Here is a 288,358-nt window from a genome sequence, read left to right as displayed (position 1 = left end):
GGCCTTCAGATATTTCATTAACAACAGGAAGCAAGAACATGGTTGTCCTGTTCCTTGTTCATTTGCCAGTTGAAATGCCTTCATTAGTACAGAGAACATAATTGGATACCCCTGAACTATTCAGTCATGTCCATCACTACAACCCATAGACACAAACAAGAGAAAACCTTGATCCAGTGGGTTCCATGCTGCATTCTGATGGCCATAAAAGCAGGGTGGTCAATTTTTTAAAGCACATCTGATTTCTCTATAGGAATGACCTTTTTCATTCTTCCTTGAGAGCATGCACTTATTCAAAGATCAAGATCCTTGATTATTAGATCTTTTTGTGCAATGCCCAGCCCTGTGCCATATATGGCAAGCACTTGGCAGCAAAGCTATCACATGATATCTGAAAGTGTGGATTGTATTATAAGCACTTTATTTGTAAAACAATTTATGTGTCTGAACAACTCCAACTCCTTTCTTGTTAAAAATAACTGCATGTTTCATAGACATTTCTATAAATACATTTATTTTATGGTGTTTCCTGTATATAACCAATGTGGTTCTGCTCTATCAATCATGGAGATACATATGTGTCCTGGGCTATTGGCTTGGATTTGCCAAAAAGTATTTCTGATGAATGTGTGGAATGCTGTTTTTCCAGAGTCAGACATCTGGTTTTGGCACAAATTTTCAGGCCAGCCCCATGCTTAGCGCAAAAATGGAAAGTACTGGATTTACTTGGGTAGAATTTGCTCATGCAACCCACATTTCCAAATGCCAATGCTTTTGGAAAATTTATTTAAGTTGATTTTAGGTATGACATGGGATCATGAACAATACTCTTCCTTGCCTGATCTGGATATTTATTAGTGCCATTGTCTCATATTAATTGTTGTGTTACGAGTTTCAATGTTACCTAGAAGACCTAACTTATCAGCAGTATCAAATAAAGACCAGCAATTTCCACATTAAAATATCAAAAGAATGCCTACAGAATTTAAAAATTACTAGAACAGCTGAGTTTTAAAATTTGTACAATGTTTAGATGAAAAAAAATAGAAACGGCTGTTTTCTAACACATTCTTAGGTTTATGCTTTTGTCTATTATCTAATAGAGGACTAACTTAAATCCTAATCCTAACATTATTAAACTCCGGCTTATATTAAGTGACCAGTGCTGAACTGTGAGCCTCTGGAGGGCAGAGCTCCCGCCTTAATCACTAGCACCATCTTTTCTTTTTTCAACAAATATTGATTGAGGGCTAACCATGTCACTAATACAAGTGTTTAGAATATACCCATGAACAAAACCAAACCCTACAAGAATCTTGCAATGGTGAAGGAGACAATAAAAAATAAATGAATAAATATAAAAAAGATGAATAAATGAGTGATATGAATCAAAGTAGTGTAAGAAGATAGTGACAGATGGGGTTCATTTGAGTACAGAACTGAATAAAGTAAGGGAGTGAGTGAATATCTGAGGGAAGTGTGGTCTAGGAGGAGAGGGCTCAGAACAAACGCTCCGAAGCACAAGTTTTTCATTGTGTTCCACAAGCTGCGGGGAGAACAGAGTGAGCAAGGGCTAACGTGGTAGGAAATAAGATCAAAGAGGTTGCAGTGGTGAGATGCTTGTAGATCAAAGGAAGGACTTGGATTGCTCCCAAGTGTGATGGGAAGCTGCTGGAAGATGCATCCCCAGAGCCTAGCAGAGCCTAGCAGAGTCAGCTTCATAGGAAATATTGGTGAATGAAAAACAAACAAACAAAAAAAACCATGAAAACACAATTGCACATTGTAATCCATTCAACAATCAATGCAGACTTTAGCAGGACAAAATAAATAGGATAATACATAAAATCTTGTTGTCTGTGCTATATCCTCTGCATCCATTTTTTAATGTTTTTGATCCTGCCATACTTCTAATAACTTTCACTGTCTGAGTACTAACATTAAATTCTTCCATCAGCTGGAACACTTCCCTGGCTGACTTCTTATGGAAGGACTTCGATGCAGTTTCATCTGTGCCTTAAAACTGGCTTGTTCCTAAACCCACTCTTCCCTTGTACTTCTCTAAGACACAAGAGAAGCATTTCTAAATCAAAGAGAGAGCAAGTCATCTGCTATCCCCTTGCCCAACCAGAGTATATGTCTGCTTCATTCATGGAATCCAGTTTGTTTTTTTGTGTTTGTTTGTTTGTTTGTTTGGGGTTTTTTGGTGGTTGTTTGTTTGTTTTGTAAATTTAGTTTTACTCTGGGTCTCTAAAACAGAGCAGGCAGCCTAAAATATAGTCCAACATTCTTACCAGACCTACAGGGAAGGATATAGGCTTAGAATTTAGACATAAATTGTAATTCTGAATCCTGGCTTTAGTGCATATGAAGGCAGCAAGTATCGTGCCCACATTTACACATGGGCACTTGTACCCATTCTGCCACTCACTAGTTAAGTGAATTCTGGAAATTTACTTAGATATTCTGGACTTTAGCTTCTTCATCTGTAAAACATGGAAAATAATGTTGGTATTTTCCTCAGAGTTGATATAATAATTAATGAATAATTCTATACATAAAAAGTGCTTAGAAAATACCTGAAGTATAGTAAGCATAAAGTAAGTATTGGTTATTATTATTATTATTATTAAAATCATGAGTGCTCTTATCCTATACCAATTGCTTAGTGTCTTTGGCACTCATCTGAAAACCAGGGGATAATGATGCCTACCTTACAATGTTAATAAGAGAAACAAATGGGATATATGTAAAACAACTGGCCTTGTGACTGTTACATCACAATATTCATTATATTAAAATTATTCCTATTTGAGGTGATTTTAAGAGAATGATATTCAGGACATGGCTCTTGTGGCTCTCATATACAACATTAAGGCTCTTTTAATTTGTGTGTTTTGCTTTTACATATGAAAAAAAAGTCATATTCTACAACCCACACCATGCTTAATTGGCATACGTTGAAATGGTAGACCCTGAATCAGTTCAAGTGCATTTGCTTGCTTTTAAAAAGTATCTGTTCAGTAAATAAGAAGGAAATGCATGGCCTTGCTGAGTCAGCCAAGTCCACAGGGAACGTGGGTTTTAGAGTTGCTGGATTCACTAGCTCAAGATCATCAGGAGTGCAGGGTCCTTCCATTCCTCTACTGGGGCTTTTGGAAGATTTGCCCTAAGACCAGCTGTGTTAGTTTTCTAGGGCCGCCATATTCAATTACTGCAAGCTCAATGACTTAAAATGACAGAAGTTTATTCTCTCACAATTCTGGGGGCCATAAGCGTGTAGTCAAGGTGTTTGCAGGGCCGTGCACCCTCTAAAGTCTCTAAGAAAATACCTTCTTTGCCTCTTTCAGATTCTGGTGGGTCCAAGCATTCCTTGACTTGTGGCTCCATTACTCCAATCTCTGTTTCCCTCTTTGCATGGCCTTCTCTTTTCCTGTGTGCCTCTCTTCTATGTGTCTCTTAAAAGAATCCTTATCAATGGATTTAGGGTCCAGAATGATCTCATCTCAAGGCCTTTAACTTAATTATATCTTCAAAGGTTCTTTTTCCAAATGAGGTCATATTCATAGGTTCTAGAAAGTTAGGACATGGATACATGTTTTGGGAAGGGCACCATTCAACCCACTACACCAGCTATCCTCCTGGTTGGGAGAGATTTCAAATCTAGGCCCAGGATATCAAGAATCAACAAGGGCAGCTGGGAAATATTTCCCAGAAGCCCCCAACAGACCTCATCTTATTCCTTGGCCAGAAATAGGTCATATGCCTTCCTTTAAACTCATCACTAGCAAAGAGAAACAGTCCACCTTGCCTGCTTGCACCAACAGGATTGACCCCTGAAGCTGGGGTAGAGTTATCCTCCACTGAATCCGGTAGGAAAAGGATGGATACCAGAAAGAAATCAGGGTTCTGGCCTGAAGTGAGATAGGAGAATAGTATGTATGGTTGACAACAAGAAGTATCTGGCATAGACTATGAAACAAACCTTTCAAAAATACTTTATCCTCTAAAATGCATTCATTCTAAGCTCTTCTGTCTTACGAGTACTGAGCATTGACCATCAGCTTGGATAGTAGCTTTGCTCACGTTTCTCATACTAGACAATTACTTAAGAGGTGATTTCCAAGACTTGGATATTTTCAAAGCAACCCTGTCTTTTTACTCACCCAAAGACAACCAGAAGTTGAAAAGAACCTCTCATGGACATTTCAAGTGTTCTGAGTCGAAGATTTTCTTATGGTTAATTGAGTTGGATTTTGCCTTCAAACCGTTTCCACATTCCAGGATGCAAGCGGAATGTAGGACAGCCAGTGCAGAAGAGAAAATTTGTTCTCAAGCTTGCCCTTTTTGAGTTTGTAGTAATATTGTTAGTGCTTTAAGAGGGCAGGAAAATTCCAGTTTTCTTCTCATTTATTTCATACAGTCTGCCGTAAACTCATTTTGTTTTCCTTATAGCTTTATTTGATTTTCATCTGTATTGGTGCCTCAAATAAATGCTAGCGGGACCAGCTGGGGAAGCTCTGACACCAACAGGAAACACTTTCTAAAAAGCAGCTGAATGTGAGGAGTAATGAAAAAGTAAAAAACTAAACAGCAGGGAATCCTTCTTGCTGAGAGTACAGATTGTACCATCAGCTCTGACTGCACTGACCACAAAGACACAGTAACAAAAGTAAGAGAGAGACTAACTCAATTTGAAATTCCCATTACAGAATCTTTTACAAAGGGAATTCAATAAGATGCTGATGAAAACTCACCTTGAATAAACACTTACTTACCTAGACTTAGTTTGTAGAAATGGAGAAATCTATTATTCCTTACATCCTTACAGTCTTGCTTCTACTATCAATACTCTACTATCTTTGAATATCCATTATTCATTATCAAATTTTTTTCTCAAACTCTCTGAGGTTTTTTGACTTTATATCCCCTTCTTCTTGATCTTTTCTTTTCCTTTGGTGTTCGGATGAAATATATTCAGAACTAATATTAATATTAACACTAATAGTAAATGCATTTTAAATGAGACAATGAAGCCAGTGGTCATTGGAAGTTAGTAGAGGGTCATAGACATGTGGTAGTTGCTGTTTGACATATGAGCATCAGCAGTGTGAGTCTACCATCATGACCGTAATGACAGATCCTTTTATCTCAGAGGGAGTTATAGAAAAGTGCCAGGCTGTAGTTTTGTTTGGACTCATTTAAGAGAGAAACTGGATCAAGGTATGGTTCAAACCACAGGGTGAACTCACAGGAGGATTAAGAAAGCAGATTAACCAGAGGAAGTATAGGGTAAACAATAAATCCTACAGCTTTCCCCATGTAACACAAATCACAGCCAGAAAGAGACATGGGCATAGACCAATCCATGGTTGAAATAATTATTTTACAAGAGCCAGAGCCATTAAGTTGCTTGAGAAAAAATTTCTTCATTATGGTCCAAGAGTGTTCTTTCCCTTTGCAAATTGGCAGCTCAGGTGAGTAGGAAAGATCAGAAGAATCATGTTTCTGGGAAACAAAAGTGGTGGAGGAACATGGGCATAAGGAGTTTGCCACATAGTTCTTGTGACACTTACTCTACTATTTTTCTCTTCCTACCAACCTGGAGAGATTCCTTCTCTATCTTTTAATTTGTCTCATCTTCTCTCTTCAGTGACATAGCAGTAGGTCTTCCACCCACTTCCCTCCTTGGCAATTTTCTTTGCCCTTCTGGTTTTAAATCTGTGTAGCTTGTCCCAACCTCACACCTAAAATCCAGTTCTACATTTCAAAACTACTTGCAAAATGTCCCCAATGAGCTGTCTCTAGGTGTCACCCATATCTCAAGGTGAACTCACCTTCTCCAAAGCTAAGCTCTCTACTTTCCCTATTTTTTTTTTTTAAGATTTAGTTTATTTATTTCCACCCTGACCCTTCCACTCCTCCTGTCCTGCTGTTTTTGTTGTCTGTGTTGTCTTCTCTTCTCATTTTCTCTCCTCTAGGATTCACCACAATTAGATCCTGGAGACCTATGATTGTGAGAGAGGTTCCCTATCAATTATGCCACCTCAGTTCCTGGTTTCTGCAGTGCTTCACCTTGACTCTCCCCTTGTCTCTCTCTTGATGTGTTATCATCCTGCTGTGTGACTCACTTGCACAGGGCACTGGCTTACCACATGGGGATTTGCACGGGCTCTCATGTGGGCACTGGTTCACCATCCAGGCACTTGCATGGGAACTGGCTTGCCATGCAGGTATGCTTTATCTTCTTCTTTTTCACCAGGAGGCCCCAGGGATCAAACCCAGGTCGTCCTATATGGTAGGCAGAAGCTCTATCAGTTGAGCCACATCTGCTTCCCTACTTTCCCTATTTCTTGTCATAGTATTGTGTTTTAAGTCACCTGTCTTGAAACTTCACTAGTCTTGGAATACACCTTAATCTTTACTCTTTATTCAAGATGCTACTGAACCCTAACCATTCTAACTTTTCTACCTCTTTCATATCTATTTTCTCCATTCCATTCCCCAAGCTATTACCCTTGTTCAGTCCTTACTTTTCATATATTCCATTATAATTTTCTCCTAACTGGTCTCCGAGCATCCAGTTGCTTTCCTCTCCACTCTGTCCTATATATCATTTCCATATTAATGTGCCTAATGTATATTTCTGATCATTTCCCCTCTGTTCAAAAACATTACTATCATACTATCGCCACTATCAATAAATGCTTCACCCAAATTACTTGATAGATATTTTATAGAATATTTAACATCTCCAGTTAGACCCCAACTCCAATCAAGTTGGTATCCTGTGACCAGAGTGAATTTTTCTAAACCCAAATATGATTAAAACACTCCAGTGTTGCTTTATTCCTTAATATAAATGTAAAAGTTTTTCAAGATCGAGCCACTCTTTTAATCTCTGATTTCACCTCTTGCTGTTGCTTGCAGCCTCACTCCTGCAACCCTCTTGGAGTATAGAGCAAAGAAGTAACTAATAGCAGATGTTTGTTCTTATCAGACAGGGCAGCTTATGGGGGTACAAGTTTACTCTATAGCCATTGGCTATGGGCCATTGTATAAACAAAGCCTGATGCTCTGGATCCATGATGTCAGAAACCATGTTGGTTAAAAATGAAATATTCAGTCAATCATGTGGAGGCATCCCAAATATCCAGATGTTTGGCATCATGTTAACAAAACAGCCAGATGACTCACTGAAATTTTCACTTTCCCAGTTTGGCTATGTTTTAGCCTGTTTCAGTTATCAAAGGGGCAGACATGCCCAAGTCACTTTCTTGAGAAAATGAGTTCCATGTGGAATTAAAGACATGAAAAGGCAAAGAAGAGTGGAGACTGTGGTCAGTACAATAGTGGGATTCTAAGGACAATAAAATCCTATGAATTGCTTTTTGATAACAATAATCTACCTCATTATTAGTTGAAGCTTCCAGCATTAACTGTGATATCAAGAAAATTCCAGATAGCCTAAACCACAGTCAGAATTACATACATTAGGTATAAATTCACATATATTGCTCTGAAATGACTTGAGTGCCTTTTGTGTACAAACCAATTTCCCTGGTTATCTGGAAAAATCAGCATTACACTAAGGGATAACACCTGCTCCCACCCACCCCCACCCACCTTTCCTTCTTTCTTTTTTTTTTTTTTTTGGTTACTGAAGCCAAAATTTCTGCACTTTCATAATCAAGGCAATCTGAAGGGCTGAGGGAAGACTACTGTAATGGAAAACATTTCTTCTGAACACATCAAGTAATAAAGGTATATGTAAGTGTTCTCTGGTTTAGTGATATTTATCTTGCAGTACCTGAAGAAGAATAATAAACACAGATTTAAATTACCTATAAATTATTTGTGAAGCTATAGAAATGTTTCAACTATCTGAGTAAGTAGGGGAAGGGGCTTAAGAATTGTAGAAAGAGAGTTCAGTTAGCTTAAGAAACACTGAGAAGGTGAGAGTGAAGAAACCAATAAGAATCTTCAAAGACAGTTGGTAGAATTGGAGTCAGAATCTAATAGAAAATGAAATTCATTTAAAAATTATGTTGACAAAGTCTATTATTAAAGCCCTTACTCAATACTACAGACATTTTGCTAGTGAGTTACTATCTTTCAGTCATATGCTTTTAAGGTATACAGTGTTGAAGGACTCATCTGTGACCATTTGTGACTTGAAGAACCGGTGGTTCAAAGCGGCTGCAGTCTTAGATGTGTGCTGTTCAGACAATGTGTGTGCCATTACTCAGTGTTTAAATATGACAAAGTCTCCATTGCAAAAGTTTATCACAAGGGAAGCGAACTTGGCCCAGTGGATAGGGAGTCCGTCTACCACATGGGAGGTCCGTGGTTCAAACCCCCAGCCTCCTTGACCCGTGTGGAGCTGGCCCATGTGCAGTGCTGATGCGCGCAAGGAGTGCCGTGCCATGCAGGGGTGTCCCCTGCATAGTGGAGCCCCACGCGCAAGGAGTGCACCCCGTAAGGAGAGTTGCCCAGCATGAAAGAAACTGCAGCCTGCCCAGGAATGGCACCGCACACACGGAGAGCTGACACAACAAGATGACACAACAAAAAGAAACACAGATTCCCGTGCCACTGACAATAACAGAAGCGGACGAAAAAGAACATGCAGCAAAATGGACACAGAGAGCAGACAATGGGAGGATTGGGGGAAGAAGGGGAGAAATAAACAAAAAATAAATCTTTAAAAAAAAAGTTTATCACAAGTAGTTAAAGTTCATGGAGAGAGTATTTCCAATACACAACAACATGAGGGGAAAATCTTTGAGGCGGTAGATTAGTGCGGCACATAGTAGGGAAGACAGCAAGCACATATGAAGGAGCAGCCCTTATACCAGAACAGCACTGATAACAGCTACAATAACCCGGTCTCCCTTCCATCCACTTGCCCCATGGGATCAAAGCCCCCTCTCAATCAGAAGCAAAGTGGGCATCACCACGCCCAAATGTTCAAGATTGGGGAATGAGCATTGGACTGAAGTGGACTTACTATTATTTTACTATTATTCTATTATAGACCATTGTTATTCTAACAATGGAAGAGCTTGTATCATTGACATATAAAGGCAGTGACCACAAGAGGTTCTCAGAGGAGGGAGAGGGAAGAATAGGTATAACATGGGGGCATTCTCGGGACATTGAAATTGGCCTGCATGACGTTGCAATGATGGATACAGGCCATTACACATTTGTCAAAACCTATAAAATTGTGCAGGGCAAAGTGTAAACTATAACTAAACTATAGTCCTTGGTTAGTACAATGCTTCAATGTGTGTTCATCAATTCTAACAAATGTACCACATTAATGAAAGATGTTAATGTGAGAAAGTAGGGACAAGGGAGGAGATGGGGCATATGGGAATCCCCTGTAATTATGATGTAATATAAAGCTTCTTTAAAAATAGAAAAATCTTTTTTTAAAACCCTCTCTGAAATCAGGATGTAATCTAAGCAGAAAAGTGGTAGCTTTTATATTTTTTCTTACCATTTAAATGCTTTATCCTATTAGGTTGTGAAATCACATTAAGGTATTGTTTAAAAGAATGTAATACTTATTTCCCTCATAGGAAAACTATTGAGTAAAAATATCTTGTGTGCTCATTTTATCAATTGTATGTGAAACTATAACCATCATATGTATTTTATCAATTGTATGTATAACTATATTGGTCATATATATTTTGATATTCATCTGGCTAGAAACATGGGGACCAAATCAAAGGACCATTAAAAATTCCTTCAACTCTGTAATTGTCAGATTATAGTGGAGAACTGGCAAGTCTGCCCCGTCCATGCAAAGGAAGGAGCTATGGTTCATGGGGGAAGAACCTTTGTTTTTTACATCAATACAGCTTTAAGTCTTGAGGAATTTTGTGAATTCTAAGAAACAACATATAGCTCTGTTTCTATGGGGCAGGTGAAGGTATTTCAATGTTTTAGAGGGAAGGCAAAAGTCGACAGCTTCCTATGGATAAGAGTTATTCTTTGGGAATCAGGATGCAACTCAGAGCCCTGCTATTTTCCATAGATACGTACATCCTGTCCACTCATACACATGCATAGGAATAATTAAGGTTTTGAGTGGAAAATTCTTTACCACATGGGACAAAAGTATGATGTTGAAACCAACTATATGGAATACACACTCAAACATTTGGTTACAATTAGTCCCAACTAGTAGTATACAATAAAAATAAATTCAAAGAACTAGAGTGCGTGCTGAGTAGAATGCTGATAGACCTTTAAAGTTTGTTCTATTATTAAATTTCTTCTGCTTTCATATTAAACTTCAATTAAGTATTCTCATTTGTTCATTTGAGTAGCTTTCCATTCAAAATGAACATTTGTCAACAGATGCATTTATAAACAGCTGTGGTTTGGGGGGGAGACGGTATATACAGTGTCATTTTCCAGACCATCTGGACATTCTACTGATGGTATTTCTTATTTGAGCTCTCTCCATAACTTAATAATTTATCATCTTTAGTATGCTTGATTTCTTTAGAGAAAACTTTTCCTTCTTTCACACCTCTTGGAATGAAAAAAAGGAGAAAAAGAGCAAACTGACAATTAGAAAGGTTATAGGAGGTGAATGACCTTTCTAAAGGACACTGCATAGCCTGGTTACCGTTTTGTGTTTTTGTTTTTGTTTTTAAGATAAAACATAGCCTGATTAAAAAAAAAGAAAGGTCATTTTAAAAAACAGCAACATTACATTAATATTTTTCAAGAAATTGTTTCCAAATATAAATATTTTCTGGGGATTATTTGATTTATTTGTTTCTTTAATTTTAGAAACATTGGCCATGGCTCAAGTGAATAAGAAAGAACAGCTTTATTTTTTCCAGGACTTATCATGCAACCCATGCTTTTTTTACTAGCAGTTTAGTCAGCATGGTATAACAATAGAAGAAAAGAGAGGTAAGGGATGAAAGTGTTTGCCTTAAAAACTCCATTCATGAGCAGCATAGAAACCTAAAATTATGTGACATTTTCTTATTCATAAATAAGAAGCAAATAAGAGAAATGAGGAAGGTAAATGGAAATAACATTTTATATGAATGTGAGCCAAATACATAGTAAATATTTTGGTAGTCAAAGCAAAATGGAGAATAAAATGTATGTCATATTCTTACAATTCTCTTATAATGAAGATATACATCATTGAACTTTGAATATTAAAATCATGTATAAAACTTAAGACAAAATGATATTGGAAAACAAAATATTTGGTATGAAATAAGAACATATTGTTGTCAAAGTGAGGACTTAGCCTATTAATGACCCGGAAAAACCCAGCAGGGTAGCTTGATAAAAAAAAAAAAAAAAACAAGAGAGAGATGCAAGAAAATTTACTCTCTAAAATGTCATCTGAAAAGGGTTTTGAGTTATAAAAAAAGCACAAAAAGGTTTATTTAAGAATAAATTAGTTAAAAATTGGTAAAGAATAGTGGAAACAGAAAATACTTAAAAGTAAATAAGCTTTTTGAAATTGCATTCAAATAACCAAATGCTTTTTTTTGCCCCTTCATTTTTTTCATTCTTAAAATACTTGCTATTTTAGGAGGCAAAGATATGTCATAAGAGGTAAACAGGAGAATGTTGAGCTCATCAATAGCTATTTCAGAGCACGTTAAAACTAACTTAGGTGTTGGGAAATACAAGCACTTTCTTGGGGGAAATTACATTTTATAAATTTTGCATTCATGACAACGAACATCAATGACTGCTAACATCATAAAAAAAAAAGGAGCCACAACCTTACATATATACCTCCTAATGGAGAGCACTACTATGAAGTATTCTTGAGTGAAAGAAATTGAAACTGGCACTGATTAAACCTATACATCATCTAACAATTTACAGGAAACACAGAGGAATGAAACACATGTAAAATGACACCCAAGGGGATGTAATCAGCAAAATTCAGACTGTGGGAAACGCTATAGGAAAAAATACAATCTCTTCAACAAAAAGTTGAAAGGAAAAAAGAGCAATAAATTGCTACCTAGAAGCTTAAGAAATATTCTAATCAATTGCAATGTACGGACCTTATTTGGACAGAAGCAAAGAAGAAAACTATAATAAAATTATAAGATTATGTGATAGGATCATATTAGGGAATTTTAATTTTGTTAGATGCAATAATGGCATTGTGGTTACATATTTGTAAGAGCCCATATACTTTAGAGATGCACACTGAAATATTTAGAGATGGAATTAAATGGTATCTTATCTAGAATTTTCTTAAAAATAATTTGAGGTGGGAGTTAAGTGGGTAGAAATTAGATAAAACAGGATTGCCATAAATTGATGATTTTTAAAGGCAGAAAGTGGGATCAGTATATACTTTGTCTGAAATGTCCCATAATAAAAGATTTTATTTAAAAAAATGACTAGCTAGAGAACCAGCAAGATGGTGGCAAAGTAAGGAGCTCCTAGAGTCAACTCCTGCTACAGGGCAGTTAGTAAACACCCAGAGCTCTCTGGAGCTAGCTGAAGCACCTGTTTGGGGCCTCAGGTAAGAAGAGCAAGAAGAACATCCTGCAATCTCCTTGAAGGAATGGAAGAAAGAGACTGCCCATCTGCAGAGAAGACTCATAAGTAAAGCATTCCATGCTACGAAGGCCAGTGCCCATCCTCCACTGGAGGCATAAGCCACCTCGGGAGCTGTTCTGTGGCTGGAATTGAAAACTCCACTTTCCAAAAATAGGGGAAGAAAAGACAGTTGGGCACCAACTTCAGCTCTTGATGAGTAAATTCAAAGAGCTAAAGTATAATCCTAAGAACAACTAAAGTCTGAGTCTGTCCATATCAGAAAGAGGCCAGTATCGTCCATTTTAACTCTGCACCTGGCACAAGGGGAAGTGGGGCAAAGTTAAAATCCCAATGCTGGTGGGGACTGGCTTCTTTCCATCCAGATCAGATTGCAGGTCTAGCCTAAACCCCAGCCACACCTCCAGCAGGGCAGAAGCTGAGCGAAAGCGCCAGCCTCTCCAGGAAATTACCACTGAACCTGCAGAGGCCAATGATCATCCTACTTTGGCAGCACAAGCTGCCCAGGAGCTATTCAGTGGCTGGAATTTGAAGTTCCATTTCCCCAAAACAGGGGAGGAAGGTACGGTTGGTCACTGATGTCAGCTACTGATTGGTGGATTTGGCTGGCTAGAGTATAACCCTAAGAACGGCTAAAGTTTGAACTTGTCCAGGTCAGGAAGAGGCCAGCAGCCACCAGCATGAGGGGAAGCCTGGCTGACCAAAAATCACAGTCATGGCAGGAACCAGTTTCTTTCACCCAGATCAGCCTGCATCCCCAGCTTATGCATTAGCCCCACTTCTGGTAAGGAGGAGGCTGGCGGGCCCTGCACCAGCATATCTAGGTAACTACAGTTACCTTTGGCTGGCACAGACTGAATAATCGGAAGACTATTGGGGCAACCATAGTCATTTTAGACCTGCACTGCATAGATTGCTGCCCACACCTGCAGCTCCATCTCTGCCCTAGGCAAGGGAGAAAGGGATGTGAAGTTTCATCAGTCTTTCTGGGCAACTAGAGTTTAGGCCTGTACGACTTGAATTATTCCACACAGCTCTGACTATGTCCCTACTCCTGGCAAAGGACAAAGTTGGGAGAAGCTTCAGCGGTCCCTGGCATAATAAAGGCAGCTTGAGCCTCCACAGCTTACAGCACCAACTGCATCCTTAGTTCCTACCGCATAACCAGCAAGAAAGAAATGGGAGGAAGTCCTAAAGTAAAGAGAAAAACTGCACCCTGAATAAATACTCTAGTAAGCCAGGTACCAAGACACCAACAAGAAATTACAATCTTCACCAAGAAACAGGAAGATATAGCCCAGTTAAAGGAACAAGATAAGTCTCCAGATGACATAAAGGAGTTGAGACAACTAATCATAGATATTCAAACAAATCTCCTTGTATTAGTCAGCCAAAAGGGTGCCCTTGCAAAATACTGGAAATTGGTTGGCTTTTATAAATGTTATTTATTTGGGTAGGAGCTTACAGGCCATAAGCATAAGTTACTTCTCTCACCAAAGTCTGTTTTCACATGTTGGACAAGATGGCTGCTGACATCTGTGAGGGTTCAGACTTCCTGGGTTCCTCCCTTCCAGTGTCTTGCTCCTCTCTGGGTTCAAGGTTCCTTTCTTCCTAGGGCTTGCATCTCTTTCCTCTGTGTGCTTACTTCCTGGGGTACCAGCTTAAAACTTCAGCATCAAATCCAACATCAAAACTCCAACATTAAGAAACCCTAACTCTGTCCTTTTCCATGTCTTTTTTATCTGTGAGTCCCCACCCACAAAGGGGTGAGGACTCAACACCCTACAGGCACAAGAGGTTTACCTTAATACTTAATCAGGTAAAACTCTGAATCCAATATATTACAATATGCCCAGAGGAGATCAGTTTACAAACATAATTCAATATTTCTTTTTGGAATTCATCAATAATATCGAACTGCTACACTCCTTAATAAATTCAATGACATGGCTAAAGAGATTAGGGATATTAAGAAGGCATTGGATGAACACAAAGAAGAATTTGAAAGCATACATAGAAAAATAGTAGATCTTATGGGTATGAAAGGCTCAATAAATGAAAATTTAAAAACATTGGAATCATATAATAGCAGATTTGAGGAGGCAGAAGAAAGGATTGGTAAGCTTGAAGAAATGATCTCTGAAAGCGAACATACAATAGAACAATGAAGAAACGAATGGAAAAAAATCAAACAAGGTTTCAGGGAACAAAATGACAGCAAAAGACGTGCAAACATATGTGCCATGGGTGTCCCAGAAGGAGAAGAGAAGGGAAAGGGACAGAAGGAATATTTGAGGAAATAATGGTAGAAAATTTCATAACCTTATTGAAGGACATAAATATCCATGTCCAAGAAGCATGGTCTACTCCTATCCGAAAAAATCCAAATAGATCAACTCTGCGACACAGACTAATCAGAATGTCAAATGCCAAAGACAAAGAAAGAATTCTGAGAACAGCAAGAGAAAAGGAATGCATAACATATAAGGGATACCCAAATAGATTAATTTGCTGATTTCTTACCAGAAACCATGAATGCAAGAAGACAGTGGTGTGATATATTTAAGATACTACAAGAGAAAAACTTCCAGCCAAGAATCTTATATCCAGCAAGATTGTATTTAAAAAATGAGGGTGAGTTTAGAATACTCACAGATAAACAGAAACTGAGAGAATTTCTAAGCAAGAGACTAGATTTTCAGGAAATTCTAAAGAGTGTGTTAGAACTTGAAAAGAAAAGAAAGGAGAAAGAGGTCTAGAAGAGAGTTTAGAAATGAAGATTAAATCAATAAAAGTCACTAAAAGTGTCAAAAGAGTGGTGAAAATAAAATATGACAGAGAAAACTTCAATAGTCAGGAATAAAAAACTTAACCAATGATGTAAAGTACTTGTATTCAGAAAACTGCCACTCAATGTTAAAAGAAATTTAAAAAAAGACCTAGTTAACTGAAAGAACATTCCATGCTCATGGATTGAAAGGCTAAATATCATTAAGATGTAAATTCTATTCAAATATACAGATTCAATGCAATCCCAATAAAAAGCACACCAGCATTTTTTAAAATTAAAAACACAATTATCAAATTTATTTGGAAGGGTAAGCAGTCCTGAATAGCCAGAAACATCTTAAAAAGGAAAAGCATATTCTCTACTCTAGACTTTAAATTATATTACCTTGCTATAGTGGTAAAATCAGCATGGTACTGGCCTTAAAAACAGACACATAGACCAATGGAACCAAACTGATAGTTCAGAAACAGACCCTCACATGTATAATCAAATGATTTTTGACTAGCCTGTCAAACCCGCATAGCTCAGGCAGTCCATTCAACAAATGGTGCTGAAAGAACTAGATATCCATAGCCAAAAGAAGGAAAGAGGACCCCATCTCATGCCAGATCCAAAAATTAACTCAAAATAGATCAAAAACCTAAAAATAAAGGCAATAACCATAAAACTTCGAGAAGAAATTGTAAGAAAATATTTTCAAGACCTGGTGGTAAGTGGTGGATTCTTAGAGGAGATAAGTGGAACACTGAGATGGACTACTGATGTTTAATGTATGTAGCAATTTTAATTAGCTTTGCTGTAAAAATGTGGAAATATATAGAGAAGATGATAACACACAATAACAGCTAGTTTATAAATGGGGAAGTGGCTGAAAATGGTAGTCTAGGTATGTAAATGCCAGTTAACAGAAATAGAGAATATTCTAGGAACAGAATAGCACAGTAAACCAAGAGGTTCATGAGAATTGTGGCTTTTGGTACAGATGCAAGAGTGTCCTTTGTTAGCTAGAGCAAATGTACATCGCTATTGCAGGGTGGTAGGAATGTGGAGAAGCATGGGAAAGATACAACTGAAGTGACCTATGGACTGTGGTTAGCAGTAGTAATATAATATTCTTGCATCTATGCCAAAGATGTACTGTGTTGATAATAAGGCAATATGGAAAATGTGTGTCAAATGTACACTCTGAATGTGGTAACAATCAGATGATGTTATAGTATTTGTAACAAATGTTCTACCACAATGTGGTGTATTGAGAGAGGAGTGTTTTTTGGGAATTCTGCACATGTGCATGATTGTTTTATTTTTATTTTTTTTTTATTGGCATTTTAATTTTTTTAAGAGGCAGAGCTTTTTAAATTAATTCCTCCTCTATCTTCAGAGATGCATTAGTACATATACTTTTGGGGGCTGGGTTTCTTGCCCAAGAATTTTTGGGTTAGACTTTAGAACTCTGTATTTCTTTTATCAATTTTTAAATTTATTTATTTTTAATAATAAATTGTCTTTTTTTAAAAGATACATAAATCACAAGAAATGTTGCATTAAAAAATATAAGAGGTTCCCACATACCCCACTCCCCACCCACCCCCGTTCCTCCCACATCAACAACCTTGTTCATGATTGTGGTCCATTCATTACATTTGGTGAATACATTTTGAAGCACTGCTGCACTGCATGGATTATAGTTTACATTGTAGTTTATACTCTCTCCCAGTACATTTACTGGGTTATGGAAGGACATAAAATGTCCAGCATCTGTCCCTGCAATATCATTTAGGACAGCTCCAAGTACCAAAAATGCCCCCATATCTCATCTTTACTTCCCTCTCCCTGCCCTCAGCAACTACCTTGGCCACTTTCTCCACATCTATGCTACAGTTTCTTCCATTACTAGTCACAGTAGTTCTATAGTAGATGATTGTTTTATAAATTTACAACTTCTGTCATAAAAAATATATTTAAAAAATATAATAGGGTGGGTTGGGGGGAAAATACACCAAATATAAGCTAAGGATTATAATTAGTAGTAGAATTTTGACAATATGCTTTCATAATTTGTAATAAATATCTCATGACGATGCAAGGTGTTGGTGGAGGGTAGATGTATGGGATACTTTTGTGATGTTATACATGTTTGCTTTGTAAGTTCACAACTTTTACTATACACTTAATTATTTATGTATGTTCATATATAAATGATATAAATATAATAATAATTAAAAGGGGTGTTGGGGGAAAATACTTTGGTTAGTAGTAAGATTTTGACAGTGCTCTTTAATCATTAGTTAAAAAGGTTTTAACAACTAATGCAAGGTATTAGTGGTAGAGTGTGGTGTGAGAGTCCTGTATGGTGTTATATATGTTTGTTTTGTGAGTTTACAACTATTACTGTACATTTATTGTTTATGTATGTTTATGAATGAGTGATATATTTTAATAAATTTTTAAAAATTAAAAAACAAAAACAAAAAAATGACTAGCTATAAAAAGAAATACCATTGTACTGCACTGTCTCCAACACAGTGTATCATTTTTTTTATAATGTATTAATTTAGTATACAAGCAATTATTTAATTGCTTGCAAACTAGTACACGACTTCCTGGAAGCAAACTACATTGAAATACTGAAATCTAAAAATGTAAAAAAATAAGCCCCCCTAAAATCTTTAGTTATATTGTTATTAATGTAAAAGGATCAACAGAGAGTTAAGAACAAAAGATAAAGTGACCCCAAACCAACTGGAACCAATGGTCATTTAATTGCCTGTTAGTTATATGGTAAATTCTAAATGGAAGGAAATAACTTTTCCTTCACTAGGGATATAACCACAATTAAAGTAACTGAATCATTCCCTTCAGGTAAGGTTCTCTTTTGATGTAAGAGAAAGTCATCAGCTAAGGAAGTGACCTGGAAACTTTTCAACTATATCAGGATATTTTCTTCTGGACTCCTTACAGTTCCTTTCAGTAGCCCTATTCTATCAATGTCATCACAATTCTCTTAGTCCCACAAAACTGAAATTTTGCTGAAAGTTTGGATCCTTTCTTTCTCTCAACTGCATTGGGATCAGTAGACAAATCTTGATGAATCTTGTCCATCATTACGTTATGTACTGCCCTTTCTCTCTACCTTTACTTTCCAAACTCCATATCTGGATCATACCTACCAGCCAGTTAACTTTGCGGACAATTATTCTTCACTTTAGTACATCTTTTGAACTATTGAGATGTTAAGTCTTCCTAAAATGGTAACTTTATCACATCATCCTACACTCAAGAACCCCCAGTGGTCCCTATTGCTTAATATCCAGCTATACTTCTTTGCCTAGTAGTCCACATTCTCCAAAATAATTGCTCTCTTTGTATATTGCCCCCTTCTCACCATGCAGTTTTGCTGTGTATTCCGGATTCACTCTTTAACCTTCTCTACTCTGCTCTGTTACCTGGAAGACACCTTTTACATTTCTCCCTTGTCCCCTGCTTTCTGGTTGGGTTTGGCCAATAGGAAGCACTATCAAGAAATTTAAAATAAAGTCTAAGGAAGTTTAAAAGAAATTTGCTTTTAAAATAAAGAGGAAAAAAAGCCCAAGCACATTTTGTTTGCTCTTGACCAAACTGGAATCACAATAAATGATAGAATCTCAGGGCAAAAAGTGACCATAAAAGTTACAGACTCCAACCCCTTTCCAAAGAAAAAGTGTTCCTCACAGTAGTCTCCAGAATACGCCACCTCTTTGCTAAGAAATTCCTTCCATCCTTTGATAGCTTTGACTTTGAGAAAGTTTTTTCTTACATCAGACTCTCTATCTCCTCTGAGTTACATTTATTGGTCCTAAGTACTACTCTGGGTCTTTAAATATAAAAGCCAAATCTCCCTCCCTGTGATAGCACATCAAACATTTTATGAGAGCTATTACTTTGTCTGCTTTTCTCTAAGTTAAAATTTTCCAATTTTTTAAACCGTATCTGAGAGACAATGTTTTAAGACTTATTTTTTCCTTGACTCACAGAGCCTATTGACCGGGCCTTCCTTCCCACCTCATTCTACCCTGTGAGAACTCTCGTAGAGCAGGCACCTGCACTGCATCTACTATCTTAAATGCTGGCTTCCCTGACATGCATGAGTGCCTTAGAATCAGTGGTTGCTTCTTATTCATCTTTGTATTCTAAGCATCTAGTCTGTTATTAACACATTCACTTTATTGATTTTTTAAAACATGGATGAATCCCTCTTACTCCCTTTTAATGCTTTAAGTGTTTCTCTCCCTCTCAGAAATGAATTTTTAAAAGTGAACCTTCTTTGTTCAAGATAGAATATCATACTTTCTATAAAGCAACTTGAGATCACACCAGCATTTTAGCCATACTTACTTTTGACTCATATCAAATTCATTTTAAACTAAAGTCTCATGTTTTTATATATTACATCATGCATTCTTAGAATGTATTGGTATAGGAACATTTATTTCTCCTCTGCCATTACAAGAATCTATGTTTATCTATGTTAAATTTATTCTCCCTGTGTCTATTAAACCATCCTTTAAGACTGTCTTGGATTCTGATACTCTATTCCATTATCTTTACTCTCTTTTACATTTTTTCCTTGCTATTTGTGAGCAAATGTATTGATAAAATTATCTAATTATTCATTCACTTATTCAATGACTGTTGCATATCTAATAATGCGAGCACTGTTCTAGGTGCTTGGGATTCAGTGGTGAACAAAATTTGTTCTTTGGTCTTTGCCCAGTGAAATTTGTACCCTAAGTCAGTGGTTTTCCATCTTTAGCATAATCAGAATAACCAGAAAAGCTTGTAAAAATACAGATTATATGATTATTATAATAATCCCTTATTATAATTATTATTTTAATAACCCACAACCGCACTAATTTTATTTAGTAGTCTGGTGGGGGAGAGTTAAAATTTTGCATTTCCAGCAAGTTCTATATGATGCTGCTGCTGGTCCAGGGACCACATTTTGAGAACCACTGTTCTAGAGAGAGAAATGCATTCAAAAGTCAAGGATTTATTTATAGCTGTCATATGAGTTCGTGGAAGTGAGGAAGATCCTTGCCTACAGAATAGTCTAAGAAATATTGCATTCTATATGTCATGTCTAAAGGTACCAAAAACAATAAATTGACTTAATTTTGGTAAAAGTGATCATCCAATATAATGAAGTAGAGTGCAGAATTTACTAATGTAAAATAAATGTGCCATTGAATGAATTTATCAGCCAATTCAGTTGAAATAAAATATTTAATATAATACTCATGCAGGTAGAGTGCTTTTGTTAAAATAGTGATCATCACATTAGATAAAATAATATTCTTCCAGTGTTTTGTTCAGAAACCAGTAAATTTTCGCTAATAGATTATTAATTTAACTATTGATTTACGAGAATTTTGATTTACAGAAAAGTGATCCACAGATAAGTGGCAGAATCTGAACTTGAATTCAGACTTCCAAAAGGAGCAGAGTCAATAATAGTGTATTAGGAACAATGAAAGATTGTTTCTGTCATTAACTATTTCCCAGATAAATATATAAATTGCCTAAAATTTGAACACTTATTTTCATAAATGCAATTAGGCATAGACATCCTGCAAGAGATGGGCAGTGATGCATCTGAATCCCTTCTTGAAAATTGCCTAAGCTCAGAGCCTTAACTATTTCTTGGAAGAAAGACAAAGAATTGTACAATTTTACTGTCAACAGCTGTGATCTTGCAGACTGTCTCTTAGGAAAATTTGAGAGATGGCACACCCAGAAGTGACTTACTCGGTTTTGTTGAAATGTGCTCTCTCCATGCCAACTACCAACTATAAGAGGGCACTGAAAAGTTGGTTTGGTGATTTTAAAGGTTGCAACTCAGAGCCCTACCTAGAGCCTGTATACAGGTGTCTGTTCCAGAGTGATAATTATACCACACATGTACCAAAATGATTTTGAACTACCCATTGTGTTGTTCTGGGGATAAGCTTAATAAATTGTAAAGCATGTGTACTACTGGGCTACCACCTGCCTACACACTATCAAAACTTCTAACATTGTTAGTTCATTAGATGAATGGTTCAGTTCCCAAACACCCAAATGTGTTGGCTGTCTTTATATCAATGACTCTCACATATTTGAAGTGGAAATATCACAATTTTGTTTGTTTTAATCCTTGCCTATTTTGATCCTGCTCATAACTTTTACTCTACCATTTCATAGGAATTTAACCACATGTCTCTAACTTGCCTAAAAACAGAAGTTATACCTTATAAAGAATGAATGTTATACACCTTATATTGTTTAAGTTAAACTGAAATGAAATTGATTTTTTTTAGAAAATACAGGGGATTAAACCCAAGACCTGGTATGTAGGAAGCATGTGCTCATCCACTGAGCTGTATCTGCTCCCCTGAAATTAATTTTATGTTGAGAATCTCACACCACTAATTGAAACAATTGAAAGTCTGGATGGTTTATACATTCAGAGGGGGAAGTCATGGTTTCTATACACAATGACAAGGCAGATAATTTGTTTTAAATGAAACTTTTGGATGAGATAAACCCTCTCCACTAGTAACGCTCCTACTTTTTCTGCCAATGATAGACTCAATCCAACTTTTTAAAACTGACTTTATTATGAAGATATAGCCTGATTGTTAATTTTAATTGGATAGATGTAACCTTCTAGAAAATTACAAGATGACTCCAAATGACTTTTGAAGCATTGTACAGCTTCATCAACAGCAAGAAAATAGTGGAAAAACATGCATCCCTTTTCCTTTCTTCTGCAAGAAAATCTTTGCCATTCAGAACTTTGCCCAAAATCAGAATTAACTTGAGCATGCCATTCTTTGAATATCTAATTGAAATGCCACACATACTCCCCTGAACAGCTGTATCTTAATAGGACATGATAGCAAGCTAAGTTGTATAAAAGATTCTGAGGGCTTCAGAGGAAACTGTTGGCTGAAGAACCAAACAAAGTCATCATTTGAGTCAGTCAGATGTTCAGATTTCCGGTAAGGATCCCCAAAATAAATACCCCCCAGTGCTTTGACAGTCAAATGCCAAAACAACAGCTTCTCTGTTTTCCAAAGCAGTATTTGTGTACAATCCATAAACTGTCAAAGACATGTACATCTGGATGACACAGTTGCAAAGTTAATTTTGGTTGAGAGAAACTACACTCCTGGTTTTAATTTGGGTGGAATTTTGATCAGAGAAAGAATCATATGGAGGACATTTCTAATGTTTCTATGGACATGTACAACAATGCTATGAGCTGTCAAACAGAAAAGTTTGATATCTAAAACCAATACTTCACACGAAATCCAGAAGAGTCTGAAGACTTTACCTCATGAATTGTTTAGTTCCATATATCAACAGTCAGGGGCATTTACTATCACTTTCAAGGTCCATATTTCAGAAATATTTTTTTCCTTCTTATGCTATCTAGTCCATGAGAAACAGAGCATTTCTCATGCATTAGAGAGCCATGGTGAGTGTCTCACTATTAGAAAGGAGCATCCATCATGATCAAAATAGCCAAGGTCTTCTAGCATCTTCACTTACTCAGAGCATTTAAAGCATTAAATCTACCACTTAATTCTCCTTTTCTTCCTGATGTTACTGAGGTCCATTTAAATCCAGTGTTTCTAAACAATGGAAACAGAGAACCAAATATCTTTCCCCATCCCAGTCCTCTCTATAAGTGAAAAATAAGGATATTCATAATGGTAGGACTCGTTGAAGAGTATACTCACAGAAAAAGAAGAAACTGATGAACTTACATGATGTAGCATAACTAGACCTTTACAAAATTCCAATTCTTTCTATCACATTCTTAATCTTTCCTATTTCTCCCCTTAATAGGCAATGGTCAACAGTATAAAACAGCTGCTCTCTCTTCTGTAGCTTCAATGGACTCTTGATCATTTCCATCTGCAGTTAGGACTGCCTCTGAAGTTTACTCAGTTCAAAATACCACTAGTGAAAAAGTTGGAGGAGGCTTCAACTTTCATCTCTCAGATTCACATATGAACACCTATCCTAGCAGTTTCCAATAAGCATTCTGACCAAGGTGAATGCTTTAATAACCTGGGTTCAAGATGGGGTTTGTGTGTGTGTGTGTGCTTTTTAATTTGAATAAAGTTGGTGTACAAAATTCACATTTATAAATAGATAAAGCAGAGACACAATGATTCATTTTTACAAGAGTTGCAAGCCTGACCAAAAAGATCGCTAAAATTACCCTAAATGATGATAGCACCCAGTAAAAAAAATTTACTAACATATAGAATTTTTTATTGATTTTGTTGAACTTTTCAAAGAACCAACTTTTATTTCTATTGATTTTCTGTTTTTTTTTAATTCTCCATTTCACTTATTTCTGCTCTAATCTTTATTCTTTCCTTCTACTTGCTTTGTGATTGGTTTGCTGTTCTTTTTCTAATTCCTCCAAGTGTACAGTTATGTCTTTGATTTTTGCTTTCTTCTTTTTTTTAATACAAACATTGAGGGCTAAAATTTCCCTCTCAGCTTGCCTTTGCTCTATCCCATAAGTTTTGATATGTTCTTTTCTCATTTTCATTTATCTTGAAGTATTTACTGATTTCCCTCGCAATTTTTTCTGTAACCCACTGATTATTTAAGAATGTATTGTTCAATATCCATATATTTGTGAATTTTCCATTTTCCTGCCCGTTATTAATTTCCAACTTTATTCTATTATGAGTGGAGGAACTGTTTTATATAATTTCAATGTTTTAAATTTACTGAGACCTGACTTATATCCCAACATATGGTCTATATTGGAGAAAAGTTCTTTGAGAACTTGAGAAGAATATGTATTCCACTGTTTTGGGGTATAATATCTATAAGGTTTAGCTCATTTATCATATTATTACATCTCTCAGTTGCTTTGAGAAGATAAACAAAAAATAAACTCTTAGCTAGATTAACAAAGAAAGACAAGAGTTAAGATGCAAATAAATAAAATCAGAAATGAAAAGGGTGACATTACCACTGACCCAACAGAAGTAAAAGAAATCATAAAAGGACACTATGAACAACTATATGCCAATAGACTAAACAACATTGATGAAATGGACAAATTTCTGGAAATACATGAACAAACCACACTGACCCTAGAAGAAAAAGAAGACCTAAATAAACCAATCACAAGTAAAGAAATTGAAACAGTCATCAAAAACCTCCCCAAAATTAAAAGCCCTGGATCAGATGGCTTCATTAATTCTACCAATCATTTAAAAAATATCTAATATCAATCTTGTTCAAACTCTTAAAAAAATTTAAACAGAAAGGAAAGCTAACAAATTCATTCTATGAAGCTAACATCACCCTAATACCAAAGCCAAATAAAGATATAACAAAAAAAAAGAAAATAACAGATCAATTTCTTTAATTACTATAGATGCAAAATTCCTCAAGAAAATACTTGCTAACTGAATCCAAAAGCACATCCAAATATTATACATCATGATCAAGTGGGCTGATTCAATATAAGAAAATTAGTCAGTGTAATATGCTAAATACATTGAAGAAGAAAATCACTTGATTATTTCAATTGATGCAGAAAAAGCATTTGACAAAATACAGCACCATTTCTCAATAAAACACTCTGAAAGTTAGGATTAGTAGGAAACTTTCTTAATGTGGTAAAGTGCATATATAAAAAACCCACAGCTAACAATCTATTCAATTGAGAAAGACTGAAAGGTTTCTCACTGAGATCAGGAATAAGACAAGGATGCCCACTCTCCCCACTATTATTCAATATGGTGCTAGAAGTTCTACCTAGGCAAGAAAAAGAAATAAAAGGTACCCAAATAGAAAACGAAGAAGTAAAGCTTTCATTATTTCCTAATATGATCTTTTATTTTGAAAATACTGGAAAATCCATGACAAAAATATTAGAACTTATAGATGATTTCAGCAAAGTGGTGGAATATGAGAATTTTTTGATGGTTTAAATCATTTACTTTTTTTTTTTGATGGTTTAAACCATTTACATTTTTTAAAGATTTTTTTAAAAATTTTAAATTAAAGTTAATAGAATAGATCACAAGGAATGTTACATTAAAAAACATAAAAAAACAAAAAACATAAAATGTTCCCATATAACCCACTCCCCACTTCCCACCACATCATTTTTGTAAACTGTAATTTTTTGAAGATATATACATCACAAAAAAAATGTTACACTAAAAAATATAAGAGGTTCCTGTATACCCCACCACCACCCCATCCCTCTCCTCCCACACCAACAACCTCCCTCATCATTGCAGCACACTTATCGCACTTGGTGAACACATTTTGGGGCACTGCTGCATTACACGGATTATAGTTTACCCTGTAGTTCGCACTCTCCCCCAGTACAATCAGTGGGTTATGGCAGAATATGTAAAGTCCAGCCTCTGACCCTGCAATATCATTAAGGACAACTCAAATCCCAAAAATGTCCCCACATCACATCTCTTCTACCGCTCCCTGCCCTCAGCAACTACTGTGGCCACTTTCTCCACCTCAATGCTAAAATTTCTTCTATTTCTCATCACAATAGTTTTATAGTAGAATATCAGTAAGTCCACTCTAGCCCATATTTTATTCTTCCATTCTGTGGACCCTGGGATGGCAATGTCCCCTACACCTCAAAATCAAGAGGGGGCTTAGATTCCACATGGATGATGGATGCAATTCCTCTACATACAGTTGTAGGCACTCTTGATTCCCTGGTATAGTGGTTGACTATCTTCACCTCCCTGTTAGCTGACCTGGGTAACACCAATGAACCAGAGAGTAGGAGTCACCACTCTGCTGAGGCTCAGGGCCCAGCTGGCACATGGACAGTCCAGAGATTCAAGTCTCCTGAGTATGGACCATCCCTAGCACCAACTGCAGGTTCAGTAAAAGTGACAGAAGAGGCATGTGTAGAAAAGTCACATCTGAGTCCAGCTCCATCACACTCAGGAGCACAAATTCCAAAGTAAGGCCCTCTGACATGGCACAGAGCTCCAAATCCATCTGCCATGACTATGTACCCTGTGGATCTCCATAGCCTTCAGGAGAACCACCACCTAGGGTTGTATCTACTTTTCCTGGGGTGCTGCTGAGGTGTGCGAAAGCATGACCCCTCTGATGCCTCCTGATTTTTTTGGAAGACTCATAGCCATATCAACTCATTTATCTTTGCCATTTCCCCCTTTTATTCAAGCTCAAAGAGCAGTTTTTAACACTTGATCCAACATGTAGGCTGAGATATTCTGCTGGTCTGAGTTAACCCTTTTATTCGAGGTCTCTTTCTAGTTGCTTCTCCAGTTAGTGATTGGTAGTAATCCCTCGGTGCTAGGGAGGCTAATCCCCAGGAGTCATGTCCCACATTGGGGGGAAGGTCATGCATTTACATACTGAGTTTCAAAACACTGCTAATAAGCAGGGGAAAAAAAGCCATTTACAATAGCAACTAAATAATCAAATATTTAGGAATAAATTTATCCAAGGATGTAAGTGACCTGTATTCAGAAAACTAAAGCATTGCTAAAAGAAACCAATGATGATCAAAATAAATGGAAGGATATTCTGTGTTTATGCATTGGAAGACTAAATATCATTAAGATGTCAATTCTACCCAAACTGATCTACAGATTTAATGCAATCCCAATAAAAATTCAAATATCCTTCTTAGTAAATTGGAAAAGCCAATATCAAATTTATCCAAAAGGTCAGTGTCCCTGAATAACCAAAAATATCCTAAAAAAGAACAAAATTGGAGTCCTCTCATTCCAGCCTTAAAAGCATATTATCTACCAATAGTTGTCAAAGCAGCGTGATACTGGCATAATAATAGACTGACCAATGAAATCTCAATGATAGACAGATTGACCAATAAAATCAAATTGAGAGTTCAGAACTAGACCCTCACTTCTATGGTCAAGTTATTTTTGATAAGACTGTCAAACCCACTTAGCTGGATCAGGAGAGCATATTCAACAAATGGTGCTTGGAAAACTATCTAAAAGAAAGAAAGACTAACTAGATAAAAGTGCCTGAAAGAGAACTTTTTAGGAGTAATGTTTTCATAACTTGCTAAGCTGCCTTTTCCTGTTCTTTGTGTGTGAGACTTTGAAATAGTTGTTTTAAAAAAAGTAAAAAAAATAAAAAGTCAATCTCTAACATAAATATTTATTGGATCTGAACGACAATGTATAAAAATTAATATAATTAAACTGAGATGTGATGCACCCAGTTGGGAGATCTGCAAATGAAAATATATATATATATATATATATATATATATTTGAAATTAAAAATAAAAAAAGAAAGAAAGAGGACCTTTATCTCTGTCCTGTTCTAAGAACTTAATATGTGTTAATTACCTTGGTGGACAGACACATAGTAGGAGATAGGTAAGACTGAGAAATTGAGGCACAAAAAGGTTAAGAAATTAATCTTTGGTCATGCAGCTCATAAATAGCAGAGGTGGTATTGAAATCAAGGAAATTTAATTCCAGATCCCATGCTCTTAATCTTCATGTTTCTTGTCAGTAGTATAAAATTGATTTGCTGAATGAAAAATAAAACTGAAATCTATTCCTGTTACTGCAAGTGATTTAAAGAAGGTTCTAAGTTACTAATTGAATTCCGCTAACCCAAAGCATCCTCCTTATTTAGATAAATTTAGAGTGAGGACTTGCAATAAATAAGAGGACTTGGAGAGGGAGAAAGAACAGGCTGGATCACACATTTCTTGTCCAGATCCAGTAGAACTTAATAAATCTCAAACAATTGAAATCTGAGGACAGTCTCATCCAACTCTGAGAGTATTTCAAGAAGCCTTTCCATCTGGAATCTGTGCTAATTCTTTTCATCTTGTAGTTCCCTAAAGATGACTCACGGAAATTGAGGTTTCAGAATTAGGTTGTTTTTTAAGGCATTTTTTTACCTTCACTGACGAAGTTTTAAAGATAAGTGGTGTTGTAGTTGTGGTTTTTGCCATTATGTTAAGAGAAAGAAAGGCACCTTTTTACAATGTCTACAACGCTTATGCCTATGGGACAATAACGATGACAATGGTGACAATGATGATGATGATGGTAAAAAAAAATGGAGGGAAAAACCTTGGATAATAGATAAATTTGCAGTCCAGAAAACAGTTGGTGGATAACCATTATGTATATTGAGCTATTTTAGGTATTCTGAGGGCATTGCCACTGCTCTCGAGGAGAACAGTCAGTTGGAGGAGTCGGAGGTAAAACAAATGCTGCCAGTAGGAGGAGAAGGTGGTGGGCATGAAACAGACACAAAGTGCAAGTATCACAAATTCACTGTGAAATGATTCATTCCAGCTGGAAGATCAGTGGAGATTTTCTGGAGAGGGTGGCACTCGAAATAGGTCCTGTGAGATTGTATAGACTTTCTTTAAAGATATTGCCTTAGTTTTGCCTGAACTGCCATGACAAAACCACATGATGGGTAGACCTAAACAATGGATACAATGTCTTATGATCTGGGAGGTTGAAAGACTTGCTTCCTCGGGGGTCAGTAGCACTTTGGTGGGCTTCCTTGGCACTCCTTGGGGTTCCTTGGCTTTTCTATCACATGGTGATGGTCCTCTTCTTTCTTTTCTGGGTTCCTGATGACTTCCTGCTCTTTCCCTTGGCATTTGCTTTATAAGGCCACCAGTAATAGGATTAAGACCCATTTGGTGGTTGTGGTGCCTAGAGTGCCTACAACTGAAAGCAGGAGGATTGCATCCAGTAACCATGTGGAATCTGAGCCTCCTCTTGACATAGAAGTGCAACGGACACAACCAATCCAAGGACCTCAGAGAAAAGGTGGCATTGGAGTGGGAAAAGTGGACATGGTGGCTGATGGGTATGGGGAATGGCAGGAAGAGATGAGATGTGGAGGCGCCTTTGGGACTTGGAGTTGCCCTGGATGGTGCTTCAGGGGCAATCACCGGACATTGTTAATCCTCCCAGGGCCCACTGGATGGAATGGGGGAGAGTGTGGGCCATGATGTGGACCAATGACCATGAGGTGCAGAGATGCCCAGAGATGTACTTACCAAATGCAGCGGATGTGTCATGATGATGGGAGTGAGTGTTGCTGGGGGGGGAGGGGTGCAGTGGGGGAGGTGGAGTCGAATGGGACCTCATATTTTTTTAATGTAAAATTTTACAAAATCAATTAAAAAAAAAAAAGACCCATTTGGATTCAGCTGGCCACACCTTATCTAAAAATAACATCACCAAAAGCTCCTCTTATTTATAATGGGCTCATACCAACAGTAATGGGATTAAGATTAAGAAACATTTTTATTTTCCTCCTGGGGTATATAATTCACCCTACCACCAACACCATGAAAAGTAAAGAAAAATGTTGTAACGGAGAGGAAGGGGAAAGAGTAGCCACTCAGAGTTCTTTCTTTCTTCTTTCCTCCCTTCCTTCTTTCTTTACTCCTTCCTTCCCTCCTCTCCTTCCAATACATTAGATACAACTAAATGGGCAGTGGGTCACAGGAGAGGCTCAATGGTCTCCCCGCAGTGCCTAGGGCAATCCCTGGCACCTAGTGATAATAAATATTATTGGAAAAATGGGTAGAGTGTACCCAAATAAGAGTTCACGTAGATGAACAATTCTGATTGGTGGATTAAGGAAAAATTATTATAATATAGACCTTACCTCATAGATATCTATCAGAAAACTTGTATGAGTATCTATGTGAGCCACCCATGGTGTAATTGCAAGAGACCGATAAAAGAATGAACAAAAAATCACAGTAAGATTGGTATTCTGACTATCTTAACAGATTTTGAGACGTCTATAACAGGAACCATCTCTTTATGCATTCAATCAGCATTTTGTTTAGTCCCTGAGATGGATCAGGTGCTGTATTATATATTGTTGCACAAAAAATGAAAGCTCTGGTCTCTGCTGATGCAGATCTTACAGATGTTGGGTAAAAATGATGAGATAAGGTGTATGTTAGTGATGATTATTAGATGGTTAATTTACTGACAGGCACTATGCTAGGCAATTCAAACACATTCTTAATTTCGTGTACCCACTCTCTGAGGCAGGTATTTTCTCCTTTTTATGAGGATTTAAAGTTTAGACAGGTTAAGCAACTTGCCCAAGGTCACATAGCTTTTAAGTGGCAGAGATGAGATTGGAACTTTCAGATTCTGAATCCTGTGCTATCTATTCATACCTTTAGGGGTATATATAAAAAACTGGACACATCTCCAGGCTAATCAAAATGGAGTCTCTAGCTGTGCAGTTCCAGGCATCTGTATTTTAAAAGGTCCTCAATGATTCTAGTGCAACATTGGATGAAAAATACTTGGATGAAGCGATTCAGCTTTACACTTTAGGAACCATTGAAGTTGAAACACAGAAGCATGGTAATTGGATTAGAAGGGCTCAAACTGGAGGCAAGGAAATCAGTCAGGAGGAGACCGATGAATACAAATGATGGCCTTATATTAGTTAGAGCTAGCCAAAGAATCTGACCCATGTATTTAAATGCAAATATTAAATGATTTATTATGGAATTGGCTCATGTGACCATGGGGACTGGCAAGTCTGAATTCCAAAAGGTAGCCTGCAACTTGGGAACTCCAATTCTCCAGGAAAACCTGGCTGGCTGAAGTCGAGATAAAAATTCTTTCTTCTCACTGCTGAAATCAACCATTCCCACTTTAAGGCCTTCAATTGATTGGATGAGGATCCTGCTCTCATTGCTGAAGGCAATCTCCTTTGTTGACTGTAGACGCAATCAACCATAGATGCATCAACTGAGTATTTAAATCGTCCAAATTCCCTCACAGTGACAATCAGGCTAGAGCTTGCTTAACTAAACAACTGGACACCATACCCTTGCCAAGTTGACACATGAAATTAACCTTTATAGCCTGAATAAAGTTAGGGGTAAAAAGGATGGAGGTGAAGGAACCATAACTGAGACAATTAGGGAGGGAAATACATAGATTTTAGTATCCAGTAGGAAGGGTAGGGTAAATACCCCTCAGTTCCTAGCTGGGGCAGCTGTTGGCTGTTAATGCCAATTACTGAATTGGTGACTATAGGAGAAAGGGCACGCTTAGGGGGAAAAGCCTACAAATGAGACAGAAATGAAACAATCAAAAATTATATAAAAGTCAGAGGTCAGTGATACTGCAAAGTCAAGAGAAGAGGAAGGAAATGTCAGTAGTTCCAAATACCTCTGGAATAGGGAACAATATGATTTCAATGAATTAATTAAAAATACATTAGAATATCATACTGATACATTTTTCCCCCTTTGTCTAACTACCTCTATGCGGATTCCTGCTTTGGCTTTCTAAAGCTAATAGGCATAAAAGTAGAACTAGAAGAAGTCTATACCACTTATTAAGCCTCTCAGCTCCAAACTCATCCTCCTACTCTCTGATCTGTAGAGTCTGAGCTGGACTCTGCAAACCAAATTTCTGCTTTGCCAGCTGCTGCCTGTTAAGCCCTGTCAATGCAGGGCCCTAGAATGTGGGGCTCCTGCTTCCTGGGGCAGCAGCTATGAGCATCACTTCAGGATGACTTCACCCCACAGCAGCAGGGCATTCCCATAGCAGCAGCTGAGACAAGTTCGTAGTCTTTCCTACACTTGGAGTTACCAGCCTCATCCTCCCTCCCACCCAGAAATGCCAGCACCAGCTCCGTGAGCCCTGCCTTAGTTTTTAAGTTATAATAATTCCAATCACCTTCCTTTGTTCCCTCAGCTCTAGGGACGGCAGTTACATTCTATAGTTGCTGTGTCCATGATATCTTAGAACTCTTTTGTGTGCTTTCAACAACCTATTTAATGATATTATAACTAGTTATTGATTCTTCATATTAAATGTTTTTGGTTCGAGTACTGATGTACCTTTCTTCTAACTGGACACTCAATTATACAAAAATTTATTGAGAGAAGCTCCTATATCTTTGAAAATTTCTATGAGGACTCTTTTCTGAAGGCCAGGAAAGAAAATGACAGATGCTACCATTGGGATAGAACTGCTGATTGCAATGGGGAAGATGAGATCTTGGAATAAAAGAGAGCAAGTGACAATGCTTAACCACCAAAGACAAGATGACTGCATTTGCTATAAGGATAATAGAGGTAGAGTAGAAATAAGAAGACTTTAAAGTTCATGGATTGTGGCAGAGGTATATTGATCAAGATGTCCCCAGAAATGAAATATATGGATGGCCAAAAAAAGTTTTTTCACTTTTTATTTGAACACAGTTCCAAACTTACAGAACCATTGCAAAAATAATCCAAGTCCCACACAGAAAACTCTGACATACCCCAACTCTTCCAGATACCAGATCCACCAATTTTAACATTTTGCCAATTTTGCTGTATCATTCTCTCTATACATCACCTATCTAGCTATCTGCCAATTATCTATCCATCTATCTATTTTCTGAACATTTTTGAACAGGTTGCACACATCATACTCCTTTAGCAAATAATGCATTCATTACATTTCTTATGAACAAGGATATTGACTTATGTAAGAACTGAAAGTGCAGTTGTCAAGTTCAAGAAATTTAATGTTGATATAGAGCTTACATTCTATATTCTACATTTTTTCTTATGTCTTTTTAATGTCCTATTGAGCCTTTTCTCCTCCATTCTTAGATCCCATAGAGTATCATGTGTTGCATTTACTGTAATTTTCATTATCTCTTCAATTTCTTTTTATTTTTTAATTGTGAAAACATATATACAACATAAATTGTCCCAACTCCTCTCCAGAAAACTATTTAATGGGATTAATCACATTCACAATGTTACAGTACTTTCACCACCATCCATTACCAGAACTTTCCTTTCACCCCAAACAGAAACCCTATACCCATTTTGCATTAAGTCTCCATTGCCCTGCCTCCCACACCTTGTAATCTGTATTCTACAGTCTGTCTATATGAGTTTGCATATTCTATGATATTTTCTATGTGGCTACGTGGTCTTAAATTTAACAGTCTAAATTCATAGCAATCTTGTTTGCTTTGATACCAACTTAATTTTGACAGCATACACAAACTATGCCCCTGTATTGCTCTCCCCCTCCAACTTTATGTAGTTCTTATGTATAAATTATGTATTTATACATTATGAATCAAAAACCATTAATGTAGCATTACATTTTATGCATTTTGGTGTTGTAGGAAGTAAAATGTAGAGTTACAGATCAAGAATAAAGAAGTATTGGTATAAATATTTGCCCATGTCATTATCTTTATCAGAGATCTTTATCTCTTCATGCAGCTTCAGTCAGTTATCAAGTGCCCTTTCCTTTCAATCTGCAGAACTACTCCCTTCAGCATTTCTTACAGGACTGGGCTAGTGGTTACAAATTTCCTCCTTAATCTGGGGGAAATGTCTTAATTCCTTTCTCATTTTTAAAAGACAGTTTTGCCAGATATAGAATTCTTGGTTGGCACTTTTTCCTTTTGAGTACATTAAATATGTCCTCCCAATACCTTCTTGCCTCCATGGTTCCCAATGAAATGTCAGCACTTAAAGCATATTGAGGCTCCCTTGTATTTGACTCATTGCTTCTTTCTTGCAGATTTCAGAATTCTTTATGAATGGCATTCAACAGTTTGATTATAACATGGCATGGTATGGTTCTATTTGTGTCAATCCTGTTTGGAGTTCATTGAGCACCTTGAACATGCATAAATTTGTCTATTGCTAATTTTGGAAAGTTTTCCCATTATTTCTCTGAATATGCTTTCTGTCCCTTTCTCTCTTTCTTCTCCTTCTGGGAATCCAACAGTGTGTATATTGATATACTTGATGGTGTACCAGGTTCCTCAGGATCTGTTCAATTTTCTTCATTCTTTCCTTTTCTGATCCTCAAATTTGATGATTTCAATTGTCTTATCTTCAAATTCACTGATTCTTTCTTCTGCCAGCTCTAATATGTGGTCAAATCTCCATAGGGAATTTTTAATTTCTATTACTCTGGACTTCAGCTCTGTTTGGTTTCTTTTCATAATTTCCATTTTTCTATTAATATTATCTTTGTGGTTTTTTTCCTATCATTTTCCTGGTTTCCTTTAGTTCTTCGTCCACATTTTCCTTTAGCTGTTTAAGTATATTTATGGCCATTTTATTAAAGTCTTTGTCTGGTCCCAGGTCTGATACCCCTCATTGGAAGATTATAATGCTTTAAGCACTCTTTTCCTGGACCATCAAACCCTTGTTTTTTGTGTTTTTAATGTTCTGCTGAAACCTGAACATTTGGATATTTTAATGTATTATTACTGGAATTTAGACTCTGGGTTATCTGTTACTTAAGTTAGTGTTCTAACAGAGCCTTATGTGAATGCCAGGAGCTAACAAAAAAGGAAGGGAAACAAAACACCTTTCCCAGGCTTTTCAGATTGGTTTGTGAGAGTATTCTCCTTCAGGGCTTAGCCATACAAGGAGTTTAGAGAATAGCCCCAAGCCAAAGCATAGGGGCCCTCTTGGTCCTTTCTGTGCATGCGTCTTACCTTGAACATGCATGTTTAGCCCCAGGAATTCCCCCATTTACACAGATACAAATGTCCCCTTTTCTCTATGAAACAGTTCCCTCACAGTCTTGGGCACTGTCCTTTATGTTCTACAGTTAGAAATCTCTTGTCCCATGCAACGTGACTCGACTACTCTCTCACAGCATTCCATAGTAGAGTCTGTGAGACATACTCCCAGTCTGTGCAAAAAGATTGCTGTGCTTTCTCTGGAACTGGGACCAGGCACCACACTGGGAGCTTGGGCTAACTCCGTGCTGAGTAAGTGAAGCATGGGGGAGGGGCCAGCCAGGGAAGCATGAGATACTACCCCTTTTCAGTACTTTTTACTTGATCTGGTACTCAACTTACCACTATAGTCCTTTATTTTATTTTATTTTATTTTTTTTAAGATTTATTTTTATTTATTTAATTCCCCTCCCCTCCCCCGGTTGTCTGTTTTCTGTGTCTTTTTGCTGCGTCTTGTTTCTTTGTCCGCTTCTGTTGTCGTCAGTGGCATGGGAAGTGTGGGCGGTGCCATTCCTGGGCAGGCTGCACTTTCTTTCGCGCTGGGCGGCTCTCCTTACGGGTGCACTCCTTTGCGCGTGGGGCTCCCCTACGCGGGGGACACCCTTGTGTGGCAGGGCACTCCTTGCACGCATCAGCACTGCGCATGGGCCAGCTCCACACGGGTCAAGGAGGCCCGGGGTTTGAACCGCGGACCTCCCATGTGGTAGACGGACGCCCTAACCACTGGGCCAAAGTCCGTTTCCCTACCACTATAGTCCTTTAAATTCTTTCTGAAGCTTTGAGAAAGATGTTTCTTCCAATTCTATAAAATGTGTACTGGGGAAAGGAAAAAATTCCAGATCTATCAGGGATCACTAGACACTGAATTTAAATTGAGACTAATTCCTGTACACAAAATACTACTATGGCTCACAAATCAAATTGAGGAGTTATGGAAGTTAGCTGAGAGATGGCATCTCATCCTGAATTTAAAATACAATGGGACCAGTAGCTCCACAGTCCACTCTGATTATTTCCCCATTTCTTATACATAATGGGATTGGATGCACTTGGCCAATGATAACATCCTCTTGCTGGCCCTCTGATTCATGAGGCAACTGGAACTTGCTCTTCCTATCAGGACAATAAGCCAAAAACAAGACCACATCCCTGGAGGGATTAGTGCCATTATCAAGAAACTTGAAAGAGGAAGGATTGATGCAACCTATAACAACATATCCATTTAATTTGCATCCTTGGCCTGTGCATAATGTAGATGCATCTTGAAGAATGGCTGTGATTTGATCATCATAAAATGAATTTGATGATGGCTACAATTACAGTGACTATTGTAGAAGTAGTATCTTTACTGGAGCAAATAAAAACAGCCTTAGGCAACTTACAGCAGCTATTGAGCTGACAAATGTTTTTTTTTTCTCTCCATACTAATTTGTAAGGGTCACAAGAAGTAGTCTGCTTTTCTTCCTGGCAGGATCAACAGAACCTCTTCACATTCTTGCCTATAGGTTTTATGAGTTCTCTGGCTCAATATCATACTGGACTACAACATTGATGATATTTCGCTGACTGGATCTAATGAACAGAAAGAAACAATAATTTTAGATGATTCTTCATAGGCAAACCAGAATGTGGGAGATAAACTAAGTGAAAATTCATGGACAAGCCACCTCAGTGAAATTTCTGTAGTTCCAGTGGTATAGCACATATCAAACTACCACTCCAAAGTGAGAGACAAGCAGCTTCAACAACACCTACGACTAAAAAGAATAAGATAAAAAGGTACAGTGTTTGGTAGGTTGGTTGGTTGGTTTCTTTTTGTTGCAATATATGCCAAGTTTGAATGTGTTGCTTTCGAGTCCAAAAGGGCATCTGTTTTGAAAGGAGACTAGAGGAAGAGAAGGCTTTGCTGCTCTACCGTGCAAAGCAGCTCTTCTACTTTTACCTTATGGTCTAGCAGACACAATGACACTTGAAGCATCGGAGGCCAATAAGGATCCTATATGGAGCTTCTCATAAATAGGATTAAGAGACTCACAGTGCACACGTTTAGGATTTTGTAGAAAATCTATGCCCTCTTTTGCAGGGAACTATTTTCCTTCAGAGAAACAGACTCTGGCTTACTACAGAATCTGGGTAGAGATTGTAAACCTAACCATAGAACATTAAGCGGTCATGTAACCTGAGCCCTCCACAATGAATTAGGTCTTAAGACATAAGATTGGGTGGGCATGCACTGAAGCAATCTATCATAGAGTGAAAATGGTCTATAAAGATTATGCTTGAACCTGTCGGGCAGACACAAGTAAGTCGCACAAGCAGGTGGCTCAGCCTCCTTTATCATCAACTCCTGTTGCATTGCCTCCTCCCCTTTGAACCAAACCTAAGGTTTCATGACTCTCATTATCAGTTGACTGAGGAAGAAAAATCTCAGGCATAATTTGTAGATGATTCCACATGATATTCTGACACCATCCAAAGTGGAGAACTACTGCATTACAGCATCTCTAGAGAGGTTTTGAAAAACTGGTGAAAGATCAGCTTCCTGATGGGCAGAACTTAGGCAGAAAGCTATACATGTGGCTGTTCACTTTCTTTGAACTGAGAGATAATCAGAAGGATAGATCTACAGTGCTTTATCCACAGATGCTAATGACTGAGTGGATAGACAAGGCCTTGGGAAAAAACAGGACTGGAATATGGGTGACAAGAAGGTCTGGGAAAGAAGTCACTTAGAGGCACATCTCAGAATGTGCACGAAATGAAAAAATATCTGTGTTCTTTGTGAATTCTCACCAAAGGCCATCCACTGCAGAGGAATCTTTCAATGAATCTGGTAGACAAAATGATGTAATCTATGAATGTCAATTAGCATTTCATTCAAAGGACCACAAAGAACAATATGGGTCAATGTGCAAAGTGGAAATTATGGCAGGGATGGATGGAGGTAATGCATGGCTTAAAAACATGGACTTCAATTCACCAAGGCTAAATGCCTAAACTGCCAACAGCAGAGAGCAACACTCAGTACCAAGATTACACCATTCCCTAGAGGTACCATTCAGCCACCTGGTCACAGATTGGTTACATTGGACCCCTTCCAGCTTTAAGGAGCTAAAATTTTGTCTTTACTGAAACAGATGTGTACTGTGGACATGAATTTTCTTTGCTGCCTATAATATTTCTCCAAGCACCATCATTCATGGACTTTATAGAATGTAAGGTTTTCATTGATCATGGTATTACACACAGCATTACTTCAGAAAAAGAAACTTTTTACAAAACAAAAGGAGGCAGCAGTGGACTCAGACACATGAGAATAATTGGTATTACCACATTATTTCACCACCCAGATCCTTTTCAACTCCACCACTTGAAAGGGGTTGTATTCTATCTTATGGGATACAGTATATGATTTCTTAAGAGGCACTTTATGGTGCCATTTATCATGTAATCAGATACATGGGTATGGGAATCAAGGGTTGGAGGTCAGCAGAGTTCCTTTTCTTATACCTAATAGCCCATTTGTGGAACTTATTATTTTTATTCCTACATCTTTGAACATTGCGGATTTAGAGGTTTTGGTTCCTGAGCAAGGTACTCTTCTACCAGGGCATCAACAATTGCTTTGTTGATTTGGCAAGTGAGACTGCTACCTGTCCATTTTTGGCTCCTCATGTCACTGAGTCAATAGGCAAAAAAGAGGTTACTCTACTGCCTAGGGTGATTACTATGGCAAAAATTGGTTGTTGCTACACCAAGAAGGCAGCAAGGTCTATGTCTGGGGTTCAAGAATTCTTTGGAATTCCTTTTATTACTTCAAAGTCCAATCATGAAAGTTAATAAAACTGCAACAGCAACAACAACAAAAGACACTTTTAAAGGAATGAAGATTAATGTCTTCTAACCTGATAAACACCTCAACTAGCTGTGGTACTATCTGAAAACAAAGGAAAGTTTGGATGGGGAGAGGAAGAAAGAAGTCACACATATGCCTACAATGATCTGATGACAAATTACAAAAATAAAGCTAGAAGCACCTATATATTTTCTTCCTTGTTTGTGCGTGTGCTTGTATCTATATATCTATATCTGTGTCTTTATGAATTTGTATAGATTAACTCTTTCTTCTTCTCCTCCACCATTATTGTATACAAATTTTGTTGGTCTTTAAACTTTAGATAACAGAACATATAATGGACTCAATTTAATTTAAGGAGCAAAATAATACATGGCCCAGAAATAGATGTACAAGCTATTGAAACTTTGCATCTTATAGCCACAATTTTGAGAAAGGCTGATAATGTATTCATTTGTAAGTAGTTGCAGTCTTAGTTGGAAACAGAATATTTTGTAATATGAAAGTGCAAATGTGTATAATACAGTGAGAATGTATGTTGAGTAGCCAAAGGGGTGGACTACACAAGTTATTACATTACTACCTCTTAACTACAAATACATACTTCTAAAAACTTTAAGGATCCAAACACTTTTGGAGAGAATAAGTGTAAAATGAATTAGAGAGGAAAGAAGGGGATATTAGCTAGCTCATTTTCCAAACTCAGACCTCAGGACAAGCATAATTTGGAAAAAAAGGATTTATCTAGAAATCTGGGTGTATTAGTCAGGGTTCTCTAGAGAAACAGAATTAACAAGGGATATCTATCAATAATAAGATATTTGTCAGAGTCACTCATGCAGCCATGGGGATGCACAAGCCCAGATTCCACAAGCAGGCTGCAACCAGGAGCTCTGATGAAAATCCAGGGAAGATTCTTGATGAGTTCTGGGAGATGTTGGCTCTACAAAGATGAGCTGGGAAACTCCCTCTCAATGCTGGAATCACTTCCCCTTTTAAGGGATTCAAATGATTGGTTTAAGTATCACCACTCACTACTGATAGCAATCTCCCTGATTGATGTAATTATAACCAGCTATCTATGATTTACCACTGCAGTAAAGTCTATGGTGACTAAAGTCCATAAATGTCCTTGTATTACAGTTAGCCCAGTGCTTGCTTGACCAAACAACTGGGCACAATTATCTGGCCAAGTTGACACAATAGCCTAACCATCACAGTCCACCCCTTGTCAACTGGGCAACCATACACACTACCTTAAACCATGCTTAGTATATAAGTAAAAAAAATAACAGACATGTATATATATATATATATATATATATATATATATATATATATTTTTTTTTTTTTTTCCCCCTTACAATGTTCAACTTTTCTGCATACAACCAGAAACACATTAATTCCATACAGAATAGGGTGCAAGTTCTTTGGCAATATTCACTCTCAAACTTGACATCCTCAAATATTATGACATGAAATGGATTCAACTTGTTACATGATAAGGGGAAAATTTGTGGAAGACAAAGAAATTTGTTTTGTGTACATATACTATCATCATAATGAAACAAGGAAGAAAGATTCATGACCATTATAGTCCTCATTTCTGTAATTACTCATGTGGTTGAAGTTCATATTTATCACTCTCTTCTTCCACTACCCATTCCATGTTTCCATTACCCTCAGCAAGCTCTTCAGCTGGCTGTGGTTCTTTGCCTGGTGGGGTGACCCAAACTATCATTCCTGAAGATTCTGAGCCATTGTTAGTCCTGCTTGGATTGAATTGTTGCAATTTTCATTTGACTTTAATCATAGGAGATGGCAGTACTAGGAGATACCCCAGAGGATCTCCTGTATTCCAGGCAAACTCTTCTTTACCCCCATTTTGTACATGCAGTCCTGTTTCCCCTTGATAGTCAGGATCAATCACCCCAGCCTGTACAGTAATTCCCTTCTTTGACTGTTGATTCAGAGGTAAGAGGAGCCCAAAGTGGCCAGGTGGCTGTTTTAACTTCCAGTTCAGTGGAATCATTGTTGTGTTCCCTGGTGACAGCACTCCTCCTTTTGGGACTAAAATCTGTAGAGCAGCAGAATTTGAGGTTGCAGGGACAGGGAGCAAAAATTTTCCTAGTGGGTCACTAGGGGAAATAGTGAGTGATGCCACTCCCATTTCCACCCTTTGATTTCTGGACCCATGGATCCTGGTAATGGGAGAAACAGCACCATAGAGTGGATGCTGATTTAAAGCATACTGGAGAACATTGCCCCAGCCCAGCAAGATATTGCCACCTAGTTGGTACCATAATTGAGTCTTCAAAAGCCCATTCCACCACTCTATCAATCCAGCTGCATCAGGGTGATGGAGAACATGGTAAGACCAGTGAATTCCACGGGGATGTGCCCGTTCCTGCACATCTTTTGTTGTGAAATGGGTTCCTTGATTGGAAGCAATGATGTGTGGAATGCCATGGCAGTAGATAAAACATTCAGTAAGTTCATGGATGGTAGTTTTGGAAGAAACATTGCATGCAGGAAATGCAAACCCATATCCAGAGTATGTGTCTATTCTAGTTAAAACAAATTGCTGCCCCTTCCATGGTGGAAGTGGTCTAATGTAGTCAACCAACCATCAGGTAGGAGGCTGGTCACCTCGAGGAATGGTGCCATATCAGGGACTGAGTGTGGGTCTCTGCTGCTGGCAGATTGAGCACTCAGCACTGGCTGTAGCCAAGTCATCCTTGGTAAGGGGAAGTCTGATTTGCTGAGCCCATGCATAACCTCCATCCCTACCTCCATGGCCACTTTGTTCATGAGCCCACTGGGCAATGACAAGAGTGCCTGGGGAAAGAGACTGAGCTTTAGCCACAGAGTGGGTCATCTTATGGACTTTATTAAAATTTTCCTCTGCTGAATTTACCCTCTGGTGAGCATTCATGTGGGACACAAAAATTTTCATGTTTTTTTCCCACTCAAAAAGGTCAATCCACATACCTCTTTCCCAGACCTCTTTGTCACCAATTTTCCAATCATGTTCCTTCCAAGTCCCTGACCATCCAGCCAGACCATTGACAATAGCCCATGAATCAGTGTACAAATGCATCTCTGGCCATTTCTTCTTCCAAGCCATATGAACAACCAGGTGCACTGCTCAAAGCTCTGCCCACTGGGAGGATGTGCCTTCACTACTGTCCTTCAGGGATGTCCCAGAAAGGGGCCGCAATGCTGCTGCTGTCCACTTTTGGATGGTACTTGCATATCATGCAGAACCATCTGTAAACCAGGCCTGAGTTTTCTCTTCCTCAGTCAATTGACTGTAAGGGACTCCCCAAGAGGCCAAAGCTGTGGGTTGGGAAAGAGAAAGTAACATGACAGGGGTGGTGACCATGGGAATTTGGGCTACTTCCTCATGTAACTTACTCATGCCTTCAGGACCCTATCTCATATATACAACTTCCTCTTTATTATGGAGTGCTGCTGTGCATGACCAACTTTATAGTTTGGTGAGTCAGACAATACCCAGCTCATAACAGGCAACTCAGGTCTCATGGTAACTTGATGACCCATAGTTAAGCGTTCATTCTCTACTAAATCTCAGTAGCACCTCAAAAGCTCTTTCTCAAAAGGGGAGTCGTTATCTGCAGGGGATGGGAGGGCTTTGCTCCAAAATCCTAAGGGTCTGCATTGTGATTCTCCTATAGGGGCCTGCCAAAGGCCCCAGACGGCATCTCTATTTGCCACAGAAACTTCGAGCACCATTGGATCTACTGAATAATATGGCCCAAGTGGTAGTGCAGCTTACACAGCAGCCTGGACCTGACACAGAGCCTCCTCTTGTTCCAGTCCCTAGTGGAAAGTAACAGCTTTTCTAGGCTGTAGTAGCACACCCAAATGAGGAATGTGTTGTCTCCAAAATCCAAAGAGACCAACTAAGCATTGTGCCTCCTTTTTGGTCATAGGAGTAACCAGATGTAACAGCTTATCCTTCACTTTAGAATATCTCAACATGACCCACACCACTGGACTCCTAGGAATTACACTGAGGTGGAAAGACCTTGTATTTTAGTTGGATTTATCTCCCATCCTCTCTCACACAAATGCCTTACTAATAAGCCTAGAGTTTATACTATTTCTTGCTCAATATGTCCTATAAATATGATGTCATCAATATAATAGATGAGTGTGATGTCTTGTGGGAGGGAGAGACGATCAAGATCCCTGCAGACAATATTATGACATAGGGCTGGAGTGTTGATATACCCCTGGGCAAGACAGTAAAGATATACTGCTGGCCTTGCCAGCTGAAAGCAAACTGTATCTGGCGGACCTTATTAATAGCAATTGTGAAAAAAACATTTGCCAAATCAACAGCTGCATACCAGGTACCAGAGGATATATTTATATGCTCAAGCAATGATACCACATCTGGGACAGCAGCTGCAATTGGAGGCACCACCTGGTTAAGTTTGCAATAATCTACTGTCATCCTCCAAGATCCATCTCTTTCCTGTACAGGTCAGTTGGGAGAATTGAATGGAGATGTGGTGGGAATCACTACCCCTGCATCCTTCAAATCCTTGATGGTGGTACTAATTTCTGCAATCCCTCTAGGAATGTGGTATTGCTTTTGATTTACTATTTTGCTAGGTAGGGGCAGTTCTAGTAACTTCCATTTAACCTTTCCAACTGTAATAGCCCTCACTCCACAAATCAGGGATCCAGTGTGGTGATTCTGCCAGTTACTGGGTATATCTATTCCAAATATACATTCTGGAACTGGGGAAATAATCACAGAGTGGGTCCAGGGGCCCACTGGGCCAACTGTGAGACAGACCTGAGCTAAAACTCCTTTAATCACCTGACCCCCATAAGCCTCTACTCTGCCTGGTGGACCACAGTGATGTTTGGGGTCTCCTGGAATTAATGTCACTTTTGAGCCAGTGTCTAATAATACCCAAAATGTCTGATCATTTCCTTTACCCCAATGCACAGTTACTCTGGTACAAAGCCATAGATCTCCTTGGGGAAAGGTGGGAGGAGGATTAAAAGTATAAATTTTGGACAGTTTACAGGATCCTTCCCCAAGGAGACCTGGCCTCCTCCTCATTCAAGGGGCTCTGGGTCTGTAAACTCTCTCAAGTCTGAGAATTGGTTAAGGGGCCATGCTTCTTTGCATCTGTCATTTGAATGGGGTTTCATTCACTCAACCCAGAACTCTTCTGTTTATACAGATCTCAAAGAAATTTAGTAGACTGCCCATGTATTTCACTGCTAGGTACCCCATGATGTATTAGCCAATGCCGTAACTCTACACAACTCAGACTATTTTAAAGGCTTTTCCGAATCCATCTTTCATTGCAGGAGCCACATCAATCTTGCTTTGGTGATTTACTGCTGATAATTGACTTTTACCAGACCAACATCCAGTCAAACTCATAATGTTTAAGGATTCTAATTCCATCACAGCCCTCCCTACAGTAATATCTGGATTACAGAGTAGAGCAACCACAGAACTCTTCAAGGAAGATGGAGTTAGTCTTACAAATTTATTCCTCACAGTCCTGGTTATATATGTGACCTCTGGACATTCCTGGGGTGGGTGGGCTGCTCTCAAATAGTAAATCCATTCTAGCATTCCAATCTCCATAAGCCTTTGAATTCCCTCTTCTATTGTGTACCAGGGCAAATCCAGCATCTCAACATCAGATATGCTATGCCATCTTTTGGCTCATGTTTCAATAATTGGCCACCCAAACAAATGTTAGAGCCCTTTCTAACCCCTAAAGCTACAGCGTTGAATCCAAAATTTCAGCTTAGTGGGCCCATATCAATAAATTCAGCCTGATCCAGCTTTATATTCCTTTCACCATTATCCCATACCCTTAGTATCCCCACACATATTCCCCTGATTTCGGTCTATGTAAATTAGAAAACTCATGCAGTTTTTTCTGAGTATACTTTACTTCCTTATGGGTCACACTTTGTATTTCACCTTTGGGGGCTTGTTGTGATTTTAGTCTAGTAATAGGTCTCAAAGACAGGAGAGGCAGTGGGGGTGGGTAGGGAGAAGGATTAGAAATGCCTTGCAAGCTGCTGGCATTGCTCAGGGCATTCCCTTGCATTTTCTTCTGGTGAGACTGGATTATTCTCTTCAGGCAGGGGTTGGAAGGCAGTTTACTCAGGACAGACTGGAGTTTGGTTGGTACATGCCTCAGGGCTGGGAGGAGGTCCAGACATCCTGGGGCAGGCCAGAGGCAGGGTATCGCAGGCTTCATTTTGGCTGGTACCCACCTCAGGCCTGGAAGTTGTTTCAGACTCCCTGGGCCAGGCTGCAGGCTGGATGATAGAAGGCTGACAAGGTGTGGCCTGGTCAGGTCAGGCCATGGCAGGCTTTTGGCAGAGTCTCAGCAGAATTCAGGGTTCCAATGTCTCCAGCAATATCATCATCATCCCACATGTCTCCATCCCAATTCTCTGGATTCCACTCTTTTCCAATCAATGCCTTCACTTTATCTGCAGAAACCCTGCGGGGTTGAGATTTTAGTTTCCTTTGTAACTCTGCTACTCGCTACTGGAACAATGAGAGTCTGAGTTTCTTCTCAGATATTTCGAGCCTGTGGCTACAGGAGATAAGTTTTTCTTTCAGAGCACAATTAGAAACTTCCACGTCATTCATTTGGCATTTAAGTTTCAAAATCAAAGCCTTTAACACGTCTCTTTCTTTGTTAACAGTATCCAGAGTATCTAGGAGGATTCATCCAACATCATTATACCATTTGACTCCACAAAACTCTGTTAAAGTGTTGAAAACACTCTCACCCAGATCTTTGCTTCTTACAAGCATGGAGGTAGGGGAATCCAGGGATGCTATTTTGTGGATCTCGATTGCCAACTCGCACCATGGACTGTTAGCAGCCTCTTTGTTATTGGAAAGGGAGTCATCAGTACCCTTGAGTCCAATTAGAGTAGAAAGAAAATTGCAAAACTCCCAGAACAACCTCAGACATCCATGTTTAAGACTCTGTTCCTCAAGAACCACTCCTGGTACCAAGCTGTATTAGTCAGGGTTCTCTAGGGAAACAGAATCAACAAGGGATATCTGTTGATAATAAGAGATTTATCAGAATCTCTCATGCAGCCATGGGGATGCACAAGTCCAGATTCTGCAGGTAGACTGCAACCAGGAGCCCTGATGAAAGTCCAGTGAAGTTTCTTGAAGAGGTCTGGGAGTTATTGGCTGTACAAAGATGAGCTGCGAAATTCTCTCTCAATGCTGAAATCACTTCCACTTTTAAGGGATTGAACTGATTGGGTTAAGTGTCATTCACTGCTGATGGCAATCTCCCTGATTGATGTAATTATAACCAGCTGTCTATGATTTACCACTACAGTAAATTCAGTGGTGACTAAAGTCCATAAATGTCCTTGTATTACAGTTAGCCCAGTGCTTGCTTGACCAAACAACTGGGCACGATTACCTGGCTGACTCAACACAATAGCCTAACCATCATATTGGGTGTCTGAGGTAGCCATAAGACTGCTGGGGTTTTACAAAATACTGAAAGTGATAAATTGTGAATACTTTAAACAGTATAAGAATGCAATGTTAGTATAAGAGTTTAATAGATCATTTTTAGTTCCTATTTAATGTATAACTTTGAATGGTCTTAGATTAGATTATAACAATACATTCAGACATGTGTTATCTATGTAACTGATTTCCTTTCTCTCTGGGGTGATATATTATGAAAACTACAATGACAAAAATAACAAATTTCTAACATTTCTGCTGAATCCAAGTTGGTGTCCTCCTTCTAGGGAGACCCTCTTTTGATAAATTCCTTTCAATTTCTCAGGCACTACCCTTCTGCAGAAGGACTCAAAGATGATCACTATTAATTCTGCTCTCCTATGAAGAGTTTATAGTACTTTCTTCCTTAACTTAATGTCTTATTTGTAAGGAGCAAAAAGGGTCATGAGACTGGGCTTTCTCTATCTATATGCATTCCCCTACCCCCAAACACAACACCCGTGGTTTGTCCTTAGGACTTCACTTAAAGCTTCTACAGCAGTAGCCACTAAGATAGGTTACCAAGTACAAATGCAAGAAACAGAATAATGTTGATCAACCATTATAGTCCTAGAAGCTGAACTGCATTCCCCCAAAGAATTCCATGTGGTTGCCAATGGTGGCATATCGCAAGCTCAGACATGGAGCATTTTGAAGTACCTGAATATCTGTTTCTCATAGAGTCACACTTAAGTTGGTCCACAAAACATGTTTAGCCCCTGGATTTAGTCTAAGTATATAGAAATGCAAAAATAGATTGACTCCACAGAGATCCAAAGCATGAGCTTGTAATAGTAGATATCATTGTAATAAGGAGAAATTGAGAACTACTTGTTAAAAGATTAATTACAGAAAACTGGCCAATTGGCAACATAATAGAACCAGGGAACGACCATAAAAACTCATTGTGGCTTCTGGTTGACCAGGATACCAATGTAAGAATCTCCACAGATTCTCCCCTTGAAACTCCATAAAATAGTTAATGGGTGGCAGTGATTGAGCAAGTGCCCAGTAAGAAGTCATAACTTTAAAAATGGCATAAGTTCCTGCACCTTTGCTTACCCCACCCAGACTGCTCCCTATCATAGTGTGAAGCCACCCTGTGCTCACATTGCAAGTCCCTGGTCCTATTCTAGAGAGACCAGAGTAAACGCTATGCACATACTGGGGTTCTGGTCAGTCTATCTTGTGGCATACTGGAAAACCTAATGAGAAAACTCAAACTCCTCAGGCTCACCCTTTAAGAACATGCCCTGCAGCATGTGGACCACTAAAGCAGAGTAAGAAAATTAAGTCAAAGTGGCCAGGGGCAAAGGGTTACCTGCTTTAAGTAAAAAAACATAGCACTTAGGAGGAAGGAAAACTCTATTTCATAGAAAGTAGAGGGAGCATTTGAGTTTCCATTAATGGGGAAATTCCTAATGTCATGAGCAAGCATGAGCCCAAGACAAGACTCAAGTACAGAAAAGATGCAAAAGACCATGTATTTCATATTTGCTTCAGGTTGATCTTGGTAGGAGTATTAAAGTCTGAAAGAGAGAATCAGCCAACAAAAAGCCATTTCAAAAAGACTGTGCAAGGTGTTTTTGCATTCATTTGTTTAATTTCGTTAGTTCTGGCACTCAAGGAAATCTACCATAACATTAGCAGGACTAAATCCCAGAATTAACTCTCAAAAATATTAAAATGTACAGTCTTCAACAAAAGATTGCACATCAAACAAAGAAACAAGGAATGATGGACCACCAAAGGAACAAGACAAATACAGAAACAAAAAAGTGTACCAAATTTTGGGCATAACACATACACACTTTAAAAATAAATGATCTTCAGTATGCTCAAGGAGATAAAGGAAAACAAAGAGAAAGTACTAAATGATATCAGGAAAACAATGAAGGGACATATAATAAATTCAATAAGAAGACAGAAATTTTAAAAAGGAACCAAACAGGAATATTGGAGTTGAAGACCATAATAACTGAAATGAAAACTTCCCTAAAGGGTTTCAACATCAAACTGAGGCTGGCAGAAGAAAGAATCAATGAATGCAAAGACAAAATAATTGGAATGATTCAGGCTAAGGAGCAAAAAGAAAAGAGAATGAAAAATAAAAGATTATAGTGCTTAAGAGATCTGTAGGACTCCATCAAACATATCAATGTATGCATTATGCATTCTCCAAAAGGAGAAGTGAGAAAGGGACTGAAAGAATAGTCAAAGAAATAATGGCAGAAATCTTCCCAATTTTTTAAAAAAAGGATGAATTTGCACATTCCAAAAGCCCATTTGAAGAGAACCAACATCCAGACACATATTAGTCAAACTTTTAAATGCCAAGAACAAGGAGAGTAAAGCAATGTGTTATGCACAAAGGAGTCCAATGAGATTAATTGCTGACTTCTCATCAGAAATCATGCAAGCAAGAACACAGTGGGATGAAATATTTAAAGTGCTAAAGCAAACAACTTCCAGTCAAGAATTTTATATCCAATGAGCCTGTATTTCAAAAATGAGGGAGAGATTAAGAAATTCCCAGATAAACAGAAGTTGAAGAAGTTTGCCACCACTACAACTGCACTACACGCAATGCTAAAGGGAGTTCTTCAGATTGAGAAGAAAGGAGAATAGGCAGTGATTCAAAACAGCATAAAGAAATAAAGATTTCTGTAAAGGTAACCATATGGGTAATTATAAATACCAGTATTACTGTATTGTATTTTTTGGGTTTTTTTAAATTGTATTGCATTTTTTGCGTCTAACTCCACTTTTTACTTCTTACAGGTTTTAAAGTGCAAATGCATAAAAAGTAATGATGAATTCATGGTTTTCGAAATACAATAATAAAGATATAATTTCTAACAAGTACAACAAAAAGTTGGGGAACATAAGGGTAGAGGTGCAGTGTATGTCTCTGCTATTGAAATTAACTTGGTATCAAATCAAGCATGATTATAGATTTAGGATGGGAAAGTAAGCCCTATGGTTACCATAAGAAACTATATGAAAAAATATATACAGAAAGAAATTAGTATAATACTCATAATTGAGAGGCAAAATATATAGGACATACAAAGACCAAATAGCAAAATAGCAGAATAAAGTCCTGCATAATCAGTAGTTACTTTAAATGTAAATGGATTAAACACTTCAGTCAAAAGGCCGAGATTGGCAGAATAGTTTAAAAAGCATGACCCAATTATAGACTGCTTACAAGAGATTCATCTTAAATTCAAAGACACAAGTAGGTTGTAAATGAAAGGATGGAAAAAATATATATGCTATGCAAGTAGTAGCCAAAAGAGAACTGGGATAGCTAAACTAATATCAGATAAAATACACTTTAAGTCAAAATCTGTTATGAGGGGAAAGAAGGTCCCTACATAATAATATTGGGTCAATTCAACAAGAAGATGTAACAATTATAAGTATATATGCACATACATATGTATGAGAGCCCCAAAATATGTGAAGCAAATATTGACAGATTTGAAAGGAGAAATAGATGGTTCTACATTAATAGTAGGAAGCTCCAATCTACCTCTTTCAATAATGGATAGAACATCTACAAAGAGATCAATAGGAAATAGAAGACATGATGGATACTATAAACTAACTAGACCTAACAGAAGTATATAGAATATCTCAAAAGACAGTAGCAGAATACAAATTCTCCTCTGATGCACATGGATCATTCTCCAGGACAGACCATATGTTAGATCAAAAAACAAGTCTTAATAAATTCAAAATCAATGAAATCAAGCAATGTATCCTCTTTGACCACAGTAGAATGAAGGCAGAAATCAGGAACAGAGGGAGAAATGGAAAATACACAAATATGTAGAAATTAAACAATAGCCTTTTAAAAAAATATATAATAAACTTTATTTTTAAAGAGATTTTAGATTACAGAAACATTATATTGATTATATATATATTAAACATTATATATGATTCTCATATACCTCACCCCCTCCCTTTCCCACATCTTCCCCTATTAATAAAATCTTACAATTGTGTGGTACACGTGTTGAGACTGGTGGATAAATATTGAAGTATTATTACTAACCAAGGTCTATAATTTACATTATGGTTTACACTTAATTCCAATGCCTTAAAAATGTTCTATGTTCCACCTATTATTCCCTTCCCCTCCCCTCAGAACCTCTAGTAACCATTATTTTTATTTCAATGTCATATGTTCTTCCATTACTACAATATTAATAACTTTATTTTGTCCATGGTTGCATTACCCCTTTATGTTTTTTCATTCCTCAACCTTGAGGATTTGGGGATGGCGATGCCCACTCTGCCTAAGATTGAGAAGATTTAGATCTTAGGGGGTGGGTGGAAGAAACTGTTTTGCTTGCAGTTGTACATACCCTCTGTTTTGGGGGATGGAGATTGTCCGTCATCATCATTTTGCTAGTTGTCCTGGGTGAGTCCCATGAAATGGAGAGTAAGTGTTGGCTGCAACTCTTCTGAGATTCAAGGCTCAACTGGCATATTAACATACTGAAGATTTAAGTCTCTGAGACATATATTTAATGGATATAGTGCTAATTATAGGCTCAAATAAAAGGGTAGAAGAACCATGTGTAGGGAAATTAAAAATGAGTCTCTCTCTATTACATTGGGGAAATGAGTTGTCATATATTCCAAGGTAAGACCTACTGACAGGGTGCTGATATCAAGGGATTGTGTTCCTTGCCTATAGTGTTGGGATTTTTCTAAAGGCCTCAGGAGCATCTGTCTTTGAAGCTTTGTTCATAGTGGCAGTTAGTGAGATCTGCCTGAGACATGCATATGCATTATCTCTGAATGATCTCCTGGATAATTTTGAAATATCTTATCCATAAAAACTTTTTGTATTTGATGTGTTCCTTTTTTGTAAATATCCTTTTCCAAATGCATCACTGGTTGGTGCCACACAATGCATTCTTAAGCAATCATTGAGTCAAAGAAATCACAAGGGGGATTAGGAAATACCTTGAGACAAACAAAAATGAAAACACAACATAAAAAATCTTAAGGAAGTAGCAAAGGCAAAAACTGAGAGGAAAACATACAGCTTTAAATATCAAGGTCCTGAACATACTTCCTATATTTTCTTCTAGTAATTTGATAGTTCTAGCTCTTATATTTAGACCTTTGATCCATTTTGAGTTGATTTTGGTATATGGTGTAAAGTAGGGGCCCTTCTTCTGTCTTTGAAGAGACAATTCTTTCCCCATTGACGGGCCTTTGCCACCTTGTCAGAAATCAGTTGACCATAAATGTGAAGGCTGATTTCTGAGCTCTCTATTTTATTCCATTGGTCTGTATGTCTGTCCTTGTACCATTACCATGCTGTTTTGATTACTGTGGCTTTGTAGATGCTTTAAGATCAGGAAGTGTGGTCCTCTAAATTCATTCTTCTCTTAAAGATGGCTTCCACTATTTGGGACTGCTTATCCTTCCATATAAATTTTAATATTGCCTTTTCTACTTCTGCAAAGAATGTTGTTGGGATCTTTATTGGGATTGCACTGAATCTATAAATTGTTTTGTGCAGTATTGACATCATAACAATATTTAGTCTTCCAATCTTCCAGTCCATGAAGATGGAATAACCTTCCATTAATTTAGGTCTTCTTTAATTTCTTTGTTAAATGTTTTGTGGTTTTCTGTGTACAAGTCCTTTACATCCTTGGTTAGACTTATTTCTAGATATTTGACTTTTTAGTTGCTATTTTGAATGGAATTGTCCTGATGTCTTCTTCCAATTCTTAATCACTTCTACATAGATACACTACTGATTTTGGGGTGTTGACCTTGTACCCCACCACTTTGCTGCATTCATTTATTAGCTCTAGGTGTGTGTTGTCGTTTTTTCAGGGTTTTCTGTATACAGGATCATGTCATCTTCAAATATAGGGAAAGTTTTACTTCTTCCTTTCCGATTTGGGTGTCTTTTATTTATTTTTTCTTGCCTAATTTCTCTGGCTAGAACTTCCAGTACAGTAATGATATTGGGCATCTTTGACTTATTCCTGATCTTAGAGTTAAAATTTTCAGTCTTTGACTATTAAGTAGGATATTGTCTGTGGGCTTTACAAATATGCCTTTATCATGTTGAGGAGATTTCCTTCTATTGCTAGAGTTCTAATTGCTTTTATCAAGAAAGGGTGCTATATTTTGCCAAATGCATTTTCTGCATCAATTGAAATGATCACTTTTTTTCCCCCCTGCATTCTGTTAATGTGGTGTATTACAGTAATTGATTTTCTTATGTTGAACCAACCTTGCATACCAGGGGTAAATCCTACTTGATTATAGTGAAAAATTATTTTAATATGGTGTTGGATTGAGCTTGCTTGTATTTTGTTGAGAAATTCTGCATCTATATTCATAAAATATATAGGTCTATAGTTTTCTTTTCTTGTGGTATCTTTATCCAGATTTGGTTTGAGGGTAATGTTGGCCTCATTGAATGAGTTAAGGAGTGCTATCTCCTCTTCACTTTTTCAGAAGATTTTGAGCAGAATTGGAGTTAAGAGTTCTTGGAATGTTTGGTAGAATTCCCCTGTGAAGTTGTCTGATCCTAGGCTTTTCTTTGTTGGGAAGTTTTTTATTATTGATTCAATCTTTTGACTAGTAATTAGTTTATTGAGATCCTCTATTTCCTCCTGAGTCAATGTATGTACTTTGTGTTTCTAAGAATTTGTTCATTTCATCTAGTTATCTAATTTATTGGCATATTATTATTTATAGTATTCACTTATTCTCATTTTTATTTCAACAGGATTTGATAGTGTAATCAATATATGACAGGGTATACTTTCCTTCATGTTTTGTCATTCTCTGGGCTTCTTCAATGTGAATATTCACATCTTTTGATACATTTGGGAAGTTCTCTGTGATTACTTCTTTGACTATTCTTTCTCCTCCTTACTCTCTTTCTTCTCCTGGAACTCCCATAACAATACATATATTGGAGCAGTTGATCGTGTCCCATAGTGGTCAGGCTATTTTTGCTTTTAATATTTCTTTCTTCTTTCTGCTCTTCAGCCTAACTCATTTCAAGTGTCTTGTCTTTGAGTTCACTGATTCTTTCTTCAGCACTTGAAACCCTCCTAAGCATTTTCATTTCAGTTATTGCGGTCTTCAATTCCAGTAGTTCTGTCTTGTTCTTTGGTAAAATTTCTATTTATTCACTTAAACTCTCTTATTGTTCATTCATTGTTTTCCTGATCATTTAGTTCTTTTGCTGTGCTTTCCCTCATCTCCTTGAGTATTTTTTTAAAGGTTTTGTTCAATATATCCACAGTCTTGTCTTCTTCATTTGTGTTTTCTGTATTTTTATCCTCTTCCTTTGGATGGTTCATCTTTTCCTGTTTCTTTGTCATGTACTCTTTTGCTGCACACTGTACATTTTGATAAATCTGCTAGAGCAGATGTATGTCACTATTGCAGGTTGATGGGAATGTGGAGAAGCATGGGAAAAATACAACTGAAATGACCTATGGACTGTGGTTAACAGTGTTTATGTAATATTCATGCATCCATGCCAAAGATATACTGTGTTGAAATGGGAAGTATGGAAAAAGTGTGCCAAGTATGTGCTATGGACCATGGTTGGTGGTAATAGTCTGATGATATTATCTCATGATCCGTAACAAATCTTCCACCATTGTGTGGTGTGGTGATGAAGGGCTATTGCATGGGAATTCTACACATGTGCCTTATTGTTTTGTAAGTTCATAGGTTCTATAACAAACATATATTTTAAAAAATAGTAGGGTGGATTAGAGGGAAAATACACCAAATGTAAGATACGGACTATAGTTAGCATTAAATTTTGATGATATTCTTTCATGATTTGTAACACAACAATTCAAGGTGTTGGTTGTGGGTTGATGTAGGACCCTGTATGATGTTATGCATGTTTGGTTTGTAAGTTCACAACTTTCACTACACACGTACTGTTTATGCATGTTTATGTACAAATGATATACTTCAATAAATTCTTAAAATAAAAATGACATCAAATCTAGGATTTACCCCCTGGGATGTCTACTTCTTGATTTCTGTAATCAGCTGGTGATAAGACAGAGGTTTTCCTGAACTTCAGCCCTCCCACCAGGAAGGTCTGCCCAAGGTGAGTATGCCGCGTGCAGGGTTTTCCTTGTTTTTCTGGGCCTCTGGGATGTCCTGGGCTTTTTCTTGTTAGTCATTTTGGAGTTTCCCTCTTTACAAGAGTTTGTCCCCTGCTTCCCAGGGGACAAACCTTCCTCTCTCATATATTTGAAATTGTTACAGAATTTCTGCTTCTATAGTTTTTTCACTCCTTTGATTTTTCATGCTGCTTTTGCCTGAAGGGCAAATTCTGGGAGGCGGATCACCCTGGGGAGGACTTTCCAAATTCAGTCTTTTCTAGCCAAAACATTCCACGGACCCATGAAGAGAGTGCAGGCCATTTCCAAGTGCTCTGTAAAGGGTTCAAGAAGGGCACCAAAATATCTTGGTTTCCCCAAAGCCAAATTTTCCTGGCCTTTCTGGCAAATGCAACCCTTCCACTAACTTTTCCCTGCAGCCCTGAAGGAACCCTGCATCTTTATATCTTCACTGCCTTCACCCCTGTCCAGGGAGGTTTGAAACAATAGCTGCCCTCAGAGCTTGGACACCGGGATCTGAATTTGCTAATCGAAAGTTGTGATCGGTGATGGGCTGCGCATACCTCTGTTCTAGTGAAGAGCATTTTAAGTCCCTTTCTGTCAGCATTATCTAGCCCGAGACTGGACCCAGTAGTGACATGCTGTGAGAGTGGGTGATGGGTGCTAGTAGCTGCCATCTGGAGAAAGTAATTTTCAGTTCTTTTCTGAAGTTTATCAACTGCTTCTTCCCTCTCTTCTCTGGATCCTGTACAGTGTTCCTGTAGCCTCTGGAGTTTCAAGGCAGTTGTTTCAGACCCTTCCTGCCTGTTCAATAGTTGTTTTGTTGGAAGGACTGAATCCTAGAGCTCTCTACTCTGCCAGTTTACCCAGAAGTCCCCAATAAGGGATTAATATTCAGAATATGTAACTAAATCTTGCAACTCAACATCAAAAGACAACAATCTAAATAAGAAATGGGTAACAATCTTGAATAGTTATTTCTCCAAAGAAGATCTACAAATGACCAAAAAGCACATGTAAAGATGCTTAACATTATTAACCTTTAGGGAAACGCAAATCAAAACCAAAATGAGATACCATTTCACACCCATAACAAGTGTTGAAGAGAATGTGGAAAAATAGGGACACTCATTCATTGTTGGTGTTTGTGAGAATTTAGTATGGTGAAGTTGCTCTTGAAAACAGTTTGGTGGTTCCTTAAAACATTAAGTATACAGGATTACCATACATCTGATGATAAGTATGTTTGTTTTGTAAGCTTACAACTTTTACTGTATAGTTATTGTTTATGCATGTGCATATATGTGTGGTATACTTGAATAAAATCTAATTTTTTAAAAAGCTAAATATAGAATTACCATATGACCCAGCAATCCCATTTCTAGTATATGCCCAAGAATTGAAAGCAGGTTCACAAACAGATATTTGTATACTGATACTCATAGAGGCATTATTCACAATTGCCTAAAAGTGGAAGCAATCTTCCTCTCTGTTTTAGTTTGCCAAAGGGCTGCCAATGCAATATACCAGAAATTTTTGAATTAGCTTTTATAAAGGGAAATTTATTAGGGTAAAAGCTTGCAGTTCTAAGGTGGTGAAATGTCCAGATAAAGGCAACGTCAGAGATGCTTTCTCATCAAAGACAGTGACTGGTGATCCTGGCTTTCTGCCGTGTGGCAGGGTGACTTGGCAGCTCATCTCCACCAAGGTCCCCACATGCCCTTCCAGGCGCACCCTGCCCTGGAGCTCAGCTGTGGGCGATCAGGCATTTGGCTTGTCTCTTTCCGGTCTTCCTCTCTCAGCCTCCGCTACTCTGTTTTTTCCCAGAGCTCCGCTGTGGGTGCTCCGGCACCTCTCCTTGGGCCCTGGCTCCTTGAGCCTCTTGGGGCTTCTCTGTCTTTCTGCAGCTGTGGACAACCCTGGCATCCTCTCTCACATGGCAGGCAGGGTCAAGACAATGGCGGCTTTCTTCTCCTCCTCCCCCTCCTCCTCCCCCTCCTTCTTCCCCTCCTCCTCCACCTCCTTCTCCTCCTCCTTTCTCCTCTTTCCTTTCTTCTTTCTGAGTGTTTACAGTTTATATAAAGTCAGGCAAGAGGGCGGAGACCCAACCTGGGTCACACCTCACTGATGTAATCCAATCATAAGCCCTAAATGGAGATAATCAAGTGATATAAACAAGGTCCCTTAACTGAATTTAATCTCATCAAAGATTCTCACATCCACAGGGATGGGTTAGTTTTAACAACATGCTCTTTTCTGGATTCACACAAAACTTCAAACTGTCAGTGTCCATCAACAGAGGAATGGATAAACAAAATGTTATACACACACACAGTGTAAAATACAATTCATCCATAAAATGGAATTTAGTTCTGATACATGTGACAGCATGGATGAACCCTGAAGATAACATATTTAGTGAAATAACAAAAGAACATATATTCATATCAAGTTGTTATGAAATAATAAGACTAAACAAATTCTTAGAGTTAAAAACTAGAACACAGGTTACCTGGGGTCAGGGTAGATGTGGGGACTGGAGGGTTAAGGCTTAGTTGTCAAAGAGCTTCTGTTTTGGGCAATGGCATAGCTTTGGTAATGGATGGTGGTGACAGTAGTACAACACTGTGAATGCAATTAACACCACTGAATTATATATTTGAATGTGGTTAAAGGGGAAATTTTTGATTGTATATATGCTACTAGAATAAATTTTTAAAAGTTGTAGGACTGTATAACACAGAGAAACCTAATGCGAATTATGTTCTGTAGTTAAAAGTATAATTATAAGAATATTCTTTAATCAATTATAGCACAGGTACCACACTAATACAAACTGTTAACAATAGGAAAAACTGAGTGGTAGGGAGGGGTATATGGGAAGTTTATTTTCTACATGATTTCTATAAAACTACAATTTCTTTAATCATAAAAAATAATAACACGTTAACAATAAGTGTGCTCTAAATACCTGTGTGAAGAGTATGGTGAATTTCCATGTGTATTTGGTCACCTTTTTTAAAGAGAGGTAGAACTTATATTCCAATCTGTATTAGTCAGCCAAAGGGGTTCTATGCAAAATACCAGAAATTGGTTGGTTTTTATAAAGGCTATTGATTTCAAGTAGGAGCTTACAGATACCAGGCCATGAAGCATAAGTTACTTCCCTCACCAAAGTCTATTTACACATGTTGGAGCAAGATGGCTGCCAATGTCTGTGAGGGTTCAGGCTCCCTGGGTTCCTCCTTTCCAGGGTCTTTCCTCTCTGGGTTCAAGTTTCCTTTCTTCCTGGGGCTTGCTTCTCTTTCCTCTGTGTGCTTACTTCCTAGGGTGCCAGCTTAAGACTTCAGCATCAAACTCCAACATCAAAACTCCAACATTAAGAACCCTCAACTCTGTCTTTTGCCATGCCTTTTAGCACCCTAATTAAGTCAACCAATCAAAGCCACAATCATAACTCAATCATGCCCAAGTACAGACCAGATCACAAATATAATCCAATATCCATTTTTGGAATTCATAACCATATCAAACTGTACACCAGCTAATGTATTTAACTCCCCAACCCCCATGGCTCTCAGGCACTGGGAACAAATCCCAGGTCCTCCCATGTGGGAAGTGGGTGCTCAACTACTTCAGCCACATCCACTCCCAGTAATTAACATTTGAGACATGAAAGCAATATTTTGACATGCTCAAAGCAAAACATGTTACCAAAGGAAATAAAAACATTAAAAGCAAAAAAGAATGCATCTCATCAATGCCTTAACCTAAGCTTCTTTTTCCAGATGATAATAGTTAAAGAGTCTAAATTTCAAATAAATTTATAAAAAATATGCATAATGAGAAATAAAAACTGAGACAATTCTTAATAGCCTATGGCTAGTTAGTCTGCATGAAGTTGGTTTTTATCTCAGTGCTCAAACCTTATATTTTCCTTGGAACTCAGGCATGGATTTTATAGTCCAAGGAGACTTGGGATATCATATCCTTCATTTATTACATGTATTATCCTAGTAAATTATTTGGTGTGACTACAAGACATAATTTCCTTATATATTAAGTGAGAATAATAAAATCTGTCTTTTTAGATTCTTTGGATGACTAAATGTCAATATATATCATATAAAGCCCCTGAAGGTGCCCTATACAAAATAAGCCCTCAATAAAATTTACTGACTCCCTCTGGATATAGAGAAAAACAAACAAATCAAAAACAGCTTGATCTCCCCAGGTAGTTAATTCACAAATTTGTAAAATTGGCCAAAGACAAATTGCATATGTCTGCAACTTAAAATGAAAATTCTTTCTAGGTGATTCTGAATTATGTTTATAATTTTATATTTATATTACATACATCTTTTACTGCATTTATTCACTATTTTGGAAGATAGGAGACTGTATCATATAAATTCAAACACTGATAAAATGACAATCAAAATATACTTTCTACAAGGTCATTAACCTTGCAATTGCTGAAGCTGATCTCTGCTTGGAATGCAAGATTTCAAATTTCAAGCAAATTTGTATATGATAATTACTATAAGCAAAGCAAATGCCCCTTTAGAGATATTAAATAACATGTAGCTACAATAGGTACACTTTTGAAAAATTATATTTTAATCATTAAAAACAAGTAGCCATTGTGCCTGTATTCAGTGGATGTTAAGGTCTCATATCTGCTTTGTTCTTGCTCATATTTATTCCTTGACAGCCAATTGGATCCCTTGGGTCCACTAGGATCCGTAGTCTTTTCTGTTTGTAAGGTTGTAATCTGCTTTTGAGAAGATGCAGTTAGAATTGCCTTGGAGACAAATTAATAGCCACTGTCAGGGAAATTAGATGAATAAATACTCTGCTTGGCAACATGCCAGAATGCTTTTTAAAGAGCATCTACAGGAAAGTGACAACTAAGATGTGTCAAACATGTTTACAATCTCCACTGAATTAAATGCCACACAAAAATAAAACAAATGCCTTGGCACCTTTTGTTTCCTGGGCAATTCCTCATGTACTTGCATGGAAGGGTCTTGCTTACCTGAAATAAGGTTGGAAATGAAAGCAAATGAATAAGTTCTTCTTTGGTGTGAGGATAAACTGAGCACTCATTCTCTCAACCGGTGATACGCATCCCTTCTACTTTTCATCTCTGAAGAGTTTACCTGGTCAGTCTTTTGTCCTTTTCCATTCTTATTTCTACTTCTCATTATGGTAGAAGTATTTTCATGACTTGGGAGATTACAAAAGAAGGCACTTTCATCTTGAATTTATAATGGTATCAGAAATTTGGATCTTAACAGATTAGTCAAGTCTCAACTTTGCAAAATGGGGAAACTGTGCCTCAACATTGTCTTTTCACAGTCAAGTAGTGGTAAGAGTAGGACTAGAACCAAGGCTGGGACACTTTCCATTCCCCCATGAAAAGTTCTTCTCAAATTCAACCTAAGTACCCATTTTTCTGTACCAATATCCAATAAGACAAATTTCAGCAAAGATTATCACTAGGTAAATTATCTAGACTAAAAGAAATAATCTTCCAGGGGGGCCTTATTTCGATTTAGTTTAATAGTCATTGATTAAACACCAGTATTTCAGGTGTTAAACTTTCTGATTATGTCCACATAATGTAACAACTATCTCTGGTCAGTTGTAAGACCTGGGAGTTGTCAGGTAGGTCGAGAGAGCCTGACTTTGTTCTAACTTCCAGTCTGTCTCCTAAAATTGTAGCAACGTGCTAGTGCATCTGAATTTCTCAAGCAGCCAAAATATATCCTAGGTCAGAAGCCTCCTCCAGTCTTTTAGCGAGCAGAAATAGTAATCAGTCAAAAGATGTGAAATATATTAGCTTGCTGGGCCACCACAATGTGCCTCATCCATGCATGTAATTTTTAAAAATTGCACAAAAAGTAGCAGAGGAGAAAGTAGTATTTTAGCCTTCTAATTTCAGGGAAAAGCTCAGTCATTTTTATAGCAACCAAGGATCTACCTATTTTGACCTCCAATGCATTTGGAATCTAGGAAAGATTCTATCTGTTCCCCACAACTGTTGCTAGTGGGTGATTTTATTGTTGAGCTGAGATGGTGAGTCTGAAAAAGAAACAGTAAGTTTGCCTTAACCCTTTGCAAGCACATACCCTAGCTACTGCAATGTGTGGCTGCTCTGATAATAACTATGTAGACCACAGGGCCAAAAGGGAATGATGGATGGTCTTAGAGCTTAAGGTTGAGGTTGAAAATCGAGCTCCTTAACCTAGTAATGGCTACAAAGGAAGTGGCAGTGAAGCATCTCCATGATACCTTTCTTGAGCAGCCCTTACATAGTCTGGAAGGACAGGAGCTGCCCTTCAAATTCCAGACAATGGTTTGATAAAAGACCAGGAATCTTGGCTCAGGAGAGAGATGGAGGTTTTCTCGCAGATGGATCTCTTGAGGCATTTTTATAGGACAAGCTGTTGCTGGCTGTCACTTACCATGGGAACTCATGAATACAGTCAGCAGGGCTTTCTGGGACGTAGTTTAGTATAGCAAGAAAACCAGCAGCATGGAGTCTGACAGACCTGACTAAGATATGTGGTTCTCCTAGTATGTCGTAGGCTTAAATGATAACTATTACTATAATGGTAGCTATTATATTGATGAGAACATAATCCTGTGTGAAGAGAGTCAAAACTATTTACAGACTCCCAGACTCTGACTGATCAAGGAAGCTGATCTATGGAAACTGATGCTCATTTGTAAACTAGACTTTTTGAGAAAATATTCAATCCAGCCAACATTTTGGAATAATTTGCACTGTATAGACACTTCCAAAGCCTCTCAAGTTTAACAAAAATTATGAACTTGTGTCACAACTTTCCCATCCCTTATTGTTTAAAGAAAATTTTGTATCTGATAGATAAGCTCCTCCTCCTTTCCCCTACCTCCTCCACCCACCAGTGCCCCACATCCAAACCATACACATAAACATAAGCTCCATATGTGAAAGCTTAAATCATTGTGCATCATGAATGAAGTAAATCAAAATAACTCACCTGTCTTCAAGGAGCTATAATTCAATACATTGTGATAACAGGCATTATATAAATTATATAATTTGTATGATTTATATAAATTATATGAACTTCTAAGTAAATAAAAATATGTTTGTAATGAGTAGATTAGAAGATATTCCTATCTCAGACCACCGCTGAGCACATATCAATAGTCGAGTCTTGTCTAAGACCCATTTGGTTCACATTCCACTTGGTTCACTTCAAATATAAGCATCTCTTATTCCTGGTGATGCCTGCACAGGAAACTCAATCAATCTTGACTCTGCAGTTTTGCAAGGGTTAAGGTATGATATACACATTTTTTATGTCTCACTCCACAGTATACTAGTTGGTACATCTCCTTTCACTTTAATATAGGATCACTAACATTCAGTCATTGTACTTAATTTCAGCTGGCCAACTGTTTATTCAACAGCCTTGGACAGCCTGAGGTTTCACCCTAAAATTTCAGAAAGATTTAAGAAAACCTTGCAACCCTGGAATTCAATGAGCAAATAACAATTTTTCCGGTTAACCAGATGTACTATTACAGATTCACTTCTTACTCTCATTTGAATTTTTATTGCATGAGTGCCTTCATCCACACTTTGTAGTTGCTCTAATGCCATTTATTATATATAATTACATAATTGCCATATGCTGCACAATCATAATGAGCCCAGGTAATTAAAAGGAGACGATGGGAAGCGGACTTGGCCCAGTGGTTAGGGCGTCCGTCTACCACATGGGAGATCCACGGTTCAAACCCTGGGCCTCCTTGACCCATGTGGAGCTGGCCCATGCACAGTGCTGATGCACGCAAGGAGTGCTGTGTCACGCAGGGGTGTCCCCCACGTAGGGGAGCCCCACGCGCAAGGAGTGTGCCCCATGAGGAGAGCCGCCCAGCGCGAAAGAAAGTGCAGCCTGCCCAGGAATGGCGCCACACACACGGAGAGCTGACACAACAAGATGACGCAACAAAAAGAGACACAGGTTCCCGTGCCACTGACAACAACAGAAGCGGACAAAGAAGAACATACAGCAGATAGACACAGAGAAGAGACAACTGGGGTGGGGGGTGGGGGGAGAAGGGGAGAGAAATAAAAGTAAATAAATAAATCTTTAAAAAAAAAAAAGGAGAGGAGTCAAAGCATTGAGAAACTCTGAGAATTTTAAATAAGTTCAGAGTAAGTACAAATATCAAGGTAATTTTAAAGTTTGGCTTTAACTTCGGTTTGAAGCCCCTGGCCATTTCATTATGACACTCCAGAAAGAAACAAATATTGACATCATGGGTCAGCCTGAAGCAAAATCATAAAGGGACTAATGTACCCTTAGCAATTCCATGATCAAATCAGCTTGCCTCTTGTTTTCCCTGCAAAAGTCAAGATTCCTGCTATTCCAAGGCCACAACCCCTCTTGTTGTGCCACCTCAGTCAGTCCCCATTCTCTGGAACTGAGACACTTTCAGACTGCTATTCTAATTTCTGTCTGCTCTTCCATTTCCTTGGGATCTTACTGGACTCTTTAATGAGCTTATAAAATGTTAATAGGTTACTATAAATATACTTTGCTCTGCTCCACACCTTAATTTTGGGAAGGGATACAATTTTAATATTTTCTTGTTTTTCATATATGATTATTACTGTCATCTCTGGGTATATAAGATGCAATTGCTAAGTAATGATTCTTTAAAACTACCATACAAAAATATAACACTCCTAATCCTTAACCTTAATACACTGCTTTATACTTATTAGCAATATAAAAATAATCATTGTACTTTTTATATTTAAAATTAGAATCTATATATTTCTATGTATTTCCCATGTATTTGTATTGCTTTAATATTTACAATTTTTAATATTCTTTGCATTTTTCTGTTATAATTTACTTAGAACTCAGTTTGTGTCTAATTTTTAGATACTAGAAATGTAACAGATACTCAACTTTGAGCCTCATCTGACGTTAAGATAGGTTTAGGCATGTTTTATAAATTGAAACCTGTTGAATGGTGGGCTGGTAGAGAGGCCCAGAAGCGATGGTATTAGCACAGAAACAAAATGCCAGGATCAGAAGGCTTACTGATGTTTAAAACAGCGTCGCAGCTGTCATTCAGTTCATATCCAGTCTAGCCACATGCTCATCATTGTATTTGGGAGGCAAAAAGGTTGTAAGTAAAAACTAAAGTCATTTTTTATTACTCAATTTTTCAATAAAGTACCGAGGTAATAAAGCAATATTGCTTTGGGCGTTTTCCATCATTTTGCTACAGACAGTGACACAGCATTAGCACAGGAGGATTCAGGGACATCACTGGTGGTGCGTTCCCTAAGAGAAGTAGGGGTTACTACTACTAAGTGGGAGATGGATGACTAGGCAGAAGAGTCATTTTGGGACACAAGAGAAACACCCTCTGGGGACTCTTAGAAAAACCTGGGGGAAGATCATTTGTAAGAGGGTGGGGGAAAGGCCCCAAGAATTTTGATTTCTTACCAAGGATGTAACTTTATTTGTCACCATCTGATGAGGACTTGGGAAACATTGCCTGCATAAATACTTCTAAAACATCTTCACGTTTCTATATTTTTTATCCTCAAAATTATATCCTTAGGATAATATTCCAGAAGTGAGAAAACGTTGTAAGCACTGGGGAAATATTTATGTCTCTTTTGAAAATGCATTTTCACTTCTAATAGGGTTTTCAAGAGACAGCTCTTTTGAGAGTCCTGTGGAAAAAATATTTGGGGTAAGTGAGACTCCAAAAATGACTAATCTTCCAGCTTTATCAATCTTCGTATTCTTCATTCTCAGAGGGCAGGCACTAAAGTCTTCCTTTACTAACTTTAATGGATCAAAGAAAGAAATATGGTTTCTGAATAGATGTAATTGGGTACGCTTTAATTAAATCAACTTATTTGAGATGCTTACATTTAATCTACTTTTAAAGTCATTAGACATATAGAGTCATTTAAGAGGTAAGGGAAGTTTCCTTGGTATATTTGGTTTATATTCAGCATTGCTCCAGTCGTTGTTGGTCTTGATAGATATGCTTTTTATTCTTATCTAATAATCTAGTCCCTTTGAATTTGAAAGTTAAACAATTTCTTTCTCTCAACTAGGCAACATTATCCAGTAGAATATATTTAACTGAAGAAATGATCCTTGGCAGCAGAAATAAAAATTTCACATAGAAATTTTCACCCAGATGGACCTTAAAATAACTGTAAGTAATGAAAACATGTATCTTTTCTTTCATATTTTGTGTTTTTTAAAAAGAATAGAAGGCATCATTTCTAATTAGATTTTTTCATGGTAAAGTGCAGTGAAGATTTCCTGCCTGGGGTGCAATGATTCTTTTTCACTGAAAATGTAACTAATCTTCCATAACAATTTGCAAATAGGATGAAAGTCAAAGAGCTTCAGCCTCAGAGTAGCCATGCTGTAGCCACAACTTACCTTTAAAATTCTGTGTCTGACTTTTTCACTTCAGTGGTGCTCATTATTACCCTTGTAGCAATTATACTTTTGGTCACAGATGGCAAGGTAAGTCTATAAGAGATCAAGCCTTAGTTCAGGTTAAAAGAATGGGAGAGTTCTGGATGTCTCTAAGGATGAGGAGCAGAAATGGCTACCTTAACTACAGTCATTTCAACCAGTTACTGAAGGTCTGAGCAAGTCAAAATGTTTTAAATACTAGAAAGCCATGCAGGCCACTGGAAGCTGTTGAAATGCAGCAAACTCTATTCTTGTATACAATGTGGGGGTGGGGTGAAGTGGAGAAGAGAGACTATCAGTGCTAAGATATGATGCACTAAGTACTGGTAATAGCCAGTAAAACCAGGTAACAAAGAACCATCTGATATCTTTGTTATTTATTCTCTTGTCAGCTCCCTACTAGTCCAGCAGGGTATGTGGGATAAACTGGGACAGCCATGGAATACCCCATTCAGGTCTCCCTTCAAGAAAACCTGCTGTGGGACTTCCAGGAAGATGGCATTTAAGTAGGTAGGCAGAGCTCAACTCTCTCACAAAAAACAATGGAGAAAGGGCAGAAACCTGCCTGAGGGAGCTGCTTAGGGGATCTGCAGACCAGGAAAGTGCTGCACATCATCCAGGAGGGAGTGGGACAGAGGGATAAAGAGGCCAAAGGAAAACTGAGTCATGTGCCCTGTGCCTGGGAACAGCACTCACACTCCACCCTCAAGCAAATAATCTCGGTGAAACCCTTGGCTCACTGCAGCCAACTGATAGGGAAGAACTCTCCCTGGGGGAAGAGGGCTCTGGTGGAGGGTGAGAGTGGTTTCTTTTCAGTGAGTTTGGCCAACGAAGCCTCTTTTGAATCTCAAAAAACATTCCAACCAGCACCGAAGAAGCAGCCCCAGAGAGAGGGGAGGGGGGATCTGATCAGGCAGGCTGTCGCACTCAGCCGCCTGGGAAAGAGGAACCAGGTCAGGGAGGGGGCAGAGACAGGCGCCTACCCAGCCCGGCTCCACAGCAAACTGTTAGAAGCCCAACTTGCCTGAGGGAACCCAGGTGGAAAGAGCCAGGTAAGCTTTCAGGAGCCTACTGAACCTGGGGACGGGGTGTAGCACAGTGGGAGAATTTCTGCCTTGCATGTAAGAGGTCCTTGGTTTTAAATTCCTAGTACCTCCTAAGAGAAGGGATCCCAAGAGTGATCAACTAGGTTACCAGGCGCCCAGTTGGCACATTATGACAGGGAACATATAGACCAGGGGTTCTTAACCAGAGGTCTGTCAGCTTGAACTGAAATGAAAAAACAAATACATTATTCCTGTGGAGACATGTTGGTGCAGGTGTGATATATTTATTAAATAATACACAGTATAGTATGGACTTTGTAAGGGGTATGTGGTTTTTACCTGACTGACAAAAAAGTCCATGGAACAAAAAGGTTAGGAATCCATGGTATAGACTGAGTTTTCTTTATTGTTGTTGGTTTTTAGTTTTTTTTAATCTCTACTTTTTTATTGGTTCTTTTTTTCCCTTTCTTTTATTTGCTAAAACCAGGTACCTCAGCTGTGGAGGGCAGGATTCATGGTGACTGATTGTGAGCACCAGCAGCCTGAAAAAGCTCCCTAGGGGCCTAAGAAGGAAGGCTCTTCTTCCTGGGTTGTTTTTGTTGTTGTTTTGTTTTGTTTCTTGTTTGCTGTCTTCTCCCTTTCTTTGTTTCCTTTTTTTTTTTTTTACTTATTTTTTCTATCTACTATATTTAGTTTCTTTCTTTCATTTTTCCATCTTCTGTCTTCTGTTGTGTTTCTATTATTCCACCTCTTCTTGTTTGATCTTCTTTTTTTCTTTTTCTTTTTTTTCCCTTTTTCTTCTCTTCTCATCTTTCTAGCCTTTTATTCATTCTATTTTTTCTGTATTTTGCTTCTTGTTTCATTTTTCCTATTATACTTTTTTATTCTTATTCCTTTATATTTTTATGATTTTAAATTGCATTGCATATAAATTTTCTTAGCTCTTGTACAGTTCTGCTGTCCCTTTTTAATTATTGTTACTATTAATTTTTTTCTCTTCTTATCTCTGTCCTTTTCTCTAGTCCTAATATTTTTTCTCCAAGGGAATAAAGACAACCGCCAGAATATCAAATAAGAGGAACCAAATTTATCATTAAAAAAACACTACAAAATAAAACCCTAGAGCAGAAAGAAAAGCTAACCAACTGAATAAGCCCATCAAGATAAATAGATGCCTAGACATCAACAAAAAATTATAAGCCATAAGAAGAAACAGGAAGACATGGCCCAGTTTAATGAACAAAATAAAAAACAGGAGGAGAAGCAGAATGTGAAACAACTAATCAAGATTGTCCAAAAAAAATCATGAATCAACTTAATAAAGTAAAAAAAAGAAATACGTGATATTAAGACAGAGAGAGAACTTACTGAAGAAATTACAAACATACATAAAAAGATAACAGATCTGATGGTGCAATGGCACAATACAAGAAATTAAAAATATGCTGGAAGCACGTAACAGCAGATTTGAAAAGGCAGGGGGAAATCAGTGATGTAGAAGACAGTACAGCTGAAATCAGACAGTAGAAGAGATAGATAAAAAGATAGAAAAAATCTAGCAGGGACCCAAGGATTTGAATAACAACACAAAACACACAAACATATGCTTTACAGGCATCCCAGAGGGAAAAGAGAAGGGAAAGGGGGCAGAAGGAGTGTTGGGGGAAATAATGGCTGAAAATTTCCCAACTCTTTTGAGGGACATGGATGTACATGTCCAGGAAGCTTGGCACATCCCAAACAGTTTAAATCCTAACAGGCCTACCGTAAGACATATATTTATCAATTTGTCCAATTCTTAAGACAAAGAGAGAATACTGAAAGCAGCAGGAGACAAAGGATCCATCACATACAAGGGAAACTTGATAAGATTAAGTGCTGATTTCTCATCTGAAACCATGGAGGCAAAAGGGCAGTAGTATGGCATAGTAAACATGCTAAATGAAAAAAAAAATGTTAGTCAAGAATTCTGCATGCAGCAAAGCTGGTATTCAAAATGAGAGAGAGTTCAAAATACTAACAGATAAACAGAAATTAAGAGAGTTTGTCAACAAGAAACCTGTTCTTCAAGAAATACTAAAGGTAGTTCTGCAGGTTGAAAGGAAAAAACAGGAGAGAGTGGGTTGAAATAGAGTGTAGAAAAGAAGATAATTGGCAAAAGTAACTAAAAAGATAAAACAAGAAATAAAAACAACATATGATATATATAAGCCTAAAGAAAATATGGCTAATGTAAGTTATGCCTTGACAGTAATAGCATTGAATGCTAATGGATTAAATGCTCCAATCAAGAGGTACAGATTGGCATAATGGATGAAGAAATATGACCTATCTATATGCTGTCTTCAAGAAACTCACCTTAGACCCAGGGACACATGGAGGTTGCAAGTGAATGGTTGGAAAAAATTTTTACATGCAAACAATAACCAAAAAAGGGCAGGAGTAGCTATACTAACATCAGATGAATAGACTTTAAATGCAAAAGTATTGTAAGAGACAAAGAAGAATACTATATAAATAGACTTTAAATGCAAAAGTATTGTAAGAGACAAAGAAGAATACTATATATTAATGAAAGGGGCAAATCTTCCAAGAAGAAAGAACAATCATAAACATTTACATACCTGACTAGGGTGCTTCAAAATATATGAGATAAAGTTGGAAAAACTAAGTGGAGAAATAGATACCTCTACAAATTTGTGAGAGACTTTAATACACCATTATTACCATTAGACAGAACATCTCAACAGATGATTAATAAAGAGAGAGACACTGAATAATACATTAGAGGATCTGGATCTAATAGATAGAGAGAGAACATTACACCCAAATACAGTGGGATATACATTCTTCTCGAGCATACATGGATCATTCTCCAGGATGGACTACATGCTAGGTCACAAAACAATTATCAATGAATTAAAAAAAGATTAAAATTATATGAAATAATTTCTCTGACCACAATGGACTGAAGCTGGAAATACAGAAGGGCCAGAGAACAAAATTAGGCACAAATATATGGATGTTAAACAACATGCTTATAGACAATCAGTGGGTCAAGGAGGAAATAGCAAAAGAAATCTGAAACTCCCTCGAAAAGAATGAAAATGACAACACAACATATCAAAACCTATGGAATGCAGCAAAAGCAATACTGAGAGGGAAATTTATAGCCATAAATACCTGTATTAAAAAAAGAAATGAGAGCTAAAATCAAAGGCCTAACTGCAAACCTGGAGGCATTAGAAAAAGAACAACAAACTAATCCCAAAGCAAGTAGAAAGAAGGAAATAACAAAGATTAGAGCAGAGCTAAATGAAATTGAAAATAAGGAAACACTAGGAAAAATTAACAAAACCAAAATCTGGTTCTTTGAGAAGATTAATAAAATTGACAAACCCTTAACAAGACTAACAAAGAAAAAAAGAGAGAAGATGCAAATACACAAAATAAGAAATGAGGAAGGAGATATCACCACTGACTCCACAGAAATAAAGAGTATCATAAAAGTGTATGGCAACAAGATGGATAATTTAGAGGAAATGGACAAATTTTTAGAAACACACAAGCAGCCTCCATTGTCAAAAAAAGAAATTGATGAACTCAACACACCAATCACAAGTAATAATATTGAATTAGTCATCAAAAACCTCCCAACTAAGAAGAGCACAGGGCCAAATGGCTTCACAGGTGAATTCTACCAATCATTCCAGAAAGAACTAATACCAATTCTGCTTAAACTCTTTCATAAAATAGAAGTTGAATGAAAATTGTCTAACTCATTCTATGATGCCACCATCACCCTAATACCATAGCCACATAAAGATGACACAAGAAAGGGAAATGACAGCCCAATCTCCCTAACGAACCTGGTTGCTAAAATCCTCAATAAAATTCTTGCTAATCATATTCAACAACACATCAAACGACTTATACACCATGAACAAGTTGGTTTCATCCCTGGTATGCAAAGATGGTCCAACATAAGAAAATCTATCAATGTAATACACCACATTAACAACAACAAAAAAATGACATGATCATCTCTATTGATGAAGAAAAAGCATTTGACAAAATACAGCACCGTTTCTTTATAAAAACACTGAAAAAAGTAAATTTAAAAAATTTTAAAAAGCACTGCAAAAGATAGGAATAGAAGGAAACTTCCTCAACATGATAAAGGCTATATATGAAAAACCCACAGTTAACATCATATCAATGGTGAAATGCTAAAAAGCTTTCCCTCTAAGATCTAGAATAAGACAAGGATGCCTACTGTCACCTCTCTTATTTAACACTATGTTAGAAGTACTTGCTCAAGTACTTAGGCAAGAAAAAGATATAAAAGGCATCCAAATTGGAAAGGAAGAAGTAAACATTTCATTATTTGCAGATGACAAGATTTTATGCCTAGAAAGCTCTTAGAAATATACAAAAAGCTTCTGGAGCTCATAAATGAGTTCAGTAACATGGCAGAAAAAAGATCAACATACAAAAATCAGTAGCATTTCTGTACACCAATAATGAGCAATCTGATGAGAAAATCAATAAAAATACTCCATTTACAATAGCCACTAAAAGAATCAAATACCTAGGAATAAACTTAACTAAAGATGTAAAGGACTTGTCCACACTTGTTAAAGGAAATCAAAGAAACCTAAATAAATGGAAGATTATTCCTTGTTCATGGATTAGAAGACCAAGCATCATTAAGATGTCTGTCCTAACCAAATTAATTTACAGATCTAATGCAACCCCAATATAAATCATGGCAGCATTTTTACTGAATTGGAAAGCTAACATGACCTCAATGATATGAAATAAACAAGCTGCCTCAGAGAGCTAGAGACTGAACGATAGGCTTACAGGAAATCGGGGGGTGGAGGAAGGGTGTGAGCTGACGTCTGCAGGGGTGGAATTTATGATGAGCTGGCAGTAAGTATGAACACAAAAAAGAGATAAAATGGGGGCAAGGAGTTGCCTTTGGGTGGGGCTTTGCGGGTTTGAGGGGGGCTGGGGATGGGCGGATGGGTAATATTGCCCAAAAAGTGTGTGGGGGGAGGGGTAGCATACGAACACAGGAGAGTGTCAGGTGTTGGTTCAGAGTAAAATGCTGAGAAAATCGTATCAAAATATAATTAAGAGGGTTACCTGTTTAGGATGCTCGGAGGGGATGGTCTGATGCGGGACGGGCTCTTGGGGAATGTCTGAATGCTCATTTTGCCAGAGTGGGTGATACCATTGGGTAGAGACCCAAGTAGTGAGAGTGGGGGTGGACCCACATCCTGGGGAGGACTAATGCCATCAAATAGAGGGAACTGTATCTCTCGAGAGAAAGGGTGACTCCCAGGGCATTGGGGCAGCCGAGCAAGTTAGGACCTCAACACTGTTGCAAGTATCTCTGGACGTGGCTCCTTGGGAAACGGAGGTTGGCTGTCAATGTGGGCACCAAGGGGATGGGAAAATGGATGTTAAATATATGGAACCAAGGTAAATGTGGGGTAAGAGAGGAGTTTCGTGAGAGTACACAAGGATGGATATAAAACATGTAATATTACATCATAAACATATAGGGGATGACAGAATGATAATGTAAACCATAATGTAAAACATAGGATAACTAAAAATGTTAGAAAACTGCATGTCCTAAAGTATGCACCACAATGTAAGCACAGATATCACCTGGTTTGAAAGCTATTGTCTCAGACTCTGTACATCACTTTACGTAAATATGTTGTGAATAGTTTGTAAGAGTATCGCTGTGGAAGGGAAAAGGTTTTGTGGTGGATGTGTGGGAGTGCTGTATATTGTATACATGAATTGCTGTGGTCTAGGGCTCTTGTAAAGAGAAGTTCAATAATTAGGGAAAAAAAAAAAGGAAAAGAAAAAGATAGGATGTAGAATTTTTCCAAGTCAACATGTATTCTATATCTAACCTTTAAACCCATCGCTATATCCCATTTTGCTAGGAAGAGATCCTGACATTATATTGGGGCTTCAATTTTCAGGAAGCTCTGGATCACAGAGTGGTCCAACAATGGCAGCGGAGGAATACTGGTATAGGATACTATTGACAGGTGATATATGGCTGACAGGGAGCTATACAGGGCATATGTCCAGGGTGTATGGTAATGTTTGGATATACTCATAGTGGCAACAATTAAAAACTACAGCTGGGGGGTACTGGGTCCCTGGCTTGGGGTGCTGTGCTGTGGTCCCTAGGGGAGCAGCAGCAGTCCCCCAGGTGCAGTGGCAAGGACTGAGAAGGAATGAGGGTCCAACAGTGAGCCCCTGATACTAATGACTATGCTTGTGAGCCTATATGCCTGAAATAAGAACAAGGCCTAGAGCAGCACTGTGCCTGGGAATTTCCTCCTGACAGCCTTCATGTTACTCAAATGTTAGGCCAGTCTCGAAGCCTAACTCAGCATCTAAATGCAATGCCTTCCCCCCAGCGTGGGACATGACACCCGGGGATGAGCCTCCCTGGCACCGAGGGATCACTATCAACTAACAACTGATAATGCAACTGGAAAATGACCTTGAATTGAAGGTTCGATGCGGATCAGTAGAATATCCCTGTCTACATAGAATAATATGACTTTAAAATGCTGTTTGACCTAATGTAAGGGGGAAATAGAAAGGAGAAATGAGTTTATATGGCTATGAGTCTCTAAAAAAAAATAGAGTCTGGAGGCTGTCAGAAGGATTGCCCTTATGCACAACTGAGCAGAGTCTAAGAGACAGATAAAGTAGATACAATCCCCAGGTATTGGTTCCTTTGAGGGCTAAAGGGACCCACGGGTTCTATGGTCATGGCAGATAGGGTTCACTGCCATGTCAGATGGCCCTTCTTTGGAGCTGGTGTTTCTGCATGATGAAACTGGACCCAGAGAGGATCTCTTTTCATAAGACTATCATGCTACTTTACTGGAATTGTAGTTGGTATTGGGGTTTAAGATATATTTAGGGGATTGAATCTTTTTACTGACAATATGATAGCCAGGCCCTGAGCCTCAGCAGACTCCAGCTCCTACAATCTGATTTATTGGACTCACCTCACTCAGCTAAGATGGAGTTGAAGAAGGACAACCACCACACCACGGAGCCTAGAGTGCCTACAACTGAAAGCAGGAGGATTGCATCCAGTAACCATGTGGAATCTGAGCCTCCTCTTGACATAGAGGTGCAATGGACACAACCAATCCAAGGTCCACAGAGAAAAGGTGGCATTGGAGCAGGAAAAGTGGACATGGTGGCTGATGGGTATGGGGAATGGCAGGAAGAGATGAGATGTGGAGGCGCCTTTGGGACTTGGAGTTGCCCTGGATGGTGCTTCAGGGGCAATCACCAGACATTGTAAATCCTCCCAGGGCCCACTGGATGGAATGGGGGAGAGTGTGGGCCATGATGTGGACCAATGACCATGAGGTGCAGAGATGCCCAGAGATGTACTTACCAAATGCAATGGATGTGTCATGATGATGGGAGTGAGTGTTGCTGGGGGGGGAGGGGTGCAGTGGGGGTGGTGGGGTTGAATGGGACCTCATATTTTTTTTAATGTAATATTTTTACAAAATCAATCAATCAATCAATCAATAAAAAATATTAGCCATATTGGACATGTATAGATGTTTCCAAAAAAAAAAAAAAAAAAAGCTAATTATGAAATTTATTTGGAAGGGCAAGTGACCCTGAATAGCCAAAGACATATTGAAAAAGAAAAAACAAAATTGTAGAATCACACTACCCAACTTTAAAATATACTACAAAGCTACAGTGGTGAAAACTGCTAGTGTTGACACATAGTGACCAAAGGAACAGAACTGAGAGTTCTGATAAAGATCCTTGCATATACAGTCAACTGATATTCAGCAAGACCACCAAATCCACTCAACTGCGAGAGAATGGCTTCTTCAAAAAATGGTGCTTGGAGAACTGGATATTCATATCCAAAAAAAATGAGGGAGGATCTCCATCCCATGCCCTGTACAAAAATTAACTCAAGATGGATAAAAGATCTAAATACAAGAACCATTACCATAAAGCTCCTAGAAGGTAATGTAGGGAAGTATCTATGTGATCTTGTAGTAGGAAATGGTTTCATAAACTTTACACTCAAAGCATGAACAATGGGACTTTCTCAAAATTAAAAATTTTGTGCTTCAGAGTTTGTCAAGAAAGTCAAAAGTCACCCTACTCAGTTGGAGAAAGTATTTGGTAACCATCTGTGATGGTTAGGCTATTGTGTCAACTCAACCAGATAATTGTGCCCATTTGTTTGGTCAAGGAAGCCCTGGGCTAACTGTAATACAAGGACATTTATGGACTTTAGTCACCATAGACTTTACTGCAGTGGTAAATCAAATAATTACACCAATCAGGGAAATTACCATCAGCAGTGAGTGATGCTTAACCCAATCAATTGAATACCTTAAAAGGGGAAGTGATTCCAGCATTGAGAGAGAATTTCCCAGCTCGTCTTTGGACAGCCAGCATCTCTCAGAACTTGTCAAGAATCTTCATTGGACTTTCATCGGAGCTTCTGGTTGCAGCTTGCCTGGAGAACCTGGACTTTTGCATCCCCATGACTGCATGAGAGACTCTGATAAATCTCTTACTATCGACAGATATGCCTTGTTGATTCTGTTTCCCTAGAGAACCCTAATACATCACCTAGCCAATAGAAGCTTAATATCCAGCATATATAAAATATCCTACATTTCAAAAAGAAAAAGACAACCCATTTAAAAATGGGCAAGAGATTTAAATAGACACTCCTTCAAAGGAGAAATACAAATGGTTGAAAAGCACATGAGAAGATGCTCCAATATCATTACCTATTAGGAAAATGCAAATCAAAACTATAATGAGATAGCTTACACCAATTAGGCTGGTGGCTATTAAAAAAACAGAGGGCTACAAGTTTTGGAGAGGATGTGAAGGGAAGGGAACACTTATCCACTGCTGATGGAAATGTAGAATGTTGTAGCCAGTTTGGTCAGTTCCTCAGGAAACTAGCTTTAGAATTGCCAAACGATGGGCTTCACTTTTGAAGAAGTTTTGGATCACAGAGAGGTTCAGCAATGGCAGGGGAGGAATACTGGTGTGAGGTGTTATTGACAGGGGACATATGGTTGGCAGGGAGTTCTCCAGGGCATATATCCAGGGTACATAAAAATGTTTGGGTATTTTCATAGTGGTTACAGTTAAAAATGACAACAAAGGGAGTGCTGAGTTCCTAGCCAGGGGAGCTCTATCACAGTCCCTAAAGGAACAGCAACAATTCCCCAAGTGCAATGGCAAAGATCAAAAAAGAAGGAAGGACCAACAATGAGCCCTTGATACTAATGACTATGCTTGTGAGCCTGTACACCTGAAATAAGAACAAGGCCTAGAGGTGCAGAGTACCTAAGAGTTACCTCCTGAGAACCTCCATGTTGCTCAAATGTGGCCAGTCTCAAAACCAAACGCAACATGTAAATGTGTTGCCTTCCCCCCAACATGGGACATGACTCCCAGGGATGAGCCTCCCTGGCACCAAGGGATTACTACCAAGTACCAGCTAATGATGTAACTCGAAAATGACCTTGAATAAAAGGGTCAACTCGGACCAGCAGAATATCTCAGTCTACATATAATACCAGGAGTTAAAAATGCTTTTTGACCTGAATAAAAGGGGGAAATGGAAAGGACAAATGAGTTTATATGGCTATGAGTCTCCAAAAAGAGCTGGGAGGTTATCAGAGGGGTTGCCCTTATGCACACCTCAGCAGAGTCCCAGAGATAGATAAAGTAGATACAACCCCAGGTATTGGTTCTTCTGAGGGCTACAGATACCCACAGCTTCTATGGTCACAGCAGATGGAGTTCAGTGCCATGTCAGTTGGTCCTACTTTGGAGTTTATGTTTCTGTGTGATGGAGCTGGACTCAGATGTGATCTTTGTCTACAAGTCTCTCCTGTTACTTTTACCGGAACTGTAGTTGGTGGTGGGGTTTAATGTATACCCAGGGAACTGAATCTCTGGACTGACCATGTGATAGCCAGGCCCTGAGCCTCAACAGACTTGCAGCCCCTACACTCTGGTTTATTGGAATTACCCCACTCAGCTAACATGGAGGTGAAGAAGGTCAACCACCACACCAGGGAGCCAAGAGTGCCTATAACTGAAAGCAGAATTGAATCCAGCATCCATGTGGACTCTAAGCCCCCTCTTGATATAGATGTGGAGGGGACACAACCATTCTAAGGTCCACAGGATGGAGAAATAGAGTATGGATTAAAGTGGACTTACTGATATTCTATTCATGAACTATTGTGATTAGTAATCGAAGAAAATGTGGCATTGGTGTGGAGAAAGTGGCCATGATGGGCTGCTGAGGGTAGGGAGTGGGAGGAAGAGATGAGATGTGGGGGCATTTTCGGGGGTTGGAAATGTCCTGGGTGGTGCTGCAGGGATAGTTACCGGACATCGTATGTCCTTCATGGCCCACTGGGTGAACTGTGGGAGAGTGTGGGCTATGATGTGGACCATTGACCATGAGGTGCAGTGGTGCTCAGAGATGTATTCACCAAAGGCAATGAATGTCTCATAATGATGGAGGAGGTTGTTGTTATGGGGGGAGGAGTGGGTTGAGGGGTTAGGGAGTATACGGGGACCTCATATTTTTTTTCATGTAACATTAAAAAAATAAAGACAAAAAAATAGAATTGCCAAATGATCCAGCAATTCCACTGGCTGGGTATATACCCAGAAAACTTGAAAGCAGAGACATGAACAGATATATGCACACCAATGTTCATAATGGCATTTCCACTATTTCCAAAAGTTGGAAGCAATCCAAAGGTCCATTCACAGATGAATGGATAAGTGAGCTCTACATACAATGGAAAATTACTCAGCTGTAAGAAGGAATGCAGTACTAACACACGGGATAACATGGATGAATCTTGAAGATCTTATGTTGAGTGAAGGAGGCAAGGCAAAATCTATGATACAGTAGAAGGGCGTGCTTAGGTAGTGGATAGGTATGAGAGTGGTTCAGTGATATAATTGGTTTCAACGGTGCTGGTCTGTGAGGGTTAGTAGGGTGCGGGGGATTAGGTTGGACTATCTTTGAAACTGGGGGAAAGTTTGGGGAAGGAGCTTGTGCTAGGGATTCGCAGTTCTTTGGCTAAAACTACAATGTTGGACATGTTCTTTTGGCAAATATGGCAAGGGAGGGTTACTGGTGTAGGGTATCAGGTGTGGGGGCATATACAGGATAGGACACACCTGGGGCATGCTTCTTTGGAATATGTAAATGTACATCTTGTCATATTGTATAATATCAGTGAATGGAGCCCCACACAATAAACAAGAAAATGTTAAACTCCCATCCTGGGGAGCCCTACTATGTTCTCAGTTAGAGGGACAAGAATCCCTTGAGAATATAGGCAGTGCCTAATAAAAGAATGCAGACAATATATCAAGCCTTCAATATTATTGCAAGTAACTATGAATGTTATTCTTCAAAAATTGAAACTTAGTGGTCACTATAGGTTCTGAGGGGGCGGGGGAAGAATAGAATAAATGGAGCATAGGGCATTTTTAGGGCATTAGAATTGTTCTGCATTATCTTGCAATAACAGATATAGGCCTTTTAAAATTTTGTCAAAACCTATAAAAGTATATGATCCAAAATATAAACCATTGACCATGGAGTAGCAATGCTTCAATATTTGTACATCGATTGTAACAAATGTAAATTGTTAATAATTTAAGAGTGGAAGAGTGGAAAAGGGAAGGGCATTGGGTATATGGCAATCCCTGTATTTTCTATGCAACTTGTCTGTAACCTAAAGTGTCTTTGAAGATAAATTTTTTAAAAAAGACACTGGGGGAATATATGGAAAAAAATGTCACTGTACATATAAGACAACATATCTTACAGTGATGAAAGACACAATGTCTAAAAATTTTTACATTATTTCAAATTTTTTATATTACTTGTATTTTATTTGTTATTTTTAAAACTATTATTTCATTTTCTTTTTTTTTTTAAAGATTTATTTATTTATTTAATTTCCCCCCCTTCCCTGGTTGTCTGTTCTCGGTGTCTATTTGCTGCGTCTTGTTTCTTTGTCCGCTTCTGTTGTCGTCAGCGGCACGGGAAGTGTGGGCGGCGCCATTCCTGGGCAGGCTGCACTTTCTTTTCACGCTGGGCGGCTTTCCTCACGGGCGCACTCCTTGCGCGTGGGGCTCCCCCACGCGGGGGACACCCTTGCGTGGCACGGCACTCCTTGTGCGCATCAGCACTACGCACGGCCAGCTCCACACGGGTCAAGGAGGCCCGGGGCTTGAACCGCGGACCTCCCATATGGTAGACGGATGCCCTAACCACTGGGCCAAAGTCATTTTCTTATTAATATTGTTATTTTGTTGGCTTTGTTTTTAAAGAACTTTTGGATCACATAAGGGCCATAACTGTGGCAGAGGAGGATCACTGATGCAGGGTTTCAGTGATGGGAGAATGTATGGGGAGGGATGCACCTGAGGTATGCCTCTAAGGCATACAAATATGTTCAAGTGATCATGGGGCTTTGTCTTGGTAGGTGGAGACCCACACAATAACTGAAAGAATGTTGAATTCCCATCCTGGGGAGTTCTGCTACATTCTCTAATAGGATGGCAAGAATCCCTCAAGTACAAGTGTGGTGCCTAGTTTAGGGTCCAGGGCACTATGCCAGTCTCTTCATATTAATGATTGTACTTATGAACCTTTCCTTGAGAAATTGAAACTTAACCTAGTATTATATATTGCTGAATAATTACCTCCTGAAAGCCTACTTGTTGCTCAAATGTGTCCTCTCTCTAAGCCAAACTCAGCATGTAAATGCACTACCTTCCCTGCAGTGTGGGACATGGGACATGACTCCCTGGCACAAAGGGATTACTACCAAGTGCCAGCTAGCATTGCATCCAGAAAAAGATGATGACCAAAAGGGGGAAATACTAAATACAAATGAATTTCCATGGCTAAGAGATTTCAAAGTGAGTTGGGGGCCATTCCAGGGATTACGCTTGTACATGTCTTAGCAGGATCGCATTGCCAGCCACAGTAAACAGTGTCTTAAACAGCAGGACCCCTGAGGAGTCTAGAGACATCCAGACACTATAAGCAGGGCAGACAAGCTCAGGACTTCAGCACCCTATCAGTAGGCCGTAGGTTGGAATTTATGCTTCCTAGTGTAACAGAGATAGACTCATTTATAGTTTCCCTACATATGACTCTTCTGCCCCTTTTACTTGAACCCTGAACTAGCATTATACTTGATAAATATATGTCCCAGAGGATTAAATCTTCGGTCCATTCATGTTCCAGTTTAGTATTGAATCTCAGCAGAATTCCAACACCTACTCTCCAGTTCATTGGACTCACCCAGGACAACTAACAAGGAGATGATGATGGACAATGCCCATCCCAAGGAACAGAGAGTATATACAACCTCAAGCAAGATGGTTCCATCCATCTGCCCCATGGGATCTAATTCTGCTCTCAATTAGAAGCAGAATGGGCATCACCATCTCCAAATCCTCAAGACTGGGGAGTGAAAAATGGACTAAAGTAGACATTATTATTCTAGCAATGGAAGAACTTTTACCATTGATATAAAAGCCACCAGAAGTTCTGAGAGGAGGAAGGAAGAATAGGTATAACATCGGGACATTCGTGAGACAGGTACAGGCCATTATATGTTTTTCATTACCTACAAAATTGTATGTAAAATATAATGTAAACAATAGTTCATGGTTAGTAGCAATACTTCATGTGTTCATCAATTGTAACAAATGTACTACATTAATGAAGGATGTTGTTAATGTGGGAAGGTGTGGGAGGGGTAGGGTGTGCAGCACATGGGAATCCCCTATGTTTCTTATGTAGCATTTATGTAATCTAAAGCGTCTTTAAAATTTTAAAAAAAATTAAAAAAAGAAAACTGCTATGTGGTGCATAACTGATTGACAACTTCAAGTTTATGAAAATTTGTATCCACTACATTGTTCCGAGCTGGCTATGTTTCTGCAGGACTGTTCTCAGCCAACAACTGAATTTAGTGGAGAGGTGGGGATCATAGGACTAAAACTTCCTGTCCAGTGCAGATTTCTACAACAGCACTATTCCTTAAGAGGACCAAGTTGGTGACAAATTGACTACATTGAATCCCTTCAAATCCACAAAAGACAAAGGTTGTCAGGATAGGTAAAAAAGCATAGGTGGAAAATGAAAGGATATAAAATATATATATCATTAATGTAGTAACCAAAAGAGAGCTGGGATAGCTTTACTAATATCACATAAAATAGACATTAAGTCAAAAACAGTTATGAGGCACAAAGACAATCATTCTTTACTGATAAAGGGGAAAATTCTATAAGAAGATAAAACAATATGCACCTAACAGCAGAGCCCCAAAATATATGCTGCAAATACTGACAGATTAGAATGGAGAAATTGACAGTTTTGCATTAATAGCAGGAGACTTTAATACAGCACTTTCAATAATGCATAGAACATCTAGTTAGAAGATCAATGTAGCAGTTTCATACGGTTTATGAATTCCAAAAACAGATACTGGATTATGTTTGTAAACTGGTCTGTCTGAGGTTTCACTTTTACTCAATTAAATAGTGAGGAGAGGTGCACACAAAAGGGCCCCCAGGGCAGGGGCTGGGGGAGAGGCTGCAGCAGAACTGTTGGAAAGAGGTGCATACACTCAGTCCAGACTCTTTTGACTGGACCACCTAAACACTAAATGGACCTTTCTGAATTGATCCACCTTTCCAGACTGAAGCCATCTGGGTCTCAGGAGTAGGATACCCTAATGGGGAAGAAACCAGAGGCAGAAAAGCCTCACAGAAATAAAAAGTAAGGGGGAATTGAGATATTGAGTTGCCATAAAACAGAACTGAAGTGTATAAGGAAAAGGGGACACTGAGTGAGGGAGAGAATTCAAAAAATCATGGGAGTTGGGAAAAAAATTCTGCATGAAAACAAACACAGCAGATCAAGATTTCTGGAGAAGGAGCAGAGGAAAGGAAGTTTTTGCCTACAGGTGAAACAGTTGCACAAAAAGTGCAATCTTAAAAATTATACAATATGTCCTTGGTAAGAAACAGATGAAGAAGAGCTGAGAAAATATGAACAAATAAAATGGTCAAGAATAAGTTGGAACCTAACGTCAAAGAAATGGCTCAACAAAGCCAATCAATAATAAACCTACACAAGAGGGAGAAACTGACAGAGTTAGCACATGAAAATATTCAGATGCTTAGATATCAGCAAAAAGTTACAAGCAATACTAAGAAAAAAGACAATATGACTCAGACCAGGAACAAATTAAAACTTCAGAGGAGATAGAATTTTGAACAACTAATCAAAGAAGTTCAAACACATCTCCTAAATCTATTTAAGGGATAAAGGAAAAATGGATATAGAGCTAAACGGTATTAAGACGACAAAAGTGTAAAGTCTAAAATATAAACCATAATGTAAACCAAAATGGAACCATGATTGGTAGCTATGATTCAATATCGGTACATCAGCTGCAGCAAATATAAGATGAACATGTAAAAAGATCATTGCTGGAGAAGGGGGAAAAGGGTTTAAGTTGGATATATGGGAGTTCCCTATATTGTATATTGGACATTATTGTGATATAAAACTTTTTTGAAGACAAAATTAAAAATTAGAAGGAAAAAAAAGGATGTAGACACTGAGGAAGAAATGAAAGAAATTGCCTTCCACTGTATATATAGTGCAACACCTATTATAGTGATGAAAGGCAAAACATCAAAAACAAAGCTTTATATTATTTTTTATTTTTAATTCCCCAATTTATTTTTACTTTATTTTAGGTTTTCTAAATTAGCATGTATTCTATTTCTGATCTTTAAACAAATCACTATATTTTATTTTCTTATTAATTGAATTTGGTAATACATTAGGTTTCATTTTTTAAGATGTTTTGGACCACAGAGACATTCAGCTATGGCAAGGGAGGAACACCAGTGTGGGGTGTTATTGATGGGAAGCACGTGGTTGGGAGGGAGTTCTCCAGGGCATGTATATAAAGTACATAAAAATGTTTGGATATATGTTGGGTATTTTCATAGTAGTTACAGTTACAAATGACAACTGAGGGAGAGCTGAGTTCCTACCCAGGGAGCTCTGTCACATTCCCCAATGGTACAGCAACAATCCCCCAAGTGCAATTGTGAAGACCAATGAAGAAGAATTGTCTAAAGATGAGCCCTTGATACGGACGACTATGCTTATAAGCCTGTGTGCCTGAAATATGAACTAGGCCTAGAGCTGCAGGGTGCCTAAAAGTTGCCTCCTGAGAGCCTCCATGTTGCTCAAATGTGGCCACTCTCTAAGCCAAACTCAGCAAGTAAATGCATTACTTTCTGCCCAGCATGGGACATGACTCCTGGGGATAAGCATCCCTGGCACTGAGGGATTACTACCAATACTAACTGGTGATGCAACTAGAAAGAGCCCTTGAATAAAAGGGTCAACTCAGGCCTGCAGAAAATCTCAGCCTACATGTAGGTTCATGTGTTAAAAACTACTTTTTGACCTTGAATAATAGGGGAAATGGCAAAGACAAATGAGTTTATATGGCAAAGAGTCAGGAGGTCATCAGAGGGGTCGAGCTTATGCACACCTCAGCAGCCCCCTGAGACAGCCAAAGTAGATACAACCCCAGGTACTGGTTCTCCTGAAGGCTACAGAGACCCACAGGTCATGGCAGATAGCTCTGGATATCAATGCCATGTTAGTGGGACCTACTTTGGAATTTGAGTTCCTGAGTGTGATGGAGCTGGACTCAGATGTGACCTTTCTACACATGGTTCTTCTGTCTCTTTTACTGAACCTCATGTATACTCAGAAGACTTGAATCTCTGAGTATTGCAACTCCTACTCTCTAGTTCATTGGACTTACCCAGGTCTGTTAACAGGGAGGTGAAGATGATCAACCACCACACCAGGAACCAGGAGTGCCTACAATTTCAAGCAGGAAAATTGCATCCTCCATCCATGTGAAATCTAAGCCTCCTCTTGATATAGAGTTGGAGTGGACATCACCTCCCAGCATCCACAGGATGGAGGAATAAAATATGGATTAGAGTGGACTTATGATATTCTCTATAGAACTATTGAGACTAGTAATGGGAGAAATTGTATCATTGATGTGGAGACAGTGGCCACAGTCGTTGCTGAGGGCAGGGAGAGAAGAGATGTGATGTGGGGGCATTTTCAGGATGCTGGATATTATATATCCTTTCATAACCCACTGAATGTACTGGGGGAGAGTGTAAACTACAATGTAAACCATTATCCATGTGGTGCAGCAGTGCTCCAAAATGTATTCACCAAATAAATGAATGTGCCACAATGATGAAAGAAGTTGTTGATGTCGGAGGAGTGGGGTGTGTGGGGTGGTGAGTGTATGGGAATGTCTTAAATTTTTTAATGTAAACTTTTTTGTGATCTATTTATATTTAAAAAATGGAATTAAAAAATGATGGTGTGGGGGGGTTGGGAGTGGGGTATATGGGAACGTCTTATGTTTTTTAATGTAACATTTTGTGTCATCTATTAACTTTAAAAAAGGTAATTAAAATCAAATAAAATAAATAAAGTAACATTGGACTATAAAAATGACAATTAAAAATATAATAAAATAAACAAAAAGAAGAAGACAAAATGCAAACATAGAAAAGAATTTAAAAGTTTAAAAAGAAATGTAATAGAAATTATTGGGATGACAGGCACAATGATGGAGATTAAAAATAAACTAGAGGTATACAACAACAGATTTGAACACGCAGAAGAAATGATCAGTGAATTAGAAGAAAGGGCAATTGAAATCATAAAGTCAGAGAATAGGTAGAGGAAAGAGTACAAAAAAGTAAGCAGTGTCCCTAGGATTTGAGTGACAACGTGAAGCCCCAACATACATCATTGGTGTCCCAGAGGAGAAGAAAAGGGAAAAGGGGCAGAAAGAATATTTAAGAAAATGATGGCTGAAAACTTCCCAACTCTTACGAAAGACATAAATATACATATCCAAGAAGCTTAATGTACTCCAAAGAGAATAAACCCCTATAGACCTTCTCCAAGGCACATACTAATTAGAATGTCAAATGTCAAAGATAAAGAGTGAATTCTGAAAGCCGCAAGAGAAAAGTGATTCATTGCACACAAGGGATCCTCAGTAAGACTAAGGGTTGACTTCTCATCAGAAACCATGGAGGCATGAAGACAGATCCTTGGCTCCCACTAAAAATAAACAAACAGGAAAAAAACAACTCTTTTTGGGGAGTGGATGTAGCTCAGTGCTTGAGTGCCTGCTTCCCATGTACAAGGTTCTGGATTCATTCCCTGGTATCTCCTTAATAAAAAAAAGAGGGGGAGTTTAAAATATTAATAAATAAGCAGAAATTAAAGGAGTTCATCAACAAATTACTTGATTACAGGAATTACTGAAAGGAGTTCTACAGTCTGAAAGGAAAAGACAGGATAGAGTGGCTTTGAGCATTGTGAATAATATGAAGTTTTTCCATAAAGGTAACTAAAAGGGTAAATGTAAACCCCAATATTACTGTTTCCTCAATTTACAACTTTACTCTATAATTCCTGTAAAAGCCAGAATATAGCTGAACAAGGAAACAGCATGATTCTTGGCAATGGATATGCAAAACATAAAGAAATAATGTGGGATGAAAACAACATAAAGAGGGAAACAGGGACACAGGAGCAGAGAATGTGTATGCTATTGAAGCTAAGTTGGTATCTTTTCAAATTAGTAACTTATATGTATCTTGCATAATACAAACCCAAGGGTTAACCACAAAGATAGCATGTTTAAAATATACAGAAACAAAAATGAGAAAAAAATCAATCAGAAGCATCACAAAAGAACCACTACACAGAAAAAAGAGGTTATAATAAAGGAAAAGAACGATAAAAAGATATGACATATAAAAAGCAAAGGACAAAATGGCTGAAGGAAATGCTGCCTTTACCATAATAACACTGAATGTTAATGGAATAAGACAAGGATGCCCACTGTCACCAATGTTATTTGACATTTTGGTGCAAGTTCTAGCCAGATCAGATAGACAATAAAAAGAAGCAAAGGCATCCATATTGGAAAGGAAATGTAAAATATTCATTATTTGCAGATGACATGATCCGATATATAGAAAACCCTGAAAAAATCTAAAAAAATGCTAATAGAGCTAATAAATGAATTCAGAAAAGTGATGGGGTCCAAACTCAATGTGAAAAAATCAGCAATGTTTCTTTATCTTGGTAATGAGCAATCTGAGAAAGAAATAGAGAAAAACATTTCTGTTCACAATAGCAATGAAAAGAATCAAATATCTAGGAATAAATTTAACCAGGGTTGTAAAAGACTTATATGAGGAAAACTACAAAACATTGCTGCAAGAAATCATTTTCAATAGAAATGAAAGGAAAGTCCATGTTCCTGGATTGAAAGACTTAATATTATTAAGTTGTCAATAAGACCCAAAACAATTTATAGGTTCAATACAATCCAAATTTTTAAAAAATCCCAACAACTTTCTTTGCAGAAATGGAAAAGTCAATCATCAAATTTATTTCAAAGGGTCAGAGGACCTAAATAGCTAATGCCATTTGATAAAGAAAAATGAAGTTGGGGGACTCACACTTCCCAATCTTAAAACTTATTACAAAGCCACAGTAATGAAAACAGCATGGTGGTGGCTCAGGGAAAGACATATAGATCAATGGAATAGAAATGAGAATTCAGAAATAGACCTTAACATTTATGGCCAATTGATTTTTGACATGGCTGCAAGTCTACTCAATTGGGAAATAATAATCTCTTCAACAAATTGTGCAGGTAAAATTGGAAATACATATACAAAAGATTGAAGAAGCACCCCTGTCTTAACTCATTCACAAAAATCAACTCAAAATGGATTAAAGACATAAATATGAGAACCAGAATTATCACACTCCAGGAAAAAAATATAGGGAAGTATTGTCAAGACCTTGTTAGTCAGTGGTTTCTTAACCTTTACACCAAAAACACAAACAAAAGAAAAAATAGATTCTTTTGATAAGGACCTCATCAAAATTAAACACTTTTGTACCTCAAAGGACTTTATACTTTGAGGTAAAGTAAAACTACAACCTACAAAATGGGAGAAAATATTTGGAAACCACATATCCAATAAGGATTTATACAGCCTGACTATATAAAGCAATCCTACAGCATAGCAATAAAAAAACAAGTAACCAAATTTAAGAATGGGCTCAAGACTTGAACAGAAATTTCTCCAAAGAGGATATAAAAATGACTAAAAAGCACATGAAAAGATGCTCAGCATCATTAGCCATCTGGAAAATACAAATCAAAACCACAATGAGATACCATTTCACACACACTAGAATGACTACTATTAAGAAACAAAATTACAAGTTTTGGAGAAGATGTGGAGAAATAGGAACACTCATTCATTGCAGGTGGGTATGGAAAAGAGTGCAGCCACTGTGTGATACTGTTTGGCAAGCTCCTCAGAAAGCTATGTTAAAAGTACCATATGACCCAGCAAGCCCTCTATTAGGTATACACTCAAAAGAATTGAAAGCCAGGACTTGAACAGATTCATGCAACCTATGTTCACAGAGCCATTATTCACATTTGTCAAAAGTTGGAAGCAACTCAAGTGTCCATCAACCAATGAACACACAAGCAAAAAGTGATACACGCATTCAGTGGAATATTATTCAGTATTAAAAAGTAAAGAAGTTCTGGTTTATGCAATAACAAGACTAAACCTTGAAGACATTATATTGAGTGAACTAAGCCTTACACAAGTGGACAAATGTATTATCTCACTGATATGAAATAGTTAGAATATGCAAACTCCTAGAGGTAGAACCTGGAATATTGGTTGCCAGGGTTTGAGTTGGTGGTAGGGAATGGGAAGCTAATACTTAATTTGTATGGAATTTCTATTGGGTTCACATAAAGTTTTGGAAATGGATGGTGGTGATGGTAGCACAACATTTGTGAGTGTAATTACAGCACTAAATATATACATGAATGTGGTTAAAAGGGGAAATTTTAGGTTATGTATGTTACTATATTAAAAAATAAAAGCTAAAACAGGATTGTCCAACACTGTGAATCCTTTTGTAAACAATGGACTATACGTAATAGAGCAATTCTAATATTTTTCATCAGTTGTAACAAAGGTATTACATTAATGCAAAGTGTTAATACTACTGGGGTGGATTAAAGAGGGATGCTGAATTTTTTTATTTTTCTTTACACCCACAACTTTTCTAATTAAAAAAAACTTAAAAAAAAAAGACCAATAAGGATCTCACAGAAGAATTCTACCTGACCTTCCAAGAAGACTTGGCTCCAATTCTGCTCAAATGCTTACAAAAAAAATCAAAGAGGAGGGAATATACCCTAATTCTAAGAGGCCAACATCACCCTAATACCAAAGCCAGATAAAGATACCACAAGAAAAGAAAACTACAGACCTGTATCTCTTATGTATATAGATGCAAAACTCCTCAACAAAACACTATCAGATTGAATCCAACAGCATATTAAAAGAATTATATACCATGATCAAGTAGGATTTATCTATTTTGTTAAGCAACATTGGTTTAACTTAAGAAAATCAATGAATGTAATGCACCACATTAATACAATGAAGGACAAACTACATGATCATCACAATTGATACAGAAAAGGCATTTGACAATCTCCAGCATATCTTTATGAAAAAAAACATTTATAACACTAGGAATAGAAGGAAAGTTCTTACAATGATAAAAGGCATAAAGGAAAGCCCACAGCTAACATCAGCTTAATGGTGAAAGACTGAAAGCTTTTCCTTTAAAATCAGAAACAACAAGGATGTTCACTCTCACCATTGTTTTTCATATAATTCTGGACATTCTAGCCAGGGTAATTAGGCAAGAAAAATAAATAAAAGGCATCCATATTTGAAGGGAAAATGTATAACTTTCCCTATTTGAAGATGATATCATCTTATATACTGAAAATTCTGGAAAATCTACAACAAAGCTCCTATAGCTAATAAATTTATTCATCAAAATGGCAGGGTACAAGATCAACACATAAAAATCAGTAGCGTTCATACACACAAGCAAGGAAAAATCATAAAAAGAAATTTTAAAAAATTCCACTCACAGTAGCAAATGAAAGAATCAGATATCTAGGAATAAATCTAAATAAAGATGTAAAGGATTCACACATAGAAAACTACAAAACATTGCTAAAATAAATTTAAAAAGACCTAAATAAATGGAAGGATGTTCCATGTTTATGAATTGGAGGACTAAAGATTGTTAAGATGTGAAACCTACCCAAAGCAATTTAAAGATCCAACATAATTCCAATTAAAAATCCAATAACCTTCTTTTAGAAATGGAAAAGCCAATCATCAAATTATTTGGGAGTGTAAGAGGCTCTGAATAGTTAAAGCCATCCTAATAGAGAAAAAAGGCTGTCAGGGCATGGGATGGGGATAGGAAATGGGAAGTTAAGGCTTAAAGTGTACAGGGTTCCTATTTGAAATGAGGGAAATGTTTTGGTAATGGGTGATGGTGACGGTAGCACAAGATTGTGAACATCATTAGCACTTTTCATGTGTTTTTTAGCCATTTTTATACCCTCTTTGGAGAAATTTCTGTTCTAGTCTTGGCTCATTCTTAAATTTTGTTATCTTTCTATTGCTATGTTGTAGGATTGCTTTATATATTCTGGATTTAAACACTATTGGAAATGTGTTTTCAAAACATTTTCTCCCATTTTGTAGGTTGTAGTTTTTACTTTACTTCAAAGTATAAAGTCCTTTGAGGCACAAAAGTGTTTAATTTTGATTGCCTAGCACAAGGTCCTAAAAATGTTACCCTACATTTTCAGTTATTAGGGTCTTCAATGCCAGTATTTCTCTTTGGTTCCTTTCTTAAAATTATATCTCTTTATCGAGAGCCTCATATTATTCATTCATCATTTTGCTGATATCCTATTGTTCTTTCTCCATGCTTTCTTTTACCTCCTTTAGCTTATTAAGGATCTTGTTTTTAACTGTTTTATGGTATGTCCAGAGTCTGATCTTCATTGATGGTTTCTGGGTTTTTATTGTGTTCCTTTGGATGGGCCAGCATTTCCTGTTTCTTTGTCTTGTAATCGTTTGTTGCACACTGAACATATTAATATTTTAGTGTTAACACTGGGATTTTGTCCCTGAGCTGTCTGTTTGCTAAGTTTTTATCCAGCTAATGATATGACAGATTTCCTTGCATGCCAGGCACCAAGAAAAGCAAACAACAGAGCACAAAAAACACTTTTCTCAGTTTTTTCAAAAATAGCTCTCTGTTGGCTGGTGCTTTCCTTCAGAGTTGAGTCTTCCTATCTAGAAGATTAGCCAGAGATGGAAGTGAAGCACATGGTCTTCTCCATCTTTTCTGAACTTATGTCTTGTCCTGGACCTGTGCATGCTTATGGGCAAAGGAAATCCTGTTTAGTGTATTGCAAATGCTTTCTCTACTCCCCCTGAAATAGGCTCACACTGCCTCCCCACCCCAGGGTGCTCTATGGTATTTCTTAAAGCTAATAGTCCTTTGTGCCCAGCCACTTTGACTTAATTATTTCTTACATTGCTTTAGGTATCTGTTAGCTGCTGTTGTTCACTAGTTTCTTTTTCCTGCAGGACATGTTCTGGAAGGGAGCCTGAGATGAGTTTCTTGGTTTAATTTTACAGGTTTCCACCCTATAGATTGATACCAACATACAGGCACCCCAGTGTGCACATAAGGGTTACTCTGCTCCCTCATGAACAGAGCTAGAGACCTAAAAGTTGAGCCCAGGATGACTCTACACCATGCTGGAGAGGGGCCACCATGGACAAAATGAGCTTCTCCTGCCATTTCTAAAGCTGCGTAGTCTTGATTTGACACTCATCTAGTTATTACAACTCTTCAAATGTTTTCTGGAGTTTTGAGGAAGATAGCTATGCCAGTTTTTGCTAGGAGTTCAAAGATTCTGTGAGGGAACAATACCATTGAACATCTTACACTGCCATCTTGCTCAACAGAAAGTCTCAATCTTACCATTCCTCGATGGCTTTTCTTGATTTGATATTCATCCTATTGTTGCAGTCTTTTTACTGTTTCCTGTAACTTTGAGAATGTTTCTACCAGTTCTTGTTGGTTATTCTCAGCTTTTCTGCAAGGCCAAAGCCCTGGAATGTCTCACTTTACCATTTTGATGGGGGTCAGTGAATATTTTTGGTAAATGCTGACTTAGAGCTTTGATACTTTCACCGTTACTTACAAGACTTCAGATTGATCTGGGTAGGTAACAATTTTGGAGCCAACAATTTAGCGAAATTTGGAAATCCCAGACACATGTGGATAAATACGGTACATAAGTCAGATGCATTTCAAATCTTTGATCTTCAGTGCATTTCCTGCAGTGTGCAGAAGGCATTGCTATACCTGTCAGAAGAAATTTATCAGGATCTAATTAAGTAGATATTTTTCTGCTTAGAGCCACTGCCAAAATAGTTCATGAAAATTAGGATCCCTCATTGTGATGTTGGCTGTACTTCCATGACTGCTTGTAAGAAATTACCTATTTGCAAATGTTCAGCCTCTGTAATTCAGCCTTGCCACGAGGAAAGCATTCACACATTTACAGGAAATGTGATTCTTTCCTCTTTGTTTTGCTGAAGAAAATTACCACGTGTATTCAAATGGTGTAAGGGCTTTTCAAGGGAGACTTCATCACTGCAGCAGGCTTCTTGTTCAGAGACAAGGTGGATGAGGAGTTCAAGCAGGACTCATAGCCCTTTCAGGAGTTTCAGGTCATAGGTAAAAGGAGGCTTGAGAAAGGCTTGAAAAAGGGTTATTCCTAGGCCACTACATCCCAAATGCAGAGCTGGCTGGGGCAGGCCTGAAGCAAGCATAGTGGATGGTGTTGCTTGCTATCTCACCACTTTCCTTGTTATATGTGCCCATGGAGAGGGAAATGTAGGAATTTCAGGCTATAATGTAAAAAATGGCTTTAATTTCACTTAATCTAAACCTAATCAAGAAAACTCTGTTTTAGCACTTGAGTTGAGTCAGTCAGTTCAGAAGGTACTGTTAGCTCTTCTCATTCACCCAGTTTCTTTCCCTTGGCTGAACAAATGTTGACTATGAACCAGTTCTTCATCTGTAAAAGAATTCCCGAGTTTGTGAGTTTCTCTCAACTGCATATGCTTAATTAGGTGTTCCCATATTTCTTTTCCAGAAGTGTACAGTTTCCCTTTGTAGATGTTACTGCACTCCTTACTTCAACACATATAACTGCTTAGTTCAGTGGTTCTCAACTTGGGGTGACTTTGCAATGTCTGGAGATATTTGGCAATGTCTGGAGACACATTTTTGTTGGGAAGTGCTATTGGCATCCAATGAGTAGAGGCCACTGATGTTGCCAAACATTTCACAATGCACAGGACAGCCCCACATAACAAAGAATGGTTGAGTCCAAATACCAATAGCGCAGCGCTTGAGAAACTCTCATCTAGTTAGAAGTCATACTGTCATATTTTTCCAAGTTTTGTGTTGCAGTTAGCTGTTAATCACTCTATGCTATTCACAGTTGTATGTGATTGGACTTCACTAATTTAGTGGTTTTGATACTGATTTCCTCAGCTTGCCAAAATATGTAACCTGTTTAAGTGTATAAGCTTAAATACAAACTTTAAATCTCTCCAGTCTACACCAGAAGCTATATCATTTTAATGTATCAAATATTTCTCTGTGTTTTCTGATGCCATTCCAAATCTCAGCCTTTTACAATATCTAATTTTAAAAAGTTCCAAAATAGGGGCAAATGATCAAACATAGAAAGTGGAACTGACTCAAGGGAGAAGTTTACTTTTAATTTTAAGCTTTTGATAAGAAAGATTCTATAAATTCCAACCTTAATTATAAATACACTGATTTCTTATTCCTAGCCACACCTCTACAGAAGGTCCTTTAATGGCCCACCATGTTGGCTATTTCCAGTCTGGAGTTTTAACTTGACTGACCTGGGGTGTTCCCAAAGAGATGGCATTCCAATCATCTGCATATTCAATCCACAAAGTTTATCAATCCATACTCTATTTGCTATGACACGTACTTATAATTTGGTCAAATATTAGAGAATGACAGTAAGAAATTTCTGCTATCCGATGCTTATCAAAAACCCTGTTGATATAAATGAACATCTGGGGAACTATTTCTACCTAGACCCGTCCAGTAGTTTACCAAAGTATGGTTTTCCAACTAGTAGCAGATGGGGTATGTATGAACATGTTGTTTCCCAGGATTCACTCTAAATTGACTTTACTAACTTTACTAGTGCTAAGATTCAGACACTTGCATTTTAAATCAGCTTTCTGGTTATTCTCATAAACACTGACATTTTTAAAAGCCTAACAGTAGAAGTTCAAAATTTTATAAAGTCAGATACCAGAAAGTTGTGTATTTGAGTCATATTATTTTGGCATGTAGAAGAAATAGCTTCCTGAACTCTAACTGATGTTATACCATTATTTTATATCTAGAACCAATGTAAGGAACAGTCTTATGAAACCACTATAATATTTGCTGTGGAGAGTTTGTGGACATTTCCCCCTCCCTAACTCTCTGTTAGCTACGTGAAGCTCCATGTAAAATTTTTTATTTTTAGAACTCAGTCCCGGCAAGGCTTTATTTCCATGAGATGTGGTTATCTTTTTTTTTTTTTTAATCATGAAATGATAATGAAGTCACTGATAAATGTTTTACTTCTCACATTGACTGCCCTGAAGCTAAGCTATATACGAGGCTGAGCAATATCAGCTATATAAATTATTTTTTGTCTTCTTTCTTTCCACCCTGAACTTGATCATCTTTGCTAATATAGAGCTTCTACAGTTTTCTTCAGAGCAGAGCCTGAACAGGGATTCTGATGCATGTGATATTGGGGAAAGTACATTCAGGAGAAAGGGAAGGAGAGGACCAGAATGTGGCAGAGGAAGTTGCTAAGCCAGGGAGTGGCCTGGCTGATCCCCAGCCTGATCCCACCGGGAGCTGTGCAGGTGCACAAGAGTGAGTGCCACCTTGACGCAAAGACGTCTGCCTTTTGTTACCCCCATGTCAGCCATTGGCTGAGGGGTGCCAGTATCGGGGTGGGGGTAGATAACCCCAGCAAGGCGACTTCTGTTTGGAAGAGGGCAGTTCTTCAGAGAAGGGGTCAGTGTGACCTGTTAGCATCCATACTCACAGCAACTGGGGACAGGGCCACCAGCCCCCATAAAGATCCAGCTCAGGTCCCAACAGGGTACACTAGACTTGCCATGTATGTTTTCATTTATATTTTTCTATTTTAACACATGAATTTCAAGAAGAGAAGATATTCTGGGAATATAGGATATTCCAACCTATACATATCATTCAAAATTGGTTTACTATTTAGAATAAAATACACCTAAACAACCTATATCATCCAATATTGTATTAACATTTAGGAGTTTTTATTCAACAATATTGACTAAGGCAACTTCGAGTTTTCATTACAAATGTGAAATACTCCTAATGCCAGAGATTGCCACATTTTTCCTCTATCTGGGGTGGCTCACTTAAGCTCATTTGAGTATTCTGATCATTGAGGGTTTCCATTTTGGTGACTTCACAGGCACCTTAAATTCTAAAACATCAGTTTCAACCTAGATCCTACCTTCTCCACCTTCCCCTCACCTCCATGTCCCTAATCCTAACTAAAGGTACCAGCATCCACCCAGTGTCTGTCACATGGCTCAGTCACAAATCCTTCTCTGCAGAATTCCTCACTTCCTTCCATATAGCTCATTTCTCCTCAGCACCTGGCATCTGTTCCACTCTACTACCAGAGTGACAGTTCTAAAAGTACAGATATCACTCCCTATTTAAAGTTTGAAATGACTTTCCACTGCCAAATCCAAATTCTCATAAAACCAAAACAATTCCTACTGCAGATTGTGGCCAAAATCATAAATGTGATGTTAGGCAACGGCAAGCCTCATAGGCTAATTGCCCTCTCTTCACCAGACTTGGTACACAGCCAGTGCATTATAGAATTTTCTGGAAGAAGTTTCCATTCAGGACTCAACCCCCACCATGCCCCCATGACCCCCACCCTCCTCCAGCAGCCATGCTTATAAGAATGTTTGCATTCCTGGACCAGGCACCTCCATTCAGAGGTCTGTCTACTGAAGGCCTCAGTTTAGCACTTCTCAGGCATCTCTGTTGAGACCTACTTGGGGGGAGGGGGTGGTGCTGAGGCATGTTTCTCCACTCACTCATCACTTTCTCACTCCTCGCCCTTCCCCTCTCTCTTCCCCCAGGTCCTTAGAAAGGCAGAATCCTTAGGTTTAAGGTTCTTCAGCATCTATGCTATATGCCAACTATCGTCCAGGCCATTCCATGGGGCATGCATTCACTTAAACCTCAGGACAATCATAAGAATTGGAACTCTCCCTTTCCCCATTTTACATATGAAGAAAACGAGGCACAGAGATGTTGAAACACAAAAAGTTTACCCAAGATCACACAGTTAGGATGGGCAGGGCAGAGGTGTGAATTCAGGTCAGCTGACTCCACACTGTGTTCTTGACCATTTTGCAATAAAACTGAGTACTCCCTGCCCAATCCACACAAAACAACTTAAAAGTACCTAAGGATGGCATGTTTTCACTCATCGTTGTCTCTTAAATTCAATGAAATTCTACAGTTCCTCCAAGATCCAATTCAGGCATAAGTTCTTCTATAAAGTCTTTTGCAACCCAAGTTGATAGTCTTTCCTTCCTCAGGGTACTCATTGTACTTGTAGTACTCTGCATACATCTTTGTACTATTTATCATATTTTAGTTTAGTTCTTTGCTTTCATTTTTGTCTTTTCCTTGGCTTCCATCTTCTAGAGAACATGTATTTATTTATCGTAGTACCTCCGGTGATTGTCACATAAACGTCTCTTACTGTTGATTGGGTAAACCATGAGCAGGATGATATTTTGTTTGCATATACAATGTAATCATTGAAGAAATTCATACACTTGGATTCTGCTTGGTAATACATGTATAAACTCTGAATTGCTGCACTAACTGAATGAGAAATGAGCTAGGTTAGTTTGATGTCTTGACAGAAACTTGATGCTGGATATTCCAAATCTTGAAGAACTTGAGCAATGAAAAAATTTGAATCTGAGTCAGACATTGCCACTTAGTGATGCACATTAAAAAAAAAAAAAAGTCCAGAAATATACAGTCTAATATCAAAAATATTTAAAAGTCTAAAGTGTTTTTAAACAAAGTAGGATATGAAAGTCATCTACAAACTACTGTTTATTAATTGCAAGGTACAAAAATGGGCACCCTCTACAAAAAAGTCAGGTGTCAACTGAAGGAAAACTATTGTTTATTCTATGAGTTAATTTCAAAATTATACCACGTAAGTGACTAAAATTCTCTACCAGATGTAGTTCAAAATGTGCCACATGATGAATTTATACCGAGAATACTTATAAAAAAGCTGAATTTTATTTGGCAGTGATACTAAAGGTATATATAGCTTTCTGTTGATGAAAGGCATTCATTTATCAGTGTTAGCAAAAATGGTTTAATTTCTAAACAAATTATCCAGATTAAATTATGATTGAAAAGCTTGATAGTATTTATTGTGAATCAAATCTGGAAATGAAAATAGAAAACCTTTGCTTATAAGGATAAGAGTGCACAATGATACATAAACTCATGTCCCTCTAGTTGAAAAACTGGTTTTGATTTATATACACAGTAAGTAATTAGTACTGTCTTGATAGTTAATTAACAGGAGAAATAACTGCTCTTTGTATCTCATTTACTACTACACAGTAGATGAGTACTAGCAAATGTTTGCGGAGCTGAGAAAAATCTGGGATACTTATTCACAAAAATACTTCAGATGGTTACAACAATTAAATCCCCATTTTAATCTTTGTTAATTCATCCTATATTTATTGAGCACCTACTATATGTACTTTGCTAGGCTCTAGGAATAAAATAATGAGCTAAAAACAAAATAAATTACTTTCTAGTGGAAAAGACATATTAATCAAATAAGAATCGTGATGAACAGAATATCTAATCATAAACTGAAAGGAAGGAACAAGGTCTTTTAGGGCATATTGTAAAGGCACCTGATCTGTTGTCAGGGAAGGCTTACCAGCGAAAGCATTACCCAGAGAAGGCTGGTTTCTGAAGGATGAGTAGGAGTCTGTTATGTGAAAAAAAAAAAATTGAGAAGCAAGACGAGAGTAAGCATTCCAGACAAAGGGAGGAGTATCAGCAAAGTCTTGTGATATAAAGGAGAAAGCCAGTGGGCTGAAATACAAAGAGGTAGAGGGTGATACAGGATGAGTCTGGAGAGGATGGAATAAGGTAGACCAAAAAAAGCCTTGTAAGCTATTTGAAGGATCCTGGTCTTATTCCTAAAGAGAAAGAGAGAGAGACAATTAATAGATTTAAACTGGAGAATGACAAGATCAGATGTGCATATTGAAAAGACCAATCTACTATCAGTGAGAAGAGCAAATAGTAGTAAATAGAAGGGTTGATGGTGATGGTGGTGGCTTGGATTAAGGTAACGGCTGAGCACAAATTCAAAATATATTTAGGATTCAAGTCAACAGGTCTTGATGATGGAGTGGATTTCGAGTTGAGGGAGAGAAGATAACTTCATGGATGATTTGTCTAACCAGATAGATGATGATACCATTCACTAAAATAGGAGACAGCAGGAGAAGTTTGAGGGAAGATTATAAAAGAGTGTTTTTGGATATGATGAGGTGCCTTGGATAATTAGAGATGTCCAATGGCAGTTAGCTAGATGGATCTGTATCTAGGAGAAAAATCCGAGTCTAAGAGTGCAAAAACAAAAACACCAGAATAAAGGTTAGGAGGAGAGTTTTTGGTAAATGTACAGAAATACTTGGGAAGGGAACACAAGAAAAAAAATTTTGTAAACTGAGACAAGCACAACATAGTGAAAGTATTTATAAGGCTAGTACTAGAAAAATAATGATTTATAAATATTAGAACTAGTAAAGCTGAGGTTTAATGAGTCAATACCAAATTATATACATATATATATGTTATGAAATGATATCTACTGGTTCTTGGAACTTATCCCAGTCTTTTAGAAAGGGGTGGTTGATATATAGGTGGGGATGTTATTGCATGTGAAAAAAACCTGTACAAACCTTTGAATTGGGTAGGATTGAAGGAATCACCTGGAGGATATAAAGCTTCCCCCTTATTAAGTTACCCCTAAAAGTTTCCATCAAAAGTAACACTTTACTCCATGCCCCCTTGGAAATGAACACAGGAGGATGTGCGAGGCCAGAAGTTCCTCATGACATTTGAGTAAACTCATGCTGTAGCAAAAGTCATGTAATAATGAGCCATAATTTTAATGGGGTTGCGAGAATTCAAATGGAGATATTTCACTTTATACAAAAGCAATTTTATTCTCATACTTTAATAAGGAACTTGAACCACAAATAAATCATGATTTTACTAGAACAGCAAGCATTTAAAAAAAAAAACAAAATAAAAGATGATCTAAATCTCCAGTTCTTTAAACAGCTACCTGAAATCTTCAGAATGTCTAATTCTTTTCCTTTTTTTAAAATTTGTATTCTACCTAAAACTTCTCTTAGACTCGTTGAACTTCTAGCTTCAAGAATCAAAGCAGTCTACTGATTTTTGACATAGAGATAGGTGGCATTTGTTCTTTCTTCTATATCACATGTTCCCTAGAATTTGAGAAAGAAACAGCCCAACACGCTGTTTCCTCATTGTTTGAAAGCCAAGTTGCAAATTATTCAACTCTTCTCGGCTTCAAAAGTTTCACTTTTTTCCTGCACTGCAAGAATGAAATATTACAGCAAAAAAAGGTGCATGACATGAACTCTGTGGCAAATACATAGATCTTTGTAAATAATTGAAAGAACTCCAGAAGAATCACTCTTACACTTAGCAATTGTAAGGTGATAGAGAACATCTGCTAGAATCCATGTCTAAGAATCCACATCAGGGAGTTCCTGATCCTTGCTGGTTTTATTACTTAATTTTTTTCTCAATATCTTTTGGGACAAAACCACTCTTAAACTGGTCCAATGGAAAAATAAACTCACTAGAAATTTCTAGACTATATAAAAAATCTTTATCAAAGTTCTCTCCACAAGAAATAAACCATATAAAATTTGAGAGAACAAAGGGTTGCCATGTGACATAACACACTTTTTCTTAGCTTTCCCCAACCCTAAGGATGCTCTTGAGATATTCCCAAGTTTTAGGATACTTCCAGAGCACTGAGGTGCTTAGGAATAGATAAATTATGTAAGATACAAATAAGGCATGGAGTCCAAATATTTGAAGCATGGTGTCTATAAATTTGGTTTCCAACTCCCTTCTTTAGGTTTCAATACAATTGGGATGCTTGATTTGGTTTTTCTTACAAAACCATTTAGGTGTCCAAGCTCAGCATCCAGTCTACTTCAATGTCAAGACAAGGTCTAACAATGATAAATAATCAGACGTCAATATATCATAATTGAGTAGAAAGTCTTGTACTTCTGTGCTATTTTTAAAATCATACTTCAAAATAAAACTTCAGGATATCTACTTTTGATTAGTTGCTACCAGTAAGAACACTCTGCATATATTTAAAGGGCGGTGAGAGTGTATTAAAAGTATACTTATAATACATTAAAAGTATTTTAATGAAGGAGCCACCAAAAAACTCAAGATGAAAAGTGACATCTGTGAATTCTATCTAGCCAGAGTCAGACATAGATTCTCAGCAGCAAGCAGGAGACTTCAGAAAATGCTGACTTTAATTACAAACTTTATTTGTCAATACAATTCACAGTTTATACATGGTGCATTCCACCATATGAACTTTCAGAACAGTTATTGAGGAAATGGGTGTAACTTTCTTTCTAAAAGAGCCTGACTTTCTGAAAATTTGGTTAGACTTCTTTAAGTTTATAAAAGTACCTTCCACAAGTTAACTGAATATTTACATTTCTAGTTTAAATTTAAATTTTGGAAAATAAGCATCTATTAGTTGTGTGTTCTTTTTTAAGATTCTGGGTTGATTTTTTAAGACGCTAATCTGAATACCACTTATTCAGATACAAAAAAAAAAAAAGAAATCAGTTTTGCAATTATATTTAGGGAAATCATTTTCTTTCTGTATTTTAAAAATGATATATACAAGGTGCAACAGCTCTAAGTAGGAAAATAAGGAAAAGGTAGCAATCCATTGGGTGCCTTTACTGAATTTCTTCTGAATCTTGGAAACATCCAAAGAATTACAGGATACAAAATGAAACTAAGGAGGAGTCTCAGCCTTTCCTAGCTAAAATAATAATAATAATAATAATAATAATAATAATAATAAACACTCTCAAGATTTAAATTGTGCTATAACAACTTTTTCTCTAATGCTAGAGATGGATTAAGCCTCCAACCCACATTTTTTTCATGTGCAAAGTCACAGTGACCCGAGTTTCAACTTCTGCTCTGACACTCAGTCACAACCCCAGAGGGACGACCACGGGAGGCTGTGACTGTGCCCTGCACTGAGGGCTGCCCGCTTCCCCTTATGTGGCAATGTCCCCCAGGGGAGAAAATTCGCATGAAGCCTCCCATACATCAAAAAGCAACTCCGTGCTGGCAGTAAAACGGTTATTAGCAAATGCTCATAAGGCAGTTTTGCTCTCTTTTCTTTTCATCAGAATGGTAAGTCACACCAACTGCTTTAACTGCCTGCAGTGGTATCCATTTTTAGCAGTATTCTGTCACTGGATTTCCTCATATATAGGGACTTTTTTCTTCCACTTTTACCAAAATGTACAGTGAATTAATGGTAAATTTCAAATACTGCCAGGAAAAAAAGGGACTGTTTGGGAGCAGCCAATTTCTCCAGCCTGGTAATCATGACACTGTATATATGGACCCTTGGTACCCGAGTCAAGGACATACTCAGGAGGGCCATCATTGCACCTCCATTCTCTGCAGTGCCTTTAAATGCTAGAATTTCTGAGGGTTGCTTCAATGACCATCTAATTTGGCATCTATTCCTTCTTTGGGCATCCTCACTTCAGTCATTTTACACATTGTTTCCAGCAAGGTATAGTACTCAAGCGGAGGTACTGGGAGAAAGGACGGCAGAGGTGAGCCGAGGGATGGGGCAGGGATGGAGAAAGAACATTGTTAGCTAGAGAGGTTCTGTTTCTTCATGAGATAAGGCACTGACAGAAATTTCTTAGGTAAAAGGCTGCATAAGAATTTCTTGCCATTTACAAAAAGAAATGTTGTCATCCATAATTGGTCCATATCTAGGCTCAGTTAGGTAGACCTGAAAAGTTAAGGACTGATCCCTCAAAGCTACAGTATTACCAGAAAACAATTAGAATTCATTCGGAGGCCTTATGGCATATTAGGAAAAGAGGGAGGAAAACAGTCTGGGCACAAAAAGGCATCAGACATTGCTTGTTCTCCACTTGTCCAAGACAGTGGGCCATTTCAACAAGCATCATCAAAAAGACAGTGCTGGCTCAGAATTCCAAATTATCTGGATGGCAGATGACCATGACGGATGGACCTATTTTTTTTTTTCCCCTTTTGAGCTCATGCACAATTTAAAAAATGCTACCAGCAACAGTCATAAAGAGCATAGAGAAGTCCTCACCTATGGCTATGCCTAAAGCTCTTCAAAGGGAGAGCTATTTAATGTTCTCAATCACAGCAATCTCTTTGCCAGCACAGTGTGGTGTCAACCCATTCAGATAAATACTTTCAGTCTTCAGTAAGGGAGGCAAGACATCCCTCTCGCTGGTCAGGTGGTTGACAGACAGGGTCCTCCTACAAGGAGTCAGCTCCTGGTTGTGGTTGCCCGCCAGTTCTGCCGACAGCTTCCGCTTTATGGAGGTGGCACGCTGGAATTTGTCATAAATCTCCACACTCAGCCGCCTCCTGGTTTCTTTGAACTCAGCTGTAACGTTGGCTGTCCACTCAGCAGCGTGAGCTCTGAACTCTCCTACCTGGAGCACACATGCCAAGAAAAGATAAAAAGACACAGACATGAAATAAACAATGCGTGTGTGTTCTGTTCATTTTATTTTGGGGCTTAAGAGGAAGATGGCAGCCTTTTGTGGTTTGAGAGGCAAGTTATGCAGAGCAAGTTTCCATTTGATATAGAGATGGCTCTAAAATTAATGTGTGAACTCCGAACTCTATAAGTCTGGGGCGTGGATGTGGCTCAGGTCATTGGGTCCCATGAGCCAGGTGGGATGTCCTGGGCTCGGTTCCCTGGTACCTCCTGGAGAGGGCGAGCAAACAATGAGTAGACAGAGGAGAGAACCATTGGGGCAATGATTAAAAAATGTAAATAAACAAATCTTTAAAAAACAAACAGAAACTCTGCAATCAAATTATATTTCTGGGCATTGGTTGCATTCGCTGTTTGTACAGGAATCCTGTCACTGAACTTTCGATGCTGTAAAAAATCAATCTCTAACTTAACTTTTAAAAAATCTTTTAGTTTTCTTTTGCCATCTGTATGTAACTTCAATTAGTATTTGGAGGTAGGAAAAGGCAACAACACATAGAAGCTGTAAGGCAGAGTAAAAGAGCCTGATATGTGGATGCAGGTGACCTCAGCTGCCTGTGTTTGTAGCAAAGTTTTCTCGGGATGTGAACATACGTTTTAGAGACCAGAAATAGTAAGTGCAGGAACTTTCTATCCAACCCCATGTCTGTCACTTAGGAATTCTCTGCTTCCTAAATAAGCAACAAAATATTTTGTTTCTGTTTTCAGGGAAAGCAAAGAAGTAACTGGAAAGTCCATTCTGAAGCCAGACGGGGAATGATTAATTCCAGGGCATCATTCTTCAGTGAATGTCCGCAGGAATGAATGAAGCTTGGAGCTGCCCTGTCCTCAGCTGTAAAACAGGCACCATCGCAGGACCCACCTAACTGGATGGCTGGGCTAACGTACTTCAGAAATTGCAAGATGTCATGTATTTATTCTGTAATTAATTCCCTTTTGGGGGTTAAGGAAAAATATTTGCTGAGTCCCAAGCAGATGCATAACAAAGCATCTGTTGCATGACCCTGAACCCATCAGACCTTTTCTCCAGCCTCTTTGAAAACTGTATCTGCTCTTTTTGACCTAAACAGAACAATGATCCATCCCACAGGAAATTTTACTATCCAACCAGAACTTAATATCTAGAATCCCTCATAATGTGGAACAAACTCCCCAGTCTCCCTCTATTGCCAATACTTTTGCTTTCAGCTCAAGGAGACCCACTCTTATTTTATTATCCTAATGAGAAATAATTGCTTATATGAGGGTCTGGCTCTGAAAAATGCAAAAATTGGAAAAATAGGAACTTTGTGGTACATATAATTGGCAAGATCAAAAATTCATTAACAACTAAGGCACCCTGGAGGGAATTTGTAGGTAAAGGGGTGCTACATTTATAGCAATTTAGCCTGGAAATAGTAACTGCTCCTGTAAGGGACACTGTTTAACTAAGACATTTAAGAGATTATTAAATAGTTAATTCTGGCTTTTCGGGGAATCTCAGGTTAGAAAAGCACTGGCAGATCAGCAGTAACATATACTGAATCACTAAGATTTGACTACCTACAAATTCCATGAACACTTTAATTAGAGAAACCTTCCCACAGTTTATATTATTATTTTTTTACCTTTCTGTGTATCTGTTTAGACTAAGGATTCCTGAGAGCAGTCCATACTTTTTTTATTATTATTATAATTGCTACCATTTTTTTCTTTATTAGAGAAGTTGTGGGTTTACAGAGTCCATACTTTATTCATCGGTACATCTAAAACATCTACTGGAGTCTGGCACAGGGACAGCACTCAGTAGAAACTTGTTCAATTTAATTAAAAAGTGAACAGTGTCTGTAATGTTTTTTTTTTTTATTGACTTTGTAATAATATTACATTAAAAATATATATGTGAGGTCCCATTCAACCCCACCCCCCCACCCCACCTCTCCCCCCCCCCCAGCAACACTCATTCCCATCATCATGACACATCCATTGGATTTGGTAAGTACATCTTTGGGCACCTCTGCACCTCATAGTCAATGGTCCACTGTAATGTTTTTTAATAAGAGTTTTTATATAAAAAAAATTGAGATTCACAAGTTTCTTCACCAGTGTCAGTTTAATATTAAAGATGTAATTGCAGCATGTTTAAAAATTATGCTCAAATACAAAAAAAAAGAAAACCTGATTAATATTTATGACCTTCAACAAAATATTTTCCAGCATGTCACTAAATTTTACTAGTTTACATTACAAGCAGATCATCCTGAACAGGGTGGAATTTTCAGACTGTAAAAATAATAATCATTAATAAAAACTAAAAATTCCATGTGACCTTCATTCCCACCCTAATAATTTCATGAAGAAGGAATTCTATTTGACAGTTCATAATTTTCTAAAATTAAAAAGAAGAGCCTTTAATATACTTTTTTTAAAGCTCATTTTGAGTTTTTCCTAATAAGAATAGTAGGGTGAATATAATGAAGGAAACATAAAGAACCTACATTTTTGTGTAAGTAAGTGTCTTTGAAGAAAAATTTAGATAGTATGTTCCATTTCTTCTGGCATACAAGTGGCTATACAAAAATAATCACTTGCCTGGAAGATGCCCATTGGCTCAAACTCCTAAATCATGCCTTACTTAATTCTTGGGGCACTGTCAGAACTCATGGATCTAAAATTAGATCTATTCCATTAGTTTTATTGTGGTTTTCAGTCTCTTGTCTCATAACCAATCCTCCCTGAAACAGAAAGGTCACAAGACCTGCCCACCCTTTCCCGTGCTAATTTCCCTTATTATTTTAGTCTTTAAAAAAGTCTCCTTATTGGGAAGCAGATGTAGCTTGAGTGGTTGAGTACCTGCTTTGCATGTACGACATCCTGGGTTCAATCTCCTTATCCAAAGTTCAAATGTTAATCTATTTACTTGCTACTTCTCTATCTTCTCCAAATAGAATGTAAGCTCTTTGAGTATCCTCAGCACCTAGCATAGTTACTGGTATGTAGCAGACTTGAAATATATACCTGTTAGATGAATAAACCTATCATTGAAAATACATGATTTCTGTACTCTCATGCCTCAATGATGACACTTGGCTATTTTATGGCACATATACCTCCAATTGTTTTACTTCTCTTTATGAAGTTTATGAATACTAACCTTCCTTCCTTCCTGCTCCATTATAATCATTGATAATTTTACAAACGTGATGTTCAATTAGACTTTTGCAAAATGCCTTTTTCACTCAATCAATTTTAGCCATGTTTCTATGTTAGTACCCATTATTCTACCTCATGGTTTATATTAGCTGATTAGCATTTCACCAGATGGATGGATAAAGCAAAATGTAATCATTTCCCTATTGATGGACAATTGGGAAGGTTCACTTTTTTCCTACTAGGAAGTAATATTTTGGTGAATAATCTTGTACCTACATCTTTGCTAGTTTATAGTAGCATTACTAGAAGTGAAAACACTGGGTCAAAAGACATGAACAGGGAAGTGGATGTGGCTCAACTGATAGTGTCCGCCTACCATATAGGAGGTCCAGGGTTCAAATCCAGAGCCTCCTGGCCCTTGTGGTGAACTGGCCCACATGCAGTGCTGCCGCATGCAAGGAGTGCCATGCCACACAGTGTGCCCCCCCATGTAGGGGAGCCCTACATGCAAGGAGTGCAGCCCACAAGGAGAGCCACCCCATATGAAAAAGCACAACCCACCTAGGAGTGGCGCTGCACACATGCAGAGCTGACGCAGCAAGATGACACAACAAAAAGAGACACAGATTCCCAGGGCCACTGAGAATGCAAGCAGACACAGAAGAACGCACAGCAAATGCACACAAGAGAGTAGACTATGGGAGGGAGGGGGACAGAAATAAATAAAACATAAATCTTTAAAAAAAAAAGATGAATATTTCCAGCTTTTGTAGACATTGAACTTTCTCTTTAATCCTTTTCTTTTCAGACTCAGGGTCCAGGAGCCCCACTGCTCCTTCTTTGTACAGACTCCATCTTTTCATGGCAAAGAAGCATCTGATTATTGGAACATCAGGAGAAAGTTTATTTTGTTTTGTTTTTTAAATCATCCTGCTACTGCAATTTGAAACTTAAGTGGTCGTGATAAATGGTTAGACCAGGACTCAAAACCTCCCTTGAACTCAATCTGAATTTTTTCAAGAAGCACAATCCAGAAAGTCACCATGATCCCTCAGGTTGACTAATAACACACACAAAATGCTTTCTGTAGAGCCAAGAGCTTCTACACATGAGTGGTTCCTACTATTCAGGAAGAGGCCAAATGCGAGAATTCTGTCCAGAATATCGTCCTAGAGCTTCTCTGGAATATATCCTACTCCTACTAAATTGGACATGCCTTACACATTTGGATCACTGCTATTTGCTCCTATAGCACCCAGTACATCCCCAGAATTACTCTCTTCACAATTTATTTTACTAGTTAAATTTCTATCCTGGCTTCATGATAGTAGAGGAATTATACCTGCCATATCCTATTCATTAATCCCAGCACAAAGAAGAGTGTACGCAGTGGGTATTCAATAAAAATTTGTTGAACAAATGGTGAATGAATGAATGCCAGACCAAACAATCAGGTTTTAGACACATGCTCCAGTAAAAAGATCTGTTTCTTGACTGACTTTTTGGGGGGATAATCCTCATCCTCTCAGCAGGATGGTGCAGTGAGTGTAAAACATTGACTCACAGCCAGGTCAATTCATAGTGGAGGTCCAAAAAATATTTCCTTAAACGCTGTAGTCCTTATAGAGCCTTCTTCCTTTTCCAGGATGTCCATGACAGTGCTATATCTCATCTTCAAAGTAAAGAACCTCATGCCTGTTGTAAATCTGATTTAAATATGGTTTCCATTTCTTTCCCTTTTCCTTCCCATATTCTCCCACTTACCAGTCCCCCAACCCTGATGATTAAAAGCCCTTTCATCCTCGCATTTTGCAGGACTAGGCTCACCCAGACTTTGGGCTTTCCCATCCTTTATGGTATTCAATCTTTAAAGTCAGAGAAACCTTAACACCTTCACTATAGAAGAATCACAACATCTTCACTAGCAACTGAGAACACTTACTAAGCATCTGATAGTTTTTCAGGGTAGTAAAGCCCCCTGGCCAATATTTGTCTCCCCAGTAATGGTTCCAAACTCTACAGTCATTGGTTCCTCTAAAGTATCTAGAATAATATCAAGAAGCCCTTAAAATGAGAGCATCATAACTTAAAAACAAATGCTTGCTGTATTCCAACTTTTCAGGGCAATTGTGCTAAATCACATGAGATTTGAAGGATGGTCAGGAAGGATGAAAGTTCAGTTGTTTAGAATCTTGCAGTTAATGAATTTACGGTCAGCTCATTTCCAACCATAAGGAGCATATATCACTTCACTGACTCCAGTTAACTAACTACATGGCAGATTCCTTGAGGGTAAGGATTACCGCCCTATTTCTTAAGATGCTCATCCTTCCTTCCCACCCACTCTACACTGCAGCATCTCAGACAGTGCTGTGAATATAGTAATTTAATGAAATAAATTTAGTCTCCCCAACTAGATGGTAAGCTTAATGAGAGAAGCTATGCATTCTATTTATTTCTTCTTCTCCTGAAAGTATCCAGCATGGTAATTTGAATAAACTAGACCCCTGCATACTTTCTGAGTGACTAGTGAGAAATCTGTGACTGATGATCAACATAGCCTTCTTCCTGTACAAACACACTCAGGAGTTCTCACATGAAACTGCTACTTCATACGTTCTGTACCAGTATGTGTTGGTACAGCCTAAAGAGAAAGCAACACATAAAAGCAATTTTAATAATCACTGAAATATTTGCATCTTTTGATAAAAATCAATAAATTATAGAAATTTATTATTGGCAATAACTTCCACCAAAGGGAAAAAGTAAGCATGCAGAAAATATTCTTTGAGCCCAATTTTAATGGAATAATATTGAGATCACTCAATGTCATATAAGAAGTGAAGGTTTAGGTAAATTAGCTATAGAGACTATTTTCTATTATGATTATTCTGTTATGAAAAGTTAAAAATTTTTTAAAGTCATAGCTATATTTGTATTGCAACTATATGAATAACAGATACATATAGACAAGTGTATTGGAATTATGTAACAACAGAAACTGGATTTCATCACCTATTGAGTATCTACCATGTAGCAGACTGAGCATATATACCTCAATGTTTAGAAGGTAGTTAAATAGTAAAAGCTGCTAGCTGCATAGAAATTCATAAAAATAATGTGAAGCCTATTTTGCATTCCAACTTCAGAGGTTACTTTGACTATAATTTCTAACAATCATGAATTCATTTTCTAAAGTATTGACATTTCATTGTTATCACTGAATTGTACTGTTTAAAAGAAGAATTCAAATTATTCTCTTCGCCAGCCATGTTTAACCAAAAAAAAAAAAAAAAGAAAAAAGGGATTACTTAAATGGCACATTATCTTGGCAAACTAGTACATCATGTTTTTCTCTGGTTTTCAGGAAAGTATATGAAATATTCATAAGGTCTCCTTAATCTAAACTGCTTTTTTTAGTTAGCTATTTCGCCTCTTCTTAATACCACACACATTAAAATTATTGTGTGAAAATTAATTACAGTAGTTTTAATAAAAACAAGGTTGAGAAAAATTATAACACCAATATGAATGCGCTCATTTTAAATAATATCTTTCTTCTAAAAATTTCAATATATTTTATATAATGTTAGCTGCCTCAATAATGAGGTTAAGTATGGCTCCACAACCAAGCATTCACTTGTGGAGTAAGCTCAACTTCTTATTTTTGTCATGTAGGAGGAGTGATTGAATAATCTTGAAATTCTCCCAACTGGTGTAGTATTGGGGTTACTTTAACAATCCATTTTATGGAGTTCCTCCCACTCTACAACATTTTTTGGAGAGGAAAATCTTACAAAATATCATTTCCCTATTGTAAAGATGGGGACATTGAAATACATGCAACAATATAAAATAATTTATATACCTTTAATAAAATTCCACACATTGTTATAGAATTGAGTTGTATATTTGTAGAATTGTCAGTACCATATGGAAACTCTATAAATGCCCCTCTTTTATGATGAGGTAGGTAGCAAGAGGATGATCATCTGTTTCTGTTTATATACTTAAAGGTGTATAGGTCTGCAAAAAAAATACTAAATCAAAAATAGTAAGTAAATGAGCAGGTCGACTGGAATATTAAAGGCTTTTTCCACAAAATACATTCATTATATACTTGAATAAAATTAAAACATCAAATCAAGCAGAGGTTCCGGGAAGGTGGCATCAGAGAAGGCAAGCAGGTCTCAACTCTCTCACAAAAACAACAGAGAAAGGGCCAAAAGCTGTCCAAGGGACCTGCTCTGGGGATCAGCAGACCAGGACAGTGCTACACAACTCCCATGAGGGTGAGGGACAGAGAAACAAAGACCCCAAAACAACGAACATGAGTTACCAAACCTCCACAGCAGCCAGGAAGGGCTCCCCTCCCCCCACCCCCAAGATACTGAACTGGGGTAAAACCCCTGGCTCACTGCAGCCTAGAAAGAGGGAACAAATGACTTCCTCCCTGTCAACTGATACAAGAGAAAAGGGAGAAGGGGCTAGGTGACTTCTTTTCAGTGAATTTGGCCGGCAGACCCTGCTTTGAATCCTCAGTTCTGGCCAGACCAAAACATAGGGAAGAGGAGAGTAAAAGAAAGACCTCCCTGAAAAGGTGCATTGATGTGTGCCATCTGCTGTCCAGTTTGGAAACTACACAGGGAAAAACTGCTTTCAGAGGTCTTTCTTCACCCCAACTCCTGAGAGAAAATCTGCGCCCCCATTAGGTCCCTGGCATAATTTTAATAACTTAAGCTGGGCGATTTTAAATATGTGGAATAAGTTGAATCAAGTATCAAAGATGAGCCATGAAAAATAAACAACAGGCAAGAGAATTTTCAGAGTAAATTCATCAACATATTCATTCAGTTGCCTAAACATCAGCAAAAAATTACAAGTCAAATAAGGAAACAAGAAAAGATGACCCAGCCAAGGAACAAACCAAATATCCTGACGAGATACAGTATTTAAGACAATCAATGATGATCACACAATTCTCCTAAATCAATTCAAAGAATTGAAAGAAAACATGACTAAAGAGATAAAGGATATTAAGAAGATACTGAATGAGCAAAAAACAATTTGAAAGCCTGCAAAGAAAAATAACAGACCTTATGGAAATGAAAGACATGATGGATGAGGTTAAAAATACATTAGAGGGTAGTGGAGGTGGCTCAAGCGATTAGGTGCTTCCCTCCCACATGGGAGGTCCTGGGTTGAGTTCCCAGTGCCTCCTAAAAAGAAGATGAGGACACTACAAACAGACACAGAGCAGACAGTGAGCACAAACAATGGGTGGGGCAGGGGGCAGAGAAATAAATAAAATAAATCTTTTTAAAAAATACATTAGAGGCACATAAGAGTAGATTTGAATTACGTGAAGATAGAATTAGGGATTTCAAAGACAGAACATCTGAACTGGAAAAGACAGGATAACAGAAAGAAAAGAAAATGGAAAAATGGAACAGGGTCTGGGGAACTGAATGACAACACAAAATGCACAAACATAATGCATTATTGGTGTCCCAGAAGAAGAAGGGAATGGAAAAGGGGCAGAAAGAATATTTGAGGAAATAATGACAGAAAACTTCCCAACCCTTATCAAACACATAAATACCAATATCTAAGAAGGACACCTGAAACAGAATAAATCTGAATAGACCTACTCCAAGATAGCTACTATTCAGAATGAAAAATATCATAAATAAAGAGAGGATAATGAAAGCAGCAGGAGGAAAGCAAAGCATCGCAAACAAGGGAAACTCAAAAAGATTAAGCACCGACCTTTCATCAGAAAGCATGGAGGGGAGAAGAAAGTGGTACGATGTATTTAAGGTCCTGAAAGAGAAAAGCTAACAGCCAAGAAATCTGTATCCAGCAAAGCTGTCCTACAAAAATGAGGGTGAGTTCAAAATCTTCACAGAGAAACAAAAACTGATAGAATATGTTACCAAAAGTCCAGAATTACAAGAGATACTAAAGGGAGGGCTGTGGCCTGAAAGAACAAGACAAGGCCATGAGACTTGAAGAAGAGTATAGAAATTAACATTATTAAGAAGGGTATAAATTAAAGCATAAAAAAGACAGACAATAGTAAATGACAACAGAAAGCCAAAGTACAAAATGGATGAAGCAAGTAATGACTTTACAGTAATAACATTGAATGCTAATGGACTGAAGTCCCCAATCAAAAGACATACACTGAGAGAATGGATAAAAAAACATGAGCCCAAGAGACTCACCTCAGATGTAAGGACTCTACTAGGTTAAAAGAGAAAGGTTGGGGGAAGCAGATGTGGCTCAATTGATTGGGCTCCTGTCTACCATACGGGAGGCCATGGGTTCACTTCCCAGGGCCTCCTTGTGAAGGCAATCTGTCCTGTGCCCACGGAGAGCTGATGGCCCACGCCCATGGAGAGCTGGTGGCCCAGAGAGCTGGTGCAGCAAGATGACACCACAAAGGGAGACAAGCAGACACAGAACATGCAGTGAATGGACACAGAGAGCAGACAGTGAGCAAATGGCAAGGGGGGGGGAATAAATAAATAAAATAAATCTTTAAAAAAAAGTGAAAGGGTGGAAAAAGTTATTACATGCAAATAGTGACCAAAAAAAGGGCTGGAGTAGCGATATTAATATTGGACAAAATAGATTTTAAATGCAAAATTGTTAGGCAGGATGAAGAACGTTGTTATATATTAATAAAAGAGGCAATTCACCAAGAAGAAATAATCATAAATACTTATGCACCTAACCTGAGTGCCCCAAGATACATGAGGCACACACTGGAAAAACTGAAGGAAGAAATAGATGTCTCTGCAATAATAGTTGGAAACTTCAATACACCACTATCAATATTGGATAGAACATCTGAACAAAGAATAGAGAAAGACAGAGTCTGAGTAATATGATAAATCAACTAGACCTAACAGACACATATAGAGCATTGCACCCCAAAACAGCAAGATATACATTCTTTTCAAGCATTCATGGATCCTTCTCCAGGATAAACCATATATTGGGTCACAAGACAAAACTCAATAAATTTAAAATGACTGAAATTATAGAAAACACCTTCTCTAATCATAATGTATTGAAGCTGGCAATCAATAATGGGTGGAAAAAGAGAAAATTTATAAATATATGGAGATTAAACAAAACTGTCAAATAATCAGGGGGTCAAAGAAGGAATTGCAAGAGAATTCAGCAACTATCTTGAGACAAATGAAAATGAGATAAAAACATATCACAACCTATGGGACACCACAAAGGCAGTGATAAAAGGGAAAATTATAGCTCTCAATATTTACAATAAAAAAGAAGAGTTAAAATTGAAGATCTAACTGCACAACTGGAGCAAATAGAAAAACAGCAGCAAACTAATCCTAAACCAAACCAAAGGAAAGAAATAGTCAAGATCAGAGCAAAAATAAATGAAATCATGAAGGAAAAAAAAAGTACAGAGAATCAACAAAACCAAAAGTTGGTTCTTTGAGAAGATCAACAAAATAAAAAAAAAAACAAAAACCCTTAGCTAGACTAACAAAGAAAAAGAGAGAGAAAACTCAAATAAATAAATCAGAAATGAGACAGGGACATTACCACTGACCCTGCAGATATAAGAGAGATCATAAAAGGATACTAGGAACAGCTGTATGCTGAAAAACTAGACAGAGTATATGAGATGGATAAATTCCTAGAACACATGAACCCCCTACACTGACCCTAGAAGAAACAGAAGACCTCAACAAAACCAGTCTAAAGTAAAGAGATTGAAACAGTCATCAAAAACTTCCCAAAGATGAAAGCCCAGAATCAGCTGGTTTCACAAGTGAAATCTACCAATTATTCAAAGACAATCTAACACCAATCTTGCTCAAGCTCTTCCAAAAAAACTGAGCAGGAAGGAATGATTTCATACTCATTCTATGAAGTAAACAGCACCCTAATACCAAAACCAGGTAAAGATACTATGGAGAAAGAAAATTACAGACCAATTTCTGTAATAAATATAGATGCAGAAATCCTCAACAAAATATTTGCAAGCCAGATCCAAAAACACATTAAAAGAATTATACACCACAATTAATTGGGTTTTATCCTAGGTATGCAAGGGTTTTCCAACACAAGAAAATCAATTAGTGTCATAAATAACATTAATAAATTGAAGAAGAAAAATCACACGATCCTCTCAATTGATGCAGAAAAGGCATTTGACAAAATACAGCACCCTTTCTTGATAAAAAACACTCTAAGATAGGAATAGAAGGAAGCTTTCTCAATATGATAAAGCGCATGTATGAAAAACATACAGCTAACATTGTACTCAATGGAGAAAGAGTGAAAGCTCTCCCTCTGAGATCAGGAACAAGATAAGGATGCTCACTGTCACCACTGTTATACAATGTTGTGCTAGAAGTTCTAGCTAGAGTAATTTCGCTAGATAAAGAAAGAAAAGGCACCCAGATTGGGAAGGAAGAAGTAAAACTTGCACTATTCGCTGATGGTATGATCTTATATCTAGAAAATCCTGAAAAAATCCACAAGAAAGCTACTAGAATCAATAGACAGGTTTAGCAAAGTGCTGGGATATAAGATTTTATGCAAAAATCAATAGCATTTCTATAAAATACTGATGTGCAATCTGAGAAGGAAATCAGAAAAAATTTCCACTTATAATAGCAACTAAAGAATCAAATATTTAGGAATAAACTTAACCAAGGACAAATAGGACCTGTAATTCAGAAAACATTACTAAAAGAAACCAAAGAAGACTTAAATAAATGGAAGGGCATTGTGTTCAAAGATTGGAAGACTAAATATCATGAGATGTCAGTTCTACCCAAACTGATTTACAGATTCAACACAATCCCCCCAAAAATCTCAACAGCTTATTTTGCAGAAATTGAAAAGCCCCGGATAGCCAAAAATGTCTTTAAAAAAGGCAAAGTTGGAGAACTCTCACTTCCTGACTTTAAAGCATATTAGTTAGTTAGTGATTAAAAAAAAACCCAGCATGGTACTAACATAAAGACAGACAGATTGACCAAAGGAACCAAACTGAGAACTCAGAAATAGATCCTTACATCTACAGTCAAGTGATTTTTGACAAGGCTGTTATGCCCTCCCAGCTGGGTCAGAGCAGTCAGTACTGGGAGAACTGGATAGCCATACCCAAAAGAAAGAGGACCCCTATCTCACTCCTTATAAAAAATTAATTCAGTATGGATCAAGGACCTAAATATGAAAGTAACACCCATAAAACTCCTATAAGAAAATGTAGGAAAACATCATCAAGATCTTGCAGTAGGCAGTAGCTCTTAAATCTACACCCAAAGCACAAGCAACAAAAGAAAAAATACACACACGGGACCTCCTCAGAATTAAACATTTTTGCACCTCAAATGACTCTGTCTAAAGGTGAAAAGGCAGCCAACTCAATGGGAGAATATATTTGACAATCACATATCCAATAAGAGTTTAATCCATGATATATAAAGAGATCATACAACTCAACAATAAAAAGATAAACTACCCAATTAAGAAATGGGTAAAAGAAAAGATAATTGCCCAAAGAAGAAATACAAATGGGAAGAAACACATGAAAAAAATGTTCAACATTACTAGCAATCAGGGAAATGCAAATCAAAACTACAGTGAGATATCATTTCACACCTATTAGACTGGCCACTATTAAAAAGTCAGAAAACTATAAATGTTGGAGAAGATGTGGAAAGATAGGAACGCTTATTCAGTGTCAGTGGGAATGTAGAATGGTAAAGCCAATGTGGAGGACTGTTTGGCAGTTCCTAAGGAAGCTGAATATAGACTTGTCATGTGAACTGGCAATACCACTACTAAGTATATGCCCAGAAGAACTGAAAGCAGTGACACATATAGACATCTGTAACCAATAGTCATAGCAGCATTATTCATGATTATCAAAAGTTGGAAACAACCCAGCTGTCCATCTACTGATAAATGCATAAACAAATTGTGGTGTGCACACAATGGAATATTATACAGCAGTAAGAAGACATGAAGTCATGAAGTATATGACAACATGGATGAACCTGGAAGACATTATGTTGAGTGAAGCAAGTCAGACACAAAAGGACTGTATGATTGTGCTATCATGAACCAAATATTTTATGAAACTATATGGAGGTAAAAATTAGGGTACAGATCACCAGAAAATAGAATGAGGGTAGGGAATGGAAAGCTGAGGGTTAATATGTACAGAATTGGTAAAATGGTTGTTTGTAAATCTGTGGAAATGAATGGAAATGGTGGAACCATTTCACAGTATGTTTATCTGCAGAGATATTATATGGATATGACAGTGGTTGAAACAGTAAGATTAAGGTCATGTGTATTACTAGAAGGAAAGTCAAAAAATGTAACATGGGATTGTATAAGACTGTAAAACCCCGTGTAAACACGAATATGGGTGATAGTGAATGCATAAAATGTTTTTATAAAATATAAATACAAATATTAAGAGAGAATGAAAAAGAATGGCAGCTATGTATGGCAGGGAAGCATAGAGGGATTGAGAAGTGATGAGTTTTGCTTTTTATTATTATTATTGGAATAATGAAACTGCTCTTAGAATGATCGAAGTGATGAATACACAAATATGTGATTACACCAAATATCACTGATTGTAGAATTTTGATGGATTTATGCTTTATTAATATGTACCAATAAAATTGATTTGTTAAAAAAATAAATTATTTTAAAAATAATGGGAACAAATCAAAATTGTGTGCTTTTGAGAGGAGCTTCTTCATGTGTTATTTAGATTTACAGTGGTTATCAATTCACTGTGGCATTTATATTTCACTAACACATTTGAGGAGATATATTTTAGTTGCATTTAAATGTGAATATTAATGGTATCATTTTCAACCATTTGAGCTAAAATGAAGCCTTTTTAAATTTTTACATAAAAATATGCATGGGTAGACAGATTTTCAAAATACTCTTAGGGAGTACACAAGCAGAAAGTGTGACAACGACTCTTCTAGACCAGTGTTCCACAATTAGAGTAATAGGGAGCAAAGGATGAAACGGATTACTCTCAAATTACTCCCTCCTCCTCCAGAGGCAGAAACTGTAGCTCACTTCTTATTCTCCTTTTCACTTTTTCTTGTTCCTCTATCCCAGAGTTTTGCACTGGGAATGTGGATGTTTTGGTAGCCTCTAACATGGACTGATTTAGGCAGTGCTACCCAACCATGTGCTTCAGAGGCTATGGGAACTCTTACAGCTGTATGTATGCTATTATGATCTGCAGACTTCTTAATGGGAAAGGAGATCATCCCTTTTATCAAATTCTCAAAGAGCATGAGCTCGAGCTGGAGCAAATGCCACATAAATTATATAAGTGGAGTCTTCCGCTTTAAAAGTCCTTTGCAAGTTTCACTTTGTATCCTATTAATACTTTTTCTTTACTGCCTAGCAAAGAACTGGCATATTGTAAGCATTTTATAAGTATTTGTTGAATGAATGTGCCAGTGGCCGAACGGGTTTGGGGGTTCACAGGAGGTTGACGGGAGGATGGGACAGTGAATTACAGAGGTATGACAAACAGGGCAGGTCATGTTGCCGAGACCCAGGAAAATGGGCTGGAGGTGGGCTACTGCCCTCGCGGTGTTTACTGAGGGAGACAAACAATTGCACAAATAAATACATAATCACCAATCATGATCAGGTGCAGTTAAGACAAAGCAAAGAATGTAAAACAGAAGAAGGGATCATTTAGACTGGAGGGGCCACATGAGATACAAGGATAGATGTGACGTTTGATCTGAGATCTGAAGGACTTGCGTAGCCAGTGAGGCAAAGGATGTGGAGGGTGAGCCGTGAGAAGGGAGGCGAGCGATGTGAAAAAGAGCTTGGTGTGTTCAGAGACCTCAGAGAAAGGCCCACGGGCACGACTCCAACGAATCTTAGACCAGGCCTGTGAGGTAAGCAGGCCCCAATCACACATAACTGCAGATCACTTTAATTTAAAGATTTTGAACTTCATTCTCAAAGCAACACAATGTAACTGGAGAGTTTGAAGCTGAGAATAACATGATCAGATTTGGGTTTTGGTTTCTGTGTGTGCACCACATGGGCTGAAAGAAAAATTCCCTGGAGTGCGAAAAGAGAATTAGGACTTCTGTTCTCATTTACCTTTTGTCAAGCTGCTACTAATGTTTAATATGTGGAATGACTCTGGTGCCCTTTCTTGGTCCCAGTGTCAGATATACTGTGGGGCCTGTGGTGCGGGGAGGAAAGTGGGGGGGAAGAGCAGGGTTTCCATGGTGAGCTGGTTGGCAGTGCTCCATCACTTCAGTGCTGACAGCATATTCTGGTGTATTAGTATTTATGGGCTGTAGGATAGCAGCGGTGTGGTTAATTATATAAAACCAAGATCTTCAAATGACAAAATTTTTGCAACACGAAGTAATGAGATATAAGATGCAGGCATGAAAATTTTATGTACCAACATACTGGTTATCTCATGGCGTAACATTTAAAGATCACCTATGCATCTTTTTTTTATTAAATATGATGACCTGCTCTGTGATGACAAGTGCTTTTTGCGGTGTGATACCGGACAGATATTTTGAAAGCAACAACCACATTGAATCTAAGGGCTAAAAAATATTTGTGATGTTAACTGCTGCTCAAAAGTAAGTTAAAAATATTACATTGGAGAGGAAATTTTTAAAATGGGTGTTTAGAAATATTGCCATTGTTATATGTGCTCAAAAAACAGGTGCCAACTTATCAGATATTTCTTCATACTTAGCAAAATTAGAAGGAGTTTATGAACTGTTTAAAAATGTCCCAAACATGGGTGTTGAACATGAATGAGCTTAAGAACAGTTTGACGTCAGTGAAGATGGGTGCTTCCTAGTCCAACAAAACCATATGCACAATTACTGAATGATAGGGAAAAATTAACATATGTTTAATAGGCTAAATCAAAGATGCATTTTTTTTCATTAAAATTGATGCATCTTCACGAGTTACCTTTTATAGACACAATAGCTGTCAAATAAATAATTAAAATAAATTCCACTAAGAAGCTGAATTAAGAATGGCTATAACTGTTAAACCCAGATTTTAAAAAATAATGGAGCACACAAATTGCTTCGCTCTCTTTATTAATAATAATTTTAGGAAGAACAAAGAAGACATTTTGCATTATTGATAAGTATGATTAAAATGACTTCATCTTCATCTATAAAATTTTCTTTTTTGCATGGGTTTTAAATATATAGCTAATATACTACACACAGTAGTAAATGTATGTAATTTATAAATAAATATGCATCCAGTAGAGGCACACATTTTTTTTTCACTAATAACTCTTCACAGTCAACATTTTGGAGACCAATGGAGAAAAGAAATGAAGGTAAGAAAGAAAAAAAATTCAAAAAAGACTGAAAGATTTTTGCCTTGAGTAACTGGTTGGATTTTAGGTGATAATTACTGAGAAGTGAAACATCAGAGGAGAATGATATTGAGTGGGTTGGGGGTATCAGGGTCCCATTTGAGCCAAGTCAAATTTGAGATGGCAAATAGGTGGTTGATCTATAAAGCTCCTTGGCAGTAGAGCCTGCCGTCATCTCATGGGAATTCCTACTTCCATGTGAATGACTCATTGGGCACAAGTCTTACCAACCTCTCCCTCTTGCATTACTACCACTTTAACTCCTGCAATAGGTCAGCACCAACTTGCATGTCCATATCCTGAACCTAAGTTCTGCCCAGAGTTCCAACCACTCCCACTCTTTTACTCTCTGACCATTATCATCCAATGCTGTGACCATATAGACATCTGTGGACGCTCGGTCCATTTAGTCCATTAGTGCCTTAATCTATTGGTCCCCACCTGACTTCTTCCTTCACTATCCTAGCCATTTCCCATGAGTCCCCAGTACCATACTCTATAAATTCACCTGGACCCTACACATTCCATCTTTCCCCATGTCATTATTTTTGTACATAGCTCTATTGTTATATTGTATTATAGCTTTTGGTTTATAGCTATCATGTTCTCTATTGGACTTTAGTCACCTGGGGGGCCGGGAAAGTGTCTTATTTGTTTTTCTACCTCTAGCATCAGTGTAGGTGCCCAAAACATGGTGGCTGCCCAATAGAGCTTTGAAAAACTAAATGTGTAGATTAAATTAGCTGTTCGTTTTTTTAAGATAAAAACCTATTGACTCTAAATCAAGGCTCACAAGCCCATTTCAAAAGGAAAACTGAAGATAATACTTTTAAAATTTAAATATTAAATCTAGTTTGTATTGATGAAGTGCAAGTATTTTGAACACTGGATTCCAGGCAGTGCCTAATATGTTCTTTTTTCTATGAAAGCCAAAGGAAAAATAATCTAGGTTTCCAGGGTTAAACCAGTCTCTGATAAGATTTGTTATCAAAATCAGTTTAAGTTTCAGAGGAGCAACTGGAGAGTTTCAGTGTGTGAAAAGGAAAACCGGAAGTGAGTAATAACAAAGAAGTGAGAAGAGCAAGTCCTCACATGTTATTCTTTGTTGCTGTGATTCTCAGAGATTGATACGTTTATCTCTGAATCTCTGAATACATGCAATTTTGGTTTTAAAATGTCTATCATATTTAAGCTTTGCATAATAAAGTATGGGAGAAAAGAGTCAATAGGGTCTAAGCAGATCCAGGAAAATTATTTTTCCAACAATCTCCTTTTCCAACTCTCCCATGTACAATGGTATGGGTGTAAGTGATGAACATTTACAGAAATCCCTTAAAATAATTCATGATCCACGGATAGTTGTTTTGACATGGATGAAATGAAAAGGTAGCAATAGAAATATGAAGCTCAAAGATCTTCCCCAAGAACTGCTTCCGACTGGAGAAAAGTAAAAACATGAATTTACCCATTGGATTTCACTGACTTCGCAGTGTGATTTTCACTCCTCTCTGTTCTAACTCCTTGAAATGATAGCAATTAAGAACACTAAAATTTCTAGGTGCACAAACACAATTCACGTCATTAGTATGCAAGAAGCAGCTTTGTTTTAAAGGTTGCTTCCAAAGGTTCGCATCTGAGTGCTAACATAGCTGTGCTCTCTACTTCAGTAGCCACTAAACATCGTGTCTACTGAGCCCCTGAGACCTGGCTAGCCTGATTTGAGATGTGCTAGAAGTGTAAAGCACACACCAGATTTTTTAAAGCTTAGTACAAACAAAATAAAAAATATCTTACTCATTACAACTTTTACATTGTTTTACACTTATGTGTCAAAATGATAGTAGTTTAGATATACTAGGTTAAATAAAATATAGCATTAAAATTAATTCTACCTGTTTCTTTTTATCTTTTTAATGAGGCTATTGTACAATTTAAAGCTACATATGTGCTTTGCATTATATTTCTATTAGACAGTAAACCCAGCTGGTCCATCGATTATCCTTTCACCACCATATTTAAATTGAACTAAGAAGTAGCATGCTTTTATTCCTTTTTGAATGTGTAAGCACATTCAGGAATCATCCAGCAAACAAAAATAAAAATGATCACATATTTTTGGGAAATAATACAAAACCAGAAATGTTCCTCCACCCTATTTCAAAAAGAAAAAGTAGCAGAGAGGGTCTGATAGTGCAATGTGTTCACTGCACATTAAGCAAGTGTTCACAGCTGCCTTTCCCAGACCAAATATAGCACTGCCAAATTAGTTCTCCAGAAACGCTGCTCGCTGTGTGGGCACACGCTCTGTCTTACAAGCATTCCACTGTATTTCAATTAACTTGGCTAACGTGTGGTGAGGCTGCCAAAGAAACGGGAGGAAGAGGTAGAAAATAAAGTATGAGGCAATGGAAATAGCGAGCATGTGAGAGTAAGCCGCGGCTGGCCTCCTACCCAAGGGGAGTGCAGAGGCTTAGCCTCAGTAAGCAGATCAGAAGGGCCCCGAGCCTATCCCCTGCTGGGTCCTCTGATGGCTTGTGAATTTGGAATTGAGGGACAGGTAAGGATAATATATGGGAAGCCCCTTTTGTGACAAGAAAGTCAAAGAGCTCACTTGAATACAGCTTCAACAAATAATTCTAAACTACCTGGAAAGCTTCGGAACCTATCCCTTTGCTGGTGGCTACCAGAGCTGTCCGGTGCCTCCACTTACTTATATAAAAAGAAAGAGAGTCAACTGAGGAAGAAAAGGAAATGGAACCCCTATGCTCCCTGTGCTAATCTCAGGGAGGCTGACTTTCATCTATGGGACTTATTAGATCACTTTAGACTTTGGAGAATATTATTTGACCTATTATTGTTTGCATCCATGTAACAGAGAGCTGTGCTCTAAGGGGTTTCTGTTTCACCTGGGCCTGGTTATTTTACAAAGCCTGTCTTATGCCAAGTACCAAAGGGGTAAGGGAGAGTCAGGAAGGTGAGAAAATGCAGGGGAGAAGCAAGAGTACATCCAAATGCCCCTCCAGGTAGCTTGGCAGTGTTACTTATTGTTATTGACTGGTAATCCACTAAAGCTAGCCCAGTTCATCATCTCTTGTGTTCAATGAATGTGTACAGCGGGCAAAGGGAGATGGAACTTTTCACTGGGTCTGGTGTTCGCATCTTCTGTGTTCCTAATAAAAGTTCTCTAATAAAAGATCTTAACTCTTTCATTGTCCCCTCTCACTAGCCTCCTTGTCTTCTTCTTCTTCAGATGCAAAAGTTTTTTGCATTTTTGCACACTGCAAAAAATGAAAAGTGAAAACTTCCAGGGAAAGAGAAAATTTTAAGAGGCAATTAACCAATTCATTTTTCTTCAGTTAATTAAACTCTTCAAACTGCCAGGTTGGGCATTAAGAAACAATCCATATAGATGATTGCTGTGTGAGACAAAATACCCAGCTAACTGGGAGCTTTAGCAAACACAAGAATATGATGTAATTTATGGATTTCATATGTGGACAATGGAATGTATTTGTAATAAAAAGGGTTAAAGAGGCAAGGATGTAGAAATATAAATCGAAAGTTGCTTCTGGCTCAATTAGCAGTGTCAAATTAGATGCATGTAGAGACCCACAAACAGACAACAAGGGGAATGGGTTAAAAATAGAATATTTTCCAATATCAAATTCTAGAACTTTGACATTTCCCAACAACTATTCACTTTTGCTCTTTCAACTTATAAACCCTGTGCTTTTTTTGTTTTATTTTTGTTCTTAAACCCTATACTTTTGATTATAGGAAGAGCCTGGGACATACTTACAAGGTGAGAAACAGGAAGCAGCCTAACATTTTCTCGTTATTTTAAGGAAGAACTGCTTCAGGAGATCCAGCTTCAGCTTATTACTATTTAAAAATAACCACTATTTCTAATAATTCTATAACATATGACATGTGTAAAATTTTGTGTAAAATTTTGGCAAATTTATAAAGGTTTACTCTGTTCATTTAAAATAAGAAGAAAGGTTGGTGATTTTTCATTAGGTCTCCTTCAAGAAACAATTAATGATGGCAACACCTTCCCCCCTGCATGAAAAGAACTGCAAGAAGCATGTGAGTTTTCCAGCTGGTGAAATGCAGGATAACAAAACCTTTGGCTGTCTAGAATGTGAAACTATGTAAAACATTACCATTTTCAAACTGCATGATATCTCAGAGCTTAAGGACCTCCAAACATATCCTTCCCCAACTATATTTTATTTTACAAGTTAACATTAAAGTGGCACTAAGACAAAACACCTGGATTAGAATGTATATGCCAGTGTTCCTAGGGTCTCTTAGTTGGTAACATTGTTGGGGGGAAAGAGAAGGAATTATTTCTCCTTTACCAGCACTCTTCATTCAGAATCTCTTAGTGGATCAAACAGTAACTCAGATATACTATCACCACGAAAGAACATCCCTGCTAAGTTCCAACGGGAGGAGAAAACCTGTGATATTTAAAAGTGACAAATGTTTTGAAGCCAGCCCTTTGGAGCAAATATTTTCTAGCTAAAAAGCTAAACAGTAGATGATTTAGCATTATTTAGATTATTTACAATTATGAATTAGAGTCAACTATATTTTCTAATTAGAGGTCTTGGAAAACTGACTTAGTCTTCTTTTAGAACTCCATATTGAATTATTTTTATGTTAAGAAAGCAATTTCTCTCACCAACCTTTTCACTTTAATCCAAAACTATTATTATTAATGTGTGTATAGCTCTTAGAACTGTATCAATGATATATAAGTTGTCCTTCTGGCTGCATTTCCTTCATTCTTGCATGTACAAATTTTATTTTGCTAATCAAATAAATGCCCTGCAAAACATCTAACTTTCCATTTTACACAGCTTAGAAAGTTTTAAAATACTAAAGCCTTTTGGAAATTGCTCCTAATGCTTAAAACAGAATCAACTGCTATAAGCAGCGTTTCAGATATACCAGCAGCAGGGAATAATGAGGGCCAGTTACTTAAGAATAAGACAAAACAAACAACAAAAAAGTAATGAATGAGCCAAGAAGCTGCCTGTCATAAAGCTGTCATATCAAGAATAAAAAAAGAAATTTTACTGCATTTTGTTGTAGTTAGAGACTTTTTAAGCTTCTCACTTCATTCAGCTTGATGTGCTAAATCTTACAGTAACTACTCAAGATTATTTTCTTGAACAATGAATAGTTTTAGCTTTTTGAAAATCCTGAGTAGCTAAAATGTAAAGCTATTTAATTATGAAATTAGTCATCCAATAAATAATAATTATAATCTATTTTGTATCTATAAGCAATCATAGAATGAATAAAACCATCAAATTAAATCTAACACTTTACTAGGAGCATTAAAAAATGAGCAAATTTAAAATCTTATATCCAATTTCACAGAGAGGAAAAACTAGCCCTTTCCATATTTATCACTGAAAAGATACAATATATGCTGATATCGAAAACAAGTATGATGAATAAATTCTGTGGTATTTCAGGTCTATCCAAATTTTTCTGAATTATGAATTCTACTCATTCCTCTGAATTTAGAATCATTTTATTTCTATATATTCTCATTCATTCAATTCAACAAGCATTCACTGACTGCCTATTATATGCCAAGCACTATTTATTTGATTTTGATAAGCAAAACAGCAGAAATGCCTTCCCTCATGAGCAATACCTTGTAGAAGGGAGATACAGACAATAAAATTTAACATAATAAATGAGTTAGACATATAACATGTTAGAAGTCAGTAAATATGATTTAAAAAAAATAAAAAGAACTGGGCAAGGAGACTCGAGTGCCAGTGGTGAAGTTTCAAGTTTAAATAGGATGTTCAAGATAGATCTCATTGGCAAAATGGTATCTGACAAAAAAGACTTGAAGATATTAGCAAGTAAGCCAGGCAGGTGTCTGCAGAAAGCACTCCCAACAGAGGAAACAGTCAGTGCAAAGGCATGGGGACAGCAATGTGCTGGTGAGTTTGGAGCAGAGTAAGCAAGGGGGCAAGAAGAGGAAGAGACAAAGGTTCAGAGTAACAGGGGCTGGCTTGCATGGAGCTGTTTACCCTGAGAGAACCCTGGAAGCAGAGAAATGATATGATCTAACATTTTCAAAGGATTATTCTGGCTACTTTGATGAGAAAAGACTTCACAAAGAGCAAAGGTGAGGAAAGCAGGGGGACCAATTAAGATCTCAGAATAATTCAGGTGTGACTAACAGTGGCACAGAACAGGGTAATATCAAAGGAAGTGGTTGGATTTGCACACATTTTCAGATCAAGCCATTAGGACTGCTTGATAGATTGAATGTAGGATGGGAGAGAGACAGAGCTGGGATGTCACTTTCCCCATGAAACCTTCCCAGTTGATGCATCTAGACTAAGTCATTCCCATACCTGTGCACCACTGCACAAAAAGCATCCTCTTCATATCTCTATTATAGTACCTACCCTGTAGTAATTATTAGTGTATGCTTATATAACACCTCTTACCTGAGAATTTCTCCATGAGAATAAAAACTATGACTTTTTCATACCTGCATTCTCAATACCTAGGAAACACACCATAGGCAAACAGTACATGTTTTATGAACAAACAAATCAATGAGGACTTCTGTAATAGAGCCATTTTTGCTATGCATTGGACAGTAGCTTTTGCAGATGACAGAAGAGAATCCAATCTGCACCTCAAAAATACTTTCCAGCTAAATCCTTGTTATTCCAATACTCAATCTTAGACTATACTGTTGTGCAGTGAATTCATGCTTGTGCCAAAGTTTGCAAGTTGGAGTCCATGTAGTTTCAAAATAGGAATGCAATTCTTATCCTGCCCTGCAAATGTATATATATATTCATACATATTCATATTCATATTGCGCTGCTTATTCATTCAGAAACATGCAGTGAACACAAAATAGTAGTCATTAAACTGAACTTATATTTAGACTAAGTCTGTCCAACAGGCTCTCAAACTGTGGTGACAATGACACAAATAGGAGTAAAGATATGGTGTGTGTGCATGTGTATTTATGCCTAGATGGCATAAAAATATCCTCATTAAAATATTCTAGCTTCTCAGAGACATGCATCAGGAAATTGAAGGAGCTATCAACACATTACAAGCCTTGGCATTTGTGAGAAATTCCATGAAAAATTTCGTATTTATATCTACGAACTCCCATTTTGGAGATGGATTCTTTTGCATAGTACAATGCCCAATATGATTAATTTTTCTACCAAGCTTTAGGGCAATATTTCCTATAAAACATTCTGCTCAGAAGATACTTAGATACCTATTGATACAGAGAGATTATGCAAATAGCAAAACCAGAGTGGTTGAGAACTATGTTGTCAGGGATGAATACCTACAAGATATAAAAATTAGTTTTGTTTTTTAATTTTAATGGTGGAAAAACAGACATTTCCAAGATTATATGCAGTCGGATATTCTGGATGGGAGCTAAGGTTTATTCTTGTAGTATGACCTCCTTCATTATGAAAGTGACTACTTTAATGTGCATTTTGTGTATTTGTTTAATCGCAGATGTGCAAGTCAAGTAGCTCTCTATCCATGTTCCTAGTGACTCCCTTATCTAAGCAACCAATCCAAATGCAGTTGGCTTCAGACTCCAATATCCAGAATCATGTTTAATGATTTAAAAAGCTGTCTCCACTTGCTGGACAGCATATAATGACAGACACTATTATTGAGTCAATTGGTCTTCTGCTGCTTTGGTCTCTGTACTCAAGAAAGATAGAACGAACTCATCTGGGGTGGAGTATATGGGAACCTTTTATATTTTTTAATGTAACATTTTTTGTGATCAATGTGTCTTTTTTAAAAAGGCAATTAAATTTAAAATTTTTTTTTAAAATTAAAAAAATAAAAGTAACTGAAAATGAAAAAAAAAAAAAAAAAAAAGACATTTGCAATATGACACTAAGCCACCAGAAGTTAAGGACAGAGGGATAGAGATGGCCAGGAGGGGGAAGCTCTTTGAGAAGGAACCTGGTCAATCAGCTCTAGCAGCAGCATTTTCTGATTATCTAGCATAAAGTTCTCCTTTTCTACTTTATAATTCCTTTAAATTATCCTTAGGCCTTCCAGAAGTTATACATTGCCTCAGTCTCATGTTAGCTGTGTAATAGGGAATAAAAGTGAGGAACTATGCCCATGATTGGAGTGAAATAGCCTTTGAGAGAGCTTTAGCATCAGGGGAAGCAATTACAACTTGGCCAGGTATGAAAAGAAAGGGGAAGTCTGAAGCAACAGTCTGGAGCAAAAGGTGACGAGTATAGCAGGAATGTATCTGTGGAACGTGCAAGAACAACAAACTGGTCTGCCTTCATGTTGAGATGAGATAACCAATCTATAGTCTATATATAATGAAAATAGAATTTTGAAGTTTTAGTCAAATCATGAATAAAGAAATTATACCATAGGTCTATAGCCAAATATGATTTTGCCTAATATATAGGTTATAATCTAATATATAAATTAAAATCTACAAATATATTATTTGCAGAATTTTTTTCATTAGGATATTAGGATGCACCATATGAAGGTGGTTCAAAACTTCAGTTTGTTTCAGTCAAAACAGTTGAATGACACAGAAATGGACAGAGAGAGCAGACAACGGGGGGAGAAATAAATAAATCTTTAAAAAAACAAAACAGTTGAAGGTCCACAGTTTCATATAGTTTAACCTAATAAATTTCAAAATAATATATAAGGAGAGCCTGCTCTTTTATAACTGTGATTACTTTGGTACTGTGCATTGGTTGCATGACATCTAAATTCAGCTCAAGATTCCTTACTTATAAACAGACCCAATATCATGAGTATATAGAATTGAAGACATTTATAGTGAGGCTGAGAGCGGAAACTGCCCATTTAGGGGAACAAAAATACTTGGTCTCTATACAATTTAAAACCCATCTACAGCTTTTTAAAGGAGCAGGTCATTCAACTTTGTTTCAACTCTTTATGCTTCTGTTTTAATAACCACACTAAGAAATCTTAACTAAGGTAAATATACACAATAGACCTCAACCAATATCAAACTCACCAAATATAGGCCTGGAAATAAAGTTTAAATCTCCCAGGCTGTTATTATTTAAACTCTTCTTGAATTAGAGAAACAATGTTTATGGTGCCTGTGATGAAGTTCTTGTGTCAACTTGTCTAGGTGATGGCGTCCAGTGGTTTGGTCAAGCAAACATTAGCCTGTTTTTACTGTGAGGGTATCATGAGGATTTAGATCATTAGTCAGTTGATTGCATCAATGGCTGGTTGCATCCACAAACAACAAGGAGACTGCTTTCAGCAACGAGAGAAGTCTCATCCAGTCAGCTGAAGGCCTTCATAGAAGAACTGATGATTTCAGCAGTGAGAAAAGATTTTCTATCTCTACTTCAGCCCATCAGCTTCTCTTAGGAAACCTTCAGAGTTCCCAACTTTTAACCTGCCCTACAGAATTCAGACTTGCCAATCCCCATGGTTGCATAAGGCAATTCCTATAATAAATCTTATACTATTTACATACATATCCTGTCAGTTGTTTCTCTGGAGAACCCTGACTAACCAAGGGCCATGCTGAATAAGTGAGGAGAGAGGAGTTTATAATAAAGAGCCAATAGCCTCTTAATCTTACTGGCTTAAAGCAACAAAGGAAAATTTCTACAAGGACCTCTGCTTATTGTGGTTGCTCAGAGCCCAAGACTGATGCAGCAGCCATGATCTCCCATGGCCCTCATGCCAGAGAAAAGCAACTCTGGAGGAGCTCACAGGTGCAATTCAATCTTTCTTCCACTCTGCTCATAGCAATTCTGCCTGCAACTCATTGGCTACCACTATTCTTATGGTTCATCAATCACAAGGGGAGAATTACAATCCTAACATGGCTGGAAGGAGAGAAAAAGGGAAATGGCCTGAAAGAAGAGGACTTCCACCTTGTTCTGAAGTGAGAAGAGATTATACACACACACAAATACACATATGTATTTATATAGACACACACACCATTAATTGGAAGCTGTTCTTTTGGTTCTAATAGAGTTTGGCGCAGGAAGAGCTAAATTCATTGACTATAATTAGGATGCCATTCTCTGAACACTAAATTAATCACCATATTTTGCTGCAAAAATGATTGTACTGGTTTGAGTCTTTTGTGGACCCCAGAAAATTACGTTCTTAAACTAACCCATTCCTGTGCATGTAAAACTATTTTAGGTGGGACCTTTTGGATAGACTCAATTAAGGGACCTTTTGATTAGATCGCTTTAGGGCCTTTGATTGGACTACTTTAGTGAGACATAACTCAGGGTGGGTCTCAGCTCCCTTGCTAGAGTCTCACATAAATGGAAGAGACATGTAGAAAAAAATATCCACAAAGGGAGCTGCCATTTTTACCCTGCCATATGAGACAGGACTCCAAAATTGCCTACAGCTGTAGAAACCCCAAGAGGCTGGAATGAGCAGAGCAGCCCGAAGCTGAAGCAATGAGGCCTGGGGGACTAGCCCTATGCCTGATCACCCACAGCTGAGCTGAGGGAGAAACTGAGCTTGGAGAAGAAGACACAGACTGGCCACCATTTTGCCTTGCCATGTGGCAGGAGTTCAGGAGCAGCGGAGCAGCCAAGCTTTGGTGTGACAGCATCTCTGATGATGCTTTGATTTGGACATTTTCACAGCCTCAGAACTGTAAGATTTTACTCTAATACACTCCCATTATAAAAGTAACCCTATTTCTGGTATTTTTGCATTGATAGCCTTTAGCAAACTAAAACAATGATAAAATAATAATCCTTAATTAAATTTCAATGCCCCCCTTACTCTCATTTTCAACCAACCACAATGAACTAATAATCATTTGGAATGATCCATCTCTGAAGAAGAACTAAAAAAACAAATTCACTTTGTTGATCCATCTTTGAAAACATACTTGCTTTTTTCCTCAGCAAACATAGGTTTGATTTTTTGTGAAATGTGAATGGTTTTAGCTCTGAATACAGGAAAGCACAATACTTTGGTTAGATGAAGAAAGTCCAATAACAATTTTGAAAGCAAAGTTCATGGTGGCGACTTTTCCTAACACAAATTTTCAGAACAGATGACAGGCTCAAAACCCTCAAAAGAGATAGGCACCATTATATCTTGATGCACTAAATCCCCATAATGTGCTCTGTAGCTAAAGAAAATGAAATTACTTGAAAAGTGCTTTGAGGCAAAAACTATTAACTTAAGTTATTTTCCTATTATGTCCAAATGAATAGAAAAAAAATTACTCTGAATTTCCATTACCAGACAACATTCTGTGAAATACTTGAAGCAAAAAAAAGTTACAACTTATAAATAGTGAGGGTTCAACTTAAAACCTATGAAGATAAAAACCCCAAGGAATCTTCCTGTGTGATTTTTTTCAGTGACAATTTAGCTTTTTCATCTCCATTTAAGGGGGAAGACTAATGGATTCTACGTCAGTTGAAGTAGGAAGACACCAGAAAATCTGTTGTTCTAATTCAAGAAAAGATTGAGATGATAGTAATGTGGTAAATTAAAGGAACATTTAATGCAGAAACTAGTTTTTAAGTCTATAGACCATCGAAATATTTGAAGCGCCCCCTTCATTATTCTGCTCTCTCTTGTTTTGTTTTAATTTTTATTTTCAGTAACATATATACAACCTAAAATTTCACCCTTTATGGCTGTCTTAGCTTGCCAAAGTCTGCCAATGAAAAGTACCAGAAATGGATTGGCTTTTATATATAATGGGAATTTTATTTGGGATAAAAGCTTACAGTTTTCTCAGGCCATCAAATATCCAAATCAAGGTACCATCACAGAAGCTTTTTCACCAAAGTCAGCTACTGGTAGGTAATCCTGGCATCCTTCCATGTGGCAATCAGGCATATGGCAGGGCTTGTCTCCTCGGCCTCTTGGGGGCTTCAGGCTTAAGTTATCCTCGAGGCCTCTCTCACATGGTGTCTCTCTCTGTGTCTCCATTTATATCAGACTCATCAAGAAGGCAGAGGCTCAACCTGAGTCACGCCTCAATGACGCAGTCTATTCAAAAGGGTCTCACGTCCACAGGAAGGAATTAGTTCAAAAACATAATCTTTCACTTTTTTGGGATTCATAAAAGAATTTCAAATGGTCACAAAGGCCATTCAGATATATAATTCAGTGGTGTTAACTATTTAGAGTTGTGTTCCCATCACCATCACTCCCAACAGAAATTGTACTTTGTTTAATGATTACATTCTAGCAACATACATGTTCTCAACATTTTTTGTTTACCTTTGTTTTTGTGTTTGCTTGTTATTTCATCCATATAAACATATAAGCACTCACAGCATGTTATGTTAATAAAGAACATATATAATAGTATATAGATGATAGTCTTGAATTTTACAGGATTGATTTGGAACAACAGTTTGATACTAATTCCTTTAGGAGAGGCATTTCATAAGCACTTTGGCACATCACATACTCAACACCATGAATCCTCACGAGAAAGGTAAGTTTATCCTCATTTTATAAGAAATGGAGACTGGCGAGATTAGGTATTATGATGAAGTTTGCAGGGCTGGTAAGTCACTGAGATAGAATTAATTTTCAGTTTGATGGGATCTCAAATCCTAAGCAATGTTTAGAAGTCATAAAAATTATTCCCATTCATTTAAAAGGATATTAGAACCTTAGGTTTCAAGATTTCACTGATCAATACCACAATACAATAAGTGACAACACTAAATTTGCAGTTTTCCTCTATAGCTACATAGTAACAGACTGGGCAGATTTGAGGACTTCTTTCTAATATGTCAATATTACCCACATATAGAAGGGGGAGAGGTGGAAAGAAAGGAGGGAAAAGAGGAGGAGGAGGAGGAGGAGAGTAACAACATATAACCAACTTTTTTTGCATATTCAGGAGGCTGGAGAGCAAACATATTGACAGGTTGGGATTGGAGCAAGGCACCCAAGTTTCAGTGCTAAGTCTACCACTCTCCAGCTGTATAACCTTAATCAAGTTACCTTACCACTCTGCTTTTTATTTTGCTTAGTAGTCATTTTTTTAACAGTCACTGTTGTGAGCACTTTACATTGTTATTTAATAGCAATAGAAAAATAACTAAAAGTGTATTCAAGTATATTTCTATTTTTACCACCCTTAAATTCTACTTTTTTTCACATAGGTTTTTACTTGTAAAGAACTAACATTAGACCTACTAAGGTTCACAGTATACAGCGTAATACTGAGACTATATAGAGACATACTTTGGCATCTTGGTTCATCTTGGTTCTTCATAAATTACCGTTCATAAAATTAGTTTAGGAATTATTCAGATACTTTCTTGTGATAGCTACTGTTGGCATAAAGCATAATTTAAGTCTTATTATAATTATTCTTTTTATTTTTATTCTTTCTAATTGCTTGTTTACTAAATAGATAATGCTAGGCCCTTGACATTGATGATTATATTTATGAACATTTTCTTGTGAAATTGAAACTTAGCCCAGTATTATTTACTGCCTAAGAGTTACCTCCTGAAAGCCTCACTGTTGCTCAAATGTGGCCTCTAAGCCAAACCCACTGTGGGACATAACTCCTGGGGACAAGCCTCTCTGGTACCGAGGGATTATTAAATGCCAACTAGCAAAGCATCCGGAAAAAGACCTGGACTATAATGGGTATTGGTAAATACAAATGAGTTTTTATGGCTAAGAGATTTCAGAGTGAGTTGGGAGGTCATTCCACTTATGCATGCTTGTCTCAGCAGGATCTCATTGACTACCACAGTAAACAGTGCCTCAAATAGCAAGGCTCCTGAGGGCTCTAGAAATATCCAGAAACTATAAGCAGAGCAGACAGTTCAGGAATTCAACATCCTGTCAGTGGGCCTTACTTTGGAATTTATGCTTCTCAGTGTAACAGAGTTAGATTCATTTATGGGTTCTCTATGCATGGCTTTTCTGTACCTTCTATTTGGACCCATAATTAGCACTATACTTGATAAATATATGTTCTAGAGACTTAAATCTTTGGTCCATTGATGTGTCAGTTTAGCCCTGCATCTCAGGAGAGTTGCAACCTACTCTCCATTTCATTGTACTCACCCAGGACAACTAACAGGGAGATGATGATGGACAATACCCAATCCAAGGAACAGAGAGTATCTGCAACCACAATCAAGATAGCTCCATCCATCTGCAGCATGGGATCTAAGTTCTCACTCAATTAGAAGCAGAGTGGGCATCACCATGCCCAAATCCTCAAGATTGGGGAATGAACAATGGACTAAACTAGACTTATTATTTTTCTACTATAGACGTATTATTATTATATGGAAAAACTCTTATCGTCCATATACAGGCAGTGGTCACCAGAGGTTCTGAGGGATGGGAGAGGGAAAAATAGGTGTAATATGAGGGAATTTTTGGGACACTGGATTTGTTCTGCATGACACTGTAGTGATGGATAAAGGCCATTGTATATTTTGTCATAACTTACAAAATTGGGCACAACAGAGGGTAAACTATAATGTAAACTGAGTCCATGGTTAGTAGCAATGCTTCAATGTGGGTTCATCAATTGTAACAAATGTACCATGCTAATGCAGGATGTTGTTAATGTGAGAAAGTGTGGAAGGAGGAGAAAGGGGGAAATATGGGAATCCCTTATATTTTTTTAATGTAAAATTTATGTAATCTAAAGCTTCTTTAACAATAAAAAAATAATAAAAATATAAATAATGTCCTGAGCCGAGGCAGGGGCTGGACAGAGAAGGATCTTTCTCCTTGGGCACCACTACGCAGAGCCAACTATAGACCATCAGATGAATGCCAAAATCTGATTTCTCTGATCTTTTCCCCAAAGCATGGTGAGGGACACCTCCATGGGACAGAAAAGAAGGGCCCTTTATATATTCCCTATTTTAAATAGTCCATCATCCTACTGACTGCCTCTATTTTAATTATTTCTTATCCAAAGAGGAGATATATGCATTAAAATGAAAACCTGAGAAGTCTTATGATCACAATAAGCCCATAGCTCAACTTCAAATAGTCATTTATTACTACTTTAGTAACTCAACAAGAGAACAAGAAAGTAAATACCAATTAAAACCCATACTCAACAGTCATGCCCTACAAGTTGGTTAGAAATTAAAGCAAAAACTGCTAAATCTAAAATAGTCTGAAGATTGAAAATGAAAGAGAGTATGAAGGGAAAAGTTTAAGCAGCCTATTTAAAGAACTGATCTATAATCAAAGACCAAGTGCTTTCTTCCAAAACTCCTTTTTCCGTCCTTAGAAGAAAAGTAAAATAAACAGTATAATGGTCAGTAAGCAAACCCATCACCTATGGAATTCTCTCAACGAAGGATGAGACTCAAACTACCACAGATGAAGACTTAATCCCAGCAACTCTTTATATAGTAAGACCTCAATAAATATTTGTTGAAGGAATGAATAAATGGATGGATGAATGATTTAGGAATGAATTAAACATCTACACAATCTTCTAACCAGTCTCTATGCCTCCAGTCTTTCCCCTTTTCTGCCTCTTCACCATTGTCATTTCTGTCATCCGAATTCTGCAATCTGATGCTTAATGCTCTCCACAGTATCACCAACCTATATTTCCAGGCTTACTTTTCTAGTATGATCTTTGCAAAACTCCTCTTTTCCAATATGTGGATTAAACACTGTCTCCCAAGTACTCTTTGCCTTCCTATTTCTCTGCTTTTGCTCTAGCCATTCTATTGACACAGAATGTTATCCCTCTCTCCCAACCCCTGCCTTTTCAAGTTGTACTCATTTCTTCCGCAGAGCATTTTCTGATCCCCTAACTTACGAATAATTCAAACGTCCTCTGAGCACCCCTGGCAATTAATGCTTAAACAAGTTATACAGTAACATATTTGTAACAACTGTTCCTCTTCTTTGGAAAGTAAATTTTTCATTCAATTCTCCCTCTCTCCCCCCTCCCACTTATCTCCTCCTTCATTTCTCTCCCATTCTTCTCTCCTTCTCTTTCTCTCTCTTTCCTTATACATACACACACAAACATACTCACATACATATATACCTATATTTATCATTTTATCATGTATATTTGCCCACCAAAGCTGTGCTCCAGTGTCTCCCATTCCATAAAATACAATGTTAATTTTGCCTTTGGGAATTGTGCCTGACATACTCAAAGAACTATCTCAGAATATACCCACAGCATTGCACAATTCTAGGGGGCAATATTACATTATTTCTACAGTAGTGGCATCCCTGGAGCACAGCCTCACAGGGAATTCTAGATACTTAATTTGCCTATTTTATGTTATCCTTTGACCAAAAAGGAATTATATGCATTAAAACATAAATCTGCAAAGTCTTAAGATCTCCTTTTTCTTGGATTCTTTTTGTCACCATTGCCTTTAGCCAATCTGATCCATCGCTTTAACCGTCCTTCTTCTGAAACTTCAACTCCTTTGCCCTTCCAGTAGACTCAACCATTAACTACATGCTGACTTGCTGAACAGGCCTTTATAGTCTCCACATCCTGCCCATTAAATGAAGGTGTTTTCTCAGGGACCCATTTTTGCTCAATTATTTACTTACTACAGAAATTTCTCGTAAGAATTTCTACTCACAACTTGTATTACCATTCATTTAGTGATAACCACCACTACCACCTCCCACTGTTTTCTCTAGCTCCCATCCTTCTTAAGTTCCAGGCTTGTATTCCAGTTATTTAAATTTTAATTAACAACCTTGGATGTGCAACTGACCCAACAGTCACATGTTCAAAATGAAACTATCTTATTATTCCTGACTGCCCAGGATCTCTCATTTTCTTGCATTTCTTGATCCCAACTGGAACTAGAATCATGGATACTATTCTTCCTTTCTTGTCACTGTCCACAGCAAATAGGTAATCAAATTCTATTCATTTCATCTTCAAAATATTTCTGGAGTCCATATTTTTACCTCAATCCTACATCACCAGAGAAACTCCATTCCATATTGTCTTAGTTTGCCAAAGGCTGCCAATTTTAAAATACCAGAAGTACATTGGCTTTTAGAAAGGGAATTTATTTGGGGCAAAAGTTTACAGTTCCAAGGCTGCAAAAATGTCCAAATCAAGACATCATCCAATATACTTTCTCACTAAAGGTTGGCAGATCCTAGAGTCCTACCAAGTAACAAGGCAAGATGGCAGGTCTGCTGTTTCGACATTTGCTATTTTGTCGTTAAGCTCAGTGGATGATCAGACATCTCTCCCTGAAACTCTTGGGACTTCTTTGTCTTTCTGCAGTTATAGACAAACCTGGAGTCTTTTCCCTCACATGGTGGGATCAAAATGGCAGAGCTTCCTTTCCTTGGGTCTCTTGTTTTTGTGTGTTCTTACTTTATATAAGACCCAGAAAGAGGGGGGAGACCCAACCTGGGTCACATCGCATTGAAATAGTCCATTCAAAAGCCCTAAATCAATCTAAACAAGTGATCTAATCAAACAACCCTTAACTAAATCTAATCAAAAGATCTCATCTACACTGCATTTGTAAGCACTGGAATGGGTTAGCTTAAGAACACAATTTTCTGGGATCCACAAAAGAGAAACCTGGATACAAATTATCTGGATACCTACAATAATCTCTCAACTAGGTCTCCTGAATCTAGCTTTGCTTGCATCTAATTCATCTTCCCCAATGTTGCCAAGGTCATGTCACTCCACTTACCTAAAATCCTTCAATGGCTCCAAAAAGTTTTCAAAATAAACTTTTCAAATGGCATATGAAACCATCCATATTAAAAGCATTTTTCTCATAAGAAATAATGATAACTGCTCTACTGCAACTTTTCCAGGGCCCAGGCTGCAACTGCTCCTTAATTACCCAACTATATCAAGTTTTAGCTCCTTAACCTAGAAGAGTGAGGTAGAAGGCAGGTCTTGCCACCCTGAGTGAAATTCAGAGTAGACCAAATGCCACCACCAGGTAACCAGAAGAAGAAAACTATATTCCTCTGTATTCTAGCTCGTTTCATAATGCTGGGACCAAATATAAGGTCCAGGAAGAGTCTTTCAAGGCTTCATGGCAGCAGAGCTTCCCAATCAAAGGGTGTTGACTTGATAAGATATAAGGTCAGCTTACTAAAGTAAACATCACTGTTTGCATGACCATCTCCAGAGACAAAAGGAATGATACTGGTAAAGAAATGTTGCTTGACCTTCCCCTCACTGTGAAGGGCTATGGTGCCACACAGCCCAGCGTACTGGCGTGCTGTGGTAGGGGATCTGGTGGAGTTTGTCTCACATTGTGGATGGGAACATTCTAAATACTGTGGCATGCATATACTAATAAAAGAACTATATTGAAGTCACAGGCTCTTTCAAACCCAAGAAATGTAAACAGCAGGAACATGAGCAGTGCTTGTATATAACCGGGGACATATGCTATCTATGCAAGCATGGGTCACTTCTTATTTTTCCTGTATCTGCCTCAGAGATCAGTATTGTTGTGTTATCCAGAATACTTGCATAGCCTTTATCTTCTAAACAGAACCATCATTTCCTCAGAGGAGGGTGCACAGTTTCATGGAAAAAAATAATTAGTCACACTAATCCTTACGGTAGATTTGTGTCTCCTATTAGAGCTTACCAAAATAATGAAAAAAACACTTTCACAGAAACTTACATCTCCATGGAAAAACTATTTAGTTCATTATTGTTTTCCTTGAGGAATGGAGATCAGCCAAAATGATATGTGGAACTTCTGAAAAAATATAGTGTTATTCCAACCAACCACTTTCTTTTCAAATACTTCAGATGGATTAGCTATACCAATATGTTTTATTTCAGCATATTCATGAAAACAATCTATTTTTCCATACTTCCAAACAATATTTTCATTAACATTAGTCTTCATTGGAAACAGAATATACTTTAACACAACAGAAATGCACAACACAACAATATGGTTAGATCTATATGTTCATAACTTAACAATATGGTTTAAGGAGATGTGTTTTTGAAAATATGGTGCAAGACTGGGATTTTGACAGCCAAAATCTTTTCATTGAGAAAGCATGTGTCTTAATACTACCATTCAAAATTTGATGCTACATTTTATTTTGTATTTTTATGTTCTGTACTAGTTACCATTTTACTGGATAGGATTTCCAGTTATAAAAAATATTTAGCATTTTATTCATTAAAAATTAAAACTAGAAATAGCCTTGTTGCTTATGACTGTCTCTGGAAGTTTTTAAAAGTTGCAGTCATTGCAATGGTTTAGGTACAAATGTAAGAAATACGTATTAAACAGTCACCCAGCATCTATTTAAAGATGACAACTAGAATGTATTCAGTGGGTTTTTAACTTAATTATTCTCTTCGGTGAGTTATTTCAAAAATAAATTTACCAAATAGTCTTTTTCACACTGCTATAAAAATTTTAGTAATATTTTATTTATAAAATCTTCAGTCCTTATAATCTAAAGGTAAATTATAAATTGCCTTCCCCATTCTATCGTCACATTCTCTGTTCAATTTGTGACCCAATTTTGCAATTTCTCTAAATTGCATTATAAATCAGAAAACATGCATAATATCCATTTCAACCCGCTCAATTGCCTGGTGAAGTTGTGGCTTCAGTGATTCACACAAACCTTTGGTCACAGATTTTACTCGCATGAGCATTCTACAGACACAATCAAAAGGAAGTGTGTGCTACTCAGCATGTTAGGTAGAAGCCAGAGGACTTCTGGGGGGAAAAAGTTTACCACTTTTCAGTATTTAATCAGCAAGAAAATACAATAATACATCTCATACTTTCGGTGGACAGTCATGAAGTGACTCATACGTAGACACATGATCTACATTGCACATTAAATGAATCAGTGAATGGCAAAATTTAAACTTACTTGAAAGGATGGGTATCCCTGGAAAAATGTGCCACTGGTTTGTACCTATGGGTCCTATCATAAAATCTCCAGGTCCTTAATAATACAGGCATTTATACTTTAATCAAATACCCTATACCAATTTCATAAAGAGACAAAACTTCCCCTTCCATCTGGGCCTTAACAGATAGCTTTCAAACATTTTTTACTGTGCTCTACAATATCGGTATACCTGTGTATGTGTAAATATATTACACATGTAAGATACACATATACATACTTACATATAACACGTATGTATATATGTGTATATTGATACACACACACACATATAAAGTTTCGTAAAACAAGACTTTTCCTAACTACGTGAGCTATGCTCTGTTCAACTCTTATTTTATTTAAGAAATAAATGCTCATTTGTATTTTTTCCCCCCAATCCATTTGCAAGCCACTTTATGGCTGGATGTCTGATTATTCGCTACATTACCCAAAGCATTTCCTGTCTTCAATATCCTTTTTCTCCTTGGCATCAAAAGTGGGTTAAATGGTGACCTCCCCACCCCTCACACAAAAGCTATGTCCATATGTCTACGTCCTGGTCACCAGAATCTGTGAATGTGCCCTTCAGCGGGAAAGGGGTCTTTGTGGATACGAGTGAGTCGAGAATCTCAAAATGAGATCATCCTGGATTATTCAGCGTGGCCTAAGTCCAGTGACAAGATTGAGGAGACTCAATTAGGTACTGTTCAAAGCAGAACTTTCACACCAAGATTTAAACTAGAATGTCAAGCATATCGTTTTACTAATTTGTTTGTAATAAAAGGATTTGGGTTTTAAGGTACAACTAAGACACAGATTGCTGCATGCAGACTGAATATGTCAACTCCCACTTGAGAAAGAAGGCATCCATCGAGGGACATGTTGGATTACTTATACTCGCCACAGGCACCTTGGGCATGGATAAGAAATTTTATGAGCTAATCAGTTTCCAAGAAAAAGAAGAAAAGATTTGTTTGTAGAAAGAAATTTGTATCATTTCCTGTCTTATTCTATTTTGGGAGAGTAGATGATTAAAGAATCTGAGCTTGTATCAATCAAAGGTTTTGGCAGTAGTGTGTCTGGACCTATCAACACCAGGTAATGAAATGGTAGGGATGTTTGGAGGACAACAGGCACTATGGGTACAGCTTTTTCACAAATTTGTTTGTTCTCCAAAACAATTAGTAAAGTTGGCTAAGACCTAGAGACAAAAAATTCAGCACTACTCTGTCACACTCAAACTAAATTTAATAGTATTTCTGAGCCTATAATTACAAAATAAAAATTTCATTTTCAAACAATCAAATTTCATGAGATTTAAATTTCAAATTTTCTAAAATTTCATGGATTAAAATTCTAATGTTCATTTCTATGTATATATTAATAGTTAAGCAAATTAGGTAGAATGACTTTTTTTGAATAAATTCAGATATGTGTGTATGTATATGTGCCCTTGCATATCTTTTTATAGACATTAGAAAACGGAAATACTTGAGTATAGTCAAAAAAATCAATATAATATAGAAAACATTCATTATTTCACGCTATTGGTATCTGATACAAATATTTTCTGTTATGTTGTTTTCTTATGGACTAAAATTCACTTTGTATCCTTGAGGAAAAAAAGAAAACAAAAGGAAAATGAAAAAGAAATGGTGAAGAAAATATTTCTATTTAGCTCTTTTTTCATGACAAATTAGTCTCAGTACCTAGACTAACATCTGGCATGTAAAATGTTTTTAGTACATATCTGTTAAGTGAATAAATTATAACTCATATGATATTTTTTCCCATAGCCTCAACATAGAGCAAATTCACATCCAAAGATAAATATGTTGATTAAAAACTGAAAATTTTATATAGTTACTGAATTTATTGAAGAGAAGTGTTTTGGGATACTTCTTCATTCTCACCTCTTCCTTTGTCTTTTTTGATATCACTCGGAGCCAGTCTCCAATCATGCTCAGAACAGCAGCAAAGTAAGCTAGCCCCACAAGGATCCAAAACCACACCACGGGCTTATAGAAGTCTAGGTATTCAATATCTGATCCACCTGTGAGAGAAAAACAAAGTAGAGCAATATAACTGCGTGTTCACACAGAGTAAACAATACGGACATTGGCAAGAATTATCAACTAAATTTTGACTTGCAAAAGAGAAATCTAATATTCTTCTCAATTGATCCATGCTATTTCTTCATGTGGAATTCCTCGTTTATACTCATCTAATTCTTACCTCTTCTGTAAGAACCAGTTAAGCAATTCTTCCTTAATGAAATCTGTCATCATTATATCTCCAGGTCATAATGATTTTTTTCCTTACTCTGTGTTTCTTTTTCATTTTTTATAACCTACTTTGACAAGTCTAGCACTTCTGTGTCTTTCTAATTCTATTGGAACAAGTAGAAAGTAGAGATTACTCCTTTTTGGTTTGAATTTAATAACTTAATGTATTTATTTTATTGTCAGCAAACTCATGCTAATCGATTCAATGTCAGACTGAACAGAAAGTGGGCAACTCTAGAGATGGTTCTTATTTTAAAGTCATTAATACAATGGATTAATAGCAAATGTCAGATACAATGACTTGAGCAAATAGTAATTAGCAGGTGATACCTGCCTTTATTCTCTGACTTTTCAGAGAGATTTCCATATTAGAGTTTATATCTCTTGCTTTCAAGGAAAAAAAAAATGGCAAAGGATCTCTTTTTCTTTACTCCCATCCGTAAATTACTTCTACATGCACCTGATATAATAACTGCACCCATGAGAATCTGAATATATTTCAGCATATCCTTTCAGCAGCCCATGATAAAGGGGTACTTACAAGGCCCAAGCACTGAAAGTTTGTGGTTTCCACAAGAGAAGGAAACAAGTCGCTTGCCTGAGGAATTCATAATTTAGCCTGAGACCATCAAGTACATAACTAATCATAATGGGATATAATGAGCAAGCCACTCCGTGAGAGAATAAAATAATGCTGAGAGAGGAAATGGAAGAAATGATTTTTACATCTGGAAAGGGGATGATGGAAGATTTCTAAGAGGAGGCGAATCTTAAGAAATGAAGATCAAAATGTGAAATAGGTCAGGGTATGAAAACATATGGTATATTTAAAGGACTTTTAGGTGAGGCTAATCTACATATGGATGGGGGCCAGGGCACAGAAGGGCAGAAAAGCTGAATTTAGAAAAAACAGGTTTTACCAAATTGTAAACACTTTATCTTAAAGCAAAAGGGAGTAGGTAAAGGTTTATAGGCACACAAATTCTATTATTTGTGTTTTACTATGTAGGCAGAAATATCTAATGGTAGTGAAGGATTGATAGGGAAACCACATAAGAAACTATTATTATGAACTAGCTAAGAAATAACTGGGTCTTGGTTAGGGCAGGAATGGAAAGAAGATTTCCAAGGCAGAATCATCCCTTAATTGATGTAATAAAGGCTCTATGATGACCAGAAACCCTCATTGGGAAATGATGCTAATAACTGAATGGGAAATACAGGGGAAGGAATAGTGACTTGAAAAAATGGGATTCAAGCTGGGGCATGATAGGAAGTATGTGAGATATAAACAGGTAACGATTTCCAGCAAGACCCATAAATACAGATCTAATACTTAACAGGGCAAAGCAGGAGATACGAATTTTATTGTCAACATACAGAATAGGGGTAAATAGAGATGACAGATTTACCTGATTTGTAAAAATTCAATCCATATATTGGGAATAGCAGCTAATAAATAGGAAGTATACTTTAAAAATCAAATATAAATATTGAGCATCAATTTACTCTATATAAATTAGACTTTATTGGGTTGTATGCAAAGACAATTTCAAATATTAAAGGTTCGGTGTAAAAACAGAACATTTTTCTGTCAGGTAAATATGTGTATAGATACAAATTCAGCTTTCTTTTTAGACAAGTAATTTTAAGAATAGAGTATGCAAAGTTAATATTACCTTAAATATTGTAAAAAAAACTTTTAACCTTGTGCAGCATTTTCAAAAGCCATTTCTGGGAAGTTATGGAAGCAAAATGCATCTCATGATGGTTAAGACTTGGCTCAAGGAGATGCAGCTCTACAAATTTACAGAATTGACTCAAGAAATGTGTGGAAACCTGTTATATGATAGGCTCACTGGTAAATTCCATTTTTCAAATATTTCCATTTCAATGAAACCAAAATGAGATTTTTTCCAAATACTTTCTCTTTCAAAACCAGAAAACCTTCATCCAAATAGCTGTGACTCAACACATAAATTCAAGAAGATGTTGATTTTAGAAGAGTTAGTTCATGCTCAAGATAATTTTTTTTGTCTTTTTTTTCTTATAAACAGGATGTCACAGTTTGAAAGAGTAAATTAGTTTAATCACTAGAAGGTCTATATTTGGGTAAAATGTTCAACCCACAAATTTTAGTGGTTTCTATTCCCAGGAGAAAAAAAAGGTTCTCCCATTCTTAATTGTCCTTAAGATGAAATTTCAGTAGTCAAATGATTTATCACATACCTATCCACTTTCTGAAATCTAAGTTTATGAATTAATTTCCACATTAGCCAATTCGCTTGATCCAAGAGTCTTCTCCAAATAAAATGCCTGGAATGTCAGAATAACTTGCTAAAAAGAGTTGTTAGTTTTATTTTTAAACCAGGAAATAGCGTTTTAAAACTGTGGCTGGGAGAAGCATCCATTTTAGTATAGGTACATTCAGGTAATACTGCTTATGAAGAATCTAGGGTAATTTCGCTGTCTTGGATGGACTCGCTCTCGGCCCTCTGTTCACATCCACGCCTCCACCCATCTTTCCTTCTCTTTCCACAGACTCTAGAGATGTAGCCTGCAGGATGCTACAACCCACTCTCCCCTCCTGGGTTTCTCATCAACTGCTTGTTCTCTTTGTTGCCACTGAAAATATGCACACAAGTCCTTGCCATTTTAAGAGCTTGCTGGCTAATCATTAGAGGAAAGCAGGCAGATGGTAATAAAAATAGCAAAGAGGGGTGGAGGCGCGGTCACAGGAATCTTATAAAGTCTTCCAAGTAGTTAACATAACTCTAATCTTCCTGACTCCTTTTCTAATATGAAATGTGATAGCCTCTTTCAGATGATGCCATCTTTCTTTGGGCCTCTTCCTGAGGCTTGAATAGGGAAATCAGCCAGTCTGATCCAATCTAGCAAATTAACCCCCCAGAAATGCAGCTCAGGAAATGTTCGGGCTGGCGTTCTAGGAACCCATTCACTTCTCCGATGGGTTTTCTACATGTTTGCTGGGACCAATCCGTTCTCTCTCTGGTCCCAATGTCTCCCATGGGGTGGCAGAGCACTCCACGGCCTGGCAGCACCCTCCTTCATGCCTCTTGGAAGTCTCTCTGATTCTGGAGCCTCTTTGTCGTACATGAGCTGGTCTCTGTGCTTATTTCAGCTAACTTATAGAAAATTCAAAACAGGATTGAGAGAGAGGAATGAAAACTAAGACTTACTATCTACATAAAGCCCTATGGGGTAGGCGTGGTGGGGAGGTGTATTCCCACGCATCACATTTCTAGAGATTTCGAGCAGGGGGTACTGGTGAGACCTTGTGACCACAGAATTAAGCCATACTCTCCAGCTGCCTTTAGCAATAATAAAGCTGATAATTTTTCATCACCCTCACAGTTCATTCAGAACTCAAGAGTAGCAGATTTTTATTGGCACCCTGAAATCCCAATGGGCAGTATCTTCACTTTAAAAAAGAAAAATCACAGTCTGAGTAGGTAAAACAATGTGTGTAAGGCCACACAAAAAAGTGGGCAGCAGAGGTGGAATGCAAACCCCAGCCTGCCTGGCTCCAAAACGCAGGGTGTTTTCACTGAACCAGGGTGCCCGAGTCCCTGTGATCAAGCTCCTGTCCTTTTCAGCATTTTCCACTCAGCTATTTTCCCTCATAACCATAAGGGAGACTAAGTGCAACAAAGCAAGCCTCTTAACCTCAAGGGTACTTGGAACCCAAGTGGGTCTGAAAACAAGCTCTATTCTACCTTACTTCTGTCTTCATTCCAATAGTTTCCAGCAGTCGGCCCTCTTCCTGCCCTAAAGAGCTTGAGTATATGCATCTAATTTTCTCTCTCTGTGGTGTTTCTGAATCACAAAATATTTATAAAGGAAAAAATATATATATATACACTCAGTTATTATCTAGCTCTTCTGGACTTGGCTTTCAACTCCAGGCACCTCCTCTGGTTTTCTGTAATGGCTTGTGTAGTACAGACTATATACGCAGACATAGAACTTTGTTCTAGCAAAACTGGCGGTCATTTCTTTCCGCTGGCCTATAAGCATGTTACTTTAGATCTCAAGTATTGATTTCAAATTTTTTGGTTTGTTTGACTTTATATTTACTAACTAGGGACATCTTGCCTTAAAAAGGAGCAACTATTTTCTCTTTTGGCGTATTTTTATCTTGAAATTATAAAGTAACATAACTGAATGAATTATTTTTTCAGTGCTTCAAGAATTAAGAGGCTCTCTCACTGATGCTGGAAATTCTTTTCTTTCTGCAAATAGACGTATGCCTTCAGTATTAAATGCTAACGCACCTACTACTCAAACTTTTCCTCTACCACTGAGGGCAAAAAAAAGGTAACTGAAGTTCTCTACCATTTGAACCTCTGTAATGGGATTTTCAGTTTGACCATTCAAGGGTCTAAGATTAGGGAAAATGCCTTTAGAAGAATGGCAGTTTCATGACAATTGTCTCATTTACTCATTCTTTAACAGTGGAAATCTATATTAAATAAGATGTGCACAATTGTTATTTCTAGAAATTACCTTTACATCTAAAGACAGAGCAATTTAGAGCCCTTTTCACTAAGTTTAGTACAATTCAGTGCCTGTCTCACTAAGCCATAACATTCACTCAGTAGTTTTCCTCATTTCTTTTCTCCACATGTTTCTACAATATTTCTGTATATCAGCCTTGAATCTGGGAAGTTATTTAACTTCTTGGTTTGCCCACAGTCCCTAGGACTTCTGAACAGTCTAGTTCAAAATCCATTTAATTAATCATACTGATAGCTATCAATTCTCAGGTGGGTTCTCTGAGGGAGGGTCACTGGCTGAATCAATGGGTACCCCACCACCCCCCCGCCCAGAATTGCCCTGTATTATAAAACAAGAGAACAACTATCAGGAAGTCAGGAAGAGAAAAAGGTTCCCTATTTCATTGTTACTCCTGGATTCCATATAGTCTGTCCCACAAGAAAAGGAACTAGAGCAATTATTATCATTAAGTAAAAGCACACAGTATCTAACAAGCAATATGTGCTCAGTAAACATTGGAATGAACAAATGAATGAATAATAAATACAATCCACCTCACGAACAGTCAGATGAACCCTCCCTTTCCAATCAAAACAATCTTTCTGAGCCATTGCTATTTTTCCAGGAGGCTTCCCTCTTCATCAGATGATTTTCTTGTCATCTGGCAAATTTTTACTCAGTGATCCACTCAATAATAGCAATTTTAATAAATGGCCTTTGGCATAATTACAAAACTCTTAGGCAATATTAGGAACTGTTTTCTAGAGGGTCTACTCTAGACCCTCTTCAAGAATAAACTGTTTTCTGCCATGGTGTTTAAATAAGTTTTTATGTATTCATGACAGAATTCCCTTCAATCAGGCAAACGCTAAATAAATGCCCTACTGAATGAGCCATGCTGTTGGTTACAAGGGAAAGTCATAATTAGGTTACTAAATGCATTTCCAATAATGACTTTTAAAACAAAATTCCAAGAAAAATTGATTCTTGATATGAAGCATGAAACATATAAATGTTTTTCTGAGTAAAAAATATGATGACATAGAACCAGGAAAAATTATAAAAGATATGATGGTGCATGTACCAAATGAAGAGGAATTTTACCCGGGAAAGCCACAAATTACATTTTCTATACAAAGGAAGCATAAGGCACTAAGCATAAAGCCAGATAAAACCCCTAAGCATTCAATAGCTACATGTGAATGAAGAAATAAAGGAAATTTCTTTCTTCATCCAAATATACTAAATTTCATAAGTCAGAATGCCAAGAAAATACATTCGGATGCCTGAGTAAATTTATACTTATATGAAAAATGTGTTTTCCTAATAACCATAAGGATTTCTTAGAACATCTGAATTTTGGGATAAAGTTTTTGGTATTTATTAGAAAACTAGGTAACTTGAGGACATTGCTTTGTGAAACTATAAATTTGCATTTGGCTTTCACTAATTCACATTACCTCTGATGAACTAATCTGCTTTATGAAAAGGAGTTTTTAAAGGACTTTTTTTAGGCAGTTTCAAAACAACCTGTAGGAGTGATCCATTTTAATTATTACAGAATATATTAAAGGAGTCACTTCGCAAAGTATTTTTTAATTATGTCAAGTTAGATAATTATTTGACTTTTCTCCAATTTTAAGAATTACCAATTGATGCTTGGTTGGGGTTTTTTCTTAAAGCCACAGATATAGAAGACAAGTTGTAAAAACAAGCTTGAGTAAATATAAGACAATCTTTCACACATTTACATATAATTAATAATTACTCTTTATATTTTAATGAAGAAGGGCTGATTTAGCTCTCAGGCTATAAGGCAATCATGACTTCACAACGTCTCATCCTGGACATTTCATCAGGTGGGAAATAAAAGGACAGTTAAGAAAGAGAACATAGGAACTCATCCCTTAAGTCTCAAATATAATACTGCCATTAACTTTAACTTACCTCCACAAATTTGAAGACAACTCATTATAGGAGCTGCTAAAATTACATAAATGACAATTTGCGAAATAATTTCCTTCTGAGGAAGGTATTATTCCGCAGGCACTACTCTCAGCAACAGAGGTTGATTGATTCATATGAAAATTAAAGTGTTAAACCAGTCTCTGTATCCTCCCAGGTCCTTTTTAGCTCTAGACCATTGGGAGCTAAGGAAAGGACAAAAAGGGTCCTCAGGAAGAAGCAGCTGATATCTCTAAGCAACCAAACAGCCACTAAAACATGTCCCTTGTATAAATATAAATATAAAACTAAAATTTGTCAGGAGAAGAATTCCTAGTGAAAACCTACAAAATGTTGAATTCAGAATTGTAAACAAGAAAACCTGGACAAATGGACGGTGCTGATTTGTCTGGACCCACGGTCACTAAATGTTTTTGATTCAACATCACCAACAGTAAAAAAGTTTTACACATGCAAATCTAAATCTATGTTTAGTTATGAATTAGAAATACATTATGTATCTAATGTATTATATCGTGAACATTACAAAACATAAAAAATAAAAAGTAAGAAATAATATTTAAAAATACATAGAAATAGGAGTACTCATGTTTTCTACCCACACCTGACTGGACTTTCCTGCTCATTCCTGGGGATAAGCACTCTAATTCAGGGTCCTGGCCTAAACCACCACATTATTATTTGTTCCGTTTGAGACTCTCCTAATAATCACACCAACTTTAAGAAATAGCTATATTACAACCTGTTTCCCAAACATTATAAATCATTTTCCAGATTTTTTCCTTCAAAAACTCCATGGTTTAAAGAATACATGTTTTCATGGATCTTGAAGGAAGTGGAATGCGATTATTTTATTGGGTTGAAGCCTGAGCCCACCCAAAGCAGGTTTTACAAGATTGAGAATGGCATCAGATTGTGAGTGTGGAGAGTTGGATGTACAGCTTTGTTTTCTTTTGAGATTTATAGGAATGAGAAGAAAATTCAAGTTAGAGCAATGCCTCTTGTTCTTCCTTGGCAAAAATAAATAAATTAAAAATAAATTTTAAAAAAGCCCAATAAAGTGAGAATACTGTCTACAGTTACATCTAATAGCAAGAGGGAAGGTTCTAAAAAACTAAACTGATATTTCCCAGATGAGGTGTTTGCCTTAGCTCAACAGTAAATTTTATTTATAGTCACAAGACACCCAGAAGCAAAGACTAATTTTGTGTTCTTTACTGCACTTTATGAGGCAATTCTTTTCCAAGACCCTTTAAAAAATAAAAAATTTAAAAAAACAAACTCCTAACTCCTGTTTTCCCAAAGAATCTTACGATTAGCACATATTTCTTACCCAGTCTCTGCCATATCTGCCACCTCGTCCACATCCCCATTCCAAAAACACAACCTGGGCATGAGGATCTGGCATTTAAAGACCGGATCTACAATGTTGGGAATTTTCACAAAGACCAAAACAGCCATAAAATACATAAATAAGGGAGACAGAGATGAGAAAATAAACATAGTACCAGTCTGCCACTTTTCTAATTTAGGGTTTCTCAGCATTTTTCACATTAATCACATGAACTTACTTTAATAATTATTATCAAGGCATATTTCTAACATTTTTCATTATATCACCTATAAAGTAAAAAGTAAAATTAAAAATAAAGTAACAGATTTAAAGAGGGGTCCCATATAACAAGATTCTAGTAACAAAAATGTTTATTAGATTATACTTAATGCCACACAAGGACCATTCTGTAACCCTGTTCCCCTACCCCGTGGCACCATGGCTCTCAACTCAGAGACTTTTTTGAACTTCTCTCCTTGAGCAGCACAGTATGGCTACTTGTAGATACACATAGTCCAGCCAGTTTCAGAGTGCTGATCTCTTTAGGAGAGTTAAAAAAAAATTTTTTTCATCATCTACAAAACCATAAAGTAAAAATATGTGTTCTTTTATTCTAAGTCAGTTTATACTGTGGTCACAAATATGATATTATTTTAGGATTCCACCCACAATTTTTTATTTATAATTTTTGTTTTTTCAGAGAGAATTTTTCAAAGAATTTTGTTTTTCCATGAGGGGCCACATATTGGGCTGACAGTCTGTCAATTCTCGAAAACAGCACATTCACTGTGAAGCTGCTGGCCTGAAACTATAAGACTTGTCCAAAAAGTCCTACATAGCCCACAAAGTTGCTATAAGTCCTTGATAATTACATTTATAAATCAGTAAAATAGCCAAAGATTAGTGCACCCAACTATGCGTATTGGTCTGATCACTATCTTTCCTTTCTCCTTCGTTAAAACTCTTTCCACTTCTATTTAAACCAATTAGACATCTTCGGTGGGAGGTAGATAAAAGAAAAGCTTATAGCAGAAGTGTGTTTACTTTTACAGTAGCTACAATTGTCTCCACATTTTGCTGATAATAAAATTAAAAGATCTCCAACAAAGTGATGTATCCTACTTTTCCAGGTCCTCCTGTCTGGTTTACAGTAATTTTGCCCAAAAGCAAACCTTGCTCATGGACACAGCCCCATCTTCAAGGATATCATATATTACCCACAATGAGGGCTTGCCAGAATTTGCAAATTAATAGAAACAGGTGAACTGCCAGCCTTCTCTGAGGTTTTTGGTAGAACTGTATGTCATATTTTCCTCTCTGAAAATATTTAAGTCAGAATTTTGTGTCAAGGAAGAATAATAAAGAGCCAGAAAGTATAAAACACTCTTAAAACTAAATTAGGCTGGTGAGTTTATTCTGGAGACTTTAATAACACATTCCTTCTATGAGGATGTTTTTCTAATACTTCAAACTGGATTTTTTTAAAAAAATGATTTAGGTTTTCCGGGGCTAGTCAAAATGAAACATCATGGAGCATTACGACAGTTATCTGTACCACAGGTATTATAAGTTATTTAAAACTGGAACGATGACAATAATAATAGCTGGGTAGTATTACTGGAGAACAGAAAATGGACATGATGTTGACCTAAGATTAAAAACAAACAAACAATGAAGTAGATCGCAGTTGAAATGGCATTTGCACAAAAGGAAAAGTCAGAAAATAGGAACAGAAAAATGTAGACACCATAGGTAAAGTCAAAATTACTGTCCTGAGGTTCAAAAATTCAATAAGCTAAATATGATAGAGAAAAGGTTGTAAGTAGTCAAGCAGATTTTCTAAAGTCTGCAGACGTCTGTCAAATGAAGGCATCAAAGGGCCTAAGCAGAAAGAGCAAGGCCAAGTTTAAACTGATTTCTTATAGCAGTAAAGAAATACAAGAGGCAGAGAGCTGGTTTCTGAAATTAGGGTGGGAATGTAAAATTCTGAACAGCCAGAATTTAAATTTCATTCATGGGAAGAAATATACATGTTCGACTCCTCCCTCCCACGTACCTCCACTGCCACAGAATGGCTGTTTTTGTCTCTGCCACCGTGCTGTGTTGCAAACCCCAGTGAAAAGTCTAACCAAAGCTTCCGGCTTGGGACAGCAGGGCCAGCGTCAGGAAAACCTTACCTGCAACGTAGTCACCAAATCCAATGGTTGTTAAAGTGATAACCACAAAATAAATGGCATCCAGGGCGCTCCAGCCTTCTATGTGCTTGAATATGACCGCAGGCAGAGCAACAAAGAGCACACAGCCAAACAGTATAAATATGATCGTTGAGATGATGCGAATCTTTGTCTGACTAACATTCCACTTCTAGGTGTGAGAGGAGAGAGAGGGGGGAGATTGATTGATTACTGGGGTCCAGGCAAAGCTAACCCAGACACTGTTAGCAGCAAATTAGCAAGGGAACATATTCTTTTCTTTATTCCCTTTGACATTTACTTGTCAAGTGTCTTTACTTATGAAAAATAGGTAAAATACATTAAACTCAAAGCAGCCAATGCTAATAATGATGGTACTTTATTTCACTTTACGATATGTGAAATATTTTCACAAGTAAATTACCTTTGCTCTGAGAATACAAAAATTTCAGATTTATGTCACTATTTGTTTACCAGTATTTTTGAAGTATTTCTATCCTATAGGTATACAGCTGATTGCAGGATGAATACAGCCTAGACATATTTGAAAACAGAGAAAACTGAACCAAGATCTGAAACCATTAATAACTGATGAAATTACAAATTTTATAAAGACTTTTTCCTCACACCATCACTTTTCCTATCATCAATTGATTAGCATATACCACTAATAGACTTGAAGTCTATATTATATAAAGTATACTGCTAATAGACTTAAATCATGACCACTGGGATATAATCACCACAGATTTGTCTGTTTTATACACTGATATATATGCATTATGGAAAACATTACCAAGCATTCAGTAGGCACTCAAAAATTTGTTGAATGAATGAAAGAACAATTTAGCATTCCCAAGCTCATGCCACTAATCTGAACTGCCAATTAATATAAGTATAGAACACTTCTAATATCAATGTAAAAAAAGTATAGTACCAAAAAAAAAGGACAAAACTCCTATTTTGTAATTACCTTGCCTATTCCACTCTAATAGTAAAAATATTTGATCTTAAAATATGAAACATAACCAAATGCTAAAAACTGGAGCTGTAATTTAAATTGAAAGAAAAAAAGAATCCAATAGTCTGATTTCATGAATGGAACTAAATGTTAAATCTTTTGCTGCATTTTTGTGAAAAGATAAAACTTTATGGAATAATAAATAAAATGTATTCATAATGGTAGTGATAGTAGAAAAATCATGGATGGTCCTACCCTCCAGTACAACCATTTTTCCCCATAATTTTCTTCAAGAATACAAGCTTGTAATTGTGGTGGTATTATTATCTTTTTAACCTAAAATTCTAATGAAAATTGTCATTTTAATTCTTCTGTTGACTATAATACAACCGTAAACACATTTGGGTATATTACTTTTGTTTCTACCAATTTATACTCCTTAGATAATTTTTTCTATTAATGTTATTGGAATCACTGAATTAAGTTATATGATCACTTTTTTTGTGCCTGCTACATATTATTATTTCCTTTCCAAAAGGGCTATATAAATTTACAATGTTGCCAGCAATGTTACCAAAGCAATTTTTTATAAAATAAAATATTATTAGTTCCTTACAAGCTATGTTAATCTTTAACTTATTACCCTCAAAATAACACCTCAGAGTCAGTACCAAAATTCACATTATATAAATTTAAAAAGAGAGACTTGAGGGAAAAATGACTAGCTTAAGAGAAAATACCTAATAGACAATACAACCGGGATTTGAGCCTAGGACTGTTGAATTTCTACTTTTATTTTACATTATTTTTGGGTTTTACCCAAGCACTAATTTATTCAATCAAGTAAGTATAAGAATAATTACAATACACACATACCTCTATTAGCATTAACTCTATATTCACATGTAAATACAATTTATACATACTAAATTGTTACATGCTAATACAGTTACTTGCTAATAGTGGTATGTATAAATTGTTATGGAAACCCCAATAACGGAATGTCTAACTGTACCTGCGGTGATAGAAAAGTTATATTTTTAAAATTCAAACAACAAGTAAATGTAGTTAAATGTTAATCGTACTCACAATAAACGTATCTTCTACTTTGGCAATTCCTTTTCCAAATATGGTCCCTAGTTGATCTCCAACTCCAGCCAAAAGAAAACCAAAGAGGGGAATTCCTAGTAAGGCATAGATGATACAGAATATTTTTCCCCCTTCTGTGCGTGGTGAGATGTTTCCAAATCCTAAAGACAAAAAAAAATTTAATTTAATTTAAAAATTCAGTTGTTTATAGCACAAATGAGTAATGGTTTAAAACATATGACTCAGGTTTGATTCAGAAATTCCAAAATATTACATATCAAGATTTCAAGTAGCTAAGCATCCCTTTGTATTGTATAACATTTTAAGATATTTTAATATAAAATACTTTAATATATAATACTTTAATATATAAGTAAACATTTCAATAATACAAAAAGTACAGCTAATACCCCAATTAAACTTTGATAGGATGAAAAAGAAGAGGTAACGGCAATAAAGTCAATATTTTCATTAAATTTACTTCTTTCTCTCTGTAGGGATAATCTTGTTGACTCTAAAGCTTCTGTTGTCATTTTTTAGTAGAGTGTATTGCCTCATTTTAAGAGTGCCCAAATATACATAAAATAAGGATTACAATTTAGAAGTTTTTAAATTTTGTCTTTATTCAAGTATTTATGAAAAATCAGTAACTAAAACCTAAAACTGAAGTGAATTATTTTTAAAGTTCTTAAGATTTTGAGGGTTTTCCAGTTTTGTATAAAGATATCTAATTGCTATGATTCAATCAGTTCAACTTCATTGACTTTATACTTTTTAATAACAGAAGCAATGTCTATGCACATGTTTAGGATTGAGAATGCATGCTTTATAGAAGACATCAAGTCCCCTTTATGATCTAATCCTTTAATTGCCTTTCACATTAAAATAGTCTATAATTTTAGTCCCAATTTCCTCTTTTACTCAAGAGTGTAAATAGACATTTTTGCATTAGTTTTTGTTGTTGTTTTCTAGTTTTATGACTATTATAGTCAACAATTACAGCCTAGTTTTATGACTATTATAGTCAACAATTATGGTCATAAAACTAGAAAAGTATGATTTTCACTTGTTGGAATCTATGGAGATTTTTCTTTGTGGCTTTATAATTGCCAGTTGATTTTTTATTTGTTTTATGGTTGTTTGAAAAGACCATAGATACTCTATTTGTTGGATACTCTTAATTTGCCAGGGCTACTATGACAAATACCACAAGTTTGTTGGCTCAAACAACAGGAATTTATTGTCTCCCGGTTTGGGAGGCTAGAAGTCCAAAATCAGGATATGGCTAGGCCATGCTTCCTTCTGGAATCTGTAGCATTCTGCTTCTGGCTTGATCTTTCTCTCAGTCACGTGGAAATCTGTGTTTCGTTCTCTGCCTTCCACTTCTGGCTTCTACTGCTGCACCCAATTTCCTTTGCTCCTGAGGCCTTCCGCCATGTTGGATTCAGGCCCATCCTCATTCAGGGAGGACACTTTAACCAACAGCACCTTCAGAGGTCCTATTTACAAACGGGTCCACACCCACAGGACCAGGAGTCAGGACTTAAACTTGTATTTTGTGGGGGGCATGATTCAATCTCTAACCGATACAAACAGGAATGTGTATGTGTGTCTTCTAAGATAATATCTGGTGATTTTAGCCTACATATTTTTTTTTACTTCATGTATGGGCAAAAATCACCAAATCATCTTTCTCCTTCTCACACAGAGAAGCATTCCTAGATGTCCTTTTCCCAAATTTACTAATTGGCAACCTTTACCCCCTTTGTTTATTGCTCTATGTATATACAATTTTTTCTCAACCATTTAAGGGTGATCTGTAGACCTCATGCACTTCTACCCCTAAACTCTTTGGTGTGTGTTTCCTGAAGAAAAAAGGACAGTCTCTTAAATAATGGTGGTACAGTTACTAAATTCAGGTTAGTTAGCCTCGATCCAGTACTATCATCTAATCTACAGCCTATGTTCAAATTTTGCCAATTGTCCCATTAATATTCCTTAGAACATTTTTTGTCCTTTCCTGTGATCCAGTTCAAGATTTTGCATTACATTTAATTGATATATCTCTTAAGTTTCCTTTAATCTGGAATAGTTCCTAAGGCCTTCTTTACTTTTCTGGATTTGGATATTGTTGAAGAAAACAAGCCAGATATTTTGTAAAATCTTACTCAACTAAAATTTCACTATGATTTGATTCGAGGTATACAATTTTAACAGGAATACTTTTTTCTTTTTTTTTTTTTTTTTGGTCTGGCCCTTTGTTAGGGGAAATTTATTAATATCCGATATGCAGCGGCCCTTCCTTTCCACCCCAATCAAAGCCTTTGCAAACACCTGAGCCTCGCATTTGAAAGGCCCTGGGGCTCTTTTATATGACAGGGCCCTGCCTGGAGGGGGTGGGTGGCACCTGGAAATTCTTTGACCTGGGAAACTCGAGGCTCCTCCCATCCCGTCTTCCAGCTCCAGGCTTCACCTGCAGGAGGAGCTGGGGAAGAGCCGGAGGGAAAGCCGCGGGCCAGGCAGGGGATGGGGAAACGCTGGCTTGCCCGGGGTTTGCCCCGGCTCTGCCCCCCCTAGGCTATGCCTCTTCCCCTTGCTGGGCCTCGGCGTAAATAATATTGGGACCTTCTCTGTGCATTGCACCAGTAGGTACATGATGTTGCTTTTCCCATTAGTGGGGATTCTGGCTTTGAGAACCGGGTGATGGTGTGTCTACTGCGCTTCTCCATGGAAAGTGACGATTTTTACATTTAGAATTATTAAGTCATTTATGGGGAGACATGTTGAGAGTATATTCTGTTCCTCAAAATTTCACTATTTTTCATTATTTATGGTATCCAGAAAATAACAAAAATACAACTAATGCTAAAAAGGAAACATGCAGCCCGTGGAAATGGTAGAAAAGTAATGGAGATAATGACAATTCAAAACACTCCAAAGGTGTATTACATTTATAATGAGGATACTCTTTTAAAAATTTTGAATGTGCTTTTCTATTTTATATAAAAGGAAAAAAAAAAAGCCTAGAACCACCCCCTCTGTACCCAGTAGCTTCAAGTGGGAGGAAGAAGGAATCACTGAAGGAGTGAGAAAGGTTCTTGCACACAGTGGGATGTGGGTTCAGAAAACTCTATAGGCTGTAAAGGACCCAGAAGTTGTTATAGATGAGGCCCAGAGGATGAGGAGGGGCTAAGAGCCCTGGGGTATGGAAAGAAACTTTTTATCAAGATGAAGAGCCTTCTTGACTGGGCCTGGGCTCTGAGGTGTATTTAGCCCATTTACCTCCAATCAACTCTTACCTACTAACTCGTGGAATATTCTAAGTCAGGATAATATATATGAAGGTCTCACCCAGGCAAACATGATAAAGGCCCAGAAGGCTTCTGTCAAGGTAACTAGAAAGGGAAAAGCCATCCCAAAGCTTAAAATGAGAGACCTAAATTGACCAGTTCAGTGCACCATTCTGTACCCTGTTCAGGAATGGAACTCAAGCCCATCCTCTGGTCCACCAGCAATAAGCAGACGACTAAGAGCCTGACCGCCTTGCCAAGTCAGCAGGCTGGCTATTCTGACGTGGTGTTCTGATCACCCCAAGGAGTCCTGCTAAGATCCAACATCATCCTCAATTTCCTTCTCCAGATGAATATCTATGTTACCCGAGATAGCAAAGGCATCAGAATTATCAAATTCCATCCCATTCTCTGTTTTGCAAAATGTCCTATCCATAAGAAGTAACCAACCTCCCAGGAAGGATCAGGGAACAAAAATAAAAGAGACAACTTTCACTTTTCTAAAAAATTCTGACTGTGGCAATTCTAGAAATAGACTTTACTGTTTTTAAAAAATAGTCATGAGGCCTCAATTTTATCTACCTCATGCAAGTTAAAAGAGCATAAGAAATGAGAGCTCAACGTTTTCATCCATCCGTAGCTCAGATTCTGCCTGGAGGCCATTCTGGAACATCTTCAGGAGTGCTGACAGAGGATTTTCTCGGGAAGCCTGCTTCCATCACCAAAGAAATGGCCCCAAATCCAAAGACAATTCTAAATGTAAGGAAAGTCAATCCCCCTTTCTCTGATCACAAAATGGAAACCAGTCCCTTGAGGCACTCTGTACTGCATTTACATTATCTCCTCTCCGTGATGAGGTAAACAGAAGGGAGACCTAACCAAGTAGGAATGAGAGAGTCTGATATAATTCTTTCCCATATGTCCTCTGCTCCACCGTCTCTATATTTCTTTAGCTTAGCTCTGTATTTGGATCTGTGCCTCAAAGGGGCTCCGCTCACAGAGTGTCCAAGCGCCAGTGAGCACACACGGAAAAGTGGACTGGCAGTTTTTTTCTGACATGTAGTCCATGCCGAGAGCTCCCCTGATATTTTCCAGGGTGTGAGACGCAAGTGGGTGTTTAGGGGCTATTTCCACATGTTTTATTTCTTCTCTTCCCTATGTAAGATAAGAGTAGGCTTCTCTCTACATATTTACCATATATTCTAACCCATGAATATAGACCTTGGTTAAACGACTTGGTACCAATAATGGATTTTTGACTCTCAGATGAAAGGCATCCATTGACTATAAGTAGTTTGGTATTCCAAGATTTAATTTTTGCAAATATCTGGACTTCCTGACCCTTTGTTGCCTCCAGGTGAAATAGGATTGTTATCACAATCTAAAAAAAAAAAAACAAAAAAAACACAAAGAAAGGGTATAAATTTTTTTTATCCCAAATTAAGGTGCTCATATGTATAATGCTTCCCATTAGGAATGAAAAACTTTCCATTTTTATGGCATAATATGTGCATAGTAAGAAAGTGAAAGGAGAGGCCAAAAATCCAGCTTCCAAAGAACTGAGGAAGTACAGACAATTGATGGGCATGATCCTGGAGAACGTGGGGTGGGGCAGGGACCAGAGGATCAGAAGGGGGAAAGGGGCAGGCAGAGGGTCCAGTGGTACTGGAGCTGCCTTCAACACCCATTGTGAAGCTTGCAGGCACCTTTCAAGTTGGCTGGCTTCACAGCAGTAGCTTAAATCAGCTGGGGTGGGAATGCTTACACCACCGACAGCTGCAAATGCTAAAATGCAGGGTCCATTGTTTTTATTTCTGGCAGGCTAACAAATAAACACCAGTACATCACCAAATAGAGTCAGATTTGAGGGACTGTATGTGCCAGAGAGCTGGATATACGCCAAGCCAAGCCCATATAGGCCAACACTTGTCATGTGTATGAGTACATCACTTGGAAGACTTATTGTGACAGTTTAGGCTTTTTGTGAATCCGAGAAAAAAATCACGCTCTTGGAGCTAATCCATTCCTGTGGGAGTGGGACACTTTGACTGGATTCAGTGTGTGTGTGGGGGGGTTGATTGTATTATTTCAGTGAGGCGTGGCCCAGGGTCATTCTTGGCCCTCTTGCTGGAGTCCTTTATAAACACGAGAAACATACAGACACACAGAGAAAAAGTCACAGAGATGGAGAGAAGGAGCCCAGACAGAGCAGCCAGAAGCTGAAGCAAGGAGACCCGCAGAGAGCAGATGTCTCCGGTGCCTCACCACACGGAAGGAGGCCAGGATCACAGCCTCAGTACTGAAAGCTTTTAACCTAATAAATCCCCATCATAAAAGCCCATCCATTTCCGGTATATTGCTCCTAGCAGCTTTTAGCAACCCGGAACAGCTCGCATCCCTTCGTTGCGTAACTCAGGCAAGGACCGGCCAGGGACGGCTACTGTAGGTCCACCTGTGGATCACCTAGCAGAAGGCCCACAGGTGCCAAACCCGTGTGCGCAGCTCCAAGTGGACCGACTCTTTTTGTGATCCGAATTCATATACTGCAAAAAATAATTTCTGGATCACTGTGTATACTTTTAAATATTTATTTGCAACAATTCAATTTGATGTCTCTCTTCCCCCCTTGGCTGTGTGCTCTGATAGCGTAAAGACTGATATTATTATTATTACTTTATTGTTTTACTAATATAACATCAGAATCTTTCATGAGTTTTCGCTTAATCTTGACTTACTGACACGTAAACCCCAAAACCCCACAATTCCTTAGAGTAGAGGTAAAGAGAAAAACATGTAGAGAAATACAATGTTTTTATCTATGAGGGAAGTCTTATATCTATATAATAGGTTAAATATCTCCCCAACTAATTAATAAATTTACTATCTTTGCGATCCAAATCCATAGTATTATTTTATAACCTAATAAAATGATCCCAAATTCCCCCAAGAGAATAAAATGAATTAGAATAGTCAATAAATATTTATTTAAAAAGTCTAATGTGAGAACAAGTTTACTTCCAAATTAAAAAGATGTATCATAGGTTTAATAATTAAAACTACATAACAATCATGTAAACAATATAAAGCCTAAAAGAGGACTTTGGCATGTTAAAAAAACCTTAAGATTTGCTAATTATGACATTTTAAGTCAGTGTAAAAGAAGATTATTCAGTAAATAATAGTGGGATAAGCAGCAAGCTACTTGGAAATAAATCATGTCCTTGCCTCATATTAGACACAAAATAATATCAAAGATGGATTAAACCACTATATAAAACACTATGAAGAAAAGACAGGAGAATTTTCTATTCATAATTCCTAGGGCAGAATTATAAAGAAAGTGAATGATAACTATGGCTACACAAGAATATAACAATACTGTATGTCAAAAGAACAGTGTAAACATTACGCAACAAAGGCCAAATGTTTTTTAGCTAGACAGTGAAGGAAGTCCCAGATCCCTCTGTGACTGGCCCCACTGTGCCTCCTCTTAAGCAGACAGCAAAGCTTCCACTTCATTCCCAGAACTGAAGATTGCCTGAATCCATCATCTATTTGCACCTGCGATTTGAGACGTTCTCCTACTTTAGCCTTCAACAAGTTGTTTGGGTTTTTTTTAAGTTTTTTTGTCTTTATTTATTTTTTTAATGTTACATTAAAAAAATATGAGGTCCCCATATACCCCCCACCCCCCTCACCCCACTCCTCCCCCCATAACAACAACCTCCTCCATCATCATGAGACATTCATTGCATTTGGTGAATACATCTCTGAGCACCGCTGCACCTCATGGTCAATGGTCCACATCACAGCCCTTGAATTTGTTACTTAAGAACATATCTCCTTACTGGGAAATTCATAATATCTACAATGATAAACTGATAAACCCAAATTATTATTAATGTCCACTTGGGATATTTACTGCAAGTCTGTCATATGGCCAACTTTTGCAAACAAATTCACTTCCTTTGAAAAATATCAGACTCAACTTGCAAGAAGTCACACTTTGGATAACGGTAGCCCTTCTAACCTCTAAATCAGATTTCCTGAAGTTAAGTAGCATTGTTAAGCTGGTTTAAACCTGTGGGCTTCAGCTTACATACTCCAGAAGTAAGTTAATTTGAATAATAGGCACTTCATGAAGAATCTGAAACTCTTAGCCAGCTTCCAAGATGGATGTAGCAGTTTATGATTACTTTTATTGAAAATAGCAATGAGAAAGGTAGCAATTAATATAAACTGTGTTTATACAGACTTTCTAGAGTTAATCCCATTAAAAACAAAATAAAAAACAAAGAAACAAGCAACAACAACAAAAAATAAAAAAAAATAAAACACCTGGCTAATTCTGCTCCCTTTCTTAGAGAGAAAATAGATTAAAAAAGCCCACTACAACTATTATTTCGCTCTGATTAATTTTATAGCATGATCTACAAAGCTAGAATACATTTTTAAAAAATCAAAGATTACCACAACAAAGAAGCATTATGACTCAATAATTCAATTCTGTTCAATTAATAATTACTAAGTGAATATTACATGTCAATCACAGTGCTAGATACTGAGAACATAGGATGAAAAAGCATTGCTCTAAAAAATTCCAAATTATAAATACAATCCAATTACATATACCACCTACAAACTTTTCTTTAAAACATTAATGAAGACACACAAATTGGCAAAGATTTTCTACACTGAGGCAAAGGATGGCATATGCAGATGAGGAACATACCTATTAAACCATGGCATTTAATGACCTGAGTTAGCATAATTTTAGCCATGTTTACTTTGATCTCTGAAATATAGGAGCATAATTGACTAGAAGGTAGATAGGATAATGCTTTAACATTTCTTCCCTTTAAATCCTGGTACCCAACTGCTGCATTTTGCAGCTGTGTCATGTGTTTCTCTTCTTCATCACCATCATTTACCCCTAAATTATGGCTACTCAAACACCAGATCTACTTAAAGACCACATCTGCTGTCAATATTTACTATTAATGCAGCAGCAGTAAAACAGACCCATGAAAAGCCTTGAAATAACTCCATACTGTGGACAAAAAAGTTAATGCGCTGTATCAGGAAATTCTGCAAGGACCCAGGAAAGAATGAGGAATAAGGAGTAAAAAGGAGTGAAAATGAGAGAGAGATACAAAACGCTTCCAACTCAACATGGGCCTCTAAAGATCCATGGATAAATCAGATGCTAAGAAAGATAGCTAAGCATCATTGACATTTCTAAATGAAGAGAGATTTTTAAAAAGATAAAAAATGTATTAAATTTATGCAACAACAGAGGCAGAAATAAAAGAAAAGGTAGACAAGAAAAAGAATGAATACAAAATCTTGGAAATGAAACCAATATCAACTAATTTTTAAGAAATTAAACAGATGAAATAGACTGATACGAGCGAAAGAAAATTGACAAATAATCCATAAAGAACTCAACACATAAAGGAAAAGGGATTTAAAATAAGAAGAAGAAGGAATTTTAAGAGACATAGAAGATTGAGATACCTCAACAATCATATGAGTTCCAGAAGAACAAAATGGAAGGAACAGCAGGTAAACAAAATAAAGACTCACTATCATGATTTCTCTACAAAAATTTATTGGGGTCATTGCTATAGGATTAGAACAAAAAAAGCATAAAATGAAAAAAGTGAAAGTTGAAGCCATTGCAATTTTTTGGATGACATGCTTGTCTGTAAAATAGATTAAGAAATAATTTTCTATTTCTAAAATAGAGTTAGAAAAAGTTTTCTGGATTCAAGTCAAAACAGCAACAACAATAAATACTCATATGTATTTACTATATGCTAGACACTCTTATAACCAATTAAATGTACTATATCACTTAATTCCCATAATAACCATAAAAGGCAGGTACTATTATTCTCTTTTTCAGATGAGGAAGCTTAAGCACACAGAGCTCGGATAATTTTCCAAGGTTACACAGCTAGTAAAGTAGAAGACCTGGGATTCAAGCCCAGATATTTTTGTCCAATGCACAGGCTCTTATCCACCACACGATATTATTTCTATATTCCCAGAAATAACCAAGTAGAAAATATAATACAAAAGCAAGAAATCATAATAGTAATAACAATAAATATATCTAAGAATAGATATAAAAAAATAATATATATAATTATTTTATGGGTAAAATTTTAAAATATCACTGAGTGGCATAAAATTTAAAATCTGAAGAACTGGTAAGATGTAAAGGCACCTATTTTTACCAAAAATGTAAAAATATGGTGCAAATCCATTAAATATTTCCAAAGGATTTGCAGTGGAATTTGACCGATTTAAAATAATAGCTAAGAAATTTCTGAAAAGAAAAAAAAACAGAAACAAGAAGGTGAGAAGATTTGTCCTACATGACATAAAGACCATAACAATTATAATGCTATATTATTACAACACTACAGTATTGGACAGGGAGTGCCAGAACAATCAAAATAGAATAGAGAGCTCAGAAACAGACCTACACATATCTGAAACCTGAGTATCTGCCATTCAACAAGTAAGTCGATGGTGGTGGATAGTCGCCTATACACATAGATTGGGGAAGTTGACACAGGGCTTTCAACTTCCTTTATTGAAGCCTGAGTCAATGCTAAGATTTGATGAAGGTGAGTGAGTAGAATGTTTGTGTGCACTATTTTCCTCTCTGGAGGATTTGCTTGAAATATTGCACAGTGGTAAAAAAAGAAAAAGACTAAAATATCCATGAACATTAAATTTATAGAACAAGAAGATATTAGACAACGTTATATACCATTTGTGATCGATTTTTAAGAATTAGACAATTACATTCTTATTACGACAAAGAAGGTCTACCTCAAAATATTTAATATCATACTTATTATTAAATCACAATTGGAGGAATTCCCTTATAACCAGATAAAAAAGGATATCCATTTTACAACTACTGTTTAATATTATTCTGAAAATTCCAGCAAATACAATGGCAAAAAACAAAACAAAACCAGGAAGTGTAATTACTATATAGAGGAAGACAAATATATTACTTGTGGATATAAATTCAGGACTCAATTAACAAACCAAGAAAATGGCAAGTCCTTCCAAAACCATAGAGAAAAGACACATATTAAAAAATAAATAAAAGCTTCCAATAGTATATCTAAGAGCCAACCAAACACTGAAAAAGAAATATGGTTCTGGAAAAATATGATTCTAATAAAGAAAGAATAATTTTGATTAAAAAGATGCATTCATTTCAGAACTTTCACACTCCAAGTTGTAAATTATTCCTACTTTCATTGATTTAAAATTCAGGGCACACAGCAGAATCACATATAATACTTCACAAATTACAGATTTTGGGTTCATCCCCAGAACAACTAAATAATTTCTTGTCACTGAGGGCAACTAGGGGAGGAGAGCTGAAGTTCAATTACCATACATTATCCCCATTCTCTGAATGTGGAAACTGAGGTTTACTGTAGTGAAGTAATGTGCCCAAAGTTAAACAGTTACCAAATGGTAAGGCTGAGAAACTACAAACTCAATTGGTCAGAGCAAGCATTTGGGATTAAGGCCATAGCTACTGTTTCTCAAACAGTTTTTATTTGTTATTACTATTATATAACCAGAGTACAGATCTAACTTCTGGGTATGGCCATTCTGCCAACAGTTGCTGTTTAACCTAGTCAGACTGTGAAAGAATGTATCAGTGCATCAAAGCTAATGTATCAGTTAAAGTCACTAAACCAAAGGTTACTCTGACGGTTTTAACTTTAACATCACCAAACTCCCTCCTGGCCCAGAACCCACAGGCCTGCAGTTCAAACACTATTTCACAAGATGGCTCCCTCGCTATTTTTAGTTGCAATTTACATAAAATTCTACGTAACAGTTTGAAGTTTGCCAGTCTATAGGAAGTTACATAGTGACTTTGTGAATGAACAGTCTACTGAATATTTTTTAACTAATAAGGTACATTTATATTAGCTACCAGAGCAGCTAAAGGTTGACAGAAATCCCCTTGCGGAGGAATTTTGCCAATCGACACTAATCCAGGTGTATGTTGCTTCTTTACTTCCCTAACTGTTCCTTAATACACTGGAACGTCATCATTCCTCTTTTCAATTCACACCTAAACGTGCTTGGTAAAGACATGCAGACAGGGAGGGAGGGAGCGAGCCTGCGTGGCTAGCAAGAGTAAGAGCGCATGTTTAAACCGCGCTAGTGCAGACCCATCAGTCTACCGTTCCTGCAAGACTGGCCTGAAGTGAGAGCATCTCTCTGTTCTGGATTTGCTTTTAAGTGTTTAAAGATATGTGGTGCTTTGTTTTGTTTTGTTTTGCTTTACAATATGGTCACTAAATTCCAGCTAACTTTTTGACTGAAGCTAAAACTAATAATCTGTTAAAAGTGTAGTGATAATTTTATAAGTGGCTGTAAATTCATGTGCTATTTACCTCTCTGATGATCTGATTCTCTCTCCTCTTATCCCAAGTTTCTAAAAAAATGACAACAGAATGAAGGAAATGGGGAACTATTTCTTAGCAAGAAACGTGAATAATTCAAGGCTCCTTATGTATCGAGACAAATATAAATCAGAGATCTGAACTTTTCATCATAACACATTTCTCCGAAGTCACATTTTAAAGGTTACACTTTTCCTATAAGAATTTTCATATAACTGAATGTTATGTTTCTGATCAAGACTTGACATGAAACAATATACTATAAGAGTAGTAAAAAAAAAACTACATTATCTATAAACAGTGAAATAAGACTACAATTTCTCTCATCAAACTGAGCTAGAACTAAGGTTCTAGACATAATAAATACAAACGTTTTCAAATAATATCTTTTTATAAAGAAAGTTGAGTCTTGGTGATCATTAATAATTTGAATTGACAAGGAAACTTTTATCGTTGGTTTGCAATAATTCCCCTCAATTAAAAGAGAACCAATCAAATTTATTTTCACATATACAAAAGGCACAAAGCGATGAAGGCTGAGTGGATTTGGATTCTAGGTTTGCCACTCTGTCACTGAAAAAATTACTAAAAAGAAACAAAAACTCTGTTCCTCAGTTTCCTCACCTGTAAAACGGTAGTGTTGATTACATGAGATAAAACACATAAAGGACTCAGCTCAGTGTCTGGCACAAGGTAAGTATTCAATAAGTATCAGCCAGCTAAAGTCACCGGAGTATGGGCTATGATGTGAACCAATGTATATGAGGTGCAGAGGTGCCCAAAGATGTACTTACCAAATCCAATGGATGTGTCATGATGATGGGAATGAGCGTTGTTGGGGGGGGGAGAGGGGGGGTGGGGGGATAGGGTTGAATGGGACCTCACATATATATTTTTAATGTAATATTATTACAAAGTCAATAAAAAATTAAAAAATTAAAAAAAAAAAGTCTAACAAAGGTACAGTCACGGATGCTCAATAAGTGTTCACTGTTGATAAAGATAATAGCGGTAATTACAGTGATGGTGATGACGATGGTACTTTTCCCCCAAAATATGCTTTAAAGTAAAGAAGGATTGAGCCAACATGCTCTTTTAACACTCTTCACTTTGCAGATTATGTAACAAAAATAGCTCCTTGGTATCTGATTAAATAATCCCTGAAATGAAGCGCTCTAAATTACTGTGGTTCATCTTTCGTGGTCACAGCCACGGAGGCACGAGCAGCTATCAGATTATTTCATCCCTCATTACTAAGTGGTAAACATAATAACCTTATTATGGCAAAGTCAGTTATTTTGCAGGAATGACTTTGATATCTCTCTTAAGACTGATAAACAGGATCCTGTTTGTGATGGCCTATTATTTTTCTATATTCACAACAGAAAGTACCATTGAGTAGAGGCTATAAGGCACCTGAATGTATTTTAAGCAAAGTCCTAAAATATAAGGGTTGGAATGGTCTAAAGAATTCTAAACCAAACACTACACAAATATAGAAAATGAAGGTCAACAAAATTGAGGCATTGCTGGTAATTAGGTAGCATAGATTGAAGAGATGTTTGTATACAGAGTTTTCTAGTATTGACTGTCCATATATATATATGTACATATATATGTGTTTTTTATTTTTTATTACAGAAGTTGTGATTTACAGAACAATCATGCATAAAATACAGATTCCCATACAGCACCCCACCACCAACACCTTGCATTGTTGTGGAACATTTGTTACAATTGTGATAGCACTTTTTAATAGATATCCTATTAACTAAAGTCCTAGGTTTGTTTAACTTAGGGTTCACGGATTATGTACTGTAGTTCCATGGATTTTTAAAAATTATTCTGTTATCATATATATATAGTCTAACATTTTCCCTTTTAATCATATTCAGATATATAGTTCAGTGCTGTAAATTGCATTCACAATGTTATACAACCATCACCACCGTCCATTACCAAAACATTTCCATCTGTCTATATTTAATACAATTATATTTGAATTAGGGTGGAAGAACTACACTTACCTTGGCTATTACCTTGGGGAAGTAATTTAAAAATCATCCACTACTGTCAGTCTCTTGCTGGAGAAGAGAGGGGATTTTAACAATCAACCTGCTTGAAAGATGCTTAACTATCCAGATGCTGAATTTGAGTGATGACAGCTAGGAAATCGGCTCATTTCGATAAAAAGACAGCATCACCAAAACCATTCAGGGGCATTGATTAAATTCAGTTTAAACTCAGTTTAAATCTAGCATTCCCAGCATATTTAAATATTCATCTCACTATGAGATTAGATTTCCATGAGTTCTTTGATTTTTCCAAATTAACTATGGCCTAACTAATTTTTTGTGTAACTTCTTTTTTAGAATATATATCATAAGAAAAAACAAAGGGTGTGCATTTACATGTGTAAAAACTATATACTCAACAGCCTAAATAGCATACAAGGTTTTTTTCATATATGGTAAAGGCAGATATAGTTGTTCAAGTCAATACTTAGAAGTAAAAAGAATGTTGGAAAGCACTTCAGAGATATGGTACAGTGCTTCTCTTCCTTCCTAACTATATGCAAATTATGTATAAATTAGGAGATTATACTATTCTGTATTTATGGTAAAATATATATACCACACTTCTTTAGACACAGGATGCAATACAGACCCATCTCACCTGGCCTCGAGAGGGAGAACGGTCAGGTTACGCGCTCTGACCCTGCAGCCAGGCTCATTGGGTTTAAGGCCCCACCGTGTCCCACACACACTTCGTGACTCACTCAGTTTGCTTATGCAAAAATGGGAGTAACAGCAACTGCATCACTGGGTAGTTTTAAAGATGAATTTTTTAAGCATATATGAAACACTTAAAGCAGTACCTGACACATACTAAGTGCTATATTTGTTTGCTCTTATTATGCTCTTTGTGGCACTTTGGCATGGTTAATGAATTCCAGAAATAAATACTGGATTATGTTTGTAAACTTATCTGTACCTGGGTGTGATTAAATGATGGTTAGGGCTTTGATTGGGCCACATCAGTCGGATGTTTCACAGAGAAAACTACATGGCAGAGAAGAGAGGTGGAGTTTTGAGCTGGACCCTGGGAAGTAAACACACAGGAGAAGACCTCAGCGGTTTAGAGACAGCTCCACAGACACAGCAGAGGCCCTGGCAGGAGAGATGAACCATTTGCCTGATAGTCTACAGCAGACCTTGTAAAGAGAAACAAGCCTGAGTCGAGAGAGAATGAGCCGCAGGGAGAGAAACAAAGCCTAGAGAGCCTGATGGCCTACAGCTGATATTGGAAGAAGCTGGATCCATGGAGCCTTAAGAGAAAGAGGAAGGCTGAAAGTCAGCAGCCACCTTGCTCCAACACATGGCAACAGACTTTGGTGAAGAAAGTAACTTACGCTTTATGGCCTTGTGACTCTAAGTTTCTAACCCAAATAAATACCCTTTATAAAAGCCAACAGATTTCTGGTATTTTACATCAGCACCCCTTTGGCTGACTAATACACTATTACACAAGAGACCACACAAAAGACAAATCATTCAATGGGACACCTTAATTTCCTGAACTCTCAATGACTCTTGAATTTAATAGTTCCTACCAATCTACACATTTCTGCCAACAAAAAAAACCTGAAAGTGATTTAAAATGGGCAATTTTGAGTTACATATATGCTACTACAAAAACAGTTTTTTGAAAAGCAGCAGTAATCCATCCAATAACTGTTGGTGATGTATTTATCATACACTACTAAGCTTTTCATTAGTTCTGTCCTACCTAGTGGTCATTGTTGCTTTGTAAGAAGAATTTTCTTTGCTTTCCAAAGTCAATGTGCAATAATTCCCTAAAAAATAGTAGGATCTGTGTTATAAGCATTGGGGTGGAAGAGGATGGAGCGGAAGATCCATGCATCAATTTCTAACGAGGAACATATGAACTGGAAGGACATGCAGAAGAAACTGAGCACTGACTGAGAATCCACTATGCTCAAGGGACTCTGATATGCTCAGCGCTTCTGATATTTTTAAAATTAATTCCCAGAACAACACTGTGGAAAAGGTATTTTAAAACTTTTTTTATAGAAAAATGTTAAGTAAAACACAGAGGGCAAACTGAAAGTGGTAGAGCCATGGTTTAAACACAGACCTGACCTATTTTGAAGCCAGTCGGCCTTCCCTTCAACACAGCCCATCACCACCATTCCTGCCCCACGACACACACACACGAACACACACATGTACAGATACATGCACTTACCTGTTTTATATATGTGAGCAATTCCTAAGCTTTAATTTAAAGACAGGATTTTAGGACAGAGGGGTGGGAAAGTATGAAAATCACTGTTCTACTCCCGCTGTATCCTTACCACTTAGTTTCTTACACAAAATCTCATTTAACATTGAAATGAAATTCAAGCACAAGAAGAGAAATTCTGTCAGACTCTTGACACATTTTTCCCCTTTCTGTAATTTCTTCACAGCCATCAAGACTACCTCAGATTAAGTACTTTACCCAGATTTTAGTGTGTTAAAAAAACCATAATCAGGGAAGTGGACTTTGCCCAGTGGATAGGGCATCCGCCTACCACATGGGAGGTCTGCAGTTCAAACGAAGGGCCTCCTTGACCTGTGTGCAGCTGGCCCATGTGCAGTGCTGATATGCGCAAGGAGTGCCGCGCCATGCAGGGGTGTCCCCCACATAGGGGAGCCCCATGCGCAATGAGTGAGCCCCATAAGGAGAGCCACCAGCGTGAAAGAAATTTCAGCCTGCCCAGGAATGGTGCCGCACACACGGAGAGCCCTGATGCAGCAAGATGATGCAACAAAAAGAAACATAGATTCCCGTGCCATGGACAAAAAGAACACACAGCAAATGGACACAGAGAACAGACAACTGGGGCAGGGAGGGGGGGCGTGGGGCAGAAGGGAAGAGAAATAAATAAAATAAATCTTTAAAAATAAATAAATAAATAATAAAAAATTTTTAAAAACCATAATCCTGAAACTCAGGATTTTGGCAAGAAATCAACAAGACTACTTCTTAAAGACAGTTCAGAACAATTGCTATTAAAATGCTATCTCATTGTTTCCAGAACAATTCAGAGCCTATAGAGAAAGAATATGTCAGGGTTTTTTGCTCCCCAGAAGAAAACAGATTTAAATGCACTAATCAGTGGGCCACCTATGTTATTCCACTACTGAGCGTGCCCACCAAAACTGAGTAGAAACACCTTTGGAAGCCCCCATCTCACTCTAGGTTTGCAGGTTAGAAACACAAATCCAAAGTTGAAATAGTAGTAACATAGAAAACTGGATAATAAATACCATCTTTTAAACTCTTTTAAAATTGTCCTTATAATTCCAGCCTTTTTTCCTATTTTCCTGGTCTATCTACTTCCCAAAGTTATACAACTAACACCTAACATGCTATCTAACTTTCGTCCTTATTATTTTAAAGCTTGCACCAGATTTTTGTCTGTTTTGTTTGGTGTATTCTCATCACCTAGAAACTGCTCAATAGGAACTCAATAAATATTTGCTAAGTAAATGAGTGAATGATTAGGAAGAGCATGTCTCTGAAAATGGTACACTGCAGGATGCAGAATATGTATGGCAACCACAATAAAAGAGAATAAAATGTCTTATCTATAAATTTGGAACCTAAAACTAACAGATAATGAACTGTCTAGAATCAAATGACAGACTACACTAAGACGTGAACTGACATTTGCACCCTGATGTTCATAGCAGCATTATTCACAATTACTAAAATATGGAACCAGCCCAAGTGTTCATCAACCAATGAATGGGTAAACAGAATGTGGTATATACATGTGATTGAATAATAGTCAGCTGTAAGAAGAAATGAAATCGGGATGCATATGACAACATGGAAAGCCTAGAGGACATTATGTTGAGTGAATTAAGCCAGACACAAAAGTACAAATATTGTATGCTGTCACTAATATGAAGTAAATACAATGAGTAAACTCACAGAGGTAAACTATAGAATATAGACTAGTAGGAGAAAGAATGTGGGTTGAGAATGGGATCTGATGCTTAATGTATATAAAATCCTTAATAAGATTTATTGTAAAAGACTGGAAATGAATAGAGTTGATGGTAACATTATACTAAGTATAAACTAACACTGCTGATTTACAAATGTGATTGTGGCTGAATCTGTGGACATGTCAATTGAAAGGAAGCTACAGAATAATCTAGGGACTGTAAAACAGTGATTTTGGTGGTGGATTAAGATTGCAGTTATCAGTATAAATATAAGAATGCTTTTCTTTTTTACAAAGTATTAATACGGTGATATACAGGAAAATTACAACTAATACAATTTATGGACAATAGTTAACAATAACACTAATATTTTTGCAGAAATTGCAAAGAGGATATTATATCAATTCAAAGGGAAAACAATGGGGGTATATAGGAGCATGGGATTTTTCCTTGCTGAGTAATGAAAGCATTCTAAAATTGACTGAGGTTATGACAGCACAACACTGTGATGAAAATGAGAGCCACTGATTGTACACATTACACAAAGCATTGTGCTGCATCTCACAGAGAATCCAGTGGTGACGATAGCTGTGGTTAACAGAACAAATATCAGAACCTTCTCTCATGAGCTATAACAAACGTATAATACTAACACAGGATGTTAATAATGATGTGAGTTGGGGAATATACACCAAATGAAAGATATGGGCTACAGTTAGTAGAAATATTTTAATGATGCTCTTTCATAGTTTGTAACAAATGTTTCACAACAATGCAAGTTTTTGTTGGTGGGGTGAAGTATGCAATGCGAGCTGTGTATAATGATATGCATATTTGTTTTGTATGTTCACAACTTTTACTATACACTTATTGCTCATATATGTTCTTGGATGAATGATATACTTCAATAAAATTTTTTTTAAAAAAAGAACAAGCTAAGAAAAAATTAGATGGGCAAGATAATAAAGATTTAGAGTTAACTAAATGTGCAATTAAAAAATTAAAATCTACCTTCAAGACAATGAAGGAGCAGGATTGAAAAGAATAAATTCTAATCAATGATGCAGCTTACAAAATACAAAGGATTTCTCAGAATGACTGAAAAAAATTATGATGCAAATCAATATATATAGAGAGAACAGAGAATGGGGAAACAACACAAAATTTGTCAGTGTCCCTGAAGTAAGAAAAAGACAATCATTAGTAAAGAAAAATCAAAGAAAGATTTTTCAAAAAACATCTAAGTATGCAGAACAAAAGAACTCACCCAAGTTCCAAACAAAATAAATGAAATAAATGCAAGAATAAAAGAGAATTTTTTTCAAAAGGCAATTAATGAGGGAAGCAGCTGTGGCTCAAGTGATAAGGCCTTCACCTACTATATGGGAGGACTCAGGTTCGATCCCTGGGGCCTCCTGGTGAAAAAGAAGAAGAGAAAGCATGCCTGCGCAGCGAGCCAGTGTTCACATGGCAAGCTGAGTGCCTGTATGGTGAGCTGAGTGCCCACGCAGTGAGCCAAGTGCCTGCATGGGTGCTGCATGGTGAGCCGAGTGCCCACAGGGTGAGCTGAGTACTCACGCGAGTGTCTGCGTGCCAAGCTAAGTGCCCAAGTGGCGAGCTAAGTGCCCACATGGCAAGCCTAGTGCCACACAAGTGCTTGCATGGCAAGCTTAGTGCACATGCAAGTGCCCATGTGGTGAGCTGAGTGCCCATGCAGTGAACCTAGAGCCCGTGAGTGCCCACATGAGGAGCTGAGTACCCACACAACAAGCCAAGTGCCCATATGGTGAGACAGTACCCACAGAAGTGAGTCACGCAGCAAGAAGATGATGCAACAAAAGAGAGATCAAGGGGAGAGTCAAGGTGAAGTGCAGCACAGACCAGGAACTGAGGTGGTGCAATTGACAGGGAACATCTCTGCACATCAGAGATCCCCAGGATTGAATCCCAATGAATCCTAGAGGAGAAAGACAAGAAGAGAAGACAAAAAAGAGAAACAGATATAGAAGATCACACAGCAAATGGACACAAACAGCAAAAACAGCAGAGCAGGGAGAGGAAAGGGAAGAAAATAAATAAATAAATAAATAAATCTGCAAAAAGAAAAAAAAAGCCAATTAAGGAAAACAGATTACCTATAAAGGAAGTAAAATATGACTAGTAAACTCTTCCTGGTTAACAGCAAATGTGAAAAAACAAGGGATTTTTCTACAAAGATGTGAAGGGAGAAAGTTAGTTGTGATTTCAGAATTTTATACCCTACCAAATTATCTTTCCTGTGTGAAAGCAAGAGAAAGGCATTGGCAAATATGAAGATATTTATTCCACCCACACATCTACTTTCATTGAAATATTTTTCTGAGAATTATGTACACTAATTAAGAGAAAAATCCTTAGAATAACAGGATATTTATATGGTATACCACATTCTTTATCCCGTGTTTTAAGTAACTCATTTTGGATCTTATGTTTGTATGATACAACAATTTAAATGCCTGGATCACCTTGCCTAACAAATACGTAAACATACTTATTTTTTTTTCCTTTACAAAAATAAAGCAGCACAGTGTACTGCCATCCTTTATAAATGACAAATAAATTAAGAAATATTTTCTGTATCTTGAATATTGAGTTATTTCATTATTTTTATTTATCAATTTGAAAGACTAATAGGTCTTTCAGTGGCAGATATCATATGCCCTCAAGTTCAAATTCATAACATCTATGCATAAAGTCCATGGATACTAGCTTGCTAAATGTCCTTTAAAATCAGTAACTATGATATAACTATGTCAAGCAAGCACAGGAAAAGCACTACAAGGAAACATGGTTTTATCTACTTATTTTACTTTTTATACACTCCTGCATTTTTCTATTTTTATATTAACCACATATAACATAGATGAGAAAATATTCATCTCTATATACAATTTGACAAATAAAAAAGAATCACATAGTTTTAAAAATAATACAGAAAAATACTGTTATAAAGTAGAAATAAAGGAAAACATGAAATCTTAAATCAAATATATATATATTTAAGTAATGAATCAACACTGTTTGGGAAAAAACTAATGATTATCAATAGAAGATTAAAGATATTCTGATATATCCTTAAAATTGGGATACTGTGGAGCTACTAAAGCCATAAACAAATCTTTAGGAAATAATAGGAAAAATTTCTAAGAACTATTACTATGGGAAGATAGCAAGGTGCAGGGAAGCTCTCATTTGTACAATCAAGGAATGCATATTTGTCAATTATACATACATACTTACACCCATACATATACATATATAGGAATATATATGAATATTGATATATACTATTTCTAAAATAATAATAAGAAAATGGTAATAGTGGTTCATTCTAAATAGGGGAAGAGTCTGGGGGGTCAAGGGTAATAGAAAACGTTATCCATTGCTGTATATTCTTTATATTGCTTGTCTGTCTTTAGTTTTTAAAATCATATGCATATACTCCTTATAAAATTGTTCTATATAAATATACAGCATTTGATTATAAGTAACATACGATTAATTCCTCAACATTTGCATGTCAAATGTAGATAAGCAAAAGCAAACAATTTCCTTTCTATATTGACATAAACAAAACACCTATTGAATTGCCTTGATTATTATTTCTAGAGTTTCCATGAATTTTGAAATGCATTTAGTATTACACATCTTCAGACTTTCAGCAAATGTTTATAAAAGACAATCAGGGAAGAACAGAAGACAAAATATTTATGAAACATGATTTATAATCAGGTTTGCACTATTTTTTTTCCTTCTCTCATTATTCATTAGTTAAGAGTGTCATAATGGTAACAGTCCCTTTTCCATTATCATAAGTCCACAATTTCTATTTGGTAATTTATTCTGAAAATAACACATTGACTTATTTCTCTGAGGAAAACTTCATTTTCCTGACTTTTTTCCAAAGTCTGAATTTTTAAACTCAGAATATCAAAGATTGAGATTGATAGCATTACAGTTTTCTAAAATATAACTTATCCTATCATGCTTACAGAAAACAACTCAGAGTCTATAGGAGTTTGGAAGAACTGGGGATATTTGATACCATAATATTACACAAAGCTAAACAATAGAGTAAGGCATCCTCATTTTTAGAAATATTTTCTCACATAGTTTGCTTCACCATGCTATATTCAGTTTTCTAAGCAGGTATTCAGACGTCTAGCTTCTACAACAGCATATTTTTATACATTTCTAATAGGATATTTACTCTCAGTTTTTGAAGTTGACAAAAATTAGACTTTAGTAAGTCTGAAAATTAAAACAGAAATTATTGATGCCAATGGTTCTTTAAATTCTTTCATGGATTGAGGACTCCTTTGAGGATCTGCTGAACACTGTAGACCTTCTCTTCAGAAATCATGATTACAAACCTTTGAAACTTACCCAAATACCTTCCAGAAGTTCATATAAAACTTTATTTAAACCTTTATTGAAAAATGATAGAGAGACTTCTGGGAACAATGTAAGAGTAGGTAGCTCCAGGACTCAGTCCTGCCACCAAAACAACTATTAAACAGGTAGGAACTTAGCCTGAACCAGCTGTTTGACACTCTGAAGGCAAGAAGAGAACTGTACATCCAGGGAAGAGTGGGAGGAAGAGGCTGATAAATTATGGTAAAGAAATGTAAATTGCTCGCTCACTGTATAGTGGCTATTTGCACCCATGCCCCACTCTCATGGGAGGCTATTACGGGCACCAGTCACTGGCTAACTGCCAGTGACAGAAAGGAACATAAAAAAGTTCTTCTCTAAGAACAGGGGAGGGTGTGGCTGATCACTGATTATGGCATTTGACTAGCGAATTTAGATCATTGGGTCCTGGCTCTGAGGGAAAGTATTGTTTCAACCTGTTCCAGACGACGGTGGTGGCAGCCATTGCCCCAACTCCACCCTGGACAAAGGCAGTGGCAGCCACTGTTTCAACCCTTCACAGAAAGGGTGAAGGCTATGGAGATTTAAAGATGAAGTGTTTCCTCGTGGCTTCAGGGGACAGTTAGCCAAAGGGTTGCCTTTGCTGGGCAGGCCAGGGAAGTTCAGCTTTGGAGAGCTGTTGGAGAAAACTTTGGCACCCTTCTGAACCCCTTTATAGATCACTTTGGAGCTGAGAGAGAGAGAGAGAGAGAGAAATTTGGCTCCTGGGAAACAGAGAGGACAACCAAACTCCTGCAAACAGGAGAACTCCAAAACAACTATCAAACAAAAGCCCAGGGCAAGACACAGGCCCAGAAAGATGGACAGCCCTGCACACTGCATTTGCCTTGGGCAGACCTTCCTGATAAAAGGGCTGACGCTTAAGAGAACCTCTATTATCACCAACTAGCTACAAAACCAAGAAACAGAATCCCAAGGAGTAAATCCCAGAGTTAACATTTTAAAAACTTAAAGTATACAGTGTACAACAATAATAATAGACAAACAAAGAAGCAGGATAAAAAAATGCAGGAAACACCAACAAAGGAGATGAGATTGTGGAAATACCAACTGAAACCTTTTAAAACTGATACTAAAAATGCTTAAGGAGATGGAGAAAAGTACAGAGAAAGAACTAAAGGATATCAGGAAAACAACAAATGAACAATATGAAAGTCTAAGTAAAGAGATCAAAATTTTAAAAAGGAATCAAATAAAACCACTGGAGTTGAAGACCAAATAACTGAAGTGAGAAATGCCCAAGATGGCTTCATAAGACCCAGAAGAAAAAAGAGAGAAAGGGGCAAAAGGAGTAGTAAAAGAAATAATGACAAAGAATTTCTCTAACATAGCAAAAGAAATGACTATGCATCCGAAATGAATATGCACATCAGAGACCCCAAACAGGATAAAATAAAGAAAAATACACCCTGCATATAAGGATTATACTATCAAATGCAAAGGACAAGAAGAGATTTCTGAAAGCTGTAAGAGAAAAGCAATACATTACATAAAGGGAGTCTCAATTTAAGGGTTGATTTCTCCTCGGAAATCATGGAGACAAGAAGGCAATGGGTTGACGTACTTAAAGAACTGAAAGAAAACAAGTGCCAGCCAAGAATATTATATCTGCTGAGACTCTTTCAAAATGAAGGAGAGATTAGACATTCTCAGATAAACGAAAGCTAAGGGAGTTCATCACCACTAAAGCTAAAGGGAGTTCTTCAGACTGAAATAAATGAACACTAAATAGTGGTGCAAAGCACCCTAAAGAAATAAAGACCTACTGTAAAGTTAACCATTTGGGTAACTATACATGCCAGTATTATTATATTACATCATTTGATATGTAACTCCACTTCTTAGTTCCTTCAGATGCTAAAATCCAAATGCATAAGGAGTAATGCAAAATCTAGGCTTTTGGACATAGTACAAAAATATAAGTGGTAATAAGTAGAAAAAAAGGTGTGGGACAGAGGAGTATAGGAAAGTATATGTGCATGGTATTGAAGCTAAGCTGTATCAAGTCAAATATAATTGTTATATATTAAGGATGTTACATTTAATTCCATGGTAACCACAAGGAAATCAGATGGAAAATATATCCAGATAGAAATGAGAAGATAGTCAATATAGTACAAGACATGAAAGCAAATAAACATATAAGTACACTATATTGGAAGTGAGTGACAAAAAAGGTATAATATTTACAAAGGCTCAAAAGCAAAATGGCAGAAGGAAGTCTGGTATTCTAAGTAGTGACTTTAAATGTAAATGGATTACACTCTACAGTAATAAGGCAGAATGATAGAATGGATAAAGCATGACCCAACTATATGGTGTCTGCAAAAGACTCACATTAAAGTAAAAAATACAAGTAGGTAGAGAGTGTAAAGATGGGAAAATATACCATGCAAGTAGTAACCAAAGGAAAGCTGGAGTAAGCTATTGGATAAAACAGTCCAATATATGACCAATACAGGACTATTGGATAAAACTGACTATCGGATAAAAAATGTCAAAAACAGTTATAAGGAACAAAGATGGTCATTACACACTGATAAAGAGGACAATTCAATAGGAAGATTTAACAATTTTAAGTATATTGCACCTAACAGAAGCCCCAAAATATATGAGGCAAATACTGGCAGATTTGAAGGGAGAAATGAAATAGAAGGAGACTTTAGCATACCACTCTAAATAATGAATAGAACATCTAGTCAGATCAGTAAGGAAGTATAGGACTTAAGGGATACACTAAACAACTATACCTAACAGATATACGTAGAACACTGCACCCAATGAAAACAGAATACACATTCTTCTCAAGTGTACACGGATCATTCTCAAGGATAGACCAAATGTCTCAATAAATTCAAAAGTATAGAAATTATACAATGTATACTCTCTGACCACAACAGAATGAAGTTAGAAACCAATAACAGAGGTAGAAATGGAAAATTTACAAATATGTGGAAATCAAACAACATAACTCATAAACAAACAATGGGTAGAAGAGGAAATCAGAAGTAAAATTAGTAAATATCTTGAGGTGAATGAAAATAAAAATAGAACATATCAAAACTTATGGAGGCATAAGATGTAAGGGCTATGCTAAGAGGGAAATTTATAGTTCTAAATACTTACATTAAAAAAGAAGAAAGATTTCAAGTCAGACACATAACCTCAAAACTGGAAGAACTAAAAAAGGAAGAGCAAACCCAAAACAAGCAGAAGGAAGGAAATAACAAAGATTAGAATGGAGATAAATGAAACAGAAAACTAAACAGAAAGAATCAACAAAACCAAAAGTTGGTTCTTTGAAAAGATCAACAAAATCAACAAAGCTTTAGCTAGACTAACAAAGAAAAACAGGGGATACAAATAACAAAAAGCAGAAATGAAAAAAGGGGCATTACTACCTATCCTGCTGAAATAAAAAGGACTATAAGTGAATTCTTATATGCCAATAAATTAGATAAACTAGATGAAATAGACAAAATCTTAGAAACACACAATCTACCTACATTGACTCAAAAAGAAATAGAAGATATCAACAAACCAATTACTAGTAAAGAGATTGAATAGGTAATCAAAACCTTCCAATAAAGAAAAATTCAGGAATAGAAGGTTTCATATGGAAATTCTACCAAACATTCCAAGAAGACAACTCCAATTCTGCTGAATTTTCCAAAAAATTGAAAAGGAGGGAACATTCCCTAACTCATTCTACAAGGTCATATTACCCTCACACCAAAACTAGATACAGATACCACAAGAAAAGAAAACTATAGACCAACGTTGCTCATTAATATAGATGAAAATAATCTCGTCAAAATATTAGCAAACTGAATCCAATAGCATATTATAAGAATTACACACCATGATCAAGTAGGATTTACCCCTAAATGCAGGGTAGGTTTAACATAAGAATATCAGTTAATGTCATATACCACATTAACAGAATGAAGGGAAAACAAAACACATGACATCTCAATCCACACAGAAAATGCATTTGACAAAATACAGCACCCTTTCTTGATAAAAACATTTAGATCACTAGATATAGAAGAAAATTTTCTCATCATGATAAAGGACATATATGAAAACTCCAAAGCAAATAACCTATTTAATGGTGAAAGACTGAAAGCTTCCCCTCTCTAAGATGAGAAACAAGACAAGAACACCCATTGTTACCAGTGTTATTCAACATTGTACTGTAAGTTCTTGCTAGAACAACTAGGCAAGAAAAAGAAATAAAAAACATCCAGATTGGAAAGGAAGAAGTGAAATGCTCCAGTTTGCAGATGGCATGTTCCTATAATATATACAGAAAATCCTGACACCTCCACAACAAAGCTCCTAGAGCTAATAAATGTATTCAGCAAAATGGTGGGGTACAAGAGCAACACCAAAAATAAGTCGTGTTTCTGTACAAAGGCAATGAACAATCAAAACAGAAATCAAAAAAAGAAGTAGCATTCACAATAGCAACTAAAGAATCAAATATCTATGAATAAATCTAACCAAGGATGAAATGTACACAGAAAATTTAAAACTTTGCTAAAAGAAATTAAAGAAGACCTAAATAAATAAATAAATTCCATCTTCATGGACTAGAAGACAAAGTATCATTAAGATGTCAACACCAACCAAAGTAATTTATATTTTCAACGCAATCACAATAAAAATTCCAACAACCTTCTTGGCAGAAATAGAAAAGCCAGTCATCAGAATTATATGGGAAAACAGACTAACAGGGATGAAAGGCACAGTGCAAGAAATTTTGGGGGCCTTTTTTCTTGGGGAGTTTTGGATTACAGAAAAGTTGTAACTATGGAAGGGCAGGATCAGTGGTGCAAGGTGGGGGAATGTGTAGGGTAGGATGAACCTGTGGCACACCTTTTTGTAATATGAATGTGTTCATGGGTTATAGGGTATTATTTGTGTGGGTGGAGACCCACACAATAACCAACAAAATATTAAACCCCCTTCCTGGGAGTCCTACTACATTATCTAATAAAGTAGCAAGAATCCCTAGAGTACACAGGCATTGCTTAGTGAAGAGGATAGACCAATACATCAGCTCTTGATATTAATGCCTATACTTAAAACATTATTCTTGTTAAATTGAAACTTAGCTTAATAATATATATTGAATAAGAATTACCTCCGGAAAACCCCCTTGTTACACAAATGTGGCCTAATTCAATATATAAGCTCATTGTCTTCCTCCTGGCATGGAACATGACTCCCAGAGATGGGCCTCCCTAGCACCAAAGGATTATTACCCAGAGCCAACTAGCAATGCATCTGGAAAAAGACCTTGATCAAAAGGGGAAAATATTAAATTCAAATGAGTTTTTATGGCTAAGGGATTTCAGAGTTGGGAGGTCATTCAGAGGTTACACTTATGCAGCAAATGCAGTGCTGAGAGGGAAATTTATAGCCCTCAATACTTACATTACAAAAGAGGAAAGAACTAAAATCAATGACCCAATTACACAGGTATAAGAATGATATAAAGAACAGCAAACTATTCCCAAGCAAGTAGAAAGAATAAAATTTTTAAAAATCTCAGAGCAAAAATAAATGAAATTGAGCACACACATACACACAAAAATAGAATTAACAAAACCAAAAGTTGGTACTTTGGGAAGGTTCACAAAACCAACAAACCCTTAGGTAGACTGACAAAGAAAAAAAAAGAGAAAATGCAAATAAGTAAAATAAAAAATGAAAATGGGACATTGCTGCTGATCCCACAGAAATGAGACCATAAGAAGATACTATAAACAACTGTGTACAAACAAACTAGACAATGTAGATGAAATGGAAAAATTCCTAGGAATGTACAAACAACCTACAATGACCCTAGAAGAAATAGAAGACCTCAATAAACCAATCTCAAGTAAAGAGATTGAAACAGTCATCAAATAACTCCCCAAAATAAAAAGCCCAGGACCAGATGGTTTCACAGATGAGTTCTACCAAGCATTCAAAAATTTAATACCAATCTTACTCAAACTATCCCAAAAAATTGAAGAGGAGGGAATGCTACCAAACTCATTCAATGAAGTCAATATAACACTAATACCTAAGCCAGATAAAGGTAATACAAAAAAGAAAATTACAAATCCATTTCTCTAATGAATATGGATGCAAATTTCCTCAATAAAATACTTGCTAATTAAATCCAACAACACATTAAGAGAATTATTCATCATGATCAAATGAGTTTTATCCCAGGTATGCAAGGCTTGTTCAACACAAGAAAATCAATTAGCATAATATACCACACTAATAAATCAAAGAAGAGAAATCACATGATCCTATCGATTTACACAGAAAAAGCATTTGACAAAATACAGCATCCTTTCTTGATAAGAATATTACAAAAGGCAGGAATTGAAGGAAACTTTCTCAACATGATAAAGACCATATATGAAAAACCCACAGCTAACACTGTACTCAAATGGTGAAAGACTGAAAACTTCCCATTAAGATAAGGCACAAGGCAAGGATGCCCACTGTCATCATTGTTGTTCAAAATAGTGCTAGAGGTTTTAGCTACAGCAATCAGGCAAGAAAAATAAAAGGTATCCAAATAGGAAAGGAAGAAGTGAAACTTTTGCTATTCACAGATGATATGACCCTACACCCAAAAAGTCCCCAAAACTCTACAACAAACCTGCTAGAACTAATAAATAATTTCAGTAGAGTGACAGTAGCATTTCTATACACTAGTAATGCTTGAATGGAGGAGGAAGTCAGGGAAAAATTCCATTTACAAGAGCAACTAAAACAACCAAATATTTAGGAATAACTTAACCAAGGAAGCAATGCACTTTTATTCATAAAACAATGCATTGCTAAAAAAAATCAAAAAGGGCCTGAATGACTGGAAGAACATTCTGTGCTTATGGGTTGGAAGACTAAATATCATTAAGATGTCAATTCTACCCAAATTGATATAGAGATTTAATGCAATCCCAAAAAAATTCCACCGTAATTTTTTAAAGAAATGGAAAACACAATTATGAAAAGGGATAAGAATAGCCAGAAACATCTCAAAAAGGAAGAACAAAGTTGGAGGACTCTCACCTCCTGATTTTAAAGCATATTACATAGCTACAGTGTTAAAAACAGCATGGTACCAACATAAAGATAGACATATAGACCAATGGAGCCAAACTGATGGTTCAGAAACTGACCCTCATATCTATGGTCAAGTGATTTTTGACAAGGCTGTCAAACCCACCCAACCAAGGCAGAACAGTCTCTTCAACAAAAGAAGCTGGGAGAATTGTACATCCATATCTAAAAGAAAGAAAGAGGACCCCTATCTTACACCTTATAGAAAAAAATTAACTCAAAATGGATCAAAGACCTAAATATAAAAGCTAGAACCATAAAGCTCCTAGACGAAAATGTTAGGGAAACATCTTCAAAACCTGGTGGTAGGTTGTGGATGCTTAAACCTTACACCAAATGTATGAGCAACAAAAGAAAACATAGATAAATGGAACCTCCTCAAACTTAAACACTTCTGTGACTCAAAGGACTTCATCAAAAAGGTGAAAAGGCAGCCCACTCCATAAGAGATAATATTTGGAAACGACATATCCAATAAGAGCTTGATGTCCATTCTATATAAAGAGATAATACAACTCAACACTAAAAGAGCAAGCAATATAATTTAAAATTGTACAAAAGACTTAAATAGACATTCTCCAAAGATGAAATACAAATGGCCAAAAAGTATATGAAAAAATGTTCAATATTACTAGCAGTTAGGGAAATGCAAATCAAAAAAAACAATGGGAATCACCTCATAACACATAAGAGTGGCCATTAGTTACAAAAAAAAAACAAAAAACCAAAAAACAAAACAAAAAAACAACCAGAAAACAATAAGTGCTAGGAAAGATGTGGAGAAATAGGATACTCCTTCACTGTTGGTGGGAATGAATAATGGTACAGCCTCTGTTGAAGACAGTTTGGCAGTTCCCAGGAAACTAAATATATAACTGCCATATGGTCCAGCAATTCCTCTAGTAGGAAAATATCCAGGAAAACTGAAAACTGTGAAGCAAACAGACATTAACATACCGATGTTCATAGCGGCATTATTCGCAATTGCTGAAAGATGACAAAAGTGTCCATCAACAAATGAAGGGATAAACAAAATGTGGTATACACGTATGATAGAATACTATGATGCTGTAAGAAGAAAGAGTGGTGGGAATGTGGAAAAGCATGGGAAAAATACAATTAATGTGACCTATGGACTATAGTTAGCAGAAATATTATAATATTCTTGCATCAATGCCAAAGATAAACTTTGTTAATAATAGGGGTATAGAAAAAAGATGCCAAATGTATGCTAGGGACCATAATTAGTGGTAATAGTCTGATGATATTATCTCATAATCTGTAACAAATGTTCCACAATCATTTGGTGTTTTGGTGGAGGGGTGTCATATAGGAATTCCACACATGTGAATGATTGTTTTGTAAGTTCACAACTTCTCTAATAAAAATATATTAAAAAATAGACAACCTACACATGTGAGAAAATATTTGGAAACCATAAATCCAATAACAGATTAATATCCAGTACAAATAAAGAAATGCTTCAACTTTTAAACCAAAAGACAAAGAAACCAATATTAAAATGGACAAAAGAGTTAAACAGACATCTTTTCAATGAAGACATACAATAGTCAGAAAGTGTATGAAAAGATGCTCAACATCAGTAGCCATCAGGGAAATGTAAATCCAAACCACAATGAGATATCATTTCACACCCATTAGAAAGGCTGCTAAAAAGAAAAAAGAAAAAAAAAAGCAACATTACAAGTGTTGGAGAGGATGTGGAGAAATAGGAACACTCATTCATTGCTCGTGACAATGAAAAATGGTGCAACCATTGTGGAAGAGAGGCTGTTCCTCAGAAAGATACATATAGAACTACCATATTACCTTTCAATCCAACTACTGGGTATATAACCAAAAGAACTGAAAGCAGGGACTCAGACAGGTATTTTCACATTGATATTCATACAGTCATTATTCACTATAGCCAAAAGATGGAAGCAACCAAAGTGTCCATCAACTGATGAATACAATGGAATATTATTAAGCCATATAAAGGAATGAAGTCCTGATACAAGCAACAACACAGATGAACCTGGAAGACATCATGAGTGAAATAAGCCAGACACAAAAGGACAAATATTATATGATCTCTCTGACTTGAAATAATAAGGATAAACAAATTCAGAGTCAGAATCTAGAACACAGGTTATCCGCGATTAAGGCGAGGATAGGGAGCAGGAAGTTGAGGCTTAAAATGTTCAGTATTCCTACTTGGACTGATAAAAATGTTTTGGTAATGGATGGTGGTGATGCTAGCACAACACTGTGAATGCAATTAACAGCATGGAAATATGTACCTAAATATGATTAAAAGGGGAAATATTCAATTGTATATACGGTAACAGAACAAAAATTTTTTAAAATTCCATGAACTATACTACACAATGAACACTAAGTTAACCATGGGCTTTAATTAATAGTATAATTGTAAAAAAATGTGCAATAATCAATTGTAACAAATATTCCACACCATTGCAAGGTGTTAGTGGTGGATGGTATATGGGACTCTTGTATTTTATGCATGATTGTTCTGTAAATCCACAATGTCTCTCATAAAGAAAAAAAATGATGAAAACTGGGTAAATACAGGACAGGATAGTCTTCCAAAATGATACATTTTATTTGCACAGCAATTAGTTTTTTAAGCATTGTTAAATATATCATATCTTGAGTTTTCATAAGGGCATGAGATAGCAAGCACAATTATTATTATTGACCAATTATGAAAGTATTTAGATTACTCAAATAAGGAATAAAAATAATTCAGAAAATGTAAGTGGTCTGGTCAAAGTCACACAGTAACCGATGTTAGAATTAAAACTCAAATCCGAGTCTTTATCTTATAAGTCGTATTCTTTTTCCTTGCCTTACACTTTTCCATTAGCCCACTGGTATGCGAACTTTTTCTGTAAAGTGTCAGAGAGTAAATATTTTCAGCGTCAAAGGTCATATGGTATGTATTATAACTATTCAACTTTGCCATTATTGCTCAAAGGCAGCCAAAGAATACAGAAACAAATTGGTGTGGCTATACACTAATAACAACCAAAAAGAAGATTTTGCCGATAAGCCACAGTTTGCTGACCCCTGCATGATTTGCTCCTACAACATACATGAACACTTTACATATATTTTCCTAAATGGGCTGGACGTTTTCACTACCATGATTTTAACCTTATTAAGTATAATTGCAATGATATTCTAAATGCTAATGGGTCGTCTAAACAATATTGCCAATAGCAGTGAAATTTCATCCAGAAAGTTTTGATTAGGTTCTTACGTATTTTATTTGGGGACAGTTTCACTGAAAAAACCATTGTAGAGGGAGGTCTTTTTAGAACACAAACCCCTTCAGTGGCACCTTAGATGTAATATTCAATGGGAAAAATACAAAATCTTAAATGTAGTGATTGAGTTGAACAGTAACAGTATGGAAAGACAAATTAAAATAGAACTGTACTTTTTTATCATAATGTTTAATTAGTGTGAATTTTGAATGGAATTAAAGGAGAGTATTCAATTAGGATAATTATTTAAACAGAGACTATGGTAGTATTAGGACTGTCACCAAATATTCTGTTTCATCTGAGCACATAGTAAGATTGTGTTTCCCCACATGTGCTCTAGAAGTTGGTTTGGCCAATGTCACATGAGCTAAAAAAAAATGTGTGCTTATTAGAATCTTTATAGCCAGTGTGCAAATGGCCTGCTTTCCTCCCTAAACAAATGATGGTGAAAAGTTATGAACAGAGAGAGCCACCATGAACAGTGACCTGGGTCCTCCTGTCCATCCACTTTGGCCACATAATGTGAACAAGAGATAAACTTTAAATTTTAAAGCCACCGTGATTTGGGGGGTTGTTTGTTACAGATCATAGCTTAGCACATCCTGACTGATACAGAGGCATCGATTTAGATAGCAAATAATCTACACAAATATTAAGCTTTATTACAGTTGGTATATAATAAACTTCAAAATGGCATTAAATATTACTGTTATCACTTTTGGGGTTATTTCTATGTCACTCAAATAACAAATGAATTCATTTCATTAACTCCAAATACAAATTAGGTAAAGAAATTAGTCAAGTCTAACACATGGCATGGTGGGAATAAGTGGCTTGAGACTGAATTTCATCATTCAAATTCCTCTATGCAAATATTAATAGGTTACATGCATTATAATAATTAAAATGCCTGGAATAAAGCTTTAAGAAGCAATGGGTCTCCCTTCTTTGTAAACATTAGTGATATAAATAAATGGGTACAAAGTACTTACTCTAAATAATAAAATATTAATAATAGTCTCTCTAAAATAAAGATAGTTTACTCTAAATTAGAACATTATTGTTCACTGCACAAACTATTTTCACATAAATAGTCTTATTTGAACTTCATGACAATTCTGTAGGAATTACTAGCCCCATTTGACAAATGAGAAAATTAAGGATTATAGAAGAGCTGTGATTGCCCTGAAAATATAACCCTTGCTAGTAGAAAAGACAAGTACTGAATTCAGGTTTTCCAAAGTGATATCTGATGTTCCTGCTACTGTATCATTCCTTTAAAAAGGCGGGGCAGAGGGGTGTGTGGGTTTTTTCATTCTAAGCTGTGTAACTAAAACTAGGCCAAAGTGTCTATATGAATATGCAAAACACATTATTTAGTTGTAGTATACTATTAATTAGGAGGGCCTGTCTTCAATCTGTTACTAATTAAAAAATGGATTGTTATGTCAAATTAAGTTAAAACATAGAAATTTTCACTCCATTATTTACAGGTACCACTGAAATTACCCATTAAGACATTCATTCTTTGAATGGGAGTTATTTAAAGCAAAATATAACTTTCCTCTTTTTCTTCTCTTGATGCTTGCCTTCTAGATTTTCACTCTTTGATATCATTTTCAAGAAGGAAAACACAATCTTAGAGGGGAGAGGCATAACACATCAACTAAACTTGGTCACATTTTGTTGTTTTTGTTTTAAAAATAAAGTTGAAAAGTAAGAAGATTAAGATTAGTAATGAATGTGCATTTTTGATGACCTGTGACTTTCAATTATTCACATTATCACTATCCCCCAAAGTTCCACGCTAGAACAAAGGGTTGGCTGCATGGAATTCTTTTTCATTTAATTTAGTCATATCTGCATTTCACTTTTGTGCACACAACCACAATATTTAATCATTTGGCACAGGTACTTCTTTTTGTAAACATCACACCATAGAGTACCACATAAATAACTTAATGCCAATTTTCCAACTAAGATTACACTAGTCTAAATAACGATTTTTCAAAAGGGATTGGGAAGGAAATCACGTAACATAATTACTAACTGAAAGGACACAGGCTTGCACAAATGTTATTACATTCCTTCCTTATCAAACAAAATACTTGAGACACTTGAAAAGGTATTTTTCTGATAATCACCTCACCTAGCTTTAATCACATTCAGAGCAGTATTTGCATTTCTGGTGGTCAGTAGGATGCTCTATAAAATCTATAATCTAGGACAAAAAGCACAGGATTTCAGAAGTTGGTGGGGCCGGGGTGGGGGGGGGGGGGGAGGGAAGGGAGACAAGATAAAATAGATTCTGTTTTTCTTCAGGGCATGAACTTCATGTCAACTCTTTGCTTCTAATTTTTGGGTGATCTCGAGATCACAACATTTCACAATGACTGCTTTTCAGCAGGCTAAAAATATGTTTCTGCAGACTTTTCAGAACCAGGCAGAAATATCTGAAAGTGAGTTTTCTTTTGGAATACAAGCAGTTTTTGACTTGAACACACCAAGGTATAGATGATGAGTAAGCTGATACTCAGGTCTATCACCCAACAGCCAGCACTCCTCCAGTTCCCGTTAGGTCTTTGCTCTCTGGTTCTGTGTCCTCCTATTACTACTACTAAAATGGAAGGGAGAGAGGGGGAGTGGAAGGGAGGAAGGAAGGAAGCAAATCTGCCTCACTCCTGGGAAGATTACACCCCTACAGCTCCTAAATCCCCTTCCAAGCAGGACTAAGTGCTAGGTACTCTGAATTGAGCCTTTTCTTGCCTATGTGACATACAGACATAACGAGAGGAATACTAATATATTTCATTATTGCCTGGCATGTACAATACTATTTATGCAATAATTCTAATGGTTATCAAATATAAATTTATACTCTGCCAACTTAACTACCACTCCTAAGATATTTTCTCTGAGAAAATGCATTTTAACTTAGAAAATAGTAGAAAATAAGTAAAACCTATGAGAAGACTTTGAATGACAGGGACATAAGTTATATCCAAAGGTAGGCTTTATTTTCATTAATTTAAGTGGATGGGAAGAATAACAGACATTCTAAAATCCAAAACAATTTCTTAATTTCAACTTCCAATACTGCACAGTATTAGAATTACACATTTTGGAAAACTAATCATCCACTTTAACAAATTGACATAGAAATGAAATGAGATTGTGACTAATAGTTAGATATTACCTTGTGAGATTGTTTGATTTTTAAGATCCCTGAAATAACCTTAACTTTCTTTGAAAATGGGCTTCTGAAATCCATTAGCAGTTCTCTGAGAACAGCTAAGAGACTAGTGAAATACCACGGAATTATGAGCACATAAATTAATAAGATAACACTCAATACTCAAAGCTGGAATGGTACCAGGTCTAGAGAAAAACGCTTACTGTCAAATTCTACACCACTCCTCCAAGTCTACCATTTCCAAGATCAGAGAGCGGCTTCATGAAATCACAAGGTTGAACAATCCTCTGATAATTTTTCCTCACCCTTTAAGTGACAGTTTCTCCCACACCCAATAAGAAGATACTAGGCTCCCTGCTCAAACACAAAACAGTTTTCAATACACCCCCTGCAACTGCAAAGGCTACCTCTCTTTTTAATCTGGAAATGCTGGCTAAAATTACTACAAACCTTTCACTATTTTCCTGGTGCTTTTTGGTTTGTTTTTCCAATTAAGCATTATGACAAACTGGTGAAACATACTTTTGCAGTATATCTGTGGTCATTGTATATATAACAGCTTTGGCAATTCAACCCAGGTAAAAACTCAAAAGTTGGCTGGTTAAACAGAGAGAAAAACCCACTATGCAAACCATATAGCTTAATGCAATCTCTATATTCACGTGGCAGAGAACAATAGTCTTTTGTAAATAAGAGAAATGTAACTCCAAGGAAATGTATTCCACAAGAGTTAACAGGATATTTGGAACTATAAGTCCCCTTCAACCATAGTGGTGTCCTTGTTACGTAGAGGCTGACATTCAGCCGTCATGACGATTGAATAATTAACTCAGGCAAATCCCAACCCTGGCATTCCAACTTACTTTCTTACTTTCCATTGGAGAAAATATTATATTTTAATGCCTTCAGGTAATAAAACCATCTTACATTTTATTCTAATCTTTAAATTGACTTCAAAATAGAACACAGTTGTTCATTTGATCAATTTTGCCAACGCCTTTCTAAAGTTTACGTGATGTATGAGCTTTAAAATAAACTTAAACACGAACTCTCCCTACAGCAGTATTCTAGGAGAAAACATAATTCCATCTGTCAACTAGTTTTTAAAACATCCCAGTTCTGTCCACCCCTCACTCTTCTCACTGTCACCTCCCTAGCTCACGCCAAGAGCCAAGAGCGGGAAGCAGACTTGGCCTAGCGGTTAGGGCGTCCGTCTACCACGCGGGAGGTCCGCGGTTCAAACCCCGGGCCTCCTTGACCCATGTGGAGCTGGCCATGCGCAGTGCTGATGCGGGCAGGGAGTGCCCTGCCACGCAGGGGTGTCCCCCGCGTAGGGGAGCCCCATGCGCAAGGAGTGCGCCCCGTAAGGAGAGCTGCCCAGCATGAAAGAAAGTGCAGCCTGCCCAGGAATGGCGCCGCCCACACGGAGAGCTGACACAACAAGATGATGCAACAAAAAGAAAAAGATTGCCGTGCTGCTGATAAGGATAGAAGCGGTCACAGAAGAACACACAGCAAATGGACATAGAGAGCAGACAACTGCGGGGGGGGGGGGGAGAGAAATAAATAAAAAATAAATCCTCAAGCCAATAGCTTCTCTCCTGAGGATTAGTGCAGTGCAATACCCTCCTCAGGAGTCTTCCTGCTTCCACTTCCGCCCTCTGTGTAGAAACCACGTCTCTCCCCCGCTTCCCCCACTCAGTGGCTTCCCCTAGTGGCCTTTGGAGTCTTGTCTGCTGTGGCTCCTGCTCATCCTGCTAACCTCCCTTCTTCCTTCTGCTCCCTTCCTCCAGACCTCCAGGCTCTGGTGCCACAGCCTCCGGGGTATTCCGGGAACATGCCACCGTCTGTCCCACTCAGGATCTGCCATCGCTCATCCTTCCACCCTTCTTTATGTGGTCAACTGCTTTTTGTCCTTCAGGTTTCAGCTTAAATGTCCCCTCCTCAGAGAGTTTTTCTCGAACCCGCCTTCTATAGGAACACCTCCCACCCTCTTCTCTGGCTCTGTCATCTTACTCTTCATCACCGCACTTAAGGAATTGCTTTTGTAGCATTTATAACGATCTTGATTGGTCTTGTTTATTAATATGCTGACTAGAGGTTGGTCTCTTCAACCCCACATGAGCTCCAAGAGCTTGTATCCATCTTGTATGCCTCATCTGACTGAATGAAAGAATAAAGAAATTGAGGGGGAAGATAAAACAACTAAAATGACGCTTCCTAAAAGAACATAATGTATAAAACCTTGGTCATTTTTTTTACTCCCTTCTCTTAATAGGATCCACTAGCACTGCCTACAAAGTACAAAACAGCTACCTAAATATCTTCTTTATTTTCAAAATTTTGACTCCACCCTCTTCTTTCTATTAATCACCAGGCCTGCTGATTCTTGCTTTTAAATATTTTCATTGTTTTTCTTGCTTTGATCTTTTGCCACTAAATCCAAGGATCCCGTCGCACCCTCCCCTTCCCTGGGTCACTGCACCTAATTGCCCTCGCAGCGTCCACTTATCCTATGACTGAGCAGCTCCTAACATCACTCTGAGCCAGTCACTTCACTTCCCAAAATCCAGGCTCTGTATTACCATTGTGGTTCCAAAATCCTCAAAAACTAAGTTCTATTCAACTGTATTCTTCCCATCTACATGATTCAACAACATTCCCCACCACTTTCTTATATAGTCCCTCTGGTCTAATCAAAGACATCAAAGACTTACCTTTCTAATACCAAAATACATCAAGTTCATTCCTCTCTTGTGTATTTTTGTTTAATCATGCCACAGACTGCGAGACTTTTGCCCCTCCATCAATCTAAACCAATACATTTTCTTCAAATTGTAGTTCAAATCCAACTTCTGCAATTAAGTCTTTCATTCCAGTACAAACCACCACATTGCTCTTCCCCTTTTCTCTCTTCTTGTATCACTTAAACCTTCATTGCTCCATATAACATTTGAGTTATACAAGACGTTTTTCTGATTCTTCAATTATTTCATAGATACAGATTTTTTTTCTTGCAAATTAGACAGCAAACAGGGTCTGCCTCTTTGTTTCCTTTGTACTCCCAGAGGTAGGCAGAAGGAACACATATCCAACAGAGGTCACTTATGATTGACATGATCCTGAAAAAAAGAATCTTTTCACCCTTCAACAACCATCCTAGGCAACCTACCATTCCCCTCCAGGCCATGGGGTCGCTCACCCTAAGTATTCCCACATGTGCCCCTGGAGCCTGGCACGCTCCTTCTCCACCTTATGAGAATAAGAAAAATTCCTAATTCTCTTCTCGGTCTCAACTGAGACAACATCTGCTAAGAAAAAGGCATCCTTACTTTTCCTCATCCACCACCGTACTGCCAATATTCTTCGTAAATAGCCAGGCTACCCTTTCCCATTAAGTACTCTCTCCAAGCACCTGGCACTCAATTTCAGACATTTCTGGTTGCCCATTGGTCTCAGTTTGCCCGCTGGAATAGTCTGCAAGCAACTTAGGACCAAGGAATCTATTTTTTATCTTTACAGAGCAATCGTGTTTTATAATTTGTTCAACAAATAAAGAAACAAACTTGTAAAAGCTAGTGATGTAATCTGTTGAAAGAGCTAAGAATTTAGTATCGCAGGTATCAGTTTAGTGCTATGTAATTTCCAGTAAGCCATCATTTATACCAGAATGTCTATTTGTTTTTAATTCAAAAAAAATCTTTATTAAGCACCTACATGTTCCAGGCATTGGGGATATAGCAAGGACCCAAATAGGTCCCTATCTCTTCTGACTTGCATCTTACTATAAGAGACAGGCAATGAGAGGGTGGCTTTTGCTCTGACTGGAACCACAGAAGAACCACAGAAGAATTCTAAGCTGGAATAATCTGACATGAAATGATGCTGACTGGGACCGGTGGCATTGTGAATGCAGAACATTACTTGAAGTCTGGATCCATTTTTAAAGCAAAGCCAACAAAACTGGCTGAAGGATTAGAAGTGGGGTGGGGAAAAAGACAACAGGCAAGGATGGGGTTTCAATCTGGGCAACTGTGGGATGGAGTTTGTGAAGTATTTGAAAGGGCATGATTTGAGGAAGAGTCTGCAGGTGCATGAAGAGACTCTGAAATTAGGTCTTAAATTTTAAGATTCTAACTATTTCATATATCCAAGTTCCTTGGGCATATTTTCAACAAATAGTAAGGGTCACTTTGGCTTAGACAAACTGATTAAACTGAATGAAAACCCTGGACAAATGCATCCAATCTAGCTCCATGAACTACTACTGTCTGTACGGGGCACCCCTTTAAAAGCCACTGCAGGTTATTTTCCAAAACTCTCTCAAGGTCTATTTTTAAATGACTATTGCAATGTAGCCAGTGCTGGGCTTCACAATTTCAAAACCACTTCAAAGATCACAAAGTGATTATCATCGTTAATATTAATAATGATACTTGAGTTTTATGAAAAAATGATTTGGATGTCAAATGGGCACTTATTAAAGAGGTCAAACATTTTAACCTGCCCTAGGCCAATGATCTAGTCCAAAGTCAGAGGAAATGGTCTTGACTTACAAGGGAAAGGCCAGGGAGTAAAAGGTCCCCAAGTGACCCAGAATGACTTAATCCACCCAATGCTAAAGGCTGAGATGGAATAATAGGAGATTTGAGCTGTTGGGTAGTTACCTAAACAAGTTAAATAATCAACTACTATGTTTAATGGCTACAATTTGTGGTAAGGCTAGTAATAATGGTTTATTTTTATTTCAAGCATTAAAGTATATGTCTGTAAAACCTACTGATTTGGGGGATTCAAAAACTGAGACTGTTTATATAAACATGCAGTGCAACAGTAAATCTGTATAATGACTGAGTCTCTTGCAAAATAATTTAGTGGTGGGCATGGTGAGTTATAACCTGGACTTTTGCATTTTCATTGAGCAGAAACAACCATTCTCAGTCCGTGAGCTTTCTTTTCCAAGCAGTTTATACAATAAATAGTTATTTCCATAGTAGAAATGGCTGAGATGTCTAAGCCCGAAAGTCAACCTGTTATTATGGTTAGAAATCAAGGTTTCCATCCTTCCATATTTTCACAGCTACACAACTTTTGACCTAGCTGATGGAAAATGCAAGAGTACACATAGTTTCTTGACCTCCTAAGCAGGGCAAAATCAACAAGCTAAGGTATTTCACTGGCAAGTGATCCAGCACAAAGAGGCACCACAGTGAATTCATACAATGACAGGACACTACAAAATCCTCTCAAAAGAAGAATTTTAAGTGCTATTTCTTCCATAAATTGTCCGTTGTTCTCTTATTTAAGACTTTGCTATAAAATATTGATTTGAAAGTTTTCTATATTTTGTAACTTATCAATGTCATCAAAGAATAAAATAAAAACTTGCAAAACTTAATTCACACCTCATAACCAAAGATCAGGCCAGGAGGGGACATCTTGTCACAGGCTTATGTGGAAGGGGAGAGCTCCTTTGGTAGATATCTTTTCTCCCACCTGAAATTCCTTCATAACTGTGATGGGCCAATTTCCCTCCCTATGTTGAAAAAAAAGATGTCAACCCACATCTTTCCATGCGGCAGGACGCTTGTGGCTCTTGTCAGTCCCCACAGGCCCTGGAACTATGGCTTTCATTACGGATCTGCATTTCTAACACCCGGATGGTTCTTGGACACTAAAGGACTGACGAAACAAATAGAGGGCATCGGCATGCACCCTTTCTGCTGCCTAGAAGGTATACACATGGTCAAGCTTGAAAAAGAGACCACCTTCCATTATTTTAAATTATAACAAACAATATGAGTAAAAGGCAAAATAGCAAGGGCCAAAACGTACATTCATGAAATCCTAACATTTCAGTGTTATTTTTTATGCATGTATACAATTGGAAAAATACAATATATAAAAGGTAAACTCTCATGCAATCATAATAGACAAGCATATAAGAACTGGTACAATCTGCTGGAATGCAGAGTTAAAATTTACAAGTTGGGTAAGGAGATATCATGAAAGAATGTTAAAATTGTACTCAAACCCTTTTCTGTTACACTAAAGAATCAGAGATCAAGAACAATTAAAAACTACTTGCCCAAGAAATTATCGTTTCAAGCTGTTTCTTGAGTTTCCTATCTAATAGTCAAACAACCCACCTGCTCTGCTCCAAAGTTTCATGTATTTTTAATGTGTAAGAAAATAACTAATTTGTTTCCATCATCCCTTTGTTCAAACCTTTGAACCCCTTTTCAAAATCAATTTACAAAATCTAGTTTTCTATCTTAAGCAAACCATTTTGACCAACTGTAAAAAAAATTCAAACAAATGAATTTTAGCTCACAAACTTTACGAAAATAAAAACCAAAATAAGTTGTCTCCTACCTATAGTTGTAATAACAGTGCCAGCAAAGAAGAAGGAACTTCCCAAATCCCAGTGACTGATTTGATTGGAGGTGTTTCCTAAAGGTATAATCCCTGCATTTATTGCTGCCACTATTTGCTGCAAGTTTAAAAAGAAATTTATCAGTACATGTGAATCACAGAGAGGCATCAACAGCATTTACTCCACTCAGAAATTACTGATTAGACAAAGAGAATCCGTTCTAAGGTTCTGATTTTGCATTTAAAATGCGCAATAGAGATGAAAACTTTAGACTGTGGAATTTAATAGCAGAGTATAAGAAAATTACATTTGATATAAAGTGAATGAATCAGCATGATGCTTACAATATTGTACCAATATGCATTCATATAATCATCCATTAATAAATATTTAGTGACCTATTTAAATTAACAACTAAATACTACAATTGTTCTCTAATATGCAGCACAGAGTTAAAATACCAGATTGCAAATTATAATTTAAATAATAGACAATAGCTTCATCAAGAAGAAAAGTGTTTCTGAAGTGTTAATCATTTCAAATTTTAAACATAGGTTTCCAAGCCTGGGCTATCTATAATTGTAGAGATCATATAGCAATAAGGTCTAACAAAATGGACTAAAATGAATGGGTAAAGCAACAATTCAGTGTCATAGGTTGTCAGTCAGCCAATTTGTATCTAGACTTCTAAAATCTCTGCAGGTTTCTATAAATTCTATGACAATGAGACTCTCCCAGACCCAACAATCAATCAATCAACAATATTCACATAGAGACCACTTGTATCTAGATGCTACCTTGCATGGTACTGGGAGATAGGCTGAAGGGTGATATTTTAATCGCTTCTTCAAGGAATATAAGTTTTACCAAGGGGATCAGATTATCAGCCTTTGGGTGTGTAGGTGGTGATTAGGAAGTACAAAAACTAAGAGGAGAGTATGTAAGGCAAAGTGTATAGTAAGAGACAGAGAGATGGAGAGATGGACATAGAGATAGAGAATGTAGGAGAAGTTTCTGTTTGAAATAGAGTTTTAGAAATATTTAGCACTTAATTTTCAGATTTTGAGATGGAAAGGTTAAGGAAATTAAATATATAAGGAAATTAAAGACAAGAATGGGTAAAGTGGCTTGTTTAAAAGTTGGTTACTAACTCAACCTTGAAAGTTACTGCAGATGAAAAAGAGTAGGTAGCTTAGAGCCAAAAAGTGATATAAAATCTCATTCAAACTATTACAATGATTTTGGCTCATCTTAACCTATAAAGCTTTGAATAGTTATATAAAATAAATTGAAATATACTGCTTTTATTTACTTTACCAGTAATATATACTCATTGTAAAAAAGTTAGGAAAATGCAGAGAGGATAATGAAATTGATCCATGATTTCAGAATCCAGAGATAATTACTGTTAATATATTAAGGCACCTACTCCTGGCATTTTGTTATACTTTTTACATAGTTAGATTTATGAAGTATATGGAATATTTTCTCTATTCTTAATAATGTTCCAGATGCAGTTTTTCCTGTCATTATCAAATTTACTTAATCAGGACCTTCTACCTTATATATACAATTATATACATAGTATTTTTTATATAATTATATATATAGTATATATAATTTTATAGATATTTTAAGATCTGTCTCATAAAAAAGTGCTGTTGTAAATATATTGTGCATTTAGGCATATAACATGGCATATATTTATGCATATTTACATTTTGACATATTAATGTATTTTTCTCATTTCTGAATACTTCCTCAGGAAAGAGTGCTAAAAATAAAATTGCCTTATTAAAGATTATGAATATTTAAAAGCACTTGATGGATAGTTGCAAACAGCGATCCAAGGCTATAAAAATTTACAGCTGCCCCCCAACAATCTACAAATGCTTAGCAATACCATTGTCTAACATTCATGACATTTTATCTTAATAATAATCATTATTTACATGTATATATCCTTTATTGGTAGTGAGGTTGAACACTAATGCTTCCTTCATCAAAAATTAAATGCACACAAATAAACATATATATGCACATACACACAGTAAAGCTAGTTTTGCGATAATTGATTCTATTTATCTGACTCTCAATTGTAACTTTAATATCAGGTAAGGCAGACTTCCCCTCACTATCCTTCTTTAAAAAAAAAAAATAAGGTTCTTTGCAACTAATATTCTGCTATTCTATTCTGGCATAAACTTTGAAATAATTTAGTTAAAATTCATGGAAACTTTCATTTCCAAAGGTGTAAAACTATATTTCCATTGTTTTAAAATATGTGAAATCTAAAAATTAATTTAAAAAATGAATAGCATTATAATAGTTAAACTTCCCATCTAGGAACTTGGTATAAACTTCCATTTATTGAATCTCCTCAAATATCCTGAAATAGAGTATTAGTGTATATCTCATGTAGGTCTGTAAAACTATTTGTGGGTATTGCATTTTTCCCATTTTAAATAATAACTGGTTACTGCTGTTGATAGACAAGTGTATATTGCCTATTCTCTGTACCAGCATTTCTCAAATATTTTATCTCAAAAACTCTTTACAGTTTTAAAAATAACTGAATACCTTCAAGAACTTTTATGTGAATTGTACCTATTGATATTTCCTGCATTTGTCTGAATTTCTAATTTTTACGTTTATTGATTAAATTAATGTAACAGTAAAACTAATCCCATATATGTTAATATAACCTGCTCTTATGAAAATAAGTTTGTTTTCCAAAACAAACAAAACATTATGAGAAGAGAAGCACTTCATACAGTTTGTAAATCTCCTCACTGCCCAGCTTAATAAAAGACAGCCAGATAAATCACATATGCTTCTGCATTCAATTTGTTACGATAATACTACACAGTACACTCATGAGACAGTGAGAGTGGAAAAGGCAATTCGTTCATTATTAAGATAGTTTTGAACTCCTCAAAACTCTGAAAGAGTCTTGGGAACCACATTTTAAGAAGCAGTGCTTCTGCTGAATGCTTATTATTTCTCCTGTTTTGTTTGATTTTGTTTTCCACCTGGGAAACCAAGGTTGGTAAGCATAGAACTCACAAATAATGACATGCTATCTCCACTTCCCCCAATAGCTACATATCACTATTTTTCACATCTTATTGCACTGGCCAGTATTTCCAGAGCAATGTTACAAAAAAATAAAAAGAAAAAGAAAGCAGACTTCTTTTACTCACACAAAACCCAATGGCTATTGGCAAGAAAATGACATTTAATTAAATTATGAGAGCCAGGAACTTAAAAGGACAGATAAATAAAACTTCAAAATACTAAAAATGTCTTTGGAAATATTTTACGATAGCAGCAAATACACAAAGGATGTAATAAGTGAAGACATACAAAAGGACTATTTTAGCACAGAGCAAATAAAAAGTTATTGATTCTTACACTTTAACTCTAGACTCCGAGCTATGTAGATGGAAAAAAGTCAATGCCACAGAAATCTGAAAGAGATGCACCTGGTAATCCTGCTGTCACCTAGCTACACTGGGGGAACAGCTGCCCATTTCCTCACAGAACCAATGCACACAAATACTGTGGGACCAAGCCCAGTGATCTGCTTTCTTAACTCTCAGGAAAAACTAATGGTTTCAGTAAAAATCAGGGAAGGAGGAATTTAGGGATTTTAATTTCATCTGAAGAATATTTTTCTATTTTGCAGACATTTCTTCAACACACTCATTTATTCAAAAATGTTTATCAAATGCCTAGGGTGCTATGCAATGGGAAAAGAACAACAAAGTTAACTTGTGAGTGCCATAGTTATAGACTGGGGAAAGAAAAGTCTTTAGACTCCAGCCCTTTAAGATTATTTTATTGATTGGAAGCAGCTAATTCAGCCTACAATCTGACTCAAGACAGGCTTCACCACCTATACCATCATTTTAGCCTATCCTCTTGCTTATCAATGATGAGGTACAATGTTACCCAGACACTTGGAAAAGATTCCCAAATTATTTAAATTTTTAAAAAGTAAATAGAGATCTATAATCAGAAACAGCAGTGCCTGGCAACGTGTGGCTTGTAAACAGTGATCAAAGAGCTTTGACTATCTCAACAGAAGATTGACATGGAACTAGGAGCATGTCATATCACTATGAGAATGAGTCTACCATAAAGTTCTTTCTCTGGAATATTCCTTTGAATTTATTTCATATTTTTGTACTAGCTCTTTTGGTCAATATCCACGGAAAATTGGATGTCTTTAAAATGCTCTGGCAAATGTACTGATAAAGATCAAAGTCTCTGCAATTTCACCTTTAATTCAGGTCATCAGAACTCTTAACCAATGCCTTCATGAGAAATAGTCCCATTTGTGCAACAGAATATGGCTAAAGTAATGTAATTATCTTACTCATAATAAAAATCTACTCTTTCATTACAGGCAACTTTTGTGGATAGTCAAGTCATGCTGACCACATAAAAACAAGTTTAATTATTTAGGTTAAGATAAAGGACTGTGAGGTCCTAATTTTTTTATCTTAATATTTGATTACCTAAATGGTTTATTAAGGAAGGGCTTCTAAAATTAAAACCTGCCAAGTAGTAAAAGATAATCTTAGGGGGATTCACTCTTAATTTTGCTCTTCAGTTTATAGGTAAGCATAGAATGAGTAATAAGGAAAGGAATTTGTACATTCTTGAATTGTAAGAAGTTGATTTCTCAATGTCACCTGGCATTTTGGATTGATATTCAACTTTAACACCAAACATTGATAAAACAACCTTATTTGTAATCATATTAGACTAGCACAGCTCTAAAATTAAAGGCAATAAATGACAATCATGAAAATGTTCTCATGAGTCCAATACCAAGGAACAATGTTTTCATGTGCTATAAAGTACTTGCATGGTTTTTTGTCATTGAAGGAAAAAATATTAGAAACTGAACAAACCCAGGAAGACCTGTTTAGGTTATATTATGGATAGCGAAATACAAGTGACACCAGAAGTTCTCATTTCATGTTGTTTTTTCCCTATACCCAGATGCTCATGTTCATCAATGCAATACAGAATGTTCTGAATGCTTTCCACAAACTCCTCCTCTATTAATATCATAATTAAGATTTCATTAAAATATGCTACCAAAACTATAATTTTAGAAGTAGGGCCACATTAATCATTCAAAAATTTCTGAACTGCTTGTACAAGAACTTAGCACATAAATGGGTTATACCAATGATGTATGTATAACTGGTTCAATGATAATTTTTAAACTGGATATGTAAGATTGCTCTCATTTTTTTCCTGCTTCTCAGAAGGACATTATTTCCAATAAAGTGGCACAGTGGCCAAATCCAGTAATAATTATACTGATATCTGTATAATTGTGCAGTTCCTCAAAGAATAACACAAGTATTCCCTTGCCAAGTTTTTGTTAGGTAAAATTATGAATGCGTATTTATCACTATTCTATTGCAGGGGATCCAATTTTATCCTGAGAAGAGTTTCATTTTCAAGAAAGAAACCAAATCATACCTTTACAACATGGTATCTGAATATTTCAACCATGGAAGGAAGATTATTTTGAAAAACCTGAAGAATGCATAATGAGGAGTGCAAAATAATAAATGATACTCTCATTGACAAAGGCCCTTGTGAAAAATATAATGGTAGGTATCACTATGATTTATTGTCACACCACAAAATTACTCAAAGGAGTGTCGTTGCCAAAGGCTGCAGGATCCTCATACTGCGTCATGATTACCTAGTGTCAGATGACGTGAACTCCCTCGAAAGACACTGCTAATAAAACCAATGAGTATCTCAAACATGAGGCTTATTTTTACAGGCTTGGAATTCACATAAAGGAGCTGGTGGAGTCTAGGCCACCTTGGTTGGCATGTTTGAGTGGAGGAGGAGTTACTTTGGACTACTCATTTCCAAAGTTGTTGATTTTGGGGGTTTGTTTTGTTTTTAAAACAAAATACCATCTCTGTCTGAAATGGTATTTAGGTCCATCATTTACACAAGAAGCTCCCCCTCTTAATTTCAGTGAAAGGTCACCATCTTAGTCACCGGGGCTACTTCTTGGGCCATAATAGACGTCAAATCGGGTTCATCCAAGAGGCAGCTTTAGTGGGCTTTATTATGAATTTTCATACATCCTTTGCACCACTGGGAATAAGCCTCAGAAATCAGACCCAACTTTCTTATCCCTCTGTCCTTTCATGATAGTCTTGTAACTAAAGCAATGCCATTGGCTGCCTTGCATGAAAGGACAGCTCTGTCAGAATGCCACTTGGATCGCTGATAATCCACCAAGGGAAGAGACAACTTCTTGAAAACTGTACTATATTAGCACATCGCTCCTCAAGAACATTCCAAGATCAGCTCTGAGCTAATGATAGCACTAGGTTGAACCATAGAAGACTGCCAATATTTAAGTATTGCCAATATTTGAGCATTGCCAATATTTGAGCATTTTTTGGCTTACAAAAATGGCAATTTCATGTCAATGTACAAAAGAACCATACTTGTGTTTTGAAAAACAATGTGTAGTAGCATGCTTAATTTTATTACAGATTAATATTTATTACCATAGAATTAAAGCTACTTCCTATAAGCAGGCAACTGTTAAGAGCATATTAATCTATTTAATTGTTTACAGTCCTAGTGTGATGAATATGTAGTCATTAGATTAAGTTAAAAACTTTAACATGAATGAGAATGAGAATGTTATATTCTAAGAAAACATGGGCAGACTGTTGAATCCTTTCTGGATATTCAAGTTCTGTCCAATTTCTATATATATATTTGAGAAATCCAAGGATATTATCTAATATTTAAGATTATTAAATTTTATAGATGTAAATTTGTTAATTTATACTCATCATGCAATATCAAATATCCCATATTAATATCAAATGTAGTCTCTGTTTGGTAAATGAACATGAGACATATTACATGTAACTTTGTTTTGCAGAGATTCTACAGTATATATCGAGATGGCATTTGTGTGTGTGCATGTAGGAATAACTGAAACATCTACATAATTTCAAGAAAGAAAAGGAAATCCTCAAACTCACAGTTAAATGGCACTGTTGTAAATCTTGACAAAGGTAGTAAAATTAATTTTTACTGGTGTTTTCTAACCACATTGTTTAGTCAGGTTGTCTTTCCTTTACCTAATCTAATATCAGTAATCTTTCTTTAAAAATATATTTCTGATTTCATGTAGAGAAAAAAAAATGGAGAACATCTGCATATTTTATACAGAACACAGATGATCAAATCATACTATATTTAGAATCTTGTAAAGAAGCATGTTTTCAAGATTTCCCCAGAGTATACATTTAAGTGAGAAAGATAATACGCAATACCATTTTTAATCTATTGCTTTTGTTGGAAACAATGTGAGTCAGAATATATTTCATGTTTTCTTAAAAGGCTTTCAAGGTCCTTGAATGTTTCCAAGTACTGAGTGACCTGAGGTTATCCACATATTAGATATTTCTTTTAAAATGAGTCCTATTTCAAAAACCTAATAATTCTAATAATTTATAGAGGGTAGCATTTCCTCTAAGAAGTAGTTTCCACACATCTGGCTTTAGAAAACACATCTAAAAGTAAATATCTTGCTTACCTTCCCATGCCTTTCCTTCTATTTAGGGATTATGCCATAGCAGGTGAGAGCTATTTTTACACCAACTAATGAAAAGTACAGCTTTTTCATGCCCTTTTGAAAGTGTAAATTTATTTCCTATTAGTAGAAACAAATGCTTAAAATCCAAAGTAGGAAACCACAAAGAGTGGGGGTGGATATCATCAATAGGGCAAGGACACAGGGACATCCTACTAGGTCTTAGGTTATCATTCCTGGACATTTCCACTTAGCAAGATTTTTTAATCATAAAAAGTAATATACATATTATTGGATATTTGAAAAAATAAAGACTAAGAGAAAAAAATTCACTCACGGTTCCTAATACCATCTTTTTGTAACATGTATACAGTCAAACTTCAGTTATTTTAGTAGTTGTAATCAGAAAATCTGCCTTCAAATTTTTCATATAACATAACTATGCTCCATGGTACTTTAAAAATATTCATAACTCTCACTTTTAATGACCATGTAATCTCAATGATTACATGTATAACAATTTACATAACCATTCCTCTATCATTGAATGTATTTGTCTAATGATATCCAAGCAAAGGCTAAATGACCATTTGCAAAGTAGCTATGGAGAATAGTTATATATCAGGCAAGGACTGAACTGATTCTTTGAGCCTTAAGTGAAATAAGCACTGTGTTGTATTCAAAGAGTAAAACATGATCAGGACCCTAAGTCCTTGCAACTCTGAAGGAGCCAGGAAAAAATAAAAGTGAAGGAAGCACTGAAACTTACAGTTGTGTGCCTTTCCACAAGTTTTCCACGATACCACTTTACTGAACAGAATAATAATAATCTATGGGAAATTAATCTCCATCTGTCTAGCTACCTTCCACTCTATCTCAGCAAGTGTGTGTGTGTGTGGGGGGGTAGATTTAGAAAAGAAAAGGAAACGGTGGAGCGGAAGTAGGTAGAGAGAGGAAACAGAAAGAAAAACAGGGCAAGCAGAAAGGAAGAAGACAAAGGAGGTTTAAATAGCAAAGAGTTCTAGAAGAATAAGACAAGCACTTAATACAAGTTATAGGCACTCTATCTAGGAAGTTCTCTTAAAAAGAGATAGTCCTTAAAATAGGATTGAGTAGGCAGAAGACTGAGATCAGAAAGACCCAGCACCTAAGACAATATTTTTATACCGTGTTGACTGAGGTGTACTGTAATAACCAACACTTATTCATGCACTACATTTTTAAGGACCGAAGTTCTAAATTGATGAGAAGAAATAGGCTAAAATTGGCCTCAGGGAGTTTTACTCTGTAAATTAGAGTTCCCAACTTTGGAAATGCAGCTGACTTTTTCCAGCAGAATATCACTGATGTCAACTCATTTGATTTTCCAGCACACATAAGCCTGGATTTCCGTAACAGATAGAAGTTTCAGCAAAGAAGTGTTTTACACCCATATAAAAGTAATCATAAAGGGGAGAGTTAAAGGAATTATTGAGCAAAAAAAATTAATACAACTTTTAAAGACAAATGTTGTTTTTGCTTTTGTTTTCCTGCCTTTCCTGAACATGTAACTGAAAAATTAGAGCAAGGATTGAAAATCTCAGGCTGTGTACACACTCACATAAACAACCAAGCGACCAGCTGGCACAGCTTGCATTTGAATAAATCAAACTTTCTACAACCCAAATTGGTCATCAATAAAGGTAAAACACCATAACACTAAAACATTCCAATCATTTTCTGATAGACACATCCTTGGTTAAGGCCCCATAAAATTGATGTATTTCTCTCTTCAGCTGGGTTGACTCATTGCCATTAATAAGCCTACAAGAAATTTCTGTGCTTTCAGATTCCAGGTAAAATTTCCTAATACAGTGTAGATTAAGTTTACTGATGAATTGCTAACATTGTGCAGAGAAAGGGAAGCCTTGCAAATCTGCCTGATAAGTTTATATTTCTTGGCTCAGTGTCATAAAATCAAGGCAGCAAAAATAATATATGAATAACTTCCCAAAATGTCATGACTCATACTCATCCCGTCTACTAGCTTCTTAGCTTTTCTCTAAGGTTCCCCCTCTTTCAAGACTAAACACCCAGACGCTCACCAGTTATAAAAAATATTGAACTGGTTGAAATCCATTGTGTGTGTGTGTGTGAAATGGGAACCTGATAAGATTTCTTGCAGTTTTGCATGCCAGCTGGGATGATACAGCTACCCTTTGACACCTGTCCAGTAGTTACTGCACAAAAAAGCAATTAATCCCTTTCCTCGGGCACTTCTCAGGCTGTCGAGAGAGCGTCACACCACAACCATCAGCACCACAGACCGGCCTGACACTTCTCCTCACAAGTACTGTGTACAGGTCATCTTTGCTCACACAAGGATACCGATCCTAGGAGCAATTCAGAGCACAGCAATTCATGAAAGGAAGATGCCCCAAAGTACATGTGAGTGGCATGAGCTGGAAGAGCTTCTCTGTTCAGAGGCCCAGAATATGAAAATGCCATCTCGGGCGGAGGGCAAGGTTGAATGCCTAGAGGAACACAAAGCGGAGCCCAGCATCCTTAGAGATGGTCACTTTTCCTGCCCCCTAAATCCAACAACCCAAGAATGTGTTTATGCTGGAGAGACAAGGGGAAACCCTTCACCTAGGCAGAGAGGAGAAATGAGTACTCACAATAGTGCAGTCTATGAGATCGAGAGGGGCAGGGAAGGGAAGAGCACCTGCCTTAGGGGATGCCTGGCCTCCCTGGAACCTCACTCACTTCTTAATTTCTCATCTTACCTCATATGCACCTGTTGGGTGTTCTCTGGACAGCCACCTCTCTTTAAGTTCATATGTGGAACCAGCAGGGCAGCCAGGCCTGAGGTGCTTCCATATGTTATAAAATAATCTTGGGACCATTATGTGTCCGGCACCATTTAATGGGAATTAGATGCATGTTCTTTCCCTTTCACCAAAACTGAGGCACAGAGAGGTTAAGTGGATCACATGGGCAAAAGAAGTAAACACAATCATAAAATAATCTGGCACAATGTTTCAGGTCTTGGAGTTATAGATTAGTGGTATTATAGCTTTTGTTGTCTAGCTTTGGGTGTCATTGTCATGTTCAGTGCTAATTCTATATGAAAACACTGTGAAAGTTCCAAACCATAAATATACTTTTAAGCAAAATTTTTAAAAGAACCCATTCAACAGCTTGAAGCTGCATGTACAAATCTGTTTATTTTGTCCATTTGTGTATCACGTATCCCAAAGCATCATCTGGGTTTGTCTCACATGTTTGTGCTGCATATGACCAACTATGTGTCTAGAGTAATGGGAATTGCTCATGAACTATTTGTGACCCATTCTGTGTTTACTCATTTCTAAGTATGCATAAAATTATTGTCATAAACTGACAGAATAGAGTAGCAATCATATGTTACAAATCTTGGCAAGAAGAGTCGGACTTCCCAATAGCATATGACATAGCTAAGCTCTCCTCCTCACCTCTCTCACATAGCTCCACCTTCTCCTGCTTTCCTCCCACCTCCCTGACTGCTCCTTCTCAGCCCTCTCACCTTTGAGCCCATGGCCCTGTTTTACTCTATCCATCCTTACTCCTTGTCTGATGTCATTTAAACGCAAGTCTGTAAATATCATCTAGATGCTGATGACTCCCAAATGGGTATCTTCATCCTGGACCTCTTCCCTGAACCCAGAATCATATAGGAGAGGACCACTTGACATCTCTGCTGGAATGTCTGGAAGTTAAACCGCTCTTGTGCTGGCTCAAACTCCCAATCGCCTCCCTAACACCCACTCCACCTGAGTGTTTCCTGTTTCATTAATGGCCAACCTCACTCTTCCAGGTCCTCGGGCCCTGGAGTTCTTTCTCTTTACCTGATATCAAATCCTATTAGCTGTTCCTTTGCATGATCCCAAATCAGATCACATCTCCTGCTTCTTTCAGACCAGCATCTCCCATCTGTGTTCTTGCAGTGGACTCCCCTTTTGTCCTGCCCACCCCCATATTCTCTTCCCCACGGGCAGTCCCAGTGATCCCTTTAAGCAATAAGCCACAGCACAGCCTGCGTCCAGCTCCCTGACTCGCTCCAAGGTGCTTACAGGGGTCCAGAAGTCTCTACACGATCTGGGCCCCTGTTGCCTCTCTGGTCTTATTTCTAACAACACCCTCCTCCTGCCCCCTTTCCCCCATTCAATCTCTCTATTCTCTCCATTTATTCTTTGCCAAGAGTGACCCTACCTCTGTGCCTTTGAGCTTACTCTTTCTTCTACCTGGAATGCCTTCCTCCAGTTATCCACATATCCTGCAGAGCTGGCTCTTTAATATCTTTCAAATATGTTCTAAAATATCAACTTCTCAAAGAGAGTCGCTTACGGCCAATTTAATTGGCCCAGGTAGTCACCTTCTATCACACAATCCATATCATTTTTTTGTCAAAACACTTAAAATGACCTGAAATTGCCTTATATATGCATTAGTTTACTTGCTTGTTGTTTCCATAAACATAAGAGCCTTAACCGAGTTGCTTTAAAACCCAAAGCTTAGCAAAGAGTGAGCCGTCAACAAATAAAACACTCAGGAGACTTTGCTCACTCACCAGACAGAATTTTTTTTTAAATTCTAAGTTACCTCACTTCTCTTTACTATCTCATTTTGCATTTATCTCCATCAATTCATCAAGTCTTTTAAAATATCCATTTATAACTTCATCTGGCAATTTTGGAGGTAAGAAAATTCCTTAGGAAGCTGATTTGATTTCAAAATATTTTTTACTGAAGCTTCATGAGGATTCCTTCTAATTCTAAAATTCTGAAATTTTCACTCATTTTTTTTTTCAGCAACCCATAGGAAGAAGCAAGCAATAGTGGCAAGAAAACCAAGATGATAAGTGTAAACCAGTGATTCACATTTTCTACAGAGTTTGGGGCAGACTGTAGCTCTAGAAGGCAAAGAATAAAAGATGCTGATTACTTACTAAAAAAAATGTTTTACGTGTTGGACTAGCCAGCTCGAATCCCTATACGGGAAAGGAAAAAGAAAAAAGAAGAAGAAGAGGGGGAATGGGAGTATTGAAGGAGTTAGAAGTCGTGGAGCCTGTCTGTTCTAACACTATCTAGCAGCATGCTCTTTGCAAAGTGCTTGGCCTGCTTATTTTCTTAGTTCTAAAATGACAGGCTTTGAGGAGGCAATACATTCTGTAGATTTCAAGTCCAAAATTCAGTGACTTTATTCCTTGGGGTGATATATCCAATTAATTTAGAATACATTATGATAAAAATTTGCTGATGCTTTCTGTTAACTCCCTGTCATGCAGGTACAGTTACCATTTTCTCTTTTTCTTCACATTTTCTTGTTGACTCAAAGATATGCATCCCAGTTTAGTTTATATATAAAATTAACTTCGTTTTTTTTTTTCTTTTTCAAGAAAAAGGGAATCTCATTAGTTCCATGAAAGGAAGACTATTCTAAAGCAATTTAATCTTACACCAGGGAAGAATTGCAGAGAAAAAAAAAAAGACATGCAGATACACACATACACACAAATGTGCTCTCCCTGGATCAGAAAATAACCAGGTCGGGAGGTGCTGAGTAGTGGAGAATAAAGCAGGAGTTCCTATCGTGTCAAAAGTCAAAAAATACTATTTGCATAACAGCACTGTACTGCTGTCCAAGAAAAATATGCCTCAGGAACGATATCATTATTATAAAATAGCTCCATTTATAATTTTAATTAAACCAAATTATTTAAAATTAGCCCGATGAAATAGATTTTTAGGCCTGCTCAAATCACAAGCCAAATGTAAGCATCTGATAAAACGTCATCCAGAAATGGAAACTCGTGGGAAATTTTGGAACATGTTAATCATAGGGAAAAAGGAAACTATATTAAGGAAAAATTAATTACACAGTCATTTTGGGTAGCATATAACCTACAACCTGTCCAGAAGTATCAAACTTGTGGAGGGTTTAACTGAAAAAAAGACAAATTTAAAAGGACAATGAAATACACATCAATTATCCTGAAACAGATACTAAAATTTAATTTGAGGTAATAAAAATACAAATCAAGGACTTCTGCCACATAAGCCCTTGCAAAAGAATCACCTAATAATTACTTATGTTCATTAAAAGTAGCTGCTTCATAAGGTGTTGTAGATACATTGAACATGACATCTAGTCCCAGCTGCAGAATCCTCAACCAGTCCTTCCTTCTCTCCCCAGAAGTACATGTTCCTGGTATCATCATTCTAGCACTCTTTCTGAAGCACTCTTCTCTTACTAACCCAAATCCTCTCTATCCCCTCCCAGTCTTCTTTCTTGAAAATTCTTGGCAAAGCCAACTTTCATTGAAATCTCTCCAACTAATCTTTCTGTGTCACTCGCTCAAATCCCCCTGATGATTCACCATTATTTGCCTAGCACAATTATGATGTAAATATTTCCTTGTTTCTAAAATTTTTTTATCTGCTGATACCCCATTACAGTTAAAATCTAGACCAGTTATGATGACCTTTAAGGCTCCGGCCCACCTCCCTAACCTCAGTCCTACAGCATTAGGGATTCATTGGTATGCTGGTCCAACCATACCAACCTTTGCATGGTATTTCTCTGTTCTAAACTTTGCATTGTTTTCTATGCTTGGAACAATTTCTCCCAAGACCTTTGCATAATTGACTCTTCCTTATTCAAATGTCTTGTCAGATGTCCCCTCCTCAGAGAATACGTTCTGGTCACAGCCTACCTAGAGCAGCCGCACCCAAACAGCCTCTCATTAGCCCACAGTGTTCAGAACGGTTGAACCTGAAATTATCTTGTCCACATGCTTATTGGTTTATTTTCAGTCCCTCCCATTAGAATAGCAGCTTCAGGAGATTAGGGTTCTCTCAGTTTAATGCCCTGCTGATGATGCTCCATGCTTATCCCAAAGCCTCTCAAAAATATTCAATGCAGAAGATTGAATAAATGAAGGACTGTGCATTTTAACTAGTTCTTGCTTCGGTTGAGAGCTCCTCACAGCAACTGTCTGACCTCCAGTCTCTGCAACAGCTAAAATGTTATCTGAACATGATAAATGCAAAAATGTCACTGGCAAGGATTCAGAAAAGAAAACTCAAGATGGTCAGTTTGTGTCCAAATGTCTAAAAAACTTCAGACTCAAAACCCTATGCTGCAAATTCATTCTTTTTTTTTTTTTTTCAGGTGTGAGTGACCAGTTATTTTGACTGGTGATTAAATGTAACTTTGTCTTACAAAATTTTGCTTAGTAACATTCAGGATCAATAATCGCCTTCTTGGTTACGCGTTGGCTGATACGCGCATGGACGTAGACCAGGAAAGCAGCAGCGGTTTGCCTCGCTTTCTGAGAAGCAGTAATGAAAGAGGTGTCCTGTGAAGCCATCACCAACCCTTACTGCAGCAGAAACATCAGAACGGCATCCAACAATCTTTAAAGTTCTTTATGTACCGTCATGTAGTTGATATTGGAATACTATTTTCCTAAAAGAAGCAAAATGAGCCAAAATGAGCATGAAAGTCAAGGCTAACAAGACCTCTGCCACATGAACTGGCTTCTTTCTTGCTGAAGAAACAAGACCCAGGCCCTGTTCTCCAGAGATGCTGCTCTATGAAAAAAAAAAGCTGCCATGAAAGGACATAATTTTAAACATCTTCATGACTCTATTAAGGAAAATAAGACCTTCCTTTGATTCCTAACACATAATACTGTATAAGAACCTTAAATCCATTTAATAGCTTCGCTTCTCCTTTCCAGTCCACTTGGATTTGCCTTGCTTGGAAATCTGGGACTCCTGACAACACAGTCAATGGAGCGTCACTCTATTGGCAAGATACAAAGCATCATCTATCAATGGGTGGGGTCTCTGTCTGGGTTAATTCCACAACCTCCTTGAAGACTCAACTCCAAATCTGCAGGACAATTGAGGCACCTCTGTTCTCTGGATTAATACCAAAATGTCTAAACAGACACAAATTGGAGACTCTTTATTGTAAATCTCAGAATCCATTTCCCTGGAACCATTAGTAAAACAACAATGCTGAAAGCCCTCGATATCAGGGGAAAGTGGAGTTCACTTTATTGTACATCCCTTAAACTTAAGGTTTTCAGATCATCCTTTCGAGCATGTGAATAGTATTGACAGGAAAGGAGAAGTTTCCATTTGACCAAAAGGAACATGTTCCCTTTTAGCAGTTATGAGATTTTGATGAAGGCATAATCCTCATATTCCTCTGAGCACGTTTTAGCAAAATAATAACAGATGCATAAGTGCAGACTGAGAACTTTACAATAGCCAAGAAACTATGTTGGGACCCTAAATGGAAAATTTAAGAATTAGAGACTCTTTTCTAAAGTGCACTTCGATGTAATCCAAGTGGTCACGTGATGGCTTCTGCTGAAATGCCCTCCAGCCCTCCAAAGCACTGCTTTATTATTTCCCAAAGCTCCCATCATTGCCACATTACCAGAGAACATTTTATACATCTATAGGCCTCTGGTAAATTGTGATTACCCTTCAAGAAAAGTAAAACTTTTTAACTTAGTCATCTGACAATTTTGACATTTCCACTCAACATTATAGACTGAGATGATACTTCCTAGAGCTCTCACATAAAACAATAAATTCTAAATGAACCTGAAATTTCTGAGAAAACCCTTAAGGCAAAACAGAGTAAAATCATATACTGAATACTATTTTTAAACACATATGCAAGTCTAATCATAAGGGGAAATGAAACAGTTCTTCATAGAGAAAAAATGTTCTACCAATCAAAGAACTATTATAAGCAAGTAAATAAGGCCATAGAGATAAAGCAATTGACAAAATGTAAATAGAGATAAAAAGAAGATTATAACTAAAGACTGATAAATATTGACTCACTGTAGAATGGTATACTCAGTCACAGATATAAAAGAAAGTGTTTTAATGGTTAAAAAATAAATATATATTTGAAAGGATCAGTGTAAATCTAGGTATATGTTCTGAGATATTTTAATTTAACATTGAACAAGGAAATATCAAAGACTGAAAGTAACACCATGGACTTTAAATCTCACAAGCTGGGGTGAATAGGCACACTAATGAGAACTGAGGTTCATTCTTGTTAAGTAAAAACTAACAGATCGGGGAGAAAATAACCCAGGCTATACTTTTCAAATAGCAGTCTCAGTAACCCTGAAGAAGGCTCAGGAGTCACTGCGACTCTTTGCCAAAGACATCATTAAAAATTGCCATCATATGAAAGATTAAAATAAAACAAAACAAATTAAAGAAAGAAAGAGAAGAGAAAGTCAGTCTTATACTAAATTATGATGCCTCCTCTTCTGGAAACCTGCCCACAGTTCTAAGTGACACTTATTAAAGTTTAACTGAGCTGCACATAGTTCATGAAAGAAAAATTAAAATCATCAAAGGAACACTAGAACTGCTAAGAAAGAGATTAAAAAATAAGACCACAAGAAAGGCAAAGACCCGAGGCACAAATGATCATGAATATAAAAGCATAAAGAGTTGAGTGAGAAGGAATTCTAGATGCTAGAGAGAACATAAAGATTAAAAAGACAATGTCCTTATATTTAGTAGGGCATTGCATGACTTTATTCATGAAATTCGTTAAACAGCTTAAAACTTAAAGGATGCAATTTTATAAAAGATCAAATTTAAAAAAGTTTTAATAGTGGAAAGTGAACCACTTATCTCAGGAGAAGGTACAGGCTGAAATACGGTTAAATTCAAACAGTTTAGATAAATTAAGTTTACGACCATTAAATTCATGACAGATTTTTCATAATGTCATGATTGTCAGGGTACAGACCTCCCTTTTCAAACTGGTTTTATGATGGGAACTCTGGCATTGTTTTTAAATGTCCCGTAGTACCACTGTTAAGAGTAGAAATATTGATCTAGATAAACTACTGTTCTTGACTCAGCTGTATTATTCAGACATTCATAAAAATGAAAGGCAGAGAAACAGCTGAAAGGGATGGAAAAGGTCATCTCGTTCCTTACTGCCACGGGTATTCCCTAACCGATGTGGATATGTAATCAGTAAAGAAAGGGAATCATTTGGGCCATAAACCTAACCTATAAGTTCAGAGCAGAAGGCACCATTTCAATGACCGACAGGAGCCGCCTTCATTCCCAAAAACTCCTCTTGTCTGCAGTGCCTTGGCGGGGCAGGGGAGCAAGAGGGCATTCCATTCCTCTGTGGCTGCTTACTAAGAAAATGAGCCATGTGGCCAAAGAGTGACATGGAAATTCAAGCCTCGGTTTTACCTATCCTCAAATTCTAAGCTTTAGTTTAACAGAAACAGAACATCACCTGCATAATTCTACCCAAATATTACAAAAGAAATGATACCTTCTGCAGAACTTTGATTAAAGTTCATCTGGCACCATCCATTAGAGAAAACTGTCAGAAATGAAAGCAAACACAGTATTGGTCTTAAATCCAGAACTGAAACTATTCTATAACGAATGGACTCAAAAAAGGTACCAGAGGTTAAGACAATTTTGTAATTTCAAAATCGAAATTTTGGGGAGAAGCTGTCTCCCCAAAATCCCTGTCCTCAATTAACAAACACTCCAAAGAGGGAGAGATGCCCAAGAACAGAATAGCTACCTAAGAATAACAGAATGACAAAGAAAGGAAGGGAAGAGAGAGATGGGGGGTAGGGGGAGAGAAGAGGAAAGGAGGGGTAAAGACATTTTTTATACAACCTAAAATTTCCCCTTTCAACTACATTTGAATACACAATTCAGTGTTGTGAATTATGTTCACAACACTGTGCTACCATACCACTATTCATTACCAAAACTATCATCCCAAATAGAAACTCTGCACATTTCAAGCCTCAACTCCCTAGTCCCTATCCCCATCCTGCCCTGGTAACCTATCTAGATTCTGACTCTAGGAGTTTGCTTACTCTAATTATTTCTTATCAGTGAGGCCATACAATATTTGTCCTTTTGGGCCTGGCTTATTTCATTCAACATGCTGTCTTGAAGATTCATCCATGATATCACATGTATCAGGGCTTCGGTCCTTTTTACAGCTGAATGACGTTCCACTCCATGGGCATCCTTCTTTTTTTTAATCTATTCATGGGTTAATGGATACTTGGGTTGTTTCTCTCTTTTGGCAATTGTGAATAAAGCTGCTATGAACATCAGTGTGCAAATATCTGTTCGAGGTCCTACTTTCGTTCTTTTGGGGTACATACCTAGTAATGAGATTGTCTGATCATGTGATAACTTTATACTTTCTGAAGAACCACCAAACAGTCTTCCACAGCTGCTGCACCATTTTACATTCCCACCAGCAGTGAACAAGTATACCTATTTCACCACATCTTTAACAACACTTGTAATTTTTCTGCTTTTTTAATAATAGTCATTCTAGTGGGTGTGAAATCGTATTTCCTTGTGCTTTTGATCTGCGTTTCCCTAATGGGAAGGAGAGAAACATGTACGTGTAAGTCGTAACTTGAAAAGAAAACCACTGCTATCTATTTAAGACCCTTTACTTATGTACTACCAAACATACCTGAATTCTTCTCACCTACTTCACCAATGCATTTCCTCTTAACATATTCATATTTTCAGTCTATATATGTGTAACTGATCACATTTTACCATTATCCACAGGCTAAGATTACTATTTTAAGTAACTACTGATAAAACGTTTTATACACACATTTTTCCTTCTCGGTTGATGCATGAATTCTCACTTGCCATTGATACGGAAACAGAGCTCAAAGACAGATCCCACCCAGACATTGAGTTTTCTATCCTCTCACTAAGTCTAATGATCCAGGATGTACCCTCAAAAAACTCTCAGCTAAGCACTATCTATGTCGATAAAGCCTTAAAAATTAGAAACGTTAAGGCAAGGAAAGAACATGTACTAGGATGACTCAGATAAGTGCCACTTTTTGCAATATTTAACATCGTGAAATCAAGGATTTCTTTATCAAGTAATATCATAAATCTTACAGCAAACCATTTGAAGGAACCCTGCAGTCAGTGCTTAGTTTGGCTCTACATTCTGTTTCCTTAGAAATATGTTATTTTATGTTTGTCTTGACTATCAAAACACATAAGAACTAAAATGGCCCAAAGGTTCCTCAGAACTGGTCTATTATAATCAGCTGCTGTTGAGATTTCCCAAGCCTTATCCTATCACTCACTGCACCATAAGAGATCTAAGCTGTCCAGGTCAAGTCCTCTGTGCTAAAACCCTCACAGACCATATTTAAAATTATGATTTTGTATAATCCTGCACATTACCAACACAAGAGTGAGCAAAAATGGGGATGGAAAAATACACGTTATCCCATTTGTGTAAAATTATGTGTGGAAAAAAAATATATATATATCCAATTTTTTTTCAAAAGTGTATATATGTATATATGGTCATCAATGGGGAGAGGAATTTTAGATGTTCACATTTTCTTCTTTATACCTTCTTGTATTATTTTAATTTGGTACAACAAGCAGCCACGATTATCTCTGTGAAAGTTAAAGAGCAAGAAAAGGGTAAAAGTCCCGCAGTCCTACACTTAGAACGTTAATTAGTGTGTTGTTGCAACCATTTCCCTCTGCCCAACCTCTTTCCATCCAGGTCCATCTCTTCCTTCCAAGTAAGAATCCTCCCACTTTAAAGAGCTTCTCCTGGCTTAGCTCACCTCAGCATGCCTCAGCATGACTGGCCACACAACTTTTAGCACAGTGTTTTAGAAGCGCATTTGTGGTCTTATAATTGTGCTCCAGTGTTCCATGAGTATACATTTTGCCTGCACATCTTCAGACCTGCTGTGTCTTCTGCGTCTGATCTTTGCTAGTGCCGCACAGAGCACAAAGATACCTTCGGCAGTGTTTACAATCCACCAGCAACTTAAAACTTAGAGTGTGCGTCCTAGATGCTCAGGTTATAAATCTGATTTGGTTTGTAGGGTTAGAGGAGCCCAGGGTAAGAAAATACAGAACAAAATAATGTAGCTTCTAAAGAGGCATTTTGGTATGGTAGAAACAAGTTTTCGAGTCACCTGAATTGCAGTTCTACAATTCTTCTGGCTGCTCTGCCACTTTCAGCATCGTAAGCTAAAAATGTGGCTGAGTGGCCTTGAAATGAACACTCTGTGCCTCAGTTTCCTCATTGGCAAAAGGATGAGGATGAATGGCATGTCTGTATTCTGACCAAATAAGAGTACATATGAAAATGTTTCCCCAAAATATGGAAATTTAGACTCTGTATTTATTGGGTATCAAGTATCACAAGACATTGCACTACACTCTCCTGTAAAATGTCTAAGAAAAAGGATATTGAAATGGAGTCACAAGGAAAATTTGATCAAAAGGCCATCCTGTCTCTTTCTTAATTGCAAGACATTTAACCTATCTGCGCCCCAGTTAACTCATTTTACAAATGTGAATTAAAATATCCATGGCTAAGGGATGTGAGAATTAAATTATATAATTAAAATGTGAAACAGCTAACAAATGTAAGGTAAGAGCCTCAAGTATGGAATGTACAACTTTCAGAGCTTTTAGAGTCATTATCATAATTACTACTGACACGTCCACATTGGTCAAACTTCATTCTAACACCACCTATTTGGCTGTGCTTTATATTTAAGTCTTATTTTAGCTTAAACTAAATAGCCAAAAATATTTCAAAACTCATTACAATGTGTATGCAGAAGAATTCCTATCATTCTCAAATAACTATTCCTGTTACCAATTACCTATTACCTTCCTGTCATTATTATAAAATATTAATCGCATCAGTTTGGATGATATTTTATAGCTCTATGGCATTCATATAGTACTTTTTTAATTTTTTTTTTACCAATATTAACTAGTTGTTCCTCATATATCATTTGGAGGAAAATCATTTTCTGATTAACTACTTTGTTGTTTTATAATAAAAACATAAATATTATTAGGAAGTGCATGAAAATATCTCAACTGTTACTTATTGGACTTATATATAGTAAAGCATTTCCCTTTCAGTCCTTTCATCTGAAAGTCAAGATAGCATGAAGCATGGCAGGGAGGTCGGGCAATTATGGTTATTCCTCTAAGTAGCACATGGGTGAGTCCTAGGGAAACTGGAAATTGACAAGGTTTTCTTTAGGACTTCTAAATCCTCCTTTGGTAGCCTAATTCTGTAGTAACTCTCAAGACAGCACTCCAAAGTACTCCTCACTCTTCAAGTCCAGGCCTTTAGGTGGCAGTAACACAACCTAACCAGTAATATAACCCTAGCTAGTTGGTTAATACGCACCCCCGCAGGTTATGCATTATGCTACTTAAGAAGGTTTTTCCCCAGGACAATACCTTAACCAAAGTCCATAACATACTTAGGAAGTTTAGGCACTTTGCAGGCTATTTTCTGTCAGAATTGTGTCTCTAAAATCTACCTTTGGATCCAAAAAGTTGAACAAGAGTAAAACCACTGGTAAGAAGAGCAGGCTGTTTTAGACGCTTTCTGGACATTCTGGACAAAGTATCATGAAAGATAGAAGATAATTATACTCCTTCCAAGACTGAGGACAAATACTTAATACCCCGGGTGTTTATCCAAACTGGAATGAATACCACCAAACCATCGTGCACAAGACCACGTCAGATCACTCACGATCACTCACAATCAGTGCTGTACTGGCTCTTCTTACACCAAACCACCCCATTCACCATTAACGGAGTCATCATCTAAAACATAAATGGAGAGTCCTGTACAAACACTCTCAATAGTCCTTAGAGACATGCTTCCTAAATGTGCTTCCTTAGCATTTCTTCTAACATACACCGAAAGGCAAAGAAAAACAAAACCTTAGGAGCATACCCTGATACTGTTCCCTAAAAGGAGAAAAATGCCCTGGAAATCTCAGGTTGTAAATCAATTATTCACGTGAGGTTTGGATTCTAATATTTAACAACCTCTCCATGGTGAAGTGCTCCTGAGGTCATCCTTGACTCTATGCTCTTCTCATCCTACGCTCATTCCCCCGCTGATCTCATCCAGGTCCTTGGCTTCATGCACCTTCTATATAAGGATGACATTCAAATATATATCTTCAGTCTGGGCCTCTCCCCTGAACTCCAAACTTCCCGCTCAATGTGTCCACTTGGATGTCTAATAAGCAACTCAGTATTATCATAAAGGATAAATCATGTGCTATGAAGGACAATTCCAGCAGACCTGGAACTGACTTGAGCTGTTTGGCTAAAATACCTGCACAGCACTGTCCCCTGGCAAAGGCATGAAACAGACTGAATAACAGGGTTGCTTTTTATCCATGACCTGACGAGTTTCAGGGAGGTGAGTGCCAGCTTGTCAGCACTGCTTACTGATAGTATTGAGACTGATGATTTTCACCCAGTCTAGGTGGGACTGGAGAGCTTTGCCTTTGGAGCTGGTTACAGGGCAAGAATATGTCTCTGTGACCAGGAAGATATAAGAAACTCCAGCTGCAATCCCATTTGGGGCTCCCTGGTTCTGATGTGTTCCATGTGGAATTTGGTTTCTTGCTCCAAGAGAGAAGCTCCTCCCGGGATGGCCAAGCAGAGGGCGGATAACTGGAGCACCTGGCTTCTCCAGACCCCTTGCTGAGATACAACCTTTGGCTGGGACGCATATGCCTACTCAAATGCTGTTGCTCTACTGTTATCATTTTCCTACAATAAACTAGATTTGCAAGTGCTGTTATTTCGGGTCCAGTGAATTTTCTTGAAAAAATTGAATCCCGGCTAACTGACACTATTAATACAATGTCCAAAACTAAACTCCTGGAATTCTCCCCCAAACCAGCGCCTCCTGTACCCCTCTACATTTCAGAAATGGTAGCACTATTCTTTTATTTCTTTAGGACATAAAGCTTGGTGATTCCCTTGCACTACCCGCCTTGTCCAGCAGCAAATCGCCTTGGCTCTCCTTGCAAAATATATCCGGAATCTGATTATATCTCACAGCTCCCCCTGCCACCACCCTAGATCAATCCTCCTTTTTCTCCACCGGGATTATCACAACGGCCTCCTCACTGCCTTCTCCCCACCCCCTTTTCTGCCCATGGCCTCCTGGAGACAGTTTTTAACACGACAGCCACAGGGATCCTATTAAAACACAAGCCAGATCTCGACACTCATCCGTTCCTTACTATAACTTATGAAGTCCTACATGATCTCGCCCCATTGTCTGATGACATCATCTCCTACCACTTCGGCCAAAATTCTTGCTGTTCTTTCCAGGCCCACTGTCACCTCATGGAGGGAGGGCCTCTGCATTTGCTGATTCCTCTGCTAAATGTTCCTCCCTAGAGAGCCACTTGCCTAGATCCCTAACTCCCTTTACTTAAAAGTCACCTTAGCAGTGAAGCTTCCCTAGTGACCTTACCTATAATTAATCACCCAACCACCTGACATTTCCTTGCCCTCTTCACTGTTTTTTTTTTCTCTAGATAGAGTGTAAGCTCACTGAGAACAAGAATTTTTATGCTTTATTCTCTACTATCTTTCAGTGCCTGGGACAGTGACACACAGTAGGCTTTATATTTATTAAAAATATTTTGAATGAATGATTACATAATTAATATAAAATAATACTTTTTGGAGAAAACGAAGTCTGGTGTCATTGGCCATTGGCCTACTAGGATGTTGACCATCTTTTTCATGTGTGTTTAATTACCATTTGCTTATTTCCAGTAGCAAAGTGTCCATTCAATCAAGTGTTTTGTTTGGTTGTAATTGGATTGTTTGCCTTTTCGTTTGGGGGGTTTGAGAATTCTTTATATGTTCTGGAAGAAAGGGATGTTTGTTTATTTATCCTGTAGCTCAGGTATCACCTAGTGTACCACCACTCACTGCCCTCCAGGTCACGCCTGCTCCAAGTGGAGGAGAACAGGTCTAAGACAAAGCCTATCTCCATGGTGCACAACAATAGACCACACAAAGCATTGTTAGACCAGCTCATGCCCCTGCCTCTCACGTCCAAACAATTCCAGTTGTTGAAACACACCAGGCCCGTTCTGTCTGGAATTCTACTGACCTCTTTTCTTCCCCTAGAGCACTCTGATTTAGCTCTTACAAATCAGTTCTCCTGTCATTTCTTCTGCTGTATCTTCTCTATTATCATTATATGGTTAATTTTTTCCCCAGTGTCCCCACTACTCCAACCTGCAGATACTTCAATTGTTAATAGCACTGTAACTATAAATATAACAATCTCCTTCATGACTGAGAGTGCCCTAAGAAAAACTGTGTTTTTTCTATCATTTTATTTACCTCAATACCCAGCACAGCAGTCAACATTGGAGGTGTTCGATAAATACCACTAAAAACCAGTAAAAATCAAAATGAAAAGAAGGAATAGTGCAGAAAGAAAATAATTCCCTCAGCAGGAATACTCCAAAGAGTTAGATCAAGTACCTGCTGTAGACCCACTGCCGTGGGATGACCTTGCACAACTGTGTATTCGTTTCTTCGCCCATAAAATGAATAGAAATCCTTCCCTACCTATCTCACATAGGTGTGAGGCTCAAATTAGAAAACAAGCATCGAGTGTCACATGCGGTATTTTTCTTACCAATGTGCAAATCATAGATTCTGCCCTATCATTTTTACGCCTGATTGATTCTGCAAACCCAAAAATAACTAGATTGAAGACCAAATATGTCTAATGTAACTATGCCTCTCGACCAGTTTACTACATTTACACAGGAGGACACCTATAGATTCCTGATGTCCAGGAAGAATATAAAAATCTAGGTTATAGACTCTTATGGTTGGTAATAGAGACATATTATAAACATTACAATGTACAAAGCAATATAATTTGATATTCATTACACAGAATAATGTGGAGCTTTATAACAATAATGTTTATTATTAAATTTTAGAAGCAGTAAGTAGAAGAGCTGGGGGCATAAGCTCTGGAATCCATCCACTTAGATTTGAATCACTGTTCTACCATTGTGCTAACTTGGAAAATTACTCTCGCTCTGCCTTAGTTTCCATATAAATTAAATGCAGATAATAAGGAGGCTACCTCATAGGGTCAAGAGGATCAACTGAGGTAATACATGTAAAGGGTTAGAGCACTGTCTCAAACACAATAAGTGCTCAATACATTTTGGCTATTGTTCATGGTATCACGACTCTTAAAGCTTGAAAGTGTTTCATATATTTTTATATACGGGCATCACACTAGTTTAATGAACTGGGATTTTAAAATCATACTACTCCAAATACCTCAACCCCGCACAGCTTTCTTTGTTTTGATATCTCTGCCTCCTTATCAGTCTTGTCGTGAAAGGCTAGTATCAAAAGAGTACTTAGGACCAACACGCATGCTGTGACTCTACAATGGGAGAAGCAGTTGTTCTCATACTTCTTAAAACTCATTCTCCATCTCTCCCTGTCCCCCAACCTGTGACACAACTACAGCATGGACTCAAGATATGATAGTGCATCCAGAGAGGTAATTAATAATCTGGGGCCTGGGGCCAGATTAAATTAACTGCACCTGCCACTGGGCCTTGTGGTCTCACTGCCCACTTGCTCTGCCTTCCCCACTGTTCATAAAAGGAATCCGGAACTTCTTCTCCACCAAGATTAGAACTGGATTCCTAACCATGCCAGCTATTTTTCCACTTCAGCACTGAAAGAAGTTGAGCTCTGAAAGAGCAGAGGCTCCTGGGAATAATGCCAAGTCAAGATTCTGAAGAAGGGAATTTTCATCCTGATAATGCTTTCTGAGTCTCAGTTTCCTAACTCTCACTGCTGTGATATTACTGCCTAAAATCTACTCATGAGGTTGTAAAGGATGATTAAATGAGAAAGTAAGTGTGGATACTGGGAAATTTATGAGGATCTTGTGAGTGAAAAGTAATTCTAATAAATATTTACTGGCTCATTTGCTTTTTTCCCCATTTACACACTGTTCTTTCATCAACAGAAATTACATTCAAGAAGGAAAAAATAATTTCTTAAAACCATAGGGTTCTGAAGGTGTGTGATATGACATTAAATCATAGGCAAATTTGCACTGAAAAATACTGACCAAGCACAAAAAAGATTTGTAAGAAATAAAAATACTCAATCAGCAGTAAATATTAATAAAGCTAAAATGGATAACCCGTGCAGCTTAGAAAAATAAAATAGGTCATATTTGAGTTCTGTTTGCATCCATTCCAAAACAGTGTAGCAAAAAGACCAGCATTCTTCTCCAGACTGCCCCACCTGCCATGACCTTCAATTATTTTTAGAGTTCTGAACGCATCTGGGTAACACTGAAGAGTGAGACCATTTTCACATTTACACAGGATTTCCCCAGCATTGTCCTGAAATTTCTGTCATTTATTTTCCTGTCCAAGACCAACCACCTCACTCCAAAGGATAAGGCTGCAACCACCTGAATCAGAGGCCACAACCCAGTAAAGGAAGAAGAGAGGGAACATCCAAACTACAAAGAGACCTCACACATTTAGAGCATCTAAATGCTTTCCACAGAATATCTTCTTACTCTTCATAATAACCGTACTTGATAAGTGCTCTGTCCTCATTCCAGATAGATCATTTAAGGCTTACAGAGGAAAATAACCTGTTCAAATGACATGTTTAGTAAAGTACTCATCAAGAGTTTGAAACCTATCCTATCTGATCCTAAAGTTTGTGCTTTTACCACTACTCCATGCTGCCTCCACCAAGAGAGTTGAGAGTTCTTCTGCTAAAACCCGAGGGAAAGGGGACTCTTCAAAGATTTTTAGTCCCCTTAAGACTATGGACCATAAAGAGAGCATGAAACTGATCAAATGGAGAAGTGGAGAATGGGGTGATTAGGAGAGTAATACTAGTTTCAGATTCACTGTCAATATGGAAAATGTCACCAGCATCTAAATGTGATTTAAAAAAACTCAGTATATAACCATGTGAAGACTCTTCAAAATTTAAATCAAGCCAGTGAGATGAAGAATTGTCTAAAAAGGGTAGGAGAATATTATCTGTGACAGCTTTCAATAAAAGGCACTGAATAAGAATTTATTATGTTTTTAATAAATAGATCTATGAAGGGCTGAGGTAGCATTTGGGAATCCAAGGTAAGAGGAAATAGGGAAGAAAAGTCTTAGAAGAAGAAACTGCTCAAAACCAATCATTTTTTCCCTTTGCCTACTATTTCAACTCATTCAAATTATGTGAAAGCAAATACAAAATAAAGAAAAACATGTTCAGATGATGCGCAGAAAATTTTCAATCCAATTTGACTTAAGCCAGATATGAAGAGTAGGTTCTATAGGAAAATGAATATATGTGTACAATTCAAATGGTTTCCCCAACCAGTCAGATCTCTCCTTGTAAGAAAATCCAGGGCTTTCTTCTTGACCACCCTTCTTGGTTTGGTCAATCGATTGTTTTACGCAAAAGAAATCTACAGCAAAAATACAGCTAACTTTGAGGAGCCTAACAATGTTTTAAATCCTTTTGGAATTAACTTTTAAAACAAACATTTTTCCATAAGGATATTGTTCTGCTATTATAGAGTAAATAAAAACTAAATTAATTTTTATTCAAAAACTCTGTTTTTCTATATAGTAGTAAGTTGCTTTTAGTTGGAATTTAGAGAAGCAATAATTAATCACTTCTCCCTAGATACTTATAAAATGTAGTTATCTCAGTTATACCTTGGCTAGACTAAAGAAGTGAGCACCAGTTAGTCAGGAGGGCTACCCACCACATGAAGGTCACACCACAAGCTCCTCTGTTCTATTTCACGGTGGCCACTGCCAAGATTATAGCACTTTCCTGCCTCTTCTTCTCCTCCCATTTGCCTCAGAAATCTTTTCTTAGTGAGCAATGATCATCAAACCAGAAGGGACTCAGGACAAGTAACCCATTCTTGTGGGTGCCTCCAGCAGTTCTGAGACAGGGCAAAAGGACAAGAAGCAGAGACAACAGGAAAGAACTATAGAAAGGCTGAAGCAGAAGACAAGAAGGAGCAGTGCGAGGGAAAAGTGAAAGAGAAGGAAAGATGGCAGAAGTGAGAAAAGGAAGAAGAAAAGCAGAAAGGAAAACTAGGGAACTGAAAGAAGTGGTGTGCACCAAAAGGGGAGGTGGAATCGGGTCCCTGCCAGCATCTCACTGTGCTACAGGTTGCCTCCTCCTACTCTCACTTTTCCTTTCTCCTTCAAAGAAATGGAGTAACAACTCCTCTCGTGCCATTACCTGGATGAGTTCGTCCAGCTCGGTCGAATTGACACAGGAATGTTGGGAGACGAACGTTTGCTTCTGGATCACAATGGTGGTCCTCTGTGAAATCTCATGAGGCTGCTCCAACGCTTTGAACACGGTGGCTCCGATGATCAGATAGAGGACAACCACCAGGAAAATCGTGGAGACTGTCTTCCATTTCATAACATTAATGGTTGTATCACTCTCTACCCGGGAAGCAAGCACTGTGGGTTTCGTGGAAAACGAGAGCCTCGGTTTGGAGTTCTGAGCGGCCGATTTAGGATCCAGCAAGTCAGGTGCCGCCACTGACAACAACAGAGAAGGAGGGTTAGGTTGGAGGAGATTTGAGAGGGACTGGTTGGGCTGCTTCTTTAGGGAGTCAGCAGAGATGGGCTGCACTCCACTTTCTCTCCTGATAGAAACTGAGAACATCACATCCAGCACCTTATATAAGGGGTCAAGGGAAAGGGGCTGGGACTTCACTCTCCATTGCTATTGGGGTTCCAGATGGGAGAGGAAGCACAGGAGGCAGACCAAGAAACTTAAAATAATAAAAGGTGATTGAGGTTTTCCATATTCATTCCTAAAACTTGGTCATTTTTTAATATCTCTTCACCATGCCAACCACCAAATACCTACTGAACTTCCAAGACTTGACAGTACTAAACTTAATACAGTAATAATCATGAAGAATGCTCATGGTTTATTTCTATTCTCAAGAACTTTACCCACTATACCACAAGCAATTCATATAAAAGACATTTTCTATTTTTGTTAGTAATTCATGATAATGAGGGAATTGGATTTTAGGTGAATTATTGTGATCCAAACATTGTTGCAAAAGGAAATAATCAGTAATTATCTGGTAAACATGATGGTAAATAGATTACTCAATAACACAATACTTATTTTTTTAACCTATCCTCCAAAGTGGGCTCATGATTAATCATTCTCTATATTTCATTATTCAACTCTGACACTTTTTAAAAATAAGCTAATGCTACCCATTGTGGCACAATCCTAGGTACAACCAAAAAAAGACACATTCCTACCATTGCAAAAGTGAACAATTACCAAAGAAAAAAAATTAAAACCTTGGCTCACACCTTAGACCCTACATGTTCTGTACAAGGCTAATTGCTCCATTAGAGAGGATTTATGTGTTCTTTTATAAATTCCCATGTTCTCTGAAGTGACTCAATCCATTTATTATTAATCTCAAAAAATATCATTAATGGATTTATTTTTAGAAAATACAGGCAATACTAGACTTCCACTTCCTAAGAGGAAACCATCTACTACAGAACATTTGATTGGAATGGCAATGTTGAATTAAAAGATTAATGGAATGACCAAAAAATAGGGGACTTGCACACACAAACACACACATACCAATTCAACCAGAATAATGGCCAGATAGAAATAAATTACTGTAGCATATATAATACAGGTTTTATAAAATGACAACCTGACCTAAAAGATACTTTTAGGTAAGTATGTAAGGAATTCCCATGGAATTGCATTCCCTACAGGAACCTGAAATTACTTGATAAAAAGAACAGTGTCAATTTTTTTCATGGCTACCTCCTCTGCCCTCTTGACTACCACTATGAGTTCAATGTACCATAGTTTAAGTTCATAAAATAAATCTTCAGTTGCCTATCAAAAAGAAGCTTTGCAAACAAAATTATTTGAAGCACTAGGCCTAAATAGTATTGTAAAATGATGACAGATGAAAGAGGGTTTCTCAGCCAGCAAACCTTGGTTCTGACTTAAATGAAGTCAGAGCTGTGATGAGGTTATTGTCCCCATGGCTCAGAGTGGAGATTCCACATACGTAGAGTCTATCACAGCAATTCCCTATAGTTCAACATACTACATACAGGTAGGTACACGTTTCCCTCCTGATACAGTCACCTGCTCTAAATAAAACCACAATCTAGTAGGCACGTTTAAAACGCAGTGTAGATAAGGGCAACTTATCAAAAGTGAGCACATTGCATGTATTTAACGTTAGCTTTGTTCATTAAAAATGTTTTAATAGAAGTGATGATAATATCTAAAATTACTGTCATCTAAAACCCCTCTCCCAAACTGTTTAGGGAGTCTGAGTGAAAAATAAAAGTCATAATCTAAAATTAAACCATCTTTGGAATAAAATAAGCAAAACTCACATAGAAGCTTCAAATTATCACCCTGAAGAAAGCTTTTCCAGTCTCTCCTCTCCAGTTCTCTCTGTTATCATTTTTCTGATCTTTCACCTTAGTGCTTTCTAGTCTATAGAACTGGAAAACCTAAGACTATTTACCTTTATGCCCTTAAATCCCAATCCCAAATAAGCAGAGCATTACATGCTTTAGAGGTAAGGGGACAGGTATTAATAATAATTATTACAGACATATATGTGTATATATATATGTATAATTAGGCTAATACATTTCCTGATGGAGCCTCACTCTTGTTTTAATTGTTAATTAGAAGAAATACATAAAATGAACATGTGGCCAACAGAATGGGCAGAAACTCTGATGAAATTCCAAAATAAGAAACAACAGCCTTTCCTCTCCCTCCAGGATGAGGAACCTCGGTGTCTCCACCGCCTCGTTGGATGAATGATCAGGCAGAGGGGCTCCTTAGAACAAGGGATTGAAGATTCACCCCTTCCACACACCCTCAGGACCATTCCTACCCCCCACCCCCGCCACCAGCAGATCACAGTCCTCTCGGAATGCTGGTCTCCTCACCCAGGTATGCCTCCTTCGCTTCTGGCCGCGACTGGCGACCGGATACCAGGAGAAACGAGCTTTTTTCAGCACCACCGTCTGTCCCACCACACAACGGGCAACAAGTGTGACCAGGGTCACCACGCGTCCTGCCCGTCGGCTACTCCCCAGGGCTGGCCCTCCTCCTCGGTCGGAAACTCCCCCCCCGAGGTGTTCCAAGCACGTACCAAAGGCAGATGCAAAATCCCCAGGCACAGGTGAGAGGGAGGGAGAAGCAGCCGGGAGAGGATCCGGGGATGGGTTCGCCTCAAAACCCAGGTTCTGAGCCAACACCGTGGAGGGGAAACGAAGGTGGCAAACGTCCGTTTGCTGGGAGCGGGGCATTTGCAACCCTCCTGAGACGAGCCGGGGCTGGAGAGCGCCGGGCGGGAGGTGGAGGGGAGGGGGTGCGGCGGGGGGGGGGTCTCACCTCCTGCTCTATAGCCGGCTCTCTCCCGCGAGGCGCTGGGAAGCATGAGGCATGCAGCATTCACAATGTTTTTTTTGAAAAAAAAAAAGACGGACTTGAAGCTTTTGTTTTTTTTGTTTTTTTGTTTTTTTTTACAAACACGCCATTGTACTCACTTCTTATTCTGAGAGTGGCTGCGCGCTCCGAGCTGCACGGGCAGGCATTTTCCCCCGCTTTGTTTTACAAGGTGCGGAGCGCGGGGCTGGACGCGGGAGGGGGGTGGGGGGCGGTGGAAGCGTGAGAAGAAACGAAATCGCGGGAAGGAGGGGACACCGGCGTGCCGGGCAGAGGGCGAGGCCGAGGCCAAGTTGGGCTCGGCGGGGTCACCCGCAGAGCGCGGCCGCCCGCGGGCCCGCGCCGCTCCGCAGCCGCCGCCGCCGCCGCGCGCCCCGCCCCGGGCTCGGCGCTCGCGGGCCCCTGCACGCCGCGGCGCGGGGGCGGGCGGTGCAGCCCGAGCGGCCGTGCGCCCCGGCGTCTTTGTGCGCGAGCCTCGCTCGGCGCCTCTTCGCATGTCTTTGTGTGTGGCCCCGCTCCGAGCCCTCCGCGTGCGGCGCAGGGGGGCGTGGGGCACGGTCCCGGCGCCCGAGCGCCCCGCGGCCCGCAGATCGGCCGCCCTCCGCGCTCCCCTCTCCGGGCGGGCTCCTCTCGCTGGCTCCTTTCCCTCGGTTCGGAACTCCCTCCCGCTCGCCTCCGCCTCTCTCTCCGGGTCGCCGCCTGGGCTCGCCTCTCCGCACCCCCTCCTAACCCAGGCTTCGCCCGGGTTCCCCCCCTCCCCCCTCCGGCCTGGCGCTCCGATCCCAAGTGCCCCCGCAGCCCGCCTCCCCCCGGGGGCACAGCCTTTGGGCTCGCCCGCCGCCGCCCTTCCCGACCCTTCCCCTCTGCTCCCGCCGCCCCCCGCACAGATCCTCATCCTCTCTCTCCCGCGGACGTTTCACACTGTGCTGCGTCCCATCCCCAGCCCTGTGGAGGCGCAGAGTGTGGAACCGGGGTTCCCCCCCCCCCCCCGCCGTGGCCGCCGAGGGGTTTCCAGGAAAGTGCCCACGTAGGCCCTTTGGGACCCCTGGAGAGGTGATGAGGCCACCGGTCCCTTCCAGGCTACGCCTGGGGGAAGGTTATCAAGCCACTGCAGCCCTCACCACCTCCGGGGTGCTTGACCTGGAGGGGGAGCTCTGACCAGCCCAAAGTCTCCGACCAGAGAAGGTGGGGAAGCATCCCGAGTCTAGGTGAAACGTCGAGGGATGCCGGGGGACTGGATGAAGGAAAGGAAAAAATAAATTGGGCTCTCGGGGCAAGTCCCCTTTGCTGGGGACAGAAGTTGCGAAGAGTTCTCAGTGGAAGCAGCGAAGAGCTCGGACCTGAGCCTTAAGTCTGCGCCCACCTCTCCTCTCCACCTGCCACCTCCCACTGCACTCATCAAGATCCCAGTTTGGGAGGTACCAGTCCCCGCTTAGACCCGAAGCGCGCGCCAGGGGTGCGGGGGCCAAACCTGCAGAGCAGGGAAGAAATCGCGTAGACGGGAGGTGGCCCTTGTCCTAGGCTAGTGCTCTCGCCGCACACCTACGAGGTGGCGGAACTTGAGTCTTTCGCGGAGTAAACTCTCTTTCTTCCCACTTGTGCGGCTGGAATCCCCTACTGACCTCCACGCTCCCACCCCCACAGCCGTTTGAGAATCTATCTTCCGGCACTGTCGTTCGGCCAGATGGGAGTATTTTCCCAGTTTCGAGAAGTCCGCTATAGATGCGAGAAGCTAGGGAGGTAAGGTACAGCCGAAAGCCTCGTGACTGCAGAAGGAATGTTGTAAGGCTTTCTCAAGGCTGTGACCCTTAATGATACAGATGCCATTTATCTTTTAAATTCCGGAATAGATTTGGCACCTCATTCCCTTATTCAAAATATCTCCCTACTATCCGTCCTGCTGAAATTTAAACACATTTTTTGTGACTTCTGCTTGCAATAAAAATAGAATAATAATGTTCTTTCTAAGTGTGAATCTGATCTTCTCAATCCCTGACTTAAAACCATCCCAGACTCTCTAGGGCATATTGAGTGCGCTTGTTGTCTGGCCCCTCTTTTACATTCCAGGCTTTTGTGGGTGCTTTCCCACCCTCCCTCGACACATCTTCCCCAATCCTCCCCTCAGCTTCACCCGGGCATTACTCTTCAGAGGGCCATGGCTGGAAGCTTTCCCATGTCTTGCCATTTGCTTCCCGGGAATCTTTGTACATCTGCCTTTGCACTTGTCACATGCTGTTTCTTTAAACTAGACTGTAGGTTCAGTGAGGGCATAAACCACCACCTCTCAGTTGACATATCCCCAGCAACCAGTTGAGTGACTGATACTAAATATGTGCTCAATAAACATCTGAGTGAAAGAATGATTGCTAGTGAATAGCTGATATTCACCTGACCCCCTTACACATGGTTGGAAACAGGGTTTCCTATCTATGTGGGAATTCAGATGGATTCATTACCTTTACAATCCTTTTTACCCTATCTCAAGCTTTTTGTTCTCTAGACTAAATGGTCGGCAAACACTTTGAATATTCTTTTTTAAACTTTTCCCCGATTTTGCAACAACTTGGTCTTGCTTTTTGTTCCCTTTAGGTCTTCTGCAAATGTCACCACACCTTGCTCCAGCACTGGTCCTCCGTCAAATGCCTGGCTAGTGGTCCTTACAGTGGGTGATAACTCCCTAGACCTGCAGAGTGCTTCCCTTTTTCCAGCAACACTACGTCTCAGACTCATGGGACCTAAGACTCACCAGGATCCTAAAAAGGTGACTGCCATTTCCCTAACATTCCCTATCAATTCATACGTAGCAGCTGTCCAATTTCCCCGTGGCATTGTCCCCAGGTCAGTATCACATGTGTGAAGGGAGTTGAGGGAGGTGGCTGTCCCCAACAGAAAGGTTAAAATTTAAAAATGTCCCCCCAATTGGAACATTAACAGGAATTGTTCCAACAAGCTGAAGGCTCTGCCTCACTAATAAGCTGAAATAACCGAGCACCTGCCTCTTGCTCCACTTTTTACCACCACCCTCTCCTTAGACACTCCTATCCCTTTAAGAGCCTTCTTGAGCCAAACACCCACTTAGGGCATTTGAAATAAGATGATAGGAAAGAAGCAGACAAGTTTGGGTATCACTGCAACTGGAGAAACAAGGAAATGGGATGGTTTATCCTATTCAATTTTATGTCCATGTTATTTAATATATGCAAATGCCATCAAAAGTATACTAGAAAGGCTAAGTTGAATCTATTTCCTCATGCTGTGTGACTATTGAACGCCCCTTCACTTTATTCTGATGGAAAGGAAAAGTGAAATATACAATAAAAGCTTGTAGCTCCCCTGAATTCTACACTAACCACATTCCCATGCTTTTAGAGCTGTTGTTCTGCTCCAACTAGCTACATGAAATATACCAGGCTTTACTTTTACATCTACTTAGCTTTTTGACCTTGGTCTATCCAAAGTGCCACAGTAAAAAAAACAATTTTTTTAATGAGCAAGCCACTGTCTTTTCCCATAATTTCCATAATTCCTGGAATTATACCTACCTCTGTAGGTATGCTGTCATTTCTGAACCATCTGAGTTTGAGGAAGTCACAGTATCTCACTGACCATCAGTTTCCTCATCCACAAAATAGAGTTAATACACCAAATTCACAAAAGATTGTTGTAGGAATTAAAGTGAGACAACATATATGTGTTCAACATGGTAAGTCTTTAAAATAATTTTAGTCTACCCTGTGCTTCCTTTCACCTGACCCTGTGAACCGAGGAGCTCCTGACCAAACAAGGCCACTAACAAAATCCAACTCTATAATGAGACTTTCCATCTTCGGGGTAGTACAATTGCACAAGGATAAGATGAAGAAGAATAAATAACCTTCAGCAAACAGTGAGTGTCTACTACATTCCAAATATGAGATTTATAGATATAACAAGGTCACTGTCTTTTGAGACTTGTGGCCTTAGGTATGAAACAAATATAAAATAAAAATTCTGACAAGTGCCATGAAGAGAAGGTACTAGGTACTGCTGGGCCAAATAAAGGTCAAGGAAAGCCTGTCTTTAAAAAGTGCCATCACAGCTGAGACCTCAAGATGAGCAAGGGTGGAGAGGAGCAGCATAAGGCCAGGAAACTACTTCCTTAGCAGAGTAGAGAGCATATGACAAGACTGAGGCAGGAAGAAGCGCAAAGAATTTGGGGAGCTCCGAGAGCAAGATCAGCAATAAAGCTGGAGACGTAGAAAAAGACCAGGTCATGCAGCATGAGGATTTTGATTAATGGGACTTTTTTGATGAATTTTCAGCACAGAAGTGACCTCATCAGATGACATTTGAAAACAATCATTCTGGTTCCTACGTGGAGAACAGGCAGAAGAGGGAAAAAATGTAAGCATGTGAAGAATCCAGTTTAGAGGATTTTGCTTTAGTCCAGCTGATAGATTCACAGTGGCTTGGTTGGAGTGGGAGAGAGGAGGTGAGGGATGGCAGCAGACCAGCAGGACTCTGTGATCCACTGGATGTGGAACTGGGCAGTGGGTGGTGAAGGAGGAAGCGGGCACTTTCCTAGAGCCTTTAGTTAACTACGAACTCCAAGAGGGAGATGATAGTATAGTGAATGCCTGCCTGATGTGGTCACTTGAGGGCCGTTACCTTCCCCTATCACCACTGTGGTGCTTCTTGTGTGACACATCCCTGGCCAGGAGTGGAGTGTGTGCCCATACAGTAGTGATTCTCTCATAATTTGGGCATGAACCTGTGATCCTCCCAACCTAAGGGACTTTCGCCAGGGAACCTGGGAAAGAGACAATGAACTTGACCCTGAAAGCCTAATGGGAAAGTAGATGCTGCCTGAGTATGGAGCCAATACAGAGCAATGGAACCAAGGTGACCAGGGCCGGGTGACAGTGTTTGATCAGTCCCCTGTGCCAAAGCACACTTTTAGCTATTCCCTTTTCATTTTTGTATAAAACAGTTTGTGTTGAGATTTCTGACAATTGAAATCAAAGTCCAATTAAAATATCACACTGCAAGAAACTGGAGAAAGTGAGAACAAAATGACCCCTATAGGGGTATCTAAGTTGCCCACCAATTATCTCTGCCCCCCAGTATTCAAGCCCTTGTTTTATGCCCTCCCTTTGAGTGTTGGCTGGACTTACTGACTTGCTGCTAATGAACAGAAAACAATAGAAGTGATCGGCTGTTCTTATACCGTTAGCTTATAAAAAGACTGGTGGCTTCCTTCTTGGGGGTTCTCTCTAGCTCTCTCTTAGATCTCTGCCTTGGATGGAAACCAGCTGCCATGTTACAAGGCAGCCTTGTGGAGAGATCCACATGAGTAAGCTTGAAAGTGGATCTTCTGAAAGCTATCAAGAGCCATGTAAGTGAAGTTGGAAGTGGGTCCTTCTCCAGTTGAGCCCTGAGGTGCCTGCAGCCTGCAAGACATTATTTTGAGTCTCTTGAGAGATCCTGAGCCAGCCCCACCCAAATAAGCTGCTCCCAATTACTGATCCACAAAAACTAGGAGATCATGTTGGTTATTTTCAGCTTATAAATTTTGGGGTAATTTGTTATGCAGTGATAGGTAACTGATACAACCTCTAAGAATTAAATCTGGAAACTCAAAGATTAACACCTGGCAAAGCCATGGCCCCCAGGTTCCTGCCCCAGCACTAGGACCAGCAGCCTTTCAGGTTGGACATTACTTCTACCCCCTGCAGCCCCCCACAGAGTAACGGTTGTTAAAAGTGTTGACTGTCAACACCGCCTTAGGCTACATTGAGAGATTTCTGAAATGTCAGTGCTCATAGTCCCACAATTGGTTAAAGCACAGCTGGAGAATCACATCCAGTTCTGCATGTTATTTTGTAAGAGGGCTGAGAGAGAAGGAAAACAAACACAAGAAAGCATGTCATGGAAGAAGTGGCTGAACACAATGGGCCAAATGTCCCCAAGAGAGAAGACATATTTTGGAGCGGGAGCATGGTTGGGCAGTAGGATAGAGAGAGATTCAGGGAGATGAACTGGTTCCAAATATTTCAGTAGTACTAGGCTTAGTGGGAAAAACATTAAATTTATTCTAAATAGAAGGCAGAACTCACAGCAACTGTGAGGTCATAGGAAAGTAGATTTCAGCTTAATCTGAGAGCACTTTCTACCAATTATACTTCTTTAAAAATAGAGTACCCCTTTGAGAGGCAATAAATTGGAAATATTCAAACTGATTGATGATTTGTTAGAAAAAAATTAACATATATTGAATGGTTATCATGTGTCAAAAATGGTCTGGGCACATTACATGTACTAACTAATTTAATCCTCCTCAAAAAAACTAGATACCATTTTTGTCCCATTGTAAGATATGAAACTGGAAGCACCAAAAGGCAAAGTATATTGCCCAAGGACTTATTTCTATTTGGAATTGGGGCAGGGTCTTGAACTGAGACTGTCTGTTCCATAGTCCACATCATAATCACTCTGTTCTATCCCACAGTTTCTGCAGTAGTAAGAAGTTAGGCATTATAATGGCTTCTCAGGGCCTTTACCAACAGGATTGGCAAATCACAGCAGGCACTGGCACATGTCAATATCCACTCTCAAGCTCAAAGGCTCTTTCCACTTGCTACACTGCCTAAATGTTTTATGCAGTTTATGGTTCAATAAATATAATTATTCATTTTTAAAAAGTATTTATTAAGAACCTACTGTGTACTAGGAAAGCGTTATTTTCCAGCATTTGGAGATACGTAGTAAAGAAGATACACCAAATCCTTGTTATCATGAAGTTAACATGCTAAAGAAAGAATGATGCTCAGAAAATGATGTCCTTGTCTTTACTCAATAAAACATGTTTGGATGACTGAGAGGTTTTCAGATTAAAGTACCTTACCCTGAAAAAATGAAAAAAAAAAAAGGTTATTTTCCCCAAAAACTTAACAAAACTCATCAAAATCAACAGGTTCATTTCATGAAACAAAAGCCACCCTAATATATATATCCAAAAGATTTGAAGGCAGGGACTCAAACAGTTATCTGCACACACATGGCCATAGAGGCATTATTCTCAATTGCCAAAAGATGGGAGCAACTCAAGTGTCCATCAGTCAATGAATGTGCTTGATGTGGTATATACATATAATGGAATATTTTTCAGCTGTAAATAGGAATGATTTTCTGATACATGTGACAACATGGATGAATCTTATAGACAACATGTAAAGTGAAATAAGCCATACACAAAAGGATAAATATTGTATGACCTCACTGATATGAAATAATTAAAATACAGAAACTCATAGAATCAGAATCTAGAATACAGGTTACCAGGGGACAGGGTGTGGATAGGGAATGAGGACTTAGTGCTTAAATTTTTGTATGGAGTTTCTATTTGAGTTTATTGTAAAGTTTTGGTAATGAGCAGTGGTGGTGGTAACACAACATTGTGAAAAGTAATTAGCAGCACTAGATTATATATGTGAAAGTGCTTAAAAGGGGAAATTTTAGGTTGAATATTTGTTACAAGGATCAAAATTTAAAATAACAACAACATAGTACAGCACAGTGAACCCTATTGCACACAATAACTATAGTTCATAATGTAATTATAAAAATGTCCTTTCATGGATTATAACAAATGTACCACACTAATGCAAGGTGATATTACAGGTTAGTATATGGGAACTCTGTATTTGATGTATGACTTTTCTGTAAACCTGCAAATTCTTTAATTAAAGAAATTTAAAGTCACCCTAACATATATAACATTTAGCAATATCTTTATCAACAGCTTGAAATATTTTCTTCATAACAGAACATAAACACACACTAATATGAAGAAAGGTAAGACTTTTTAGTGTAAAAAAGAATCTCCTTTTTATAATGGTACTTCTTCGTCCCTTTTTAGTTTTGAAAATTTAGATAAGTCAAAACATCCTTTTTTAAATAAAAAGTAGGGGAGAAAAAGAGGTATGATATGGGGGCCTTTTCGGGACTTGGAGTTGTCCTGAATGATATTGTGGGGACTGATGCAGGACATTATATATCCTGCCATAACCCACTGAATGGACTAGGGGAGAGTGTGAACTGCAACATAAACTATAATCCATGTCGCATAGCATTGCTCCAAAACGTATTCATCAAGTGTAATGAATGTACCACACCAATGATAGAAGTTGTTGATGTGGGAGGAGTGGGGATGTGGGGAGTGGGGTATATGGGAACCTCTTATATTTGTTAATGTAACATTTTGTGTGATCTATGTATCTTTTAAAAATAAAAAATAATAATAAATAAAGTTTTAATCACTGTACATAACAATTATTAATTAGATAATTATTAAAGATAAGCTAATGTTTATACAAAACTTTGCCAACCAGGGAATAAAATTAAATAAGACATTAAATAAGGGCATTGTAAAGAAAAGAAATTCTGATAAAATGATACTCTGTTCTAATAGAATAAATTCAGAAAGCATTAGAATTTACTTCGTTTATAGGCAAAGAGGAATTTCTATTCCAGGATTTCCTTTCCCCTTTCAAAGCTGAATATCATGAACTATCACTGAGAAATGCACATTTAGATGATATGAATCTAGACTTTAACATTGGCTATCTCTGGCATCACAAGAAAGTTCTCCACTGACAATGAATTCATTAGATAATTTTTGTCTGCCAAATTTAGAGCAAACTATATCAAATGTGTTATATTTTAAATTCAAATCAGTCATAAATCCAGGGAAAATTAGAGCAATGTTTCTTGATGGCTTTCATTACTTAATGAATTTTCAGCACATCCAGTACTTCATTTAAAACATTCATTGTTGTGAATGTTTGCCATTCCAGCATTTTTGCCTTCACCTGAGACCTCAAAAGTCTGATAGCAATGAATGTGGGTTTGAGAAGAACAAATCAGTGAAAAGTTTTTCTAAAATAAAGACATAAAAATAATAGTCTTATAAAATAAGACATAAAATAATTCAAAAAGCAGATAAAGACTGTATTAGGACTCTCCTACAAATATTTTCAAATGGGTTCAATAACCAAAGATGCTGATTTTCACCATGTACAGAATCTAACTTTTCCTTCTGCGTTTTGTTTCTATGATTAAATGAGCACATACGGTTTGCCCAAGGCCACCTGGTAAGCTTACCGTAGATGAGAAGTTGAAGATCCATATATCACCCAGGCTGTGTTCTTTCTAGAAAAAAATGCTAACCGGGAAGCAGCTTTTTATGGAATTTCTAAATTGGTAAAGATGACTGTGAGAACTGTCCGAATTCAACAAAGTTCTCAAGACGTGAATGCCGCCACCAGCACCAACCAGCTCACTCCATCTCCCCAGGACTCTCACCCATCACCTGCCATCTCCTGGCTGACCTTCAGTCCATTCTCCACACTCAAGCCAGACGGGTCTTTTGAAAGTAAGACCTGATTATGTCAAAGACCTGATTAAAACCAAGCACTAGTTTCCCGTCACCTTCAGGATAGAGACCAAAATACTCAGAGCATCCTAGGGCCCTGAACACCCTTACGCTATCAAAAACAGTGAAATCATCAAGCATCCTAAGAAAAGGTAGCATCAGTCAAGGGCTTGCTATGTGTCAGGCTTTGTTTTAAGACCATTCCAGTTCCTATCTCATTTAATTCTCATAACAACTGTATGGAGGAAGGACTGTTTTATTCTCAGAGAAGGTAAGTAACTTCCCCAAAGTGACACAGCTCGTAAGTGGATATAGCCTGCTACATTGGGCCCACCTCACCAGGCTCGTCAATTTCCTCTCTGTGGTTCAGCCACGGGTGTTCTTCCAGTTTGTTAAATACACCCTCCTTCTTGCCTAACAGCCTTCACACATACCAGTCTAGACTGTCTGTGTCCCCCATTCCTAGAAGATAATTTCTCTTCATCCTCCAGACCTCAGCGAAACATACCTTCCTCAGAAAAGCCTCCTCCACCTCCAAATGAGATCAGCCCACCCAGCCCGACATATGCCTTCAGGGCACCCTATACTCTGCCTTCATTATCACATCACAATTATTATTAAACCACTTCTTAAACAGTTATTTAACAACTGCCTAAGAGACTAAAACAAATTCTGAGAAGGGACATTGTCATCTTGTTCTTCGACATAATATCCTGCCTATGGTAGGCCCAAACATCAGTATTTGTTAAATGAGTGAAAGCCCGTCTTTAAGAGATATCCTGTAAATCGGGTCCAAATGCCTGTACTACCAGGCAGGCAATGTGTGCAGTGGGTCCAGTGAACTGGCGGAGATATTCTAACCAGCTTTATTATATACTCCCATGAGGGAAGATAGATCAGATGTGTTAGACCTTCCAATTTTCCAAGGGAAGCCAGAGATCTTCCAATTTTCAAATGAGGGCAACTAATTCAATTTTTATAATTAACAGTTTATCAGGCAAACAACCATGTCTCTAGATCCAAACATGGTCCTGAGGCCACCTGTTTACAACCTCTGTATAAAAGTAACATCATATACCCTGGGAAGTCACATCTGCGAAAAATGCAATGATCTCTCCACTGGGCTGAAACAAAGTGTTGAAACATTGCATTTCAGTTACTGCCATGCAGGGCCATGGTAGGGGAAGGCAAATGAGGCAGTCCTCTCAGACACAAGATTTAATGGGTGCCAACAAAGCTCAATAGGCAACATAAATAGTATTTTAATGCAATATTTTAAAAGCCAGTATTAATGCAAAAAAAAAACTCTTAGTGAAGAAAGTATCAAAATTTTAAATGAATGCAACATAAGACTTTACCTTTGTGTCACTGGGCCTTATTCACCTAATCCTAATCCCGGCCCTGCTGTCCTGTTTCACTCACATTTACCTTCCTTGTAGATCAGCGTGGTAATTATCCTCTAGTGTATCAGAATGCCCTTCCTGGAGCTCCAAGTACTGTGCTACATTACAGAAGAAGCAACTCTCCTACTCACCCTTAAAATACTAGGCCAAAACACACACTGCACTGCACATTTGATGAAGTAATTTACACGTCCTGTGGATTCTCCAGCTCTTCTCTCTCTATGGGAAATTAGGACACTGTCATTTCTTTTCCTGTAAGATGGTGCTACTCACATCTCATGGGATTGCATTAATTACACTTTTCTCCCAGGCTTCAGACTTTCTTCTGCCACCCTGCTAGATGCTTCAGATGGAGCTCTGTCTCTAGCCTCACATCAGCCTACAGTTGGACCCCAAAAGATGCAGGTAGTTACCATGGAATGCTCTTATGTCGATCCAGCTCTCAACTTGGAAATCACACCTAAATTGCTTTAAGCATTGGTATTATAGAGGGTACTTCTGATCTTTCCTAAGCAGCCACTTAAAATAAAGTTGTCTTATCCATCACCACCACAAAACCCACCATGGATAATGTGCATGATTAGGTAATAACTAAGGACAAAATGTTGATTCAGGATTGTTACAATCTCTGCAAGCTTCTCTCAGACCTTGAGAATCATATGACATGTCAACATCAAACCAGGACTAACACAGCTACTTATGCAAACATATTGATGGACTGTCCAGGCACCCACTGAGAACCCAATTGGAACCAGCAACCAGCATAGAAACTTCAGTACTTCATAACCTATGTAACTATGATTTGAAAAAGAATAAGCGATGAGGTGGACAGTTAAGCTTGACCTCCAAGTACCTGTGAAATCTGCTTCTTCATACATTGGAAATTTAAAAATGTAATTAGAAAATGAATTCTGAATCTACTCCTCTGTGAAGCTTTCTGTATTAGTCAACCAAAGGGGTGCTGATGCAAAATAGCAGAAATATGCTGGCTTTTATAAAAAGTATTTATTTGGGATAGGTACTTACAGACACCAGGCCATAAAGCATAAGTTACTTCCCTCACCAAAGTCTATTTTTACATGTTGGAGCAAGATGGTTGCTGACGTCTGCCAGGGTTCAGGCTTCCTGGGTTCCTCTCTTCCCAGGTCTTGCTCCTCTCTGGGCTCAGGGCTCCTCTCTTCCCAGGGCTTGCTTCTCTCCAGGCTCAGGTTTCCTTTCTTCCCGAGGCCTACGTCTCTTTCCTCTGTGTGCTTACTTCCTGGGGCTCCAGCTTAAGACTTGAGCATGAAACTCCAACATTCAAAACTTCAACATCAAAAACCTCCAACTCTGTCCTATGCCATGTCTTTTATCTGTGAATCAACTCAACACCCTACTGACATGGCCAAATCAAAGCCCTAATTATAATTTAATCATGCCCAGGTACAGACCAGTTGACAAACATAATCCAATATCTATTTTTGGAATTCATAACTATATCAAACTGCTACACTTTCCTGTTCTTTTACTTCTGATAAATTTTATTGAAGTTGCCTGTATGCTCTGGTATACATACACATATAGCACCTGTTTCATTTAACTGTACTTGCTTATCTAGCTTCCTGTGTTAGACTGAGCCATCTTATCTAAATTCTTTTTTAATTTTTTAGAATACATATAGTAGATATTCAAATGTTTGTTGAAATGAGTGTGAATAAAAGATCATTAGCCCAGCACACACATAATACCAGTTCTTATAACCTCCAAAGAAGGATTTCATGATAATTGTGACTTTTATTATCAAAAAGCATTTAAGGGAAGTGGCTGTTGCTCAATCAGTTGGGCTCCTGCCTACCATATGGGAGGCCCTGGGTTCACATCCCAGGGCTTCCTTGTGAAGGCAAGCTGGCCTGCGCCTGCAGAGAGCTGATGGTCCATGCCCACGGAGAGTTGGTGCAGCAAGAGGATGCAACAAAGGGAAATAAGCAGACACAGAAAAATGCGCAGCGAATGGATACAGAGAGCAGAGAGCAAGCAGCCACAAGGGGGGGAAATAAATTTTTAAAAATAAAATAAATTTTTAAAGCATTTAATTCATATTGAGGTGCTTTTGGTACATTGAAAGTCACTCAATTTCTTCTATGTCATTCATTGCTTCTTGCAATTCTATTATCAAACCAGATCACATGGAGAAAGTCAGTATATTCTGGTGGTGAAAATTATATGCGGCTTAAATTCAAATCCTGTGACAGCCACCTACTATTAAAAACTGTGCTTTGCTTCCCTCTTCTGTGAAATGGGGATGAAAGTAATACCAAGGCTAATGAGATATACAAGAAGGTGTGTTTAGAAGAGTGCTTGAAATGCATGAGCTCAGTAAGTTTTCGTCACTATTATTACAGTTATTACTACTGACAGAAAGGGATAAGGAAGCTGGGTCTGAAGTGGGAAATGAAAACAAGAAGGAAAAACCAGTCACCTTCTGGGGCTTGGCCCAGAAAACACCTGGAAGCTGGTTTTCAGGAACGAAATGAGCAATTGGGATCTAGAAAGTGAGAGAGGTTAAAAAAAAGAGAGTTAGACTCTAACCCCTCTGTTCCAAGAGGCAAGAGACCCCTGAAACTCAAGCAAGTCCCTCCCAGTCTTGAGAGACTTTCCCATACCCCCTGATTTGGGAGAAGTCCTTCTAAGTACTCAGCCAACAAAGGGCCTATATGTGGAAGCCAATTAGCCAATGAAGGGAGATAGCAGGTGGGGTTACCTGCCTACACAGGGAGCCCAGAACCAGACCTAAAGATATATTCTCACCATTAAATGTGGTGATGTCCTCTTCTTTGCCATGCACGTACTCATATTTCCCTTTGGCTGTGGCCCCAACATTTTGGACTTTTGCTACCTGAAGCCTTCCCTTATATTTATTGTATTGACTTCAATAACTATCTCCTTAGTAACCATGATTCTGGGTGTTGCTTTTTGCCCCCATTCATTGTTATCAATGCCATTTCCCTGAAACAGACAAAACTCTTCTTTTCAATAAACACTTTTGGGTGAAAGTAAAACTTTTGTAACCCCAAGTTGCTAGTTGCTAAGGCAACCGATATCTCCCAACTACATGTAAATACAATAGCGTCCCCAGGAAGGGAGTTTTCTATTGAGCCAACAGGTGCAATGTGCCTTTACTACTGTGACTCATACAATGTACCTGTTCCATCTTTGCAGATTTTCAAGGATCTCTCTTATCCCTATCATGAATATACTACAGTATATTCATTTTAATTAAAATGGAGATGTCAAATATTTACCATTCTATTTTTTAACAGTTGTCAATGGAAATCTGTGAATCACCAAGTACAGCTATGAATAGAATAACTACCTTCTTTTCTGCTTTCACATCTACCCCCACCGTGGACTGCTACATTTGGTGGTGGTTTTCCTTTGGATGGAAGTTGGGTGGAAAAATAAAACCCGAATAGTGTTTTCCATTGATACTTTTTTCAAGAGAACAAGCCAAAAGTGCATTGTTCAGATTCCAAAGTTCTTGTTAAACTTTCTTGGCAGTTTTTAGTAGTATTTCTTTTGCCTGATGTGATGGATGTCATCTGCACCATTTTCACATGTGGCATTATAGTCTTCATATTCTGTGTAGCAGTTTGATATTATTGATGAATTCCAAAAAGAAATATTGGATTATGTTTGTAATCTAGTCTGTACCTGGGCAAGTTTAAATTATAATTATTATTAGGGCTTTGATTGGGCTATGTCAGTAGGCCTGATGTCTGTAAACTCCTACCCCAAATAAATACCTTTTATAAAAACCAATTGATTTCTGGTATTTTGTATCAGCACCCCTTTGGCTGACTAATACGTTCTGTATCTGCATATTTTGGGTAGTCTGGACTTTCCTCAACCCCAGGACACCTTACCTGGAACTTCCATTCCCATAGCCCCAAACACTGAGTTTAAGGTTAAGTGCTTTTACTATATCCCCATAACACAGCTGGTATTCAAAAAAATTACCCATCGCAATTGTTTATATAGGACTATACAAAAAACTTCAGAGTACATGATTAAAACGTGACAACTAACAACTTTTTCTATAAAGAGTTCATTATATAGCTGGAAGGGCTAAGTTTCCATGGGGGAAAAAAATGATCATAAGACAGACATCAAAAAAGGATGCACAGCATTTGTAGAAGCAAAGCAGTGACTTAGGGAGACTTGCTAATTAAATACAAGAACATTTTCCTAAAAGCTTTTGCCTAGACAAAGTCCCTTTTACTATTTGGTTTCTGGACACCTAATTCTCACTTAACATGACATTGAAACATTAAGAAGTCATAATTTACCTCTAGTCAGTAGCCAGGTGTTTACTGATGTTAAAAGAACTGGTTTTGAGGTCCTAAATGTTTGAATAAATTTATTTCATGACTCTCAATTCATTAATTTGATGCTTAAGTCCTTAAGCCTATTTCTTGCTTTTCTTCCCTCCCCCCACCCCCCAATCTGATTTAGACTAAGGGCTAATAAAAAGTTTTTGGAGAAATTTAAAGATCATATAGGTGTCACTGAACTTCTGGTTCATAGGTGTGTATACTTCAAAGATACCCACATATAAAAGCTAAACTTCATAAACAGATAAAATAGATAGTATTCACTGCCTTTTCAGGAGATTCATCTCAGGACTCCTTCAAATTACAAAATCCCCTAACACCTTTTTCCGTTTTCTGTTTATAAAAAATTTTAATTGTGTTTGCTTAAAGTATTTAGATAAATATGTATGTTCAAGAAAGCAAACACTTGATAATATAATAACTAATCGTCCAATTTAAGTCTATTTTAAATAAGCTGCATATTGCAAAAATGAAAAATTTGTAAACCTGTATCACTTTTCATTTCCCAAGATCCCCAAAATCAAATAATAATAAAAATCTCTGGAATAAAGCACAGTTTATAAAGGCTGTACCACAACATCACATAACCCATCAGCCCAAGAAATAAAGGGGGTAAATGAGGAGAAGGAATATACAGGAAGAGGAAATTAAACCTTTTCTATTTGAAAATTATAAAGGAAGTTAAGCCTGAGTTACATAATTACCAGAGATGGCTTTAGCCTGGGTATTTGAATATTAAATAACCCTTGCCTCAATGAAGCATGGCCTGGAGGGTCAAGGAAAATGAGTGGCCTGTTTCCAGCACCTGGAAAGCAAATCTTTTCAGTGGTATCATCCTCTTCTCCGACCAAGGTTCCAACTGTATCTAAAGTCGTGGCTTTCTGAGTCACCTGCACCCCTTCCTGGAGCAGCTCTGTGTCTGAGTGGTGAGCTCCCTAGAAAACACTGCACAAGTCCAAGCCTGTTGGAATCACCCAGGGAAGCAAACACCGTTCTAGATACTTGATTCTGCAACCTCATCACCAAGGTGATGCAGGGAAACATCCTGTGTCCAGGACTTGGGCAATTTCTGATTTTTCTGATCTGTGTGGAATCTAGTCATTTATTGTCTTTGGTTGAATCCATATTAAACACGTGCACACATACTTGCATGCTCACACACAAAATTCAGGCAGTTTTCCATAGCATAGACAAGACATTTTAATGTAAAATTGACCCACTATTCCTCAATTATAAAGATTTTTCAGTATTTCAGTAAAAGTGTTACTTCAGCTTGAATTACTGATGCAAAATCTCATTTCTCTAATCATCTTGGCGTGGGCATAAATGAATCTACATAGCTTAAATTAGATTACAATAAAAATGTTAATAACCTCATAGATAAACTACAATAATTTTCTTTTTCTGTCTTGCCACCCCCATATCATTTTTCTTTTCCTGTTTTAGAACTCTTCTCAGAGGAATTCATCAATAAAACCTTGCCAGTAACTCTAAATGGATCTCTTGTATCTCTGGTTACTCTCAATTCTGACTTTTATAGATATAACCAACTGTTAATTTTGTTTTTCATTTGAAAACATTATGAAGCATGCTGGTTTGAGTCTTTTGTGAATCCTGGAAAGCTATGTTTTTAAGCTAACCCCTTCCTGTGCATGTAAACCTATTGCATATGGGACCTTTTGCTTAGATACAGTTAAGAGACCTTTTCTGGTTAGATCACTTTTGATTAGATCACTTCAGTTAAGGGTCTTTGACTAGATCACAGGGACCCAGGGTTGGTCCTAATCCTCTTACCTGAGTCCTTTATAAACAGAGGACTAAAAGCAGAGACACATAGAAAGAAGTGGCAGAGAGAGGAGAACCAGAAGCTGGGATCCATGGAACACAGAGACTGAGAGGAAGACACTTTAGCTCGAAGCTGAAAGAGATGGGGCCCATAGGGTAGGGAGAGAAGATCCCTGTGCCTAACTGCCTACAACTGAACTGAGACAAAGTGAGCCTGGAGGAGAAAGCAGAGACCAGCTGCCATTCCTCCTTGCCAAGTGGCAGGAGTCCAGGATCGCCTGAGGCTGACCTTTGGTGAGCCAGCATCTCTGATGATGCCTTGATTTGGACATTTTCACAGCCTCAGAACTGTAAGCTTTTACCCTAATACATTCTCATTCTAAAAGCCAACCCATTTCTGTTATATTGCATTGGCAGTCTTTAGCACACTAAGACGTGAAGGAAGTGTTTTTCTGGTGGCACCCTTTCGGTTCTTTCCCTATTTCCATTTAGCACTCTATCCCTCAGGTTCTCAAAGACCTAATGCATCCCAGGGTCCCCAGACGTGACGTTTCACTAAGGAAGTGAAGGATAGTATATACATGCATTATATGTTTCCCCTGTTCCTCCCAATCAGAAGTGACCTGGGGAAACGGTCTTTGGCCCAGTGGTTAGGGCGTCCGTCTACCATATGGGAAGTCCGCGGTTCAAACCCCAGGCCTCCTTGACCCGTGTGGAGCTGGCCCACGTGCAGTGCTGATGCGCGCAAGGAGTGCCGTGCCATGCAAGGGTGTCCCCCGCATGGGGGAGCCCCACGCGCAAGGAGTGCGCCTGTGAGGAGAGCCGCCCAGTGTGAAAAGAAAGTGCAGCCTGCCCAGGAATGGCGCCGCCCACACTTCCCGTGCCGCTGACGACAACAGAAGCGGACAACAGAAGCCGACAAAGAAACAAGACGCAGCAAATCGACACCAAGAACAGACAACCGGGGGAGGGGGGGAAATTAAATAAAAAAATAAATAAATAAATCTTAAAAAAAAAAAGAAGTGACCTGTCTGCACGCCATCCTTTCAGAGCGTCCTGGATGAGAGATGTCTAGCTAAGACGGTATGTTAATTGCTGATGATGGCTTCTTTTGGGCAACAGAAGTGATTTAAAGGAGGCCTTCTTCACTGAGTTTGAAGGGAAAAAGTCCAGTCATTGTTGCAATTTAATAAAATTGTGATAATCACGTGCAAGGCTGATTTTTACAGCCCTACCCATTTTAAAGTATATGTGATTACCATATCGTTTATAGGACTGGTCTAAATGTTTAATACTTGTTCATGAAGAAGAGTTTCACAAATCCAAATACATTGGGAGAAAATATAGATTGAATTAAGAAGAGTCAGGCAAACCTTAAAGGTAGTTTAATGAGATGTCCCCTCCCCTTACTTGGCTCCCAGCATGCTCGCAGCCAGGGTTAAGCCACACCCTAGGCTGAATACTAGATAATTCCTCCAAGGAGGGTCAGACTGGCCCAAGAGAAAAGATCACCTTAATTGCCTGCCAAACCACCTACCATGAAGCATTCAGATACTTGTATTACTTTGCCTAGAACAAAACTTAAAATTTTAAAATGCCTGGATTGTATTTCAAATACATTAAAAAACTCAAACTAACCAGAAAGGATGCTCAAATAGAAGTTTTACCCAAATTTATCTTTAGTCTAAATCTTTGTCTGGGTCTATGTGTTCATTGGCATAGAAAACATTATTTGGAAATCCTATACGTTTTTGAAAGGGAAATACGCAAAACAGAGGCCCTCGCTTTCCCTTTTCTCCCCCTGTAAATATGCATAAAGCATATTCCCCCTCAGGAATTGGTGGCAGTATCTAACTTGTTTCTCAAGAGAGAACTGTAGAATTCCACCGTGCACTTATTCTCTCCCTAATCCAAAAGATGCATTTTGATCAATAAGCCCTCCAAATTCTAAAGTCAACCGTTCTTCTCCATGTTTCTGCTTAGACTGGCAAGTCTCAACTGGAGGCAGGTGGAAAAGAGAATAAACCCCAGTTGAGGGCTCAGTCCAGGTTCAGGCAGGGTGGAATCTAGGGGCAGACCTAGAACACTTCTGGTTTGTGTGACTAAGAACTCAGTAGGTGAAAACAAAATGAAAATAAAAACAAAGGAGAGAGAAAGTAATTACCAAAGAATTCTTACTGATGACAGAAGAGCAAAGAGACAGTATGGAAAACTGGTTAAAAACCAACCTTGAATCCAATTGCTGTTATTTACTAGCTTTGTCCGCTTTTTGTTCCTCGTTTTCTTTTCAGTAAAATGGAGATAATGGTACTGTCCTCACAGAGCTGTTTAGTAAAATTACATACATTGTCATATGTAAAGGGTTTGGAATTGTGTTTGGCACATGGTAAGCGCAATAGATATTACTTATCATTATTAGCAGAGTTAATCTCTGAAGAAGCGGGAAAAGTTGCTTTCATGCTATGCATGAAATGTTGAATAGAAATTTCAAAATGCAACCCCATGTGGAGATTGGGGTGGGGACTGGTTAAGCAAGATAGACAAGTTACCTAATCATTTCTCAGCTGGATTACTGCAGTAATCTCCTAGTTGGTCCCCCTGTTTCTGCCATTACTGTCCCTAATCTCTTCTCCATGTTGCCTTTGGAGTAACAATCTGCTAATAACACAACCCTGTTGAAAATTGCCAGTGGCTTCCCATAACCTTGAGGATGAAATTCATGCCCCTGGCAAGACAGAGAAGACTGTTCAATTGGCTATTTCTCCAGCTTCATAACATGCCTGGCCACCACCCCTCCCCAAACAGGCTTCCATCCCTTCACTCAAAGCCAATTTATGCTCATCCTTCAAAACCCTTCCACGATTTAGCTATTTAGCGTTACCTTCCCTCCCTTTCCTTCTCTCATAGGAGCCTTTCTGTATTTCACCTTTTCATCCTTCCAGCACCAAGTTCATCCTTTTCTGATTCTTATCCCACCATTTTTGTTCATTGGTTTATCTGGTGTGCTCATCATCCCTTGAAATCAGGGTCTATATTCTTCATTTCTTAAATCCCAAGACTTCTGACCACTCCCAACACTTAGTAGGTGCTCTAATAAATGTTTGAAAAGTGAATGAATAAGTTTAGAATCAGCAAAATTCATTAAAATAAATACCCAAAAATTTTAACAGCAGGACTTTGGTTGAAACAAGACTATGATCTTATTTGTACAATGAATTTGCCTAGAGAATTATCTCTATCTTATTTTTTTTTTAAGATTTTTGTTTCCTTCTCCCCACCCCCTCATTGCTTGCATTTGCAGCGTCCCTTTGTTTTGTGCTGGTCTTCTCTTTCTAGGAGGCACCAGGACCTGAACCCAGAACTCCCATGTGGGAGGGCAGTACCTAATTAATTGCCTGAGCCACCTAAGCTCCCTGCTTTGCTGCATCTCTCATTGTGTTTCCTTGCTGTGTCTCTTAGTTGTGTCATCTTGTGTCAGCTCTCCAGGCCAGCCCATTGCATTAGCTCGCCATCTTGCTCATCTTCTCCAGGAAGCACCAGGCAATGAACCCGGACCTCCCATGTACTAGTTGTGAGCTCAGTCACCTGAGCCACATCCGCTTCCCATGAACTATCTCATACTAGTGCTAAAATAAATAAGTCTATCTCACAACTGATTTTCATAAATATTGATGTAATGATTTTATTATATGTTTCAGGCTTAGGGCACTTGATGATTTTGTATGTTCGCCCCACCTTCCCTTTAGAGTTGCCTTTTTTGAAGTGCAATGCCATGTTCATTTTTCCAGTGGATTCCGTCTACGTGTGAATACCCAGTATTGTAGAATGGCTAAGGTACTGGTGATAGTACAAGTTTGGCTTATCAGCTGACCATATGTCTTGTTTAGATTTCAAGGAGTTTCAACTCATCTGAAATGGTACTTCAAAGAATTAAAAAGATTGTACTTATTCAAACCAATGCGGACTGTCTTTGTTTGTTACCCCGAACTCATCTCTTATTTTTAAATTAAAGCCCACATTCTTATCTGTGTCTTTGGTTTCCAGCATAATGGTTTTATTTGCTGAGAGTAATTTCTGGCCTTTTGAACAGGCTTAGATAATTAATGCTACCAGGGACCTGTGTAGTATTTAATGAAAGCCATGTACTGGCTGGAACAGAAAGAGAGAATGCTACTGTAATGCCATAATATTGTGTTGGAGATTGTTACATCTATTACTATACTGCAAAATTACTTCCAACTGTCACAATTTTAAACAATGTTTAGAGTTTAAAGTCAGTGTTTAATTAAAGTTTCTATAATTTGTTTCCTTTTAAAAATAAAACAAATGAAATCCCTTAATAACTCTTTCTTTATTCCAGCTACCGCTCTATTACTTCCTAAAAATTATGTTCCCAATAGTCAGTAGTTAAGACTAATTACAAGGACAACTATTTTTCCAGAGAAAAATACTTCTGCTAATACTTATGGCATTCTATTAGTATCTATTAATAATATAATACAAACTAACTCTTAAAATATTCTATATGAAAGAGCTAGTACTAGTGAATTGATTAATTTCTTATCCATACTATTTGCATACTCAACAGATTATCATTAGTTGTTTTTTTTGTTTGTTTTTTTTTTAAAGATTTATTTTTTATTTATTTAATTCCCCTCCCCTCCCCCAGTTGTCTGTTTTCTGTGTCTTTTTGCTGCGTCTTGTTTCTTTGTCCGCTTCTGTTGTCGTCAGCGGCACGGGAAGTGTGGGCGGCGCCATTCCTGGGCAGGCTGCTCCCTCCTTTGCGCTGGGCGGCTCTCCTCATGGGCGCACTCCTTGCGCGTGGGGCTCCCCTACTTGGGGGGACACCCCTGTGTAGCAGGGCACTCCTTGTGCGTGGGGCTCCCCTACTTGGGGGGACACCCCTGTGTGGCATGGCACTCCTTGCGCGCATCAGCACTGTGCATGGGCCAGCTCCACACGGGTCAAGGAGGCCCGGGGTTTGAACCGTGGACCTCCCATGTGGTAGACGGACGCCCTAACCACTGGGCCAAAGTCCGTTTCCCTAGTTGTTTTTTTTTAACTACATGGATGATTTTTTTTCTCTCCCCTTCCCCCCCCAAACCTTCCCCCCGCCCCCGTTGTCTGTTCTCTATGTCCATTTGCTGTGTGTTCTTTGTCCGCTTCTGTTGTTGTCATCGGCATGAGAATCTGTGTTTCTTTTTGTTGCGTCATCTTGTGTGTCAGCTCTCCGGGTGTGCGGTGCCATTCTTGGGCAGGCTGAACTTTCTTTCGTGCTGGGCGGCTCTCCTTACGGGGCGCACTCCTTGCATGTGGGGATCCCCTATGCGGGGGGCACCCCTGCATGGCAGGGCACTCCTTGCGCGCATCAGCACTGCGCGTGGGGCACCTCCACACAGGTCAAGGAGGCCCGGGGTTTGAACCACGGACCTCCCACGTGGTAGATGGATGCCCTGTCCACTGGGCCAAGTCCACTTCCCATGAATGATTTTTGAAGCACAAAAATTCCATGCCAATAAAGCAATTAAAATATTTGTTCTTTGCTTGGATATTGTTTTCTTTTATTCTTCAGATATACAAACATAGACGGTCATATTTTCAAACCAAAAACAGCAACAACAACAACACATTTTTAAATTAATTTAAAACAATTTGGAAATAAACTATATAAACACTAGAGTGACATATTTCTAACTAATTATTTTCAAATTTTAAAGGGTGCCAAACACTGTATTCTTTTGACATGAAGCTGAAAGCAGATAATTAAAAACATTTTGACAAAAAGCAAAGGACATATTGTTTGAAGATAATAATAGGTGGTTAACAGATGAAACCATTAATATTGAAATATTATTATCATATAAGCTAGTTAATGTGTTACCACTTCTTGACTGATTGGGTAATATGTACAAAGTTTTATGTACAAAAAATTGTTTACAGCAGCAAAGTGTTTTAATAAATTTATTGTCCATTATTAGGGCTGTGGTCAAACAAATAATATAAATGCATTGTTAAATATTACATACATGTTAAACATTTTTTGAAAAATATTAATGACATAGAAAAATGTTCTCAAAGTGATTGAATTAATATTTTAAATGCTTAGAAATCGAGGATGGCATATAGTAAGTACTATATTAGCTATGGTAATGTTAGATTTTAAAAGAAAGTTTGAAAACAATGTACAACATAGTCCCAATTTTGTACTAGATCTACTTCTTTTAATACACTGTGGTCCAAATGTTCTGAATATTCCTGCCTTCTGTAATCAGAAAACCTGTTTAGAAATTTAAAATTTTATATAAGTCTTCTGGTCACAAAATCAAATATCCTTAGACTTATTTAGCTGGACACTCAAATGTATTCTCTTACGTTTTTTATATACACACAATTAGCGATGCAGTAAAGAAATCAGATTCTGTGTTAATATTATTAGCCTCATATTTTCCAGTGAAGGTAATTTGTATTTTGTGAATGCACAAGGCATCAGAATGAGGAATGAACTCAGTTTCAGGTCAACTTTGTAGAGTGGGTCACCAAAGTGACTCATGCTGCACGCAGGTACATAGAGAAAATAGAGGTTCATGGTTTTGTCTAAAATGACTTCTCATATTCTATGTTATATGGTATAAGAAATGAAAGAGAAAGAGAGAGAAACTTAGACCAATTTGGTTTAAAAGTCCATCTGAGCCAACACTTTATACCAGGCCTTTGGAGGTACCAGGTCCTTTGGAAATATTAGTTCTGTCCTTCAGACTCTCCTTTTCACCTTCTTTTCTGAGGTGGCTTCTAGGACATGGGGAAGAGTTTGAATCGTTTTTCTCTACTGGGAAGAAAAAGGCCTCTCATTTCTGCTCCTTTGTTGTGCATTAGTTAATGTCCCCTAAGGCACTGTCATTCTGGTCTGTTTCAGGGCATTCTGCTATCATTACCTTTTGACTTCTGTGATGGTTAGGCTCATGTGGCAACTCAACCCGGTAATGGTGCCCAGTTGCTTGGTCAAGCAAGCTAATGGTAATACAAGGACATTTCATGGACTTTAATCATCAGGGAGTTGATTGCAGAGATGGCTGATTACATCTACAATCAATCAATCAGCAATGAGTGACTTCTGATCCCATCATTTAAGGCCTTAAAGAGGAAGTGATTTCAGCATTAGAGAGAGACTTTCCACCTCTGCTTTGGACAGCCAGCATCCCCTGGGAACTTATCAAGGACCTTCATGGGACCCCCTGGTTTGCCGCCTGCCCTGCAGTGTTTGGACTTGTGCATCCCCACGGTCATGTGAAAGAATTTTATAGAATCTCATACTATTTACAGAGATCTCCTGTCAGTTCTGTTTCCCCAGAGAACACTGACTAATACAACTTCTCTGGCCAATAAACCAAGAGTCTTTTTGTTTTCCTGTGCATTTAGGGCCCAGGCCTGACCTGCTCTCCCAGCGTTCTCTCAGCTCTTGCTGCCTGGCACTGCAGACCTTCTGAATCTCTGCCAAGTCTATGCCCAGGGCAGGCCCGCTGGCTCTCACCTCAGAACACATCCCACCCAGAAACGGAAGCAGGCTTTCTACTGCAGCCTAGATATCCTAGAAGCCACATCATGCTGGGCTCCATTATCTGAGGTGGAGACCCAGGCCCACCTTCCATGTTGCCTCTGTGCCTGCCCCACCCCCCAATATGAAATCTCATCTCAGAAGGGGAGCAGGGCCAGAGAATGGAGGCTACTGGAACACATTTCTCTGTTGCTCAGGAGCTCAGACCAAGAAAGGAGAAGATGAGGCTTTTCTCACTGTCCACCTCTCATTATCATCTTTCCTGTTTTTCTTCCCCTTGTCTAGGGATTGTTTAGATGGACTTTATGTTTACCTCTCCTTCTTTTCTAAAGATTACCCATATATCAAATTCTGTGATCTATGTCAATCAGGCCTGGCCTTTTGAACTGTCAATGGGAACTATAAAAATTTAGCAAATCTATTCTTTTTTCAACTATCTTTGGTTTTTAAAGCCATCAGTTGCTGCAAAATCCTGTTTTGAAAGTCAAAATACAAATGATGTGTTTTTCTTTTTCTGACGATGCTAATCCCCACTTCACCCTGAAGCAGATGGATGACTTGAGCTGACTAGAGAGAACTGTTTGCACATTGAAAGTTAAAAAAGAATAAAATCATATTAATTTATTCTAAATAGTATTTCATGTTATTTCATCACTATTGACTTCATGAATTTTACTCATTGGTACCTTATCAAATTAGGGGGAAAATGGGAAGCCATTCTGAAATATTAGCTTGAATGAAATGCTGATTACCAGGAAAGTATTTCAATTATTGGCAAGGATTCTGTATCCAAAGACTGGGTCTTTCATCCAACAGCATTTATGAAAATATGTATTTGAGTTCCTACTATGGGTTGAGCACTACTCTTGGGATTGGGAAACGATTTTGTGGACCAGAGAGATGAGGTCTGCCTTTGGTCTCCTACAGGTTGCCATTCTAGGAACCGGGAGATAGAGAAGTGCTTACAGAACTATGCCCACACACCCCAGAAGAACGGGGGAGAAGTGTCCATGCACAGAAAGAGAAGTGTCGTGTAAACCGAGGGATTGGGGGACTTCCACTTAGAGAAGTGAGCCAAAGCCTCTCAGAGGAGTCACTTTAAGTTAAAATCCAATGAAAAGAGATTCTGGCAGATGAAGATAAGAAAGAAAAGAAAAAGCCATTTGAATGGCCCTAAAGGAAAAAAAGAAAGAAAGAACCATGGCAGAGTTCAAGATACAGCTTCAGTATGGCTGTAGGGTAAATGGTAAGGAGAAAACTGGAATGAAATTGGAAAGGTTAATGGGCTCATTGTGTCGGGCTTTGTAAATAGAAGAAAGGCTTTAGATTTTACACATAGTACAAAGGGAGGCCCTTGGAAATTTTTAATAGAGGAATGATTTTTATCTTTGAAAAAAAAATTGAAGGGGACAAAATTGGAAGCAGAGTTTACTATAGGAACCTGGGTTATTGCTGCTGCTGCTGGGCTAGTGAGACAGTAGTAGAAATAGAAAGTGGATCAATTTAGTGCATGTTTTGGAGGTAAAATTAGTAGAATTTATTAATGGATGAGGAAAAAAATAAAAAATAACTTATTTGCTTTTGGTATTCGCTGCAATAGCATATACAATTAGGTGTGCATATGTCCATACCCATTTTCTATAAGTAATGGTCTTGGATTCTGTCCCCAATAAAGTTTCAACTCCTGTCACCAATAAGCATCAGTATAAGTATTTCCATTCCCCCTAGAAGGGGTCAAATTCAGCAAACATGAGGAGTGGGGACCTCTGCCAACCAGTGAATAGTTAAATGGTGAATATTTATCTGGTGGAGTGGTACGGTCGTGGGGAAAAGAAGGACATGGAAGCTTCTGAAGAGGGCTGGGGGCAAAATTTCAACTAAGTCCGCCTGGCCTTCAAAAATCTCAAACACTTTCACATTCACCCATTCATTGTTTATTCCTCATATCTTACCTTCTCACTCCCCAGCCTTCTTTTTTTATCTCTTTATTTTTCTTAAACGCTTTCATTGCCATTGTCTTCATCACCGTCACAGCCATCACCATTTACTGAATATTTCACCAACACACATTTATTGTCTGGATTAATTCTCCCTACCTCCCCAGGAGGGAGATGTGGCTAAGCATCTTGATAGGTACCTCCCCTTGGGCTTGGCAAAATGAAGCAGAAAGTAGCAGAACCAGAAAGGGAAAACAGGTGTGACTCAGAGGCTTGTGTTCTCACCCTGCCCCGTTGCTCTTGCCCTCCCTCTCTCCACTCGCACTGCCCCACCTCTTCCTTGTCTCTCTCTTACTTGCTTCTCCTCTTCCTCATGTCTTCTCCTGGCCTGCCTTTTCCTCTCTTCCCTCTCTTTTTCCTCCTCTTCTCCTTCAGCCACACTGCCCTGCCTGGCCCTTCTCCCTGATCTCAACATTATTAATCTGGAATTTGGTATATTAATAATTACAAATAGGAAAGAGAAGTCACAGTATATTAGAGTTGAAAGAATCTCAGTCGCAGAACCAAGGCTTAAAGCCACATTAGCGTAGCTTCCACTCCAGAACACAGAGCTCCTAAAGTACAAATGCAGATGGAGGCAGAAACCACATGGTTCAGAATCCACCTCACTCATTGCCACTCCTACAGATCGGGCCTTGGCTCTCAGACCTGCCACCATGCCATTTGTGGAGACTACTCTTTCTGCCCTGACCCTCAATCCAGTCCCCGCTTGGCTCTCTGCTTTTGTGGAATCTCTGTCAGGTGCCTAGCCAAGGTTATAAGCACTTAAAAGATCAAGTTGCATTTCCCCACATCACCTACCATGTGAAAGTCAAAATAAAAATAACACTGAGTCCAAAAATTTATGATTATCCCATAATTACTTTTATGCTTAAATACACATAGCTCAGTTTCATTCCAGAATAAAAAAATAAAGATAAAAAGTATGATTCTGATTTCCTAGTGTCCCAAGCATGGGCTTAGTCTGACTATTGGGGTAAGCCAACTACAAAATGAATATAGCTGGAAAATAACTAAAGGCAGCTTAGGAAGTAAGCATCATATAAATTTTTTTAAATGTGTTAACCAATAATTGAAAATATATTGAATTCCCATCTGAGGGAGTTCTGCTACAATCTCTAATGGGACAGCAAAAATCTCCCTAGTACAGGGGCAGTGCCTAGTGAAGGAGGACAGACCATTGCACCAGACCCTTGATATTGATGATTGTACTTTTGAACCTTTTCTTTTGAAATTGAAACTTAGCCTAGTACTATAAGCTGCCCAAGAGTTACCTCCTGAGGGTGTCCTTGTTGCTCAAATGTGGTCGCTTTCTAAGCCAAACTCAGCATATAAACATACTACCTTCCCCCTGTGTGGGATGTGACTCCCGGGGGTGAGCCTCCCTTGCACTGAGGGGTTATTACCAAGTGCCAACTAGCAATACACCTGGAAAAAGGCCTTGACCATAAAGGGGAATGGTAAATACAAATGAATTCTTATGACTAAGAGATTTCAAAATGAATTGGGAGGTCATTCCAAAGGTACACTTATGCATGTCTCAGCAGGATCTCGTTGGCTGCCATAGTAAACATTGTCTCAAATAGTGAGCTCCTGAAGGCTCTAGGAACCTATAGCTTAGGAGTTTGGCACCCTGCCAGTGGGCTCTACTTTGGAATTTATGCTTTCCAGTATGACAGAGTTTAACTCATTTGTGGTTTCCCTACACATAGCTCTTATGCCCCTTCTATTTGAACTTATAGTTAGTACTATAGTTGATAAGTATATGTTCAAGAGATTTATATCTTTAGTCTGTCCATGTGTCGGTTGGGCCCTGAACCTCAGGAGAGTTGCAACACCTATTCTCCAGTTCATTGGACTCACTTAGAACAACTAACAAAGCAATGATGATGTATGACACCCATCCCAAAGAATAGAGAGAGTCTGCAACTACAAAAAGGATAGTCCTATCCATCTGCCCCATGGAATCTAAGTTTCCTCTTCATTAAAGGCAGAGTGAGCATCATCATCCCAAAATCCTCAAGATTGGGGAATGAACAATGGACTAAAGTAGACTTCTATTATTCCACTGTAGACTTATTATTATTCTAGCAATGGAAGAACTTTTATCATTGATATAAAGGCTGTGGCCACCAGAGGTTTTGAGGGGAGGAAGAGGGAAAAATAGGTGCAATATGGCCACATTTTCAGGACATTGTTCTGCATGATGTTGCAATGATGGGCACAGACCATTATATATTTTGTCATTTACAAAATTAGGTGGGACAGAGTGTAAACTATAATGCAAACTATAATCCATGGTTAGTGGCAATGCTTCAGTATGTGTTAATCAATTATAACAAATGTACCGCACTAATGAAAGATGTTGTTTATGTGGAAAGTGTGGGGAGGGAGAGAGTGGGGCATATGGGGATCCCCCATATTTTTTGTTATACTTATGTAAGCTAAAGTTTCTTTAAAATAAATAAAAATAAAAATAAGGAGTTGGGCCAGAGAGAAGGAATAAACTTACATAGCATTCACTCTAAGGTAGGCATATGCTAAGCAATTTACATTTAGTCTTGACAACACACACTTAAGATAATTACTAATATGACTCTTATTCTTCTGATGAGGCAGTTGAATCTCTGGGATAGTAAATGGGTTTCTGCGAACTGGGCTGGAGCTCTATGGGTTGGACTCCACCGTCCAAGGGAACTTTAATCCCCTGCACACATCCTGCCTTATGCAATGCTACTTTTTTTTCTTTTTTACAAATTTTTATCCATGAACACATTTAGAAAACTACAGTATTATTATCTTAACCACTCTGTTTCTCTTTTCTAAACAAACTTCATAAAGTCATTACATCAGAGCTCCATCTTTAGTCAGCACTTTTGATAAATATAAGTAGTTAATATCATTGCTAAAAAAAATAGTTTTTTAGATATTTTATGCTCCTCTTCCCATCATTTTTTCGTATCTTTATAAGCCACTCCTTCGGGTAGTGTTACACATTTAAAGAAAATAAAAGGCAAAACAATTTGTCTTTGAGGTAGCCTTGGGCTTAAACGGACATTTTAGACTTTGCAACCCACAAAACATTATACATCAAAGAAAAATCCCCAGTTATATGCTATGCTACCAGACAGGAATCCTTCAAGAACCGTACAGTGTATGATCATTGAATTTTCATTTCCATATTCATCTGCTACAGTCTTTTCTCAGGTAGATCAGAAGATCAAAACCAACAAACAAACCCAACAACATTCCCACCAGATGCAGAAATCCACCAGAAGGTAAACAGTTTAAACTACAGTGCATGGATGGTGGGAGGGAATTTGGGGGACAAGAAAGTCCCGAATGCTTGTTCTCTCTTTATTCATAGGGAAAAGTAACCCACTCCCCCACACCCCCAGAAAAAGGAGACAGGAAATTGCGCAGGGCATTATGGGAGTCTGCTTTATTTCCTCAGAGAAAAATCAAAGCTCTTGAAAGAGTACCTAGAAAGCATGTCTCTTTCCTGTGCTCTACCACAAGGTCCTGAGAATATACTTGTAAGTACAGACTGAGTTCTTTGGGGAACATCTTATTGTACTTTGTATAAAACCAATCAGCAGCACAAAGTTCATTTTTAAGTCCTTTTTGCACAGCTTCTTATCTCATATTCACGAGGAACTGCTATGTGTCTTATTCTCTCTGAAATGGAGACACATTCTAAGCATGTTAGTGAGAAACTGTAATCACAGACAGTGATTGGAAACTAGAAGACACTTCTCTGAAGGTGGTAAAAAAACACCCAGGCGATGATAAAGCGTCGGTCTTGCTCTGTGGAAATCCTGGCTCCGTTCAGGAATAATGATAACATATTTTGAGAGATAATGTGCTCTCCATATTTTCTTAAATAATGTAAAGTAATTATTCAAGGCCAAAATATTCAGAATTCTAATGTATTTTAAATTTAATGATAAATTATGATATTCATGTAATATTCTTAAATAAGTAACTTATCTAACAAAATTACCACAGAATTTTAACTCTATGTTCATTATTCATATTAGAGAGCTAACACTTGAATTGTGCTCTCAACATTGAAATTAGTGATTTAGAGATACCGTTCATGAACATTAACAGTGTTTAGTAAAGACAAGTAAAAACAAACCTTGTGGAAAAAAGACATTCAAAAAAAGGAAGAAAATTTAAAATATACGTGCACTGAGAAAAGTCTCTCAGAGCCAGCGTTGGTTGATATGTGTGGGGGGAAAAAAAAAACACAAAAATCTCTCTTGTAGCATTAAAGAATGTCCCCAGTCAGGTAATATTTTTCTTGTCTCCACATATTTTTATGGTTTGCATTATCACTTGCTTTTTGTAGAGAGACACACTAGTTACCTTGACACAAACCTTCCGCGTGTGCAAGAAAACTCACTGATGGTGTCTGCCTGTTCCCAGCAAATCTCAGAACACTAGTGGGTGTGCAGTGCAGGTTACAGGAGAATCAACCATTCAAACAAGCATTTGGTACATGTCTGGGGAAACTAGGTTACACCAGACGGAATATAGCACCTTGTGTGCTCATGTGATGAATTATGTGTTCCTGGTGCAGGGATGTTGCCCAAAACAAAGCAGCCTTTGAGACCTTGCAACAGTTTTCAATTTGGCCCAGAGGCTTCCGCAATCAGAGCTAACATTTAAAAGGAGCTGTGTGTAAGCCTCTGACTTGAAGGAGAGAGACTCCAGGCTCCCTTCAACATTCTCCTAGTTACCCAATTCCTTTCCCTCAAAAAAGGTGACGGTTATTACTCTGAATTAAGGGAAATCTTAGCAACCATAGATATCTTTGATCGTGGAATGAATAGTTACAGAAATAACAAAGATCAAAAAACGAACTTGTAGTTCAAAGACTACAGACTTTTATCATATGAAGTTCATCTTATCACTTATGTAATGTAGAGGACTATTTTGATTAACCGAGAATAAGAGCTCGGAAAGGTGGGATACACAAAATCAAAGTACAGTGGCCAAGGCTTGTATTTAGTTCACAAATGTATGTCTGTCTAACACTTTTTCTAACACTGTAAATTAGAAATATAATGCAGAAATACAGAGGAGGGGACACAGTAATTTTTTTCATTTTCAGTTCTCTAGAATTTCCTAGCTACATTTGTGATTTGAGTTCAAACCAAGAAGCACCTCTTTTTCTGGTGAGTTCTCTGTTCAAAAAACTTTGTATAATTCATACACTTAACATCTTCCACAAACTATTATAATTTGCCTTTTCCACTCTCTCTCATCATTTGTTCATGTTCATTCATTGATTCACCATTCATTCAACAAATGTTCTGATTTGTACCTCATGTCCTAGTAGGTCCTCAAACATTTGTCAGCTGATTGGTTTCTGATCCTCCCTACTTACCACCCTGAATGTCCAGGAAAGATATTAGTTACTGTCATTATTGTCCCAGGAGAATTTCCAGGAGATGGGTAATGTCTGCTTTCTGAGAGAAGTTAAGGCTTGTATTTCTGTTCACAGTTTGCTTGTCTTGCCTCCATTGTATAGAAGGAAGCCTTGAACTCATTGTTAAATGGCTTAACCCAGAAACACAAACAGGGTGCACTCTATCACATCCTGCAGTCTCTGGTCAAATGTCCTCTTGTTAGAAGGGTTGTGTCCCTGACCACTTTAAATAAAATCATAAGAAAGAAAAAAAGTTCCTGGCCAACATCCACTTGGAGCTGTCTTGGCTCTAATAAGCCATGGTATCCTCCATTTGAATATAAACAATTTTACAGAATACCAACCTCAGACAAGGCTGCTTTCTTGTATGATGGATCAAGACAAAAACAGGACCACTCTTAAGTGTGCCTGAGCATGGACGAAAAGCAAACCACAAACATGCCAAACATTCCCTTCACTCCTACTAATATGAGTCACTGCTCTTTCTTTACCAACTGCAGATGCAACCTCGCTTTGTTCCCCTCACCAGCCATATAAAAATTAAAAGTATTAAGGCAATCATACAATTGCTTTGACTTTCTGACTACTGAGTCAAGAAGAAAACCCCTAATTCTTTAAACTTCCTGCAAATCACCTGAGTGAGCTCAACTCCATTAAGGCCCTCAGTGACTCTAACTAGTTGCCATAGGTCCCCGTGGCGTGTGGTCTCCCTGCATTACTCTAATAAGTCCAGCATTTTTCACCTACAACTGCATTCCTCGTGGGCTTTGCCTGGGGTGCATCAACCAGAGCAGCTCTAACCCCCAATTCCCATGGCCTTAATCACATTAACCACATATCCCACTTTGCAGGAGAGAGTCCGTGTTTAGACCTCTCATTCCTGGTACCATTTAGTTAGCATCATCTTTGATGGCGTCCTAGTTTGGAAGACGAAATATGTGGCCACTGTATTTTCCACAATAACATTTATCACCACTTGGCACATTACAAATTTATTTTTATTTGTTATTCTCTCTCTCTTTCCTTCTAGCCCCCTACTAGAATGTAAGTTCCAAAAGTTCAGGAACTTTAATGATTTTGTTCATTGTTCCATCCTCGTTACCTTGAAAACCTATCACTTGGCACAAAGAAGGCTCCTATTAAATATTTGTTGACTATGCTTCAATATGGGTTCATCAATTGTAACAAATGTACCATATTAATGAAAGACGTTATTATTGGGGGGAAGTGGGGGAGGGAGAGGGGTGGGGTATATGGGAATCCCTTATATTTTTTATGTAACATGTATGTAATCTAAATCTCATTTAAAAACAACGAAAGAAAGAAAACACAGCTTTAAAAAATATTTGTTGACTTACTAATGAATAGCTACAATATAATACTACAAGAGATCTTTGAGCTATGAACTTGAAAAAATCTTCCCAACACACAAAAATCAACCATGCTTTTACATGCTATCATGTAGAAACTGGAATTAAAATACAGTACCATTTACAATTGCTCCAAAGAAATCGAAATACTTAGGATTATATTTAAAACATGTATGGGACCTACATGTTGAGAATTCTAAAATGCTGATGAAAGAAAGCCAAGAATACCTAAAAAGTGGTTGTTCATGGATTAAAAGTCTCAACATGATAAAGATATAAATTCTCCCCAAGTTGATCTACAGTTTAATATAATTCCTATCAAAAGCCCAGCAAGGTTTTTCATAAACATACACAAATTTATTCTAAAATTTATATGGAAAGACACAGACTCTATAATAGCTAAAATAATCTTGACATAGAAGAATAAAGTGTGAGGTACTTTTTTACCTGACATTAAGGTCTACTATGTAGCTATGGTAATCAAGACACTGGCAGAATAGACACAGACCATTCGAACAGAATAGAGTCCAGAAACAGTCCCACACAAATATGCCCAAATGATTTTTCACAAAAGTGTAAAAACAATCCATTGGAGAAAGGATAGTTGTTTCATCAAATGGAGATATTGGACCTCTATATGCAAAAGCAAATGAGCCTTGACCTAAACCTCATACCGTATATAAAATTAACTCAGCATGAATAATGGATTTAAATGTAACACATAAAACAGTAAAACTCTTAGAAAAAATAGGAGAAAATCTTCAGGATCTAGGACTAGACAAAAGAAGTCTTAGACTTGACACCAAAAGCACAGTGCCTAAAAGAGAAAACTGATAAATTCGACCTCATGAAAATTAAAACTTTCTCTGCAACGACTCTGTTAAGAGGATAAAAAGACAAGGTACAGAGTAGGAAAAAATATTTGCAAACCACACATCCAACAAGAGACTATATCTAGAATATATACAAATTTCTCAAAACTCAAAACCTAAAACAACAACTAATCAATTAGTAAATAGGTCAACGATAAATAGAGACATTTCACTGAGGAGGCTATACAGATGGCATATTAGCGCACATAAAAAGATATTTAGCATCATTAGCAATTTTGCAAATTAAAAACACATTGAGATATGACTACAAACTTGTCAGACAGGCTAAAATAAAAATTAATGACAACACCAAATGCTGGCAAGGATGCAGAGAAATTGGATCACTCATATATTGCTGATGGGAATGAAAAATGGTGCAGTCACTCTGGAAAACAGTTTGGCAGTTCTTTATAAAACAAAGTATGCAGTTATCATATGACCCATATGACCCATCAATTGCACTCTTGAGAATCAGAGAAAGGAAAACTTATTTGCACACATGACTTTCATAGCAACTTTATTCATAATGGCCAAAAATTGAAAACAATCCAGATTATCTTCAGTGGGTGAATGGTTAAACAAACTATGGCATATCCATACAATGGAATACTGATCAGCAATTTAAAAAAAAAGGTAAAAAATACTGATACATGCAAAACTTGAGTGAAAACATGAGTGGGAAATTACACTGTGTGAAAAGAAGTTAATCATAAAATGTTATAAACTGCTCGGTTCCATTTACATAACATTTTTGAAGGAACAACATTTAGCAATGGAGAGCAAATTAGTGGTTGCCAAGTATGAGGACAGGGAGAGGAATGGGGTGAGGGGAAAGGAAAGTGGGAGGGATGGGGATCTGAGGGGTCAATGGTCAATGGCAAGACTAGAGTTCCTCGTGGTGACGAATCCATTTAGTATCTTGTGACACTGTGTTGGTGGAGTCACAAACTTATACAGGTGGCAAAATTGCACTGAACTTAACGCACACACACATACATAAACACACGACGAGTACAAGTAGAACTGGGGAAATCTGAATAAGGTAAGTCAATTGTACCAGTGTCAATATTCTAGCTGTGAAACTGTACTATAGTTTTACAGGATGTTGCACTGGGGGAAACTGGGTAAAGAATCTCTCTGTATTATTTCTTATGCATGCATATAAATCTACAATTATCTATAAGAAGAGGTTTAATTAAAAAAATAAACCATCCAATTTATCTGTTGCAGAGTGGGAGTTATTACTGATCTTATAAGCAGAAAATCCAACAGTTATCAAAGTGTATTTATTGAGGTCTGACCTCAAGCACTATTAAGTGATAAAGAGTGCTAGGTCTCAGAAAAACATTTTTAAAAATTAAATTTTTGCTTCAGGGGCTGTGGCAGGTCTGACAGGTGCCTGGATCATACTGCTCCCATCCATTGGCTGCCATCTACTGCATTCAACTCTGCAGGTGACGCTCAAAATGCGCCTGTCAGTTCGCTTAGGTTTTACTTCTTTTTTTCTTCACTCATGTAACTCTTTGTCAATGGAGAAAGAGAGTGAGAGAGAGAAGGAATATTTTTTTATAATTATTTTAAATGAGAGAGAAGAAAAAGAAAGAAAGAAAGAAAGAAAGAAAGAAAGAAAGAAAGAAAGAAAGAAAGAAAGAAAGAAAGAAAGAAAGAAAGAAAGAAAGAAAGAAAGAGAAAGAAAGAAAGAATATTTTTATGATAATTATTTTAAAAGTATATATATTGCAAGGAGTGGGACCACTGAATTGTAAAGGAAAATCCTCTGGGCAGATGAATTGTAACTGATACCACCACGTCCCCCTCCTCAGTACTCCACCACCACCTCCCCACAGTTCATCCGGGCTGACACAGTCTGACCAAGGCACAGCGTTTGATGAACCTGAGAGACTGAATTTCCGCCCCCATCTGTCCCCTTGATTGAGTGCTCAGTGGTATGTTACAGCTCTTGAGAGAAGGGAATACAATTTAGTCACGGCATTATCTGGGTAAAACACTTGTGGTTCATTTGACTTCAATAAAATTGGAGTCGAAAACCATACAAACCTTCTTCGAAACCAGGAGATACGAGGGATTTTTATTTTAATTTTTTATTGGTGCAAAGCATGATTTTCCACAGCACAGAAGATTAGCCAGAGTTAGACACATCTTCAGGAAACCACAAAAGCTATAAAAGTTCCCTTTTAATCACTGAGCTTGAAAAAAGATCTCACACTAGTCAGGATTCTCACGAAGCCTTGTGTTCTGAGAGCTACCCAAACATTGCTTGTAGAGGAAATGAAAAAGCATTTTCAAATTATTTCTTCACAATGGTTAGGTGCTGAACTGAATACCGAATTCACAATTTACAAAAGAACAAAATATCACCCTTCTTTGCAGCCAGTGGTAAAGTATCTATTGATGAAGAATAGTGCTCAACTATTTGTTCATTCCTGGCAAGGAAGAATAAATACTACTTTTCTCAAGCCAGGGGGACCGCTGATAAAGCCCAGTAGGTTCTTTGAAGCTGTGCCAAAATTATTTAAAGTGAATAAACTAAATTGTTTATTTGTTTATTTAATTTTCTGCATCTTTCATCTACAAACACTGGCTTCTAAACTTGCACAGTGTGTGAAATACCACCTTATTTGCCATGCTTGCAAATCTGTAATATATTGTTTTACATCCTGCAAAACAATTGTACAATTTCACAGCCAGAATACTGACATGGGTAGAATCGACTTACGTTATTCAGATTGAGCTCTTCTGTTTTATATTAAGACTGAGACATCTTTTACTTTCAATATGGAATACATCTATAATAAGATGTTTAATTCTGTGTGGAGATTGTTAAAGAAGAATATGTTTGATCAGATTTGCAATATAAAAGCTTTAGTTTCCACATTGTTGAAGCAAGAGAAAAAATTTAATTATACCAAAATATGAAAAATAATAGCCAGAAGAATTTGGCAAATTTCCAGAGATATTTGACATTTTAATGTATTAGCAGAGAGAATATCCCAATGTAATTGCTTAATAAGATTGTAAAGGTATATTGTGAAAATATGATTAAGAACAGGGACTGAGGGGTCAGGTACATTTACGTTCAAGTCTAGGTTCTGTCATTTGCTAGATGTCATTTGTACTTTGGCAAATTACTTAATCTCTCTAAGCCTCATTTCTAAAAAGTAAATAATAACCCAACTATTTAATTCAGTTGTTTTGAGAATTAAATTAGAAAATCCAAAGAAACCAAAATTAATTCAAAATGTTTAGCACATTGGCTACATAGTAAGTGTTCAATAAAGTATTCTTTTTATTAATATTATCTAAACTGCATATTATTATAGGAATTGAAGCTAACATATCTGTCCATTTTTTTTGAAAAATATTTTCTAAGAAGACATTAAATCATATTTAATCTTCCAGAAAATTTTTCTTGTAATCATGCTGAACTGTCCTATTTTGAATCTTATGAGGTACCATATTCTTCATGATTTTCAGTCTTTTCCAGGTACTAAAAGTTTGTTTTAAACTCAAATTTGACTTGATCATCATTGATAATTTCCAGAAAATCACTGTAGAGATATTTTTCACCCCCACAACAAAGGGTATATAGGTAATTATTCCATTTTCATAGATATTAATTTCTCTTCTTGCAACAAGCTTAACTCTGAAAGTGACTTACACTCTCAAACTTCAGTACTTCCCTGGGTAGAAAACCTTCCAACAGCAAGCAAAGTCAATGCTCAAATATATATCACGTGGTAAAGAAATGCATCTTTCAATGTAAAATATTTTTCTCTTAAAATTACCACTATCTTATTTTTGTTATTTATGTATTTTCAAATTGTATGTAATATGAAAGGAAGATGTACAATTTTGTTTATATAAAAGAGTATAGGTTTTGAAAGGCTGAGAAAAAGCTCATCTGACCCTGTGAATATGGTAGTAATTCCACAAAACTTGTATATTTTTTCTAAGGACAGTCTTCTCCTAACTATGTTATACATAGTTATTTGCCTGTAATCTTTCAAAGTTGAAAGCCCAAGTATTCTTTCATCAGAAAATCCAGTCTCTCCACTGGATTTCTGTATATTAAGATCAGATTTAACCTTAGTCAAATACAGTCCCTAACCATGTCCATAATGCCTGGAAAATACTAAACTGATATAGCATTGAAAATGAAAATTCATGAATATGTATATATTTTATCCTTTAAGGATTTTTCCTAGATACACGCTTTTTATGCCAACAGCCATCTCTATAAAACATAGAGCTGTTGTGTTTCTTGAACCTTATTTTCTAAATCAAAACCATTTGTTTCAGCAGAGAATTTCTATTCACCCCAAAGGATGATTTCTTTAGGTTCCATTTTCCTGCTTATGACCTAGAATTTACAAATCGGAGTATAGCTTAATTTCTAAATATTTGCCAGTCACTCCTATATTGTAACCAATTCATTGCTGTTCCAGAATTTTTGTGATTATTTAAACCACCAATAATTATAATCCATCTCACAGAAAACTTATTACATACTGGAGCTGCTTTTACAATATAATGGATGCCTGTGTTTTTGCCAACAGTGAGTCCTTCAACAGGGTAATTATTACAAATCGACTGCACCAATGTTAGCATCGAGGGACGTAGTCACAGAACACATATCAGCACTCTCAGAGAAGACACACATTACTGGAATGGCAAAACCAGGGACAACGGAATGGAAAATTTTATTTATAGGTGAGTGCCAAGAAAACATGTTCAGAAAACATAGACCTCCTTGCATAACTATTCAAGGACACTTTTTATCTTTAAAAATTATTCAAGGCTAAGCTATACATAATGATAGAATACCAGGGCTTTCAGATAATAACTCAAGGATAAAAGTTTCAGATGCTATCTATCAAATTAAGCAAAGGTTATATGCATATTTTGAGTTATATGCATTTAGGAAAAGCCCAAGATATGCATAATCCTTAAAAATTCTTATCTCAAGTATTACTCACAAGGTCATCCTTTGATGCACAACAACAAGCAAGATTACAGTTCTCTTTGAATTTTGGTTTGCAAAGGAAAATTGTCACATTCAGAGGAGATTAGATCCCTCCAGCAGCTCACAGGGACATAATTAATGGCATAAAGGTCTAGTCAAATTTCTCCTCCACGCCAGAATTGGGTTTCATATGAAACCACTAAGAGCTACTTTATTTGTAGGGTTACCTTTTAAGAAACTCTTGCTAATTCACATCAACACGTATGCATGCCAGGTGCTCACACATAGACCACACCACCTCCCCCCAGGGAACTAGTTAAAGACCTCTATGGTCAATCAGGACACCCAATTATGGCCCAAGGCATCTCCCTGTGTTTAACATTTTCTTATTTCCCCATCAAATTGTGTCCATTTGTAGTCCCACTCTTTCAGGATTTTACTGTATGATTATGACAGGTGGGAATTGGTTTAATTAATGAAATCAACTATCTGGCTACTTTCCCCAACAACTATGTCTAATATTCTACCCTATGCCAAAGATGTGATTGCTATCATCCCCATTTTATAACTGAGAAAATTAAGACTCAGAAAACCCAACTCTACTGACCAAAAAAAATACCACATACTTTCCATTGCACCACCCTTTTTAAAGTATATTTTGGGGTATTACTAAATGTTTTGCTTAAATAACTTCGGGAAATGCTGGGTGAAATAAAGATGAGCAAATTTCTTTAACATGGAAATTCTCAAAACTAATGTGTTTTATTGTCACCAATAGGAGGATAATGTTTACACTATTTCCAAACTTTATTAATAGGTGGTTATCCTTTTCCCCTCTCAGGCGACCACACAGGACAAAATAATTTGCCAAGCATTGTTTGAGAAATTCTTCACTAAAACCTATATCTTAAGGAGTGATGCTAATACTGATTGTTAGTATTGGTTTGCTACATGATTGCGGGCACATAAGAGACTATGTGATATATAGTAGATAGTTAATAAATATCTGTTTTACAGTAAAAAATAAGATACGATTCGAGGAGATAGCCTAGAATGGAAAGATGAATTTTGTTTTGTCCAGTGCATAAATGGGAGCCTTTGTGGGTTTGAGAAAGTACATGAGGTGAAAAGAAAATGGATATTTATTTTGGGGAAACTTCTCTAGGGGTGAGTGCATATAGGAAGTAGCAAGACCATTCATGCATTCATGATAGAATGTAGTAGTGTAAAATCAACCCAAGAGGGTTTGTAAAATGGGTGGCAGAATCTGACAAAAGGAGGAAGTTAAGTTTAGCACCTTGGGTAATTAATGAGCAGTAGTGCCAGTGACAGAAATTTTTAAATGTAAATGTAGAGGAAATGTGCCTGTTCTTTCTACGCTTCTACAATTATTCTTCAGCGAATTCATTCAATCCTCCCTTTTCTCATTCGTTTTGCTTCTGCTGATGCCCTTTCCCAAAATTATATTTTGGACCAGAATGTGCTGATTTTTACTTTTACACATCATCAGGTCCATTTGACTCCATCAGCAACCCATGTGCTAAAACCCCAACTCCTACCCAAACCTTCTCAAGTTTCTTTGCCTACTCATTGTTTCCTAAACCAGCACCTCCAACGAAAACATCCTCACAGGACAAAACCATGACCAAGAATGCAATTAAATAATCTTGTTCAGTACTGGTTTCCTTGCCCTTATACACTATCCATGACTTTCTGCATGAATCTTGTCTGTGAAACTCCTACAGAGAAAAGACTGGTGCTTGACCCCCAATTTGATATCCTAAGACAAATGGATGTTTAGCAGGCTGTGCCCCTTCCTGATTAAGTTATACCTTAAAACAGAGTTTGTAACCACCTTGATTCATCTGCAAATTGCCAGTGGTGAGAATGCCTTCTTAATTCTGTGTATATCCCGGGCACGGGAAAATTAAATAAAGAATGCAGCAGACAGTTTCGAGGACAAATACCTAAGTTTAAAATCCAACATTTTCAGCAAAATAATAATGCAAAATTTGACTTTGCATGATTTTTCTTTAGTGTCCACTTTAATGATAGAGACAGCATAAACCACAGAAAATTTCCCAATCCCATTCTAGGCAATAATGTTGGCCTGCTCTATCACCTTGGATCAGTTACTCAAAAGAAGTAAAACTTACACACTGGAGTTCCATCTTACTTCATATCCCCTTAGCTCTTCTCACCAGCTTACTACTGTTTAGCATGTCCTGTGAGCCAGACTTTCTGCTAAGCACTTTATGTATACTATCTTATTTAATTCCTTCTGGAAGTGGTCTTTATAATCTTCAATTTACAAATAAGAAAACTGAAGCTTAGCGAGAACATGAGTTTCCCAAGTAAAGGGCAGAACCCCTAAAAAGGGCAGAGCCGGGTTATTAGGCTCCAAACGTGAAACAAAAAGGAATGAATAAAGGGCAGACATAACCCACAGAGCATGTCAACTTGGCTAGGTTATGGTGCCTGGTTGTTTGGTCAAGGAAGCACTGGACAGATTGTTTACTCTGAGGATATTTCATAGATGCATCTATCTTTACATCTGTAGTAGTTAACTGCATCTACCAACAACAAAGGAGAGCACCCTCAGCAATGTCGATGCCTCCTCATCCAGTCAGCTGGAGGCCTTAAAAAGCCAGCCCTGAGGACTTCAGAGTCAGAAAGAAGAGCTTCCAGCACTACTTCAGCCAGCCAGCTTACCCTGGGGAATTCCACCTTACTTTTATGGGGTTTCCCAGTCCCCACAGTTGGGGGAGCCAATCTCTATCACAAATCTTTCAGGTTCTGTTCTTCTGGAGAACCCTAACACACTGAGATTTCGGTTTTTGGAACCCTGAGAGCTGACATGGGAAATTTGATGTTTTCCTTTCTTTCGGCGAAAAGTGAGGTGGTGGATGGGAAGGAGAGGAGTAAAATGTCGGAAGGCAGACATGTAGAAGGAAGTCAAGCCCCGGGTCAGAGACCCGACGTGTGGCCGGAGGCCCTGGTGAGCCTGGTTTGCTCGGCTGGCTCTGAGCTGGGGGAGATGACAGGGTGGTCCCCGCCGAGCACCCCCATTCCCCAGCTCTGGGGTTGTTCGCTCACCAGCTGCCCGTGAAATGCTTTGTTTGAACCTCAAACAGCCCTTCGAGGTTGACGTGTTTCCTGGATATTGTCGTCACTTGCTACAGTGCAGGTGAGCACTAAAAGTTTAATAGTTGGCTGGATCCCAGGGAGAGATTAGAAAACAGGTTCTACCAAGTCCTCAATGCTAATAAGTTCCCACGCCGTGCTCAAACCCCAAAGCACTTGCTGCTATCACATGCCAGTGCACAGAGGTAGTTTTCCTATCTAGTGACAACTTCCCGACCTCATAGCAGATCCCTCCATTCATTGGGAAGGTCCCATGGTTTATATTAAGCCCTGGGAGCCCTATTAATCATACAGTTGGGTAAATAGAGGCTCTGAATGGCCAACTCTCTTTCGCAGTACCACCTACTAAGAAGTAGAGCCTCATCTGGTATAATCACATAGAATAATGCCTTTACAGCTAAGCAGGCCAAGGTTCAGAGTCCAATCTTGCCTTTGAACTAGGAGGGTGAACTTGTGCAGATTATGTAACCCTGTAACCACCTGTTTCATCATCTGTAAAATGAAAGTAATAATAGTACTTTATAGGCTTATTTTAAGAATTAAAGCTATTAGCACTAAGTATGTACATTGCAACACACCGCTAAGGGAAATAGATTATTTTTTCCTAACAGATAAGGACGTAAGGCAGAGATAGGTGAAATAACTTGCCCGACATCCCACAGTACTAAGTGTGGAGTTCAGCTTCAATCCCAAGACTCCAAAGCCTTTGACACTGACAATGCCATTACTGTAATGTAAAGTATTTAGCCCGGGAACTAGAAGACATTAAACACTCAACCCAGAACTCCTTCTACTGCCCTCTGCTTCCCTTCCCCATTTCTAAAAGTGCCCAAAGAATGACATTGCATAATGTGCTTCAAAGTGGCATAGTCAGATTGCTCAATCCCTAGTTAACTGCAATGTGCTACAGAAAGTCAACTCTACTGGGCGTCACTAAACAATGACAGGAAAAAAAGCTTTCATTCATCCCTCCTCTGTCCAAAGCACCCAGATCTCAGGAGGTTTAGAGTAGGTAAGTTCTCCAGAGGATAAACAATAAATTATTACAGAGCAAATTGTATGCCATGGCAAAGATACCAGTTCTGAATTTACTCACAGTCTAAAAAGAGAAAAAACACTTGTAGCAATGGAACATCAAGATTTTAAAAATAGTCATTAGCTAGAATCATCATATTTAATTTTGACAATAATTTTTAAAAATATTATGAATTCATTAGTTTTCTCTGCTCTGCCTCCTCTCCAGGTTAGATTTTGTGATTTACCATTATATTTAAATTGAGTTCCTTTATCAGTTTACGAAATAATTTACCTTCATATTAGTTCTTTTCAATATCCAATATCACATTATTTGACAATTATTCATTTCAAGTTTCGAAGACAATGGAAACATGGCAACTATGGTTGGGTCTTATCGAAAATTAAAGAAAAGAATCTCTCCAGGGGAGATTCTAAGTAAATTACTATATACTCACAGGCTTTTGTGATAAATGGCTGCTCAAGCTATCCCTTCATCTTTTAAGATTAAATTTGTTCTTAAATGAAAAATTTTATAAACAGATGGAATTGTCCCTGCCTTACTAGAAGAACTACAGGTTAAGTTATAGATTAGTTTGTTAAAGTAGAAGTATGTTCATGTTAGAGTAATATTTCTGGTCCTGCAGTTAGCAAAAATCAAAGACCAATCAAGGCACAGAATGATGCTTTTTTGGCTTTTTTGTATAGGCAAAACTCACACAAATTGATCAAAACTTGATTTCCCATTTTTACAGTCATTCTTAAAACAAAATGATAATTATTATCTAATTTATTTATACCTTGTTTTTCTTCAGGTACAAATAATAGACTCCTTTTCGTTTCTTCTACATTATCTGCCCAACTAATTTCTACCCCAACTGAAATCTTTTATTATTATTTTAAAAGAAACTTTAGATTGCATAAATGTTACTTTGAAAATATCGGGAATTCCCCCATACCTCACCCACACATACACACAGTTTCCCCCATTATCAACATCTTTCATTAGTGTGGTACATTTGTTACAATTGATGAACACATATTGAAGCAATGTTGCTAACCATGGTCTAGAGTTTACAATATGGTTACACTTTGCACCACACAATTTTATAAGTTTTGACAAAACATATAATGGCCTGTGTCCATCATTGCAATCTCATGCAGAACATTCCAATGTCCCAGATATGCCCCATGTTATGCATATTTTTTTCTCTCCCTCCCCTCAGAACCTCTGGTGACCACTGCCTTTATATCAATGTTATAAGTTCTTCCATTACTAGAATAATAGGTCTACTTTAGTCCACAGTTGTATTCCCCACTTATGTTTGCTGTGCACTCTGCTTCTGGTTGAGAGGGGGCTTAGATCCCATGGGGCAGATGGGTGGAACTGTCTTGCTTGCAGTTGTAGATACCCTGTTTTTTGGGATGGGCATTGTCCATCATCATCCTTCTGTTAATTGTCCTGGGTGAGTCTGATAAATTGGAGGGTAGGTGTTGGCTACAACTGTGTGGAGATTCAGGACTTAACTGGCAAATGAACAGCTGGAATATTTAAGTCTCTGGGACAAATATTTATTAGTATATTTCTAATTTAGGATCTAATAAAAGGGGCCTAAGAAACGTATGTAGGAAAATTATAAATGAGTCCAAATCCAATACATTGAGGGGCTAGGTTATCATATATCCCAAGGTATAGCTCACTGACAGGTTACTGAATTCCTGGGTTTGTCTGCCCTGTCTATAGTGTCCAGATGTCTCTGGGACCCTCAGTCACTCCCCTGATTGAGATTCTGTCTACTGCAGCAGTCAGTGAGATCCTCCTAAAATGTGCATGAATGTAACTTCTGGGATGACCTCCAGACTCACTTTGAAATCTGTTAGCCATAAAAACTCATTTGTATATAATATTTCCTCCTTTTGGTCAAGGTCGTTTTCCAAATGCATCACCAGTTGTGATTTAGCAATAATCCCTCAGTGCCAGAAAGGCTCATCCCGGAGAGTCTTGCCCCATGCTGGGAGGTGGGGGGATGGGGAGGAAGCTAGTGAGTTCACATTCTGAGTTTGGCTTAGAGAGAGGCCACATTAGAACAACAAGAAGGCTTTCAGGGGGTAACTCTTAGGCAATATCCTAATTCTCTTCTTTTGATAGTGTGATTGTTTCCATGACAATAACAAAAGATGTAATAGAGTTTTCTCTGCTACAGGTGAAAATAATCATGACACATTGATAAACCATCTTCCAGTATCATTTTCATGTGAATGGCCTTATAATGGAAGAGAGTGAGAAGAGAAATAGAAGCAAATAAAGTGGTATTCGAAAGCATTATTCCTTGGAATAAAGTGCATTTCATTGGTTTCAGTGATATTAAAAGAAGGGTCAAATTGAGAGGGAATGTCAGAAACCCATGCCTTTTGATTATACATTAGAAATAAGGAATATTTTTTAAAACTTTTTTAAAAAAACTTACTGAAGAACAAAGGAAAAAAATTCCCTGTTCCAGGAGTACAGACAATCCATTGATTCATTTTTGGTGCCTCCTGCAAGTTCTTTGGGGAAAAAATTATAATAAAAATAAGAAGTGATTCTCTAGTGCTGTCTGCAATACTGGAAAGGTTGTATAAATCTTTAGATAGAGTTTCCTAGGTTATTAACACAAATTTAGATTTAACTAATAATGTTTGGACCCTGAAATGGAAAGGAGTCCTCAGTAACATGGAAATGGTTCTTGTCGTATTACATTCCATTTCCATCCACTCTCAACTCTTAATGCAATCATCCATCTCTTGAGATTCCAGCACCTGTTGGGCCTGCAAGCAAGGTATGCCTGGAGGGCATGAGCAAAAGCCTCATGAGCTTCCTCCATTCATGACCTATCACTTAGAAGGCAGCATTGGGGAGCTCCAGGGCAAGTTGACATTGATATATAACGTTCAGCATTCACTTACCATAAAACCAGCAATACCACTGCTAAGAATTTATCCTAGGGAAATGAAAACATGCTCAAACAAAAAACCTGTATACCAATATCGATAGCAACTTTATTCGCTGTCACCAAAAAATGGAAACAACCAAGATCTTATCCAACAAGTGAATGGAGAAACAAACTGTGATACAACCCTACAATGGATCGCCACTTAAGTGATTCTTGAAACAGTATGGATAAATCTTAAATGTGTTTGGCTAAGTGAAAGAAGCCAGACTGAAAGACTACATATGTAAGATTTTAATTATATGACATTATGAAAAAGGCAAGACTGTAGGGATGGAAGACAGATCAATGGTTTCCAGGGGATGAGAGAGAAGCAAGAAGTGGACAACAAAATATCTGCACAGAGCAATTTGTAAGGTGGAATTATTCTGTTTGGTACTGGGATGGTGAATTCACAACTCTATACATTTATCAAATCTCCATTGAACTGCACAATACAAAAAGTAAGTTTTATTGTATGCAGATTTTAAAAAAATCAATCAGGATCTAGGCCAGGGCAACCCAGAAAGAAATACAATTTGTGACAAATGCCTCTAACTATATTACAGATGTGTGACATACCACTGAAGGGAGTATGGAAAAAGTTGTTGATCTAAGTAACTCTGGAAAACAGTATTTTTACTGGATATTCTAAGTACAAAGACAAAACTCCACAAATGCAAACTCATGTTAGTAAATTTGTTTCTCCTAGGGGTATAGGTTAACAATTCTGAAACTACATGTGTATGACTTGAAAAAATTCATAAGTAAATTGTAGATAATGCAAGTCAGGTTTCTCACCGTCAGAGAAAGAAAGAAGATGGTGAGGATTGGGGAAAGACTAGAATGAACCCAGTGATGCTAGACTAATATCAGCCAAATCAGTACGAATTTATAAGTATTTTAAATATATACACACAGAGACAGAAACAAATATAGATCTATGTGTACACATGGCTTTGTATACATGAGCACATTTCCTACAAGCAGAGAGCCTAAAATCAGTGGCTCCCAATAGCAGTGCGCACACCCAATGTTCAGATCTTTCTTTTTTTGTAAATACTGTTGTCCAATAAAAGGAACCAGGGCCCCTTGAGAAAATGCTTGATTACAGGTCTGGGTCAGAGAAAATACAAGAGGACTCTGGAGCATCAAGTATGAAAGAACAAAAGAAGAAGAGAGAAGAGGAAGAGGGGGAGAAGGAGGAAGAGAAGGAGAAGGAGTAAAGAGAGAGGAAGAGAGAGGAGAAGGAAGAAAGGAAGGAGGTGAGGGAGAGGAAGATGAGGAAGAAGCAGAATGAGGAAGACAAAGAGGAGAAGAAGGGTAAAAGGCGGAAGAAGAAGAAAAAGAATGCAGGAGGCCAAAAGGACACAGGAGCTACCCTGAAAGAGCACCTAAGGCAAAACTGGAACAATTGAGCAAAAATAATAATGATAATAATGATTATAATAATAATAGTGTTGGATTATAACCCAAGGAAATTACATAGCCAAAGGACCTTGCAGGTATAATAAATGATTAAATAAATGAGGAGAAGGAACAAAACTTCCTTACAAAAAATTCCAAATAATATTTATAGATATTCCCCCTTCCAGGTGGTGGACCTTACTTGCCCTCCCCTTGAGTGTGAGATGGACTTAGTGATAGACTATGGAAAGGGAAAATAATAGCTTTGCAGTGGAGAAACCTTGCAGACCCCTTAGTCAACTGATCTTGGTCAACATCACCAGTGATAAGTCACATTTATATCCTGTACCTTCAGACATGATGTGGCGGGAAAGGAGCTTCACCTATGTGATATTCTTCTCAAACATGCATAACCCCAGTCTAATCATGAGAAAACATGAGACAAACTCAAATTTATGACATCCTACGAAATACCTACCCAGTACTACTCTTCAAAACTCTCAAGGTCATAGAAAACAAGAAAAGATTGAGAAACTGTCACAATCCAGGAAGACTAAGGAGATGTTATTGCTAAAGGTAATGTGGAATCCTGGGTTTGATCCTGAAACAGAAAAGGGACATTAGATAAAAAGTAAAGAAATCTGAGCAAAGTATGGACCTAAGTTAATAATAACATATCAATATTAGTTCATTAATTGCAACAAATGGTATTAGTGAAATAACTGTTGAAATTTGAACAGAATCTGTGGTTTAGCTAATAGTAGTGTACCAATGTTATTTTTTTAGTTTTGACAAATACACCATGATTATATAAGATGTTAACATTTGGGGAATTAGGGTGAAGGGTATAGCCAATAGGGGAACTCTCTGTACTATCTTTGTAACTTTTGTGTAAATCAAAACGTGCTGCAAAATAAAAAGTTAAAAAGTGCAAAGGACAAACCATCTGATAAAAAATTGGCAGACTTGACAGACTGGTCATAAAAGAAGAGACAGCAATGACCAAAAACAAATGAAAATGTGCTTAATTTTTTTAACATCATTGGTCAACTGGGAAATGCAAATTAAAACCACAGTGAAGTACCATTTCACAACAATTTAATGGTTTGAATTACAAGGAAAGACAGCACCAAATGTTGGCAAGCATGTGAAACAACCAGAACTTTCATACATTCTAGTGATATTTTAAAATGACTCCTTTGGAAAACTGGCAGTTTCTTATAAAGTTAAACATACACATACTATATATAGAACCCAGCAGTTCCATTCTGAGATATTTAACCAAGAACAATTAAAAAATAGTATCACAAAGAAGACTTGTACAAGAATATCCACATCCTCTTTTTCATACTATTTTAAGAAATGGAAACAACACAAATATCCATGAGCCATGAGCAGGGGAGGGTATAAACAAATGGGGGTACATCTGTACAATGGAATACTACTCAGGAATGAAAAGTATTGAATTACCCATACATGTAAAAACATGAATAATTTTCAAAAACCTTTTAAAGGAAAGAAACCAGGCATGAAAATAAATTATTGGATGATTCCATTTATATGAGGTTCTGCAACAGGCAAGACTATTCTATGATGACTGAAACCTGAACAACGTTTGCCTAAGTGTGGGCATGGATGTTCTGGAAAGGCACATGAGTGAACTTCCTGGGAAAATGGGAATGTTCTATATCTTAGTAGAGTGAGAGTTACACAGGTAAATGCATTTGTCAAAACTAATTGACCTGTGGCTCTCTCTTGCCTTTTGACTCCTGTTCTTGCCTTCTGTGCCCTGCTCTTGCCATGTCCCCCTGCATGGCTCAACACGCAAGTAAAACCGGGGCGTTTATAATCTATAATGGGACATTGCAGTCCATAAATCAGCCTGCTTTATCACTTTTCAGCCCCGTCCTCTCTACCTGGGACCCATGATCTGTTATTTTCTTCCGTTTCTCTTCCCTGCCTGCCTGACTAAATTACTGGCCTAACTAAAACAAACAAAAAACACAATTGTGCACTTCTGATCGGTGTGTTTCATTGAGTGAAATGTAACATAATTTTTAAAATATTTTAAACCTATGGGGAAGAGTGAAAGTTGGACTCAGAGGAAAATGCACAGCCTTCAATGTCTCTTTTATTAAAGAAGGAATAAAAAGAATGAAATTTAGTTTAGTATACTTCATAAGAGTTAGAACACAACAAAATGAACCAAGAGATACTAGGCAAAGGAAATTAAGAAAGATCATGCTGAAATTAAAGGTACAGCTTATTTTTTTTTTTTTTAGTTAAATTAGGACAGAATTCCCAAAGCTGTATTTTAAAGCCATTAATTAGATAAATCTATGGTTAATTTTTTAAAAAGAGAAAAAATTTAAATGGGACTTTTCTTAGGAATGATAAATGAGACACTCTTCAATGGAGAAGAAAATGAAAGAATTATAAGGACATATTGCATACAAATCTATGACAATTTATTTGAAAAATAAATTGCAAGGGGTAACTTTTGGTGAAATACAAAAGTTAACTAAGTAATAGAGGGGAAAGTTTCATCAATTTTTATAGAAGTGATCCACCAGATAGTTTCAATACAGGGATGGCAGAGGTATAAAAAGTAGGTCTGTAGAACAGAATGAGAATCCAGACACAAAATACACAGGAAAATGTAATATTTGAACAGGAGATATTTTGATTTGGGGAAGAAAGAAAGATGACCTGTTTTAAAATTTTCTCACCAAACTGGCTATCCATCATGAAAAAAATTAGAAGTGATAATCTTATCCCATAGCATATACAAAATAAATTTCAAAGGATTAAAGTGTTAAATATAAATATGATGTTAATATTTTACTAGTTCTTCTGATGAAGACCTAGTCAGAAGCCAAAAAATAATTTTTGCATAGCAGAAGGAACTAAAAATACAGTAAACAAATGGTAGATTTAGAAAACATGTTTGCAGTGCAGTTGACAGATAAGGGTTTAAAGGCTGTAATTATCTGATGAGAGCTTTAAAACTTGACAAGAAACAAACAACAGCCTAATAGAAAAATGAGCAAAAGACGTAAATAGCCATTTCACAGATGAGCAAATCCAAATGCCAATAAATATGTGTAAATATTTTTTAAAATCACGAATAAGGAAATGGAAACCGAAGTAACAATGAGCCATCATTTTAAACCTACCAGACTGGCACGCATTTTAAATAATGCTATCACGGAGAGGTTGGGGGGGGCGATATGTGGAAAAAGTGTTTCACACATTTCTGTGGAAATGTAAATTGTTACAGCTTCTTTAGAAGCAACATCTATTAAAAGTAAGAATGGTTAAATCTTACTCAGCAATCCCTCTTCTGAGTCTATACCCCACAAAAATATAGCCATCAGAAAGTAAGGCTATGTGAATCTAGATGTTTACTATAGTGACAGACGTGAGCACACCCAGGGATAAATTATGGTAATCCAGAGAATGCGCTATTACTCAGCCACACCTGGGGACCTAGAGGGGTTTCCAAGTGCTACTACTGAAAGAGAAATATGTAAATGCTAAATAGATATTTTTAAAAAACAAGAAACTATACTATGTATAACATGGCCTCAATAATTGGTTTGATATAATACGATTACACTTCTGTAAATCAAATAATAAAAAATACGAAAAACGTATCTACACAGATATATGTATATTTTAGATATGGTTAGGTGATCATAAGGAGCAGTACAGAAAAATACATGTAAGACTGCACTAGTTAAAGGAGTTTGTGCTACCTGACATTTATACTACTTAAGATAATAGGGGTGGGAAAGGCAAATAAGGCAGGGAGAAGAAACCAAGCGAGGAACCAAAAAAGGAAAGAAAAGATTACACTGACCAGGAAGCATTATGATACTCTTGCGTACATAAAAATTAAGTTTGTGTCAAATATGCATAAAAACAAATAAATTACCATCTTCTGACCTGTACAGCCAATATATAATTACATTTATTGTGTGCTCTTCTAAGTACTTTATGTGTATGAACTTATTTAACCCTTACATCAACTCCATGAGGTAGAAACTATTATCATGCCCTTTAAACGAAGGAGAAAATGAAGAGGTTAAATAACTTCCCCAAAATTAGAGGATTAGTTAGCTTCTGGGCTAGAATTTGAATTTAGGCAGTGTGGCCCAAAATCTTTGGCTGTTAACCACTAGATATACTGGCTCTTACCTTGTTTATGTACAGGATATATCATTAAGCTAAATAGACGCATTGTAATGTAGTATGATTCTATTTCTGCTAAATATGGCAGATAGAAGATAGATGATGGACGAATCCTATGGAAACGCATGTTTGAACAAGAAGAGGGGTAGAAGTCAGTTCTGCAGGCTGTTAAATTTGTTAGCTCTGGTGGGTGGAGATGGATGTAAATGGTGAGGGCAATTAGTTTTATTTTTATGCATCAATGGAACATGTTTGATAAGCAGCCAGTTTCTGTCATAGTGGAAAACATTAATAAACACTAAAGGTTTTCTTTTTTCCTCATTCGGGGCTCTTCAATATTTAAGCAACATTTGTTCAGTGGGAATTTCAGGCATGGAAAGCTTTATTAAGAAGGTGGCATTTAGTGCAAAAAGATTTTGAGCTGTCAGAGGAATATCATGGAAAAAAGCTTGGGACAGAAAATTGCAAGAGCTCTTCAAAGCATATTGCTTAATCCATGATAGAGCAAGTATATTTTTTTCTTTTTTATGGATTCAGTGTTGATAAATTGGAGAATTGCATAAGCTTGTATAACCTTGGATGCCTGGATAAGGAGCCTATTATTTACTGTTTAAGTGGACAGGGCTCCTGCAACACTGGGCCTCTTAAAATTGTAGTATAATGATAGGAGAAGCTGAGATGGTTGCAGTGGAGATGCATGACTTGGTCTTAGCCTTGTCTCCAGCCTGGAAGTCCTCAACCAAATAATGGCTCTACCTCAGGGATTCGTTTAGTCCATGTGGCTCTGGTCACTTCTATTCCACAGATACCTGGTGGTTCCAGTGTGTCTGCAAAGTGTCAAGGCAGTGTTGTGTCTGGCAGAAGCATTTGCCCCATGTAGGTCCCCTTGTCTGCCTTTGGGAAGCTCATGCCACCTCTTTTTGCCAGGAGCAAAATAAGTACCCCCATCCACAAAGGGGCAATGTTTCCCTACCAATCCCATTTTTTGACAGCAGTTTTGCCCAGCAGGATGTTCCTGGCACTGATTAGGAAAATCCCAGAACTAGGTCTGCAGTCGTTCCTTCCCAAGTTTTAGGTCCTAATGACAAAAATAGTATGGTATAACGGAGGGGAAATAAAAGATCATGCAAAAGTTAAATTACAAGATATCAGGGATTCGGCATAGCCATTGCATCTAAATCGACATAACTTACTTATTTATTTTATTGTGGCAACTTTAATACAATACAGCACATACCATTGTATTGTATTAAAGTCACTACTGTCCATTACCAAACTTTTTCATCACCCTTTTAGCAACTTCTCTCATCCAAAGTTTCTCACCTGAAATATGGAATGTTTCATAATCTAACACATATATATTTTTTAAATTTACAATTGTTCTGCATTATTCCCATTGTTTGCAAGTATAGATGTCAAAACAAATCTTTGGTGCATACTAGCAGACATTTGCTGATTGGTAGACATCAGCTGTAGCATCCTCCTGTGCCAAATCTGTTTAGGACATGGCCAGGCTTACTAACTAGGGCACGGCACTCAACTATTGATTAGATTGCCATGGAATCACTTAAAGTAAAATACATCTCTTTCCATTCTTTAAAGTTTCAGTATAATTCCATTCAAACTGTAAAATAATATCAAAGTGACATTCTTATGGTCAAGAGGAGGATTTTAAAATATGATTCATTAAAGGGTCACTGAACTGGCACATTGTCATGTACAGCTGGATAATAATAGCTGCAATTCTCTTTGTCTAGTAGAGGAACACAGGGAGATATTGCTGTAATAGAATGACAGGCTGAAGCCAAAGAGTCCATGTATTTACAAGAATAAATTTCCACTCTGAACTACCTTACAGGAAAGAAAATACAATCAAAAAACCTTAGAGAAAGCTCCTAAAATGCAAGATTGGTAATTCCCAAAAGATTGATGCAGCTATTTTATACTAACAATGTTTCCATTCAAATAGCAGGCTCCTATTTTAGGGTCACCTCCTGTGGTTTCAAAATCTTTGCCCTGTAGAAAGCCATGTGTTCACAACCATACTTTAATACTTTGAAATTTTAGCAGGGTTGTTTCTATTTTCAAGCCTTTAATTCTTCTTTACCCTTGTCACTCTATGCCCACGGATGGAGCCACTTCCAGACTTGCAGCCTCAGGGAAGGAAAAAAGAAGAAGAAAGTAAATCAGTGATTTTTGAGTTTCAAAAGCTAAAATCTTTATATAAACATGAAAATTGGAAGAACAGTAATGTGTGAAATCCAAGGTTTTTTTCTTTTCCATTTCAGAGAAGAAAAAGAATATCTAGGCTGGAAAAGGAGAGAAAAATCAGGGAGAGGGAGAGAGATTAGGTGGTTCTGAATCCCTGGGAAAGGACCCATACCCTCCCCCAACCTTCTGCCAACTCAAGACAGGGCGATTGCACAGCCCCTGACAGGTCTGGGGATTTAGGAGCAGTCTTTGACCTGGGACTTGCTTCAGCAGAAGATCTCGATGAGCAGTGTAATTCTTGGCATGGTATCATTCAAGTAGCCATGACTGCATGAAGTATCTAGCCAGAGGAGGCCAAGACAACGTCAGAGAATTCCCTGTAGACCCAGAAAAGGAACAGCCACACATTTCTCTTGTCTCCTGAAGAGGGCTCAGAAGTCACCAAGCAGACTTAAGCCTAATGTTTAGGACAAAGAGGACACAGCTACACTTATGAGGACTCCATGACCAGAAACCAGATGTCATGGCAAATGCTAGTTAAGGCCAATGCCTAGATATCTACACTAAGACCTTGGAGACCTGAAGGCTCCAGAACCTAGAAGCAAATCTAGATTTGGGGAGGACCCTGAAACAATGGAAGAAACCACAATTGACCAAGACTAAATTTCTACCAGATAAAATGGGAAGTTGAAATAAAAATTAAGTTCTATTACAGGAAAATCAAGTCAAATCATATTTCTTAAACATTTGCATTCATAGGCTAGAGACTATAAGCACATCACACAACTGCATTAAGCATAAATTTTCACTGCCCAAAGTTAGGTGACAATTACTACACAGTTAAAAATATGTTATTAATATCCAATATCCAACTGTCATCCATCAATGAAAATATGCATTCTGTGATTTTTTAAAATTTGGGATCATTTGAAAGTATTGTAATGATTAATTCTTCCCATCATTATAGAAATGTATTTGATTATGTTCGATTAGAGTCCTGAAAACAAGAAAACTTTTAAAGTGAAGCTAAGATGTGGTATCCTATATATCACTTACTAACTGCAAATCCTTTAATCCCAATAATTTGTCTAAGAGTATGTGCTGGGCACATAGAATAACGTATAAAGCAAACTTTTTGGAATACATTCATCCAAATGATACCTTCCTGCAATGATCATATTTTACAAAACCATTGAAATCTAAAGATACTGATGCTGAAAATATTTTTGGAAATCCACTTTTAAACTTGGCTTCTGAGGCAATGTAAGAGTCTCTCAAGGAAACAACTGGGTTTTAACCAATTTACAAGCTAATCAAGAAAAGCAATCTAAACATTTTTTATAGTCAGATTATCTTTGATTATTAATAACATTTACAAGCTTGACAATTATTCGATAGATTTAATCCCAAATATTATTAACTGATTTCACAGAATAGAGCTCTACTTAAGAAAAAACTAAGGCTCCATTGAAAATATCAGAAACTGCATGCTTCTGAAGGCTCTTGATACACTGACAGAGAGCTGGCAGCAATGGCAGGAAATGTGCACTTGCTTAAGGGAGAAAAGGGCAATGCTGTGAGCAATAAATCTATGGTGGCTCATAGTAAGCTAAATTCTCTACTTTTCTTCCTCAGTACAATTTGATGAAGCTATTGGGATCTCCTTTTTTTAAAAAACAAAACAAAACAGCATGCATCAAAGAAAGGAAGAAAAGCGTAAGTGAGGCAAGTCAGCAGGAGGGTCCTGGCTTCATCAAGCATATTGACTAATAGAGAACTCCAGAAGGGACAACCTATAATATGTTTAAATTCCGCTAACAATTTTCCCTCAAAAACAAAAATGTTTCTGTTGTGTGTCTGAGCACTGCTTTTCCTCAACCTCTAATCCACCCATATAAAAGAAGCAGCTGAAAGATGTTCCAAATGAGAACTGGAATTATGATTTTAGTATTCATGAGCAGGGTTATTTTTAAATATTTAGCAAACATTAGCACCTTGTTACTGACCAGTCATAACATATGCAGCAGTTAATGGTCACTAGCCATTAACCATCAACACTGTCATACTGGTCATCTCAGCTGAGAATTAGCCCTGCTCATGGCTCTTTCTTAAGGGAAGATAGAGCTCGTTTTTACATACAAACCACGTTGTTTTGTTTTGTTTTGTTTTTAATGCACTAAGAAACACAAGGGCTCCAATTGCAACCTGTTAGTTTTTAAGGACCTGTGCTTTGCACTAGAAAAGGTAAACATGAACAGTAAAAGTGAATAATTTTATCTGTTCAGATAGATATTCTATGGAAAGAGCCTCCTAATGTTATAAATATAAAAATTAGATGGACTCTAGGTTCTGTCAGAGAAAACCATGCTACATCCAGATAATGATATCAGTGAGGTAAGACAAGGGGACTCGGTTTATCAGATATTTAGGACCTAGCAGCTTGTGAAGTTACTCCTGAGAGCAAGAGATATTTCTTAGACTATTTTCTTTTTCATGTTGAGAGGGAATTGCATTCCACTCGTGCTTAATTTCATCTCTGCCCTGCAGCGGCCTCTGGCACGCTTTTTCTCTCTCTTTCTCTCTCCCATTATGCTCCTGACCCCTTTAATCCATTGTCCGTTTAGTAGCCAGAGTAATCCTTTAAAAACACAAGTCTGATCATGTCCCTTCCCTGCATACAACTTCTCAATAAAAGCCCCATTGCACTGGCAATGAAAGACCATCTTTAGCAGGGCCACAGGGCCCCAGGTGATTGGCCCTGCCTGCTTCTCCAGACTCCTCTTCAGCCCCTCTCACTCACACAGGAGCTCTTGCCATCCGCTGGGCCTATGCACATATTCTCTCTTCCTCTTCCTCACTGACTCTTTCTTACTTATTCTTTTTTTTTAAAATTTTATTATTAACTTTTTTTAAAATTGATTTTGTAAAAATATTACATTAAAAAAACAATATGAGGTCCCATTCAACCCCACCACCCCCACCCCACCACTCCCCCCCCCAGCAACATTCACTCCCATCATCATGACACATCCATTGCATTTGGTAAGTACCTCTTTGGGCATCTCTACACCTCATGGTCAATGGTCCACATCATGGCCCATACTCTCCCACATTCCATCCAGTGGGCCCTGGGAGGATTTACAATGTCTGGTGATTGCCCCTGCAGCACCATCCAGGGCAACTCTAAGTCCCAAAGGCGCCTCCACATCTCATCTCTTCCTGCCATTCCCCATACCCATATCAGCCACCATGTCCACTTTTCCCACTCCACTCCAATGCCACCTTTTCTCTGTGGACCTTGGATTGGTTATGTCCGTGGCATCTCTATGTCAAGAGGAGGCTCAGATTCCACATGGATACTTATTCTTAAATTCAGCTTAATGTCAGTCCTTAAGGAAGACTTCCCTGAATCTCCAAATTAATTTTTTTCATGTCATTATGAACTCACTTGATAGGTTTCAATCCATTACATTATTATCCTGCTTAAATTGTCCTACTTCTTGCTAATGGTAAGGCAACCTTTTTATTGGTTCCATAGTTCTTTTGACAAGACTCTATTTGTCTTGAGAGTTTCCTCATTATCTGATAAGATGTTCCAGGTTCATCTTATCTATTTCTTGCCCTATTCTAGAAAACAGCCATTTCTCAATGAAGCCTAGGTTTCTTCTAGTGGAAACTGGTATATTAAGACCACGATTTTGGTGCTAAGGACTTCTATTGCTATTGGGTGATTGGAAAATTTTTTTAGACCTTTCTTGTTGGCACAGCTAGGAAATATATTTCTATCTACATCGCACACAGAATGCTACATATCTACTCTATTACATGTTTTCAATAGTATACGTGCAGTTCAAATACTATCTATGCATTATATATGTGTGTATATGAAATATTTTGTGAATTAGTACTGACATTTCCAATTTAAATTTTGTACTAAATGGTTTTGACTTAAATTCTTCTATATTTCATCTGTATCTCACTTTTTTCCATTTCAAGAATCCTGGTTCTCATGGTCAAAAGAGATGAGACAATTAGAGTATACCATTATTACACATTTGTTTTAACACACATTAAACACAGAGTAGTCTCAAAATATCAGCATTTATATTACCAACAAGATGATTATTGATGACATTTTAAAGTTTTGTGTGGTATGTTCTAGCCCCAATAACCCCTATTTTTAATAATTATACTATATATGCATTATATATATATATGCATAGATCATCCATGACATATTATATTCTCTATCTTTTCATCTTCATTTAATCTTAATTCTACAAGTAACAATAAGTTTGATGATCACTATGGCCATTCATTGAATAAATAAATGAATCAAGTGATTCGTGTTTGAGAAGAGAAGTATATCAAAGTATGGACCCAGGAGTCATCAGTCTTGGAAGAGGGCCTTGTTTGATCTGTTTTGAGAATTCACTGAATCAAGACTTCACTAATCCCTTTCCATGAGTCCCTTCTAGTTACTTACCTGCTACTGGATTGGGCAAGACCCCTCCCAGTTTTAGCTGATATTCTCAAATAGGCCTACCATACTTTTCCAAAATTACTGTTAACTATTTTGGATTTCTGCTGTTTTGAAACCATTATATGACCCATCACTTCTTTCTGGTCTTTTCCCATGCAGACTGTGTATTCTTTTTAAATCCACTGTATACCCACTAACCAGCAGAGATATTAAATGAACAAAAGCAAATCCCATAAATAGAACTATGTAATTGCCATGCATGCTATAAAAGAAAAGCGTAGCATGTTATGAAAGCAAGTACTTTCAATAATTTGCTTTTCTTACACTTAGTCTAGAATTTGCAGCCTTCTATTCCATCTACTTCAAAGGTTAGAGCTTCATAGCAGATAATCCAACTTATTTCCTCTTCTACGTGAGACCTATTCCCTTTCTGTTCCTTGCTTGCAGTGTGTTTAAATGAAAGTGTTCTGAGTTATTTTTTGGACTTACCCATAAAAAATCTACTTCACATTTTCCACTATATCTTTACTTTTCTTCTATTTTTAAAAAGACCAGCATATGTAACCTTGAAACCAGCTATTGATGATGTTGGGACATAATATAAAAGGAACCGGAGTCCCTAATTTACTATTAAGAGAAGAGCTGTCCACTGATCATGTTAAAAATTTATCAGATTTCTTCATGAGGAAGAAATAATTTCTATTTTGTTAAGCCACTAATATTTGGGGTCTTTAATCTGTAACAGCAATTAGCGCTACATTAATTAACCAAATATCATCTATCTTGCAATAGTAACAGACAACTGGCACACAAACAGAACTTAAGATGAAAGGGAATAGGGAAGATGGCTCTACCAGCTGAATCTCTGAGTTGTAGTCTATACACACATATATAATAAACCTCAAAAACCCCATCATTACATTAAAGTATTTCTTTGGGCTTCCAAATACCATTTCTGCTATGTCTCCTCCTTGGCTATGCACATTCTTAGCTTCCTCAGCTAGTTCTTCTTACTCCACCTGCCCAATATAGGTGGATGCTACCCAGTCATGATCTCCAACCTTTTTCTCAACACATTTACCTTACCACATCTACATCTAACTACATCTATGGATTTAGTGAATAATGCTGAAATGTTATCTCCAATTGTAGAGTCATGTTTCCAGTGACCTAATGGACATCTTCAACCTTCTATCCCTTTGACACTTCAATCTCAACATACTCTGAAGACAGTTGATTATATCACCTTCATCAAGTTCAGTTCTTCCTCTTATGATCTTTTTTTAATTAGGGGTACTCTTAAGTCCAATCTGGAAACTTCATGACCTTCACTTATCACTTATTCTTCCTATTACAAAGTAATTTCAACTGAGTACCTCTTTTTTTTATTCTCCCCATCCCCTACCCCCACCCCCACCCTGCTTTTTTTTGCTGTCTGTGTCCATTCACTGTGTGATCTTCTGTATCTACTTCTCCTTTTATCTTCTCTTCTCATCTTTCTCCTCTAGGATTCACCAGGATTCAATCCTGGGAACCTCTAATGTGGAGACAGGTTCCCTGTCAATTGTGCTACCTCAGTTCCTGGTCTCTGCTGCACTTCACCTTGACGCTCCCCTTTTTGTGTCATCATCTTGCTGCATGACTCACTTATGTGAGCTCTGACTTACTTTGCGAGCACTGGCTTGCTGCGCGGCACTGGGCTTGCCACACGGGCACTGGTTCATCATGCAGACACTCAGCTCATCATGCAGACACTTTGCCCGCCATGCAGGCACTCATGTGGGCACTCAGCTCAACATGTAGGCACTCAGCTCACCACAGGTGTACCCACGTGGGCACTCAGCTCACCGCGTGGGCACTTGGCTTGCCATGTGGGCACTGGCTTGCTGTACAGACACTGGATCACCACGTGGCACTCAGCTCACCATGCGGGCATTCAGCTCATCACGTGGGCACTCATGTGGGCACTCGGCTCACTGCGCGGGCACTGGCTTGCCACATGGGCACTGGCTCACCATGTGGGCACTCGCGTGCGCACTTGGCTCATGGCACAGGCACTCAGCTCACCACACAGGCACCAGATTGCCACAGAGGCACGCTTTCTCTTCTTCTTTTTCACCAGAAGGCCCCAGGGATCAAACTCAGGTCCTCCCACATGGTAGGCAGAGGCCCTATCACTTGAGCCACATCTGCTTCCCTGAGTACCTCTTAAATCTGCCCTCTTTCACCATACTGTCACTGACTCATCCTTCACTTAGACCATAGTAGTAGTCTCCTAACTGAACTTCTTACCTCCAATCCTAAGTTCTTCCACTCTGTCCAATCTGCTCAAAATATTTTACTTTAAAATTAATATGTGCACACAGGTGCAAAAATCATACCATACAAAGTATATACAGTGAACAAATATAACTTTTTCCCGTCCCCATTCCAGCCACTCTCACCATGCCCACTGTTTCATGTTCCTTGTGTACCTTTCCAACATAAATATGTGAGTGTATAAATATACACACACATTTCGTCACATGGTAATATATAACAATGTATTAATCTGCATCCTGCTTGCTTCTTGCCAATGTTGAAATTAAATTCATTTAATAAATACTTACTGAATCTTACTATGTACCAATTACTGTTCTAGGTACAGTAGTAAGTAAAACAGGCAAAAAATTCTATATCTGCAGAGAATTCAGCCTAGTTATGAAATTTATATTCCAAGGAGAAAAGTATATTATGGTGTCTTGTAGATATTCTATATGAATACATATTGAGTTGCTGTACTCTCTTTCTCTCAGCTTACACAGCTATGCACACACCATAATTTATTTTATCCTGCCTTTGATGATGGTGTTTATGTTATTTCCAACATTTTGCTATTAAAACACATTGAAGTAAATATCCTTGTACATATGACTTTACATATATATATATATATATATATATATATATATATATATATATATATTTGTATAATCAACTCTTGGAAATAGAATTTTTATGCCAGAGATTATACACACATACAATCTTTAAAAATATTCCAAATTTTTCTTCATAAGTGTTGCTACTAATCTGAAAACCACTTTAGCTCCCTTCCATGGTTTCAGTTTAATGAAGGAGTTTCCAAGTCAGTGGGAGAACAAGTTTCATGATTCTTTTTAATTGTATTTGCCTT

At 37.6% G+C, this 288,358-nt stretch overlaps 1 protein-coding gene across 1 annotated transcript; it reads right to left on the bottom strand.

Moving 5' to 3' along the window:
• Positions 1-100,008: 100,008 nt before the first annotated feature.
• Positions 100,009-226,933, bottom strand: KCNK2 (potassium two pore domain channel subfamily K member 2). Its single transcript, XM_058275219.1, has 7 exons — positions 226,529-226,933; positions 223,331-223,641; positions 194,494-194,611; positions 152,254-152,414; positions 150,189-150,375; positions 139,824-139,963; positions 100,009-101,331 (listed from the first exon to the last, which is right to left on the bottom strand). Exons 1-7 carry the CDS (start codon positions 226,572-226,574, stop codon positions 101,014-101,016), a joined length of 1,281 nt encoding a protein of 426 aa, XP_058131202.1. The 5' UTR covers positions 226,575-226,933; the 3' UTR covers positions 100,009-101,013.
• Between the last annotated feature and the right edge of the window lie 61,425 nt (positions 226,934-288,358).

This window comes from Dasypus novemcinctus, chromosome 13 (assembly GCF_030445035.2).
Source record: "Dasypus novemcinctus isolate mDasNov1 chromosome 13, mDasNov1.1.hap2, whole genome shotgun sequence".
NCBI lineage: Eukaryota > Metazoa > Chordata > Mammalia > Cingulata > Dasypodidae > Dasypus > Dasypus novemcinctus.
Note: the sequence above shows the minus strand (reverse complement) of the source record. Positions and strands in the feature narration are given on the sequence as shown.

What these genes read in the sequence shown, in the direction of transcription:
- KCNK2 (XM_058275219.1), bottom strand. Translation starts at nt 226,574, where the DNA reads ATGCTTCCCAGCGCCTCGCGGGAGAGAGCCGGCTATAGAGCAGGAG. An exon ending in AGCCGGCTATAGAGCAGGAG is followed by an intron (nt 223,642 to 226,528) that starts GTGAGACCCCCC and finishes TGTTGTTGTCAG; the next exon opens with TGGCGGCACCTGACTTGCTG. An exon ending in ATTTGGTGACTACGTTGCAG is followed by an intron (nt 139,964 to 150,188) that starts GTAAGGTTTTCC and finishes TTTCTCTCACAG; the next exon opens with GTGGATCAGATATTGAATAC.